At 39.8% G+C, this 242,277-nt stretch overlaps 1 protein-coding gene across 6 annotated transcripts; it reads left to right on the forward strand.

Annotated features, from left to right (window-relative positions):
• Positions 1-10,618: 10,618 nt before the first annotated feature.
• fam184ab (family with sequence similarity 184 member Ab) lies at positions 10,619-240,811 on the forward strand. Of its 6 annotated transcripts, XM_026194483.1 has the most exons (23): positions 10,619-10,934; positions 11,171-11,354; positions 106,156-106,275; positions 108,969-109,127; positions 112,720-112,959; positions 113,275-113,358; positions 114,379-114,630; positions 125,571-125,706; positions 127,460-127,641; positions 135,391-135,576; positions 151,462-151,584; positions 152,751-152,912; positions 155,360-155,481; positions 168,629-168,779; positions 175,727-175,939; positions 190,760-190,913; positions 193,962-194,089; positions 204,267-204,451; positions 209,417-209,563; positions 219,445-219,562; positions 221,353-221,457; positions 227,878-228,134; positions 236,857-237,458. In XM_026194483.1, exons 2-23 carry the CDS (start codon positions 11,193-11,195, stop codon positions 236,936-236,938), a joined length of 3,468 nt encoding a protein of 1,155 aa, XP_026050268.1. In that variant the 5' UTR covers positions 10,619-10,934; positions 11,171-11,192; the 3' UTR covers positions 236,939-237,458. The 6 variants fall into 6 exon arrangements, with proteins under 6 accessions (XP_026050268.1, XP_026050267.1, XP_026050270.1 ...); XM_026194482.1 differs by having other exon boundaries at positions 10,619-11,354; XM_026194485.1 differs by lacking the exon at positions 236,857-237,458 and adding an exon at positions 229,911-230,421 and having other exon boundaries at positions 10,619-11,354.
• The last annotated feature ends 1,466 nt before the right edge of the window (positions 240,812-242,277 follow it).

A 242,277-nucleotide genomic window follows, 5' to 3' on the forward strand; every position in this document is an offset into this window, starting at 1 on the left:
TAGGTTTATTTCCACTGATAACAAGACCGACCAGAATAACATCTCATTGTGCAACTCTATTAGATAATATATTTACAAATATAATAGAAGGAAAGATAAAAAGTGGGCTGTTAATCAATGATATAAGTGACCATTTACCAGTCTTTGCATCGTATAATTGCCATTATAAAGTGAACAACGATGGACATAAGATTATTTACAAAAGAATAAGAACAGAGAAGACCTTAAATTGTCTTAGAAATGAACTTTTAAAGCAAGATTGGAATATTGTATATGAACAAACAGAAGTTAATAAAGCTTACGAAGGATTTTTAAGAACATTTAACACATTACTTGATAAAAACTGCCCAGTAATTGAAATCAATAGGAAACACAACTATGCAGGAAGACCATGGATGACAAAAGGACTACAAAATGCCAGCAAAAAAAAGAATACCTTATATCGAGAATTCATAAAAAAGAGAACAATAGAAACTGAAATGAAGTATAAAACTTACAAAAATAAATTAACTAATATAATGAGATCCTGTAAAAGAGAGTATTACATTAAAAGGTTAGAACACAATAAAGATAACACAAGAGATATATGGAATGTATTAAACAGAATAATCAAAAATGAAACAAGGAATAATGATTACCCTGGGTACTTTATAGAAGGGACAAGAAGTATTAATAACATGGAGGAGATAGTAAATGGCTTTAATGAATTCTTCGTAAACATAGGGCCAAAACTGGCAGAAGAAATAAAGGTTGATGGAATAGAAAGGGACACTGGTGAAAATATTGAAAGGAATAGTAGCTCAATGTTTTTAAGAGCAGTGGAAGAGAAAGAGATTTATGACATGGTTAGAGGACTTAAGAACAAAACCAGTACAGACTGGAATGATATTGATATGGTAACGGTAAAGACAGTTATTGATGGTATCGTAAAACCATTAAAATATATATTCAACTTGTCGTTTCAAAAAGGAGTTTTTCCACAAAAAATGAAAGTTGCTAAAGTTATTCCCATTTACAAAACCGGTGAAAGACATCATTTTACAAACTATAGACCAGTGTCAATACTCTCCCAGTTCTCTAAGATACTGGAAAAACTCTTCATAAAAAGATTTGACAGTTTTGTGGAAAAATATGAATTAATGACAGATAGTCAGTATGGGTTCAGAAGCAACAGATCAACAGCTTTGGCACTGATAGATTTAATGGAAAAGATAACGGAATGTATGGATAGTAAGAGGTATGCGCTCGGAGTTTTCTTAGATCTAAAGAAGGCGTTTGATACTGTTAATCATGAAATTCTATTAAAAAAACTGGAAAAGTACGGGTTTAGGGGAGTGGTTTTGGAATGGTTAAAAAGCTATGTAGGGAATAGGCAACAATATGTACAAATAAATGAATATAAATCTAATTTGATGGATATAGCTTGTGGAGTACCTCAAGGTTCAGTACTGGGTCCAAAAATGTTTATTATGTACTTAAATGATATCTGCAGAGTATCGGAGATTTTAAAGTTTGTAATATTTGCAGATGACACAAATATACTGTGTGCAGGTGGGGAATTGCCACAGGTTTTGGAAATGATCACACAGGAATTAACGATATTAAAGAAGTGGTTTGATATAAATAAATTATCATTGAATCTCGATAAAACCAAATTTATGTTGTTTGGAAACCAAAAGAAAAACATCGAAGTAGAAATATGTGTTGACAATGTATATTTAGAAAGAGTAAATGAAATAAAATTTCTTGGGGTGATCATTGACCACAAGCTCTGTTGGAAGCCACACATTACTTATGTTCGGGGGAAATTGGCACGGGGCATTGCCGTCCTGGGAAAAGCAAAGCATATGTTGGATCAGAAAGCACTGCACATTTTATACTGTGCTTTACTACTGCCATATATGAGCTACTGTGTAGAGGTCTGGGGAAACACATACAAAAGTAACACACAAACAATAACTATAACACAGAAAAGGGCCATTAGATTAATAAATAATGTAGGGTACAGGGACCATACAAATGCACTCTTTGTCAAAATGCAAGCTATTAAATTCCAAGACTTAGTGAAGCTTAAAACAGCGCAAATAATGTATAAAGTAAGAAATAAATTGCTTCCCAAAGAAATCTGTAAATTGTTCATAGAAAGAGAAGGTGGGTATAACTTAAGAGGGAAATGGAATTTAAAAATACAAAGTGCTAGAACAACTTTAAGAACTATGTCAATCTCAATTGCAGGAGTTAAATTATGGAACAGTCTAACAGAAGAAATAAAAGACAGTCAAAACATAAAACAGTTTAAAGTAAAATATAAAAACCTAATTTTAAATAAGTATAAGAATGAAGAAAACGGGGTTAACCCAGGATGGTAATGTTGCTGGTAATGGTGTTGAGGTTCTTTTTTGGTTGTTTTTTTGTTTTGTTTTGGTTTGTTGTTTTTCCATAACTTGTGTATCTGCAAATATACACATTCTGTATTTTTCATATGAAAGAAACTATACTGTGGTGGGGCTTGCTAATTTCTTGTTTTTGATTTATGTATGTTATGTTTTGTTTTACTTCATATGTTTATATGTTTCATATGTTGTTTGTTTAATTTAAGACAAAAAAAAAATTTAATGAATGAGAGGTAAAACTTGAGGGGGTAGGGACAAATAAGTAAATACTTCAGCCTACTCCTTTTCAAACAAATAATGGAATGATATTTTGTAATGATTGTGAAGGCACATGTTTGAAATGTTTGAAATAAAAATGAACTGAACTGAACTGAACTGAACTGAAGGGGAAATGAGATGAGCACATGTGATGCAGCAAGACTGACCATTGTGCTCTGAAGGTCATTCCACCCCAGAGAGGTTTGTTATACCCCCTTCTATGATTTTTAGTCTTCCCGATAATAAAGAACAGTCACTTCCACTAAGCATGACCTTTTCGGGCCTCTTCCTAGGGACAATCTTTGTCACGCCTGGTGGAGGGACAAGCATGCAATTTTCAAAGTTTCTGGTAGATGTACACTTGGTAGCTGCTTTGTCAGCTAGGCTACATCTTGCTATTAGCAGGTTGGACCCTGTTTAGTCTTTCGAGCTGCTGTTTCTTCAGGGCAGAGAATCAACAAGGTGCCGGAAACACTCATTCACTCCTTAGAAGTTTTGGTCAATATTCACATGGTAGCGTCACACATTTCCTGCAGATTAGTCAGCTGCACATTATGATAGGAATCTCCCACTCCACAGCATCCCAATGGTGCTCTATTAGATTGAGATCTGGTGACTGTGGAGGGCATTTGATGACAGTGAACTCCCTATCATGTTGAGCAAACCAGTTTGAGATTAACTGAGCTTTGTTACACGGCGTGCTGGAAGAAGCTTTCAGAGAATGGACACTAAAGGGTCAGACATGGTCAGCAAGAATACTCAGGTAGGCTGTGGTCTTTAAACAGAGCACAGCTGGTGCAAATAGTGCCTTGGTTAAGCCTGAACTGCTGATGATTTGGACCCATGCTTCCCTGGTGTTTATGGCAAATTCTGCCCTGCGGCTGAAATTGCAATTTGCCATACCAGGCAACAGTTTTCCAATCCTATATTGTCCATTTTTGGTGAGCACACGTGAACTGCTCCCTCACCTTCCTGTTCTCACCTGACAGGAGTAGCACCTGGTCTGGTCTTCTGCTGCTGTAGCCCGTCTGTTTCAAGGTTCAATGTGGTGTGCATTCAGAGAGTCTCTTCTGCATACCTTGAGTGTACAGAGCAATCAACATCAGCAGGACATTTTCCCATAGATAGACTGGACTGTTCTCTTTAAGTCCTAGAAATGGTTGTGTAGAAAAATCCCAGTAGATTAGCAATTTCTGAAACACAAGTGACTTTGAACGCACCATGTACAAAGTCACTTTAATCACCTTTCTTCCTCATTATGATGCTCGCTTGTCTCAAACAGGTCCACATGTCTAAATGCACTCAGATATTTTAGACAGCACATTAAAGCAGCTGCCTCGTCACATTTTGATGTTAGTATTAATTAATTTTCAAATGCTAACTTTAATCTCTATAAATATATCAAACGAGTACAGATCAGCAAAATAATTTATTTTCTCCAATAAAGTGCATAAATGTGACAAATTTCATGACCAGTAGTTATTAAGATTCAGTTTGGACGAATGTTCTTAGAGCTCATTGGGCATTTTCTTTCAAAGATGTCCAGCTGACCAAATAACCCATCAGTCGTCAGATATCACTTTTCTTTTGTCCCTAAATGATTCGTTCTTTTTAAATGGAGGCTTTTGGGGGGATTGGTTGTAAATGATTGTAGATGCAGGGGATTTGTTGGAGCTTATTGATGCCCCCTGCCCCTGCCGTGGGTATCTGCACATAAACCCACAACTGAGCCTGTGTGATAACCTTGTATTCTGTAAATAATTTTAGCCCCTGGGAGCTTAATCCCTTTATTGATGGACCTTGAGGCGCTTCCTTGTTTAGCCTCATATTGAATTCACACCATTAATACTTTGCATTACTTTCTTTAATAGCTAGATGCATCACACGTGTGTCTTGCAGCCTCTTTGTGACTGTGCATCAGCAGGGACCCGTCTTCTCTGTCCTTAAAGAGTTATTGACCCACAGCAGGACAAAGACAAGGCAGAAATTAATGTTCCCATACTGACACCAAGCTTCACTGAACACAAGTGATTATGAATTGTGCGTGTAGGCTATGTGCGTGTGTTTTACTACTTGTAATTCTTACATTGTGAATTCAAATGATTGGGCTGTTGAAGTCGGGACATACAGTATGATGAAACTACAGTGTATGCGAACCTAAGTCATTCTTGCAGAAGAAGCACAAAAGAAAATTATAAAAGACACAATAGACCTTTCGCTAAGCTTCTTACCTATGCTGCAATTGTCTCCCGCATGCAGGTTTCACAGTAATAAAGAGGGCAGACTTTACCACAAGAAATGAAACAACAAATGTCCTTGATTCCAGACCGAGAGAAAAAAAAAAGAGCTGTTTTTCATTTGTTGCCAGCAGCCATGATTTAAAATGACATCTGTTGCCAGGAAAATGGTTTCACCTGAGAATATCAAACAAATGAGGTTCGAGAATGTGTGAGTCATTTCAAAACAGGAATATGCTCTTGATAATTCCATACAAGGTATATATATCAGGGAGGGCTTATTAGGTGAGTAACATGGGGGGTAGATGCAGCTTATTGTGCAACCATGTGGTCTCAGATTAATGAGAAAGAGAACATTTTCAGTTGGAAAAATTCATACGGATGCCACAGAGGTTAGGAGAACAAGCATAACGGAGTCGACAGAATGATTTTCCAACTTGGGAAATGTGGCCATCAGAAGAATGCATGGATTTCCTGACCTGTTCTCTCCTCTGCTTTCTGTGCACACTTCCTAACAAAAATACTGTGAGGGCAACACACTTAGTAAACTTGGTAAACAGTGAGGCTTACGATGCAATTTACTTTCATCTACATCCAAAGAATGCATGAACTCTGAGCATGGTATTTTTCTTATAATATTGACTGATGTTTACATTGTTCTGAGCTTTTCTTTGACCACAAGATAATATCATCATCATCATCATCATCATCATCATCATCATCATCATCATCATCATCATCATTGTTTATTTGTATAGCACTTTAAAAAACACACCAGGCAGGCTAAAGTGCTGAACAACACAAATCAAAACAACTAGCAAAATTAAAAATACAATAAAATTAAGAAGAAAGGTATCAGTTTCCCACAGAGTTAAAAATCAGGGTGTTATCGCCCGTCTAGGCGCGGCCAGACCACAACATAAAGGGTGATCCATCCCCGTCCAACCCCAAGCAGCACGTCACACACGTAATATTTTGTGACAGTGATTTATTTACAATAAGTGCAGTTAAACAAAGGAAGGGAGCATACCATAACTTCAGGGTGAACCCAAGGCCAAAGCAACAAACAAAAAGTAACCTATCTCAGGAATAAACACAACTTACCTACTCAAAAGAACTAAACCAAATGACAATCACTTTCCTCCTTGCCTAACAAAAACAGGAGAAAACTGATCAAACAAAAAGGCGGTCCACCCCTACATGCTCTTACATTAACATAATATTTTGACACAGTGAACGGTCTGCTGGTTGGGTTGGGCCGAGGATGAATGAATTGGCAGTCCCTGGCGGTCTCTTCTTATCCGCTGCCTCCCAGTCCTCAGCCAATCGGTGTGAGCCAACCACCCTGGATGCACCAATCCCGGAGGAGCACCTGGACACTCAAATTCACACATGATTACGATCACAGTCGTAACACGGAATAAAAATAGGTTTTCAATCTGGACTTAAAGACCTACACTGATGACGCTTGTCTAATATGGAGGGGAAGGTTATTCCAAAGCATGGGAGCCGCAATAGAGAACGCTCGGTCTCCTCTGAGTTTCAGCCACCTAGGACCTAGGAACCGACAGCAACAGCTGCTCAGCTGAGTGCTGAGTAGGAACATGTGGCTTCAGCAAATCAGATAAGTAGACAGGAGCCAGGCCATTTAAAGGTTTAACAAACAATAAAAGGACTTTAAAACGAATCCTAAATTCAATGGGAAGCCAATGTAAAGAAGCCAGAACTGGAGTGATGTGCCCGGTGGGCAGTAAGCAACTGGAGGCTTCCCACCCAGTCACAGTGGGAAAATTGTCAGCTACTGGTAGTTTCCCATGGCTTTTGTTTGGATGTGCAAGACAGATACTGTTGATCGTTGCTCAATACCCCCCACCCCCAGTGGTTGCTACCTTTTAGAGTTTGGCGGCCCCGCAGTGCTGTTTTCTGCTACTTTCATGAAGAGTTGTGTACCAGTTTTTGAACTTGGATCTTTTCAGTTCCAAGGTTGTGAAGACAAAGTTGTTAGTCGGTGATGCAAATGGTGATATATTCTTATACAGATGACTGGATCTCTCTTGCAACAGTGCACCTTGGAAGATGTAGTTAGTGCCTGGCTTGAAATTATTATTCTCACAGGATTGTGTGCTCATCCGCGTAATTTTTTCTCATCATTTGAACTGCTGATTTAACCAGTTTTTGTGCCCCCTCTAGCAGAAGGGCTCCTAGCCTCGTAAGCCAATTAACATTATCAACTGAGAAAATTACTGGTTGCAAGTATGACTTTTATGAAGTGCACATCTTCTCTTATATTAATAAGTGAAAACATTTTCAGCAGAAGGAAATCACACTGTTGTTACTGCATCAGTGGGCACTAATAAAATTATCCTTTTTTTAATAATAAATCTGGTAAAATAGTTACTGTAGTCCACTTCAAATTATATAGACAAGCTGTGATTATTGCAAAACTGTTAATGTACTGGTTGTACTCTTAAATTTCAACACAGTGAGGCACAAATTGATAGTTGTTTTATTTATTCATTACGTGGACACATTTATTTCACAAAAATGGATGCAATAAGCGGTCACACTCTTGCAAAGCTTGTGAGAAACCCTAAATAGAAAGCATAAGAAAAACTATTTGCGTCATCCCTGTGATTATGACTATGTGAGATATACTGCCTGCAGCGAGCCAGTCAGTTTAAATTTTTATTCCTCTTCCTCCTCTTAAGCTTTGAATGATGAAATGACGTCACTGAAATTCAGCTTGGTGCATTCATGTGCCATGGAAGAAACTCGTGCTTCATATGACCTCCTTAGTGAGAGTAGCTGGTATGTGCGAGTAAAAACGAACGTGCACAAGAGTAAAAATAGAAATTCTGCTGCAGATTTATTTCATCTAAAAGGTTCATTGTGTGTTATTCTTTCATTCTTCAAACACTGCTGAGTGTCACTCCTACACCTTTTGAGAAGGTGTTCCTAAGATTTTCTGGAAACCGACTTCATTTCAAGTGTGTCATGTTTAGTTGTTTGTGATCTTTGGGGCTAAACAGGAGGTCTCATGGTGAGACTTGACATTTGCGTGGAAACCAGATGGTATGCCAGGTTTTGATCTTTGCAAAAACATGCAATAGCGTGCAAGCTGAGGAAGGGGAGGAGCACATGCTCATATGCCATCTTCCCCATTTAACTTTTGAAAGGCTTAATTTGCAGAATTTTATCACCGATTATTGCGAAAACCTCAGTAAATACACAAACTAATGTGAAAGTATTACTGTGTAAGACTTTTTCCAGGTCAGCCAGGATTACTGGAGCCAAGGCACAAATAAAAATGGCCCAGGCTTCAGTAATTCAATAGTCCATTGTGTATTTGTCATTGTATGAAGAGAAATGGTGCATTGTACCTGAATAATCTGGCACGAATATGCATGTGCATGCTTTTAGCTTAGGTCAGGGTAAAACATGCGGCCATCTTTTTGAGCTTTATGCAAATGGATGTAGACATTTAGGATAATGGAACATCATGCTTTATTAAGACTTATAACATGTAATATTTAAAATAAAAAGTGTTGTTAGCGCAATGATGATTAGAATATAGTGAATACTTCATAGACATGACCTAATTGTGAAAACTAAAGTCACTGAGCAGCAAATAATGGTATCATTAAAATTGTAGACACATCTCAGTAGATGTAAATGACAAAACAGATGTGTTATAACCATGAAATACAGGAACGTACACCTACACTTGTCAAAATTAAGCTCCACTGAGCATAAACCCCCTTACCTGCTAGCTGTTTCATTTCTCATAGTGGAAAAACAACACCCAAAGCATGCTGTCATCTCTCTGTGAGAACGGCCACCCATCACTGCTTCAATAGGTGTCAAAGGCCAACCTACCCCTTTTTCTGGCTATTTGACAATATGACAGTTCTGAATTGCCTGTGCTACCTGCTTTATCTCAAACACTGACACCCTTAGGAAGGAGGAGAAAATAGAAAATGTATCTCTGAGATTTGAGGCCTTTTGGTTACTTTCTTAATTCCTAAAAACAGATTTGAGACTTAATTTTTCCTGCTGGGTCTTTTTAGAATTTATGCCACCTCTTTTGATGATGTTTTAATGGGAAATGACGCACTGTCTTTGGTCGATTGCTGATTGATAGGTGTTTAATTAATTCCAATTACTGAGTCTAAGTGGGTGTAATTGAGTCCATATAATTGGCTTGAACCTGCACTGCATAACATAGCTAATTGCTTTTGTCTCAGTCTTCATGATACGTGAGGTCATCTTGAATAGGTTTACATCTCAGACAACTTGATATGTGATTATTAATTTCCTCAAAGTAGGTTTAAATTGAAATCACTGCTGTTAGTTCCGTACATCTTGCTTTTTGTTTTTATAATCTTGATATCATGGCCCATGGGCCAAATCAGGCCAAATACATATTTTAGTTTGCCCGACAGACAAACTCAATAAATTCTTGGCTTCAGAGAGCCACTGAACTAAAAAGGCACATACGGCTATAGCACAATGTCTCAAAGTGATGCAACTGGAAAGGGAAATTTCATTTTGTGTGCAGCCAGTTTCAGGTCAGGAGGCTGTGCTGTACATTATGGGTAAATTACATGATTAAAGATCTTCTACTTTTCCTTTCACCAGCAAGGACCACATCCCCGAATACAAATGATAAACGCTTATCAATAATGAAGATGACAGATGAATGAAAAGCAATGAGCTGGGCCAGAGGCTGTGCTTTAGGCGAGGCATCGCTGAAAAAATGGGGAGAGGAAAAACTGGGTGTATGGGATAAGTAGTAAAATATTAAACTGTCTCTTCAGCTGTTGAGTTGTCATACAGTTGTCATGGATGCCTGTGAAACAGACTTTCCAAGACTTTTAGATATATGTGCATTTTTAAAAGACATTTAAAAAAGTGCAGTCATGAAAATCAGCCTGTGCCTTCTGCAGCCCACTAAAATAAAAGACTTTTATGACTTCTTCAGACCCATCTTGGGTGTAACTGCGTTTCTATGCACTTTCTAATTTTCCATTTCCATTTTACTTTTTACATTTTTCAGTGGTTTTCCAATTGTGTGCCTCAAGGCAACTCCAGATGATGGGATTTAGCATCAGCCAAACAACAGCCAAAAGGATAAACTATGGCGGGTGGTAATAACGGATCACTTTGTGGAGAAAGAAAACAAGAGAACAAACAGACAAACGAAATGGAAAGGTAAATTGTTTTTAATCATGAGTGCATCAGTTGTTGTCCAAAGTTAACTAATGCTAAAGAGGCAAAAGCTTAGTTGGAAATCAATAAGAACCGTAGACAACATAAGGCACTTATATCTGCATCTGCAAATATGAGTCAAGATGTGCTTTGGCATGCAGTGAAAAGACTTTTTTTTGGTTTTGCCTAATTTAAAGCCTAATTAGATTGTATTTCTACTTTATGCTTTGGATTCAGATTAGTTTCAATGAAGCCTGTGAAGTTTTAAAAAGCTGTTGACACGTCTCAATAAAGTAATGAATCAAAGCCTCAAAGGCTGCTTAGGCGATCAGCGTCATTTCTTCTATATTTTATTTCATTTTTGTTATATTTTAAGAACGAAAAATCGTAAACGATATTATTTTTATTTCCGTTAACTAAAATGGACACCTACTTTTAGCGTAGTTAGTTATAGTAACCGTATTTTGGTGTTGGCAAGCTGTACGTGAGCACGTTTCGTTTTGTCCGACTGCACGTGAATGCAGCGCTGCTCCCATCCTACGTGAATGCAGCATAAACTGTTGAGGTGATCCATGGCAACAGAGGAGCAGCAGCCAACCGCCGAGCCTGTCCTACACGCTCACACACACATAACCCCAGTCTCTACTCACTTCTTCCTCAGTGTAGCCGGAATGTACCGAGGAGGAATCACTGTTAACGGCTGCCGCTGACAAATTTCTGTATCAAGGTGACCGACCGGGAGCCAACCCGCCAACCAGCTCCCTGGAAACGGCTGCACATCAGCGCCAGGTGACAGCAGACTGGACCCGCTGAAAACGGACGCATAACGGACAAGATGGTAGTAGCTCATGTTTCCGGACCTTAAAATTACTCATTTCACCCCTCTGGTGTACTATTACCCCGACAGAAGCAAAAATGAAACCAATTCTTAACAGTCTGTGGGCTCAAAAGGCTTCATATTTCTGATTTTTTTTTTTCGGCAAAAACATAAATCCTCCACAGTCCCAGTCCTACACACCGCTCATTAGCACCTTCCAGTTTATTATTGTAATTACTGCCCATATCTTTCTCGAGCATCTGAGGCATCATCGTGAAGATGGCGACTGGGTCGGGTTGGCAGCAGCGCTACTGCCCTGCCGGTCAGGGGAAATTTAGCACATCCTCGGCATCCAGCATGTCTTTTCAGTCCGGCATCGCCATGGAATATACCCAAGACCTACACCTGAAGATGAGCAAGAAGATAGCACAGCTAACAAAGGTAAGGATCCTTTTTTAGGAGGCCTCCTCTGCACTCTCTCTTCAACCCTTGGGTAAGACCCTGTACCTGCTGTTCTGGTGTGAGAACTGGGCACCAAACTCCATTGGAAATTTGCCCGTTTAGCAATTAAACTTGTGTCGGTTTACATGTCTAACGAGCACAACAAGACTGACATTTTTTAGTGGATCTCCTGGGTGTTCTTGTACTTTCGGGGTCCATTTAAGGCAACATTTATTCGTCTGATAAAAAATAATTAACTCCTAAAGTAGGATATGCTCACTACAGCTGTAAATCGCTTTGGTTTAAAGGAAGTTAAAGTTGGATTTAAGTTAAATGCATGCTGCTTGGTGTTTGAATTGTGAGCCGAAAGAAGCAGCAGCTCTGAATGCCTCATGGCATACTGAAATCTAAAAGCATACAAAAGCCGTCAAAGTTTGATATTTTATTTTAGTGAGTTTGGCGTGATTTCTTACCTGGGAGGTACGAGCTGCCCCAAGGTCTGCTTGGATGCTGCATTTTAAGCGAGCAGCGGGTCATCACAATATCAGCCATCTCATTCATTAATCATCTTTAGCAGCACAGATTCTTCCGGCATTTAGTTTTACTTCTCATGCATAAGTGTTGTATGCAGTTAAACTAAACCCTTCCTGAAAACTTTGATCCCTCATAGTATCTATATAGTGTACTGTATATATTTTGGAGATCATTTACAGTATATATGGTTGCTCTAGACCAGCAGACTTGAATGATATTCCTCTACACCACCCGCATCTATGGTCTTTCAAGGGCATTTTAAATGATTTTCACCTCAAAGCGGGATCAGTTCTTTTATGTCACTTGCCAAACTTTGGCGTCTCCAAAACATTGGCTCCATGTCAGCACATGTTTCTGGCTCCAGGGTGTCATTATCATCGAGCTGGGGGGTCCACCAGGCACTTGTACATGTTTCCAGGTGGCTTCTGAAGGGTTTGATGCCTGGAGTTGGTGATATATACTCTGAGGATTTGCCTCTGACTTCTAAGTATAAGATTTGTGCTCTTTTTGTGCTGAGAGAGTGGATGCTTAAAAAAAACGAAAAAACAACAATTCAGCAGCCTTGGGCTAGGTGTGTGCCAAGCCTTAGTGCAGAGTGGACTCTTTAAAGTCACAATGAAATAGAAAAGGGTCTTTTCGACCGTGGTAGCTAATTAACCATCGTAATATGCAGCATAGCTTTTAATAATAATTTAAAGGAAATTTCACATGTAATATTTTTGTATTTTTTGCATACATTTTTTAACTTCTTAGTTTTTGTGTTTATTTGCCACAGTTTTGTTCAAATATTATGTAATGTTAAAGGTACAGGGATTTTTCTTCATGGTAATGTTTGGTATTTTATATGAAGATCCAACAGACCCCCTGCCAAAAAACAGTTATGTTCATTTTGATTTCATTTATTTAAGTTTAAAAGACATTTTTGTGTATGGCTACTGCAATGCCAAAAGAAATGTTAAGAAACAACAATACCTTTTTTAAAAACTATTATTTTAACTATTATTTTAATTATGGAGGCAAAGTATATGATAGTGGAGCTTATTGTGAAGCAAAAAACCTTGCTTCTCTCAGCCTAGCAGCCTGGGTATGGTCATGTTTTGAATTTAATGTCCTAATTTAACATTGTCTCGTGTCTAAAATTGAATTTTACTTCCTCTGCTGTGATTTTTTTTTTTTGGTCTTCACCTGTGTCTCGTTCCTTCCAGATCTCTCCACTTTCTTGATTACCCTATGTGGTCTTTGTTGTGGTGTCTATATCTGTTCCTGTGCGTGCCTCATGAAAGGTTTGCTTTTAAATATTTAGTCTGCCTGGAGTCCTGCATTTAGGTCCTTAATTCTGACACCTATGTGCAGGTGCTGTGTCCCGTCATCTGACAGCCCAGTCAAAAGAAGAACTGATTACAGACGTTAGTCCTAATTTTTTAGTTCACGCTTTGGTGTGCCTTGGACAGAGAATATTGGAAAAGCACAAATATATTCTTTTCAGTGAAAAGCTGATGTGTAGACTATAACATTAATTTCTATAATATTATGTAGTAATGCTGTCTTTTTGCATAATTCTGGACAACAGAAGCAGACAAATTTGGGTGCAACAAAATTATTATTAGGATGGTTTACAAGGAGCTAAACATAACCCCCTTAACATTGTGTTGTCAGACTATATTTTGCTTATGAAAAATGTTCTCTTAACATAGTGTTAGAATTGCTAGAGCTCAGTGGATTCTAAGGAGGTATAAAAATTAATTACATAAAAAGTACTATGCTTACTAAAAAAGTAAGCATAGAAATAACAAATAATATAACCTACACTAAAAAAATAACAACATCAATCTTTTCATCACTGTTAAAAAATCTGGACTCTAATGCCGTATATAAACTGCACACTCCAGTTTAAACACTGGAGTGTTTATAATTTACAGTTTTTGTGTTATAGTGTTGATAAACCTAACCTCACAGTGGACAGGACTCATGAAAGTTTTTTTTTTTCATTGTCTATCCAGGTAAATCCTCACTTCCAGTTCCATTTTTGTTTCCAGTTCTGCACCTGTACACTTACCACGGATCATCGGTCAGCAACAGGGTAGAAAACATTTAAATCAGGCACTTCTATGAAAGCCTGCATGATGCTGCAGAGTAGTTTAATCTACATTTTCTCAGTGAGAGTCAGCTTTTAATCCATTTCATTTAGAATTCCAATTCAAGGTGCTAAACTGTTAAAAAATAAGATCATTCATAGTTTAACTAAATATTTTTACTTGCAGTCTATCAAGAAAACGGCTGATATTTTGATGTGTTTACCAACAAGATTGTTTTTTTTTTCTCTTCATCAACACTTCCTCCTTGATATATTGTCTTTAATGCCACTGTTGGCTCTTGTATAGGAAGTATAACAACAAAACATGAATTTAAGACAGTGATGGGAAACACAAAATAGCAATTTACACAATTTTTACTGCACCTGTATCCCAATAATTCATTTACAATAAAAAATTTGAGATTGGCATCAAATATTTACATTAACATAAGAAAAATAACTAATGAAACAATGCCATGGAATTTAAAAATGACATATATTTCATTTTTATTAAGCCATTTTCAGCCTATATATTGAAGTACAAGAAAAAATGTCTTCAAAGAAAAAGTGGAGAAGCACTAATTTCATAGCGGCATTAAAACGCAATGAAACAGAGGCTGAGATAAAACCGTATTTCCAGTGAGTGTGCACCAACTGACACAATAGTAGATGTTGTTTTCATACGCCAAGTCACATGATCACCACACGTTCCCACAGGCGACACATCTGAGCCTCGTGTCTCCAGTGCCTTGTTGTGTTGGGCCACGACAAAGCAGGGGAGGGGAACAGGCTGATAGCATTCGGCCCATCTGCTGACCGCTGATCTCTGCAGAGTGAGAGATGCATTCAGGAATAAATAGCAACCTTGGAACCTCTCTGAGCCACTCTCGTGACACATCTCTGCCTGGATGATTTCCAGCTCGCTGTCACAGAATGATTCGGGAGCGACTGACGCATCTCTTTAGTCCCGTATTTTAACTGAATTATCTGAATCTATAGTGTCTGCTTTACAAGTTATGATTTTTCAAAATCTTTTGTCTTTTTTCCCTTATTTCGTTTTTATAATCTGGTCATGATTTTTAATCCTGATAACATCAGCCAGCTTGCTACAGTGCTACTGTAATTCTGTTTTTTGTTATCCTAACTATTTTATAGTTACTAAAATTTTGCAATACTTTATATAGTTTACATTACTATTGCATAATACAATAAATTATTTTGTTACGTACAAAGACAAAATAATTGCTTGAGAGACAAAGTGGGCAAATCTCAACTTCAGCCAGAGAGCAAAGCATGCCATCGATTGACATGTTACAGGCTGTTGAATAAATTACAGGATTACGTTGGCAGGTGAAGCCTGGAGTAAACTAGAGACAAACCATCAGCAACAATGCAGTGCATGATGAGCGAATTGCTTCCTGCATGGAAGCAGTCTTAAATGCGTGAATGAGGATTTGGAAAGTAAAAATCTCAGCAAGGGATGGAGAATCAGCTCACGCTGGTGTGCATGCTCTCCTCATAATTAAACGCTATAACTGCTTAATGTGAACATATGTAACTCCTGCCAGGTTAAATCGTTATACTAAAAATACAGGAACACATGTAATAAATGCAGCATGTTTTAAAGCTTGTATTTGTGGTTTCCGTGATGGAGTGTTTCCCATTGAGGAGTCTGGATAACCTGTGCATCGCAGACTCAAAATACATTTCAGTCTCAAAGTCGTGCTGACTGACATGAAAACATGTGAGAATTTGTGTCCGTGAACGTGAACAAAGACAGTGCTTGTACGTGACCACTTCAACTTTTGCTATGAGAGCAGGCTGACAGCTGTAGCGTGCGTCAGTGAAGCAGTGTTATCATTTCAATGCTCTGTACGTTTTTGCTGGGATTTCATGCAAAGTCAGTAAGTCAGTTATCGATTGCCATTCTCCTGGGATGCTGAATTTCATGATTTGTGATGCAAGACTTGTTGGCACTGTTCTTTAAGACTTCATGCAGTAATTTTTAATCCCACAAAGCTGCTTGCCTTTGTGTACTGCTGGGATTTCACTGTCATGATTTTTCTTTTTTTTCACAAGTTACACTCTCTGATGGCTTTCTTTTTATTGTAGTGTTTCTGTCAAAAAGAAGGCAGTGCAGGGGCTTTGCTGTTATGGAAACAAGTTTTAAATGATAATTCAGGGCAATGTACTGTAAGAAGTGGGCTGATGATTTTCATAACAAAAAAAATACGCTTGATCTTGTAGGTTGTCCACAGTGAGTCAGGAGTGAGGTTTCTGCTTGTTGTCAGAGCTCTGGGAAACAGAGAGGGCAGCATGTCATTTTGCATCGTCAGGAGAAGGCTTTATAACAAATGTATTACCTAGCCTAGGGTGTGTGTGTGTGTGTGTGTGTGTGTGTGTGTGTTTCATCTGCAATGCCTGACTGACTTTAGTGTTGAAGTGAGTCAGAAATAGACCTCTGAGCTCTCTGTGCATTTCTGGACGAAGGGATCAGAAGAGACAGAGATACTGAAATACCATGGACACTGTGTGTGTGTGTGTGTGTGGTGTTTGTAATTCATATTATGTGGTGCTGCAGCACCAAATCAGTGTATAAACATTTCAGCAAAGATGTTTTCAAATATAGTTTGAGGAAATAAAAAAAGTATGTTTTTTTTTTTTTTTTTTTACCTCAATATCAAACCATCTCTGCTGATTCATTATCTCATTTTTCTAAAGCTTTGGTAAATCCATTCATATAAATAAATAGATGTAAACACTATGATGTCACTGATTACTTTTGCATTTTGCCCATTGTTTGTTTTTTTCCCCCTTAATAGCCAGAAGTACTTTAAAAAAATGACAGCTGAACATGGTAGTGTAATTAAAAGATGGGCAGACTTACACTTTTTTGGGGGGTTTTGGTTTTTTTTGGGAGCCAGAAGTGAGAACATTTGGACAAGAGTGTTTAGTGGTATGCCACCAGCTACAGCTAGCTTGCTTAAATAACACATTTCCTCCATAAATGATATGGATGCATCGCAGGGACACAGGTTCCTCCTAATTAGTGCTAAGTAGCATATAAATGAAATGCAAGAATTTCAAACAGGGCTGCTATTAAGTGCAAACTAAATGAAGAGCATTTTGCATCCTTCTTTTCCAAGGACCAGTATCATCGATGGCAAGTGACCTGATTCAAAGTATGACTCTAGTGCCACAAGGTACAGTGCAATGGCAGTGAGACACCAATATATACAGAAGTCAAATGTAACTTCAAAAGTAGTGTTAGTAGTGTTTTACCTGATGTTTTTAAGTAAAATTATAACAGAACGACTTAAAACTTTAGTTAAAGTTAGCCTTGTTATTCTTCAACAGTCTGAACAATACAGACATATAAAAAAGCTTGAAATGGAAAAATATTTTCTCCTTGGGATGTTGTATCTTGGGTTGAGATTTTTAACCAGCTGCTAAAAGAATTCCCATCATGCAACAGCAACAGTAATTTCCATCCACTGTTTGCTCTTCCTTCACATCGATGCAACTACAGAGAGCTCCAGCCATGCTCAGTCGAGTCATTTGCTTACTTGTAGGTTACGTATCACCAGCTGTTGTTTCCAGCTTTAGCCCGAAACATTTTCTAGAGTATTTTGCAAAGTACTGTGTTGTAAGTAGCTCATTTACTAAATCGTAGTATGATTTACTAAATCATACAAAATCGTCATCAGAGGTTGACATGTGGCTCTACGGCATGTTTGAGCTTGTGTTGTTTTGCACGTTATGAAATGCGAAATGCATTGTCCATGGTAACACCACTATACAAAATGTATAGTGGTGTTACCATGGACAGTTTGATATGGCACAGCCTTATCTTAAAGATATTTCTGGGCTGAAAAAAAGCAGTATTTTCACTTTAAAACGAATCAGAAAAAATTAAAAGAAAAACACGATTTGAAAATGATACATATTCTTCATTTTCTGACCAACTTTTAGTTCTAAACTCATCGTTTCCTGTCAGAGGCATGAAATAACTTAAATAGAGTGGTAGCTATCAAGTGCAAGAAATACATGCTTGGAGAATCAGCTTTAACAGACAGATCACCAAAAGATGTCCAAATCAATCAATGAAAAAACCCCAGAGAGAAATGCTTTATCTTTGGTTATGTGGTTTCAAGTTTTGATGGACTATAGTTTTGATGGCAGTCTAAAGGTTGTGGATGGCTGCTTTAAAAGTAACAGTTTGAATAGAGAAAAGGTTTTGCTATTTTTTATACTTATGCTTTTTTCTTTTATATGGATCTCTATGGTGTTGGAATAGGAACTGTAATCATAATTCACGATGACTCCACAAAAGTATGCAACATATACACTGCTTTATATTGTCTGTATCACGTATAGACACTAAACAAGGTCCAACATAAGATGATAAGAGGATTTGGTTTTATGCTCTGATTAAATGATATTCTGACTCAGACATATCCATAGAGAAATTTGTTAATTACATTTTTTTCCTCCCTAGTGAGACTTCTTTACAAGCAACTCAGAAAAGATGAGAAGATCCACACAAGCTGCTCTACAATCTGAGGCTTAGTAGTTTTCTAATTTTATATTCCCCGCTATTCCCTTATTTCACATTGTGGCCAAGCGTCTGTTCAGTACTACAGAAAGAAGTACTCATGGTAGATAAAAGATGGAATTTTTTCTCTTTTGTAGAAATTTCCAGTTATTGTTCCTTGTTATTGTATTTAGTGACTGCACTGAAGACAACGCAGGAAAAGATAAATACACTATCATCACTTGGCAGCAGCATGTGCGTGTGTTGATGCCATAATCCAGGGGTGGTAGTGCAGTGATCTGTGTAGCCGGGGCAGGGTTAGAGCGCAGATGGTCAGAGCAACATGAGTCCAGATCTGGGAATAGAGTACTGCTTACTGATTGGGATTTTAAAGCCTGATACTGTGCACACAGATTTTTAAACAAGTAAGAAGATTTCAAATTGAAATATATTTCAATGATGAACTAATCTTTATCGACTTAAAGACTTGATACTGCTGCTTCTCCTGATAATGGTCATATTAGCTGTAGCAATTAGCATCCATTTGATACTGTTATTTCAACATAGCTGCTCTAAATATGGACAACAAAGCAGAGGCTGCATGATTAAAACCTGGATAACGTCCTTTTAAATAAACTGAATTCTACTCCCAACTCAGTGAAGTGACCTGGAAGTATCTGTGTGGCAGTTGTACCAAGAGCTGGTTGAATTCTCTAAAAACGTAGGAAAGGTGTTTCAATTCTTCCTTTATTACCTCATTCAGCAGAGAATACACTGGGCCTTTTTTTAATAAAAAGAAAGGAGATAATGCAGTCCCACAAGTCATAACGACACCCTGCCTGATGGTTCAGCTCATGTAACATGAATATTACAGTGCTGTAATAAAATCTGTTTCTTGTTGAGCTGTTGCCTGGAGTGAAGAACACGGGTGTCTATAAAAGCTGTGTCCCAAAACGTCGGCTGCATCCTTCGGAGGCCGCATTTGAAGGCCGATTATGTCACAGCCAGGCGACGAAGGCTGTCCCAATTCGTCGACTCCTTCAAATGCGGCCGACAAATGCGTCCTTCATTTCCCCGATTTTGAAGGATGGGTTGGGTGTGTCCTTCGTGGCCCACCATATCCTAGAATTCATAGCGCGGCCCAGCCAATTCCAGTTTCCAAGAATGGTGGCCGCCAATGTTCCCTCTAAGCTGTGCACTGCTGGCACAGTCTCTGTGCACAGAAAATCTGCGTTGCGCACAAAAAAAAAAATCGAACCTGAATTGAAATTTAAATTAAAACTTTAACAATTCTGTTTTGCAGTGTTAGTCAGTAAGTGACTGGCGGCTCCCGTATGGGATTAGAACCTTATCCCATAGTCCAGCCAATAATGCGATTCACATTCGTATATACGTTGACAGACTATGACAGCGTCCTTATGTGCCGACACGTTAATGACAACATGTACAACCATTGGAGATGTGAGAAGGACAGACGGAACAATTGACGAAAAAAGTGTGGACGTTATACCAGTTTTTAAATTGTGTTGATAGGCCACGTAAAACCAGAGTTATGATAAAAATAAATGTAAATGCTGTAATTTGATTATTTTAATAAACCATGTAACTTGGATGGATTCGATGCTGGCGTGACCACAGTGCACACGTCTGCTATTGCTCACAGTGGTCCAAGGGACCACTCAGGGAGTTCGTGAACCTTCATTTATGCACAGCTGTATTAATGTTCTGACACAGCATTTCAGGCATGTTGAGGTCTGGACTTTGACTAGACCAGTGCAGCACGTTGACTCCTTTCTCTTACAGTCTTTGTGTTGCTTGTGATTTGCTGCTGTGCTTGGATTATTGTCCTGTTGCATGACCCAGTTTTAGCCGGACATACAATAAGCTGTTAGACAGATGGCCTAACATTGATTCAAGAATGTATTGGTGTACATAGGAGTTCATGGTCGACTCAATATCCGCAAGGTGCATCGGTCATCACCCCATCCCTCACAGTGTTTGTGCTGATATGCTGTATTTTGCTTTTCTCTAAATGTGGCCATGCTTTATGGCCAGTCATCTCCACTCTGATCTCATCATTCTGAGCACTGTGCTTCCCTTTCCCCCCACAAATGCTTATTAATTCTCCTTTACACTTTTCAATGACCTCATTACTTTTCCATCAAGGAAATGTGATTAGGAGAAGAAGGTAGGAGTTAAGTCTTTGGACTCTGTCCTTGGAATCTTGAAATGATGTGGCACCAGGGATCTGTGGCAAATGAAAAAGTTCTTTTAATGATTTATGCCATCCAGTCTATTTGAAAATTGGTTGAGAATTCAGCAAATTCTGGTGATTGTTTTTCTCTACCTTGTATATGCCACAGGAGACACGGTTGTCCTACAATGACATTGTACCAGAGGATTCGAATGCAGAGTAAACAGGCAAACAAAATGCAGTCAGCAATGCAGTTCACAAAGTCTGTTTAGAAAATTACTGATCAGTTTAACTCGGGGTTTTTAGTTAGAAAATAGTCTTAATCTATCCAGAATTTAAGTAATTACTGACTTGAATGGAGATGTCCCTCTGACAGCTCAGTTTGAACTACCTAAGTTAAAGTCTATCTGTGTGTTATTCTGTTGAGTGCCACACCAAATCACAAGTCCTAGTTCAGCTCTTGTAAGGATGGAAGTGGGATTTGATTACAAGCTGCTGTTTGTCTCAGAAAACATTCCAAGGAGCAGCCGCGGTATCCTTTCAGACTACTTTCTTGAGGTGACAAACAAAGAAGATTGGCTCTTATAGGGCGCTAAAGATACTGGCCATGAATTTCAGCTTTGTGATTTCTAACTATAATTTTGGGAGAATGAAAACACAGGGATAATGGTGTGTGTATGTGTGTGTGTGTGTGTGTGTGTGTGAGAGAGAAAAGCGGCATGCTGCTGCTGCTGCTGCTGTGAGGAGTACAGCTTATTAACCTCTGCAGGATGCTCCTTCACTGATTGTCACAATTCTCTGTCAGATTTCATTAAGATACGCCCACACACTCACACTTACACTGAAACACAAACATACAGGGAGCTGAGCACAAAGATAGGGGGTGAGATGGGAGCATATTGGCTTGAAGCACTATCCAGAACAAATAAAGCATTGCCGACATGCCTGTTGACACACAGACGCACCCACACACACAAAACTGTGCACACTATTTTATTCATAGCCTTTTCCTTTTTTGTTTTCTTTAGGTCACGAGCAGTTGTCCAAGCATTTCACTACATATCGTACTGTGTATGACTGTGTACGTGACAAATAAAATTTGAATTTGAATTTGAACACACACACACAGACACGTTCTTGGATGTACACACATGTGGCTTATGGCGTCGCGAGGTGCACATGGAGGGTAATTTGATGAGTCATTCTTAATGTTTGACCTTGACTGTTTCCTCTGCCTTTGGACAGCCAGAAGCCACATCGCTGCTCGTCTTTTCTGCCCCGATTTATTTGGCTGACGCTGCAGCAACTCATGTCGCAGCAACAGGCGAGACGCGGCGCAACACCGGTGCACAATTGGTCATTACATACCCCTGATATATCAAACAAACACTCAGCTGTCTTTGTGGAAAATCTCATAAGAGGAGAAGAGTGTCTTCCACCTCCAATATGATGAAGGTTTGCCTGTAAACACAGTCGGTGTGTTTTTATTGTTACTGTTATGAGATGTCTGATGTGAGAACTCATTCCAGCGCAGTGTGGCAGGGTTGTACTCAGAAGCCTGTAAAAGCTGCAGTGGGACCTGCCTCACTGATTCACTGGATGACTAATGTTCATATAAGATTTTTGGAAATTTTAAGGTTTAAATGGCATTTATTGTATGACAATTTATGGAGTAACAAAGTCTTTTTGTTGCTTCAATTCACATGTGTTGTATTTTTATTTTTGAAGGTGACATTGAGCTTATTAGGCCAGCTGAATATAATAAAAATTGTTAAGGTGTAAGTATTTGTCAGTCAATCAAAGAAAAATAAGTTTTATCTATTGTGATAATCATTTAGATAACTTTTTAAGCTTAGAGTTCAACTGCAACTGAATACCATTACACACTGTGTTATTGTTGAGGAGAACAAGTAAGCGTATCAGGGTTTGGCATAACTGGCCTGATTCATTTAAGTTTAAGTTGAAAACAAAGTGGATGAACCCTCGCTAAGAAACATTTGTTTGATAAATTAGTATCAGCATTTATGACATCTGAAAAATTAACAATAAAAAGAGAGAGAGGCAAAAAAGAAACAGTCCTCGTCAATGTTGTGTTTCCATAATTTGTCCACATTGCATCGTTGTTCAACTATAAAAAAGAAATCTCAACTCAGTAAAATTTCAACTTTTGCAGAGAGAGTAAAAAACATGCCAGGAAACAACCTCGCACCAATATTTTTTTCACTTCCATGAACCAGTAATGGCCCAAAAGGATGTAATCCATCATTGCTTTGTCACAAATTGCCTGCAACAAGGCGTGCTCTGCACAGGATTGTTTTCACTGTGAGGGCTTTCAGGTGATGTAACAGTCCTTCTGGTGGCCATATTGAAAGGCAGCAGCTTGTGGGCCAGAGCAGCTGCGCAGAGCTGATTGTGTTTGTAGATGTAGAGCAAAAACCACATCATTAGAGCTGGAATTGAAATTGTGGTAAACATTTCTACACTGAGTATATGGAGTATTTTGACCAAGAAATCACTGTTGGTATGATATATTTACCAGCATAGTATTATCTGGAGTATTTGCTAACCTAAGAAGGTAGGTAATTGTTGAACTGTAGTTGTCTCTTGTTTTATAACCTTGTGTTGTATTCCCTGAAATGGACCGGGGGATGAAGGAAATAACAATAAAGATATCTAGATGATAACCAAGAAAGTTAAATTAATTAATAAATCAATACAATAATGAAAAGTTTAAATTAATGATACCTAAAGCAAAAGAAAGTCAGTTGTCAAAGAGTTTTCAGCCGTTAGATCACCATGGTAACTTATGCTGAGCGTATGACCTGATCCGGAGTCAGTTTTAGTTTAAAATTGGTTTTAAGTGGGGTGGCTGTAGCTCAGGTGGCAGAGCAGGTCAGCCACTAATCAGAAGGTCGGTGGTTCGATCCAGGGCTGCCTCCTGGCTGCATGCCAAATATCCTTGGGCAAGATACTAACGCCATGTTTGCCTACTGGTGGTGGTCAGAGGGCCCGGTGGCGCCAGTGTCCGGCAGCCTCGCCTCTGTCGGTGCGCCCCAGGGCAGCTGTGGCTACAATGTAGCTTGCCATCGCCAGTGTGTGAATGACTGAATGTAGTGTGAAGCGCTTTGGGGTCCTTAGGGACTAGATAAAGCGCTATACAAATGCAGGCCATTTACCATTTAAGTGGCAGTTTTTCAGGAATTATGTTGATGACATTTTGCTCTACGTGCGATCCAGTTTCTCTCCAGTAAGAACACCTGCCACCTGCTGAACATCACCTGACTAACACTACCAAATCAAGCCCTGGTACAAGCTCACAGGGACACAAACTGTACATGTATTCGTTTAGTAATGTAGAAATATATTTTTATACTTAATATACTCATAAGTAGTAAAGTTTTACACTGCTTGATTTGCAGATACTAGAACACTGATTAAAAAAATGAACTATTTGTAGGCTCTTAATCAGTAAAAATGTATTTCCCTTTGACTTGTCCACAAACTAAAGTTATTCCCACTTCCCCCTTCATCAGACTGTCAAACATCAATGAACAGCTTTAATGTTTAAATGGTTCAAGTTTCACATTTCTAAAGCGTTCTGCTGTAACAGCTATTCATTTGTGAATTAGTGAAGATCTAAGACTTCTCACAGCATCATTCTCTTTACTTATTTGCAGAAGCAATATTGCTATTTGGCTTTTTATTTACTTTTGAATAGATCTTTGTCACACATTCTTTTGCTGAAGTCTGAGGCTGCAGTAGGCAGCACTCTGTTTTCTGCAGTGAAACAGTCGAATGATGCATCAAAGCCTCGTTTCGTATGACCGCACACAGAGCCTGAAGCACAAAGGTTTAGCAGAGAAAGATGATAACCACCATTGTGATAATTCTTATCTCAGACTGGGGGTTTAGATTTTGTCAAGCCCCCTAACATAGATAAAACCATATTGAACTTGCTTCATTGTATTTCACTCTGGCGACCACTGAGCCTGGCCAGCTCTTTTTCCTAACTTTTATTCTCCTCTGTTGATTGGTGAGGGACTATATTTGCTTTTTACTTGATGATATATATATATATAGTGAAATATTTGCGCAATGTCTTTTAATTCAATATATTGACAAAGCACCAGTCCCAGAGATTTTAAAAGAGTATCTTAGCCAAAAGCACATAGATTCTGAAAGATATAAAATGCTGCAGAATAAAGTAGGGCTGAACGATATATCACATTTGCGATAATATCGCGACATGATCAAGTGCAATTTTCTAACCGCAAAGGCTGCGATTATACTCTGGACATGTCCAAATTCATGGGCTGCATCCTCCTGAGGCCGCATTTGTAGACCGATTACGTCACAGCGACGCGCCGAAGGCTGTCCAAATTCGTAGACTCCTCCGAATGTAGCCGACAAATGCGTCCTCCTTTTCCCCGAATTTGAAGGATGGGTCGGGTGTGTCCTTCGTGGCCTACCATATTCCAGAATTCACAGCACGGCCCAGCCAAACTCCAGTTTCCAACAATGGCGGCCGCTACTAAGTTTTAAAATTACTCATACTAATCTTTCTGGGTCACAAAATAAACTTTTAACATATTTTCAGGCGAGAAAGTAGTTGTGTAAACATCAAATATCTGCTCGGTTTATCAAGATATCGCATATTTGCAAAAGTGCTTCGACGTTTTAGGAGGCGTCTGCTACCCACCAGCTCGATAGCTAGCTGGGAGCTCGAGGGTTACTGATGCGGCCGAGAACGGCACAACTCCCGGCACATCATTTTCAGATCACCGCGGACTTTCGCTGCTCGGGTTAAACGTAATATATAAGTCACTTAGACAACCTAAAAATGTTATTGTTGGGCTTTTTTCAGTGTTTTGTTTGTTCGTGAGTAAATCGGTTTGGCTGAGATTAAAGTTATTAGATTAGATAAAATAAAACTTTATTAATCCCCCGGGTGGGTTCCTCCTTGGTTTTCACACAGCTGACTAAACGTCAAACAGAAAACTTATTAAACAGAAGTATGAGACAGTCGAGAATTTACACCAGTGTCTGGTTATATTTTAGATAGCAAGAAGCAGACGGCCGAGTTTATTAAGCTCCACCGAGACAGCGGTGACGCTAATCAGAAGGCTAGACCGTCCAATTTCATGGCCGTTTACTTCCGGCCTACCCGACCATCTGAGGACCAGTGCGGCCTCTTCAGCTTTGCCTCTGCCACTTGAAGATGTCGTGAAGACAGAGTTGAATAGTTACCTGTTGACCCCTGTCATTGACGGAGAGGATGATCCCTTAGCCTGGTGGAAGGTGCACAACATTCACTTTCCACGACTGTGCAAGATGGCCCGCAAATATCTGTGTGTGCCAGCCACAAGTGCCCCCTCAGAGCGTCTGTTCAGCACTGGAGGGAATATAGTGACCTGCACTCGCTCATCCTTAAAGCCAGCAAAAGTAGATATGCTGGTCTTCCTAGCAAAAAACCTGTGAGCTAGGGTGATTATGGCTAGCAGAGCCATACTCATTGTTTATACAATTGCTATTATGTTTGCACTTTATGTCAAATCAAATCAAATCACTTTTATTGTCACATCACATGTGCAGGTACATTGGTACAGCACATGTGAGTGAAATTCTTGTGTGCGAGCTTCACAAGCAACAGAGTTGTGCAAAATACAATAATGTAAACAAGCAAAATACAAGAATGGCTACATCTGAAACTAATAAATATATGTACAATATATAATAGTATATGCATTTCTGGATGTGTATACTAAATATTTTTCTACACGTGTGTGTGTGTGTACACATATTTTACAAATTAAATAGAGTAAACAATAAATAAAATATATAAAAATGTGTAATGTTACTGACTGCAGAGATCAGTAAGATGTGTGCATTTTTTATTTATTAGTTTTATTTATTTAATATTATTTTTTAATTTAATGACTGTCTAGTAGTTCACAGATGTCGAAAAACTGAGTGTGGTAAAGCCACCGATTTTTTTTTATGTATATTTCTGCAATCTTCACATTGCACTGACTTTCATTTTAATGTTTACACCAGGGTTCCTTGTCAGCACTTTATGCTCAGATGTTTGTAAGCTAAAAATAAACTATTGTGTATGTTCAAATATACTGTTGTGATTGAAGAAGTTAAATAAAAATGTCAGTCATCAATTCATGCATCACCTCATGTCATCATAACAGAGGTCTGTCTTCCAGGAAAGAACAGTTTAAAATTAATGTAATATAGTATTGGCCATACTATATGATGTATTGCTTGTCTTTGTTTAATAATACAGAAGACAAAGACCTTAAAAAATAATCGCATATCGCATCGCAATCGCAATATTGGGGCAAAAAATCGCAATTAGATTATTTTCCATAATCGTTCAGCCCTAGAATAAAGGAGCAATCAGTTGTATGGATCTGTATAACTTACAGCTTTGATGTGGAAAAAAGAAATAAAGCTACACACCTTTGCACATGAGTGCATTTCGTGGGCTGGATTTCTGTGTATAATCCATCAGTGATGACAACTGTGGGCCAGTTTTTCCTCTCCACAACAACTGTAATTTTTATTAGACTTATTTCCTCTGCATTCCTCTGTGTCTGTTTATTTCAGTTCAAATTCACGGATTAGAATAAAGGTTTATCAGAAAAGACCGTCTGACATATTTACATAAAGTGTAAAGTGTTCATCAGTGCCCTAAATTGATGTGGGAATCAACAGTACTGACTGAAAGCCACTACAAAGTGAAGACCTACTAACTTGACACCAGCCCACACACTTAACAAGAAAAGGGAGCTGTTTGGCAGACGTTGTCAGTAGCAAGCAAGCATCAGGATTTTCGAGGCTAAAGTCTGCTTCGACTTTCTCTTCTTTTCTTGGCAGCGGCGTGAGCCTACTCGGCCACCAGGGATCCATCTTTACTCACTGGGTTCTGTTTCTCTTCACTGATGGGAGAGATGGGCCTAACACTGGCAGTTACCCTCTCCTTCTCACCGTGTGCATCATTTGGGTATAAGCTCATAGAAATAGCTGAGGGCAGTGGCTTGCATATGATTGCTCAACAATAAAAAAAAACTGTTATTGCTTTCACTTTTGCAGTTATGTCTTTCTTAAAGTTTGTTGCTGAAGTAAGTTTCTTTCAGATATATTTGATTATTTGCTAAGTATCTGGCTTATACAAGAGTGTAGTGTTTACTTCTTTTTTCCTGACTGTGGATCTGAATTATTATCAGTGTTCAAAGAATATATGTGTAAAAGTGGCCCAATTCAAAATGAAATAGTTCAAACTGTATTGGGTGTAATAGTTCAGACCTGTTCTTTTAAACTTATTTAATTTAATTTATTTATTTAAGAGAAGACTGATAAGCGTCTTTTTTAACATCAACTTGAGTAATAGTAGGTGAGACTGGTGAGCAAGTTTAAACAGAAAACACAGACTGGGTGAGTTAGTAGACCTGTGGATCAATGGTAAAAAAGTGACCAGTTCTTCTAGTCTGTCCACTTCTATTGGAAAATCGTGGCCATCCCTAATCCCTGTAACACCCAATTATGCCAAACAGTAGCAGCATCAGCAGCAGAAACGTGGTACACTACTACTCAAAAAGTGGGAAAAACACATTATTATTGTAAGTACCCAAAAATGTCCTTTTGCTGCTCACTTCTATATAATTTTTTTAATCATTAATAATCCATTAATGTCCTTGTATACTTCTTTGGTGATGTGTCTTCAATCTGAAGGCAGAGAAGAGAACTACCTGCATACTGTGACATGTGAATTTGATGCCTTCAAATGATTTGTTATTCATATTACGCTGTAATATTTACATAAACGTTAGTATTGAATATTCACTCTTCAGTTGCTGTTTGCTCTTTCGTTTTGCACTTTTATTTATTCTCCTGAAGACCATGCCCCTCTTGGCTCTTTCTAAAATTGGCAGGCCTGTGTTTACTCCTCTCTTCTTCACATCCTCTCTCCATGTCTCTGTTTATCAGTCTGTCCTTCCCTCAAGCTAAAGGACATCCAAACAACAGCAGGGCTCACCATGACTTCACCCAGTCTTCAGTCTGTCCTCCTATTAAGATAAGATGAAACCAATCCCTCAGGGGATATTATGGCCAGTAGTCAACAGCGATGGGATAAAGGACATAATACGGTAGTAACTTGAAACTTAAGTTATCCCAGTAAAGAAAATTTAATTTAAATTGGATGAATCTTCCTATGTAATGTATATGTATAATGCATATATTGACATAGAGAAAAACAATTTGACACCAGTTCATCAACATTTCCAGCTCTTTTTATAGCTTTTAAGTCGCATTAGGGAATTATTGAGGCCAAACTTTAATTTGGAATCTGTTATAAAGACAGAAGTAGAGCCAAAATGATTGAATCACAATCTGTGAGACAATATGTTCACTAATAAATTAACCAAATTTTGGGAAATTGTTTGTTCATAACTTATTAGTATATTTCTGATCATTTCCACATATTTCCATCTATCTGCACAGTCCTCTGGCCTTTCTTTGCTGACATCTTGACAACCCCATGACTCAGCGTTGCTCCTTTTATATCAGTCAGTTTTCTGAGGGGTGGTTTATGTTCAATCAATAAAGCTCTTTCTCTACAAATGCCTACCTTGCTTCTCTTTGCCTCTTTGTGCGTTACAGGAATTTAAATGTTCCTTTAATTCACTCTTGGTCCCTTTTTTCTTGTTTATGTGGAAGATTGCAGCATTAGATATGTACTTTAGCTGCAGTAAAGCTCTAAACTGAAATGCTGAGGTAGAAAGTACAAGATTTGTAACCGGTTTTAATTTATTGAGCATGTTTATAGAAGAATTTCATAATACAATCTACCTGTTTAATCAGCCAAAAATGACAAAAAATAAAACCATTAACAGAGGAAAATAATATAGCTCAACCTCGTTTATCCAGAAAGAAATGTTGTTGATAAGGGCACATCTCTGCCTAGGGCAGCTGACAGACTAAAAGCGAAATCACTGTAGAACATGCTGCTGCTTCACTGCTCTCTGTACTTTTAAAGCACAAAATACACCACCTTTATAGCCCAAACAGCTGACACCATCTGTGCCATCAATGCCAAGTACAAGTTTCCTTTTTTTAAAACATCAAACTGCTTTTATGTGCAAATGGTTAAAATGCTAAAAAGTGAGAAATGTCAGCACTAATTAAAGTAAAATGCAGCAACTGAACCACAGACTTGGTGAGTAATTGCAAACATGAAGGAAGAATGTGACTTAAACTTCCACCGTGGGAAGGAAAAACATCCAATACATTAAGTCATGAATTTTTCTGTCATGATTTCTCTATTAATTTTTACAGTTTATTTTTACTAATACCCTGCTAGTCATGTTAATGAACAAATTCCATTTGCAAAACAATTATTATTATTTTGTTAATCAATTCAAGTGCGATATTTTGATGTAAAACACAATGCCTGTCTCTTATGAACAATGAAAAACCTACCATGGTGTAGAGGGCCCTTATTTAAAGCTAGAGTAGGCAGTCATTTTTATGGTATCATTGAGCAAAAACACCATAACATTTTAGTATTGTAATTCAGAGTGGTCTGAGAGGAAACTAGACTTTTGTGCCTCCTCAGTGCTTTGTTTTATGGCTTTAGAAAGACTTGAGTAATCACTCCTCTTTTGGGGGTTGGGGGGTCAGTGAGAAGGAGCTCCTGTTGGCTATGCTAGAAATGTAGAAGAGGATATATTCCCTTTCAGACTGTGAAAAGCCTGATTCAGTGATGGCAACTGCCAACATTACAAAACTATCTCAGAAAATAGCAGAGAGGATGGAGATTCTTAAAGAGAATAGGCACAATGCAGCTCACTCATAGAATCATGTTACATTCATTGATTACTTTATTCTCAGCTTTGTGTTGTTATATTGGGATGGTAAGCTGTTAGCCTAATTTTTCTTTGATTTATAAATAGATTTAAATATTCTTAAATAGTAGGGGAGTTTGTGTTTTTTACCTTTATAAGGTTCTTGGTTAAGTTGTGTTTACTTTAAACATGAAAGCAAGTGATAAATGGTTATATTGAATTATGCTAATAGTTTCACAATAAGCCAAAAAGCCCAAGGCTAAAGCTTCAGTTTGACCTTCATGTAGCATATAAAGTTCATGAGGGACTCAGATTAAATATTTTCATACATCTTGAGAAAGCATTACTAAACAAGCAAAGGATAAGATGGCCATACTTTGTCCATAGACTACCTCTGCTAGCTCCTTGAAGCCAAATGCAAGGTTTGTTTTTGCTGTTTCCAATCAGTTCACACAGGAAACTGAGTCAAACTGGATGAATGTGACTTTCGTGTCAGGATATTTTTCTTTTTTTAATGATTATATTACCCAATTTAAAGCATATTTGGTAATGATGTACAGCTTTGTTATCAAATAAAAGCGAGAAAAGCAGGAAGTAAACACTGAGAAGCTGTAATCAGAATTGTTGGCTTGACTTCTGATATTTTATTTATTTTAAAACATTTTATTCTTGAGCTCTTGTTTATAAGTGTGAACGAGTGACAGATTGACAGATGGGTCAGCATGGCATCTTCAGTGATGCAGAACCTGTACTAGTCTGTGGTGATGATGAGAGAGCTGAGCACGAAAGCAAAGCTGTGGATATATACTGTGTGAGCTTTTCTCACCTATTGCCATGAACTGGGAGTAGTGGCCAGAAGATTGCAGATACAAGAGGTGGAAATTAGCTTCCTCTGAAGGATGTCTAAAATCAGCGGTTTATGCTTGCTGTTGTTGAAAATGAGTGTACAAGCATGCACATCCTTACCAGCATTTTAATTATATATCACTGCAAAAGTGATAGAGAGGGGCTTCCTTCAACAGCTGGATGATGATGAGACGGTCTGTCGAGAACTTTGAAAAGAAAAAAAGATCAGCGACGGCTTTGTTTCCTGTTTTGACTCCCTGTTTCTACCTTCTATTCCTGGACTGAATTACTTTTTCTAAATATGATACCGATCGTGCAGGAGAACATGGCACTGAGTCCAGTGTGCCGGTATACATAGTTACGGGGCTGTGTTAATGTTGCTGGGCTTACTAACAGTGACAAATGTGTCACCCATAACCACTGTTTTAGTTGCTAGTTGTTGCATCTGACTAGGAAAGCCTGGACACATTCCAAGTGAGCTCAGGCATATCCTACTGAGAGGAAACCCCAGGGCATAGCCAGGACACAGTGAAGAGATTATGCCCGTTTTCTGGCTTGGGAATGATGTGGTGTATTTCCCCCAAGTTTCTCTAATGCTTCCAGTAGTTCTGCTCAGCTTGGAAGATGGTGTATAAACTTGGTATTTTGGAGCTGAAAGGTCAAAAAGGTTCACAAAGTGATCCTGAGAAATGAAAGACAAACACTTTCACAGAGTTTCCACAGTCAAGAGTAATGAATGTTCAATAATGATATATCCAAAAACAAACTATCTGCATCACATGGTTTTAGCACAGTAGCTTTTTTTATTCTTTCCGTACTGAATTGCTGGGAGCTTTCATCACACAGTATGCACGTAGCAATTCATACACAGAAAATAGACATTTAATTAACAGGAATCGCTGAGGAACTGCTCTTAGGGAAAGTCAATCAATCAGGGTGTAGTTAGGGTGTACTTAATGAGTAGACTGAATTCAAAAGGTATTACACATATACTGGTTTAGTGCCAAGGACACAGGAGAATGGAAAAAGAATAAACTGAACGTGCATAAATGATGCCTGCAGGACACAGAGATATAGTTTCTTCTGGTAGCGAATGGATTCATGAAACACTAGTGTAAAATGAAATGTGCTATCGTGGCTTTATAGTGAAAAGGTTTCTTCGGAGCATATATAGGACCTATAAATATAACTTAATATACCACAGTAAAAGTGCTCTACATAAGTTTAAGGGAAACACACTTAATACAATCTTAGTGTTTTAGATTGTCATTGCTAAAAGAAAGAGTTGAAGTGAAACATTAACTGTCCTGTGAGTTTCTGTGCTTGCCATTTCAGAAAAATTATTTTCCTATTCTTTTTTTTAATTAGCATGCAGACAAGAAGAACATTACATACAAAACACTAAGTACAACAGACAAACTTTAAACACTTTCAAGTTAGGTGGGAGGATATTTGCAGTTTTTTAAACTTGATAAACATTCTGAGTCCAACATGTATTCAGCAATGTTCAGCTTTTGAATGCCAGGCTGAGCACAGCCAGGGACATTGTGCAAAGCCTTTTGGTGTCAGTTCTGCTTGCACTGACACAATATGTGGACAGTCATTTGTGGATTCGCAGCTTATTACCACTTCATCAGAATGCTCGCCTGCCTCGTGTTAACTCCACGGCACCGCTTCCCTTCAGCTCTCTGATGCTTTTTTATCTGTCTGCTTGTTTTGATAAAACCTCTGTATGTGAGCTACGACATCTCACCCTTGTCTTTTATATCACCTTATCTTATCTTATCTTATCTTATATCACAGGCGTGCTCACACAAACACACACCTATGTGCAGAGCATCTCAGCCTAACTGCTGCAGTAGATGTTAAAAGGATGACTGTGTAATGTGGATCAGTTTTCCCTCCAGCTTGACGTTCCTCGAGTGCTGGGCGGCATGACAAAAAATCTGTATCACAGGGATTCGGGTGGTTTCACTGCATATCACTCAATTATGGCAAGTTTTATAATTATGTTTTTTTTGGTTAATAATGAGATTACAACTGCTCATTCATTGGAACAAGTGTGGATTTATTGAACTCAAAAAACTGAAATAAAGAGTGTGTAAAGGAGTCTGAAAGTCCAAAAGTAGAGCATTGTTGCAAAGTACAGCTATCATGGTTATTTTGTTCTAATAAAATAGTTAATTGACATTAAAATGTTTTTAATTACAGTAATATCACTAAATCATCGTTAATATTAAGTATGCCTTTATATCAGTTTAAAGTGGCCTGTTTTTTTATTGCTACTTTTAGCTATTCCCTTATTCCCAAGGGGTCCCCACAGCAGGTAGCCCCACATGTTTTCATTTGGCTGATTTTTACACTAGCTGTCTTTCACTTATTACACGACTGTGCCAACAACTATACCATCTGTATAAAACTTATGATAAAAGAAAGAAGGAAATGAAATAAAAAGCTATCCTCCATGTGTCTTTACTCTTGCTGACTGTAGCTGCTAGCCCCTCCCAGCTGTTAGCCACAACATTTAATCTGCCGATTTGGGTTTCTGGACACACATTCTTCTATTTTTTTTTTTAATGCCCCTGAACATTTTTCCAAGCGCATTTATATTATTCACTTGTAATAGTGAAAAAATTCCAATTTGTGGATCATTTTGGTGAAAGCTTCATGCTTTGCCTCTTCTTTTAAAGGTTTCTTGGTTGCCATGGTGATATGTCCCTGCTGAAAAGTCAAGGCAACTTACATGATGCAAACACAAAACTTAATTTAGATACATTAGTTTCAATGTCATGGTGACTCACACAAAAAGCAAGCAAACAAATGGACAGTTTGAGTCCATAAATATGTTTTTGTGGTTTTTTGGTTTTTGTTTCACATTTTGCTATGAGACCAGGCTGCAATTCAGGTCCCACCACGACCCCCCCAATGTTAAACCCACAGAAAAACTGAAGTGTGTGTTTTCTTTGTTCACCAGAGAAGCTGTCTTTTAAAATAATTCTTATCAGGCATTAATCTACAACCTTTAGTATAAAGACTAGTACTCTGTTCCTCCGCACTGTTTAAAGAGGGTTCACTCAGTCCCATTGCGTCTAAAATACAACAAATAGTGACATCATAGGCATACGCGCACACACACACACACACACCGAATATGCGTGAGAAAGAAGCTGCAGGCTACAAGTGCTACAGACACTGATGCCTCTTCTAATGGAATTCAGTGTGCTGTGACTGTGTGAGCAAAACAGAGCAGAAGAAAGATGAGGAAAGAGAGGGAACGAGCCATGCAGTTTCCAGAGGGACCCGGTGCTGTGCTATTTTTAACACTCTCTTTATAACGATCGTCCCATTCATACATCACTACTTGTGCTACACGGGTTCGTAACAGCTTTTCTGTGCTGAACACTGACACCAGCATCTTCATTGGACTATATCTGAAGTCAGAACAGATTCATAGCTTTGTACTCGAGGTGAGGAAGTATGATTAACGCGTTTAAATTGTTGTCACATAAGGCGGTAGACCTTATAGTCTTAGAGAATGACCTCCAGCTGTGCAGTTGTGATCTACAGCATGACTCAACAGAAAGTGATCACACTGTAAATGGTTTTCATGCACCAGTGGTTGACCTGGTGCTGGCAAAGGAGAAGCAGAGGGCTGTAAATCAGGCAAAACAGAATGGGCGAGATGACCTGGTGAGCCGATTAATTCTGGCTTTTGCTTCATCTTAATAGCAGGGAGTTCATGGTTTTTACCTTTATGTTATTTTTTGTCCTCTGCAGTAATGAGAAAGAGTTTATTATGCATTATGTTATATTCATCCAATGATAATTCGCACCATTACTTCAAATTCCCGAATAGTATCACATACTAGGAGAGATAAACTTAATCTATTGTAAACTAACCTATATGAAAACAGTATTCCTCTAAATTTCTCTATCCATCCCTGTTACGGGATTGATGCCAAGGCCCAGTTATCTACAAGCTCTTCCAGGGGTAAAGCCTGCAGAGCCACATTCTCTCCATCATGTCCTTGGTTTGTCCTCAGGTCTGATCCTCAGGCAAACCAAGGACATCCTTGAACCACTTCAACTACGAGGCATGCAGAAGACATTACAGTAAGAAGCCTGGACCACTCCAAAGTGTTATCTCTAAGACTGAGCTCAGACACACCTTAGAGGAAGCTAATTTGTGCATTTTTGAATGTCCACCTTAATCTGGTGGTGGTGTCTGCCTACCCAAGTGATCCCAGGAGCTATGTTGTTAGGGGAAACGTGCCCCCTGGTAAGGTATAGTAAAACAAATTGGTCCTGGGTGAGGCACCAAGCAACCCCTTAGTAAGTGTGATGTTGTTATATTTACAGATTCACAGCCACAACCTTCACATTTTTGTAAGCAAGCAGCAAAGTATTTTATGTCTTTATGAATTAAACATGATGTTTATATCTAAACATACATTTAGTTTACATTTGGTTTCCATACATTTTCACTTCTCTGCAGTAATGCTGGCATCGCATCACTACAATAGGACTGCATTTTACGCCTTTTTTAAAGCCATTCATTGGGTCAAATTGGACTCTGTGGTGGACTGGTTTAACACTGCTCTAGATTATCTTACCTAGCATATTTAATTAAGATGTAGGAAGATTCTTCTGGTAGGATTAAGAGAGTCTTTATTTGTTGCTTTGAACAATGCATTATGACCAGTGAAGATTTCAGACTTAGGATCCTAAAGATCATAGAGAAGTGCAGCAATGATGAAGGCAAGGGATTGAAGTTGACTGTAGCCAACTCAGCAGGTGGTGAGGGCTGAAGGTAGAAGCGGGGCTTAGAGGATGAATGAGAGACGGAGTGCAGAGCAAAGTGGCAGGCGTGGAGCGCTGGTGCAGCTGATGAGGCGAGGGTGGTCGATGCTGTGCTTGAGAATGAGTATGAATCTAAAGAACAGGAGAGATTTTCTTAGACCGAAAGCAAACTGTGACGCAGAGAAAAATAAGTCTGAATGCGTGAGTAGACCCAATGATGTGGCGATGAGTGTTTTTTAAAGAAATTAAACTGAAATACAGCGTGGTGGAGGGATGATGAGGAATAAAACATGGAGATTCTTTCTGTTGTTGTAAAACACACATTTACCCAAAATAGAATCCCCATAGCGTTATGAAAAATATCCTTATAACATGATATAGACAGTTTTTACCTTAAAGCCAACATTCCCAGCACTTGTGGTCTTATTAAAACTGTAGATATTGTTCTTTTCTTTTTCCAAAGTTTAACTTTTAGCTTTAAATTGTATGTAGAGGGTTTTTATTGAAATCCTGTAAAGGATCCACAGAGCCCCAATTTGTATTCAAAACGGTTTAACCTGTGCATGATTTTGCTTATGTAATGAGACTGTCGAAATGCAGCTATTTATTCTTTTTTACCGGTTTCCATGGCAGACAGAATTGCACAACTTTCCTAGTATTCAGGGCTTGTCTTACACTTTTATTTTCAAGACTGCCATGGGAAACGTACGATAGCATAGGAATAGAAAAGCCTATACAAAGATTCTGTGAATCTGTGATGAGTTATTTTGTTTAACTAACTAACTGATTGGTAGTATGAATATGATTTTTCAGATCTGACTTGTAGAAAAAGGTTAGTATTGGGCTTTCATACTCATATGCCCCACATACCTGCCATAGATCTAAGTTCCTTAGATCTGCATTCTTTTTAACCTCCTAACGTATTGGAGTTTGTGACAAAATCCCACATAGCAAAATTGGTATGGCCCAGATCTGGCCCACACACTGCAAAGAATGACGGCCCTTTGGTGGTTCAGATTTGGTTTGCTAGAGGTGGCCCACATATGGGCCAGCACAAGACCAGTTGCAAACACACTGCTGGCCACACAGCCTAATGCAGACTGGAGGAGCCATGGATCGAACCACTAACCTGCTGATCAGTAGGTGACCTGCTCTACCTACTGAGCTACAGCCGCCCGGTGGGAAACATAAGTAACCCCCTCACTAGGTTTTGCATAAAGTGTACACTCACAAACCTGTCAAACCTGGATTTGAAACTTTGGCTACCATAGCAGTATACAAGGCATTTGGGTCTTGTTGCAGTACTATAATAAATTCAAATTCAAATTTTATTTGTCACGTACACAGTCATACACAGTACGATATGCAGTGCTGCTGCTACAACTGCTCGTGACCTAAAGAGAAAAAAAAAAGGAAAAGGCTATGAATAAGATAGGAAATAAATATGAAAAATTAAAAAGTGTAAATTTAACTAGGAAGGAATAAAATATAAAAAATTAAGGTTAAAAATGAAATAACTGTACAACACAAATTAGAATGAATAATAGAAAAATAAAACATAAATAGTGCCATAATTACCAGACCTGGCCCACATCTGGTTGACATACACCCTGCCATGACACCAGTCAGTCAGAAGTGCCAGCTTGATGCCGCATCTGGGGAAGACCTGTTATTTTTTATGAGCCTGGGACACATAAACCAAACCATAAACGAGCCAGATATGGCATGCCATCACATAAACAATGCCATCTATGCCAAACCTGGCCCATATCTGGATGACATACCACTTACCATGCCAGAAGTCAGCCAGCAGTGTCGGCTTGACACCAGATCTGGGCCAAACCTGTCTAGGGATGGGTATTGAAAACCAGTTCTCAACAAGAACCAGTTCCCACTGTTTCAATTCCTTGGAATTGTTTGCCATTTTTGCAAACGATTCCCTTATCGATTCCATTCGCCCCGAATGACGTCACCATGTTGCGGAGTGTCATTTACCTGTCAGGAAACACGGCGCCTAAGCGGCTCAAACGCTCAAAAGTTTGGTTATACTTTACGAGAACGGATGACAACAGGGCAACTTGCAGTACTTGAAAAGTAGATATTTCATTTAAGGGAGGAAACACTATGAATATGCAAAAGCATTTGCTCACAAAACACACGATAACCTTAAATGAATGTTGTGTTTTTAATTCCGCTCTGGAATCGTGAATCTCAACCCAGCAGCAGCGGTAACGTCTGCACATCCTCTTCCATTAATGCGGCAGGTAAATAACCAACTAACAGTGCATATTATGTTAGCGCGATCTGCCTTATTACAAAACCTGCCATTACTGTGCATTTAGGTGACCATGATGAGAGAGACAGAGTCTGGCTGGCTCAGATGCTGGCAGTTCTCGCTGCAGTCTACCGGTAGCGTCTCCTTTCAGGCCAGGATAGACGAATGTCACCGAGCAGTGACTAAGTTTGTGGTAAAAGGCTTGCACCCATTTGCCACAGCAGATGCCCCCGATTTTCGGTAAGTGAATGTGTTTAATTGTAGGCAGGGACATTACTGGATATTCTTGTGTAATTGCTACAGAATAATTTATGTTATACTTTGTTATTGCTACAGAAGAATATTTATTTTATTATTTTACAGTCACAATTTTTGAAGAGCCGTGGGCTGTGGATCTCTTAAGATCTCACTGTTGGGTTTGTAAGGCCATGTTACTCCTAAATTTCTATCTTATTCAAAGAGAAGATATAAAACAAAGTTCTAAGCTAATCGACCTTAGTGTTCTCCTTTTTTAAAAATAATCGATGAGAGAATCGATAAAGAATCGAATCGTTAAACAGAATCGAAATTGGATCGGAATGGTGAAAATCTTATCAATACCCATCCCTAAACCTGTCTGCTATGTGGGATGACCCTCAGCTCTTTGACCGCAGTATAAAACTTTCCAAATGACTTTTTGGGTTAAATCACTAGTTTGAGGTCATATTAAATAAAAATGTCATTAATATTGTAAAATGTGGTAAATATTGGATTCAGAAAGGAGGATTATCTAAAATATTCTAATGGACTGATGAATCAAAAGTCTTTCAACAATAAACATGCATTGCATTTGGTTTTTCCCTTGCCTGTCACATCCTGTTTCAATGGTGAAAACACTGATCTCAAGGCTTCATAACACGACGTCACTAAATAGTGTGTGACTATGTGTTGACTACTCTGGTCTTTTATACTTTATACTTTCTATGGTAGCTGGTAGTTTGGATGGAATAGTCATTCTGGTGAGGCAGCACAGCATGCAGACACCGACAACTTTTAAGACAGGAGGAAGACATTAGGGACACATAGAGAAAGATTAAGACAGGATACAGATAAGATATACTGAGGCATGAGCGAGAAGCACAATCCAGACATCAGTGTGTGCCACTGTGCGTATCTCTTAGGGCGACAGCCATCCGCTATTTCACAGGAGGATGACTGGGACGCAGGTGATGGAGTGTGCCTCATCATTCAACAGCTGTGAGCACATATCCACACACACACAAAGACCTAAAACCAGACAACAGAGTCTGAGGTCAGATTAGATCAAGCTGTCGTTGCCACAAACCAACCACTGTGTATCTCTCATTGTGTGGGTGTGTGTTGCAAGTGTGTGCGTGTGCAGAAATGAATGCATTTGAAACTGCTGTGTTGTTTTTAGCCTGTGGGCAGGGTCAGTGTCAGTCAGAGTTAGCCAACGCAGAAAGGGAGACAGCTGGAGAGAGACGGTCGGCTGGACAAGCCGGCCACCGCCTGGAAACACAACGAGGACATGTCGAGAAAAAGAAAGATGGAAAAACAGGAAGCTATTAACGGAGAGTGTCACTGTGTGTTTTGCCAACTGAAGACAGTGCTATTATTCATCTACAATTTAAATGTTATATGGTAGGAGGTGAACTGCAGAGGAGTGATGATCCAGCTTAGAATGAGATCAGATCGTTGCATAGAAATACTGTGGGTGGAGGCACAGTCATTGGCATTGTATTAAACACACAATTCATAAGTTATACAAAGCAAGTGCAGGAATTAGTGTGTCATTTATGTAGCGAGGTGGAAAGTAAAACCCCACAGGAAGAGATAAGCAGCGATACGATGACCAGAGACTAGGAAATGTCAATGAAATTCAGTGGCGAAGAAAGAACTGGTAGCACTGTGGGGGGAGCTAAAAAAATAGTATTTGACTCTTTACTGGACATGTTTCAGTTAGAAATATTTCTAACTGCCAACATATTTTCACTCCAGTCAAGTAATGTTATCTGTACTTCACCAGTATATGTTGAAAAATTGAAGAAAGTAATGACTTTGCTGCAGTTTTCATCATCCTGATTTGACCTACTTGGGGGTTGGTTCTGTCTGACAGTGAGAGCCTGACATGTCAATGAATCTGCAGTTAGAAAGGCACCGTTTGACCAGCGATCTCTTTATATCTGGATGATGTGTGTGTTTGTTCATTAGCTGGTCAACTGTCTAACTTCACACAGAAGACCAAAGTTTAGATTCCTTCACAAGGCCGGAATTAATATTGATCTTTCTACAGACCAACCTGTTCCTGACTTTGAACCTTTTCCTCAGTAAAATGTGTGAAAATGGTAAAGAATACCTTTTAAAAGTTCCCTGCGCCTCCAAAATTCACCAATTTCACAGATGTTTTTTTTCATATTATTTTGTGGCTCAAAAACAGCACACCTTAAGGTTTTTACCTGGTTTAAAATAAATCTTTGGTATGGTGACAACACATATAAGCACGATTAATTTGCGTATAGCCAAGACAGTGAGTTAATGCTACCTTATTTAACACTCATTTATACATTTTTGTGTTATTTCTGGTTGTTTATTGAAGAATAAAATGATTTTATATTTCAGGAAATTAGAGTCTGCTTTAAAAATCTTGATACTGCTTGGCAAGAGCATTTTTGTGGTCTGACCTCACAAGTATTTGGCATTTTTGCTCGGAAATGACAACAATAATTATAAACAAGTAAACAATTGTTGATTATTTTCTTGATTCCATCAGCTTATTACTGTTTTTAAAAAAACATTGGCACTAGGGATAATCTGTGTACATTTATCATCAACATACTCATTTGTGTTATTAAAATAAATAGACATACTTTAAATGCCCCATAATATTTAGATTGCGTTTTTTTATGATTCAGTTATCCAATTTACAGCAAGCACTTTATCACCATAACCTCAGTGTTATTGTGCACTTTCGGGTGCATTTTTGATTTATTTGTTGAAGGTTAGAGATTATCTAAGCCTCTGAGAGTTGCAGATTAATTTCTGCCAATCCATCTCTACTCCACTGAACTTTCACCCTGTTTCACATTAGTCCAAACAGCAGTTCAATACTAGGATGTTTTCCCACAGGAAAAAATGCCGTCCAGCTTAACAACTGTCAGAAAAGACTAAGAAAAACAACTAAGTTTATACTAAACCAACTCTTACAGACACAAATGTCTGTGACCAGACTGTTTCCCTTCCTCATAGGCTTAAATGCTCAAACTCAACAGTAGTTTTACTTTTACAGTGGCATTCTTCAAACACGTGCACCTGTCAAACTCTAACTCAAACAAATGACCATGCAGTAAAGAAGCGCACAAACCGCGAGACATTAGCAGTCAACAGAAGAGCAGACTGAATGGGATCACATTATCACATCAGGCTGAGAGTGGATTAGAGAGCGAGATTGTAGCTTTGGGCCTGTGCTGCTGGTGACTCATCTGACCTGATTCTCAACAGCAGCAGCAACAGCAGAGGCAGAAAAACTCAATGAAACACACATCGATCACTCACCTGTCACCATATGTGGGGTGCTCTGTTTTCACATATGTGCTGTATCATTAACAGTGATTAAAATTAATTGCAGAGATCTGCTTTGGGTAGCATGATGGTGCTAAATTTAGCACTGATTATTTGTTTGACTGAGTTGTATGAGTTGTATGAACTAAAACTGTGCTGAAACTGGACATTTTCTCTCACTAAACCCATTTAAGAACTTTAATGGGGGGAAAGGAGTCCTGCACCTCCTCTTGGCTCTGTGAAAGGACACTACAATTGATCACAGATACAGACCAGATCAGTTGAGCTGTATGAAAGACAAAAACTGCTTCATGAAGACTAAAAAAGAGTCTGCTGTGAGTTAAGCAGTAAACTTTCACGTGAGAATGTCTTTTGAATTGCATATGAAGCCGTGAGTCAGCACTGATTTATTTTGATCACATATAAACCCAGTCCATTCTCGTTCCCTGGGTGTCAAGCAATGCAGTTTTATCAAACCGGCTGATGTGCCTCAGTTATCCACAAGGCTGCACTTAACTTTTTGGTTACCTTACAAGTAAGTTTTTAGTGCATACACCTCACCAAATGGTTTTTAATCACTCAACCTAACCAAATAGCTTTTAGTGTCCAAACCTTACCGAGGAGCACTTAGTGCCTAAATCTAACCAGTAAAAAGTAGGTAAAATGAAACAAATCATCAAGTTAAAAAAAAACTTGAAATGCAAAGGTCCAATTTGGATGTGAATCACAGTGTCTTGTCTGCTATATGTGGCTTGAACCCCTTGTAAAACTGAACCGTTGTGTCTCAGTCCTATATTACCAGGGCTCTTGCACAAAGGCACAGCTGCCAAATGGCACCTTGGTGAGACTCAGGCAGCTACTCACAAAACAGCCTCGCACGATCAAGATATATCAATGGATTGAAGAGCTTAGAACAAAGAAATAGTGCAGGAAAAAGACTGTCACTTTTCTCATTTTATCCACTATAGCTTGAAGTGATATGTAAACCACTATTATTGTAGAAAATGATGAAATGAGTACAAAGAGACAGATCAAAGTCTTGCTAGCTGCTTTCACAAGCATTTTCTTTTCCAACCAGCACCTGCATTAGGGGTTTCTTTTATGTGTCTTTCTAAAAAGCTTAAACACATCCCTGAAGTGGCTCATGTTTGAAAGATTGTATGTCAGTTATTTAGCAGAAAGGCATGGAAACCCTGTGACTTGATCTCACCTTGGCTATTATTTCCTTCTTGTCTGTTATTTATTAGTACTGGTTCCAGAATCATACATGAGGTTTTGACTTTATGTTCCTCAGCTGAGGCCCAGCACTAATCCCTACCTACTCATGACTCATTGCACTCTGTAGGCTTTTATGCCTATTATGGAAAATTGCAGTATATAAAAGCGCAAAGCTGCTTTAGCTGAATGTTGGTAATCAGGGCTCTGTTGATGTGTCCCTGTCCATTAATGTTTCACAGCGTGGGCGGGCTGTAAACTCTCCATATGCTCCTTATCTTACACTGAATTTGAGTAAATTGCAGTTTTGGGGTCCAACAAAGCACTGTATTAGCCCTTACTTGTACATTATATTTGTTTTAAATCACAAGATTGAAATGCATTGCCACATAACTGCAAGTTTACAGTATAAAGTTAAGCCTGATATAAGTCCACATACTCAGCACCAGTCCCTAACAAGATATGAGGTATTCATATTTCTAAGACAATATTAGGGGATCAGCTGATCAATTTTCCTTTGATATTTTACATCTTTATCTTACAGTATTTAAGTACCTTGTTTCTGTGAATGGGGGATATGTAAATAAAACTGAATTGTGTCTGTTCATTTCTGTTTTAGCTACCTGAAAGTTTTGCTTTTAGGTGTTTGGCATCATTGTTTGCATTTTTTTACTACTTTCTTTAAGTCACAGTGTTACCTTTTCAGGTTTTTGGAGAAATTTGATGCAGGTTTTGGATGGTCATTTCCATCATGGCCACAGTTTTCACTTTATCATCACATTCTTGTCATTTTGCACACTGAATTTGACATAATATGGATATCTTCATCAAGGTTGAGTGATCACATGAAAATATCTGTTGCACATCTCTCCTGACCTTCTTTGTACATATTGACAACGATTTGAATTTCAGATTTGGTTTCATCCCTTCATAAGACCTGTTGCCACCAATTTTGAGCCCAGTTCTTGTGTAATTTGACATGCCTCAGCCTTTTCTCCCTGTTTCCTTTCCATGACAATGGCTTCTTGACAGGCATACGGCACTGTTTCTGATGAGATGGAAATTACTTCCAGATGGTGTTCACCTGCTGTAAAAGGTGTTTGTTTTGTTTTTTCTTTAGGCCTTCCACCTCTTTTGTCTTCCACTTGTCCATTTTTTTTCAGGTTTTTTTTTTTCAGGATAGACTGCATACCATGCTGAGATATGCCAAGTTTTCTGGCTAATACATAACAACATGGTTCACCCCTCGAGTTAAGTGACTTTTATACTGCTTGGTTGGTCAGTGTCCAGAGCCTTAAATATATAGACATATTGCTGACTGGACTGACGATGAGTAAAAAAGCAGCTATTGTCCAAGTGAAGGCTTTGGTGACCAGGAAGTCTGAAGAACTATTGCTCTATTATTTTCACTAGTCTGGCTTCTTGGTAACAAAATATGAAGAAATGAGGGGTGGCTTGAGACTTTTGCACAGTACTGTATAACTAGCAAGCAAATTGTCAATGCTCTTTATGTCAGTGGTGTTTTAAAGATTATTCAACGTATTTATGATCATGTTAATTAGTTTTATCTCACAGCCAAGGCACACGCAAGTTTGCAGTACAGTTATTTTTAATCAGTGGGAGCCTTGATTGGTCATAATCACTCCCAGCAACTCATTTATCATCTGTCTACAATGTGTTTTGTTCCCCTAGCTGATTAGATAGCACCTGACTGCCAACCTGCCCGCCTCGCTTCCTTTAACTCAATCACTGCTTTTAGTATGTGCGTCACCAGCTGAGTGTAAATTACAGGGTTTGAATTAGAAATATGTTCAGCCATTTTTCTATCGCTGGCTTTTTTCCCCTTTCTGTTATTCTTTCATTTGTGCTCCCCCTTACTTCCCTATTTCTCTTTCTCCCTCTTCACCTTTTTCAACCTCCTCCCTTTTAATAGAAGCAGCTGTGTCTAGTTACCATGGAAACGCATCCGATAAGCCTTGCCAATCAGACGTGTGTATGTGCGTACGTTTGTGTGTAAAAGAGAGGGTTTTTTTCATGTGTGTTTTTAACCCCCCCACCACCACCCTCTCTCCTCACCTGTCTGTGCAGTGTGTAATTACAGTCTACCCACTCGCTTCTAAAAATATCCCAAACCTCAGCAGACACCTGTGGAAACTTTTAGCTCCATCAGTTTGAGGACAAAGTTAAATGTTGCAGACTTCACTTTCCTGCACCTACTGCTGAGACCGTTCAAACTTTTCCCGCACTTCATGACTAGTTGCTGGAGGGAACAGACACTACCTGACTTCTAATGCCAAGAAAAACAACCGCAACAACCCTCCAGCTGCCACAACGCACAGCGAGAGCTGACATGGAGCTGGAACAGGCTGCTGCTCTACTTTTTCTTCCTGTCCTTTCTGCTGCTCGTGTCCTATTAGCTGTCCTGCAACCATGTGTACTCTGCTTGAGAATGGATGTCACAACAAATCTTTGGTAAAAGTCAAAGTTTCTTAAAATTTTGAATGAAAAGTTATATAGTATAGGGTCCATCCATCCATCCATCCATCATCTTTTCTGCTTATCTAAAGTTGACAGCAGGGTAACCACAAACACTTTGCAGTTTCTCCAGGTGAATCCCAAGGGGTTTCCAGGCCAGATGACATATGTAACTTCTGCAGCAGGCAGCAGGTTTTTTGTATATACCTGTAAACTCCCATTTAGATGTATCCCCAGAAAACCTCCAAAGGGAGGTGCCCAGGAGACATCCTGATCAGATGCCCAATCCAACTCGACTAACTCCTTTTGATACGATGAAGCTGGGGCTCTTACAGATAGCCTCACCCTATCTGTAAGAGCTCTGGACACCCCATGGAGGAAACTCATATTAGCTGCTTTTATTCGCAATCTTATTCTTTCCTTCATCACCCAAATTTCGTGACCTTAGGTGAGAGCTGGAAGGTAGATACTCTGATAAGTAGGAAGTTTCAGCTTCTAGCTCAGCTGTCTCTTCATAATGACACAACCGTGACATTACTCACATCGCACTCCAGCTTCCTGTCAATTATGAATAAGATCCTGAGATACTTAAACTAAGCCTCTCTCCCGCAACCACTGATTGGGTCTCATTAAGTTTGAGATCTTGTTTTCAAGAGATTCTAACCGTTGCTTACTGGGATCAACTGATATAGCTTGTTCAGGGCTGACACTGATGGCAATTTTTAGTCATTAAAGAGACCGAAAAGTTATATTTGGAACTACTAAACATTTCCAGTAAAGAAAATATAATTTTGATTTCAAATTACAGAGTAAACTTTGCTTTAATCGTTTGTGTTGTATTTGAACTACATTTCTTGGCAGGAAAGCTGTCATTTATTACTTCATCTCTTGCTTATTAATTTAACCTGAAGTAATGACTGTCATCATTCTGTTATTTAGAACTAATGATATAGCGCTTTAAGAGGTACACTGGTCCACACAGTGAATGCACAGAGAGCCAAATAAGAACTTCTTTAAAACCTAACAATGATAAATATAAACCCAGTCCCTGCTGTTTACCCTACACTTTCCTGTAGCTGTCAGATAATACTCAAATGGTATCTGGCTGAAATAAAACATACAGTGCTTCCCGATTTTATTTTTTTTCCTCTCACTGTTAAATAGATTTCCCTCGTTAACAACGTTTAGTAGTATACATATTTTGGGGCTTTTTAGCCATTATTTTTAATAAGAGCTGGAGATCTGGGAGAAAGACCAGGAAAAACAGATGCAGTAACTGGCTTTAGTGGCAGATTTGAACCCGGGATTCTCTCTCTCTCTCTCTCTCTCTCTCTCTCTCTCTCTCTCTCTCTCTCTCTCTCTCTCTCTCTCTCTCTCTCTCTCTCTCTCTCTCTCTCTCTCTCTCTCACACACACACACACACACACACACACACACACACACACACACTGAAAAAACACTAAAAGTACCAAAACCTTGTATAGAACACATCTACAAGATAAATCAGCTCGAGGTGAAGTTAAAGTGCTAAAGTAATTAAAATAAAGCCTGAAGAAGCTAGAAGATGACAAAGAGCAAATAATTAAAGAAAATCAGAGAGAGCCCTAAATATAAAAAAGCTTTGGAGCATTACAAAAAAACGATCAGAGCTTTAAGACTAAACTTGAAGTAGGGGAATAAAACTGTAGTTTTAAACTACAAGGGCAGTCAAAGTTAATACGTATAAAAATGAGTTAGTACCAGTAACATCTTACATCATGTGGGAGACTACTGAGTCTGCCAAATGTATGGTTATGTGTATGTAGAGGTTGAAGGTCAGCTTTAGAGGCACTCTGTAAATTCTGCCAGTTCTTTATTGTTGTGTTAATAATATGACAAGTCTGTTTTTAACATTAAATGCTTAACAATGTCTGAAACCACACTGATCACCAGCACCAAAGTTAATTTTCTTAAACTATATACTTTTAAAGTTTTCTGTTTGCTGAAGTGCTACATAGGTTAACACATAAAGCTTAATTCTGTATAACTTCTATTAACCACACAAATGTTAAGTAACTTGGTCCACTGTATTAACTTAATGTAAAACAATAACACATCTATGCTGCTTTTCACTCAACGTGTGCAGCTGTCTGGTAAAATGCAACATTTATATTGTGTAAGATTTATTTTGTCTATATTGCAAAGTGTCCATACTTTTTTTTTAAATCCAAGCTTACGTTGTTAAATAAACACAAAATCTTAGGCCCACATTTCCTGTGCAGCTCCTAACACTACATTACATATGCAGTTGTACTAGCCGGAGGGGATTCATCTATTGCCTGCAAGGCACCAAAAAACACAGCAGTCCTGCATTTTAATGGCATGTGTTGCCAACAAATGTATGAGCATATTTGTGGTTCTGCCACTGTTGCTTATAATCAAAGTTTTGCAAATATTGAATAAAAAATGCGCCCACACAGATTTTCCTGCGTTGCAGTGGCTCAGGTCCCACATGAAAACAAATTCAGAGAGAACCTGTAAGAAGATGATCTGTACACACACACACACACACACACACACACACACACACACACACACACACACACACACACACACACACACACACACACACACACACACACAGAGTTTTGTTGAAGACTCTGCTCTCTGGGGCAGTTGGTCAGCTCGCTCTGTCTGCTCACATCCAAACTCACAAGCACACATACACTCTCCTACTTTTCTTGCCCTCGCGGTGACAGGTGAAGGATTGTACATTCGAAACCACCATGCCCTCCATTTCAACTGGCTTCCTTTTGCTTTTGAATTCTAAGTAATATAAAAGTACATAAAGAAACTTGGTTCAAAGTTATTAAAGCACAAACTTGCATTCTACAGATAATAGGTTTAGAAAAGAGTAATAAAACACAAAATCAATATAAAGTGAATCACCAGTCAGTGTGCATTTACATTTCTTTATTAAGACAGTAGAATTCACAGAAGAGTTGTAGTTTTGATATTAATTATACTAGGAGTCAGTTCCAATAATCATAAAAGGGTTTTTTGGAAATTAAACTCAACTTGTGGCTAATAATATTTTTATGTCAGTCCTCGTTATTTTCCTTTCATAAGGCCATAAGGCCAAATCCCACCAATACAACTTTCAATATACAGTGCTGAACACATTTATTTGACCACCTGACATAAAAACAAGAAAATACAAATATTTTAGAAATTGTTCAAAAGCTATTTAACCATTTTACGTTGAATTCACATTTTTATTCTCAAATTAAAGCAGGTACCCTGGACTTCAAACATAAGTGCAAACATTACTTTTTTCTGTAAAATAATAAACTTTTCTAAATTCATAGATACTGTTAAAATGTGGATTTACCATTACAGAAAGATAACAAATGATTTTGGTAATTACCGGTACTGTTAATTTAGAGCAGCTGCTGCATAAACATTACACTGGATGGTGGTCTAATAAATGTGTCAAGCAGTGTACTGGAAAAGATTCAGTGTGTTCCAATAAACATAAAGTATGCCCAAAATACCTGAATATCGTCCTGCAACTAAATACATTTTGATTTTATAGTTATATTATAATTACGGAGAGCAGATTAAAGTTCACAGTAAAATTTTATGATGAAGCAGTAGATCCCTATTGTATCACAGACATTATGATATAACTTTATAAAAGATGGACATGGATTCAGGCTGTGAGAAGTGCCTGGAAGCTGGAAGTGACTGCTCGACTTCTGCTCCTATTGAGTTCTGGTCTATAGGAAAATTACCCTTAGACATTAGCTCGGCTTGCATTTTCCTGATGTTAATAAGCTCAGTCACTGTTTTCAAGGAAAATTAAATAAACTTAAATTTCATTTTGATTGAGAAGCTGTTAGCCAATAAGCTTTGAGTTTTACAGGTGGAGGATTAACTCGTTTTTGGACCCAGTTTCAAGTGGCCATTAGAGAAACTGCAGTGTTTTTTTTCCAGTGGCTACATTTTTCACCCCTTTTCGCTCAATGGAGCACTGCTTATTCTCTACAATATGGAGAATTCATTCAGATATTCCATATAATAAATACTATGCTGTGTTTCACATACATGTTATCAAGTATATAACTCAAAGAAATGCCTCATGTTTTACATATTTGCGATGCAAAATCAAGTACTTATATTGTACTGAAAATCTTTTCAGTCTTTTCATAAGTCTTTTGTTCCCTTCATAATTTATTGTTGTTGCTCAAAATTAAAGGGTCCTGTTATTAGTATCTCTGCATTCTGGGCCTGGCATGATAATAATTTTGTGACACCACCCACCCTGCACTAATTTGCAGAGATTTTTGGGTTCATGATCCCAGTAACTCGTTTCTTGTCCCCGACACTTGCGATTAACATAATTGTACCTCTTTATTGTGCTTGTCTCTTTTGCGTAATTAATTGTTAATTAACTATGTTGGTCCCACTCAGATTAAAAATGCTTTCGTCGGTTGTGGTACTGTTGCAGGCATGCAGGATAAAAGATGGCATCTCGTTGTAACGCTTGAATAAGTCAGCGTGCGATTGTTTAATTTTTCCTTCCGAGGACATAAAAACAATCTCTGAGGCTGTAGCTTAATGGTGTGACCATAGCAACGGGGCTCCTTATTGCAGCGTCATTCAATAAGTCAGTCTACGAGGGCAATGGGCTACTTTACACTGAGGTAATGTTATAAGAAAGAGTCAAGGTTACTGTATATGTTTTGTCATCGTTCTCATATCAGACCTCACTTTCAAAGCTAATTTCACTCTTAGTCCAACTATCGTTCCCCTGATGCTGCAATCCTTCCTGTCCAACCAGTCGTGTGCTTTACAGGAAGAAAGAAAAAGAAGCTCTGCTTCATAGTAGAAGATAATGCCTCCTCATCAGTTTTATCTGGGCTCGACTGTGACACCTGTCATCTGTTTCCAGGAGCCGTGGCATTTTTATCTGCCGGCTTTTAGTGGAGGTGGAACAAAATGTGAGATTACGTGCGAGCTGAATTCTTAGTCCCAGTTGTAGTAGTAGCTTCTGTTCTCTGCACAGACAGTATTTTACTGATTATGTCCTTAAGAATGCCATTTGTCTTTTTTTCTTCTCCTGCTTAAATTCAAAATACAGCTTGGAGTTTTACAACAAGGACTCAATAAGTCATTCTGCTGCCTATATTATGGATCATCTGTGTGTGCAGTGTGGTTTTAAAGAACATTTTGTAGTATTTTGAGTCGCCTCTGTTGAGTACTGTAGTCTGCTGCTGACTCAACCAACAAAGCAGACTCGCACATTTGTGAAGGATGGCAACTTTCTATATTCGATTTCCACTAGAACAAAATCTTCCAAGTGCTTTCAGTGTTGCAAAAGACCTGCCGAAGATTACAAAAAATAAATAAATGAATAAACAATAAGCCACACCCTTCTACTTCACAGTCAATTCAATAAACACGAGCAGTGTGCTCAAGTAGCAGTTGACAGAGAACGCTAAAAAAAACTCAGCAAAGATGATTCACATACAGCTAAATAATCCTTATTAGAATGCACTCTTGCTCTGCTAATGTTTTCGAAAAACTAGTGTGCCCGGTTTATTACAGATCCTCTTTTAAAAACAATAAAAAGTAATATTTGTGATCCGCTTTTTAAGACTTTCGTCTTCAGTATTAATACGCGGATTAAGGGCAGCGTGCCACAGACAGGGCAGAGGAGTCAGAAAGTATGTTACTGACAATAAAAAATTCACCTGTCTGATCTTTTAAGTATTATATAATCCTTGAAGTCATTTAATAAGCAGAAAGTACCCAGTATGTTTAGTTCCTGATTAAAATTTTAATCTCTTTTGTTTTTTAGCCATTGAACCAACTAATATATAAGAGAGACAATTAATTTTAAAAATCCATCCAGATATCATTATGGAAATAAACGTTATTTACAACCTCAGCAACCTAAGTAGGAGATATAGAACATGTAAATCAGGACACTCAGCTTTCTATTTCATCACCCGACTCTGTCCATTTGACTCAAAGGCAGACACCAAAGAAATATCATTACTTGTAAACGCTGCGTGCAAACATGCACACACAGAGCGGGTTTGTGTGCGCGCTGTGCTGTCCTCAGTCCCAGCTGATCAGAGTCAAACGCTCTCAGCTTTGTTCTGCCTCTGAATTGAATGCACGAGGCCACCGTGCTGCAATTAGCTGAGAAAATCAGCCTGGCGGAGCACGCAGACATATCTCTGTCTCTCTGAGCAGATAAACAAATGACTGCTGCATCAGTGATCAGTGTTGTTCTGTGCAGCTTATTTAACTGGGATTTTATGCACTGCAAAGAACTGTGTGGTCAGAGTAATCTCTCAGAGAATTAGTGAAAAGAGAAACAAGAGAAGTTGTGTTTTTTTTATACCCCTCCACTCCTCCCTCACTGTTTCAGAGACTCCTTGTGTAAACCAGGGTCAGACAGATGTGTGGAACTGTGGAGCTGACAGCAGTTTGGCTTTTTTTTTTTAATTTTACAATAACTGATTTTCATGTGCACTGGAGGGCAAAAGCAGTCCAAAACAAGCTGGAAAGGAAAAACTGGTGTATAGCTAGTGTGTGGACTTCTTCTTCCTCTTCTTCTTTGGGCTGCTCCCTTTAAGAGTTGCCACAGTAGACCTTCTTCCTCCATCTCACCCTATTCCCAGCATCCTCTTCTGTCACACCAACAATGTAGTCTTCATTATATTTCTTTGTCTACTAAATATTAAATTTTTTGTACCAGCAACATGCAAACATTGTCAGTCTCATGCTCCACTCAACTCTGGTTTTACATGACAGTTTCACATTTTGCTGTGAGGACGAGTAATCTATTTTTATTGTTTTTTGTTTATTGAGTCAAATTGTTGAATTTTTTTGGGTGACAGGGTGATTTTGAAACGCATGTTTATCTCTGTTTGGTGTCTGCAGCTGTTCAGACTCCTCAGAGAGAATGTGTTAGCCTTGCAAGCAATAAAATGGAGCTTTGTAAGCATTAGCAGTCGTGATATTTTAACCCAAACCACCATCCGTCCATCTGCCCGTTCATCCATCTATCCATCCATCCATTCGAAGTCCTCAAGAACTTTTACTTCTACAGTATTGGTCAGAATTGAATTTATTTAATCACCTAATGGGTCCTTACCCAAATTGTGGTCTAGTTCACAATTGTCATTTTATGGGCAATAAACTCTCTTGTATCTCATGTATTGTGAGCCAAATGAACTGCTAACATCATTGACGTTCTGGTTTATTACATAACCCTAGCCAGGGTTAATGTTTAAAGAGTTGCAATAACATACTTGAAAATATGAATTGAATAGTTATGTCTATAACTTCTGTTCCCTGAAGGAGAGGAACGAGGTACAACACATAAGTATGGGATATCACGCCCTCGCGTGTCCTGGCTGAAGAAGCCTTTATTCACGCCTTTAAGGCAGATGACGTGTGATGACACGCGCACGGCCCCGCCTGCACATATAGCCGCTGTCATCACAGTCATCTCTCAGTTCGATAGCCGCTCTTCACCGAGCCAAACTGCTCAGTGGGGCCACCTTGTGTTGTACCTCATTCCTCTCCTTCAGGGAACAGAAGTTATAGACATAACTATTCGTTCCCTTTCAGTCGATTCACTCGGTACAACACATAAGTATGGGACATATATACACACCCCACAGAGCAGCCACCAAACCGGAATCGGACCACCGCATCCTTAGTGAGTGGTAGACCCAGCAGAAAGGACAGCATGAGCCACCGAAGGGGCTGTAACGTCCAACCGATAAAACTGCACAAAAATGTGCGGTGATGCCCAACTAGCTGCCGCACAAATATCAGCTACAGGCACCCCTTTAAAAAGAGCCCATGAGGTTGCCATCCCCCTGGTGGAATGAGTTCTCACCCCGTGGGGCAAAGCAAGACCTCTGGTGCCATATGCCAGTGAGATAGCTTCTATAATCCAGTGGGACAGCCTCAGTTTGGACAGAGCTCTACCTCTATTTGGATTAGCGAAGCAGACAAACAGCTGGTCACTTAAACGCACATTCTGAGTGCGCTCAATGTAGGTGCGTAGCTCACGCACTGGACAAAGAGAATACATCCTCCTCTGCTCCTCAGATGCAAAAGGAGGGGAGCAAAAGCTCAGCAACTCAAACTCCATTGAGCTATAAGATGCAGGCATGATCTTGGGAAAATAGGCAGCATTTGGACGCAATACGACCTTGTGGCCATCGGGAGAGAACTGTGTGCAGGAGGGATGCACAGACAGCGCATGAAGGTCACCCACTCGCTTTGCCGAAGCCAAAGCGAGAAGCACCAAAGACAAGGCACAAGCAGGGACACTGGACTTAAGCATGGGCCTCAGCCGGTGAACTCCTCTAGAAAACGTATGGCAAGGGGATGTGCACCAAATGTCACCCCGTCAAAGCCAATATGACAAGCAGATATAGCTGCTAAATAAACCTTAACTGTCGAAAATGAAAGGCCCTTATCCAGCAGCTCCTGGAATGTCAAAACATCCACAATAGAGCACTGAAATGGGAGAGTGTGGCAGTCCTGGCACCATTGCTCGAAGGTTCGCCATTTGTAAGCGTACAAGCCTCTAGTAGATGAGGCCCTAGTGCTCTGAATTGTCGCTATCACACTAGGTGGCAAACCCTTAGCAATCGAGTTTAACCTCTCAGCAGGTAAGCATGAAGGCGCCACAGATCTGGGCGCGGATGAAACACTTCTCCTCCCGCCTGAGAGAGGAGATCCCTGCGGAGAGGAAGCTCCCAAGGACTCGCTGCTAGCAGGCTGATTATCTCTGCATACTACGACCTTGTGGGCCACCAAGGGGCCACTAGAATCAGAGAGGGGGAATGCCGACGCACTCTCTAGAACTGGAGATATCATTTCCACTGGGGGAAATGCATACAGGAGCACGTCTGGCCATTGGTGCGCTAGCACGTCCAAGCCCAAGGGTGCATCGGGGTCGATTATGAAGAAGAACAGGGGGCAGTGAGTATTTACCCTGGAAGCAAAAAGATCTATTTGCGCCTTGCCAAATAGATCCCAAATCTGAGCCACTATTAAAGGGTGTAACCTCCATTCTTTCACCAGAGGACCCCCCCTGGAGAGAAGGTCCGGCCCCAGGTTCAGGTGGCCCGGGACATGGGTGGCTCTTAGAGACAGAAAATGAACACTGCACCATAACAGCAGAGAGCGAGACAGCTTCAACAGGGGAAGAGAGCGTGTTCCTCCCTTCCTGTTTATGTGGGACACCACTGTTGAACTGTCCGTCCTGACTAAGACATGGTGGCCCTCCCGGACTGGACGGAAATGCTTTAGAGCTAAGAACACTGCTAACAGCTCTAAGTGGTTGATGTGCAGCTGGCGCTGGGCTGCGGGCCAGATCCCTCTCACTGATGCACCCTCGCACAGCGCTTCCCATCCTCTTAGGGCAGCATCTGTGGACACCACCTTGCAAAACAACACCCTCCCAATCCGAGAGCCCTGATGCAGCAGCCTGGGCTCCCTCCAAGGACTGCGAGCTAGCATGCAAGACACGGTTACCGGCAGCCTCCTCCGGAGGTGACGTGATGCACACAAACGGTGTGAGAGAGTCCAGCGTTGAAACCAGAGGCGGAGCCAGACATTTGAAACACCCGGGGCTTAGCCCTAAAGGGTAGTATGCATGTGGGATTTTTTTTTTGGGAGGGGGGTTTAGAAATGACTGAAAGATTAAATGGCTCTGTTTTGAGTTTTGTTCAAAAAAGAATGACTTCATATAGGGAAAAATATATATCACATATGCAGGACACCTTAAACTAGTTTTTTAATTAAGCGGCAAGGCAGAACAAAATCAGGGCTGTATCAAGACACGAGGACTAAACCCCAATTCAACCAGACCCAGAACTGATCCAAAACTAAAACAGGACTACAACAGTTCAAAATCAGGACTACTTAGGATTTAACCAAGACAGAACCAGAATCAGAACTAGATGATAGTAGCACTAAAAATCATCATAGACCTGCACTACACTTATTTTAATTCTACCAAAGTACACTATTTAGATTGAGAAAAGTTTATATAATTATTTAGCCTTGTTGTGCAAACAAGCCTGCATAACTTAACAAATGTAGAATTTGAAAAATAGCAAACCTAAAAAGAAACACTAGGTACGAGATACATGAGTACTTATGATACGGTGATACTTTTGGTAAATAACCATTTGACTAACATGTGTGTCACACCTGCTCTTGTTCCCTCTCTGCTCCTCTCTCTCCCTCTTTGTGCTGAAAATCATCAAATATACAGTTGAAACCAGATATTTACACACTCTTCAGATCAAAACACAAACACTTTTTAATTGTAACATCAAATTAGACTAAATGTTTATTTTTTTAGATTGAAAATATAAAAACACATTTGTTAACTTTAAGAGTAAGGAGAGAAATTATCTGTATTTCTTAATTGTAAATGGCACCAAATTGTATTCAAAATTGAGCCACAGTTATGGAGCTCCACGATTCTTTTTCTGGTGTTTTGGTTGACATCTCTTGATTTTCCCATGTCAAAGAAACAGGCTCTGTGTTTTGCCTTATATGCATCCACAGGTGTGCCACCAATTTACTCACATGGACTCTACTAACCTATCAGAAGCTTCTTCAGCTCAGAATGGAATCGTCTGGAGTTTTCTTATTAATTAACAATAAACTTGGTGTATATGTACTTCAAAATTTGATGAAAGTGATAAAAAATAGATAGCTCTGTCTGTCTTTATTCTGACATTTAACTAATTCAAAAGATATTTAAATATTTATTTATCCAAAACAAAACAAGTTTACTCTAAATTTATGTTGTACAGTAAAGAAAATTTATTGTGTTTTCCATAAAGTGTATGTAAATATCTGGTTTCAACTGTGAATACACTGCTGTGTATTGAAATTCCTCTTGTTTTGCATAGAAATATACTGAACAAGTTTTTTCTTTGAAAGAACCCTCTAATTAATGTCCATTGTTGTGTTCATCAGTGCATTACTGAAACCGATTTATTTAGCCGTGGAGGGTAACAACTGAAAATATTAAATAAACACACATGTAAGCTAAGACTCTCTAAAGAAACAGCGTTGTTGTTGTTCGGCTTTTCATTTCGCCATTTGTTGATTCACTCGAAGAGCAAGTAACATAATATGGGTCAAGTGTTTGATATCAATCTTTCGTGATGCACCATCATATTTACATTTTTTGTACAGTACGAATGATTTGCTTTGGTACCTGGTCAAACTTCAGTTCTCATCTGTCTGCCTAGCTCCGTTTCTCCAACAGCTCACTCGTAGGCAGCAGCTGCCCTGCCCCGCTTAGTGCCTGAGCTCGGATCATACCAATATTAGGGGAGATTTACGCACAGTCGTAAATTCCCACAGTGTGCACTATGTGCTTCAAATATTGTGTGTAGTTTTTTGCTTTATACAGTTGTCAGCCAGGCATCTTACTATGAAAAAATTACACTCCAAAAGACCCCGGGCTTCTGAAAAAACAACCCGGGCTTAAGCTCAGTAAGCCACCCCCCCACTCCGCCACTGGTTGAAACGTTCTCATTTTTAACAGTCCAAGTGGCACTACGGCGATCATAAATGCCATCATGCCCAACAAGCTTAATATCGTCTGGAAACACAGTCTGCGTCCCAACTGAAACTGAGCGAGGCAGCGATGAACCCGGCCACTCTGTGCTCCGACAAACGTGCGCGGCTGGAAGGACCCAAACGCAAAACTCACCACACAGGAATTAAACTCAAAAAGCTGCTTTATTGCAGAATGGCACGAAAACTATAACTAAACTAAACTGGGACATGGATAACTAATACACAGGGAAACACAGCCATGAGGGAGACTACAACACTGACGAGAAGAAACACAGGGCTTAAATACACTGAGGGATAACGAGGGAATGAGAAACAGAATGAGAGCACAGCTAGGAGTAATCAGGCTGGACGAGACAAGGGAAGCAAAACTAGAAACGCTGACATGAGACACGGACCTTCAAAGTAAAACAGGAAACACACTGACTGAACTCTAAACATGTAAACTTAACATCAACTGGGGAGACAGAACATAGGAACCTGAAACATGGGACAGAAAGGCACAGTAGACACAATGTGGACATAACAACGCCACAGGGAAAGAGTAAAACAAAACACAGAACCTCTTAGAAAATAAAATAGGAAACCTAATGAAATGCAGACATGACTACATGAACTTGACAACATAACAGACATGAAACACATGAAGGGCAAGGGAGACTTAACAGGGGTTGGAAGACACAAGGGGAATCTAATAACAAATGAACTAGAAAACCTAATGAGCTTAACCATATACTATAAACATCAAAATAAACTAAAACTCAAAACGCTGGGTCATAAGACCCAGGATCGTGACAAAAGCGAGCATATTTCCAAACCGAGAAAAGTAATCTGCTGACTCGGGATTAGCGAGCTCTTTTGAAAGTTCACAGAGAACCCCAGTGTCCGAATGTGTGACAGAACCAGCGACAGCTGTGGTCCACCTGCTCTCTGGAGCAAGCTACGAGAGCCCAGTCATCTAGGTAGGCTAAGATGCGGATGCCTCTCTCTCTGAGGGGCGCTAGCGCTGCCTCGGCACATTTCGTAAAGGTGCGAGGAGCGAGCGACAGCCCGAACGGCAGCACTAGGTATTCGTAGGCTACGCCCTCGAATGCAAACCTCAGAAACTGCCTGTGTTTCGGGTGTATAGCCACATGAAAATAAGCATCTGTTAGATCGATTGTTGCAAACCAATCTCCCGAGCCGACTGCATTCAAGAGCTGTCTGAGTGTTAGCATCTTGAACCTGTACGTTCGTACATACGTGTTCAAGACTCGCAGGTCGAGGATGGGACAAAGCCCTCCCCCTTTTTTCGGAACAACAAAATAACGGCTGTATTAACCTTTGTCTGTCTCCGAAGCAGGGACCACTCGTATTGCTCTTTTCTGCAATAGCGCCTTTATTTCCTCTCTGAGTATCATGGCCGCCTCGGTGTTGACAGTTGTGTTTACGGCTGTATCCCATTCAGGGTCTGCAGCCTTAAAGTACGCAGCCTCAACGGTCCTCAAGGGCCGCGTAGTCAAAGACCGCTAAGGCCGGAAGTGTGAGGCTTGTGAAATGGGACGGTCTAGCCTCCGTCGCGCTGCCCAGGTTGCCAGGCAACCATGATAGCTGGAAACATGTGGTTGACAGAAATGAAGGAGAACATGTTTTGTTCATTTGTTTGTTTGTTTCTACACGAGCTTTGTGTGATTTAATAAGTATCTGAGGCTGAGACCACAGGACTGTAAAACATGATTGTTGGGCTTCATATCTGTACTGAACAGTCATTTAAGATTAGCTAGTAAATAACAAATAGTTAATGTTGTTCATGAGACTAAAGTCAGTGTAAATATGAGATGGCCAATATTAAAGTTATTATATTAATCATTATTAGTTATTACAGTAGTGAGTTTGAACTCACAAATCAAATCACTTCTATTTAGGGCTGCTCGATTATGGCAAAAATGATAATCACGATTATTTTCACTGAAATTGAGATCTCGATTATTTGACGATATTTATTTAACCCTTTAAGACCTACTATAGAACCAAGTCCGCCAGAGCTTATATTATATTTTTACATGCTGTAGTGCCATTTGTGGGAGCATTTCAAGTTGCTATACAACTGTTATAGCCCATATTTTAATAATATGTATGCATTAAGTCCATAGTAACTACATTAATTGCAAAAAAGTGCAATAAACTACAAAAAAATTGAAAATCGTTTTTTGTATATTTTACATATATTTCTACTTGGAGAAATTTAAGAGGATTATCCCTCAAAGCTATAAATACAAAAAAGTTGCAAAAAATAGTTTACAATAACAGGAAACTTATTTTGAGTGTCTTCATAGTTTTATTATGGAGATACACCAATTTTTATATACTGCAGGAAAAACGAAAAAACAATCCTATGATGCAAATTTGCAAAGAAAACAGCAGGTGCATCAAAATAAACTATTTCCAGCAGTGCAATTCGAGTTCTAAGCATCCCAGAAACTATTCAGAAAAGTCAAACATGACCAGTATAGGCTTTTAAGGCCTACAAGTAAAAAAACTACAATTTCCGCGAAAATGACGTCACTTCCGGTTTCGGCCAGGAAATGGCGGACATGCGACAGTTCGCGCTGACCTCTGTTTCACTGTGGGAAGTATTACGAACAGCTGATCGGATCGGCAAAGCGTGTTTCTGGAATATTATGTTTTTGTTCCTGCAAGCGCCTTTTATGCAATTTTTGCAAAGCTATATGTGGAAGGAAACCGTGACCGAGGACAAGCTGATGGCATAAGATGTAAGTACAACTCCTCCGGTTTCATATGCAAAACAAATTATTGCGCTAGCTTACACGGTTCAGGGTTCTTCAGGGATTTAAAAAATAGTTACACAAAACGGAGCGTGCTGCTCTGACCGGCTTTAAAGGGTTAACAATGACTTTAAAAAATAATATAAAATAGTGTGCAACACCACTGAAGTTTTTTTTACCTCTCTTTTCAGCCAACGGCAGTCACTCTCCTCTCCAAATAACTTCTGCTTAGCTTTCCGAGCTTCCCTCGGGTCCTCTTAATCAGCGGTCTCCAACCTTTTTTGCGCCACGGACAGGTTTATGCCCGACAATATTTTCACGGACCGGCCTTTAAGGTGTCGCGGATAAATGAGGGAGGGGCTAATAATCGGCTCAGTCATTTTTAATGATCGTTGAAAGCCCAGATCGTAATCGTGATTAAAATTCGATTAATTGAGCAGCCCTACTTCTATTGTCACATCACATGTGCAGGTACACTGGTACAGCACATGTGAGTGAAATTCATGTGAGTGAACTCTGTGTCAAATACTGAGCTTCAGTAAAGATCCAAGTTGCAGCTATCCATATGTCCTATCACCTTAAATCTTCACTCAAAGACACTCAAGTATCTTTGACAGTGCATATATAGGTGTATCATATATAAGAGACAAATGTTGTTCCTTCGGTATGTTGGCATTACTAAATTTGGCTCAATACTTACATATATGTGTAAAAAGAAAATGTACGAGCTGTGATAACTGTGTCTGATAGAATGAAGAGTAGATTGATATATTAAATATTCCTTTATTGGGTGAGAAAATCATATCATGTCAAAACTGCCTTAAGTCATACAGAATAGATATCAGAGCCTTAAACAGGCTGACTTCTGCTAAATGGGTCAAACTGGGCAGAAAGTAAACAAACACATAACATCCTTATAGAATATGATGTAACACTATAGATCAACTTACCTCAGAATATATAAAGCATATAAACAATTACAGCAATATGATGCAACAAACACAGGAGTACTACTAATCCAAAATACTCAAAGCTTCATAGAACTGGAACAAACATTTATTTTTAGGTCCATTCTGCTGCTGATACATACTTCAGGTTTCTGGACATTAAACTTGTTGCTGCCTTTCATAGTGTGTAACTTGAAGGCCCTGTGTACTTTCTCCTGCACTGAAAACACTGGAATGATAAAATTGTTTGAACATTACCTAATAAGACTGATTCAGGACAGACAGTTAGTTATTTTAAACTTTTCTAGCAGTCCTTCACAAACAAGGAACAGTCTGTTTATTCTCTCCATCTGTCAGCTGCTGCTGGCTCTTCCTCCTCCTCTTCCTCACACACTGCTGAGTTTGTCCTGTTGGATCATCAGGGGTGCAAAGCCTCACAGATGATGTGCAGCAGTGGGTCCCTCAGTCTGTCCTCACTCTGGACACTTGCAGTTGTCACACATGGAAATCAAATGTGTGATAAGCTGCAGGATTCAAACACAAGTGTAACTTATAAACACATGTTCATACTTTTATTCCACAATCAGAGAGAAAGAAACAGAGAGAGAGTGCAGGACAGACAGACAGGTGACAGTCTCAGGTGTATACACTACTACAAAACAGGAGGATTTAGTGTTTGTGTTATTACGAGTGCTAAACAAGAAGAGTTCCCAGATGGTACAGTGGACACATGTGTGACTCCTGTGATTAAAGCATCTTTCTTTCAGCTTAACGAGTGAACCGTCAGCTCGTTCAAATACACGTTAAAATCCGTTTGGCTCGACACCACCGGACAGAGGCAGCAATATAACATAGCTAACATTAACAGTGCAGTGAATCCTGCTTGTGCCGTGATATTCAGGACTGCAAACCGAGCAGCATCACTGACTTTCAGCTTAATTATCCACAAAATCATCACATTCTCTGTAAGATTAAGGTCGACTATTGTATTATTATATTTTAAAGGCTTTGAAAGCAAGTAAAAGCTGAACGTACAAACATCGCTAATGGCAAATAAGTTTGCCGACATGTGGCCAACAGTAATGTTTTAATGTTCCTCATTATTAAACATTTGCACATAAATAAGTGACATAATATTTAGTACTTACTTTTCACAGTTTACTGTTCGGCCGCTCCGCTTCTGCCGTCTGCGACAAAATTATCCACACCGACTGCCGCGCTATGAATTGTGGGATATGTTGGGCCATGAAGTCTACACTGCCACAGCCTTAAAATTCAGGGAAATGAAGGACGCATTTGAGGACCGCATTTTGAGCAAGCGCGCCACTGAGGGAAGTGAGCAGCCAGCCGGCTGACCTGCAGCACCGTCGGCAGGGCGTTGTCGCCCCCTCAGTGTGTCTGCAGGGGACTGCATCACCTGCCTGACCTGGCTCATTCTGCCTGCAGGCTGAGCATTTGTGATTGTTTGAGAATAAACAACACTCTTTATTGATTGTAACATGGAAACATGTACATTCATACATTTTGTTGGAGGCACCTTTTCTGGGGCACAACAATGAAAAACAGCGGGAACACGCGATATGGTCACCTGAACATTTAACACACCTGAACAGGGAGTTACCTGAGGCATTTTGTGTGCAGGGGTTTTGTGCTTGGGAGACAGTGTTAGGAAAGTGCAGTGCCTTCTGGGGCTGACAACCTGAACAGAACTTAAGCGGCACCTCTTGGGCAGCAACAGAGGGGTAAAAGCAAGGTCTCCCTGCTGCTGGACCCCTTCTCCACTCGAAACCACAGCTAGGAGGGCTGAGGCTTCTTCCTCCTGGGCGTCGGGTCCCGCCGGGGGCCCGAGGGTGGGTCTTTGCTCCAGGCCGACTGGTGTGGAGCTCGGGCCGGAGAATGTGCTCTCGTTGGCGGCACACCCACTTCAACAACACTCTTGCGTCGGCAGAGGAGCCACCTTTCTTTGCAAGGAACCTCAAAAGCCTGCCATCCATGGATTCTGTCAGTGTTTTGATCTGTTCACCATCAACATTGCGTGCAGCAGCAACCACAGCCTCCCAGACACTGTTCAGAGAGGTGTACTGTTTTCCCTCCTTGTAAATCTCACATTTGATGATGGACCACAGGTTCTCAATAGGGTTCAGATCAGGTAAACAAGGAGGCCATGTCATTAGTTTTTCTTCTTTTATAGCCTTTCTTACCAGGCATGCTGTGGAGTACTTGGACGCGTGTGATGGAGCATTGTCCTGCATGAAAATCATGTTTTTCTTGAAGGATGCAGACTTCTTCCTGTATCACTGCTTGAAGAAGGTGTCTTCCAGAAACTGGCAGTAGGACTGGGAGTTGAGCTTGACTCCATCCTCAACCCGAAAAGGCCCCACAAGCTCATCTTTGATGATACCAGGCAGACAGGCCAGGCATCGTGCTGGTCGCTGTCGTGCAAAGAGAAACCGCATCCCTGAGGACAGGGGCTAACAGAAGATTTCTGCTTTGCTCGCTTCAGTTTGGAGTCCATTCCAAAACGCAAAGCGAAACGATCGACCTGGAATAAAATGAACAGATTGATAAGATACTGTTTCTGATTCTTCCAATGCTCAGTAAAGCAGGACATGCCCAACTGCAGCATGCTGGGAGGACTCTGGGGAAAACATAAAAGGCCGATGAGCAGACCAAAGAGATTACAGCCTGGCTGTGCATGTGTGCGGGTGTGGGTAGGCTCATGTGAGGCAGATGAGATGCAGGAGAGATGGAGAAACAGAGCACCGTCCCCTTGCTACTCTGTCGGCCGCAACGCGGACCTCCCGAGAGTGTCACATTTTCGCTTCAAAAAGCAAGAAAGTTGTCTTCTCCCTGCTCTGTTCTGATATCTGCTGAGACAGGAGAAATGGTGGGAAGAGAGCGGCGTGGGGCGGAGGAGGAGAAGAGAAATGACTTTAGTTATTCTCAGCTGGTTTTATCTGAAACACTTCAGGGTAATGAGGTCCTATAGTGTGAGCGTGTGTGCACTTGTGTGTGTGTGCTGAAATACAAAAAAACTCCTACTGGTTTTCTTAATTTAAGAGTGAATAAGGTTGTTTTTTCCCCCGGTTTAAGGCATAAAAGTTTTGGCATTCATGCTGAGGGTTTAGCTATGAGATAACAGCTACTAAACCTGAAGATACATTTTTATTTTTTAATGTGAGTTCACACAGTGGTGCTTTTGGGTAGTGTGTCAGGATATGCCACTGTCCCAATTTCTGATTCTGCTACTCCAAATAAAATCACAGATTTTTTAAATTTTATTTCCAAGCTTCAAATTTGGAAGTGGTTAGTCTGAGGCCATGGATCGCAGCTGGAAGAGGGTGGAGCGTCCACTCAGGGTTGGGAATGAACTGCAGGCCCATGTTGAGGAAAATAATTACCTCATGGACTTGTTCATTAGCAAAGGGAGTGTGGAGAGGGATTTACAGATGGACTGGTGGAGCATCTGCAATGGCCCAAGTGCTGTACTGATCTGTTGGGGTGAACAGAGAGCTCTCTGTGAAAGCGATGTTGATTTACCCATGAATGATGCTGGTTTGTATTCTCAGTGATTGCCACAAGGTCATTCAGGAGGGGCTCAGAGTATTGGTGCACTTTCAAGCCTTACTGGTCCTTTGGTCTTAGAACTACTGATGTTTGCTATTAGAGACATTATGGAGAGAAGCCATTGCAGTCAAATAATCCTGAATAGAAATCTATAGAACAATATTTAAATGGTAAAGTTGGATCTTGTCCCACCGTCAATAGCCAAACAGTAGCAGCAATGGGAGCCATATTAGCCTCTGTGCCAGTACCTTTATTTACTCTTTAACGACTTACTTTATTCACACTATAAAGCTTGACTGATGTTATCATCTATCGTCCACCTGGGCCTTACACAGAGTTTCTGTCTGATTTCTCAGACTTTATATCTAATTTAGTTCTGAGCTCAGATAAAATAATTATTGTGGGTGATTTTAACATCCATGTAGATGCTAAAAATGACAGCCTCAACATGGCATTTAATCTGTTATTAGACTCAATTGGTTTCTCTCAAAATGTAAAAGAACCCACCCACCACTTTAATCACACTCTAGATCTTGTTTTAACATATGGCATAGAAACTGAACATTTAAAAGTGTTTCCTGAAAACCCTTTCCTGTCTGATCATTTCCTGATAACATTTACATTTACAATAATTGATTACACAGCGGTGGATAGTAGACTTTATTAAAGTAGATGTCTTTCTGAAAGCGCTGTAACTAAGTTTAAGAATATAATCCACCCACTGTTATCATCTTTAATGCCCTGTACCAACATAGAGCAGAGCAGCTATCTGAACGCTACCCCAACAGAAGTCGATTATCTTGTTAATAATTTCACCTCCTCACTACGTATGACTCTGGATACTGTAGCTCCTGTGAAAACTAAGGTCTCTAATCAGAAGTACCTGACTCCGTGGCATAATTCTCAAACACGTACCCTAAAGCAGATGACTCGTAATCTGGAGAGGAAATGGCGTGTCACAAATTTAGAGGATCATCATTTAGCCTGGAGAAATAGTTTGCTGCTTTATAAGAAAGCCCTCCGCAAAGCCAGAACATCTTACTATTCATCACTGATTGAAGAAAATAAGAACAACCCCAGGTTTCTCTTCAGCACTGTAGCCAGGCTGACAAAAAGTCAGAGCTCTTTTGAGCCAACAATCCCTTTAACGTTAACTAGTAATGACTTCATGAACTTCTTCACAAATAAAATTTTTATCATTAGAGAAAAAATTACCAGTAATCATCCCACAGATGTAATATTATCTACAGCTACTCTTAGTACCATTGATGTTAAGTTAGACTCTTTTTCTCTAATTGATCTTTCTGAGTTAACTTCAATAATTACTTCCTCCAAGCCATCAACGTGTCTTTTAGACCCTATTCCTACAAAACTGCTCAAAGAAGTCCTGCCATTAATTAATTCTTCGATCTTAAATATGATCAACCTATCTCTAATGATCGGCTATGTACCACAGGCCTTCAAGCTGGCTGTAGTTAAACCTTTACTCAAAAAGCCATCTCTAGACCCAGCAGTCTTAGCTAATTATAGGCCAATCTCCAACCTTCCTTTCATATCAAAAATCCTTGAAAGAGTAGTTGTCAAACAGCTAACAGATCATCTGCAGAGGAATGGTTTATTTGAAGAGTTTCAATCAGGTTTCAGAGCTCATCACAGCACAGAAACAGCTTTAGTGAAGGTTACAAATGATCTTCTTATGGCCTCTGACAGTGGACTCATCTCTGTGCTTGTCCTGCTAGACCTTAGTGCAGCATTCGATACTGTCGACCATAATATCCTATTAGAGCGATTAGAACATGCTGTAGGTATTACAGGTACTGCACTGCAGTGGTTTGTATCATATCTATCTAATAGACTCCAATTCGTTCATGTAAATGGAGAGTCCTCTTCACACACTGAGGTTAATTATGGAGTTCCACAGGGTTCAGTGCTAGGACCAATTCTGTTTACATTATACATGCTTCCCTTAGGCAGTATCATTAGAAGACATAGCATACATTTTCACTGCTATGCTGATGACACCCAGCTCTATCTGTCCATGAAGCCAGATAACACACACCAATTAGTTAAACTGCAGGAATGTCTTAAAGACATAAAGACCTGGATGGCCGCTAACTTTCTGCTTCTTAATTCAGATAAAACTGAGGTTATTGTACTCGGCCCTGAAAAGCCTAGAAATATGGTATCTAACCAGATTCTTACTCTGGATGGCATTACCTTGGCCTCCAGTAACGCTGTGAGGAACCTTGGAGTCATTTTTGACCAGGACATGTCCTTCAATGCACATATTAAACAAATATGTAAGACTGCGTTCTTCCATTTGCGCAACATCTCTAAAATTAGAAATATCCTGTCTCAGAGTGACACTGAAAAACAAGTTCATGCATTTATTACTTCCAGGCTGGACTACTGTAATTCATTATTATCAGGATGTCCAAAAAACTCACTGAAAAGCCTTCGGCTAATCCAAAATGCTGCAGCAAGAGTACTGACAGGGACTAGAAAGAGAGAGCATATTTCTCCTGTTTTGGCTTCCCTTCATTGGCTTCCTGTTAAATCCAGAATTGAATTCAAAATCCTGCTCCTCACATACAAGGTCTTAAATAATCAGGCCCCATCTTATCTTAATGACCTTGTAGTACCATATCACCCTATTAGAGCACTTCGCTCTCGCTCTGCAGGCCTACTTGTTGTTCCTAGAGTATTTAAAAGTAGAATGGGAGGGAGAGCCTTCAGTTTTCAGGCCCCTCTTCTGTGGAACCAGCTTCCAGTTTGGATTCAGGAGACAGACACTATCTCTACTTTCAAGATTAGGCTTAAAACTTTCCTTTTTGCTAAAGCATATAGTTAGGGCTGGACCAGGTGACCCTGAATCCTCCCTTAGTTATGCTGCAATAGACGTAGGCTGCCGGGGGATTCCCATGATGCATTGAGTTTTTCCTTTCCAGTCACCTTTCTCGCTCACTATGTATTAACAGACCTCTCTGTATTGAATCATATCTGTTATTAACCTCTGTCTCTCTTCCACAGCATGTCTTTTATCCTGTCTTCCTTCTCTCACCCCAACCGGTCGCAGCAGATGGCCGCCCCTCCCTGAGCCTGGTTCTGCCGGAGGTTTCTTCCTGTTAAAAGGGAGTTTGTCCTTCCCACTGTTGCCAAAGTGCTTGCTCATAGGGGGTCATATGATTGTTGGGTTTTTCTCTGTATCTATGAAGCGCATAACTATTTTTAAATCACGGTAGCTCTGCAACCACGTAAGCTAGCGCAATAATTTTTTTTGCATATGAAACCTGAGGAGTTGTACTTACATCTTATGCCATCAGCTTGTCCTCGGTCACAGTTTCCTTCCACATATATAGCTTTGCAAAAACTGCATAAAAAGCACTTGTAGCAACAAAAACATAATATTCCAGAAACCTTTGCCGATTCGATCAGCTGTTCATAACACTTTCTATGTCCATCAGCACTGCCCGAAACCGGAAGTGATGTCATTTTGCGGAAATGTAGTTTTTTACTATCAGGGCCTTATGAGCCTATACTGGTGTTTTTAAAAGTTATGTTTGACTTTATGACTTTCTGTGTCGTTTCTAGGATGCTTAGGACTCATATTGCACTGCTGGAAATAGTTTATTTTGATGCATATGCTGGTTTTTTTTTTGCAAATTTGCATTATAATATTTATTTTTGCTTTTCCTGGAGTATATAAAAATTGGTGTATTTCAAAAATAAAACTATGAAGACACTCAAAATAAATTTCCTGTGGTGGGAAACTATTTTGTGCAACTTTTTTGTATTTACAGTTTTGAGGGATAAGCCTATTAAATTTCTCTAACTAGAAATATATGTTAAAAAAAACAAAAACGATTTTCAATTTTTTTGTAGTTTATTGCACTTTTTGGAATTTATGTAATTACTATGCCACTTAATGCATGCATATTATTAAAATTTGGGCTATAACGGTTGTATTGATGTATAGCAACTTGAAATGCTCCCAAAAATGGCACTACAGCATGTAAAAATATAATATAAGCTCTGGCGGACTTGGTTCTATGGTAGGTCTTAAAGGGTTAACATGCCTTCAGTTAGTTGTCATATTAATAATTAATTCCTTTTAGCCATATGTACACTGTAGATGTTCATTTCTAGCTTAAGGTTCCGTTCACATTAATTTCTTTGTAGTAAAACCCTCCTCCCACCACCCAAGCAGCCCCAGTGATCATTGCTTATCACTGGCAAAGGTAAAGCTAGGTGTAGGCTGGATAGCATTATGATATCCCTTGAGCACATTAAGAACTTGCTTACTTTACAGTAAGTTTGTAAAGTAAGCAAGTTCTTACTTACTTTCTTACAAGTTCTTACAGCGCAACAGCGCAACAGTTTCAGTCAGTTTTCTCTATCCTGTCTCCAGCTTGTCAAAAATGCTGGTGCTTGTTATCTCAAAACCAGTTGAGATTGGAAGATGTTGTAGACAAGGTTGCCCCCTATCCCCCCTTTTATTTGTAATTGCAATTGAACCACTTGCTATTGCTGTAAGAGAACACTGTGTGATCACGGGTATAGAGATCGGAGGGCTCGACCATCGAATAGCTCTTTATGCTGACGATGTGATCCTCTTTCTTAAAAATCTGGGAAAATCTATTCCAGCCATTTTAGACCTAATTGGAAAATTTGGACATATTTCTGGTTATAAAATCAATAAATCAAAATCTTCTATAATGCTTTTGAACTCAGAAGAAAGTATGAATCCACCTAAATACACCTGCCATTTTAGAAATGTGAATCAGTTTACTTATCTAGGTATTCAGATTGTCCCGAAATTGGAAGAGGTGGTGAACCATAATTATAGTCCAATTATGACTGACATATCCAAATCAGTGGAGAGATAGTCGAGTCTCCAAATTTCACTGATTGGTAGAATAAATATGCTAAAGATGAACGTGCTCCCTAAGCTTCTGTATCTGTTTCAGAATATCCCCTTGCCACCCCCCTCAGACTTTTTCCTTAAAATAAGAAAACTGTTTAATCAGTTTTTATGGAATAACAAGCTTATCACTTTTGTACTTGCCCTTTGATGCAGGAGGGCTGCAATGTCCTAACATGGTTTGGTATTACTGGGCAGCCCAGTTAAGAACTATAATGTTCTATTATGTTGCAGAAAAGCCCCCCGCATTGAGAACTATTGAGTCTCTCTCTCTTAGGCTTCCACTTCCTACATATGTATATTCTGATAAATATAATAAACTCAAAGACATTACGCTTAATCCTATAGTTAAAAACATGATTTATATCTTACATGTCACTCAAAGATATTTAAACGTAAAATCTCCCCTCTCCGTTTTTAGCCCGATTTGGGGCAACAATTATTTTGCCCCGGGTAGGGCGGACGGTGGTTTTAAAATGTGGGCAGACTCGGGGCTGGGACTGGTGAAGGATGCTTTCGGGGGTGATGGAAGACTTTTACGTTTTGAACAACTAATCTCTAAATTTAATATTCCCCGAAAGCACTTTTTCAAATACCTACAGTTTAGGAGTTTTATCAGGTCTTATCATAATGATTTTACACATATTCCCCCGCTGTCCACATTAGAGAAAATCCTAACCAAAAACCCCAGTGGTAGAGGGATGATATCTGAATTATATAACTTGATGATGACATCCTCTCCTGATTCATCTGCTGCTAAGCTTGAAGCTTGGAGGTATGACTTACAGGAGGACTTGACAGTGGAACAATGGAGTAGAGCATGTAAGCTAGCCCAAACACAGACAGGGAACACACGTCTAAAATTGCTACAGTTTAATTGGTTGATGAGTGTACATAACACCAGAAAAACTTAACAAATTTAATATGCAGATTCCTGATATCTGTAATAGATGTGAAGAAGATAAGGGCACATTGCTCCACTGTTTATGGTCATGTCCAAAAATAAAGGAGTTTTGGGAAGAGGTTGGAGCAATGATAAAGGAGATTTTGTCAATTAAACTTGTGATGGATCCCAAACTTTTCCTACTGGGATTATATCCTGTAGGGTGTAACATAGATCATTTTGAAAAAATCTTCATAAACATGGGAATACTACAAGCAAAGAGAGTGATAGCTCTAACGTGGGGGAGTCTTGGCAAACCAAGTATTTCACATTGGTTCAAAGAATTGTCTTTATGTTTACCATTAGAGAAAATTACATATACTCTAAAAGATAAACAAGAAATTTTCCAGAAAATTTGGGGGCGCTACATCCAGTATATTGGGAATAAAGATCTATCTGGTTTACTGTGTGAGACAGGGACAGCCTATCTATTCCCTGTACAGGACCACAACCATATGCTGCAATCTGAAAATTATTCTTTAAAATCTGTCAGAGGTCTCATGGACTCAAGTGCTTTCATTGAATGTACCTTGTGTTTCGTTTATTGTGTAAATTTGTTTGTGTATGTACTTTATATATGTATATATGTAAAACTTTAATAAACATAATGTTGGAAAAAAAAATGCTGGTGCTAGACTCCCCACAGAAAAAGAGATCTAAATAAACCTGTTTTAGCTTCCATCCATCAGTTGCCAATAAGGTTTAGAATAGATTTCAAGATCATCCTGTTTGTAGACAAACAGGATGATCTTGAAACCTTCATGGTTTGCCTCTTGATCGAGTGCTTCAGACTGTCCCCCACTCTAGATTTAAACTCAGAGCAGAGCAGGTGTTCTGTGTTTGCCCCTGATTGTGGAGCAGCAGTCCACTCACAGTCAAATCTGCTCCCGCCATTGAGTCGTTTAAAACCATAATATCTCCATTGCCTTTTGCAGCCAACTCTGTACCTACTAACATGTATTTCACTTATTTCTTATTTATTCCATTTTTTAATTAGTTTTAATCTATTGTAACTGTTTTACAGCACTTTGGTTGCTATATAAATAAATTTGAGTTGAGCTGACTTACATTTCCACACAGTCCCAGTCATTGTTACCACAGTTCTACTGTGCAATCAAACCAACAAAAGAATGCAGATTTTTACCGTTTCAGCAGTGACATAGCACTGAAAAGGCCATCTCAAAACAGATCTGTTTATGAAGGTGATGGAGCCCTGGTGGGAATTCATTGTTTTGCCTCTGTAGTTAGGATTTCTTCTCACCATCAATCCCTCGTTGATATTTCCCAAGACTGGACGAAAGCTGGAAGTTAAGTTCCAGATTTGGCTAATCTGACCTTTTTGTTCAAACCCAACTTGCAGAGTTTTGCATAAAATGTCTGAATCCATTTATTTTTTAAAATGTGAACTGGCCTCAGAGATGCTACTGTTAGCTGTATCTTCTAATTCTTCCTTAACCATGCCAACAAGCTGTGTTGTTGTTTACAGTGGCTCTCACGCAGTGAGCACTTTACAGCACCCCAGCTACATTCTCGCATTCACTCCATTCACTGTGTTCAGTGAGCATATTCTTTTTAGCTCATTCAAGCACAACACTGCAGCACATGACGGTGGTTTACAAGAATACCCAACTACATTACTTACCATCCAGAATGATCCGTTACTGAGATAAAATGTCAGTGAAAGATATTTCACAGGTGAAAAATCTAACCCACCAGAGACAAATTCTTGTGATTGTTATCATGCTGAATTAATGGTTTGTGTGGGTTTTGTGTTTTTCTCCCAGATTTAATTAAAATCCATGCAATAGTTATTGAGATAATTTAACTAAAAACCTAAAATATCTGCTTTATCCTCTAAAAAAAAAAAAAAAAAAGACAATCCATACATTTCTAGTGATGTTTCAATATCATTTTCTGAATTTGAAGGACATGGGAAGCCAGGAAATAATAAATAAACTAATTAAACAATTTTGTCACTAACACAGATGGTTTATTTGGACTGATAATTATTAACTTATAATTATGTGTGGGAGTTCAGGCTTTGCAGTAGTGACATTTTTTTCCTTTCAAATAGACTGTGGCACCTCTCCCGCTGGGCTGCTTAAAGAGCCAGAAAGACTAAAACTATTTTTTCAAAAGCTCATGTGCCAACTGAGCCACCAGGACACCTTAGTCACAACGTATTTTTAGCCGGGACCTACAGTCGCCTCAGACACAGTAACACTCACCTGTCTGCTTAGGATCAATATTTCAGCGGTAAACTTGGCATCTACAAACTAGATTGGCTGCCAAGCAGCAGACCAGCTGTCAGCAGCACTCAGCGTGACAATGTGTCTCAGTAAAAGGCTTTAAATCGTGCAAAAGGGCTCACATTACCTCTGTTTAATCACTGTGCATGCGCCGTATGTACTGTGTTGGATTAGCTTACCGGCTTTAATGAAGGAACACTCTACATATCCCACTGTTTTCCCTGAACATTATTTAAATTATGCCAAACCAGATCTGTTATCAGTTTTAACTCTGCATTTAACTTATTGTGCATTTCTTGACTCTTGACACTTGCATATTTAACAGTTTTGTGTGACCTTCCAAGGGACAATAGGTGTTCATAAATGAGCTGTTTTATGACAATTGAGAATCTTTACATCTCACAAATTACATATTTTTATACTGACGGTCATTAAAATGCATTGACCATGTTTTTCTTCTTTTTTCCCCACTTAGATTCACATTTAATGCAAATAATAAAATTGCAGCATTCAAAAGCATGCATTCAGTTTTTTATTATCAATTATCTGAACAGTCATCTGATTATTTTCTAGAAAACTATTACAATGATCTTGTCTCAGCACCCTGTTTGGATTCAGTTTTGTATTTAGAGGCTCCCACAGTGCTCAGGTTATTATCTGCAGCGAGAAGTAGCATAGGTAAGCACATTTAAAAAAATAAAAAAATAAAAAAATAAAAGTTAAATACTGCCTGCGTCAAATATGTGCTTTGTGGATCCTTAAAAGTATTTTTATTTATTTTTTCTATTTATCCTTTACTTGTTGAAGGGCAGCAGTTTAAAAAATAAGATCCATATTTCTGCCGGTGTGTGAGCAATGAGTAGGCAGCTCATTGCTGAGCCTCAAAAAGAAATTCTGAGTATCTACGGTCTTTTTCAGTCAAGATAATAATGTCATTGGTTTTTTTGAATGTGTAGTTTGGCCCTGATACCTCTCCTTACTACTACTCTAGCTTAAAGCTATAAGTAGATTAAAAAAATGTGTCTAAAAATGCAATGCAATGTGTTTTATATCACTAATCACACACATACTGTAATATTTCCACTCCTGAGGTCCAGTTGAAGACCTTTCGCCCAGCGCGTAATCTGAGAGTTAGTTATTCCAAACAGGTGTGAAACAGGTGGGTGTTTCACTGATCCCAGCAACAGTATGATTTTCTTTTCTTGTCTAATGATTGGCACAGCAGAGCAATGAGACCAGTAAAGTGAACCGCTTTGACGGAGTTTATTTATTCTTTATTTATTCTTACCAACACTTCACATTCCTTCTGCTTGGCATCATAATATAGGGGCTAATAAAACAGTACTGAAACATACATTTTATTTCTTATATAATTATGCTGTAGGTAGTTTTCTGACTCCACATACAGAGAAGCGTGCAATGTTGAGGGTTTCACTGGACCATGTAAAGTTAATATACATGTTATTTTTTACTAATGCTTATATACTTCTTTTCTGCTAAAAATAGAAGTAGTTAAAGGCACATTTGGAATTCTAAAAGTAGTGTGTGTGAGTTATTTGTCTAAAAGCTTTAAAAATACTGTGAAAGTCAACTCGTGTCAAGGAGAACAAGGTCAGGACAGTAGCAAGTAAGAGATTCAAAATTCTCTCTCAGTGGAGTTTGTTCAGCTGGTGTGTTTGTTTCCAGCCCGTTGCTTTCCTGTACTTGTGTCAGGGTGGTCGTGGATGGATTTCCGTGACAAATTGCCCAAGGTCAGCTTGGGTCAACTTAGTAGGGATTATTTTAGGATCTGGATCTGAATCCTGGAGTTTCTGAAAGGCTACTTAAAGTCAGAGATGGGCATTTTGCATTCTTTTTACAAACACTTGCTATAATATTTAAATAACAAAACCTGTGAGACATCGTCGAGGAGGTATAGGAAACTAATCCAGATCTAGCTAGATATTCTTTTTTCTTCGGAGTCTGTTGGGAATTTTCAACCTTACTTTAGTTATGTAGTGAGCACCTCTTTTTGTTTGCAAAGTGCAAAAAGGTTTAGACATGCTGACCACATCTTTTACCTGCCACATTCACAAATATCACCTACGGCTATAAGTAATTATGTCCATGCTTCCAGGCTGGGAAATAACCATGGCCAGAGGCATTGTGTTTTACGGATCTTTTGTCAATACATCTGTATGTAGGTATTTGCGCGTCATTAATGTGATGCCAAGATACAGTCAACGAATAGTCAACTTAAAAATCTTTACTGACATACATTAAAAACAGTCAGTGGAAACCAAAATCAGTTGCCCTGTGAGGGCTGGATTTAAAATATGAGCCACAGACTAGGGCTGGGCCATATTATACCGTTCACGGTAATACCGGTATAATGTTAGGCAACGATAGGAAAATGAAATATCGCGATAGAATATGAGTAAAACGCGCATGCGCAGTGCCTTTGTTTTCATACGCACATGGCCGATTGTTGAGTGAAACAGATGAACCAGAATTGGTTTGTAAAAATGGTGCAACTTCAGTGATGTGGAACTGGTTTGGTGTTTGTCCGTCAGATACACGACAAAGCACATTTTTTTGCAGAACATGCAAGCGGCCGTTGTTATTGTCATATTTGTCGGACTAAGATGCTCTTAAATCTGGGAGTAATCTGGGTCCTAAACTCTGTATTCTTCAGGTCAAACAACACTGCAGCATCACTTAGAGTTAAAAACTGTCTAAATTCTTTCATCTTTAGTAAAACGATCAGCATTGCTGCTTTACCAGGTGTAACTATAAAGTTTAACTTCCAGGCATCCATGAAAACAAAAGTTATTACATTTAACGGAGTTAGAAGTTAGCAGGAAGCTAGCGGAAGTTAGCTCGCTAGTTTCGCTAGTTACCTAAGCATGATATAGCATGTTCTGACGGAGAGATTTCTGAAAAAAATCAAACGTACAGCTCTGCTATCACTTCCAACATAAATGAAGACAGGAAACTAAACAGCATTGACGTTTGTAGGGTTACTGAAGTTGGGCTAGCTGGTATATAATGATGTGCTACGTGATCGCTAACGACACAGCTATGTTAGCCTAACATAAACAGTGAAGCTGGAGGACGAACACTAACACTTTTCCACTTATAAAAGTTAACGTGAAGGTTCTTCATGGTTAGAGACAAATGCAATCGCATGGCAGGATACTGTAAACGGACCAAACTTCAGTCAGGAGAACAACTGAGATAATCCATCCACAATACGAGGTTAGTCATTAATATACTGCAACAACATGGGAATAGAGCAGCTGCCAGAGAATTCAACATTAATGAATCAATGGTACAGAAGTGGAGGAAGCAAGAAGAATGAGTTTAATAAAGTTTGATTTATCTGACTGCTTTGTTTCGCTTAATGTGCCTTATAATCCCGTGCACCTTATGGTCCGAAAAATGCGTAATGCACACTGCAGTTTAATGTTGCAAAGCACCTCTTTTTAACTTCAGTGGATATTATACATGGTTATGCTCAGGATATGTCAGCCCATTTCTACTGGAAATGCCTTTTGGTTAAACTTTCAGCAAGGAATTTGCATTTGCACGGTTACATTTTTATAAAGCTTTAATGTACATAAAAACCAGCTTCTTGTTTAAGTGAAAATAAATGGAAGGTTGTCTTTTTGCGCTAGTAATGTTGTGGAGTTGTATTTTGTCTCGCATCAATTATATCGCAAATTTTCAAATATATATCGTGATAAATATTTTTGGCCATATCGCCCTGCTCTACCACAGACTATAGACTAAGCTATAGATACAGTGATTCAGTGCATTACATCAATACAATAAAATAATAAATCCATCATTTGCGAATCATAATGTCTTTCACGCATTGTTCAAAGGCCCAACCCTAGAATTAATACGTCTCAATCCATAAACCTCATATTGACAGATATCTGGCACGTTTTATGTCCTGGTGTTGAATGCTGATGTAGATTATGTAACCATGTCCCGCTTGCTGTCAGTTAATCATTTATGTTGTCAACTTTTCACAGCTTATTAGCTTATTATTAACAATACTGCATATTGTGATGACAGTTTTATCTGGATGGCACACAAAAGCTTATCTTTAAAGATAAACAGGCTTTATGCAGGGAGCGTAGGTTTAGTTAGGGTTTTTTTTTTTTGTTCTTTATTGTTGATGCCAATTGCTTGTTGCTTCTTTTTCTTTTCATTTGCCTGTCATTTAATTTCAGTGCATGTTACTTTCTATTACCCTGCAGGCAGACAGCTTCACAAATATCCTTTTATTCACCGCGGTCTGGTAAGGTTAAATTGGCATTTATTTGGCTTAGAGACATCATCAGTGAATGTAGACCAAATTTACTTTGTTAGCATCTGGCTCAGCCTTTAATGAGTCAGGGCTGCAAACCAAACACAGCACTCAGATTAAGTTAAAGCAAACAAACAAAAAAACTAAATTAAAAAAAAAAAAAACTTGCACTGCTTCTTATTGTCATCATCTAAAGCAAGCCCCATTGTTTACTGATTGGTCTGACATCCAGCTGCCTCCTACAGAAGTATTAATGGTTTTGCTTCAAGTTGTGTTACTCCTGCCGTTGATCAAATAACACAAAAGTAGTAATTAGTAGCATTCATAATGTCTTGTCTTGCATTCATAATGTCTTATTGTCCAGAAAAAACATGCAGAAATTAAATGTTTTTACAGTAAGTATTCGGGAGAGGACCAAAGAGATCTATCCATTTTATCCCACTTTTCCAGTTCAAATGTCTTAGGCCAGAGGGGCGGTGCACCCTGGACTCGTCACCGGGTCACAGGGCTAAAACAGAGTGACACAGACAACAATTCAGACCTATGGTCAGTTTAAAATCACCATGACTTTAGAAGAAAACCAGAGTACCCAGCGAGACAAAGGGAGAACAGAACAGAAACCCCACAGAAACAACTCAGCCCAGACCTTCTTGCTGTGAAGCAACAGTCCTCCGCACCACTGTCTGCTCCACTGCTGTGCAGCGTACCAACAGATGCAGATGTGCAGCTGGATATCTGTAGTTATTAAGCCAGCAGAGCATTGTCGATTTCCTGTTGTTGAATAGATATATTTTCTTTATTCATTTTGGTTGGTGTTAAGTTAGTCTTAAATTGAATTCTGAGTGGCTTTAAAAAAAGTCTTTAAAAATCTTACATCTAACTCTTCATAAGACATACAATCCCTGTTAATAAACTGTAATAACATGACAGCATGCTCTTAAAAAGAAACACCCTTTTCTTTGTAAGAATTTAACAAAAGTTAACAAAGAATCTGGTCTGGAAAGCCCGAAATCCTCTTATAAATCCCTGATGTTGATCTTCAGGCTGGATAAGCAGTGCTGCATGGCATCTTGGCTTCTTGGCAAGTTCTCAGAGTTGTACAGAGACCAGTAAGACCGTCCATCTGCTTTTGTGCAGCTTGGATTCTGATTGAAAATCCAGTCAAGGTGCTCAGCCAACAGAACATGAAGGATAGGAGTAGCAAAGTCTACCTTTGAATGCTGTGTCTCTCTCCTATAATGTCTCTGGGAAAAGTACTGTACCTACATAGGCCATCACTTCATGCTTCTTAGTGCATGAAGAGATCTTTGATGTGATGGCTGATGGAGGTCAGCGGTGGTCAAGAAGGCGTAAATGAAGCGAAAGTGGGCCTGACTCTCATTTTCTCAGAGACCAGTGCATATGCAAGATGGTTCATTGACACAGACACACACACGCACGCACGCACACACACACACACACACAGACACACACACACACACACACACACACGCGTTTTGAGAGGTTCAACCTGTGACATAAACAGAAGAGCGCCAGCTAAAATCCTTCTGTTCATTCTCTTTCTATATTTATTTGGCTCTTTGCTCTCACATGGACATTTTATGAGATCAAGAAACACACACACATACGCACACACACTCACACGCTGAACACAATATCGAAGCTGCTTGTTGCCACTAGATTAATCCTGCCTCTTCGTCTCTTCCGTCCTCCTCCTCCCCGGTTTTTACCTTAGTGATTAAACCACACAGAGGACTTGAAACGGGGTGTTTTTTTGCAGCAAAACATCTGAGACTAAATATGAAAAGACTGACAAGAAACATAAAATCCCACAACTGAAACTGAAACTGAGGATTGTGCTGTTTTAGCCACTAAACTGACCAAATCCGGTCGTTTTTGACCACATTACATTTTGTACAGTAGCATAGGTATTGATCACCTATACTGTTTTCTGTAATTATGACAGATTTTGTAAAATATTATAATTTCATTAATTATGATTTTCAATAGGGGATGAACATTTGCAAAACATGTTTGTTGCCGTGATACATTTGGCAACTCTCTGCCCGTGTCAATGATTGCCGCTACCACTTCACTGAAGTTGGTGTCTTCCATGCAAACTACAGGCAACCACAGCAATCTGCTAATGACCGGAGGCTGCCAGGGGTCACCCACTGGCCTGGTAACACACATTTAACAGATTTCGGATACATTTTTATGAGAAAAATTATCACAACATCACATAGAAATTACCCCGCTTGGTCACTTGGACAAAAAATGCCTGCACTTAATTTGCAAAAGCCCAGTTTAATATATATTTTGAATACAGCAGTGCTTTTGAATTGTCTTGTATTGAGTGTTGCGTGCTGCTGGTTATTTTTCTGTGACATCGTGCATGTCTGCTAGGAGATTACTGACAGCAGGACAAACAGTCTGAGTTGATGTCCATGCATCTATGTCACTGCCACAAAGCAGTCGCCCACATTTTGTGGGAGAAATGATTAACTATTCCTTCATTCCTTTAACAGCCTTCATCAAATCCTCAGTGCACATAAAAAAAAACTAATTTCAACAGTCCGACACGCTGCCTTTGTGTGTTATTTAAGCTTTCACTACACCTCAGCATAGGAGTGTGTAGTCTGGGATTCAAATACACACATGTCCTCCTGAAACACACACACGTTCACAAACATAATCAGATCAACGTGTTTTCCTCAGAGCCTGTGGGTAACAGCGGGGAGAGAGGAGTGGATGGATGGAGGGATAAATGATAAACTCTCTGCATTTATTTAATCCTCTGTTCCCACCCATCCCATTCTGCGCCTTTTTCGGAGGCAGAAGCAGGATGAGGAGGGAAGGAGTTTGATATGAGCTCAAAAGAGAAACAGTAAATTCATGAGAATGTTAGTGTCCCCATTCATCCCTGTTCCCCATGCATTAATCAGCCCTGATAAAGGCTGTCAGCTAACCTGCTGTGCCACCGTATACTGCTGGCTCATGCTTGTCTGCTCCCGTTTTGGTCATCCAATGCACGGGGTGATTTTTGTTGCTATTACAATTCATTAACATCAATTTAAAATGTCTTAGACGGTTTGTTAACCAGAGCAGCCTTTTAGTTTTCAAGTTTGAAGTGAGCTCTGTGTCAATCCAGCCTGTTTTATCGGGAAAAGCACGAGATGGGAGGGAGCCAGCACAGCAGATAGACGGATAACGGGATGGAAAATAAGAACAGGAATAATCAAGTTGCCCAAGCTGGTGTGTTTTTGGCTGCAGGCCATCAGCTTTGTGGTTCATCTGTTTGATGCTGTTTCTACATGTGGAGGTGTTTTTTCTGTCTTAATGACAGTTATGCTGATGGTAAGCAATTTAAGAAGCTTCATAGAGATGAAAACATGCCACAAGTTTGTGAGTATATAACCCACATATATATATATATATATATATAACATACACATTAACTTTTAAATTATAGACAACAAACTACTTTCATGATTTCTCAGAGGTACGTGATCAAAATATCTGATCTATTCTGAAGTGTTATTGCATACACTGCATCAAAGTCATGCCACTGTTGCATTTTGGAAGTGACATATGATGATAAAAATGATTGTTTGCTTTTAACCTTTACATTTTATTTATAATTTATAAATTTAATTATAATTATCTACAAGAACATTAGTGACTTAGTAGCTCAACTGGCTCATGAGCCATCAAACTGTACAGGTTATTGTAACATGTAAAATACAGAAAGAAAGTTAGAAATCATATCCAAGACAAGTTAACCTTACTTTACTAAAATCTGAGGAGAAGCAGTTCTTGAAAAAAGGGAAAAGCCCCGTGTAAAATGACAAATATGAGCTTTTCTTGAACGCAGTGTCGGGCAAGACCCATTAGGTGATAAACTTATGCAAGTTTAATGAAAATATGAAAAATAATGTGGATTGAATAATGATTCTCATGAATTGTGGAGGGATTGACTGATGACGAAGGCCTTGTCATCACATAAATTCACTGACTTTTAGTCAGTGCCTTGACTCACAAACACAAGGAGAGATTGTTATCATTCTTGACATCTGGTCAGCTGCCAAGTTGATTACGTATAAAATTCTTTCATTGTCTTCACTATATATGTTACATTAGTTTGGAGCAATTTAAATTTGAGCTATGCTGGCTGGCAGAGGCATAAAATCTTAAGTGATAACTCTCATTTAAAAACTAAAAACTTACGAATGTTTTGTTTGTCAAACGTTCACAGTGTGTTTCCCTGTAGATGATGAAAAAGATAGAAAAAAGCAGTTTTGCTGTTAAGGTGAGGCTTTTAGCTTTCAAATAACTTACAGTTTGTCAGATTTGATTCTTTGGACCACTGCAGCCAGATTACAGCAGCAGTGGGTTTGAGCAATATCTCAATTGCTTTGGAGTCCAGTGACAACAACAGCAAAGGGACGTAGAAATAAAGAAATACTGATAGTAGCTTTGCAAATCTGTCATCAGGGAAGAGCTGTTGTTTTTTGGATGACTGCAATTTTACCTGACATTTTACCATATTCTTGTATATATTTGCACTACTGTTTCTGCAGCATGGCAGCTACAAAATGTTTAAGAAGAGTGAAAAGTTTTGAGTTTTATGAGCTAAAATAAGGTTAAAGAATGGCTAAAATAAAGAAAACAACAGAGTCAGGTTTAAAAAGGCAGACATAGTCACAGGTCTGTGACAGCTCACAGCATTACTCACTCCTCTTTGTCAGCCTCCACATCTCTACTTTCTATCACCATACTGCTTTACGATTACAAAGGGATTGTAGTTACAGTTTGGTCAGGACCACTACATTCAAAGGAAAATTGCTGTTTCTGTGTGCAGCAGTACAGCTCTGTTTAGGGACTTCCTGTGAATGGTGTGAATGGAGAGATGTGGTAATTAGTGGAAAACCAGGCTTGGTGCATCTAGAGCTTTTCTTCAGGTGCTGCCTCGGCTCTTACAGTGACAGCAAAGGGTGAATGAAGACATTAGAAATAAGGCTGATTGCTTTTCCAGCTACTGTAAACTTGTGAGAATGAACAAGAGAGAATTGAAGCCCCTCAGTAATAAAACCTGGGCAGAGAGCTGTTGTCAAAGCCTGACACTGCCAGGACCTGTGGACAGATGAAAGGAGTGGAGCATAGGCTGTAATCAACTCAGGGCTCTATAACAAATACACACACATGCACACACACATACACACACACATGGGGCCACCCAGGCTGCTTCCCAAATCTTTTACTGAGATCTGAAGACTAAAAACGCACCTTTGTTCTCCCTCTGAAGTGAGCAAGTATGTATATCATTTATATTATATCATTTTCACATTTTGTATGATGGTAGATAGCAATAACAGCTCGATCTGATTTAATTTAGGTGAAAATCGTGTCGTGGTCAAAGTCACAACAAATGTGAAAATCAGTAAAAGCCTCTTTCACTCACAATTTTTTTTAAGGTTCGTCTTCAAACTTCAGAACAATACACCAGGCCTTGTTGGACGTAAAGACCTAGGTTGGCTAAGCATTTGATTCATTGTTAGCCCAATGTTCATGTCATTATTAGGGATTTCAGTATTACTAATGTCATTAGGGTGAAATAACCACAAATGATCTATAAAATATTACTGACTGAAAATTATCAAGTTTTAGTATAGCCCTTGTCTTTCTGGTGGAGTTGCATTCTCTGAATGCTTTTGTTCTTCTTTTGGCTCCCACTCAGTTCATCTACACTATGCTTCTGTGTCTTTTTAATCGGTCTGAATTGGTATAGAGAACTGTGCAAAAGTCTTGAGCTATCCTTAATTTCTTTATATATTGCTTCCAGAAAGTCAGACTTCCTTGTCATTTTTTGAAGTTGTCTTGAGCAACAGCTGTCTAGCTTTTTGAAGGTCTTTCAGAGATTTTCTTTGGATATTGGCTGCTTTTTCAATGCAAGCTCTGCAATAGTTTGGGGCTGATTATTATTATTATTATTATTATTATTATTATTATTATTATTATTATTATTATTATTATTCCCAAGTGCACTGGCAATGCAGCCAAAGCATATCTGGAAAGAAAAACAAACAATGAAACACTACCAGTCATGGAGTGGGTCAGTCCATGACTGATTGAAGCAGCATGGGATCATTTTGACAATGAACGCGACAAGATTTGAAGATTTGAATTTAATGTTGAAGAATCAAGGTGGTCACCAAATACTGAGTTTGTTCGAACTCTGTTTTTGCTTTATTTAGTGTATTTTCATGAATGCTTGGACACATGTCAATGAATTGCTCCACATTTACGATTATTTTAGCAAAACACAGAATTGAGGGGTAGCTTAAGACAGTGCACAATACCGTACTGTGATGCTCATAAGGTGTCTTTTTGGCTGATTTATAGCAATGTCTCAGCAGGGTCTTAATTTGCTTTTCGTTTTAGCATGAGCTTACTCATGCTAAAATGCAAAAATAAATCTCACGCCTTGTGTTGAATGAATTGTTGTTGTTGTTGTTGTTGTTGTTGTTTTTTTAAAATCAAGCTGCTCTTTTCCTTCTTGTTTTAAAATAAAAACATCTAAAGGGCCATAAAATCACTGTATTTTGTTAGTAAGGCTTGCCTTAAACCTCTGAGATTGAAGTGCATTCATGGTATTGACTTTATTTCAGTCTCACTGAGTGCAGTGGCTTTATTTTCCATATAATACAGCATGCAAACATATAGTGGGAAACAGAGATGGTCTATTATTTTATCTGGATGCAGACGCTGAGCCCATTGCAAGGATGAGATATATATATATATATATATATATATATACTGGTGGTGTGGGGGTGGTTTTGATAACATAGCAAGCTAACGAATCTCTCAGACTCCAGACATAGCTTCTTTGTCGATAACATTTAAACAAGTGGGAATAGACTGTCACCAAAAAAGGAAAGGTAGAGGAGTGAAAAATAGCCCAAAAAAAGAGAAGTACCTTTGTATTGTAAGCAGCTAAATAATCCAAATAGTCAGTCAGTCTGGACTAATGAATGCTAATTGTTTGGAACATATGTCTTTGTAACAGGGGACTCAGCTCAACTGGTTCCAATGTTTGCAATGGAAGGTTTCTGAGGGACTGTGTCATTTTACAGTTAAATTGCTGTCCTGCAGAAACATCATCATTATTTGCAGGGGAATTTATGAGTTCTAATTTTAAAACTAGGGGGTTCTGGTTAGACTCTGAGTGTAGGAAGATGGGTGAATGTGAATTTTTATTTAATGTCAATTTCTGCATATTTAGTCAGCAACAGATTTGATATTTTTGGTGGTTTATAACAGTTAATTGTTATACTATCACCAATTTTACATAATTGCCAATTTGAATCCATTCGGTGCAAACTGATAACAGAATGATTCTGTCTTATTACAGTTTCAATGCATTTTTGAAACACTAAAGACGCTTGAAAGACTGTAACAGACTGTGATTAATCACAGACCTGGTCTCTGTCTTCAAAGGAACCATTTTGAAGGGAACAATTCATCAACCACTGTTTTTCCCAGTGTGACTGTAGCATTAGTATGTTTTTTTTTAGGGTGCAACCACAACCATACCATACCTTGAAATCTTAGCTCATTAAACAACTTGTTAGTAAGTCCAAAAAGTTTCTTCTTAGGTTAACATATTGGCCAAATATGAAGGTATTCTAATCTTTAATTCTGTGATCCAAGCAGGGGTCACTGTGTCTGTCAGAGCTAAACTATTTATGCAAATAATATAGAAATCACATCACATCCAACCAGCGGAGAAAGAAAGCCCAGCATCCCCCCTACTCAATGTTTGTGTGCCTGAGTATTCACGGGTTAAAGGCCAAAGAAATGAGCTACAATCTGACTTTTTGTTGTATTCATTTTTCCTGAATTTCCATAAAAAGGTTAAGATGAATGAAAGTATTATGCACCAGAAACAGATTGCATTACTCCTTCTTTGTGTTGTATTAAAGAACCAGAAGAACAACGCACTCAGAGCTTACAGTAAACTAATTGCATCCAGATGGTGCTCATTGTTCAATTAGATGAGTCTGTACTGTTTAGTTCTTGTAACACAGTAACAACGCATATAAACAAACTCTCACTAGTTGTCACGCGCTTTTATGCCGCATCTGTATTTGCAGTAGTTGCCACAATAACTGGTTAATTATCAAGTCAGAGTGCAGAAAGTTGGCTTTCATGCCAGCTAAAAATACTTGGCTTCCAACAAAATTTTACTTTGGATTTAGATCTATGATAAATATATGTCATCCCTCCAGTGTTTGGCGCTACTTTAGGCATGCATTTGCGTATTGCTGAGCAACAGTGACTCTGTTTTAGGAGTAGGATTTATTAAGTGTGTATTCCAAAAGAAGTGATGCGCAAACTATTCCCCCATGGAGAGTCTTCAAATGATTGTAAAGCTGATTTTTCTGCTCGCTGAGTCTGTTTGGTGAATTACACGGTGCTCTAAAAACCAAATGCAGCTAATGATTCCCAGTAAATCAGATTCTCTGTTAAATTAAAATGTGTGCGTTAAGTCATGCATCACTGCAAATTAAGCTAATAAAAGCTGGTTTTGGGAATTGATGGCATCTATTCAGTCCTTTAATGGTAACATTTAATGTCACTGGCTACTCTGGTCCTGCAGAACAGAGAGAGAGAGAGACAGATGTCAAGGGGAGTAAATAAGTGTGTATAAAACAATGAGAACAAATGCATTATTTAAGACTACAAGTTTTTGAAATAAAGGTACTTTACAATGAAACTGAATATTAAGCTAATTTGGATCATGTTCAAATCAACGAGTTATTAATTAAAACCAGAAATGACTAAAGTACATTTTGACATTTTAGCTCAACTGACTGTTGAGCAGTCACCGATCTTTTAGAAGCAAGAGGCACTTTCACACGTTCTTTTAGACGTATTTGATGTTGACTTTTAGGCCATGCATCTGTTCTTTTATATTTTTGAAGAATTGTCCCCGACCATGATGTGTTTTCTTTTTCTGGTGTTATTCGTATGATAGAAATATGGAGGGATTCAAATGTTAAAATCTGAAAAAACTGCACTGAGTGGCCTCTTCTTTAATTTAACAGTGTTGACAAGCTGCAAAAAGCATGTGCATTAAAAGCTTACCCAAAAAAAGGAGCAGAAAATATGTACAGTCTGCAGTGAGTCTGCTTCACGCGTTTAATATTTTCTCCCCCTTATCCAGCGCCAGAAAGACAAGTCACGACAGGATCCTTCAATTAAAATCAGATGGTGTTTATTTGGTGAAATGCTAACAAAGTTGATCCACAGATCACAGAATCTGCATTAAATAAAGACCAAATTTTGTAGTTTACTCACCAGCTCAAACCTATCTTAACAGCGCCGCTGCTTACGCTGCCACAGAGCATCCCGTAATTAGCTGGCGGATTAAGGTGCACCTTACAGTTTAGCAGATCACAGCCGCACATTATAATTAAAGTAATTAGACCTCCTATCTCTCTCTCCGTGCTTCGGTAAATTCTCTCCCAGAAAATGAATAATATTGAGGCAGCTGAAATGAGATGGCACAGTGCCTTCCCCCCCCCCCATTTGCAAATATGAAACTTTCAGATGATGTTGCGGGGAAAAGCTGCGATGTAGCGCACAGTAGAAGTGTGAGGTGGCACTTGAGGAAGCTGATACTAATGTTGGATTCAATCTGAAAATAGATGGTCTTTATGAGAAGTAACCCCAGCACTACCATACTGATTATTTGTATTTGCAAGTCATTTCCTGTTTTATTTTGTAATTCCTCCTGCTAGTGTCACCACCTGTCGGTGTCAGTATTAGCTCCATTTTAATTGATTGGAAATTCAAACACATATAGTTGCGACACACGTAAATAAAAGTTGACAAAACAAAATAGCACAATGTGGGAAAATGATAAAAAAAGAAACATGTAAAGTTAAATGGAATATAATTTAAAAAAAAATGTAAGATAAAAAGAAGCTTAATGACTGAAAAAAACATACAAAAGTACAATAAAATTCAAAGACTATGATAACATTCAATTCAGCAAAATAGTTAAATAAAATAAAACAAACCAGACAAATGTAGTAAAAGTAAATGCAGAAAACGACAGATGCCTGAGGGCTGCATTCTGGCCTCCTGACATCCACCAGCAAAACTCGACAACCGCCCCGAAATTCAATAAAACTTCTAACTTGGGCAGTATGCACATTTCCAAATATATATACTTTTAAGACAATAAATAACAGCTCTGAACTTTTAAAATAGTAGCTAGCAAGAGTGTCCCTGTAAGTTGATCACTGTTTTTCCTAGACAGGTGAAAAAATACAAATGAATTTTGAAATATACTTGCACGACTCACAAACTGAAGTCTGCATGGGAGGAGTAAGTAGTCTGGTTTCTTATCGTTCTGCAAATTTTAAGCTGCAAATATTGATTTTTATATCTTGTTAACTACCGGATCATCTTTTCATTCTGATCAAGCTACTCGCTGCTTTATATTCTTCATGTTCATTTTCTCGGACTGTTTTTGGATTTCTGGCCTCTTGTCTGCTCCTCACCTGCTTAGTTTACCCGATTGACTGCTTCCCCTGTGCCTGATCTCAAGCTTGCTTAAAGAGATTTGGATTGGGTTTGTATGCTGGTCTTCTATCACTGACATTATTAAGGAAATTTTCTAAATTAATGAAAAACTGTTTCCTCCAGAAAAAAATGATCAACTTCCCCTAATCGCTTTAACAGTCTCCTTCACAAACTATAAATCAAATGGAATAATTAGTTCACTGGTTGTAGGCACCATGTTAACTCATTCACTGCCATTGACGGCTATAGACGTCAATTGCAGTGAATGTGTCATGATCCTGGGTCCTTTTGACCCAGCGTTTTGTGTTTTCTCTTCGCGATTTTGGTTCTGTTCTTCCTCTGGTTAGTGTTTACTCTGTTCTGCCCGTGTGTTCCTGTATCTAGTCCGCGTTTCTTAGTTTGTGTCCTTTCATGTGTAAGTTCCTGTTTTATTGTGAAGGTCTGTGTCTTATGTGAGTGTTTTCAGTTTGCCTCCCTAGTCTCGTCATGTTAATTACTCCCAGCTGTGTCCCCACCTGTATGTAATCCCCCTGTGTTCTCTGAGTGTATTTAAGTTGTGTCTTCTGTCATAGTAGTTGCTGGTTCGTCTGGGTTGTTTCCCCTTGGTCTCCCTGCGTCTTCCCGTATGTATTTCTCCGGACCTCCCTGCATCCTCATTCTGGTTTGTCTTCTTAGTTTACCCAGTTTAGGTCTCCAGTTTCATGTTTTGTCGCCACCGCTGTTTGTAGTTACCCACCACTGTAAATAAACACTCACCTGCACCAGAGCTGCTGCCTTTTTGGTCCTTTCCTACAATCCCACACGGCTTGCCTCGGCAATCCGTGACAGTACGAACCAGCCACCATGGACCCTGCAGCAGTAAATCCGTCCGAGGAGCTCCGGGACGACGTTACATATAACGTGGAGATTCTCCTCGGGCTGTGGCTTGAAAACCCTCAAGAGGAGCTTCGCCGCGCCGTGGAAAGTCGGCTACAACGGCTCTTTTCCGGCCTGCCATGGCTTCTAACTTCGCTTCCTCCGACCATGCAGGCTTTTCTCCGGCTCACACCCCACCTTCTCTCAGCCACTCCTGCCTCGCTGCCCGACTCGCCGGATGTGGTCTTGCCCGGCCCGTCGGAGCCATCTGCGGGGAAGAAACGCCGATCGCGCCGCGGGCGCGCCACCCCACAGCCGGACGTTCGGACTTCTAATTCGCTGGCTGTGGTGAGTGAGGACTCTGTGTCGGTTCCAGACTCTGTGACTGTTCATTCAGGGGCTGTGTTTTGTGTGGCGGATGTCAACGCGAGCTGCTTATCGCCTGTGCAGCTACCGGCAGCTCAGTTAGCTCCCCCGCAGCCTCTTTCAGCTCAGTTAGCTCCCCCGCAGCCACCCTCAGCTCAGTTAGCTCCCCCGCAGCCTCTCTCAGCTCAGTTAGCTCCCCCGCAGCCTCTCTCAGCTCAGTTTCCAGAGCCTCCCTCGGTTCAGTTTCCAGAGCCTCCCTCGGTTCAGTTTCCAGAGCCTCCCTCGGTTCAGTTTCCAGAGCCTCCCTCGGTTCAGTTTCCAGAGCCTCCCTCGGTTCAGTTTCCAGAGCCTCCCTCGGTTCAGTTTCCAGTGCCGCCTGTAGCGCAGGCCCCAGTAGCTCCAGTGCCGCCTGTAGCGCAGGCCCCAGTAGCTCCAGTGCCGCCTGTAGCGCAGGCCCCAGTAGCTCCAGTGCCGCCTGTAGCGCAGGCCCCAGTAGCTCCAGTGCCGCCTGTAGCGCAGGCCCCAGTAGCTCCAGTGCCGCCTGTAGCGCAGGCCCCAGTAGCTCCAGTGCCGCCTGTAGCGCAGGCCCCAGTAGCTCTGGCTCCAGTATCATCGGCTTCACTCATTCACTCCGTGCAGGGAGAAAGTTTAATTTCACCTCAAGGTGCTTTTCCTGGTTCAGCCGCCATTGGCACTGTTTGCCGCTCCAGGGCTTCCCCAGAGGCTAGGTCCCAGTCCTCAGCTGATTCTGGACCCCTGGAGTTTAAGCAGCCACCTGGGAAGTGCCCCGTGTCAGTGCTGTCTGAGCAGGGCCAGTGCTCAGCACAGCACCCATTTCCTTCATGTCTGCCAGTGGACTCCATGCCTGCTGGCTTTGTGATGGCTTCTGCTGGAGGGTCCAAGGGGTCCGTCCAGCCTTCGTCTCGTGTCTCCGCTGGAGGATCCGAGGGACCGCTCCAGCCTTCGTCTCGTGTCTCCGCTGGAGGGTCCGACGGACTGCTCCGGCCTTTGTCTCCTGTTTCAGCTGGGGGGCCCGAGGAGCCCGTCCAGCAGCCTTCCTCGTCAGCTGGTGGTTCCGGAGAACCACACCAGCCTCATGCCTCGTCGGCTGGAGGGTCCGAGGGGCCCGTTCAGCCTCCTGTCTCCGCTGGAGGGTCCGAGGGGCCCGTTCAGCAACCTTCCTCGTCAGCTGGGGGTTCAGGAGAACCGCACCAGCACCATGCCACATCAGCTGGAGGGCCCGAGGAGCCCATCCAGCCACCATCTGCTACGCCAGCTCCGGCCTGTGCTTCGTCAGCTGCAGCTCCGGCCTGTGCTTCGTCAGCTGCAGCTCCAGCCTGTGCTTCGTCAGCTGCAGCTCCGGCCTGTGCTTCGTCAGCTGCAGCTCCAGCCTGCGCTTCGTCAGCTGCAGCCTCAGAGCCATCGCCAGCTGCAGCCTCAGAGCCATCGCCAGCTGCAGCCTCAGAGCCATCGCCAGCTGCAGCCTCAGAGCCAGCTGCAGCCTCATCGCCAGCTGCAGCCTCATCGCCAGCTGCAGCCTCATCGCCAGCTGCAGCCTCATCGCCAGCTGCAGCCTCATCGCCAGCTGCAGCCTCATCGCCAGCTGCAGCCTCATCGCCAGCTGCAGCCTCGTCTGGTCCGGCTTCATCCGAGTCTTCATCCTCGTCTGGTCCGGCCTCTGCCTGTGCTTCTGTTACGCCTGGTCCTGCCTCTGCTTCAGCGTCGCCTGGTCCTGTGCCCTCCAAGCCTCGGCCGGTGCGCCTGACACTTGGGCGCCGCCGCTGCCTTCCGCGCGGCCGGCCCCCTGATCGCCATCGCCTGAGTGGCCGCCGCTGCCTTCCGCGCGGCCGGCCCCCGGACCGCCATCGCCTGAGTGGCCGCCGTTGCCGTCCGCACGGCCGGCCTCCCGAACTGTATCCACGTCGCCGCCGTTGCCGTCCGCACGGCCGGCCCCCCAAACTGTTTTGGACTCCTGTGCTGTCGGCCCCCTGGCCGGCCCCCCGAACTGTTTTGGACTCCTGTGCTGTCGGCCCCCTGAACTCTTCTGTTTTGGACTCTGTTTTTTTTCCCTGTGTTTTGGTGTGCTTCGTTTCTTTTGGTTTTGGGCTCGTTTTTTGTTTTTGTCTTTTGGCCTTCTGGTGCTCCAGTTTTGTTTTGCTTCGGGCCCTCCTTCCTGGGCCCCCGCCGCCCGCCCTGGTCGGGTTGTTTTCTGTTTTTTCTGGCTGTTTTGTTTCTTGTTGGGCTGTCTGGAGCCAGCCTTTGAGGGGGGGGTACTGTCATGATCCTGGGTCCTTTTGACCCAGCGTTTTGTGTTTTCTCTTCGCGATTTTGGTTCTGTTCTTCCTCTGGTTAGTGTTTACTCTGTTCTGCCCGTGTGTTCCTGTATCTAGTCCGCGTTTCTTAGTTTGTGTCCTTTCATGTGTAAGTTCCTGTTTTATTGTGAAGGTCTGTGTCTTATGTGAGTGTTTTCAGTTTGCCTCCCTAGTCTCGTCATGTTAATTACTCCCAGCTGTGTCCCCACCTGTATGTAATCCCCCTGTGTTCTCTGAGTGTATTTAAGTTGTGTCTTCTGTCATAGTAGTTGCTGGTTCGTCTGTGTTGTTTCCCCTTGGTCTCCCTGCGTCTTCCCGTATGTATTTCTCCGGACCTCCCTGCATCCTCATTCTGGTTTGTCTTCTTAGTTTACCCAGTTTAGGTCTCCAGTTTCATGTTTTGTCGCCACCGCTGTTTGTACTTACCCACCACTGTAAATAAACACTCACCTGCACCAGAGCTGCTGCCTTTTTGGTCCTTTCCTACAATCCCACACGGCTTGCCTCGGCAATCCGTGACAGAATGAGTCAATGGGTTTAACTCATTCACTGCCAATGGCTGGCAGTGAATGAGTTAACTGTGACATGGCATGGATGACATAAAATTCTACAAGATAAGTAAAAAAATAGGAGTAATGTAAACCAATGCATGATACGGCCACAGGCTTATATTCCAAATTAGAAATTAAATTTCCATTTTGACTAAGATTAAATTCTAATGAGTGCAGGAAGATAATGATAATTATCTAGCAATGTTCCTCACTGCAGCTCGGGAGGATTTGGCACTCATGTCTCATCACATATTGCTTAGCCAAGTAGTATTTAAAGCCGTTATAGCGGATATCACATTGGAACGCCACGAGATTGTACATTATACTCTACTCAGACCTTTGTTCTTTCACAACTCACTGACCACAAGCAAGACGGTGCTGGGTCAGTGGTTAGAATAGCTGCCTCACATCATCATTTCCTGTTTTATTTTCTAACTCTGTCTTTTTACACTGTCACTTTAACCTTGTGTCTTTCCTTCCTTTGTGATTATTTGCTTTGTATCACCTGTTTTTTAGTTAATCAGTCACTCTATAAATATACAGTCTGTCTTTCACCTCCCACTTGCCAGATTGTTTTTGCACAAGTTTTCAAGTTCGTAATCATGGCCTCATATTTTTTTGCTTATGCTTTCTTGTATGTTTTTTCAGCTTTATATTCCTGCTTCATTTGCATCCGGGATTCCTTGTGTTTCTTCCTCATGTTTATGTTGCCCTATTGTTTTTACATCTTGTGATCCTCCTGTTCCTCTAGTTTTGCTTCATGTAGCCCATCTTGTCTTTTACCTCCTGCTCTTTCTCATATTCTTCCTTGTGTACTGCCTCATTATCTAACTGATCTCTTTTGTGCATGACTTTTTGGCTTGGTTGTAGAAATGTTGCTTCTTGTCCTGTCCCTGCTGGATTTGCTTCTCTCTCTGACTGGTCTCCTATGTATAACCATGTGTCACATGCATGGCATCACTTTTTTATACTCATGTTTTTGTGTTTAACTTTTGATCTTTGACATTGTTTTTATTATACAGCAAATTATGAACTCCAGTTACAGTTTTCAGTTGCATATGATGGTCCTCATCAGCTAATGTAAGTGAGTCACGTGTCATAAGATGATCTACAAGTGGAACATTATAACTAAACATTATAAATAAATAAAAAAGTATTATTAAATAGTAGTAAAAATGTCTTCTTCTCTCCATTTCTGTAGCTTAACTAAAAAAAGATGACATAAGAATTAAGACTCAGGCAGAGGGAGATTGGACAGGGGACAAAGAGAGAAAATAAAGCAGGCTTCCCATCAACATAATAATTATAGTTTGTTATGCAGCAGTAATAATGAAGTTAATTGCTTGCAAAACCCATTTTTCCACTAAACTGACTACCTTCTGCAGCAGCCCACTGACTAAAAGGCTTCTGCCACTGAAATGACACATCAATAGTTATTGGAGCAATTAAATGCCAGATCCCACCCACTGACCTTTTTCCAAACCATTAACGATCTTATTCCCAAGTGTGCAGAAATCAATACATGGGTACCGACATGCAGTCGCTCATATCTGCACTGTGTTATTTTTGAACTTTAATTCAAAATCAGAAATTAAAGCATGAAGCAGTTAACATTACTAATTAAAATGTGCATTCATATTTTTACACTTCGAGGTTGATCGTTAGCTTCACCTGGCACAAAGGCTTGAAATTTGAATTAAGTGGTAACCATGTTAATGCAGTTTACTTGGTTTCACCTCTAAATCTCCTTGATGTTTTTATATTTACACTATTGTTCTGTTTTTAAATTTTAACACATATTGCATGACCATGTTTCTATGTATCATATTATATAAACAGTCAACAGTGATTTATATCTATAAGCTGTTAATTGTCTTAATCAGTATTACCAGAATAAAAATAAAAATGATTAAACTTTTTTTAAATGAGAAATAAAACATATAAAATATATCATTGAACATTAGGAAGAGGAATCTCGCTTCTATATAGAAAATTGGCATTTAATGAAAAGAATGAAGAGAATGAGGAATATATACTGTATTTCTTTCTGTTTTTGTGCATTTCCCAACACATTTCAAGCTTTCCTTCACGTGCTTACACACCAACTGAACTCCTAAGACAAAGCTCTGAAGCTACAAGGTGGGAAATGACTACCGGCTTGCATTAAGGTAGTGTAATGGTGGTCATTAGACATCATCATTATCATCAAAGTCTCGTCAGCTGATGGAAAAACCCAATAAGAGAGATTAGGTGTGTGTGTGGATAGCTGGCAGTTTTTCTTAGTGGCCATTAGATCCTTTGAAGTTGCTAAAACTCCAAGAAGAAGCAGCATCTTTTTACCCTTTTATGTTCTTTCCCTCACTGAGTCGTTGGGAATCCAATGACAACGGTACAAAATTTTAGAAGCTCTCCTTTTCACTTCCTGCTTTGGGCACAAACAGTTCCAAGTCTTATTTGTTTGGTCTGTAGGTGATATTTAATACTTTTGTTGCAAATACTAACAATCCGCTTTATTATGGGAGTTTATTTTGGCAGCTTTCATCCTGCCAGTTCAAAGACTTCAGCTGAATCTTGGCCTTAACAATCCCCGTTTCATTTGGCAAAGCCTGATGGACTTTTCACTTTTATTTTCTGTGGAAGTTTCACTCAAAGTCATTTGAACTTGCTGCAGTGCTATTACTCTGTCTTTGAATAGACACGAGCCCCCCAGAAGTATTCTTTTGTCATCCTAAGCTTCTCCATCATGTCTTTAAGCTTAGTATTGTGTCCAGGACTCCAAATATTGCAAAGCTTCAGGAGGTTAAAGCTATACATTAAACACTTGTGAGCCACACTTTGATGGACTTACTCAGTTTGGTTGGCTTCTGAGAGCCAGAAGTAACTAATGAAGTCGGGCTTAACAAGTGTATTACCTCAATGAAGACAATGAATATTTACCTTTGTAGTTTCAGGTGCATCCAGTTTCTATAAAATTCTCTCTGTAAAACTGTATGAGACAAAAGCAGAACAGTTAAATATTATCTCTTTATACCCCTAAAAATGTACATCTTTTGATGTTATGTCATTAAGTAGCTTTGCATTGCAGTCTTACTAATTAGAAGCAGCATTACAGAAGTATTCAGCACCGGTGCAGTTGTTCTGAACTCCAGGATCAAACTACGTGAAGCGCTGCTCTACATGCATACGCTACAGAACCCTTTCTTCCTACTGGCACTGGGAACCAAGCAACAAAAGCCAGTGCCCAGGATCTTCCAAACATATTTTTTTGCATCTCTGCAAGTTGTACACAATCCAATCTTGGCAGCAGAGCCAATAAATAAATAAATAATGTCTAAAAATAGCACTCACAAGCAATTTAGAGTGACAAAATTTGAGGTTTGAGTGTGGTGGGGAAGTGAAGATGAAACAGCATAGTTTGCTTTGATCACCCCAGAATCTTGTCCCTTTCAAGCTAATTAAAAAGTAAAGACTCACCTCCCCTGCCATATTGCCTCCAGCTGCTGTTGGTCCAATGAAATTTTGATTTTTTTTTCTTCAGAGTTCTTATTGTCTGAGTTTTAATTGTGGGGACACTTTTAAACTTTGCGCTCCCTGAATCTCAGTCTGACTTTGGAAAATCTAAACTCTTTAAAAAGTGGCATTGCAGTCATTAAATTGGTGTGTGTGTGTGTGTCATGGCAATATGTGCATCCTGGACACAACCACTGCAGCTACTATAACTTCCCCAAAGGCAATATCAAGTGCAAGGGGTTTACTGGTTTGTGGGCAGATTTTTTTCAACATGACATTCATGCATGCATCTCAAGGTGCAAGGTGCAGTCACAGTTTTTATAGGTGTGCATTTGAAATAAAACGATTGAATTTAAAGTGTAATGAGTGTTGTCCAGCCCATGAATCTTGACGTCAGATGATCGATCTGAAAAAAAAAGAAAAAAAAGATGATAGATATTACATCAGATGTAGATATAGTGATGCCAGTATTATCCACTGTGGTGAGAGCAGGGCTGTTCTGACCGTGAAACCACACGCTCATTTCCTGATGGCTTGGCAATCACAATTCAGTGGTGAGCGTAGTGAGCATACCCCAGATACACAGTACGACCAAGATTTAATGTTTTCGTTTTTTTTGTTCAGTATGACTAAAACTGAGTCTTGAGCACTCGACCGTCATCAGGAAAGTGTCAGACGGCTTATTTTCTATAGACTTCTATAGGACCCAAAGTACATTTAGCACCCCTCGATGGCCATTAAAGACAATGCAGGTTCTAGGCACTCCCAAGTTGGTTTAATTTTTTAGACCCAAAAGCTGTGTGCATCCTTTTTACCCCTCAGCCGTGAAAGGCTAATGGAGTATTGTTAGCAGCGTGGACACCCAAATTTATAAATCCCATAACTCGAGAATGAGGTGACGAGGCTTTTGAAACTACTTCAATGTTCATAAAATATATCAAACAAAATATCACATATAATCATTTCTACTGAAAGCAGCTTAAGCTGTCCTTATGGTATTGACAGAAACCTTTACTGCTCTGTGTGAAGCTAAAATAACGTTCTGTGTTTGTTGTTGTGTTTGTATATTTTAACATTAATTTAATATATTTTGACATCGTTTAGTTTGTTTATCCACGCTACTTTCCGAAGCTTACATTGATGATAGCATGTCTGGAGCACCACGCAAAGTAAATCTGACATTATTCCTGCAGACGAGTAAACACCTCAAGTAGAAAAAATTAAACGGAGACAAGAAAACAAGTTTACGTATCTTCAGCATTGCTATGAAGCTTATACACTGCAGCTGGTTTGTGTCGAGTGAATAACATAAAAGCAAATAGAAATAACCGGGGGTTAGAAACTAAGTAAGAGTGAGGAGAGGAAACTTTCATTTTAGACAGTCCTATTTTCCCAGCTTTTCCCAGCTTTTGGCAGCTGAGTCATATTTCACCGAGCAGCAGGCAGAGACTCAGCCGTAGCGCGTCTGGTCGAAGTCCTAGCGAGTTTCTCAGCAGTGACTTTCTCCCAGCTGACAGACAAAATTTGCAGCATTTTGCTGTCGCCTTATCGATTGGCCTGGTATCACTGTCATTTAAGCAAACTCCTCCAAGGACATGAACTGATCGATCGGCGGAGATGAGAAAAGATCTCTGGTACCGTGCAAACACGTTCACTCCCTCTTTCTCTCACGCTCACACCTTAGATGGATGAATTCGTAGCACTTTATTCAAGTGTAAAAAAGAGCTTGTAGTTTAGGCTGAGGGTAGCATTCATTGTATTGTATACCAAAAGAAAATCTTAACAGTGGCCTTTTGTCATAAAACACATGAATCTCAAATTTAACTGCTGGAAAAAGGTTTAAATTGAGACTCTAATAGCTGACAGTACTTTCTCTGATGAATTTAGTACCTGTACCTGTTTACATTCGTTTATGTCTTGTGACTCATTCTTGTGGTTTACAGTCTTTTAATCTGTGGTTTGTTCTCACTGTTCATGGTGGTGTGGTGGTTAGTAGTGTCATCTCACAGCAAGAAGGTCCTGAGTTTAAATCCACCATCTGGCTGGGGTCTTTCTGTGTGAAGTCCAGTGTCTCGGCTCAATAACAATAAATATGTTTTAGCTTTACAAATTTTTTTGACAAGATTTCTAATAGGGCTGGGCCATATTATACCGTTCACGATAATACCGGTATAAAGTTTGGCAACGATAGGAAAATGAAATATCGCGATAGAATGTGGGCAAAATGCGCATGCGCAGTGCCTTTGTTTTCATACGCACATGGCAGAAAAAGTATGGCGGCAATGGAGGATGACACGGACGAAGGCGCGTCTTTGAATGAAGCGGGTGAGCCAGAATTGGTCAGTAAAAACGGTGCAACTTCGGTGGTGTGGAAGTGGTTTGGTTTTCGTCCATCGGATACCCACCAAAGCAAAATTTTTTGTAGAACATGCAAGCGGGCCATCGCGGCGAAGGGAGGAAACACTACAAACCTATTTTATCATTTGAAGCAGAAGCACTCCTCTGAGTACAAAAAAGCCATTAAAGCACGTGAAGAGTTGTCCGCTTCAACTAGCGAGGTGGTAAGACCAAAGAAGATGACTCAACAAACAATCGACGTAGCTTTAAATAGCTGCACGCCTTATGACAAAAGTAACAAACGCTGGGGGGAACTAACTAATGCAGTGACACATTGTTTAGCCAGGGATATGATGCCTATTCAGAGTGTGGAAAGAGAAGGTTTCAAAAAGATGCTTAAAACGTTCGATCCACGCTACAAGCTACCCACAAAGAAATACTTCTCTAAAGTCGCCTTGCCTGCTTTATATGAAGAGATCCGTACTGAGGTGTCAAATGCGTTATCTTCGGTGGAGTTTTTTGCGTCCACCACGGACATGTGGTCAAGCCGAACATCAGACCCCTACATGAGCCTCACAATACATTACGTGGATAAAGACTGGAAGCTACAAAACAAGTGCCTCGAAACATGTTTTTTCCCCGAGGACCATACTGGGGAAAATATAGCCAGAGTCTTAAAAGAGTTCCTCAGTTCGTGGAATCTTCAGGAGGAAAAACAAGTGTGTGTGACGACAGACAACGGGGCCAACATTGTGAAAGCCGTCGCACTCAACAACTGGACCAGACTTTCATGCTTCGGACATCGCCTGCACATTGCAATAGGTAAGTTTTTTTTGTTTTGTTTTTTTGCTATAGGTAAGTTAATTATAACCTCAGATTAAGAATTTATTGTATTAGTTTAAATGATGGTAATAATACTGTTTGTGTTATTAATCTCTGAATGTGGGTAGTTGTACTGCAAGATATATATATATATATATATATATATATATATATATATATATATATTAGAGAGAGAGAGAGAGATGTGTGTGTAAATAATTGTGTGTTATACAACTTAAATGTCACATTCCACACCGCATTAATAGTGCTGTTGAAACTGTGTTTCCTTTTAAATGTATGTCTTTTAGAAAGAAGTGTGAAGGACCCAAGGATCGAACGAGCAGTTGGAGTGGGAAAGAAGATTGTTGCTGCTTTTGGCCATAGCTGGAAGCGCCAGCGAGCTCTGCAGGCTGCCCAAAAGGAACTGGGCCTACCAGAACACAAACTCATAACTGAATGTTGCACTCGTTGGGGTTCAAAGCAGAGAATGATCCAACGGCTGCTGGAACAAGAAAAAGCTATAACACAGGTTTTAGCTGCTGATAAAACCACAAGGCACCTCATGTTGACATGGCAAGACAATGAAGTGCTTGACTCGGTCAGCACTGCACTGAATCCACTCCTAGAGTTTACAGATGCTTTCTCTGCTGAAGAGTATGTAACCATTTCATGTGTTAAGCCTGTTCTTCAGATGTTTAACAATGACATGTTAAAAGTAAAAGAAGGTGACACTGAGCTGACCAAAGACATCAAAACAGCAATACTTGACTACATGAACAAAAGCTACACAGACAGTGTCACAGAGAGGCTTGTTAACATGGTTTCTTTCCTTGATCCACGGTTTCATACAGAATATTTCAGTGAGAGAGAAAGCAAAGCCATCAAAGTTCAAGTCATGAGTGAACTAGAGCATCTTGTCCCACACCAGGGTATCACAGGTTTTTCAGAAACACTTCATACATCTACTGGTGACCAAACAAATCAGGGAGCTGTTAAAAAGCAAAAGAAGAGTCTCGGGAGTTTTTTGAAGGGACCAGTTAGTGGCAAGATGGAGGTAACTGCAGAGAGGTTATCATCTGAACTGAGATGTTATGTGAATAGTCCACCAGCAGACAGTGAGTGTGATCCTCTTTCGTGGTGGAAAGTTCACACAGTAAACTTTCCCCACATCAGCAGATTAGCTAGGAAATACCTCTGCATTCCAGCAACTAGCTCTGCATCTGAAAGGTTGTTCAGCACAGGTGGAAATGTTGTAACTTGTCAAAGGTCCTCCCTTAAGCCCGCATCTGTGAACATGTTAGTGTTTCTGACAAAGAATCTTAAAACTTGAAATGTAGAAAAACTTCCAGGAGCAGTAGCATAATTTATCTGTTTTTTGTTTGTTTTGTTTTTACTCAAGAGTTTGTGCAATATTATTATTTGACTTATTGATTTTGCACACTGCACTTTTGTTACAAAGCACCTCTTAAGTTTTGTGGATATACATGATTATGGATAACCATGTATATAACAGGATAACCACTGTTGAATTTTGTGTGGCTGTAATGCACGTTAAAATAAACAGCTGCTTGTTTAAACAAAAACAAATTGATGGGGTTTTTTTCCACTAAAAAAGTTGTAGAGTTGTATTTTGTTTTGCGTCAATTATATCGTCAGTTATATCGTTATCGCAAATTTTCAAATCTATATCGTGATAAATATTTTTTGCCATATCGCCCTGCCCTAATTTCTAAAATGTTTGTGTTTCTACACCACTAAAAAGATCTTTTGGCAGTATGCTGGTCTGAAGCATTCATGAGTGTGTTAAATTATTTAGGCTGTCCAGTCCTGTATGTTAAGAGCTATATCTTTGAGTCTAACACCCTCAGTTAGCATGTTAAATGTTGAAGTTTGTCAGAGTACAATTAGAAAAAGTCGGAACAAGTGCAGCTTGTTTGGGGGTGTTGCCAGGAGAAAGCTTTCTTCTAAAAGGAACATGGATGGTCTGCAAAGTTGCATCCGAGCAAACCATAAGACTTCTGGAACAATGTCCTTTAGAAAACTTGTGATCAATGTGATTACAAAAATTGGAACATGGTCATTTTAGTGATGTTTAATTTACCAAGTTGAAATTATCACTAAATATGCACAAACGTGTTTTACTATCTAGAATCTAGACAAGCTGTTACCAAAGTGTCCTTGGTGTGATTCTCCATCACATGAATACCAAAATATATTTCATACCTACAATACATAAAATAAATGAATGATATTGCATTTCACAGACAGTGCTCTGGCAGTTCATTGGGTTAAATCTTAAGCTGATCCATGTATATACCTGAAGGGTAACCTCACAACACCTTGACAGAGAATTGTAATTCCGCCTTAAGGCAGGACTTTAGTTAAAGCTATGTACTGCCTTACCGAGAGCACGTTTTGGGGGAAAACGCTGTCTGAGAGGATCAGTTAGGGCTGAGAAAGTCCCTTAAATTGTGTATACCGATGCTCTCACAGAGCCCCACCAGGCAGGATGGGTCTTCATCTAATGCTGAATATATGCTGTGTAATACTAAAATTAACCCAAATTTTCTCAGACGGTGCTGATCTACAGAAACTCTTTACATAGATCAGCACTGGCAGAAGATATTGGCTCATATCTGCAATAACCTTTAGAAGAATGTCTTTTACTGGCACACACTGTTCAGTGTCCGTGGGTGACAATGACGGCAATATTTGCAGGCTTTATCTCCCAGGCTGCACTTGTCATTGTTGTGGGTGCTAACGCATACAAACACGCACACAATAGTCTCTGCCTCCACATCTCTGCCTCTGACCATTTGTCAGGCAAATTATCATGATGAGTTTGGACATGGGCTCATTGGCTCATCAGGAACTTGACAATTTATGCTGGTGTGTGTGTGTGTGTGTGTGTGTGTGTGTGTGTGTGTGTGTGTGTGTGTGTGTGTGTGTGTGTGTGTGCAGGCCCAACAGCATCATGATTAGTGCATTTCATCTGCAGAAGTGTGCTGATGACTCTGATGGAGATTTTAGCTCGTCTAACCGTTACGTTCGCTTCGTTCGCTTCCTAAGCTGATGAGCGGCTGAGCCGAGCTGAATAATTTAGGCGTGTTGATGAGGAAAAGATGTTTTATTTTGGAGCAAACCAAATTTTTCTTGGCCTTATTTTCCTCTCTGCAGTTTGTCTCTGATCTTTGGTGCTTCATTGCTCATTTGTGAACACAGTGAAGGAGACTTACAGTGAGAGGTCCAAAGGAAAACATGGGCTGTAATTCTTCTTGGATAAAACTACCCTGTATACATAAACTAGGCTGGCTGTGTGTGTGTGTGTGTGTGTGTGTGTGTGTGTGTGTGTGTGTGTGTGTGTGTGTGTGTGTGTGTGTGTGTGTGTGTGTGTGTGTGTGTGTGGATGGATTGCATGGGTGTACTGATGTTAGTCAATCTTTTGACCACAGAAGGAGAAGGTACAGTCACAAACAAAAGATATTTGCAGGTCCATGTATATCTTAGTTGTGTAAATGTAAATTTGTCTGTGTTATTTTGTAAATACTAACGCTATTGTTTATTTCACACACATGGAGAGATGTGTGGAGGTCAGGGAAATTGCCTTTCATTGTTCTTGTAACAGTGACAGTAAAGAGCTATTCTATTCTATTCTATTCTATTCTATTCTATTAATGGGTAAATTGAAATAAAACAGCACAGGAGACAAAAATGAACAAAAAAGTTAGAAATTCTAACTGTAAACAGATAAAACAGTCTCCACACTCAGATAAGTGTCTCCGGTTACAGAGTTAAAGCACTATAAAGCAAGCACATCTGAAGCAGAACACAAAAGCCTCTAAGGTACATTCAGTGTTAACCAGATTACCAAACAACAACGCTACAAACAAGGAGACACGGGGCAGACTCCTCACTTTAAATCACTGCTATCTCAAATGACAAACTGGCAGCTCTTTTGAGTCAGCCGCTGTAATTAGTATTAGAGCCTTGGACTGGGACACCTGCCCAAGAAGCAGAGGAAGCTGGGATGAAGAACAAGTACACAGTAGGCACTAATTGGCCTACAAGAAAGAGTGGACTACAAGGGGGAGGAACATAGTCATATGGCTGTAACAGCTTGAAATACTTAAATATGTCAACAGCTATAAATTTTGGATAAACATTCATGAGCATCAGGGGACCAGTTCTGCTGACTTTAGTGATCCCCTGGCCTGTTCTCTGACACCACTATGAATTATCTATACTGGCATTTTTTTAAAGTCCAAGTCTAGCTGTAGCTGGATTTCCATTAAATGTAAATCCTATTAAAGACTAAAGACAGACCAAAACCTCACACACATCACTTCCTTTAAGTCAGCTACTAAACACACATGGCCTGCTAGACCATGGCAATCATAAACGTTTAGCAAAGATAGTACTTATTTGTCACCTTCTTGAACTCCTACTTAAAATGAGTTTTTCCACAGACCTGGGTCAGTTTTATTAAAGTTACCTCTTTTTGGTTTGAGATGAGCTAAAGCTGCTACAACCTGCAGGGGAGAGAGACGTTAAAGAGGAGGGAAAGCTCTTCTTCTTCTTGAAATTGAACCTAAAACCAGTCTGTGGCTGCTTGATTATGGCCAAAATCATAATTACTTTTTCAGTACTGATGATTTAAGGCACTTTTATTTTCCATTTTTATTTAAGTGGATTTCTATGAACTTTTACTATAATTGAAGTGAATAAATGTGTCCGATCAAATGTACAGAAAAGTGATGTACTGGAAGCAAAACAAGATGATTATTTTAAAACAGAATCTGACATAGTAACTGTGTGATTTTGATAATCTCATTTTAGTAATTGGTAGAAACCTAAATAGAAATTGAAACAAAATTTTAGTTAATTGCACAGCCATAGAGCAGTTTTACAGGATCATTAGCATAATGTCTTATTGGCATCTTATTATTGCCAGGACAGTAAATGGTAATGCATGATGTCAAAATCCATGTAATAAATGTTAGTTCATATCTATTGCATGTATTAAGATATACTATGTGCTAATAAGGTTGTATAAACAGTAATAATAGTATTATAAACATTAGATTAAGCATTTACCAACACAACTGTTTAAGAAACTTATTAGAGTTTCTTATAATGTAAATAAACCTCATACACTAATGTAACTTCACATTAATGGCTCTTTTTCCACAGTTAAACCTTTATTACTATTATTCGTTGCTTTATAGAATTAATAAACACTTTTTTCTTGTTTTTAATTAGACATGAACTAGGCTTATTTGCAGCTGAGGTATCTAAAATATAAACAAGTTAATCGAATGTTTCATTGCACACTTATTAACAGTTTAATTAAATAAAAGGGCCTTAATATTTAAGCTTTAGCTGCAATGTGAAGTGTTCCTAAATTAATACCTTTACACTGAAAATCAAAAGAGAACAACACAACCAATCTTGTACAACAATAATTTGAGTCAAAACGAGGTGATAAAGTTGGATTTTTGGCCAAACGAAAGCTGGACAGTCCTGTTCAACTTCAGTGGTTTACAAAATCAAATGAGAGGCTTCATCCCACGCCTGAGTATGTCTTTGATTATAAAGTGACTTATTTCTCTCATTGCACCGCTCTGCAGCTGTCAGCAAAAACAGGGTGAGTGTGTGGGGAATAAACAATGAAAATCTCAAAGACATCAGCACTTGTCAAGCTACATGCACTACATTTCTTCTCCCAGTAAGGCATGGCAAAGAATAAAAAGTGGGTGTCTAGTGTCAGTGAAAGCTTTTTCCTCCTTTTCTTTCTCTAATTTTTTCCTCTGCACTCTTTTCCAATTCTATTGATGGACTTTGGCCCAAGTAAACAAAGGCTCTTTAGCACCCAAACACAGTTCAATGTGCTGAATTATTGACTTGGTTTTTCAAAGAGGCAACGCAGAGCTTTGTTTCTCACGGCAGGGAGAGAAGCAGAGGACGGGTGTCTCACGGTTTTTCATGTGGAAACCCATGGAACCCATTTCTGTCCTCTCCCTCTCATTCTGCTCTGAGCAGAGGATCACAGCACTGTCAAATTATTGGATGGCCGCATGTATTTTTGGACAGATTTAAAGGTCAATCTCATGCACAACAGTTTGCTTGTGTTATTTTTATCCCCAGCAATACACAGCGTCAACCAATTTCTAATTCATCACTGCAAGGCATCAGATATGGAGAAGATATAGCAAAAAAATCCATAGTATGTTGATGTTTCTCTTGTAAAGGTGAAGACTTGCAAGATTTACTGTCAGTTATATATGAAACATTAATATCTACTATTTAAGTAAGTAAGGCTATGTGAAATTCATAGCTTATCCTTAAGAGATCACTGATACTTCTGAGTTATTAGAAACATTAAGCAATGGAATAGGAGGTTTTAGCAGCTTTATAGCAGCTATATACAGTACCACAGTTCATCTCTACTAATTGTATGTCAGTAGCATTAGAAATATTTATGCTACAGCAGGACTATCAAACTGAGGCCAAAATATGAAGTTAGAATTGCATTAAGTTCTTATTAAGTTCTTCATCATGTCTGGTCAGTCTGGTCTGTGTTCCCAGAAAAGCTTCCAGCAAACCAGCAAAAATTCAGCAAATTGTCTCACCATTAATCGTTTCAGTAAACCACAACAAATATTGGTAGTATGGCAGATAATCTTGAATTTGCTTTTTGTTTTTTGTATTTTAAGTGTATTTTATAATGGCCTGAACATGACACTATAACTGTTGTGGCTCACATTAGGTCTTTAGGGTTCACAGGTCTTGAGACCAGTCTGCAACTGGTTTCTGGTTTCAACTTGTTGCTGGAGGTTGCAATGAAATATATAGTGCTGCACCAAAATCTCCTCGTGAATGCTTTATTTGTTAGCAGATCGTCATGGTTGTAGTTTACATGGAAGCCCCCGGCATGTCTGCAAACACTTATCAACTTCTCATTAAACACCAGTGAAACTATAACAAGTGCAACGTGTGTGTTTACAGTGCAAACAGGAAGTGGAGAATGCTCGCCTTCAAAGCAAAAGTTTTGTCCTTTCAAATGTGTTGATTGCAGCATTAAGGTGAATCTTTTATTTTGCAGCTGAATAGTAGAGTTCGGTTTGCGTCACTCGGAGAGTAACTGGCGAGGGTTTGGCCATCTTATAAACGTGAAGTATTTGCCAGCTTTGGAAAATTAAGCACGCATATTTTTATCACAGTCCTGGTGATTTTTTTTCCTTTGGTTAAAAGGCAAAAAGGCATTTAAGGACAAACCCCGTGAGGACTCCTCATCCAACTCGACTTCTCAAAATTGTGAAAAATTTTCTTTTCATTGATTTAGGGTGATGGTTGAACATTATAGTGGATGCTTCAAACACCTTGTCTATAACACCAAGTTTGCACTAAGTACCAGCTGTTCTTCATAAAGACTTCATTGGACTTGATTGTAAAAATATTGTATGAGAAGTTCTTTCTCTCCTTGAACCGCGTTGGGAGCTTCATCCTCAAAACATCAATATCACCTTTCCTTTTCATCTTACAGATTTATTATTCCGCTCTCATGTTTCTTTACTTTATCCTCATGCTTTGATGTTCTGCTGCTAGCTCCCGTATTAATATTTTAACACAATATGCCCAGCATAGCAGTCCTAGCATGTTAGCTGAATACTGCTGTTAATTGTCTAGTCAGGTGTAAAAAAAACCAAAAACCATATCAATATTGTATTAAATCTTTATTATGATCCTGTACATTATCTAATGTGTTTCTTCCCTTTGTTGCAGGTTATCTATGCACTGAACACGAAAAATGATGAACACGAGGCAGCCATCGCTACTCTTAAGGAGGCTCATGAAGAGGAGGTGCAGCAGATTCTTTCTGAGACCAGGGAGAAGATACTCCAGGTTTGTGTGTGTGTCTGTCTTACTTTAAATTTATTAGGTTCTTTAGAACTGTGCACATCTAGGCATGGTCCCATATTCCTTTTATACAGAACAGACTTTCTCCTGGCAGCCCTTCCAAACTAATCATGCATATTCATCTTTGTGTAGTGGTTAACACATTGACCTAATGTGCAAGAGATCCCTGGCAAATGATTTAGAGTTGTGTCACAAAGGGCATCAAGCATAAAAATTTGTGCTAAATCAAATATGCGGATCCCTCTTCTGTGGAGATGCGTTGCTAATAAGGGAGCATCTGAAAGAAGCACAGGCCTCAGTTAGCATGATAAATGTTAATTGAGATGTAGAGCTATATGTCAGATTTGGAGTCTGAGATGTAGCTCTTGGGGTTTTTTGGGGGTTTTTTTGCAATTTCTCTGATTAGTGTTACAGAGGTGCTCACACTTGTTGATGATTAATTAATCAAGCATTTGATTAGCATCTCCTGGCTGCTACTTACCCACTTAATTCCTATGGAAGCAGTGAGTGTGTACTTGGTTTTAGAGAATTATGAAACGCTAAAGATGGCGATCTCATCCCCAAAGAGCCATACAACATTTGAAACAGGAAATGGTTAAATCAATCATGTCATTGCACAGATGCATGCCCACATTAGAGTTTCACAACCATTTCAAAAGTCACGATATGTACGTACGCATAGCAGAAGTACAGCTTTATGGGGGAAAATCTTTTTAAAGCTTTTCTTGGAGTTTTTTTGAGCACTTTTCAATGGATTTGAATGATTATTCCTTTCATCCAGTATCTCAGTGACCATTACACTAAAATTCAATTATTCAATTCAAAATTACTCCCAAGTTGTGAGATAAGAAATATATAATGCTGAACAATCAGGTCTATAATTGGACAGTTAGTGAGGATATAAGTATAGTACATGTAGTAGTAGTAAAGCTGTACATACATTTAGTTTTCAGACAGAGGAGATGTTTGAGTTGGGGCTTTAGTAAAAGCTGCAGTTCAATCCGTTTGTTTGTGGATTGTTTGAAAATGTCTGCCTGATGGTAGGAGCTTAAACAAATTGTGTCCAGGGTCTGCAATGTCTTTGATGATTTGCTTGGTCCTCTTCACACAGCCAGTGATCTAGAGATGTTGTTTCTGTGCCAACAATATTTCGTGCTGTTTTCATGACATGTCGGGGGGCTTTTGCTCCTGTCCACAATACAAGGAAGTGGTTTAAGAGCAAAACTGCTGTTACAGTGCTGTCCATTCATATTAAGTTCATATTATGAATCAAGTAGAAGCTTACAAGATATCAGGCTTTTAGATCTAGGAGTCTCCTTGCCAATGGTTTCTGAATAACCCACTGTTGTATACTCATAGTATACTCATAGGATCAGAAACTCAGACTCAGACCCCAATCCAGACCTCCTGTACGGGGTAACTGGGATCTAACACAGTGTTTGGCTTTTTAGTAACATGCAGACTTGGGGAATGCAGATAAAATGAAAGAGAGAAGACGGCGTTGTGGGAATCTCGTTAGACCAGGTTCATCCATGCAGAAAGGAGTTTCAGGAGTCTCAGGACCACTGCTGAGACATGTATTGTAGCAAGCACTCAGTATCCAGGAGAACAAAGATGTCTGCATGTGCTGATATAATGTAATGCAACCCAGGGCGAAGTCGTACTGAATCTAAACGTCTACATCTGACTCTTTAGTGGTAATATAAAAGGAGGAGGATGAATATTATGTAAGCAAAGCCTATTTTCGAAATTTAGATAATAGAAATGTATCACAGGTGTAAAGAGAAGCTGTTCTCATAGGCCTTTGTTCATTTTGACCCTAAAAGATAAGATTAAGATAAGATCTACTTTATTTATCATAAAAGGTGGGAAAGTCGTTTGTTACAGCAACTAAAAATGAAATAAAGCGTAATAAAATTAGACGCAATGATATAATAAATATAATAACAGTAATAATAATAGGTGGACAAAAGGCTGAAGAGGAACTAAAGTCAACTTTATAATAGATTTCAACAGAAAACAGACATCATTATAAAATCACATACAGCTGATGATGTAGCTAAAATACATCAGGAGCGCTGCACTGTGATCACCGGTGAGCTCAGACCACATTTGAAATGAAGTCATCAATTATGAATCACGTGAATATTAATTATTTAGGCCTATATGTCACGTCATTACGCTTGATGACAATGCCTCAATGACGATGCTTCTCTGTGAGTAATGTGACCAACCTCGATCAGCTAAACTTGAATACGCAGACATCGCCTCACTCTGCTTCTCTATTAAGTTTCCCTGGAGGCAGTGTTTACTGGTGTGCTTTGAATGCAAATTTAATTAATTTAGCCGAATTGGATGTACCTATTTAATCTTTTAATTTTCACTTTCATTTGTTGTCATAATGAGGAAAATCAAAGCCTAATTTAAATTCTGTGCGCATCAGCCAATCTTTTAAAGTAATTTTAATTAAAGCTGAAATCCAGGATGGTTATTTACCGGTGTTTGTATGCAATTTATGTCCCATAATATCTCAAAATGATCAAGTTTTGGAGGATATGAAGTGTACGACATATTGTGCCTTGTCAATCACAGAGTAAGCATCTCCACACATGCTGTCATTAAAATGCTAGATTTGGATGATAGCGAGCACTTCACTGAACTTTAAATGTTTGTCACAGTACAAGAGCAAGATCAGCGATGAGATGGACCTGAAGAAGCGGATCCAGTCTCTGGAGGAGTCAATGGAACTCCACGAGAGGATGAAGAGGCAGGCCCTGGCCGAGTTCGAGAGCTACCGTCAGAGGGTGGAAGACATGCAGCTCTGCACTGAGGCTCAGGTAAATGGAAGAGTGATGTGATGTCTGTGTGTGCTGGAGGCAAGAGGCACCTGTGTCTGCACTCACAGCTGCAGGTAATCGCTATTAAGTCTGTTTCTCTGTCCTGCTGTGAAGTGGAGAGTCTCTCTTTGTCTGCATCAACTGCCTCAGATTGCTGTGAGCGGTCAGGGTTCATTCAGGCCTCATTTTCATTTCTTTTTTCAAGGAGTCTGTAAATAGAGTCCAGATATCATTCAATACATTTTTAAATTTAGTCACATATATCCACGAGTTAATCCAGCTACATGATGACTAGAATGAGCTCCGTTTACCTGGAAACACCAACGTCATGCCATCACTTAACAGATTTTCTTGCACATTTTAGTAGGTTTCTTTAAAACAAGTCAACCAGAAGAAACTCCCCCATAAGAATGTGAGATGATGATTTATTGAGAATGATTTGGCCCACTATAACTCCATTTTTGATTTTACTAAGATGTGAGCAGGGCCTTGCAGAGAAACAGGAAACAAGGAGGCCTGGGTCATCTAGTTAAAAGAGGAGTTGTGCTCATGGTGAGACAAAGGAAAAGTTGGATCAGAGAGCGGGAGAGACATAAAAGAGAGAACTTGGCTTGGTCTAACCTTTGAATGTGTTGCCACAGGAAAGGCCAAGAACCCATCAGAGCGAAGCGCATGGGGGAAATCAGAAAATGCAGCTTTGAATATTAGCCTAGGAAATGGGAGGCACAATTTTCAGGTTCTTGTCGATTGCCTTAAGCCTTAATATACGAAAATACATGGAAAGCAGCAGAGGAAGGATTTAGATTCTTTACTTTAGTGAAGGCAGCAATACTACAAAATAAAACTACTCTTAGATGTAGCTTAGTGTCCAGAACCAGCATTCTTTGTAATGTCGTGCAATGGGCACAAGTTGAGTTGATGGAAAAAAAAGCCCTCGGCTTACTCGATCTACAACATGAGTTTATGGTCTCGTTAGATGAATAAAACATGAAGTTCATTTTGTAAATTAGGATCCTCATCACAGTGAAAAAGGAGGGTAGGGTTTGCTGCAGCTCAGGTATATACAATATTTCTCAGTTATCAAAACCCTGCCTAATATCTCCCATTTTAAAACACCAAGATGGTGAGAGCAAAACGATTCAGCAGGACCTCACTAACCAGTGGGTGATGCCACAGTGGGTGCACGGTGCATCCATCTTTTATATACAGTTATTTGAGTAAAAATACAGACGTATTAGTGCCAACTTTTTTGGACACAGCCTTAAATAGAGGCTTGCAACTAAAATATAAATATCAAAACAGATGATTACAATGACCAGAGATCACAGACATGCTGTAAGCACCCAGTGCACCTTTTCTATAGTCTTTCATTTTCAGATTCAGAAGCTGGCAATGTCTGTTCTGTTAATTAAACTCGAGGAACAACTGGTGTTATTCTGGTACTATTCCAAAGTAGATCTGCCTGTTAGGATTACAGTAACAATAGACAGACCACAGACTGTTTGACACAATAACAGCTGGGAGAAGTGAACATTGCATTGAAGTCTTAGAGAGATACATGCACTCATCTTCTTCACATCTGCCTTGATTGCAAGTCAAATGCAGGATGTATTGAACAGCTGGATCTGGCTGCCTCTCGGATGCAATCACATCTAGTTTCTTCGATATCCAATAACAATCCAGTCCTGCTAAGACACATAAAGAGATATAATTTAAATTCGTTTTTTTTTCCGCACCTCGTTTAAGTAGGAGAGGAGTACCTCTCTTATTGCTATGCTGTAAATTGCCTCTGCTTTGTTGTTTACAAGTTTATGAGCAAGCCAGTGTGTATGAAATCATCCCCATGTATATGCTTGTATATGACCTGGGAGGACAGTGAAGCGTGTAACTAATCTCTAACAATAGCTGACCAAATGAACATCATTATATAGATTTATGGAGTGTGTGCAGCTCTCTGATAAAAAGATGCAAAGGCAGGAATAAAGAAAAATTGACTATATGCAGGAATTTATGATTTAGAGCAGGGATGTCAAACAAAGCAGCCTGGGGCCTGAACCAGGCCACCAAAGCCCACTGGATGGCTTTGAAAAGTAAGACACTTGTACGGACAGTTATCAGTACAATATACATCATCTCACAACACATCTGGACTGTTTGGTAAATGGACTGATACTTGTACAGACAAAAAGAGGATTGAGAAGTATCATCCACAGAATCAGAGAAACACAAATATAGAACAAGCCTGGAAGGAAAGAAAACTACTGATATGTTTAAAGACTCCAGACCAGTGGCTAATGAGGGTTAGAGTTAGAACAGTGTGTCGGGAGTATCATGCCGTGGGGAAGCTTCGCTACATCTGGATCTAGGAATCTCGTCAAGATGGATGGACTTGTGAATAAAGAAGGATATGTCAGGTTTTTAAAAGGCAGTAAAACAGGTCTGGGTCATCACTTTTCCGACACAACAACCCAAAACAGGCATTGAACTACCTCCAGAACAAAGTTAAAGTTACTTTTGCATTTTCTAGATTCACTTATTTACAGCACATATGCAATAAGACATACTGTTAAAATGATCTGAGGATGTTCATCATGTGTTTTGGAAATGGATATTTCACCACATGTTATTATGCAGTGGTTTTACTGATCTAGCCCATTAAATAAAATGACATCCCTGATTTAGAGTGACGCTCAAAGAAATAAAATGCAAACACCCAAAGGCTGTAGTCTCCACATATTAACCCATATTCATTATTAGCAGCGGTGGGCACCTGTAAGGCCTTATTCTGGTCAAGGGCACAGCGAGGGGAGCATTATCCTAGCATGTTTTGGCGGCAGGAGAAGCCAGGTCTCCTGGAGGAATGATTTGAACCAGGAACCCACTTGCTGTGAGGCCACAGTGCAGCAGAATGAGCCACCGTACTGATGGCAAATAGGCAGATGTGTGTCTGTGTTTGTGCTTGTGTTATTATCCCTGAGTGTTTTTTTCCCTGATAACTGTCCAAGCTGTCAGTCATGGGTGTCTCCTACTTTTATCGTGGTTGATATGCCACTTCTGTACCCTTTGAGACTAGAAAATTTATGGCTAATAGTTAGTTGGTGCTGATTGTGTAATTAGCTACTTTAGAGAATGAAATGCAGTCAAATTAAATGAAAGGTATGAAAACGTATTAGTAAATCTTCCCCTGACAGATGGTTGTTATGTGCCTTAAAGATTTTATCGTAAAATGTTTAGTGTTTTTCTGATCAGGTACCTTAGAGACCACTTTTCTGCTAATCAATATAACATATAATATCAATGGATTGAGGCATTGTCAGAATGATAACTTCCTATGTCAATACTAGATGACATTTTTGAACAATGACCTTCAGAGCATTTTCTGCTCACACACTTTGTTTCTGTTTAGTCTGCTGCTTTTTACTGCTAATTTAGAGCAGCCAGGTCGGCAGCCAGAAGGTCAAAATCCCCCAAGCCAGTACACCACCGCCTGGCTTAGACCTTTTGAAAAGTCACGCGCTCTGTAAGAAGCCTACAAAACCCATAAATCAATTCCCCTGTTGGCTCAGCCTTTCATTCCCGTCTTCTTTGGCAGCACACGCAGCGTGTGGTGTCCATGTCAAGGGAGGTGGAGGAGATGCGACGGTCCTTTGAGGAGAAGCTGCGTACATTCAGCCAGGCACAGGCCCAGTTCGAGCAGGAGAAGAGGGCCACGCTGGAAGAGCTCAAGGCTGAGCACAGACAGGAAATCCAGGAGCTTCTTCGCAGCCACCAGAGCCAGAACGCAAACTACAGCAAAGACCAGGAGAAACTGGTACAGCTCCATAAAGCCGAGGTAACACACTCGCTTCTGCAAAAGTAGAGCAGCTCTTGAAAGCCAAAGCATCAAACTCTAAACCACTACAGGGAAGAAGAAAGAAAGTGGGACAGCGATAATTACCAAGTTTCCAACTCTTTGTTCTACCTTGCCTTTCCTTATACAACATTTTAACGCTAGTATAGACTACATGCATTTTATAATGTAATTTATAATCGTCTCTCTACAGCAAAAGCATCAGAGACTTCTGGTTGCTTAATTTTTTTTAAAATAAACTGACTCTACTTAATTCGAAATGTGCCGTTTCTTTGTGTCTCCATGTTGGACGTTCAGGTTGATTCTCTGACAGAGCGGGTGGAGGAGCTGAAACAGGACAAGAAGAGACTGGTGGAGGAATACGAGGCCAAACTCAGCAAGGTACAGTACATTAAATATAATAACCATCATTAATAATTGGTAAACAAACTGGTAAGCAAATATGAGTTAATAAATCATTTATTGGGCATTATATGGGTATTTTATTCAGATGCCTTCTGTGTTAGTCCCCCCCCCACCCGTGTGTTTTGTTTTCCTTCCACTTCCAGTTCTCTTGCTCTCGTTGTGATTGTCTGCCCTTCCCAAACTGTTCACATGTCCTTGATGCTATTCAGTCACTTCGTATCGCTCCTCCAAACCCTTTAACTGCTGCTAGGGACAATATACAGTAGTGTTTGTTTTACTTTGGAGATCCAAGTTAGTGGGCCAACTCTATCCAGAACCTGCAGTAGATGGAGAACTGGTACCACTATGTTCTAAGACTCTTAAGTCCATTGTTATTTACTCTATTTATTAATGTTTTCAGGAAAGCGTGGGTGTACTCTCCTTCCCTGCTCTCACTACTGCTACAGTCTAATTCTGTCTAGAGCCAACCCAAAAAACCTAATACTGAGTCCAGACTGAAAGGTGCGATCTTTTAAAAAATAAGCCTAAATAAAATAAGGATTCAAGAGGATTCAAGCAGAAAAGGTTTGCACACACAGTGTCTCATCTGGCATTTCCAGAATCGATTCACTCCAGGCTGTGCTAAATGTCCTTGGATTAGTAATAGTTAAAAAAAGGCCTGAAAATTTAATTTGTTGGCACTATAGTGTTGACGCTGCTGAAAGTGAAGGTTGTTATCTGCAGATCTGTGTACAGGAAAAGCCATAGCTGCACTTAAGGACTGCATTTAGATGCTAGTAATTCAATAAAAAAAAGCATCCTCGTCGGCAGTAAACACTGTCAGGAAAGTAATTTTGGCTCCAGCTCTAAATGTTTTTAGACCTTTCGATATAAAATTCACATTGTCATTAAAAAGAGAAAACTGAGGCTTATTAATTAGTTTTACACCCTTCATGTTTTTGGCTTAAATCTTTTCCGCAGTGGTGAACACTTTCACAAGTGTGCGTTTGTCCCCAGGCTCAGGCCTTTTATGAGCGCGAGCTGGAGGCCATGAAGAGAACCCAGCAGCTTACCGCCGACAACCTCTTGGCATGGAAACGCACTGAGGCCGAGCTGCGACGGGAGTTTCAGACTCAGGAGGCGGCGCTGCAGAAAACCCTCGGAAAACTGAGGGCCGAGCTGGCCAGGGTGTCGGACGAGGCTCGGGAAAACCGGGAGAGGTCCTACAAGCTGCAGTCGTCACTTAACACTGCAGAGAGCACCGTCAAAGTGAGTGTGAACCCTCACCTGCTCATCCAAAAATGAGTCAACAGAAGGTGGACGGAGGCGAAGTAGCCGAAAATCCTGTCGTTTTAAGTGAGCTGATGTCTCTTTTTATAGACAGCTTGCAAAGATTTTGCGCCTGTAATCAAAGATAGATTCAAATTAAAACAGGGAACAAGGTCCGTGTGAAGAAATTCAATAAATGTATTCCTTTCTATATGGATAGTCACTTTATAGATTAAATTATGACGAGTAGATGTTCATCAAGCGGTCCAACCTGAGCCTGAGCCTTAATTTAACATTCATAGATTTCAAAAATGATATTTTTATATTAATGGGTCAAATAATAGGGGATCTCACCGTTTTAGGGCCTTCAGCTTGATTTTTTTTTTTTATTGAATGCTCCTACAAGAACTGACGATGAACATAGGAGAGCAATTAGCAACTAAAGCCAGGTATTTCCTTGAAGTAGGGAAGTGAAACCTAAACAGGTTGTATTCTGTGCTTGTATACATTTCAACCAAGTGCAAGGTGGAACTGAACTTTTTCACAGGGTATCAAGGGTTAGGGTGTGGTGAAGGAGGACCCAAAATTGTAGGCATGGAGGCAGTTTAACTAAAGGCGAGCTCTTTAATGAGCTGATAAGTAAACAAGACATGAGCAAAAATACAAAACCAAACAGGAAACTAAATGCAAGCTGCTTAAACTAACTCGGGCAAAGAAACACTCAAAAACTAAGCCTGGGAAACAGAACAGTAGCATAAATGGACCATAACATGACAAAGCACAAAGGGAGATACTGCATATACACAGGAGGGTGATTAGAAGAAGTGGAGACACATGAGAACACAGCTGGAGCAAAATAGACATAATGAAGAAAGGGAAGCAAGACTGCACATGAGACAATGACTATCAAAATAAGACAGGAAATCACAAACACTGAGATACTGACACAGTCATATGGTAGAGACACAGAGAGAGAATGCCCACCGGGGACCCTACGAAGGACATACACAGGTGAGACTAGGACATGAAAGGGAACTGACTAAGTTAACAAAAGACTACGAACTAGAAACATAGCTCACTTCTCAAAACAAAATACAACATGCAAAAGTTAAAAAAAAAACACAAACACTGGGAACAGACCCAGGGATCCTAACAGGAGGCTCGCTTTAAATTGGGTGAGGATGTCATTTAGCCATGCTGGGCTGTCTTTATAGAAGGATGGTTCCTTTGTGTCTTGATCTCAAACAGTGAAGCACAGGTAAAATGGTTCAGCTACGTGTCGTAAGAGGTCTGGTCTAGGATGTAAGAGTGATGGTAGCATGGAGAGAAACTGCAGACCAGTCCCTGATTCTGTAGGGAAATAATGTCATCAAACTTGGTGTCCTGCCTGAGTTTAATACATCCATGTTGCATAGTGTCATGCAGTGAACTTATAAGATTCCCCGGATCATGCAGTGTGCGGGTGCCTTAAAGGAGAGTGTTTGTTAAAACATTTAGTTGTTAAGGCAAATAGAAACATTCGCCAAATTAACGCTTCAAGTTGGCTGCTAGTCCAGGTTGTTCAGTCAATCATATACTTTTCATCTCTGTAATATTCTCGATATTTGTAATTGAGCTATTTGTATATATTACAGCTATTTCTCATATATTCTAAACTCTGTAATATACTGTATTGTTTAATTAGTTCAGTCTGTCACCGTTATTGTCTTGGAGCAACTGTAACCCACATAATTTCCTTAGGGATTATTGAAGCATTCTGATTCTGATTCTGATTAAGTCATTAGGATGATGACATGTCAGCAAGATTGTATTTAAACTTTGTGTCCCTGCTCGTCTTCTCTCTGTAATTTAGAGGAGGAGCAGATCAAAAATGTCCAAGCTGCTGAACAGTAAATGATTAAAAACAGTGTGCTGCGTTTCCACAGCCTACCTGTGTACTGAGATGCTTAACCGTACAGTCTACAAGTAATTTGTCCCATTATTCTAAAACGGTTGGCTGTTTCTGTGCCATTAAATATATTCTAGGACAGTTTAAGCAGACATATGAGCAGGGCCTTTCTGCACACTGCTGTCTCTCTACCCACTGATGTCTAACCAACATATGATGGACGATGTTATCTGACAGTGTTACCAGCTAATACTGGCCTGTTGCCGCTGTATAAGTAAGACTTCCTGTGAAAGTATCACAGAGCTAGCACAGACAGATTCACGTATACCTACAGCCACTTTAGAATCACTGTGTGTCTCAGGTTAATGGATGTAAGGTTAATGGATTCAGTTTTACTCCCCATTTGCAGCTCATGCTACCCTTTCAGTGGGTTCTGTATGGACTTACCCTTTCAGCATCCAGCAGGTTGGCAGCAAGCCACTTAAGAGTTGAGTTAGATTTGGATTACATTTTAGCTGCATGCTTAAGAGTTCCCAAACAAAAGCTTTCAAATAGACTTCTTCTGCTATGAGATTTACATTAGCTGCTAAATGTGGCTGTGACTCAAACCACTTTCTGCTAGACTTTGTACTCTCCTGGCTGAAGTATTAACATCTTTCCAAAAATTGGAACTTTTATTAATATTTATCAGTTGAAATAACTAAAGGGTTTTATAAACTCTGTTGTCAGTTTTTTTGCGTAGCAGCTTATGGGTCAGGTTGTAACACTCAGGATTTACAATATCACAGAAAGACGATGCTACAGGCTTCAGTTAGCTTGTTAAGTTCATGACAGTACAATTAGAAAAAGACTAAAGTGTTACCGATTCTCTCTAGAGAATAGGGCAGCGTGTCTTAGGGTTTCAAAGTCCACTCCTCTGACTTAAATGCCGTCGTGGGACCACAAACCTCGATGAACTAAAGCAACATTGCAAAGAAGAGTAGGCCAAAATTCCTCCACGATGACAAACCCTACAAGTTATTGCTGCTAAAGATGATCTTACGTTTTTTTTTAAAGAGGAATTCAAGCTATTTCCTATTATTTGATGATTTGATAGGCAAAATGTATTCATTATGCCTGAGCAAATGAAGCCCCCTATTAACAGAACCGGTTAAAGCAATATTGGTTATCTTCCTTTCGGATTTTTGGATTGCCAAAGTTGTAACTTTTTTTGTATTTGTTACAAATTACCCAAAATATCCAGCACACTAAGTCTCTATTTGGTATGACAGCAAAAATAGCAGTGCTGTGTTTATTTCCCAAGTCATTTTTTTTTTTTTCTAGTGTCTGACTTCTGTAAGATCTTTAGTGACGACGCCCGTGATTATCTTCGCCGTTGAAAATAAAGCTGACATGTGCTCCAGGGAGGATTGGCTAAGTAGGTCTGTTTTGTTTTGATGACTCGCTCTGAAGTTTATGTGGAATTATCACTGATTGCAGACAAAGACAGGAAGGGATCTCTCCTCCTTGGTGATGCTGAAATTGGGATCGAGGTCAGCGGTGGCTGTGGAGTTAATAATTTTAGCTATCAGAGCAATTAACTACAACCCAGATAAAGAAACGACAAGCAGAGTGGTTGATACCTGATGTAAGAAGGTAAAACAGATATCAGAGGATGGAAACTATTTGATCCTTTGCTGGTTTTGTCTTTTGTGCAGCTGAAATGTTATTGAGTTGTAAAAGTAATATCATAATAATCTCTTAATAACAGCCTCGGTATGTGAACAGATCTTTTAATCCTTCACGTCCTGCTGTGAGCTCATTGTTGGATGATAGATTTTAATTTAACCTTAACAAGCTCGCAACACAGGTTTGATTTACACCTCTTGTGTCTCGTCACTGTGCATACCTATACAGTTGCTAGCATTTGCGCAAGTAGAGGCACATTTTTAGACCCTTCACAAAATTAATTTGACTCTTGAAAATTAAAATGCTGCACTAAATCAAAATGTTCCCAAGTCTCCGGAGGCATAATTACTGTACTGGCACATACGCCATGTGGAGAAACCGTATCATCAAATATCGACTTAACACCAGTGTGAGACACTTGCGGTTGGTGTCAGGATGCTGCAGCGTCTGCTTCACTGTTCTGCCACCCTCCTTTAGCTTATGATTTAGTAGGCAAATCTCCAGAGAAATGCAAGCAAATGATCGCTCAGAGTAACTGAGACAGACGTAATTAATGGCTCAGTGTTCACATGCTTCTGCAGGAATATGCATGCCAAAAAATTACAAATTGTCCCCCAAGTGAAATACTCCACTGACGCTGTGTTAAATTGCTGCTGTCACTGACCTTGGACTAAATATTTCACTTCAGGTAGAGCTTATCTGGACTAAGTCTATGGGAGCTTTTAGTGAGATAAAACAATAAATCACCTAAAGCACTATGTTCGGGTCCCTTTTTGTATTTAAATGAAAATGCAGGAATCAGCCTGGTCCAATCAGGAGGATTGACAGAGGTGAGGCAGTACGTGAGAAGAACTCACATGTGCGCGTGTGGGTGTTTTTGTTGAGGTTTAAAGGGGATTAGATGTGAATCAAAGGTGATCAGTGAATGTCATGACAATGGGATTCTTCTGTTAACTCAGATAATTCAACAGAGATACTGTTAATTAAAGCGTTTTCACCTCCATCTGCCAGCCTCATTCACACAAACAGAGGTGTACACTGCATTCGAAGGGACAGTTGTGCTTTCACTTGCCTTTAACCCAAACCTTAACAACCAACGACCTTCCACTCAGTCTAAACCAAAAGTTAGCATTAGTATATAGGCAAGTCTTATGTCTCTCACACAGTGCATTGATGGGCGCTGTGTCTCAGCCACTACAAAGACACCTCAACAAATTTATTATGTTAACTGGATTTGCTAAAAATGACAATATTTGTTGTGCATTTACTTCTATTGTAGGAACAAACTGGCTTAGAACGATGAAGAAAATCTGAAGGAAATAAGAGATAAATTAACACAATACTGTTTTTCATTAAAAGGTCTGTATAAAAAGAGTCGTATTATTTTTTTTTTTTGGTTAAAGCTCGTACAACAAAACTGACAGGTCAGGCAAACTGGCTTAATCAAACTAGCCGCATACTGGAGCCTTCTGTGACATAGATTCTTGATGGAGGGCGCTTTAAATCAAAGTGGTGTTAAACAGTAGAAAATATTAGTTCTAAGATTCAGTAACCTGGATCTGCAACAACAAGCTATATAAAGTGAGGATGGCAGGTGAGAAAAACTGTCACATGTAGGGCACCACCTGTCTGAGAACCATAGGGGTTATGACAAAAACTAGAGAAATCCTTTGATCCTGAAAAAGATCTTTGAAGGCTTCAAGACTGGCAGAAACATCCAAACTTTCGCAGAAGGTCAATTAATCGGCAGTAGCTACACTCTGTCATAGGATACTGAGGTGTCCAAGCCCACTGTGAGGCATAATCTCAACAGCATGTCCTGTGTTTGCCCTAGGATGTCTGCAACTCCTCACCTAGGAGGCACAGAGCTTGACTTATGGAGAAGCAGCAGTCAGTTTGACTAAGCCCCACACACCCTGATTTTCACTTTTGTCTTTCCATAATCAAAAGGTCTGCATTTGTTAAGAATGTTGCCTGTAGAGATTTTGCCTACACTGACACAAAACCAAACATATTTGGCCTGGCTGAATCGTGCATTGGCATTTAAACAGCTGTGTCTAACCCCATCCTATCCCAGTTCCAATTTTAGACCCAAAGCTGAGTCTTGAAACAGCCCTGTGAAGAAATTAGGACTCCACTTAATGCCCCAGTTTCTGAAACATTCACACTTTTACTTTTTCTTGTTCACAGAGAGCCATAGGTTGTACTGCTAGTGAAGAAACTTGTAGAAATAACACAATCTTTATCTTTACTCCAGAGCTCCAACCTTAGTCTCAGCTACGGTAGTTCCCAGATGGACTCAAAACTTTTTTTCCCTGTAGGTTTGTCTCAGAATGCTGTATGAAGAAGTGAGACAAAGAAAATACAGTGGGGCAAAAAAGTATTTAGTCAGCCACCGATTGTGCAAGTTCCCCCACTTAAAATGATGACAGAGGTCAGTAATTTGCACCAGAGGTACACTTCAACTGTGAGAGACAGAATGTGAAAAAAAAATCCATGAATTCACATGGTAGGATTTGTAAAGAATTTATTTGTAAATCAGGGTGGAAAATAAGTATTTGGTCACCTCAAACAAGGAAAATCTCTGGCTCTCACAGACCTGTAACGTCTTCTGTAAGAAGCTTTTCTGTCCCCCACTCGTTACCTGTATGAATGGCACCTGTTTGAACTCATCATCTGTATAAAAGACACCTGTCCACAGCCTCAAACAGTCAGACTCCAAACGCCGCCATGGCCAAGACCAAAGAGCTTTCGAAGGACACCAGGAAAAGTATTGTAGACCTGCACCAGACTGGGAAGAGTGAATCTACAATAGGCAAGCAGCTTGGTGTGAAAAAATCAACTGTGGGAGCAATCATCAGAAAATGGAAGACATACAAGACCACTGATAATCTCCCTCCATCTGGGGCTCCACGCAAGATCTCATCCCGTGGGGTCAAAATGATCATGAGAACGGTGAGCAAAGATCCCAGAACCACACGGGGGGACCTGGTGAATGACCTGCAGAGAGCTGGGACCAAAGTAACAAAGATCACCATCAGTAACACACTACAACGGCAGGGAATCAAATCCCGCAGTGCCAGACGTGTTCCGCTGCTGAAGCCAGTGCATGTCCAGGCCCGTCTGAAGTTTGCCAGAGAGCACATGGATGATACAGCAGAGGATTGGGAGAATGTCATGTGGTCAGATGAAACCAAAGTAGAACTTTTTGGTATAAACTCAACTCGTCGTGTTTGGAGGAAGAAGAATACTGAGTTGCATCCCAAGAACACCATACCTACTGTGAAGCATGGGGGTGGAAACATCATGCTATGGGGCTGTTTTTCTGCCAAGGGGACAGGACGACTGATCCGTGTTAAGGACAGAATGAATGGGGCCATGTATCGTGAGATTTTGAGCCAAAACCTCCTTCCATCAGTGAGAACTTTGAAGATGAAACGAGGCTGGGTCTTCCAACATGACAATGATCCAAAACACACCGCCCGGGCAACAAAGGAGTGGCTCCGTAAGAAGCATTTGAAAGTCCTGGAGTGGCCTAGCCAGTCTCCAGACCTCAACCCCATAGAAAATCTGTGGCGGGAGTTGAAAGTCCGTGTTGCTCGGCGACAGCCCCAAAACATCACTGATCTCGAGAAGATCTGCATGGAGGAATGGGCCAAAATACCAGCTACTGTGTGTGCAAACCTGGTAAAGACCTATAGTAAACGTTTGACCTCTGTTATTGCCAACAAAGGTTATGTTACAAAGTATTGAGTTGTATTTTTGTTATTGACCAAATACTTATTTTCCACCCTGATTTACGAATAAATTCTTTACAAATCCTACCATGTGGATTCATGGATTTTTTTTTCACATTCTGTCTCTCACAGTTGAAGTGTACCTCTGGTGCAAATTACTGACCTCTGTCATCATTTTAGGTGGGGGAACTTGCACAATCGGTGGCTGACTAAATACTTTTTTGCCCCACTGTATATGTAACCCCCCAAATCATAAAGTTAAAGTGGGTTTATCCCACCTTATCTAAACCTAGCGGTCATAAAGTGCAACTACTTTCCTTGAGGGAAATCAGCATACACACAGTGTCTCACCCACTCACACATATCAGGTCTAATTTGTGTGACTCCTCAGTGGTTTTCATCATACTGAGGTTTCATTGTCTTAGCCATAGCAGCGGTAATTAAGTTTGAGGGAGGCTGTTTGATGGGATTGAAAGATGTGAAATTGCCTCTCATAAGTTCTTGCAGAGTGCTAAATCACAAAGCTACTGTACTGTGTGTGTGTGTGTGTGTGTGTGTGTGTGTGTGTGTGTGTGTGTGTGTGTGTGTGTGTGTGCGTGTGTGTGTGTGTGTGCTCACGTCAAATCACTCCCTGAAGTCTAGTTCCTATTAATTGAGCACCAGTCAGCATTTACACTCTCAATCTTCAGTATTAATATTCTGCCAATACGGTTCTTTCTGTAAGTGTGATAAACTGGCTGCAACTGCTGGCTGCCAACTTCATCCTGGCATTGCATTACAACATAAGGTGAAGTTCACTTTTCTATACGGATGTGCCTCTTAAAGCCTCTACATTGCTTTAAATATGAATGTACTACACTTACCTTTTTGCAATGACCAAGCAACATGTAATTTTAAAGGTCTGTCTTCAGTAGCATACCTTACCTCATAATAGTACTGAACACACCCTTAACAGCTCATCAAATATAGAATAGGTGGATTTACATTTACTCAGGTTTCATTCCATTTAGTTAATGACTGACATTAAAGGGCATGTGCCCAGATATTTAGGTCTTGAATGTTGAAGTTTGGACTTGGGCTAACAATCCTATCATTCAAAAAAGTTAGTGAGAGTGAAAAAAAACCATCTTCTTCTATTTATACTAGCTAGCGAGCCTTGTGGCAGTCTTTGTAATGAGTGATCTTTTAACTTGTAAATAACAAAGACATTATCTATAAATTATTTTTTATCACCACAAAAATCATTTATAGATAGTACGATAATTTTGTAAAACAATGTTTTAGTCATTAACCTGACCTGTCCAGAGGTCAAGAACTCCTCCTTAGGACAGCTCTATAAACTATTTTGTAAACTCTTAGTTTCTCTTTATTCCTTTTTCTTCCCTTTTCTAAAAAAAAAACATGCAAAATATTTGAGCACAACACAGACTTTTTTTTTAATCAATATTAAAGTTTTGTTGGTGAACTTGTGACCACACATGATTGACTGACTGTATATAAAGGTGAGGATAAAATAATTACTCCACAATGAAACAGAGCAACATATTTTTAACATAACCCCCGATAACCTGAACTTCTATTGAGCAAAAGCACAAGCCACTGCTGTGCAGTGATGTGCTTTAACTTTGTAATGCTCAAAGCTTGTAAAATCAAGTTAAAACTGAGCATCGTCTTCCAGTTTACACACAGTACAAAAACTTCAGCAGGAGTTTGAGCTGCCGCTTGAGAAAGCATCATGCCAAAAACAAAAGAAACCAGCTTAGACAACAGAAAAAGAATTGTTGATGCTTACAAAGCAGGAGATGAATTAAAAACCTTATCACAGAGCTTCCAAATGTCAAGAACTGGAATGAGAAGTTTCATCAAAAAAATTAAAGAGAGCTACACTGTGCAGAATAAGCCCGGCAGAGATTGGAAAGAAAACTATTGAGAAAAGTGTCTAAAGACCCCAGAACAAATGCTGAAAACAGTAATGAACAATTAGCCAAGTCAGGACTTTTGATCTCACAATCATGAGAACCTTAGACAGAAATGGACTGTGAGGTTACAGACCAAGAAAAAAAGAGCCCAAGAAGAAGAGACACTTTCCAGCCAGACTGAAATATGCTACGGAAACCTGAACAAAGATGATGCATACTGGACATACACGTCAGATGAGATGTAACTACTGTAGTTTTTTGCCACAGAGACACTGCATACGTTTGAAGCAAGGAATCTTTCTTTTTTTTTTTTCTGAAGTACAACCCTAAAAAACAGTGCGCCCAGTGAAACATGGTGGGAGTTTTATGCTGTAGGGAAGCTGCAGTGCATCTAAATCTGGGAATCCCACCAAGGTTGAAGGACAATCATAAAAAAAAAAGATATGTGCTGATCCTAAAGAAAACCTCAAAGACTTGGCAGCAAAACTGGGTCTGGGTCATCGCTTTGTCTTCCAACGTAATCAATACACACATCGCCCCTGGAGAAGAACTACCTCTAGACGACCAAAGTGAACAAACCCCCCCCGACTTGAATCCAACTGGAAATCTGTGAGGTGAACCAAAGGCCAAGGCGCATTCCAGAAGACCATCGCAGACCATCAAGGCATGTTTAAGACGTGCCGAAAACTACAATAAACGGCTGCAGGCCGTTATCTAGCAAAAAGGATATAAAATTGACTAGTAACAGTCTTAACCCTGGTAGTTTTTGGTTTATGTGGTATAATATTGTTTCTGTGTACCAAGTAACATATTTTAAGTGTCCAAAATAAAAATAGAATGTTTAAAAAACCTGTGTTAAGAATTCTTTGCTCTGTTTAAAACAAAAAATAATAATACAGGGCCTAATAATTCTGACTTCATTTGTAAAACATCGTCATACCCGTGGTGTTGACATCCATATGAGATTCTAAATATTAAAACCTCAACATTATCATTAATCAAAATACTAGAATTTCAGTCATCAAAACTGAACCATAAGCATCTTGGGTGGGCTGTAGCTTACCACAGGCTATATTATTTGTGAGCTAGTTCAATTAAAAATTCTACAAAATGCACCAATATCACAAATACAGCTCCAACTGTCTGAAAACTTGTCAGAGTGGCCACTATCCACATGAATGAGTTGGATAAAAATATTTCCCCTCTGTATAGTTGTTTTAAAGGTGGAAAGTATCTGTAGAGGCCAAAACTGTTTGTGTGCAAGGCTGTAAACATGCTGTTTTTAATGGGAAGTTTTAACATATGAGTTTATGGGGATTGACCTGGAAGCTGGTCTCAAGTGGCCATTAGAGGAACTGCAGTTTCACTGAGTAAAAGTCAGATGTGTCATGCCATTTGAAGTCTCTGGTCTGCTAGTTATTTAGGTTTAATATTCAAGCTCATTTAGATACTATATTTAGGCTTAGAACTATATATATCAAAGCTGCATTTATCAGCTGGTCTTTAATGATGTTTGAAAACACCCGTCTGCAATGTCTGAAAGTAGGGAAAGTAAACCGAAAAGAGTTGTATGACAGCACAGACCATCAGTCTTTTCATCAGTGTCATTTAAACTGGGGGTAAATTATAATTTAATTATTTCCTTCTGTAAAGATGTTAGAGGTTGGTTGTTGTTCTTCTTAACCTACCCTAACAGAGCTTTCTTTTGTGGATTTGACTCTCCTCTAGGACTTAACCAAGCAGCTGGACGAGGTGACCCAGAACTCGGAGATTGTGGAAATCCGTCAGAAGGAGGCTGAATGTGAACTAGAGGCAGCCAGAGACCGAGTTCAGCAGCAGGCAACTGAAATACTTCTCAAAGCCAGTAAGACCCACAATCTCTTCCCTTTCTCTTTTCATGAGACCTGTGAATTCTTGCATCCGCACTAGACTCAAGATGCACTCTATGCTTTCCGTGCAAACACGTCAAACATATCGACTAACAGCTCCCCTCATCTTGTCTGACACATCGTTGCCTGTTACACTTTAATAGCATGTTGCTGTACTGTATATCGGGGCTAATGGTGTTCCCGGTCCCTCAGAGGCTGCTAGAAGAAGCCTTGCTGACGACAGTGCCCAGTTTGTCTGTGTTTATGTGCACATGTAAATGGCTAAATAGGTGTATGTTAGAATCTGGTCTAATGTCTTATGATGTATTTCCATCACTACTTTGGTTAACAACATTGCATAAACATTACTGTCTGAAACGTGTGAGCAATCGCAGCCACTTTGGTGCGGAGTCATTCTCGGCCCATTAGCTCCAATGAGTTCGTTGTATCCAATGAGAGCATTTTATCACTTTCCACTGGAGCTGCTTGCATGTTAGAGACAAATAAGATCCAGCTGGTAAATGCAGCCATGGGAGTCTCATTTACCACACTACAGATCAGAGGACCTCTCAAGGTTGTTTGCAAAGAAATGACCATGAGTCCTTTTTGCCTTTTAAAGTGCCTTTTGTTTTTTAAGTTATAAAGGTAAAAAAAAAAGTGTAAGAGTGGTAAATTTCAACTTATCATCCTTCAACAATTACTAAATGTGTAGTCTTGAGTTTAAGTTTTATGGTTTGTATGTCCAGAAATGTCCAGCACATTTTCACTCCCAGCTCACATACAGATGCTTGATAAGGACCCTTTCTTGCCACATTGGGTGTCCATTCATCCATATATTTTCCTAACAGCATATCGAGTTAAGGGCCAAAGTGGGGCTCAAGCCTGTTCCAGCTGTCACGGGGGAGAGACAGGGTCTCTAATCCATTGCAGGGCTAGCATAGTGACAAAAATAACCTTTCAGACTCTCACTCATACTTACAGCTAATTTAGAATCAGCATTTAAGGCCTCTCACAATCACAAAGACCAATCAGTTACTAACTGGCTACCACCAGTTGGGTAACAAAAATGTTTATTTCCAAACTTGTGGAAGTGAAATCGGTCACAAAAATGGCTGCAACAAAAATTTCTTGTGATTGATTTAATGGCAAGCAGTTTGACACGATCACCTGTAGTTCACAGGGAAGATGGAAACTTATCTTCAGAGAGTTGTTATTTACTCTCCAAGTTCTAGTGAAACTAGAACTTGGAGAGTAAATAGTGAAACTAGAACTTAGAACTTGTGTGAAGCTTTCTAGAAACAGAATTATCGCTGCAACTAACACGTGAAAAAACACAACTTTTACTTCCTGTTTTGCATTGTACTTTAACAGTTTCACTACTGCTCTGGGAATAGTTTTAAAAGTATTTGTGGGCATGTCAACATTTTCATTGCTAACTACTGGAGAATGTAGCAAGCCCCTAGAGATCAAAGCAATCTCAAGCAGGTTTTCAGTGAAGAACTGTATAGCTCTGAAGTACCCAGAGACAAAGACATGACAAAGCAAAAGAATTCTAGCTCCACATAGAAAGGCCCCAGGGAGTTGTAGACCTTCTTCCTATGAGTCAGGGTCAACTATGGCACAATCACAAAACTGAAACTTTTTGACAGCCCCTCGTTGTAGCTGTGTTGGCAGCATCAATAAGAACCAGCAACATGCTGATTGCATCAGTTGAATATTTGTATTCTTCTCGCCTCTGCTCTGCCATAGGTCAGATAAGCAGTCTGCAGGCCACCCAGATGACCCAGGAAGCAGCCATCAGAGACCTGGACAACGAGCGGAATCGGCTGAAGGACAAGGTGGTGCGAATGGAGGAAGAGAGGGAGGCCCTTCAGAGCCAGGGCCAAGCACTGGATGAAAGACAGAAACAGCAGCTCCAGGCCCTGGAGAAGGTGCGTGTGTGTGATGGTGAAGTGTTTTGTATTCATGTCGGACAGGAAGCAGCTCTGTTATGAATAACCAATAAGTCATCAAGATGCAGAAACTGATCTTTTTTGTAGTTTGCTTCACACCAGTTTAAAATACAAGGACTGTGAAGAAGTCAGTGCCCATACTTTTTAGTGTAGTGGTCCAATGTCGATGGAGTTGAGCAGTAATAAGTAATACCTACTGACATCAGGTTTTCACATTAGGGTTACTTTGTTAGAAAAAAAATTGTACCCAAAATGTTATTGTGAAACCCCAGCATGAAGCCTTGGTCTCCTGTATTTTTTTGTATTTATGTGCATTTTAAGTAGTGAACTTGTCTCTCCTGACCATGTGACCAGGATCAAGCAAAAGTAGATTTAAACGTAGACTCTAGTCCAAATTCATTTTTCAAGTTTTCTTTTGCTTGCTTCTCTTAGTTTGTGATACTGACTGTACAGACGAGACTGCAATCCCCATGTGAGGCTGATGTCTTTCCCAAACCAAGTCTTTACAGAAGTAAAAAGAGCACTTGATTTTAATTATTGATGTATCTGAGAGAGTTGTACTTGTAGGCGAAGTCAGATTTTTAGATAAGAGCATGTAGATTTACAGTATGCATAAATACCCGCCCTGTCTATCTTTCGTTAGTTATTTTGGCATATTTAGTGCGTTGCAGAGGAATTCCTAGGGATTAAGAAGAAAATTAATCGTAGGTCTGCAACAAAGTTTAAAGCATGTCATCTGTGCAAGATGACCTGTGGTCGTCAAACAGTTGAAAGGGTCAAACTTGTCGATCACAGCTTTTACAAACTCTGAAAAAAGGACAGCTGCTCCTCTTTTTAGAAAGCGGGACTCTTAAAGGTCAGATGATTTAAGCAACAGCGTAGTCAGCAGACCAACCGCAGCCGATAGTAAATGTCAAGTGTTGCAGCCTCATGTGTGTTTTCCCATTCTTTTATATCTGACATTTGTGCAGTGTAATCCTCTGGGAGCTGAAAGACTTCTCCCACTGAGTGTGGTTGCTGTGAATTTAGATGTCTTCCCAAGGATAATGGAAGATCTCAGATCACTTAAACTTCATGCCATCTTTCTTCTATGGCTGAAGCTAAATTTCCAAACCTTTCAACACTGATTCATCATTATAAATTGGCTCTTGATGAAATTTATGCAAACTCAACTAAATTTGATAAAAGTTCCCATCTGACCTCGACGGGTTCAGTTGATTTATTAATGTAAAATAACTTTATTTATGCTTAATGAAATTTTACCTTCACGCTATGAATGCTTTTTGTATTAAAGGTCCCAGAGAGGTGGGTTGAATTTTTTCCAATGTATTTTTGTGTCACATAGTCTACATGTTTTCTCATCTAAAAAAAAACACATTGAAAACTTTTATTTATGTTGCGTGAAGTCACAACAACAGTTGCCTCAAAGCTCTCCTATAACAATACAGAAAAAACAACAATCAGACGACCCTCTCTGAGGAAACACTTGTCAACAGTGGGAATGAAAAACGCCATTTTAAGAGAAAGAGACCTCCAGCAGAACCAGGCTCAGGGAGGATCAGCCATTTGCCACAACTGGTTATAGGTAACTGTTACTCAACCAGTTTTACACTCCCTCTAACCTAAAGCCAGAATCTCTATTTGGTTCACGTTATTTATAACCAGCTTTGAGCTGGTTATAAATAACGTGAACCCGTTTCTGTCTCCTCATAACTGTCTGAAAAGAACTTTTCATTTCAGGTAAACTTAAAAGAATTTTCTTAATACAGTGATATTTTAACCCTTAGTAGTGAAATGGAGAAATTACACTGGTGTTTGTATTATACTTTGGACATATCACCTCGATCAAAATGCAGTTATAGGGTCTCAGGACCCCCAATGGAGCAGCAGATCAAAATGCTGCACTGAACATGAGTGTCACAGTAACTGAATGTTCCCCTCTAAAGTTTAGTAAAGTGAGTAAACAGAACATAACATGTAATGCCAAAAGAAAACAGTCACAAGCTGAACGGGCAGTGAAGCAAGAAATTGGGAAGAGAGCATTCCCATCTGCAGTAATTTATATTTGGCGGTGCAGCTCTGTTCAGGGACCTCTTCACCCTTTACATATGAAAGCCAGTGGCGAGGAGGGCTGCAGCAGGACCAGATAGGGAAACGGTGCCAACAGATGAGACACTGACCAAGTCAGTTAAAACATGGAAGGATAATTGACTGAAGTTATAAAGAGCTAATTTACTTTTTCTGCTACACTGAGACAGAGTTGGGTTGCGAAGTGGCTTGAAACCGAAAACAAAACAAAAACAGTAAGAACCATTCATAATCAACTATAGCAGCCCTGACTCAGATGGGTTCATGAGTGTTTTAGATGTAAATACTTACTGCTAAAAGTCCCGTAAAAAACAAATGCTTTGTACAATTGAATGATAGTGAATGTATCGTATTTGTAAAATAAATTAAAATTACCTTGATGTAAACATTGCAAAGATGATTTTTATAATTACATTTAATTGTTAATGTAGTGATATTTGGCACAGTTCCTTCCAAGTGAAATCCATATAAATTTGCATCTTTTTTGGCAATGCAGACCATGTTTTCTTCTTTCCTTGTTTTTTTAAGACAAAGATTGGATCAATTATGGTTCGAAATAAGCAACATTAGTGAACAAGAAGAGACGGAACTATAATGATAATTTCATTGACCTGACTTAATTAGGGAACATGTGTGAAAAGTCATTAGATTAATTGTTTCCTTGGTTTTCATTTCGGTTCCCTCTTATTACCATTCTCTCCCATTTTGTTTGCTTTTATTTCTTTGAGTTTTTTTCCTCTGTCTCTCTGCAAAAGGAGAAATTAACCTCTCAGGATGTTCATGGCCTGTTGTTTGTGTCACACTGTGGAGATGTGGCGCCCATGGCTTTGTTGGCCATATGATAACACAGCAGGCTTGCCCAGTTTGTTAGATGTTGTTTTTGGTAGTTTTCCAAAACAGCCTTTGGTTCTGAGCAATTACTGCACACTAATATGATCGTTCTTTGATCGGAGATTAAAGTTTTTTCATGTTGCTGCCAGTGTCTGATGATCTGCCAGACACTCAGTAGGGTTAATGAAAATTGTGAGGTTGAATGAGATATAAACTGTACATGTTTTAGGACAGTAAAATGTGTCGTTATGTTGATCAGTCAGTCTAAATGACTTGAGAAGCTAATATATTCACATTTTTCTTAAGCCTAGTATTTCTAGAGTTTAGTTTAGTGGACAAAGGAAGAGTTTTACACATTACGTTTATCACACTTAAGCAAACATTTAATTTGTAATGAGTGAATATAATTTGTAATGGGCTCTCTGTGGTTATGTAAGCATTTAGTATCACTAAATAGGCTGGGGAGCTATTACGCTATTAATTCTGAAGCAGTAAATTTACTGCCATTAAAGTATATAGAACACTAGGGTATTAGTATGTCATAGGATATGATTTTTAATACCATGAGATGCCGATACAGATGTCTCTCCATCTAATAAACCAACAACAATGTTATAGTTTCTGCATCCACCACCATGCAAGGCTCCACTTATGTCCATTGATATACATTTTGTTATCAGAGTGAGAATATCAAGGGAAGAGGGTGGAAAAGTGAGATAGCATGGAGATTAAAAATAGTACACTGGAGTACTGGGAGGGTAGGCGTTCAAGAAAGAGTGAGGTGGCAAAGGAAAAGCTTACAGTCAGTTGTATGTGAAGCTGGACACACTATAGATGGACAAAGTTGATGAGCCGTCAGAGAAGTTATGTGAGGGGAGGTACAGGACATTTATGAGGACAGCAAGACACTGGTGAGGTGTGTGGTAAGAGTGACAGATGGGTTCAAGTTGGGGTGAGATTAAATCTGCTCAGAGCCCCTACTTGTTTGTGGTCATGATGGACAGGTTGACAGCTGAGCTCAGGGAGGAGTTTCTGTGAACGCTGATGATCACAGATGATATTATGATCTGTAAGGAGAGTAGGAAGCAGAGTCTGGAGAGGTGGAGGTATGCTCTGGAGAGAGGAGGAATGAAGCAAACAACAGAATGAAACAATGAAACAAAACAGAACATGTGTGTGAATGAAAGGGAGACAGGTGGAAAGATAAACATAAAATTGGTAGAGTTAGTGAAGGTAGATGAGTTGGAATACTTGGGGTCAACCATTCAAAGTAATGGACAGTGCACAGGAGGGGTGAAGAAGAAAGTGCATACAGGGAGGAGTAGGTCAGGTGATTTGTGACAGAAGAATATCAGCAAGACTGAAAGGGAAGGTTTACAAGATGGTAGTGAGTCCTGATTTGATGTATGTTTAGAAATTAGAAATGAGTGCATCAGAGGGACAGCTGAGGTTGAGCTGTTTGGAGATAAAGTTCAAACGAGGGAAGGCTGAGATGGTTTTGACATGTGCAGATGAGAGAGAGTGCATATTAGGCTAAGTATTTTAAATGTGGAGCTGCCAGAGACCACAGAAAAGATTCACAGGTATAGTGAAGGAGGACATGCAGAAGGTTGGTGTGACAGAGGATGATATTAGTGATAGGATCAGATGGAGGTACCAGCTATCTGCTCAAAGGTGTTCTTAGCTTGGTTAGATGTTACTTCTCTTAACCATGGAATTAATTCTGTCTTCATCCACCTTAGTTGTCTCGTGTGTCTTGCTGAGACACGTGAAATTCAACATTTTAATTCAACTTCAGATATTATGTCTGCTTCATTTGTTATATAATAATAACTAAGCTATGAAACTGCTTGTGAATCCTCCAATTACTTTTGAACCTCTAAAAATGTGATCTGTATTTAAAAATGTCTGTAATTCCTAAACAGTTAACGGGATTTTTTTGTAAAATGTGATATATATTGATAGTTTGATTTGAAATTAATTAAGGCTGGCATAGTCTATATGACAGGCCGGACTCAAACGCTACATTCAACCTTTCATTCGCTACATCAAAGTAGACTGGTGGACTGCAGAAGTTTTACTAGATGTCATCTGCTCCACCTCCCACCCTGCTTGTTTACATCTATTACAGCAATTAGCGAGAGGGGAGGGGAGCTGTCGCGGCTACAGTGCAGTGTACAGTGCAACCCTGGGTAAGTGACGGGTGGCTGCGTAACCCAACAGTGAGTTGGTGACACTGATGACATTTGCAATTAGTTTAACAAACATATATTTGTGGTGCCAAAGATTAATTGTTCACTCAGCTAATCCCTCGCTTCTATTACCAGCCACTTAGCCTCTTTATTTATTTATTTTAATAAAATAACCATCAAATAACGCATACGCTTGTCATCAGTAAAAATGCTGTCAGAGCCTTTAATGGCCTACCTGAAATTCAGTGTGTGGACTCCTGAGACTGAGCAAATTTAAATTTAAAAATATATATAACCTTATTTTAAAAATTATTTTTATCAGTTACTTTCAAGTTTTCTTCCTGCCATCCCTTTTATGTCTGCCTGTAGTACGCCCTGATGTGCTACTGCCACCAGATGATTGGTGTGGTGCCAATCTCTTGTTAGTGCGCAAAGAAACCAGGAACCTACCCAGCTCCACAACCAGAGCCCACATGTTAACTTTATCTACACCTTTAGCTACAGTTTTTTAATCCGAGACACACAACGAACAGAAATTTAAAGCTGGAAACAGAGCTGCTGATTTTAACTCTAATCTCATTAGTAGTCAGATAATCTTGGTATAGTCTTTAATAGGATATGTTCCCTCAGATCGCTCACTGTGTGAGTCAGCTCAGCTCATGTGTATTACAGTTCCCTTGTGACTTTTTTTTGGCGAAGTTTAGCCAATTAAAGTTTTGTTAAAGCCATGCAAAGAGGAAACAGCTGCTCTCCTGATTAAAACCAAACTTTAGCGCTTGCATATTAATTTTTTTTTTGTCTGTTTTGTCTGTTTACCCTGAAAATCACTATTTTTTGACTGTAGCCTTGATTCATACTATAATAGCTTCCCAATGACAAACCCAGTGCACTGTTGCTGGGTACAGAGGGCATTTGTTCTTGCCTGTCTGCTCATCTCTGAGTTACACAGTTTATAGAGCCTGACAACAACCTAACTCTGCAGGACTTCATTCGTTCTCCTTGTGTCTCTCTAAACAACATCTTTTCTACATCTGTTCTTCACTGCATTTTCTGCCTCCTTGCTCTGCTATTCTACAGCTTCTCCTCTCATTTCATCCACACATAAATCACTGCTGATAACTTATATTCATTCTTTAAATGATGCTCATTACATATTTTTTTTGTGTTTATACTCATTAACTTAGCATTTTAACTTGGAATTTCAGGCTTTTTAATGTTTTTCCTCCTCTTAAACATCTGTCACGTCTGTAACTCATCAGTGGGTCGCATTAGAAGTTCGTTTTGAACAAATTTTCACTTTTTTCTTAAATTTAAAATTACTATTGGATTTATCTATACAGATGAGCATTTTTTACAGTACTCATTAGTTCAGTTGCAAGTGCAGTTTGTAAACTTTGACACAGTGTTGTCTCAAATTAAATGATCTAAGTTGTGCACTTAATGTACATAGATGACACTGAGAATTGTGATTGTCTTGCTAGCTCTTGTAACTTGGTTGAAAATTTCTCAGGTCCCTCTCTTTCCTGCAGGCAAGAAGGGCAAGAGTTTTACTTACTTGTTTGACTGTACATCATCCAGGTACTTGTGAAGCACTTCTAACCATAGTTGATTGTTTGAATGAGTGTACAACACTGGTACATTGACATTTTACCACTAGGAGGTTTTGTAGTAAGCCAAAATGCATTATGACTAAAACTAACACTGCTGATGTGTTTGCCTTAAACAAATAATTCATATGTAAAGTGATACTATAGATCATCAAAACTGTTTCCTGTATGGACACCAAAGTTGATATTTGGACTTGTCCAAGAAAACAAGAAAAGAAAAAAAAAAGTGAAAACAGCCACACGATCAGGTCAACATATCCTGAACTGTTTGGTCTCTGTATTGCTGCTTCTTATTTTATCCCAAAGGTCACCGTATTATACGCTGTTGTCATCATCTTGCGATGTCCCACTGCAGAGTCAAATATAGTTTCTGTGCACCTAATTTAGTTACATTTTTGTCAAACATAATATTACATGCCTGCCTACATTAAAGATCGTTTTACAATGTTTAAAACGTGTTGGTCAGAGTCTTCAATCAGCAGCTGTTCATTTCACTTGGGACTTCACTACAAAACATCCCAAAGTCTGTTTGTTTCTTTCTGCATGAACTCAAAGACCTACTGTTTAAATAATGAGTAAAAAGAAGTTCTCCTGTTATCAGCTAGACTGCTTTAGCATACTTAAAAAACACAATACCTGAACACCAGTGTGATAAAGACCATTGGACATCTAGAATCCAAACGATTGTATCTTTACTTTTGAGACTGATAATGGGCTTCATTGTGTCCTAATCAATAACCCCATTATCAGTAATCCCAGATAGGCTGTGCCCAGGCTTTATCAACTTTTACTGTTCAAAGAATAACACATGAGAGTGACGTGGCGAGAAAGAGTAGCACTGTACAGAGGCAGCCTGGAGGATTATCCCCAAGCAAACGGTGGCAATATGGCTGAATAATGCAGCATATGTTGTGAATGTCAGCCCGAGCTCTGTGTCTGTCTATCGTCTATCGCAGAGCTCACCTTTGAGCATAATTTAAGTTTGCACGTGCGTTTTCGGTGTTTTTTAGACCCTCCGTGATGAGAAAGTGTCCCACGAGAAGGACGTGAACAGTCTGCGAGCTCGATACGAAGAGGAGACCAGCCAAATGAAGGAGAGCCAAGCTCGAGCTCTGGAGGAAGTCGCCAAGAAGAACAGGGTGACCCTGGAGACCGCTCTCAACAACGCCGAGAAGGACAAGAACCGCCTCCTGGCTGTGAGTACACACACACACACACACACACACACACACACAGGGACATGTTTTCATTGTTTTCAAGGACAGAAAGACATACAGGGCTGGCCTGGGCCCTTTATTGTAAATGTTCCAGTGTACACCTCTGATATGACGAAGGTTCTTCCAGACCAGAGCCTTATTATGAAGTGAAGCATCTGACACATGCAATCATAACAAAGGTCCCAACTACAAAGAAGAAGCGACTACATTTAAAGCTGGTGTAGTTATTTAAAAAAAAATAGATAATCCAGCAGGTTGAAACCGAAGTAGTTGGAGAGGAAACTAGAATTCTGCAGTGCCTCTGGCCTCTGTTTTCAGGCTTTACTAAAATGTAGCCTGTGAGGAGGGACTTGAGCAAATTTCACACTAGCCTCGGTGCAGTAGTTTAAAGAAAATAGTGGGTTGAATGGGCTAAACCAGTGCATCTCAAATTTTCTTCCTTTGTCTGTTAAAACAAGCCAAAAAACATAGAGTTAAAGGTACAGTTTGTGAAATCTCACCACTGCTGTAGATGTCAGTAGCTTGCTGATTGCCGTCCATTTCTGTTTTTTTACTCCTCTGAAATTTAAGTGCGTAATCCTAATTATGGCGGCTGTAGGTACAAACAACTCTGTCAGTCTGCTGTTTATGTCAGCTGGGTGTCCATGTGGAGCCTCTGGAGTCAGTGAAGCTTATTTCTCTCCAATACTGAGGTGAGTTGTTGAGGATGTACTGAACCTTTCTGTTGAGAAGTGCTGCTGTTAGCCGGCCTTAGTGTTGTTGTTGTTTGTGTGGGTCGCCTGTCTAATCTGCTGACTGTAGCTGGGACAATATCACGAACAAATAAGCATGTTTATGCATTTTTTGAGTGTTAAAGCCCAGTGTGTTTGAGTGTTTTTATGTCATGTCACTTTCTAAAAACACTTTTGTATACTGCAGCTTTAAAACATGGATGGATCAGATGGTGGGTTCACAGGGCACAATGAATGAAAATCAACAGGGGTTTATTTTGTGATTGCCGCATCTTGAGTAATCAGCGATTATTGCTCGAAGCCGAAGGAATGTGAACAGCTGTATGCTAATTGATCCTGCATCATCAGGCCCGGAGCTATTCTCAAGCCGTAAACATTCTGTTTTTCGAAGAATTTCTGATGGACACCAGATGTGACAGTAAATTAACTTTTGGTGCATAAGTATTTTTATTTGTTCTGATGCATTAGATTTTTTTTTTAACTTTATGCACTTTTGAGCTTTGGTAATATTTTAGTCACAAGACAATGTGCAGCTAAAAATATGTCAAAACATGGTCATCGCGTGGTGCCTTGCTATCGCCGATTTGTGTGCTCCACCATCCAGCACAGTCGCCATTACTGTGATGGGAAATCATAGTGACAGTGTCTACTGGTGCCTGCTGACAGTGACAGCAGTACAGGTAATTGGGTTAATAATGAAAGGTAGTGGGCCCGAGTTGCTGTTTGCGATGATTAGAAACTAGTGATTGGGCCCATAAACATATCAGGAAATGTTTAGTGAGGTCACAGGGAGAGTGAGCTGAGGGCCATTTCCCCAGTTTTTCTAGTGCAGTGGTTCCTGGCTGACCAATAAAAAGAATCACGGTTAAGGTGCTTTTGCATTAACTTAAATTTCAGGCCCAAAAGCTGTGTTCATCTTTTATAGTGTCTGTGATCTCAGCCCACTAATATTAGCTTGCTAACTAGTGTGAACTTGTTGCACGGTTTTGAGCTAATCAGCTGCATACTAGTCACTGGGAGGTTAAATACGTTTAACCAAAACCTTCTGTGGTGATTTTTTGGGGGGGGCTAGGCCATCAGACATCTTGGTGGCACGCACACCTAGGACAACTGTATAAAATGTATGGTAAAAGGGCCACTCTTCGTCCAGTAAAGGCTTGGGCAGCTTTATTACAAACTTTGCCATTACTGTTGAATTCCCTAGAACTGCACATGTTGAAAAGCTAGAGTTGTCAAATGTTGCATTCAATCAGAAATAAAGTGAAAGAAGGAGATGGTGAACTGCTCAAGATGACAAGCAACTCGTTGGCTTCAGGTACTGACCTCATCTAATACAAAAATGTTTGGTAAGTAAGATGCTGGTGTCCTTTAATCTGCATGGTTAAAGGACACTGGTCTGACTGGTCAGACTGGTCAGATGATCTGAGAGATCATCTGACCAGTCACTCCTTGCTGTCCCCATGTCGAGACTGAAACACCGAGGGGACCGAGCTTTCGCTGTTGTGGCCCCCAAACTATGGAACAAACTGCCCCTCCATATCAGGCTGGCCCCAACACTTGAAATGTTTAAATCACTTTTAAAGACACACTTTTTTTCAAAGGCTTTCTAGGAGTATTATCAGAGTCAGTTTGTAGTCAGCTGTTGATCATTCTTAATCTTTCCACCTTGTTAATCTTATTCATTGTATATCTTATTGTTTATTCTACTCATGTTGTGATATTTAATATATACACTGATTTATTTTTATCTTTTTCAATTATATATTTATTTTGTTTATTGATTTCATTGTATGCTTAAAGTATGGTTTTTAACTGCTATCTCTGTTTTATTATTGGAAAGCACTTTGGTCAACTTTGTTGTTTTTAAAAGTGCTATATAAATAAAGTTGGATTGGATTGGATGGATGGATGGATTAGTCTTCAGGAAATAATTTTTAACAAACTAACTTGACCAACTTGATTTAGCATGTATTTTTTAAGGAAAGTTTCACTTGCACATAGCTGTAGGCTGAAACAGCATCAGCGGAGCAGTGGTGTTGACGAGAGAGATGACCCGGGACTGATCCATTGATCTTGTAGTAGACACGCTTCTCTAACCTTTGACTGCAGCAGTCTGATACGATCTGACATCTTACAGAGTAACTTCATTATTTATTTAGACTGTTGTCCAATATTCACTCTCTTGTTTGTGGTCTGCTAACTGCAGAAGGAAATATTTTTCTCTCGCTCCTAAATGACCCTCTGTGTTTATCAGTAATTTCCTCTCTACCATTTGCTACACAGCAGGTAGAGTATTGTAGGTTATCAAAGGAGCTTGCAAATAAAGCGTCTGGACTTCTTTAAGTTGCTTGAAGACGTTTCACCTCTCATCCGAGAAGCTTCTTCAGTTCTAAGGTCAAATGGTGGAGAGTCCCAGATATAAACCTAGTGGGAGTTTCCCCCCACAGAGGGACAAAAGGACCCCTGATGATCCTCTAATCGCCTGAGCCAAGGTGTGAAACTGGGTGTGGGTCCCAATCAGCCAGAGTTTCGGGTGTGTTCATTGTGAAACCTGGCCCCACCTTATCATGCGAATTCCTGAGGTCAGATGGCCCAGGATGTGAGTGGGCGTTAAGGCGTCTGGGAAGGGAACTCAAAACTGGATTATAGATGGTAAACCCCCGCCTCTGTTCAAAGATGGTCGCTCACAGTGGACATAGATGGCTTCTTTCACTCCTCTTTCAAACCATCTGTCCTCTCTGTCCAAAATGTGAACATTGGCATCCTCGAAAGAGTGTCCTTTATCCTTAAGATGCAGATGGACTGCTGAGTCTTGTCCTGTGGAGGTGGCTCTTCTGTTTTGTGCCATGCGCTTGTGAAGTGGCTGTTTGGTCTCTCCGATGTAGAGGTCTGAGCATTCCTCGCTGCACTGTACAGCATACACCACATTGTTAAGTTTGTGTTTTGGCGTTTTGTCTTTCGGGTGAACCAGTTTCTGTCTGAGCGTGTTGCTGGGTCTGAAATACACTGGGATGTCATGCTTGGAGAAAACTCTCCTGAGTTTCTCTGATACGCCGGCTACATAGGGGATGACAATGTTGTTGCGTCTGTCCTCCCTCCTCCCTTTGCAAGCTCCTTTGACTACGATGACCTGGATGACTGAGAACCTTCACAGACATATTGTAGGTTATATAGAGTATGTGATGGAAAATTTGCTGTCTGGAGAGCTAAACTTTGAGATTAAATTTACTGTCAAACTAGCTGAAGTACGTGTAGTTTTATGTAGTTTATAACACATAAAACAGTGATATCACAATTCACCATGGCAACTCAAACGACTGAGGAATATGAACACAAGTCAATGCTGATTTTTTAAATAAGGAGGAAAGAGAACAGTCATTAATAATCAGCTTGTGTCACCCTGTTGTCATCATGTACAGAATAAAAGTTTGACATAAAATATATCATACTTATGTATGATATACTTTCTGTCGTCAAGTTTTTATATTTCATTTTGAAATCTAATTATTCAGCGGTAACCTCCATCCATCCATCCGCTCTCTTCCGCTTATCCCTGTCAGCGGTAACCTGACAGGGATAAAAATGTACACTAGATCACAAAACTGATGATAGAAATCTGATGAATTGGATCAGATTCGGTGTCCCGTTTGGACTTTAGCTATTATTAACCCAGGCAGCAACAGACTCCCTCAAGTCAGTGTTTTATTTCTACTTTATACTTTGTAGTATTTCTCTTGTTTCCATTGTTCTTGTGTATTTTTTTGTTTCCTTTTTGCTGCTCACCTGGATTGTTTGACGAACGTCCTCCCTGTTTGAAATTTGCTCTACCTCTAAGTCACAGTTATAAGTGGTGACATGTTGTTACAAAACTTTATCATAACCCGGGAGGCACCTACTGCAAATAACCGTGTAGTTAGAGTTGATATTATAAAACGATGAGCAGACAGATAATCAGGAACGACTCAGTCAAAATACAAGCTGTCGGCTCGCTCGGGTTCTTTGCACTAAGGATCTGCGGCCTGCCAAAGGATGTGGTCCTGTCAGATAATTCAGTCTGCTCATGTTGTATTCATTAGCGAACGAGTGGAATGACAGACAGCCCGCATTATGTTGCATATGTTTTTCTATACCACTGGCTACAGTTACAGTAGGTTGCAGTTGTGTGTGTGTGTGTGTGTGTGTGTGTGGTGGTGGTGGTGGTGGTGGGGGGGGATTTATGTTGATTATTAACAATCTAGGTTGAAAATGAAAGTTTTTCCTATTCCCAATTATTAATATAGTCCTGTACTGTGAGCCATACTCATTTACCTCTCCACAAATGATCTTATGTAAGTTGTGTGTGTGGATTACTAACAAGTAACTTATCACAAGCCTGTTTCTGCAATCTGTACAAAAACTCTCCTTTATTCACTGCCGCAAGAGCTATAAAGAAGATACATGCTGTGTTTTCCTAGACACTTTGTAACATGTTTTTCACAAAGGTCTAAATACTGTTTCAATAGCTTTTTTCTGCTGATGCCAAAAATGTAAAGAAATGCTGAATACTGGCTTCGGTATTCAGTTAATTTCATATTGAATTTCAGGTGATGCCCCTCTTTGAAACGCTTCCTCTCAGGCGGTGGAAAAAGATCCGACTAACATTTTCAGTTTATTGTTGTCACAAGACTGTCAGTCTCGTGAATACAAAGAGCGCAGTTTTTCCTGTGTGTAAGAGGAAGAGCAGATGTGATTCTCTCAGAGAGGCTGAAGAATGTTTGAAATTGAAAATCTGTTAGAAAGATGATGATAGACAGAGCAGTGGGCTGTGATGTTTGGAGTTTTTTCCCTAATTTTGAAGTTTGTGCTTACTAAAGTCTGTGACTGTTCATGCATTGTTTACTGAAATGTTTCGTATTGTGTAGTACGCACGAATCAGTTTAGCAATCCGGGACTGATGAAGGTTTGATTAAAGTTTCTTTTGGATATTGAGATTGGTGAGTTAGGCTCTCACAACCTGATGGTTTTCACTTTTCATAGTGCTGAAAATCTTCACATTTTTCCCTATCGGATGACAGCACTGACGGGATCATTACACCTGAAATTACTCCTCATATAAAGGCAAGTAAACTAAGATTACAGTATTTAATCTGCAGAAAGTGATGGATATACTGTAGTCAGTGTTGGGTATTGGTCAGAGACTTGCAGACAGTGATCAACTAACGGGTCTTCACCCAAAGTGTGCTCAAGGTCACAGTTGTCATTTTACTGGCAAGAACCTGTGAATTGTGATGGATTGCGAACCGGATGAGCCACATCATTGATATTCTGGCTCTGTAATGGAGTAATTCAGTAATTACATCATAGTTATTAATCAAACAATAAGCTACATAAGTTCCTCGATTTTCTGCGTGATTTCGGGGGGGTAGGAAAAATGTTCCAGCATAGTTTTTTATGTGCGTTGCACAACAGCGGCTTTTCATGACAGTTCATGTGGAAGATGAGGCAAAAGTATTAGAGTGATTTATGACTGCTGAGGAGCGATGATTACATCTTCTTTCTAAAAAGAGCGAAGAAGAAAGTCACATTTGCAGACGTACAAAGAAGCAAACGTGAAACACTGGCAAACATGTAAAAGTGACAAGAAAGTAAAGAGAGCGCTGCGCTCATCAGAATCAGAATCAGAATCAGAATGGGTTTATTGCCAGATGTTGAGGTTTACAACATTAGGAAATTGCTGCGGTGCTTCAGTGCAGACAATAAGAATTAAAGTGCTATGTAGAAAGAAAGATATGTGCATGAGATATACATGAGATATATACATGAGAATAAGAATTATGAGTGCTACGTAGAAAGATATATACATGAGTGCAGGTGGTGATCAGTGCCAAACATGAAATGATGCAGTGACACAGCGTAGGGTCATGTGTTAGTGGCGGGGACAATCATGTGGTTATTGTTCATGTGTCCAACAGCAGAGGGGAAGAAACTGTTCTTATGGCGAGAGGTTCTGGTGCGAATGGACCGGAGCCTCCTGCCTGAGGGGAGCAGGTCAAACAGACTGTGTCCAGGGTGAGAAGGGTCAGCTGAGATCCGGGCTGCACGCCGCAGTGTCCTGGAGGTGTACAGGTCCTGCAGAGATGGGAGTCTGCAGCCAATCACCTTCTCAGCAGAGCGCACAACACGCTGCAGTCTCTGTTTGTCCCTGATAGTGGCTCCAGCGTACCACACGGTGATGGAGGAGGTGAGGATGGACTCGATGATTGCAGTGTAGAATTGCATCATCGTCCGTGTTGGCAGGTTGAATTTCTTCAGCTGCCTCAGGAAGTACATCCTCTGCTGGGCTTTCTTGATGACGGAGGTGATGGTGGGCTCCCACTTCGGGTCCTGGGTGATGGTGGTACCCAGGAAGCGGAATGAGTCCACAGAGGTGATGGGGGTGTCAGTCAGGATGATGGGGGGGAGTGGGGCTGTGTGCTTCCTGAAGTCCACAATAATCTCCACTGTCTTCTGGGCATTCAGCACCAGGTTGTTGTGGCTGCACCAGGACACCAGACGTTCAACCTCCCTCCTGTAGGCAGACTCATCCCCGTCAGAGATGAGCCCAATGACGGTGGTGTCATCTGCGAACTTGATTAGCTTGACAGACTGGTGGGTGGAGGTGCAGCAGTTGGTGTACAGGGAGAAGAGCAGAGGAGAAAGAACACAGCCCTGAGGGGAGCCGGTGCTGATGGTCCATGCAAGAAACAACAACCCGCGACTGCAAGAATAACATCAAAGCTCTGTGCGGACCTGTAAAACGGTATATAATGGTCACACAGAGTTAGCAGTGAGAGGTACCCAGACCCCGAGTGATGCAGCCAAGCAGCTGATTCGGCTTCATTTCTGACTTGCACTGTTGTAATAATAAAGGCAGAGATGAGCAGTGATGTTATATCCTGCATGCTCTCAGAGAAGAATCACTGTAACCACATTGTTCCGTGCTCTTCTACCAACTTTGCCCTAAGCTTTGTGTTATTGCTTATTAATACTTAAACAGTCTACTAAAAGGATTTGTGCAAATTACATAGGTGTTACAAGTTAATAATAGAATAATAGAATGTTAAAATCTAAGTTTGGGAACCATCAGTCACATGGAATAGACTGTAAAATCTAAACAGATGAATAGAGATAAATGTATTTTCTTATGAATGTACAAAAATTGAAATGTTGAGGTGAAGCAGAAGAACCGTTTAAATTAGAAAGTTGAGTACTAGCAAGTCAAGTGTTGTCAAGTATAGTACTTGATTACTGTACTGAGTTACTTTCCACCTCTGCCTGAGTGTACCTGGTAATGGTAGGGCTTCGAGTCTTTTTAACTTCAGTGTCAATGTGAAAGACAGTCATTGCTAAAACACAAACCAGCATGCAAACAAAAAGCAAGTCCTCTAACAAGAGAAAAATGTATCACAGGGTGATACTACTGCGCACATGTTGTTACTCATATTCAAAGTAGTACACCAACTAGCACAGGCACGACATATGACATCAGTTGCATTTTCTTTTGTTGTCTATAGACTAAAATACATCAAATGATGCTATAACTGTGACTAAGAAGCTGGCAAAAATCAAAGGAGGAAATGCAACCTACTGATGTGGGTGCGCATTTATATTTATCACCTATAAATGTAATCTGGAACACCTCTGGGCTCTCCTAATCTGAGCTGGTAGGAATGTGAATAACCCGATGAAGGTTTTGTCAGTTTTATTATGTCACAAAGCAACCAGATCCAGAACAGGCATTTAAAATAGGTTCTCAATGAAAACAAAGTATAATAAGAAGTGGCAGCTGATGACAGCCACATGTGCAGACAGTTCATGCTGCCTGATGAGTCACACAGGTGACAAAGAGCGTCTTAAGCGTTAGGTGCTATTTCAGGGAGATGCTTAAGCTAGTGCTCCTCGAGTTGTTGTAGTGTGTCTGCTACAGAAACAATAAGACATTAATTAGATTAACACATTGCATGCACATGTTAGAAAACATCAAGCTACATAGTAAAAAAAGGAACTTTTTAAGCTTTTGCTTCTTTAAAGGACAACGTTAATTGTTAGGGGGGGGGGGGGTGTCGTCTTTCAAATAAATGAGGAAATAAGGCTTGTTAGAAGCTTTGAAAGTTCGACATTGAAAAGAGCGCAAGACCAATATATTTAAATTCACAGTCTTACCAGGACACGGATGACATTTACTGCGCATAAAACTCCAAGTGGAGGGTATAAAGTAAGTAAAGTGATCAAATTTAGGGCAAAATGATTTGATGTTGAAGGAGACAGATGTGAGCATTGGCTCAAGGATATGGCTGTGGTAACCAGTACAGTGTGTGTGTGTGTGTGTGTGTGTGTGCATATATGAGAGTTTCTAAAACTTCTAGCATCAATATTTTACTGCTACTTACTTAGAACAGCGTGTGGCCTCCCTAACAGAGCTTAAGCACATACATGCACAGTTCTTAGATGACGCTTTTACCCACTGCTTGTCTGCTGCGTATTCTATGGTATATATTTTTACCCCATTACCTTTTTTTTTTTTAACTCTTAAGAAGAACATGAGTTTCTTTTTGGAAAGCACTGAGTTTCTTATTTCCCTCTCGTCTGAAATGAATGCTGCAAAGTTCATTAGTAAATGTGCTTTAAAGAAAACTCCTGATTCAGATGTCACAGTTGGATATAAGGAATGTAGAGCAGTAGTTTAGGACCCAAGAGGCAAGACCTAGAGAGATCAAACAGAAAGTCAAGAAAATGTGAGAAACCAACAGAATCCAAAAATGTGTAGAAAAAAGGCCAAAAAATAAATGCAAAAAAGAACTTTCCCCAGAACTTTCTTAATTCTTCAGGGCACAGAATCAACAAGGTGCTGGAAACATTCCTCAGATCCTTTGGTCCATATTGACGTGGCAGCATCACACACTTCCTGCAGATTTGTCAGCCGCACACGGACGATGTCTTGTCTTCTACCAGGTCCAAAAGGACCTCTGTTAAATTTCTATGTTTGGAGGTCATTTAAATCCAGTGAATTCATTGTCACATTCAAAAATCCAGTTTGAGATGACCTAAACTTTGTGACATGGTGTGTTATCCTGCTTGAAGTGGCCATCATAAGATGCGTACACTGTGGTCATAAGGGGGTGTACGTGGTTAGCAGCAGTACTTGGGCAGGCTGTTTAAACAGTGCTCCTCTGATACTAAGGAGCCCAAAGTGTCTCAAGATAATATCCCACCCACTAATAGAGTTCGAGCACCAGCCTGAACCACTGGCACAAGGCAGGGTGGATCCATGCTTTCATGCTGTTCATGCCAAAGTACAAATGACACAATTAAGACATCAAGGCTCACCAGAAGGTTTCTGTTGTCCAGTTTTGATGAGCCCATGTTAAATGTGACCTCAGTTTCCTGTTTCTATCTGACAGCAGTGGCACCTTGTGGGGTCTTCTGCTGCTGTTGTTTGTCTTGTTCATTCTTCTGCATTCCTCACTTGTAAAAAGTGGTTATTTGGGTTGATTTTGACATCCTATCAGATCCACTTCCTCTTCCGATCTGTGGCATCAACAAGACATTTTCTCCCAGAGAACTACCGCTCACTGGATTTTTCCTCTTTTTCTGATCACGCTGTAAACTCTTTGGGAAAATTCCCAATGCTTCTGAAATACTCTGACCAGTCCAGCTGGACAACAATCATACTTGAATCACCATTCTTCATGATTCTGATCCTCAGTTTGAACTTCAGCAGGTTACTTCGACCATGCATACATGTCTAAAGTCACTGAGTTGCTGACATTTGATTGGCTGATTAGATATTTGCATTTACGAGCAGCTGAACGGGGACACCTAATGAAGTGACCCACAAATATAAGCTAGAGTGCAGCATAGAGGTATACATGGTCATTGTTGTAAAAGGTGCAATGAAAACAGTTGCTGAAGCATAAATAAATATAAGTTGATATTGGATAATTTCAGGAGATGATCATCGGTGGCATCCTTTTTTGTGCCTAGTATCGAAGAATACTGCACCAACAGAATAGCTTTGTATCTGATATGAAACAGTGAAATTGTCTCCTAGGATTACAAACTGGGCTTGGGACCAATTTAATGAGCCTATGGTTTGCTGTTCCAAATCGCAGCCTACCACTGATTTGACTGCAGCCGTGGCATGCAGTTCCACCAGCCCGAAATAGCCTTGTGATGATGCCTAATCTCAAGAGTCCTTCATTCCAGTCACACAGCCATGTGAAAGCAAGTGATCAAGTATTCTCTTGCATCAAAGTTGCATAATGAGGATGTTTTAAATGATATTCCACTGTAGACCGGATCAGATGGGAAAGCAGCGCTAAGAGAAGACTGTTATTATTTCTGTAGTTATAGATATGCATTCCATACGAAGACTTTCTCCTCCGTGGCTCTGTGGGATTTTCACGGCTGTGGGATTAACATGGCTTCCTATTCCCTCCCACTGCGTTCTCAACTGCACAGTAATTTGCCATTGTTCAGTCCTGTTCATGATAATGCTGTCAGCACTGTGTGCAGAATTGTTCAGATTTAAAGAGTGATGGGGAGGAGGATGAGGAGGAGGGCGACCAGCAGCATTCATTCCCGTCTCACTCACTCACAATTTTACATCTTTTCTCCAAAAATGACAGAGCAGACAGATGAGAAGAAATGAATCTTCATCACCTAATTCTTTTGTCTGATCCAAGTTTCATCACTTCTAGTTAATCATTTTTTCTTTCGTCATCTTCATTCTTTCATCACTTTAAATTATAATGACAGTTGTCTGTGAGGAGGCTGCATTTTGAATTTAAATGGATCTATTCTGCCTTTGTCTCACGCTCTAAATGAAGCTACCTGGCATGACATTAATCCTTCTGTGTCATAATCACTGACTTTCTATACAAGATGGACAGTCACTGTGACATCACCCCTTTAGTTAGTTCTGTTCTGTTTTAACATCTTGAGTTGAGAATTTTGTCCATCTTAATTTAAATAAGGTGGAAGCCACAGTGTAAAACACAATGAGCATCATGTTGTATAACACACTGCTCCCCGGGCGCTAGATTGGTGGCTGCCCACTGCTTCACTGAGTGAATGGGTTAAATGGGATCAATAAAAGATACATTATTATTATTATAAAATAAGACTTGGTCATTAATTAGAGACCAAAAACATATCAATAAACTGTTTACTGAGATATTAAATGTGGTGAAAAGTAAGTTCATTTTTCCATGCATAGTCTGGCTTCTTTTTACATTTAAAGAAGTTGCAGGTCTTTGCTTCTTTTATGAGAGCTGGAAGCTCTGTCCATCTTTTATATACAGTCTATGGAGCCTATAGATATGTCTTTATTATTTCCTTCTCTCTTATTATTTCTTATTTCTTTGTTATTTTTTGCACCATTTGACTTTGTCTGTTTCAGCACCAAACAGTCTGCAATTCACACAATATTCTCTGATTTTTAAGGTTAAATAATAGTAAAAAAGTTGGACTTTAAAACAAATGTTTTTTTTATCTAGAAGATAGTTTTTGTTTTCTTTGAAGTATTGAAATATTTCAATGTTTTTTCTTAATACTTACTTGAGTATAGTGAGAATCCCCAAGGATTTTTAAAAGTTAGAGCTAAAGTGCCCCCCCCCAATTCTTAGGTTTCTTGTAAATTCAGCAAACTGAGGCTGGATCACGAACACGGTCAGAACGCATCTGGTCAAATACAATTTTACCTCCTCCTGTATATCCTTCTGTATTGGCGGCTGTTTCTGCAAATACAGGAAGTTTTCAGCCTTTGATGGAAGGCGAGATGTCCCTTTCCTTATTTCGACCAGGCCGGCTTGTCGACTCAGTCGGCCCTGCAGTGCAGGCTCTCACCGATTGTGTGCCCCCAGAGTCCCATAAATTGTAGAAACCTGCATATGCCCTGTGATAATGAGATGCTTTCTAGCAACCACACCAGCTCCCCTTTCTAACACTGGTGCACAGCACAAATGTACCACATCTTATGCCCAGACTGTGGCCTCTTCAGCCATCTGTAAGAACTCCCAGAAAGACTGTCGTACTTACCTTACTGTGATGGCTGATGAGTCATTGTGCCATATTCAGTTTAATGTTTTTGTTTTATGGTTTGCAGCTGAATAGTTGGTGAAGTCTCCTTTTAATGGCACAAAAAGGAGGGACCATAATTAATTGGCACTGAGTGAATGTAGGCTCACTTATTCCCCATTATTGTGAGTATAATTTTCTCAGTATACTGTCACTAAATGATTGTGTAACTGTTTGGTCACTGTTTGTTACTGTTTGTATTTACTGTGCAAGGAACGGGGCTTGCAGACTAGCTTTGGCTATAAATGCATCTCTTGGTTCATGTTGCATATTGTGTCCTATAATAATAAAAAATAAATAAACTACATATAAAATAAATACAGTTCTCATACTGCTACAGAGTTATTCTGTGTCCTGATTTTTGCCCTCATTTTTCTCTGCAGGGGTCTGGGGCAGAAGCAGGCTCCGGGCAGAAAATAGAAAGATGCAGCTCTAGTTTAGGGTTATGTTTTGAAGTCTTTTTGGTATATTTTCAGTTTTTTGCAGGATTCACAGCATCTGTCAGACTAATTTGAGCCTTTGTGCTGTGGGAAGCCAGTAGTGGAGCAATGTGTGATGTTTTAACTGGTTATGTTGGTGTAAAATATTACACATTGCAGAGGGGTTGTTTTTTTTTACACATGCATTCTTGTGTCATTAAATATTCACTTTCTATGCAAGGTGAGCTAACAATTGTAACATTTGTCAGAATGACAACAGAGAAACTTTCCATGCTCTAAGCAGAGAGTGGAATGTAAGAAGTCATGAAGCATTACACATGAATTACTGTGATTTTTCACTCTTTCTTCCATTCAAATACATTTTTTAAAGTCCCATTCATTTTTATGGGACTCTGTCACACTTGTCAGAGTGTTTTTGCACGCCGTTACAAACTCCATCCTCCTGTGTAATGAATAACGGTGGCAAATTTTATTTGACATTATAGCAATTTCCCTGAGCTCTAATTGTCCTTGGAAAGTAGCAATCATCGCTCAGTATAACAGAAACCATTCCCCATTCATCAGAAGACATAATAAGCTTTATAGTGGTGACAATTGCAAGAGCGCTTTCTCTTCTGACTGCCAAGGACAATGAAAATGTTTGAAGTATATTTAGAAATTTGTACAGATGAATGCAGTGAATGTAATGTCAAACAAAGGAGAGAGAGGGAGGCAAGTTCTGGATCTGGATCTGGATCCTTCTTTAGTCACCAGTAAAATGTATCAACAAATGTTTGATGGAGTGACCTGAAATCTGGTTCAGATACACCTGTAGATGAATTGTAGTCACCTTATTAATGCCTCAGAGTTGTCTTTTTACAGCACTGCAGTAAATCCATAACTACAGTGTTGCTATATAAACTCCACTGTAGACATGTAGTTTCTTAGAAATGTAACTTTATGTCATGTCATGAACTGCAGGCAAAGGGAATCCAAACGTAGATATGTGGAGATAGGTTAAATCAAACAAAAGCACGTTTTTATTTCAGCTGATGGAAAAAGTCTAAAAAAAGTACATAGTATGGATGGATGGATGGATGGATAGGTAGATTAAAAAAAACACAGGTGAAGATAATCAAACGCAGTGAGGCAGGAGGGGAAGTAAAATTAAACACAAGACACTAGAGACAAAAGACTATCAAAATAAAACAGGAAGGGAAAATTGTTAAATGGTGAAATGCAGACACATAAAAGGTGGGTTGACACAAGAGAATAAGACAGGAAATACTGAGGGAACAAATTAAACTCTAAAACTAAAACTAAATTATAACAAGTACTACAGACTCCAAAATACTCAAGCAAAAATAAAAATCAGTTTAAAAAAAAATCTATAACATAACATAACTTTATCTAATATGTGCTTTAGCCACACCTTTTTTTGTACTCAAAATACAAATGTATGTATTTAAAACACAACATTGATGTTTGTTATGAAGTATTAAATTTTTTTATCAGTACTGGTGTAGTGCAACACCGCTGTATGCACTGTTTTAATAATCTGTGTATAGGCTCCATTTTTTCTCTCCCTCCCACATCAGCTTGCTGGCAAACAATGACACGTCAAGTCTACAGCATCTCTACATCGGCTAACATTCATTTAGTAAACATGAACTCACAGTAATGTTCCCATTAGCATCACTTTGTCTGATGTTAAAGATTATGTCTGCTAAACCTTTGGTATAAAACTTTGGTATAATAGCACAGTTTTGGTGAAACTCTTAAATGAAAGAGCGACTGCCTTGGCTTTTAGATTGTTTTAGATGTGGTTTGCAAAACTGACTTTCAGTTAGGAAATTCTAACAAAAACCTTTGCAAAGGTTTTCTCTAACCTCTTCCACCCTGGTACATTCACTGAAGAGGCCACTCAGGACTATTACGACTGAAATAATTGCTGTAACTTTTTGCGCTTCAATGCAGTTTGAAACTTTTTGAGTTTTAGGTGGGAGTATGTAGAACATGTGCAGTAACATCAATGTTTCCTGGCTCATTATAAAGCTGTTTTTTTATTAGCCTGATGTAAAATTGTAAGTATTTGCTGGTGTTTTTCATTTCTTATAATGGACTGGTGGCACAGTTATGCCGATTTTGTTGTATTTCAAATTCCTCTCAAGTGTCTCCTATTCACTGAGCCCAAGGTTGTTCATGTTGGCCTTCGGTTTTGCAGCTTTTGCTATATTTTAGATTAATTGGTACTCAGCAGGTTAGTGGAAAAATGACTTGCTGTTTGATCGTGACCGTTTTTAACAAGATTTCATCTGAATTATGAATCATTTCTGCCCTGACTCGTCTCTCAGATATTGCATTACCTGTATGACTCAAAATCTTTACAGACGCTAAATACCGTGAATACTGATTAAATTTAACTTCGACCTTCAACTAAATCATGCACGACTCGTACTGTTTCCCCTTTATGTGAGTCACTTATCTGAGGGAAACAGATAAGGGTTCAAGGAATCTTCAGGCGCAAAAACTTTTCATCCAAGGTCTTGAGCTCACTTTGGCTTTCTAAGTTTCCCTGTTGTTTTTGACAGTGTTGTGTTATTGATCGTTCTCCACAGGAGCTGGAGCAGCAGTTTGAGAGGGAGCGTCAGTCACTGGAGGAGCAGAAGACGCTGCTCAGGCAGCAGCTGGATGAGCTGAGGGAGGAGCTGACGTCCAAACTCAATGCAGCCACTGAGGAGGTACGACACATTGACTTTGTAAAACTGTTCAAGTGTGCAAACAATATATTGTGTAAATACGCTGCTCAAAAAGGTTAAAGGAACACTTTGAAAACAGATCAGAAGCATCTCAATGGAAAGAAGAAAAACTGAAAGGTTTAAATTTTATTCTTGACCTTTTAAATCAGTTTAGTGCCCGTTCTTGAGATCAGATGAAGCGATGTCCTTGAGCACATGGAGTTTCTTTAAGTATGTGCACACTTTGGTAAAAGTTTAGATTTTTTTTTTAAATACACACATATACTATTACAGTTGTTTTAACTTCCGGTCAGTTTTCTCACCACAGAAAGTTTAAGAAACCTACATCTGAATCTTGAGCTTTTCAAAAAATGTGTTCCCAGAGTGTTAAAAACTGCTTGCTGTTTTTAAGCTGAAATAAAAACACATTTCAGTCATGTTAGCCCCTGAAAAATGAGCTTAGGATCGCTTCTAAGAATCACAGCTTCCGTCGCTCTTAAAGGACACAGAAAAATTAAGTGTGTGAAAAAATAGAGCTTGTAAACTCAAACTGAGCCCAGGAGAGGAGGTAACTGGGTTCGAGATTTCTTTTTATAAAACTTTAAACCCAAAGCTTCAGTTTTAATTCTTTTTGAACCTGACTGCACCTGAGCAGGTCAGATCAGCTCTGCTGCAAAACAACAAGACTTTAGTACTTGTGTAGTAAAGTAGCTGAACAAGAAAGAATAAAGATGAGAGTTTAGCTCAAATGATTATGAATGAATTAAATTGATTGCATACTAAAACACTGAATCAGTAAATGGTTTTCAGTTTCAAGGTTTCCTCAGTATAAATCTGCTGCCACTATTTGTTGTTGTTTTTTGGGGTACTTTATGCAAACATTTTTAGCCACTACTTCAGACATTTGGGGAAATTAATATGTGATGCATTGCAAAACTATTTTGCTATGTTAGCAAAAAAAAAATATGGGCTTGGCTCATTTAAAAATCTGAAATGGAAACAGTCATTGAATGTATTTTTGATGGAAATTCCACCTCGCTGAGCCTAAAATGCTGATGTAGTTTCAAGGTTGGTGCCACACTGAGCTACAGCCTGAAGTGTAACAGAGAGGCGGGTGTGGACAGAGTCTATTCTCTCTGCCTCACTCTGTCTGTCTGTCCTCCCTGCAGGTGTCTCGGCTGCAGCAAGAAGTACAGCAGGGGGAGAATGATATTAAAACAGCTGAGGGGCAGATCTCCACACTGAAGGAGGCGCAGGACAAGCTGCTGGAGGAGCTGGATGCTACACGGGCCCGACTGAGAGAGACCAGCAACCTGCTGACTGCACTGCAGGTCAGGCAAACAAAGCACACGTCAGCCTGGGCACTGAACTTTACAACAGCATACTTAACCTCAAACATCTTGATGCATGGTCAAACATCCAGGTGAGGAAATCCCAAAAGCTTGATTCTGTTTATCTGGACGTAGTGTTTTCAGTGGGAGAAACATTTCATCACTCATCCGAGTGACTTCTTCAGCCTCAACCAACTGCAGGTTTCCCCAACCTTATAAACAACTGCTGCCTAAGCGAAAACCCTTAGTGTTCCCTTATTTGTCAGGAGTATCGGAACAGTTGTGACGCGTTTTCTCTCAACACTGCATCTCTATGGCTTTCAAACCCCCAAACACGCTTGCACCACTAATTGGCCCATCCTGAGGATCGGGTCTCCCAGCACAAACAGAGTAATGTAGTGTACGCTGTTAAGATTTCCATGATTTATACATCGGGGAAACCAAACAACCTCTGGCAAAGCGGATGGCACAACACAGAAGAGCTAACTCGCACCTATTTACACCTACAGGCTTTCACTCTACACTCTTTCAATGATGAGGATGCACACATCCTGGACAGGGAGGAATGCTGGTTTGAGCGGAGAGTCAAAGAGGCAATTTATGTGAAAAGGGAAAGAACATCTCTGATTTGAAGAGGGGGCCTAAGGGTACATCTTTCACCATCTTAAAATGCTGTGATTGCAGCCATTCCCCAACTCTCTGTGAGTGGTATTCATCGCCACTGATCAGTGGTCATTGATCAGTGGTTGTTGATCAGTAGCTGTTGATCAATGGTCATGACAATTTGTATATTAATTTGTATGTTAATTTGTATATTATATTCATTCTGTGGTGCTAGTTTCAGTCATTATGCTAATGTACTGTTTATAAGGTTGGGGAAACCTGCAGTTAGCTGAGACTGAAGAAGTCACTTAGATGGAAACGCTACGTCCAGATGAACAGAATCAACTTCCTGGGATGAACCTCGAACCTTAACTTATCTGTGAAGCAACAGTTCACTCTAAAATCAAATAAACATTTTTTGTTTTTTTCTGTGCTGCTATTTACCCATAACGATTGTCCTTCTCCTAAACATTATGTAACCAGATAGCATTTTCTTTTCTTTGTACTCATCAAAGTGCTAAAATAATATATTTGAAACACTGCAACAATGTCTCTTTTTAAAAATTAGTGTCCTGGTTTAAAAAAAGAAAATCGTAAATTTTGTTGTAGCAGTTTCTCCTTTTCTATTTTTAGCATGGCTTCTGTGTCCCTGCTGTGTTAGGATGTTAGGATTGACATTGCCAGAAGCCAACATGTTGTGCTGTCTGTTAGCAGTGTCACACTACATAGCTTTATTTTTTTGTCCTGCAAAAAATCCACCTACGAAGCTGGATTCTCTCCTTAAAAAAGGAAAAACCTGATTGAAAACTGGGCCTAATATCCCACAGTGCTTTGTGAAAGGCTGTCTATAACTGATTGTCACTTTTAAGGCATCCCATACTGGCCTTCCTTGTGTTGTGGAAAAGCCTGAGAGATGAATGAGAAGAAGGAGAGCAGTTCACAAAATTAACATCTACAAAGCATAAATCATATTTTCATTTAGCCTATTACCTCACATTATCCTTTACATAGAGTATGGAGGATCCAGTGCAGGAAACATCTGACTCAGCTTGTTTTTGGGCATGCAGATTGACCACTGACACCATCATTGAGATTAAAGTTAATTTAGATAAATTTCATAACTTTGGTTTCACTAAGGTGCACACTGGGGCACCTGAAAATTTGTAGCTTACTTACACCCTGTAATTAAGAACATACATTCCGTTCTGCCTTGTCAGACACAGTTGGTCCCCATAAACCTTAGTTTGCTAAGAAAAACCAAACATCACAGTTCTACACAAAGGTTACAGCGCAGTCAACTCACGACAACCTGTTTAACGAGCAGGTAGTGCAGAGAAATTCAATAAGACCAAATGTATGCTGATGTAAAAGCAAAGAAGTAACTTTATAACATTTTTCAGAATTTTGCACAGGCTGTTTAACGGGCCTGAACATGAGAGCGCAATATATGTGTAGAAAGTTCCTTAAAGACAGAAAAGACAAAATAGTAATGATGCAAATCATAGTCTTTGAAAACAGAAAGTGTCTAATGGTGAATACACGGGTCTCTCTCTCTGCACTCAGTAAAGGCGTAGGCTGCTCAGTCTCACACCACTGCTGAAATTATTCTGCCTTCAGCAACTTTTCCTTTTTGTTGCTTCCCTTGTTAGCTGGCTCTTTAGCTTGCAGGTGCTGTGAATGTGTGCATGACTGGCATTTAGACAGCATGCACGTCAGACCAAAACTTCAGCTAGGCAGGTCAAAACTTGTTGAGAATCTTAAGTTATGTGCACACCACAGAGTTTAAGTGTAACATATGATTTAGACTGCAATGGTGGACTGAAGCCAATGTGTCCTTCTCTCAGGGAGAGCTGGAGACCCAAAAACGTCAGCATGAAGCCAAACTCATCACCACCAAAGAAGAAGAAAAACATAAGATGGACAAGATGGCTCTGGAGCTGGAGCTCAAATGGACTGAAACACTCAGGTGTGTGTGTGTACCGGTTTAGATGTCTTTGTGGGGACCAAAAATTAGATGTCAATTAGATGTCCTCAGTAAGATAGAAAAACAAGAATGTGTGTATGTATTTTAAATGGAAAAGCAACAATAGCATCCTCCGTCTTCATCTTTTCTTTTAACAGAGTATGAAATTGAGAACAGATGGGTAATTTCTGTCTTTTTATTTACTTATTTTCATTTCCTGCTGTTAGTAGATTAAACACACACACAAATGCACGTAAACACACACACACACGGGTCCTGCTGCTTCCACCGTTGACTGTGACAGAGCATTAGTCTTGGTGGGCTCTGCAGCTTTTCAGCTCAATCCAGTGTTAAAGCCCCCAGTGTTAAAGTCTCTGTTAACGTCCATAGACCTTTGAAGAGTGATTATTCAAAATCCTCTCAGAGTAAAATTGACTGTTTTCAGGTGTGAACTGATGTACTTTTCACACAGCTACTAAATGACTCTGTTAGAGTTTTTGTCAGGATTCAACAGCATCTGATGAATTCTTCCTTTTGAGGCCAAAGTGAAAGTGCTGCGGTAATCGTAACATCTCATCTATACCTCTGTTTCTGTTTGTGGAGTTTTGCCTTGAAAGTTCATGCACACGCTTTCTTAAATCGATAATTAATTCCCTCCATTCATAAGTTCCACATCGACAGTTATTACGCAAAGGGTATTGTGTACTTTGTGACAAATAACTACAAGGGAAGGGCACAAGAAATAGTGGCAGGCCTGAAAAGCTTTCAACAGCATATGAACAGTATCTGAAAACACCTAAAGCAATAGAAAAAAAATCCAGCACTGACCTGAGACAGGAACTACTGTTCACTGAAGCTTTCTAAGAAATGGTTTAAGTACAAAGGTGACTCTCACGAAGAGGAAAAGGAGGAAAGGTGAGTTTTGCCAGATTACTCAAGAACTGGACTGAAAATAATTGGAAACATTTTAGGTTCAAATCTGCATCAGTACTTACTAATAAGGTCAGGGGAGAGTACAATAGTGAGTGTCTGTAAACATGTAAAGCCATGGTGGCTCTGTCATGGTTTGGTACTACTGCGTTAGAGAGCTTGTCCAATTTGATGGAATTATGAACACAGAAAAGTACAGTTAGATTGAGCGAGCACACAATATAACCTGGAAAGCATTTGACTGGCAACAGCTTCATCTATCAGCATGAAAATGATCCCAAACAAAAAGCATATCTGGGTAGAAAACACTATCAGCCTTGAACTACCTCCTCAGAGCCTGTACCTCATTATTAGTGAACAGAACAAGCATCCAAAGAAAAACTCTGAATGTCCTACAAGACGTCTGGAGAACTATTCCTTAAGACTGCTTAAAGAAATGACAACAAAAAACCTGCCTAAAAGAGTTCGGGCTTTAGGCATGCCTAATATTGACTTTCAGGCTTTTTAGAGTACAGATATATACTTTTACATATATATGAATATTTTGGAAAAAGGAAGTAGTCAGGAAATCCCATTAATTGCTGATATTTTAGTGTGAACCAGGTCAGTTCTCACTGAATCATAGATTGATTTTGCTTCCCTGAACTTCTCATGGCCTTTAGTTTAAGACTTCCCTGAATAGTCTTAAACTAAAGGCCAGAACAACGAGGATAAAGCATCTGTCAGAAGCTGGTCTAAAGTTTCAAGTGCCTAACATGCTTCTAAGATCTTATGTATAACCAGGACAACCTAGCACGGCCTCATCTGCGCTTTAGTCTGCTGATCCGCCGAACCTCTTCTGCTCATTTGGTAATCCAGAGAGCTCGTTCCGTGATTACACTATCACAGACAAACCGCCTGTTTCCACAGTGAAAGGGGGATTAAAGCCAGCCTCCTTTATTCAGACGGCTCACTAACCACAGTGTACTCACCCCAACCAAATGAATAGATGTTCTCCAGGGAATAAAGAGCTCAGTGCATAGAGACAAAGGAAGGTGAATGGAAGCTAATGAAGAGGAGACTGAGAGGAGGAGAGCGACAAGTGCTCTGTATAAATATGCTGGTCTATATTTATTTATTTATTTTTAATCCTACAGTGCGTTCACCTTGTCTTTGAAGACTGAATGTCACCTAGTCTGCGGTTTATAAAGTATTTAAGTGAATTTGCTGCAGATAGTTTGTCAGCACAGCAGAGGGAAAATGAGAAGATGTACTTTGCATCAGGTCTGATCATTAATATCACAGCAGAGCTGCTATTACAGCATGTGACACAATCCCCCCTTTTTGTTTTTGTCATTTTTTTATTTAAACATCCTCCTCATTGGAAGCACCTTAAAATGTAATGCAGAAGGTGAAATTAGCCAACTGTTTGATATTTTTGTGAAGGAGGAATTCTCTCTGTTAAATAAATACTGTTATCAACCAGAAAAATCATACTTCTGGGGAGGTATAAAAAGAAAGAAAAAGCTGCCAAGAGAGAGGCCGCTGACAGATTTAGGTTGTGATGATTGTCAAGATAAGAGAAGAAAGATGCAGCTTCAGTATTTTAACATCAATTCTCCTAAATTTAATGCAAGACTTGACACCTATTGGCCTTCTATTTATGTGCTTCTTAAAATTTGTCCCTCTCTGTTGATGGGGAACATCAGGATAATATAAATGCGTCAGTATGCCAATATTTCTGTTTTAGTCTTTTGCACCTTCACTGAGTCTTCGGGTGGTTTGTGTGCTTTATTGTCTTAATTCATTGTTCACATGCGTAGGAAGCTTGAATTGTCACCACTTTCCAGTTGCTGTCACTCATGATAATCCTTAATACTAATTCTATTCTAGTTTATCCCCTACACTCTTAAGAAATAGCAGTACACTAAAATCCCACATCTGTCCCTACTTGAATGCATCTGTTATACTTTAAGGTGACTTTGTGTACCTTACAGAGGTGTGCCCAAAAAGGAAAAGTATTTTAAATTATAATATCAGAACAAAGTCTGTGACCGCCCAAGTATTTCAACAAGCAAGTATTACATTTATTTATTGCAGATGTCTGCAGTAACGCTGGAACACTCTATTATGGTGAAAGGACCTGAGTGTTGGCGTGAAGCTGTTAATTTACTGGTCGATCTGTATTCATACCATCACCTATTGCCACGAGCTGCGGGCCGTGACCGAAAGAATAAGACTGCAGACACAAGCAGAAGTGAGATTGCTCCAAAAACCATCTGTGCTCTCCCTTAGAGGTAGGGTGAGGAGCGGCTGCTCCCCCACCTCGAAAGGAGCTGTGGAGGTAGTTTATCTGATCCGAGCTGGACGCTTACTGGCTTTGGGCACGTCCTAGTGGGATGAGGCCCTGCAGCAGACTTGTGACATACTTGAGAGATGATATCTTTCAAGGGGCTCGGGAATGCTGACTTTGTCCAAGGAAACGATGAAGTAGGCAGCTGGGGAGAGAGAGGCCTGTTTTCTCTGTTAAGGCTATGGACTGGACCGGCGTTGTTGGGGTGTTGTTATTATACAGAAAACACATAATCTAATAACTAACCAACAAAATTACAACTGAAATCAAATTGTATTTTCCACATTTCTGTTAATTTGAAAGGGTGTTTGCAACCTTCTTGGTATCTCGACATGTTTCAGATCATCATATTATACAGAGATAACGCAGGTAATACAAAACGTAGTGGGTGGATGGCGTGGACCTATGATTCTGAACACAATAACTTAAGAATGAGGCAACGTAGGGTTTTTAAATTCATAGCTTAGGTGCATCTATTACAAATCTCATCTACCTTGAACTCAAAGGAATCACCTTGGATTATCAAATTTATACCACAGGAGCGTATTAGGAGGCTGAGGGGTAGTACTAATGGCCACTTGTATTTTTAAATGATAGTTTCATTCATTAAGTGGAAAAAGTTATCCAAACCTACGTGCCCCAATCTGAAAAAGTAATTGCTCCCTGTTATTAAATGATGACTTATAATTTCCTGTAATTAATTTAATTTCAAAAACCAAAAGAGTCCCGTTACATCTGGCATAAAACTAACTCAGCATTTCATAAAATGATCATCACACTAACAGTTAAACATGGTGGTGGTAGTAAGGTGGTTAATACCTGGACGACTTGTTGTAATTGATGGAACCGTGAGTCCTGCGCTGTATCAGAAAATCCTGAAGGAGAAAGTCCGACTATCAGTTCATTGCCTGATGCTCAAGCATACTCAGGTTATACAGAAGGACAAAGATCTGGATCCACCTCTGGATGACTCAAAAAAAATATTTTTTTTAAATTTTTTGGAGTGGCCTCATAAAAGTCCAGACTTAAAATCAATTGAGATGCTTGAAACCCCTCCAGTGTGGCTGAATGAAAACAATTCTGCAAAAAACAGTGGGCCAATATTCCCCCACTGTGATGTTAAAGACTCATTGGTGCCTATGGTGCCAGTGGTGGAACAACCATTATTAGGTAGAGTTTTTTTTTCCTTAATGAAAATCATCATTTAAAATCTGCATTTTAAATTTACTGAGGTCTTGTTTGATCTAAATTTGATTTGATGATGTAAAACATGCAAGTGCCAGTCTTGATAGCCGGGGATCAGTCCGCCAGGGCCTCCTGCCCAGCACACAATGCACCCGACCCCTACGGTTCCTCCTGCGGGTGGTGGGCCTGCGGGAGGATGGGCCCATGTCCCCTTTTCACGCTGGGCCTGGCTGGGCCCCATGGACTAAGGCCCGGCCACCAGATGCTCGCCCTTGGGCACCCTTCCCGGGCCTGGCTCCAGGGCGGGGCCCTGGTAACCCTATCCCGGGCAGGGTAAACTGTTCCCTCAATGTTTTTCTCATAAGGGTCTTCTGAATCGCTCTTTGTCTGGTCCCTCACCCAGGACCAATTTGCCATGGGAGACTCTACCAGGGGGCAAAAGCCCCCAGACAACAAAGCCCCTGGGATCCCTGGGACACGCAAACCCCTCCACCACGATAAGGTAGCGATTCACGGATGCCTCCTGGGCACCTCCTGGGCGAGGTGTTCCGGGCATGTCCCACCAGGAGGAGGCCCGGGGCAGACCCAGGACACGCTGGAGAGATTATATCTCTCAGCTGGCCTGGGAACGCCTTGGTGTTCCCCCGGATAAGCTGGAGGAGGTGGCTGGGGAGAGGGAGGTCAGGGCTTCTCTGCTTGGGCTGCTGCCCCCCGTGACCCAGCCCCGGATAAAACGGGTAAAGATGGATGGATGGATGGATGGATGGATGGATGGATGGATGGATGGAAAACATGCAAGTGTTCCAAATATACAAAAAAATGAACTCATCAAGAAGTGGCAAAAACTTTTTCTCAGCACTGCAGGTGCATTTTACTTGATTTGATCATCTGAAAGCCTCTAAGTATGCACAATCAGATTCAGATACACACAAAAAAAATGAGCGCAAAGGAAAGAGTAAGAGTGAAGTGGGGTAATACAAGAAAGTTAAGTAGAGAAGTAGAAAATAAATTACAGTCGGGCAAGAAGACATCTTTGGGCCGGTTGATCGAGGAAAAGACAGAAATATTAAACAATATCAAGTGTGACCTTTACAAAGAGCGGGGGCATTAACTGATTAAACGAACTCCGAGGCTGAGAAAAAGAGCGTGAAATGAAAGTCAGAAATCAGCAGGTAGTATGACTGCAAAGGACTGCATGATAAAAGGAAAATGTGCAGTATGAAATACCATTGTTCAATACGCGATTTAGTATGACTTGAGATAATAAAAAGTATTGAAGTGTGTATATCCTAATACAGATCCATCCTGCTTTAATGGGCACGCTCACGAGGAAATGAAATCAATTATTTTGAACCTTCTTTTAACGGACTAAGTTAAGTGTTTGCATCCTGAGTGCGAATACACAAGAAGTGCTTTTATTCACATCCTATTTACTGCATTTCAGGGAGCACTTGCAATGTATTTATTGCTTATATTCATATGAAAGTGAAAACAGGATTTATTGAAGGGCAGTGTAGATTCTGGAAGAAATGTATCAGAAAAAGTACAATTACAGTCGTGGATAAAATAAATAAGTGAAAAATGTTTTTTAATGCGAACAGCTGTCTCTGTGTTACAGTTCCCTGTAGATATTATACCCAGTTATTGCCAGTGATAAAACTGGAGGTAGTGGACAGCTGATCAGACCCTAAAGTAAAAAATACTATGACTAGTTCAATACAAGGGATGTCTAGTTCATTTTTCCTCCTAATCCCAATATAAAAACAAATTTAATCCTTATTTTATATCATAATTAGAACCAGCCACCTAATACTGAATATCTCACAGTGGTGGCAGATTAATATTGGCCGAAAAGTAAGTCATTGTAAATGTGCTGCAGCAGGAAGCCTTGGGCAGAAGAAGCTGTGACTATTGATCTAAAGGTCACTGTTTCAGCCAAAAACTGCCTCCGTTAACCTGCAAAATGTCACTGAATTAGATCAACGGCGGACTTTTAGAGGGAGTCAGTGATGCTCACTTATGCATCATTGGCCTGCATATGCATTTTTTTATTTTAGAAAAATGGAATATATTGACAGGTCCTGATTTTTAGTCCAGTCTTTGTGTAATTTGGCACGCTGTGAGCACAGATGCCCCATTTACCTGCTGTTCTAATCTTCTGTTTATGAGGAACAGCCAATCAGAGGATATACTCAGGAAGAACTGTTTTTTTAGCATGTGGCTAAAATGCATTTACATATTTTATTTATATTTATTTATATTGTAAGGTAAAAACCCCACAGTGGAAAAACAGCCTCCCCCTCCAACCTGTCCAACCTAAAACTAGGATGGTGACCTGAGTGACATGACACCAGCATCTCCCTGCTGTGGCAGTTTAGCTAAATGTTAAACAAACATAATAGTTTGGCACCAGATATTCCAGAAATATTGAAATTAATTCTACAATCAATGACAAAGACCAGCTGCTTGGACAATGTTATTACAGCATTTGTCCATGTTACATAAAACTATACTGCTTTGTTGAGTTGCTACAGTTGTAGCTGTTTTATGATAAAGAGACTGCACGTACCTCTTTAGCCCTTTATTGCATCTTTTAACAGACACGTCCTCTCACAAAGTTCCTGCAAGGTGTGAGTCTGCTGAATGTTACAGCAGAGTTTGTGGCAGATGCTTCCAGCAGGGTTTGTCTGCAGTTGTTTGCGTTCAAGGATTTACATCTAAACTCTGAACGTCTGCCTGTGCTATGACTTTCAGAAGGTAAATAGCGGAAGGACAGCTAATATTTAATTACCCACATCATCCTGTAATGTGAGCCGGCTGTTCTTTAGGGGATAATTTTATTAATGTGACTCCAAAACTACGACTTTCTCTTTTTTTTTTTTCTTTCTGTGCGGTGAACCTGCTTGTTTAATATTGAATAATAAATAAATCATCAGTCACTCATTATTAAAATGTCTGCAGGCACCCGAAACATAATCAGGCTAAAGTTTATATTGTTAATGTCATACTAATATCTTTTTTTTTTTTAAATTCTAAAGTGGAAAATCCAGTAAATGTTTTTAGATCTGAGTTTGAATTTGTACTGTTGTTGTTACTTGTATAGAAAGTATTCTGCAAGGAAACTTGCAGACAAGTGGTTAGTCCATATATTTCTATTTCTGTATTTGTTTTTACACTTCACACCCCATCAGTTCTCATTATCAATGTTATCGCTTACATTTGCTGGTTTGGAAATGTCCGGCCTAAATACACAAGAGTACATGTAAGAATGGCAAAAAAGACAAAAGGAGAAGTAAGACCTCCACGTTTTGGCCTACCACAGGGATTTAGCACCACATAAGTTGATGCGCGTGTTAGCTTTGCAATGGGTCTCGTTGCCTGGTGCAAATCAGAAATCTGTCAAAGTACCAGCAGCCAAAATGTCTCGTGCGACTGGCAGCTGCTTGGAAATCCTGTGATGCAGTAACTGTGAGTCAGTATAAGCCTGGTGGCTGGTTTCCCTCACAGTGGGCTTTTACACAATATACATTATACACATTAAATTCAGGTCCACCTCATTGTTCTTATTTCAGACTCACAAGCAGCAGTATTGACTCTTATAAATGATAAATATTGAAACAGCAGCATCAGTTGGCTGAAGCTGTGGTTTGTTGTAAAGGTCTGTCAAAAACATATTTTTGTAGGCAGCATTTTCTTAAACATTCTTCTTAATCATTCTCTGCTTGTATTAAATTATTCTGGGCACGTCTCCTTTATGTGAGTATGTATGTAGGTTCACAGATTTGGAATGGAGAGCATCGGAGTCTTTTGTCAGCAAGTTATAAATATGCAAAGACCTTGACTGTTACATTTCTTCTTAACTATATGATGTATGTGTTTAATTATGCTGCAGGGATGTGTGGACTTAAAGAATGAAAAACAGCAGACAGGATGTTGATAAATTTGCCCCTATGTGAACTAACTAAATCACATAGTTCTTAGAAGTTCACTATAGAAGCTAAACTACACTGTATGTGCAATAATAATCAACATTAAAAGGTGAATATACAGTCTTTGTGCAGTACTGTGAAGAACTCAGTACACCTATACTACTTCTAATAAGAAGTAGCTAGGTGCTGCTAATCATATATACTTGATTAATTGAGAATCTCTATAAAAGCAGAACATTTAGCACGTTGTTGGAGAAAGGAGAGAAAGCCTCTTCCCCTTGAAAAAGAATGTGACAGCACAGCTTTAGTTTAAAATGCTGCACCTGAACGAACCACAAGCCCTCTGGAAAAATGTCCAGGCGAAACCAAAGTGCAGATGTTTGGCAATAATGCACAGCACCGTGTTTGAAAAAAACAAACAAAAACAAATGCAGGATATCACCGCAAACACGTCATACTAGCTGTTGAGCACGGTGGTGGAGTGGTGATGATTTGGGCTGGTTTCATAGTAGGGCTGGGTATCGTCACGGATTTCTAGAATCGCTTCGATTCAGATTCGCAAGGTCCCGAATCGATTCGATCCACGATTCGATTCGATTTAAATCTGGGAAATTTTGCCTCAGACAGTCAGAAATATTATAATTCAGATCAGTACATTTACATATTTTTGTATCTATAAAAAGGAAGCTGACACTCGCAAGACTTTATCAAAGGTGTGAGCATCACAGCAGAGGCCTTTGTGTCAAAGTAGCTGAAGATAAAACACAGAAAAACATGAAGGGGATTTTCCTGGCCTGGGATTTTATAAAAATATTCTGCAGTACATCAAAAACAAAAGAAAACCATTAATCAACTTATGAACATTACTTCTGAAGTTACAGCGGTTTTATTAGAGACACGGCTAAGCGTTTTGCATTTTGCATCATTTTAAAAAGTTTAAATTTGTTCAGAAGCCTATTGAACCGCAGAAATGAGGCTTTCTTTTCGGAAGTAAGTAAAAGGGAAAAAACAGCGGCCGACAGCGCTGTAAACAACAGTAGACTTGTGCGTAACAAGCAAGCGAATAATACAGAAAACAGATTTTTAGATGGGAAACTGTTCTTGAAGTATACTAAGAGACAGAGAGAGAGAGAGAGAGAGAGCTGTGCGTGAAGTGTGGTGGAAGCAAAACAGCAAACGTCAGAGGGAATTCATGACGATGTTTTTGTGAAGCGTAGTTTGGATCTTTTTTTGCTGCTGGTTCGGTCAATAATGTTTGGAGAGACATCAAACTAACAGCTTCAGAACCAGCGCAAAAAAAGGCATAAACACAAAGCGCGGACCTGCCGAAACATCAGAATCAGCGAGCTGTCGGCTTCCAGCCCCGACCGTGTCCGTGCCGTCAAGTGAGAAAGGCGACATCTCACTGATTCTGATCCGTCGGCGGGTCCGCGCTTTGTGTTTACGATTTTGTGCAGAATCCGTGTACCTGCTCTCATTTACTGTTTTAGCTGTTTGGTGGTTCTTGAAATTTTGTGAGGTTTAACCTGAGATTCTGGCGTTTCGGGCAAAATAAATTAATATTAAAAAATCGATTCAGGATTTTAATGAATCGATATCACGTTATCCAAGCCAGAATCGATTTTAATCGATAAATCGATTATCAAAACCCACCCCTATTTCATAGCTACCTGGCACCTGGGTGCCTCGGAGACACTGAGTCAACCACGAACTCTTCTGTGTACCAAAATATTCTAAAGTCAAATGTGATGCACTTGTCTAAAGCTTGGCCCAAACTGGGTCATGCAACAGGGCAATGCACTGCAGCAAATCTACAGTAAAGTCATTGAAAAGAAATGACAAAAATTTGCATATGTTCAAATTAACGAAACATACAGTCCTAAACCCTGTTTAGGACAACAACAAACAATGAGTGACTTTTTTCTGTATAGTCCTTAGTTATGACAAGTTAAGAATACCTTCATCTAGTGGGATGTTTTGAAAAAAATAGTGTTTTTATGTACAGATTGTGATGATTTGTAATTTTGGGTGTTTATAAGTTATTAACCTTTGTTTGCAAATCTTGGGAAAAACATCAGGTTGGATTGTTTATGGTGCTACTGTGGCTCTGGTTTCTTGTTATTTAGGTTTCCATGTCACAATAATAAAATTAACAAAATGAATTGTGCATGCTGACGTATGTATACAAGTATAAAAGGTTAAATTTTATTGCAATTTAGAACACAAAAAAAAATCATTTATGCTTTAAAAGGTTTATTTTTAATCTTCTTTGATTATGTTTTAGCCTATTTGGTGGACAGTGCAGAGGGTAGACAGGAAGGGGGTGAGAGAGTGAGGGCGAATGACACATGGGAAATCTTCTGTCTCGAATTGCCATAAGGTCCCTAGCCTTTAGTGTCCGGGTCGCTAGCTCAACCAGGTGAGTTACAGTGGCGCCCCAGTTTGTGAAGCACATTGTAACTGTGTGTTTTAAAAGTACTGTACGAACAAAGTTCTTGTTAGAATGATTACATATTTTGAGCACACAGTAAATTATAATGTCACACGCACCTTAAATGAGCACATGCGGCTCATATCTGCCTGTACGATCCCTGAATCCAGCCAATTATCCCACATTTGATCCGGATATTCCTTCCATCTTTGAAAGTTCCTTCATCCCTTCATGTTTTTACCTCTTTCCATTTGCCCTCGGCTCTTCCTGCACAGCAGAGAAGAGAAGAGCAGAGATCATTGACGCCTCAAGTCTGGATGTGTCTGTGAGAGAGCAAGAGAGAGGGAGAACGTCTGCTTTATGCCGAACGAGGACGTGAATGATGACACGTGTCAAGTGTGCCGCATTATGAACGTGACTTTGTGGTGTGTGACTGCATCGCTGTGTGTGTTATAGCCTGCCTTCAGTCTGACACTTTGCAGCTCTCGAAGTGAGAGAAAAAATGTGTTTGCCTGGATACTTCATTTAACAGCTGCCATTTCTACTCCCACACAGCTATCACATTGGCAGCGCGCAGACACACACACTGCCATTCGCAGAGCTGTTAGCCGAAGTGTTGGAGAGTGATGGGCGCTCAGTGGAAGCTGTGTTGAGGTCTAATGATTCAGGACAATTTATTGTTCCCATAAAGTGTTATAGAGCTCTCTGAAGCACCTTTACTTTTCAAGCCAATTCCTAGCTGCTTGTTTGAGTCTCTTCTTTCAGACTTTGTTGTCATCTCCACAAAATCAGCCTAAACCTAACACACAACATTTGGGGGAATTAGCTGAATTCTAGTTCCTTATTTTCCCAGAGCATACCTGTTAGATTTATTTGATACCCTCCAGGCAATCCATAATTTCAGTTCAGTCAAGACCCCTGTAGACAAAAGAAGATTAATATTTATGACTGGAGTAATTCATTTTTTGGCAGCTCCGTTCTGGGACCTTGCCACCCTTCATTATGGAGACAGTAAAAACTGGTGATGGGGAGGGCATCAGCAGGAGCACAGAGAAGATCAAGCATCATTGACAGCAGATTTCAGATTAAGTCAGATAAAGCGTGAAAGGAGGAGCTGGGGTTATTTATATAGCACCAATTCACAACAACAGTCCCCTCAATGTGTTTTATATTGTAAGGTAAAGATGCTACAATATTAGATAGAAACCCCAACAATCACATGACCCCCATTGAGCAAGCGCTTGGCGACAGAGGGAAGGAAAAACATCCGACAGAAACAGGCTCAGGGAGAGGCAACGTTCTGCCACGACCGGATGGGGGTGAGGGGAGGAAGAGAGGACAAAGGACACACTGTGAGAGAGTGATAGAGATGAATAAGAACTAATGATTAACTACAGTAGTGGTGTATGAATACACAGAGAGTGAAAAGAGATGAGTGAAGAAGAAAAGCTCAGTGCGAGGAGCCTGATTCAAAGTAGAGGGGCCTGATTCTAGAGTACAGGAGCAGTCTGAGACCAAAGTGATCTTTTAGGATAATATGGTGCTACAAGGTCTTTAAAATATGATACGGGCCTGATTGTTCAAGATTTTATATGTAAGGAGAAGGATTTTAACATCAGTTCTGGATTTAACAGGGCGACGATGCTAATTTGGGAGGAATGTGCTGTTTCTAGTCTCTGTCAGTACTCTCACTGCAGCACTCTTGATTGACTAAAGGGAGGGACTCCCCCAGGGAGTTTTTAGAGAAACCTGGCAGAAGTGGTTTGCAAAGTGGCTTCCACACTAAAGCAGTAGGCCCTATATTAAATTTGCCACCTGAATCTATATGAGGGTATCAGCTGACATGAGTGGGCGTTAAAATTATTTTATCTGTGGTCACTGCTGGGCTTGACTGCATGCCCTGATTGAACTAACGCTGTGCTCAATTTCTTGTCAGCACAGCACATAAATCAGTTTGAGAGTTGACACTTAATCAATATAGGCAATCCCCCAGTTCCAATGATTTATGGTTATTCACTCACAAGAAAGAAGTTTGAGGAGGTTCCCACTGTTTTCCAAAAATCTAATTTCCATCTTACAAACGGCGGTAAAAGTGCTGAAATGGAGCGTCCTCTGATCTAAGCTACCTGTCAGTAACGCTGCTGCTGAAGGGTCTTTATTGAGCTCACTAAGATTTACTTGATTCCTCTGTCACACTGTTTTACGCTCAGGTTTTCTGGAACTTCGCAGTTCACAGATTGAATTTGTGTATTTTTCCGCACAGGTTTTGTGAATCACACTGGATGATTAATAAAGCGCCTGAAACATAAACGCATATGTGTTTCATTTTGTGCTGTGCTATAGGCAGGAGTGTAAGAAGCTACGTGAGGAGCTGAAAGAGGAGCACGAGGAGGACAAAAACTCAGCCTTGGCTCAGCTGGCGCAAAGCAAGGAGCAGGAACTGAGCAATGCCAGGGAGAGCTGGCAAAGGAAAGTGGAGGACCTGCTAGAACAGGTGAGGCTCTTCCCAATGGGAGCACAAACAGTGCCGCCCATCCTTCTGTTCACTTTACTGTCTCTGTGCAAAACACTAAAAGGGCACATATTGAAATGTTAAGTGAATGTTGGTGTTTATGTTGTGTTTTGGGAATTTTGTAAGTAAATATTGGTAGATTTTGAAAGACTACTGTGACTTAGTAAGCTCATAAATAGGTGTGAATTAAAAAGCTGCAGTGATGAGCAGACACACATTGAATACAAAGAAAAATCAAAACACATGAGAATAACATGAGAAAACAAACCAGTACTAAGGCAGGACACAAACAGGAAAACAGGACAATAAACAGATGATAAAACAAAGACAAAAGCAGAGATGTGACTTTGGTTGTGGTCAAATAGTCATTTGTACTTAAGAGGGCTTCTGATTAAATCATCTGCATGGCAGCTGTAATAAGAGCTGGTCAAATTCTCAAGTTGCAAAGAAAAGGTGCTTCAGTGCATGCTTCCTTACCTCCTTTAGCAGATGATACACTTCCCAACTCTAAGAAAATAAGGCCTTCCCAGGGTTCATAGCAGCACACCATTCAGACGTTCACAAACCAAAATGATCAACATACCTGACAAGTGAAACAGATGATGTAAATTACCGCCTGTGCCGTAATGATTTAATATGCCGATATGTTTTGAATCTTAACAGTTTGCCAAGCTCACTGTATAAATAAAGATAATTTTCCCTATTTCAAAGTTCAAAGAGAGGTGAATGTTGTTGTGTAACTCATTTTGCTGTGCTTTTGTTCTCATTTTCGGGGTTGCTGTACTTCCAGTTTTTGGGATTACCTTTAATTAGTTTCATGTCAGAGATTCTAAAAGCTTTAATAAAGGAAGCGTTTAAGTAGATGAGTGGACAACATGAGTGGACAGCATGGTGAGCCACATTTCTTATTCAAACCATTTTATTTCATTGTGACTGCAAAGTTTCTCACTTTTTCCCACTTGGTAATGGAAACATTATTCACATCAATGTCTAAGTTCATATAGCCTGCATAAAGAAAAATAATAAGAACAGATAAGGCTGTACTACTTCTGTAGTATCACCAGGGCTGACTCACATCACCCACCACATTATTAAGCACCCTAATGAAAGTGGTGTGAGCTGTGTGGGCCACTTTTGAAGAGGTCGTCTTCACACAGGTACTTCACCTCAAAGCTTTTGACACTGAAGTCAAGGAAAAGTAATTAGAGATAAACATGTGAGGTAATTGTGTTGGTTATGTGACTGCAACCTGAAAGTACACCAAGCTGTAGATAATTAGAGGGGAGAAGTCGATAAAGAAGAAAAAGGAGGGAAAACACACTACTGCTCATTATTGCTAATATTTTATTAACCAATCACATGTAACCAACTCAATGCATTTATGCATGTAGACATGGTCACGATGACCTGAACAGGAAACTAAAGCCACAATTTTCACACGCTCACCAAAATTAGACAGAACTGAAGATTGGGAAAAGTGGTCTAATGAGTCTCGATTTCTTCTGCAATATTCAGATGGCAGGTTCAGAATTTTTCTGCCTTGTATTAAAGGTTCAGGCTGGTGGTGGTGTAATAGTGTGAAGAATATATTTTTGGGCACACTTTGGATTCCTCAGTACCAAATGAGCATTGTTTAAATGCCATCCTACCTGAGTATTGTTGCTGATCATGTCCATCCCTTTTTGACCACTAAAATTATGTCATATTGGTTTCTTGACCATGACAAGGAGTTTACTCCAGTGGCCTCAACCAATCCAAAAGGAGCAACTTTGAGATGTGATCTCATAAAATCTCCCAAAATCTCTGAGGAATGTTTTCAGCACCTTGTTGAATCTCTGCCATCAAGAATTAAAGGCAAAGGTAAAAGAGGGTCCACCCCAGTAGTAACAAGGTGTGATAAATAAAGTGTCCAGTGAGTGTAGACACAAACAAAGGCATTGCTGAGAAAGGATATATTTTAAATAAAAACAGGAACAGCAAGAAACTAACAGCTTTTATTAACACAAGAAATCACATAGCATCTGTACACCAAGTGTGTCTGTAAAGTACTGTTACGCAACAATACTGGTTAAAGATTTAAAGGTTTAATCTTCAACTTACAATCAACAGACCTTTTTGAACACAAAATGCCCACAGCCTGGAGTCAAGTGGTTGTAATTATACCAGTGGTGAGAAAATCAATATGATGGGCGAAACATTATTGAAGCAATAAGAGCTACCTCTCTTCTAGGTGTATGTTGTGCCTGTGATGGCTTGTCTGTGCCAGACTCACAGATTTCCTCCTAACACTGGCACACAGATTCACGTATTCATTATGTGTTAGTGTTTAACGCACACCAGAGCCGGCTGCTGTAGCTAATGACTGCACAGTAATATTAATGTGGCATGACTAAGCTCTCCTGTGGTCATCGTACGTGCAGAATCAACAGCTTTATTTCTGTTTGTTTGTGCATGTCTCTTGCATTAATTGCTGGTCTTCAACATGCCCACCCTGTCATCGGTGATTAATGTGGCAGCTCCGCACCTCACAATCAGCTAAACCATATTTATTTACTCCAATGCCAAATCAGAGCAGCAGTCAGGCTCTTGACAAATACGCACTGATGGAGAAGAGGCTGTTTAGAAATCAAATGGCAGATGTCAGTGCCAGTAAGGCCTTGATGCACAGCATGCTCCAAAGTGTGTTTTCAAAAGGCACAAGCATTGAAAATATTAGTGTCGTTGTAAATAACGCCTAATGTGAATGATATATGCGGGTAATTTTGCACTCAAACGCAGAGTTGGTAAAGCTTGAAAACCTCCGCTTTGAATCTCAGTGAAAAACCAAATTAAAAAGGGTCAGTGGCATCCACACCATCACTGTCACAATATCAGATTTTCACTTCATGATTATCAACTTCAGGATTAACAAGAAGAAGAATTTGGCTGCATGTGAATTTCATCTTTGACTTATGTTCACAGTTTTTTTTTGTTTCATTTTTGGCAAATAAAATGCACCAAAGTAAGATAATATTGAGGGGGAAATGTTATAATATTATGTCTAATATTATCATATACACTATAGCTCATGGCTGTATGACTGTACCTCAGGAGGTAAAGCAGGTCATCTGTTGGTGGTTCGATCCCTGGCTCCCACTAGTCTGCATGCCAAATATCCTTGATAAGATATTAACCCCAAGTTGCTCTCCAGTGCATCCATCTGAGTATGTTTGTGAATGGTAGCTAGAAAGCACTTAAAAGCATAGAAGACAGTGAATGGGTGAATGTGCCATGTTGTGTAGAGCTCTTTGAATACTCTGGGAGAGTAGAAAATATAAGAATCAGTCCATTTACCATTAAATAATACAGGGCTACACGTCTGAAACTTTGAATACAGTAAAGAACATAATAACAGCAGACTAGAAGCGAGCAGATGAGTGAAAACAGATCTTCCTTATTGAACTCATGCAAAAGCTTAATCAGTGTGGTTTTTAAGCCCAACCTCCATTATATGTGTCTATCTGACAACTGTGAGCAAGAAATTTCTCAAAAATGCCAGCTATAGCAAAAATGATACAAAATTAATATATGTAAGTTGTCAAATCTGTATTTCACTGTTTTACAAATCTTTTAGTAAATTTTATCAACAGCTCTCTCCAGTTTGGCTTTTTCCCTGTTTCTTTTAAATGTGCTGTAATCACACTGTCACCCAATAAAACTAACTTAAATCTATTAGTAATTAATAATTGTACCATATCATAATCTAACTAAAGGCTTCATGACTCAGTAGGTTTAACAGGTCAGACACATTATTGCTTCTAATCGTATCTAAAGGGTCGAAGTTTTTTTATGTTTCAATTAGCAGTTTTAGATCCATTCAAATGCAAAATTCAATTGGGGGTTCCTCAAGGGTCAGTCCTTGGTCCATTACTGTTCAACTTTTACGTGCTCCCACTTGGTACTGTCATAATATATATATATATATATAATATTTGGGGCAGGGATAGCTCAGTAGGTAAAGTGGTCGCCCCATGATCGGAAGGTCGGCGGTTCGAATCCACTTAACGGCTACCCTGAGGTACCCCTGAGCAAGGTACCGTCCCTACACACTGCTCCCCGGGCGCCTGCTTAGTGGGCTGCCCACTGCTTCACAGAGTGAATGGGTCAAATGCAGAGAAAAACAAGTAATTTCCCCATGGGGATCAATAAAGTATCCATTATTATTATTATTATTATTATTAATATAGCCTCATATTCTTATAGCAATGACACGCAGTTGTACTTACCACTTCCCTCTTATGATCTAACCTCTGGTCATAAACCAATAAGCTGCATTGATGACTTGAAGTCCTGAATGTCTCAAAACTTTTTAGAACTGAACAGAGACAGGACAGAAATACTTGTAGTCCAAAATGTGTTCATATTTATCATCCATTTCTCTAAAACACAGTGATCAAGTCACAAACCTTGGTGTCATTTTAAAAAGTGACCTCAGTTTTGATAACCACATCATTATAATTACCAGAACTGCTTTCTACAACTTAAAATGTATCTAAGATTAGAAAAATCTTCTCTAAAACTGACTCTGAGAAATTCGTTCATGCATTCAAATCAAGTAGGTTATATTATTGCAACGCTCTATTTGCAGGATTTCCCAAATGATCAACATCATCGACATCTTCAGCTTATCCAAAATGCAGCAGCCAGAATCCTTATAGGTCACTGTTTTACCCGCAATTTACCTGCATTACCCCAGTAATGAAATGACTTCAATGGCTCTCAGCGCAATATAAAATGTTGATTAAATTGAGATCAACTAAATCTGTGTGTCAAACAGACTCCAAACCCTTCTATTCACAAAGGCCTACACTTAATATTTTTTGTTGTTGTTGTTTGTTCTGTTTTGCAGTTTTCACTCCCTTAAGGCATTGTAAACTTTATTTTGGGGGGGAGGGGTTCATGTCTTAATATTTTGTATTAAGCAGATTTAGTTTGCATATAATGAAATGAGCTAAATAAATTAAATTTGTCTTTGTTTTCTAGTGTATGGTTCTAGCTTTACATGATTTATGGGAGAAACCCAAAAACCCCAAAAAGTTACTACTTAGAGAGGTCGGCACTGCTGACTTTATAATTGCAAGACATGCAAAATCACTGCCATCAGTCCAGGATTTACTCTCACTGTTGGCAATTTGTGATGACCTTCTTTTTTTACAGCTGGCACAAAACACAGTGAAACGAGGCACAGAAAGCTTAAAATGCCTGACATGACGTGCAAAATGTCCCTAAAGTGATGGGCTGTCATTATAAAAGTGGCATTTCATGTTGGTTACATAATCACCAGGTGATAATTCAACTATTCAAAATTGCAGCAACAAAACACAAAACCTTTTACTCTTAGTAGATAAAACAAAAGACTTTCCACTCTCAGTTTAGTAAATCAGGCCCCTGTTTTAACCTTAGTGGATATCAATGTTTGAAACAAGGATGCCAATGTGTATAAATGTAGGGAATGTGGAAACTGTTTAATACATTATGCAAGTTTTCACCTATTATACAAAAACCCTCCCCACTAAGTCCACAATTTGCAAGCTATATGAGCAAGTCAATTTTAGATAATACAGGATCAGTGTGCAGCATATATAATCATATGTGCCTGCTAATAAAGATTTGCCACCATGCAAAAAAATGTGTGACTCATGTCTGAGTGATAATGTAATTTCCAAATTAGTGAAGCAGTTCCTGCGGCAAAGCTACTCTATTTAGATCACAGAGAGTCTTTCCTGTTGTGTTTACTATCTCAGAAACGATGATCTGCAAGTGGCTGCACAAGATGATGGATTTATCAACAACTTTCTCCGATTATGTTTGACAGTATTGTTGTATTTTTAATTAAAAGCTCAAAGCCGGATAATTCGTTCAGCTTTCACAGTCCATAGAGTGGAGTTGCACATTCAGGGTACAAATGCTCCTGTTTGTCTGTGAGATCTTTACCCTGAAACTTGTGTAAAGAGGTGTAGGGGTGTGATCACAATATTCTGAGAATGAGTCCATGAAAGTCAGAAGTCTTAACTGATTTTCATTTCACTATCACCAAAGCTACAATAATAGAAATTCAACAATGACCCCCTACATGAAATTTAGGTCAAGAAGAGGAAGAGAAGTTGTGTGTGTGCAAGAAGCACACCATCAGAGCACAACTTTCAGGGAGTAATATAGAAACCGCAGACCCACTACAAGCTGTCTGTGAGTGCATAAGAAGACGATCTTAAGGGTGAGACTGGCTAAATTAAAATCAGCATTTTTGAATTTATAAAGCCTTTCTAAAAGATTTTCTGATCACATTCCAAACATCTGCTTTGTGAATGGATGGTTGCTTCTGTTTTAAGAACTGGGTTATTTTAAGTGATTTTATTGGCTCAGCCTACTTGACATTAAATTGTGTAGTAAGTAACTTATGGGCCCGTGACCTTAAATGAGTTTGATGCCCCTAAAGTTTACTGTCGATCTTCTTCATCGGGATTTCTGATTAGAATGTGTTTTTTGACCTGGCAGCAGTTGCATACAGTGCTGCCAGAGCAGCTTTTGCAAGGTCGTACTTATCTCAACACTTGAATTCAAAATCCTAAGCTGTCTAGACAGGTTAATTTTGTGAGTCACACTGCTGCCTGCTTTTAGTGCTATGTTCACAGCAAAAAGCTCTTTTGCTGGAGGTCTTGAGAGTATATATTTGTTTAAGGCAAATTGATTGCCAACCCCAACCTTCTACCTTTTTGTTATTCTGCCATGTAAAAATGCAGTTCCCTTGAGACAGCCTGAACTTGCACTTCCTGGACCACCTACCTGATTTCTATCCAACTAATTATGTATGCAGAGGTCTAGAGGCAGCGGCTTCTTCAACTTTCTCACTGACAATCACTGCAATATGTATTGTTCTTATTATTGTGCAGATATCCTTGTTGAAGCAAAGTCTGGAGATGCAGCTGTCCCAGTCGCAGTCGTCGCTGCAGCAGCTACAGCACCAGTTCAGCCAGGAGAGGGAGCACCTGAGGATGCAGCTGGAGGAGCTGCAGACGGAGCATCAGAGGCGACAGCACCGTCTGCAGGAGGCCCACCGCTGCGCCATGCAGGACATGGAGCACGCCAGGCAACGTGATTTGAAGGTAACATTAAAGTGACCCAAAAATGCTGCTATAGAGCTTTTTTGTCAAAGGTTCATTTGGTTGGTTGCAGCTTTCCTAGTGGCGTCTTTGTGGTTCCCATTTGCTGTGGGATTCCCAAGTACTTGTAGCTGTCCTCAATTTCTGCAATATGGCCTTCTGGTAGTGCAATCCCCTTAGTTCTGACTACCTTGCCTCTCTTTGTTACCATCCGACCACACTTCCCCAGATCGACTGACATTCCAGTGTTGTTGCTGTAGATCCTCGTGGTGTGGATCAGTGAATCAGTGTCTCATTCACTCCTACATCTCATCCATGTAGAGGAGGTGGATGATGATGGCTCCATTCTGTAGCTGGTATCCGTAGCCAGTCTTGTCAGTGAGGTTCAGGCCTGTGCAGAACAGCAGTGGGGACAAAGCATCTCCTTGGTAGATCCTGCAGTTGATGGTGTCTTGTGCTATAGGCTTAAACTTGGCGTGACGCGGTGTTATTCGCCATATCCCCATTCAGTTCCTATCTATATCTATATCATCGATAGATAGGTCAAAAACAGAATAGAGAAGACATACATTTTGTGTGACTTTATCGGTCTCTCCCATTGATGTGGAAGAACTTTGGTCCATTCTTCTTTCCAAGAAGTTTATAGGTATTGAGGTTTACACGCTTTCATTTATACACAGCTCTTTTAAGGTCCCACCGCTGCAGGTTGAGCTCCCGCACTTTGACCTGGCCATTGAAACACCTTGATTCCTTTACTTTTTTAGCCAATCTGTTATAGATTTTCTGCTGTGCTTGAATTGTCCTGTTGCATGAGTTTGGGCCAAGCTTGAGCTGTCACACAGGTAGCGTATACAGAGTTGTCTCAGTCAATGCTAAGTGTCCAAGTCCTGTGGCTGCAAAACAAGCCCATATCATCACCCCACTTTGGTCTGGTCTATCCAAAGCACTGAAGTCTTACAATTTGTTTAAATACAGCTTTCCAAGCTTAAGCCATGCTGCCAAGTTCTTTTTAGAGAGAAGAGGCTCCAAACAGGCCATACTTGTTCAGTCTTTTTCTAATTGTACTGTAGAGTCTGTGATGTAGCTCTTGGGTTTTTTGCTGTTTCTCTGACATTGGGGTGAATTTAGCACTGATTGAACAATTGTGGCATTTTGTTTACACAGCACCTGAAGCTCCAGTACAGCAAGGAGCAACATTTTCTGCTTTTAGAGATTTTCACACTTGCTGATAATCAATTTATCAAGTGCCTCTGATTAGCCGCTACTGGCTACTACTTGCCATCTTTGTTTTTTACAAAAGCAGTAAGAGTGTACTTAAGTTTTTAACAAGTACATAGAGTCCTCTGAAAACATTCTTTTTCTATGCCTGAAAGTTTTATCGATGGAAAGGAAATAAATCTAAAAATGTGTCATGAAGCAGTCTGACTGGCAAGATTTATACTGCAACACAGACTCGGGCCAAATCAGTACCATGAGCAGTAGACTGATCAGCCCAATAGACACATTTTGTTCATTGCAAATTACATGAAAATAATAGTTTATGTCCTATTTCAATCTTTTTGGATGGACAAGCTGCTAGACCTGCCACATTACAATCCCTTTGCACAACCCTGTGAAGACAAAGAGACCAATGATAACACACTGCAGAGCAAATAACTTTTTAATCGCTGCTGTTGTGTTTGCTGTTTGAAAGCTGAATTTGAAATTGATTTTGCTCCTGACAGAGAGTCTTTCCAGCTCAAATAGATCAATAGGCCTGCAGACAAATACAGAACTTAATACAAAATGTTGTTGGGAAGAGTGTACTGCTCTCGCTAATCAAAACAAAGGATGTGGGTGACATACGGAGAAATAAAACAGTAATTATAATAATACATCTCAGCGACCCTCGGGACCCCTACGTCTCTCTGCTCTGCATGGAGCATCAATCAGCAGTCATCAGTGAACACTGTCCTCTGCACTCAATGTTCCCCAATCACCGAATACAGTGCATTATTATTTCTATTTAGTTCAAAAAGTGTGTTTTCTAAGACCACTGGGCCTTCTTCAGTTCTGAATTAGTTGGTTTATTATCTGGTTTATTAGCTCTAAGTGCTAAACCTTTAACCTAAATCTAAGCCTAAATTTAAACTTAATTCTAACTTTTACCCTAACTCAAACAGACTAACACAAGGGTGCTAAAAAGTGAGAGCTGATCAAGATGTTCTACATGTTTTCATTTATCTGTCTTTGTTTTCCTGTGGCAGATGACTTTAGTGACTCAGTCATGTTCTTTGGATGAGTAATTCTCAACAAAACAGCAAATAACAATCTGCCCATTCTCCACAGCCACATTTTAATAGGACTGTTACACACACACATGTTCAGTGAGTGCATCCCTTCAGCTCACCACTTTATAAAAGAGTCGTTTTATGATTGCCTCTGTGTGACACCTCTCAATTATAGCTACAAAACTATCTAGGTTTATGTAGATTTCACTATGCCAGACAGGGTATTGCAAAAAGAAAAAAAGAATGGTGACATAGACAAGAGACCGAGGATGCAACACCATCAATCTCTGGGTGATCACTTTGCACAGGTCACATGGTAGGATAGCTCTAAACAGTCATGGTCAGACCCAGACTGATGGCAGTCACTGACACAGACTAGCGAAGGTTTGTAAATACCTTACAATAACACAGAGAAGAACATAAAAATTTGCAAAATGTGAGCAAACACTTGGCAACAGTGGAAAGGAAAAGCTCCCTTTTAACAGGAAGAAATCTCCATCAGAACCAGGCTCAGGGAGGGGCAGCCATCTGCCTCGACCGGTTGTGGGTGAGGGGAGGAAGACGGAACAAAAGCACGCTGTGGAAGAGAGACAGAGGTTGTAGAAAATAGATACGAGTGGTTTAATTAACTCCATATGCAGCAGGAGTCCAAGACTACATCATTTTTACTCCTTAAAAAAAGAACCGATGGGTTTTGCCATTACCCCCCCCAGGCCGACAGTAGTCCTCCATTTCAGCATAATAAGAACTTTTAGTTTTTATATGTAAAATGTTGCATTCCTGAAAAGTTTCATGCTGTTATTCAATGTAAATAGTTTAAACGACTACATGAACTGTGAGCTTACAGACTCTTGTTATCCTCTCAGCCAGTTAGAGATGCTCCTCGGGAGAAGTCTTACTTGACTTTTGAATGCAGTGGAGCCTTGTCAGAGTCAAGAGTAGAGTGGCAGTGACTCATCTCCATCATTACTCGCCCTGACTGACAGCAGACAGCCTCTCAAGCAGCTCTACTGACAGCTCTGTGTTTCCTCTTTATAATGTCAAAAACATGCAAGTATAAACACAACATACCCTCTCCTCAAGGTGCCAAGAAAATGTTCTTCAGCACTAATCCGTCCATTTCACAGTCAAGGTCGATTTGGATCAGTTTTACATCACAATTCCAAATCCCGTCTCCGTCTTGGACGCTGTAATTGTATTAATACTTTAAGTAGAATGGAGGTCAGGAAGCAGCGTCCTTATGATGTCTTTCTGGCATTTCCCACAGTACACATTTGTATGAGACTGTGTGTGTGTGTGTGTGTGTGTGTGTGTGTGTGTGTGTGTGTGTGTGTGTGTGTGTGTGTGTGTGTGTGTGTGTGTGTGAATGATAGAAAACAGTGAGTCACACAGCTCTTATGAAATCGACAGTCTTCATTATTTCCCCGTAAACCGAACTGACTGCTGTAACAAACACGCTCCTCTCTGTTATCTTCATCTCCTCCTCCACTTGTTTCTCCTCTGATGCAAACGCACACAGCACTGGTACATATTTGCTCACTATACCCACAAAATTGACCACTTTTTTTGTTGCTCAGAGTACTTCTTCCTCTGTCACAGACTTAGTTAATAAGCTGGGAAACCAAGTGTTAAAAGCTTTATGGAGGGCTTTTATGGTGACGGGGTGTTTGTTTCTGTCGGAGCGCAGGGAGAGAAAACTCAATTATCCCGTGTGGAGGCATTTGAAGGATGATTTGTGATTTGTCAGTGTGTGTGTAGGTGTGTGTGTCTGTGCGGGGTGGGGGGGGGGGGGGGGTGATGAGAGGTACATTCATATTGTCTGGTGTTATCTCTTCACACTTCACAGGAAGTTATATCCAGGGAGTAATACATTTGTTCCAAATCCTTGCTATATACGCACATACACACACATTCAAATAACCAAAGTTTGCTCCCAGACTCTCTGCAACAAAAAGCTGCAAATAGAAGCAGTGAATGAGGGTGAGGCAATTGACACTATATGGAATTTCCTATCTTTTGTCTTAGTTATTTCTCCAATACTTACTTGCCTTCTTTTGTCTGCACGCTAAGGGAAAGAATGATTTCACCTTCAACAGTGGTGTTTTTTAAAAGGATGTGTAGATATTAATTCAAATAAATATTTAAAAAATTGCAGGCACCCACCACCCACTGAAATATCACTGTCAGATGGATTGATGTTATTCGTTTTACTGACATAAATCCTTCCTGTTGATGCAGTCATGTAAAAAGGTTTTCACACAAGATATGAAGTCCTGTGAAAAGTAACACTAACTGCTTCAATAGGAATTTAGAGGGTTACATGTTAAACAGCCTCATTGGACTAGTCATGTGTCTCTAATCAAATGCACTTGATTGATTGATAATCAGCAAATGTGACCATCTCTGTAAAAGCAGAGATTGTGACAGTCACAATCTTTCCAGCACTTTCAGCCCACGTTTGGATCGTGTAGTGCATAGAGAAATAACAAAAAATCCTAAAGCTACATCTCAGACTCAGACTTAAGCTGGTGTGTTAAATACTAAAGTTCATAATAAGCGTATCATTAGAAAAAGTCTGATCAACTATGACTTGTTTTAAAGGGTTGCCGGCAGAAAGCCTTGGACAGTATGGCTTAGGTTTGTATCTGAATAAACCACAAGACATCTGAACCAAAGCTCTTTGGATAGACAAGACCAAGGTGGAGACAAATGCTTCGAACCAGCTGTCAAGGACAGTGATGGAGGAGTGATGATCGGGGCTTGTTTTGCAGCCATGGGTCCTGGGTACCATGTAGTCGCTGAGCCAACCAGCTCCTCTTTATACCAAAGTATTGTAGAGCCAAATGTGAGGCCATCTGTCTAACAGCTAAAGCTTGGTCTACATTGTATTGTATTGTATTGTATCTTTATTTGTTTCAGACATATAAAACAAAAAACAATATTTACACACTACATATATTTTCATTTACAGATACGAATATATATGTAGATATACACACACACACACGTATGTGTTCAGATAAACAAAAAATATATAATGAAATAAAACAAAATCGTCTGACATAATGTAACAATGTTTGGTCTGAAAAGGAGTAGGAAGAAGTATGAACATACTTATTAATTCCTACCCCTGCTCAACATCTTATTGATCCCACATAATTCGCCTAATTCCCATCATCACATACTTCACACGATACACGAGGAGAACCTATATAAACTTGGCTACCGTGACTGATATAATTTGGATATAATTTGATATTTTTATACATACAATGGGTGATCATCTTTATCGGTATCATATTCTTCCAAAATCAGTTTTCGAAGTATTTTCATGAACTTACTAATTCCTGAGCATTGCTGTAGATCTATAGTAAAACTATTCCACATTGAGTCACACCATAGGACAATAATTCCAAGCACAACAGCAAATCTACTACACTGACTGAGACTAAGTCCAGACCTCAACCTAATTGAAATCCTGTGGTGGGACCTTAGGTCAGCTGTGCATAAACAAGTGACCACAGTGGTTCTATAATTTACTGGCTCATTGGGTATACTTAGTTCACACAGGACTTGTAAGATTACTGTGAAAATGTAAATTGTCGTGCCTGTGAATCAAGATTTTCTTCTAATTTGTGCATTACCTAGTGTTACCATCCATGGACACTTAAATTAGATAGTAAATTTTTTTTTAGACTTATTTGAACTTTAAATTTTACTGGTCACCACAACAGAAAACAGCATGCACCACTCAGTATTACTCCCATATTTTTTATCCAGAGTTGCCTCGGTAGAATGTTTCTGATTCGTGGTACTTGTGTAGCGCTTTTCTACTCTTTCTGAGAGAATAGAAGTACTTCTGGACATCTCCCATCCACACAGCACTTTATTCTGCTGTTAACCTTTTTTTTTTTTTTCTTATCACACACACATTCCCACTCCAATGAATTCACCAGGGGCAATTTGGAGTTCTGTGTCTTTCCCAAGGACACTTCAAGAGATGGAGTGTATGAGCCAGGGATCACACCACTGACCATCTGACTAATAGATCACCTCCCTTCCTGTACAGCAGCAGCCCAGTCAGCAACAAAAATGTCGCTGGTACCATTTTGTTAATCACAAGGTCATCATGCACTCAAACAGTTCCTGCTTTTGTCAATTTTACTTTAAATGTCATGATTAATTACAGAACACACATAATGCTGTGTTGAAGAAGCATAGAAACTGACTTTTAAGGCAATAAACTCTTCTCATACATCAAGCGCATCAAGTGGGGTCGTTTTCTCTGGCTTCAATTCAATCAGATTTCTTTTTCCAGCCACGAGAGTTGCTTTTTTCTGCCATAATTCTTTATGTAGTGAAATAATTATCTATGAGGAATGCTGAAAGTTAGTGTGCACATGTTCAGACATCACCTGTGCTACTTTTCTCCTGATCTGATCTGACCTTCAAGTCCTGCATTAAAAAAAAAAAAAAATCACCAAATCCCCTCAATCATCTCTGGAATAACGGCAGAGTGCAGTCATTTCCCACAGTCAAACGTTTTTACTAGTCAGGTGGTGTTCTCTGGTCAAAAAAGTTTTGAATAAGGTGAGCATTATTGTATTACAGCAGCTTCAGGGTTCAAACATGTTACCTGTCTTAAAACCCTTGTGTTGGCTGCAGGTTAGTTTAGGCATTAAGATTCTACTCAACAGTCTAAGATCTTGAATGCACATTAGACAGGCTTTTAAGCCACATCTCTTTCAGATGCCTCACTTTCTCCACCTGGGGACTCTCAGTGGTCTTCGGGGTCAGGATTCAGAATTGCACTAAAAGCAGCTGAATCAGTTTGCCACAAAACCTGAGGGTCAATGTTCTCAGTTCATGTCTTTGTATGTTTACCCGAAGCTCTTGTTCTTCGGTATCACCACTTTTACTTGTTAAATGGATTCAGCCACCAGAAAAGTAACAAATATTGACTGCTTGGTAATGGAAAGAAGATTGAAGAAGCAGGCCTTCACACACAAACAGCACAGAGAGACAAGACAGGGGAGGAGGTGAATGTAACAACAGTTCGGTCAGTTTGTAATTAAAGGATTCACTGCAGTTAAGAGAAACTAATGCTCTCCTTTTAATTAAAGGAATAAAAGGTATGCTTTTAACTGACTCGGGGCACAAAAGCAACAATGATCAATACTGATGAATAAGATAGATTAGTGGCTTTTAAAACTCTTACAGGATTCGCTGCACATATGAACTCAGTGAAGGACATTAAGAATATCTATGATAATTAAAGGCTCTCCCAGATCTTAAAAAACTGCAGTGGTGCTACTTCAAAGTCAAACTGTAGAGCTTGTGTTTTGTGATGTGTTCAAGAGAAACAGAATACTTAGGCAAGGATTAGATGGATTAAATCAAGTCCTTAAGATTTGCTCAAGTCTCAAGTAAGGGCCAGTGGACCAACACCTAATCTTAAAAAGGAAGACAGGGAAAGAATGAGGCCCTAAATGGATTATTTGGAAGTATAAAATTGAGTGTAGTGTTGTGTCTCATGTTGGACACGATAGTAAAGTAGGCTGCCATGATTTATCTGCAAGCCCCTTTGTTACCCTCCTCCGGCCTAGCTTCTCTTTTATATTTGAGTGAAAGAGGTCTTTGCTGCTTTTCCTTCTTGGGCCGGGCACTGAGCATATATAGGGTACATTTTTCAATCGAAATGCTTATTTGCACCACTTTATGTTGCCATAAAGTGGTGCACACTTTTTGGCAGCATAAAGTGTGCACCACTTTATGTTGCCATAAAGTGATGCACACTTTTTGGCAGCATAAAGTGTGCACCACTTTTGTGTTGGAAGATTTCAGCTTACAACATCTTGAAGGTCACTTTGCATGTCTATTCTTTTATCTGTGCCAAGATTATACCAACCGCTTACTTCACTCATGGCGTCAGGTTAGCTACATAAAGGTCGACGAAACACAACCAGACAACAAAATAATAATCCTTGCAGTATGGTAAAATTGAAGAAAAAAAAGAGTCAAATTTACACCATAGAGTATTTTCAGAAAAGTTTATCCATGACCTTGATCCTTGAGGTTGAGGTAGCTGAGATTCAAACATGTCATCGATTTTTACTAGATGCACCAATGGTATCAATTTGAAAAAGTTATGTTGCATCGTTCTCAATTTATCACATGTGAAAATCATGACTGAGGGGTTAAAAGTGCTGGAAACGGCAGTTCCTTCAGTCGCCACTTGAGGCAGGCTCAGAAAGTGAATGAGCACTCATAGACTCACATGTTAAAATGCCCCAATTTACAGCAGAAGCAAACATGTTTTCAAGTTAGTACAAAAATGGTTTTGGCTTCGGTGGATAGTTTGACATCAGCTGTTTAGCGAGTCAATTTGTTTTATAGTTCATTGGTCTGGATTAGGGATGGGTATCGTTTAGGTTTTATCCGATACCAGTACCAAACCGGTACTTTTTAAACGGTGCTCGAACCGGTGCTTAAAGAATGGAGAACACACACTTTGTCCAAAAACCTCTCGTGTTCAGCTGTTTTTTTGTGAAAAGATAACAATGTTAGCCTTTTCTGCAGCTACAGTGGGGCAAAAAAGTATTTAGTCAGCCACCGATTGTGCAAGTTCCCCCACTTAAAATGATGACAGAGGTCAGTAATTTGCACCAGAGGTACACTTCAACTGTGAGAGACAGAATGTGAAAAAAAAATCCATGAATCACATGGTAGGATTTGTAAAGAATTTATTCGTAAATTAGGGTGGAAAATAAGTATTTGGTCACCTCAAACAAGGAAAATCTCTGGCTCTCACAGACCTGTAACGTCTTCTGTAAGAAGCTTTTCTGTCCCCCACTCGTTACCTGTATGAATGGCACCTGTTTGAACTCATCATCTGTATAAAAGACACCTGTCCACAGCCTCAAACAGTCAGACTCCAAACTCCGCCATGGCCAAGACCAAAGAGCTTTCGAAGGACACCAGGAAAAGTATTGTAGACCTGCACCAGACTGGGAAGAGTGAATCTACAATAGGCAAGCAGCTTGGTGTGAAAAAATCAACTGTGGGAGCAATCATCAGAAAATGGAAGACATACAAGACCACTGATAATCTCCCTCGATCTGGGGCTCCACGCAAGATCTCATCCCGTGGGGTCAAAATGATCATGAGAACGGTGAGCAAAGATCCCAGAACCACACGGGGGGACCTGGTGAATGACCTGCAGAGAGCTGGGACCAAAGTAACAAAGGTCACCATCAGTAACACACTACAACGGCAGGGAATCAAATCCCGCAGTGCCAGACGTGTTCCGCTGCTGAAGCCAGTGCATGTCCAGGCCCGTCTGAAGTTTGCCAGAGAGCACATGGATGATACAGCAGAGGATTGGGAGAATGTCATGTGGTCAGATGAAACCAAAGTAGAACTTTTTGGTATAAACTCAACTCGTCGTGTTTGGAGGAAGAAGAATACTGAGTTGCATCCCAAGAACACCATACCTACTGTGAAGCATGGGGGTGGAAACATCATGCTATGGGGCTGTTTTACTGCCAAGGGGACAGGACGACTGATCCGTGTTAAGGACAGAATGAATGGGGCCATGTATCGTGAGATTTTGAGCCAAAACCTCCTTCCATCAGTGAGAACTTTGAAGATGAAACGAGGCTGGGTCTTCCAACATGACAATGATCCAAAACACACCGCCCGGGCAACAAAGGAGTGGCTCCGTAAGAAGCATTTGAAAGTCCTGGAGTGGCCTAGCCAGTCTCCAGACCTCAACCCCATAGAAAATCTGTGGCGGGAGTTGAAAGTCCGTGTTGCTCAGCGACAGCCCCAAAACATCACTGCTCTCGAGAAGATCTGCATGGAGGAATGGGCCAAAATACCAGCTACTGTGTGTGCAAACCTGGTAAAGACCTATAGTAAACGTTTGACCTGTGTTATTGCCAACAAAGGTTATGTTACAAAGTATTGAGTTGTATTTTTGTTATTGACCAAATACTTATTTTCCACCCTGATTTACGAATAAATTCTTTACAAATCCTACCATGTGGATTCATGGATTTTTTTTTCACATTCTGTCTCTCACAGTTGAAGTGTACCTCTGGTGCAAATTACTGACCTCTGTCATCATTTTAGGTGGGGGAACTTGCACAATCGGTGGCTGACTAAATACTTTTTTGCCCCACTGTATAGGGGATTTATGGCATCACTCTTGGCTGGAAGCAGTGCTTAAACAATGGAAAAAACAAATTTTGTCCAAAAACCTCTCACGTTTAGCCGTTTTCCACTTTTTCTTTGGTCATTTTAGCCTTTTTGGCCAGGGTGAAGGGAGCATCTGCCATCAAACAAGACAGCCGCATGTAACTATGACGGTGTTTGCTAGTTCACCTTACATGCATTAATTTAATAACGTGGTTAGCCTACTCAACGTAAATTACACACGAACAACATTAAGCGACTCACCCAGAGAAGAACGGCTGCTGCTGCCATCATCATCCTCATCATTCCTGCTACACTGGCAGGGCTAGGGGCCAGGACTCTACTATTCGGATTCTTGGGGGATGTTGCTAACTCCGGGTCGATAACAGCCACCACACCCACAGTAGATGTGCTCGGTGTGAGGTCTTGCAGCAAGCTATCAAATACGGTGCATTTCTCGGATTTAAAAAAAAAAAACCCGCTATGTGTCGCCAGGTGTTTCATCAGATTCGAGGTGTTACCTCCTTTGCACAGTATCACCTTAAAGCACTTGTTGCAGGCTGCTGAGTTTGCATCTTTTGCTGTGAAGTACAGACAGACTTTGACCGCTTCACCTTGGGCATTTTTAATCTGTAGCTCTGCTCTAAAAGAACGTACGTACCTGGGCCCGCCTACTATCCTCGGAAACGTAAAATGATTGGCTAGAATCTAAAGTGTATCTCAGCTCAGGAAAAACAAAGCACCGAAATGTGCGCTGCTTTTCGGTCTGGTTACTACCGTTTATGTCAGAACCGGTGCCATTATGGCACCGGATACCGGTACCCATCCCTAGTCTGGACACAGACTTTTATGTCCCTTGTTTGTGTGGTTGGTTTCTGTTTGGTAGATTTGGTAGAAAAAAGAAACTGTGGTGGCAACCAAAACATCAAATTTTAGGCATCAACATGTGAACTCCATACGCAGTGGATTAAATCACACTGGATTCATTCATCATTGATACTCTGACTGTGTTTGAGATTAATCAGAATAATGTTGCCTTTTATTAAGTTGCTGAGGATTGTTACGTTATCTTTTTAGGACTTAATGTGATTCTAAAGTGCAAATAGGAAAATTATGTAAAATATAAAGCAGCTTTTCATCGTGAGAAAACAGAGAGCCCTGTTATAGCAGATAAATGACTGAATCCACTATAAATAGCAGTTATTTCTTTTCTTTTTTCTTTCTGATGTCATTAATGCACTGTGCTGCTTTTGGTGCTTTTGAAGGGTTACCATAAAAACAGCATGGGAGCCCCGTCGAACACTGAATAACCAGGGCTGCTGTCCGCCAACTCAGAGCGAGCCTCATTTCAATATTCAAGCATCTCTTCAATCCATGTATCATTTCCCAAAGGCATTACACACTGCTGAATCAAAATGCAGATGTTTCTGTCAGCCTCATTTGAATATCATTTTAGATCATTCTCGCTGATGGATTGTGGTTTAAAATTTACAAAATGGCACCTGAACATTTCACTGACAAAGAAAAACGAGCTAAACTCAGTGTGAACCGTGGTGTGCTTTAATGCTTTGTGCAACAATGCAAATGAGATCTGAACGTCATCCAATATTTCACGACTGCTGATAGAAAAAGTATCAACGTTTTCCTTATTTATTGTCATGCTGGGTTAGTTATCTTGATACCATTTTAGACAAAGATGATTAGGTGGTTTGTCCAGAGTTGGAAAGAACATTTAACACTTTATATCGAGGTTCTTGATAAATTAAAAAATCACTTGTATTGTTCTCATCTTTATTTTACATTTTTTGCCCTCATTGGTTTGACCATTTTCTTGGGGCTTGACATCAAGACTGAAATTCTATTCTGAACATAGAGTGTTACCAAATGCATCTGGCAACCAAAAATCTAATCAGACAGTTAAGCATTTAAAAGTTTTATTAAGTTCAAGAGTTGGGTTTTAGAGAGACGCACTGGAGTTTCTCAGATTAGATGATGGACTGTTGAGCGATTTTGACCAAGATTAGAAATCAGTGCATCAGAGGGACAGCTCAGGTTGGGTGTTTTGGAGACAAAGTTAGAGGTGACTCTAAGATAGTTTGGACATGTACAGAGGAGGGATAGTGGATATACTGGACAAAGGATGTTGAAGATGAAGCTGCCAGGCAGGAGGAAAAGAGGAAGACCTCAGAGGAGGTTTGTGGATGTCATGAAGGAGAACATGCAGAGGGTTGGTGTGACAGAGCAGGATGCTAGGAATAGGGTGAGATGGAGGCAGACAGTCCACTATGGTGATCCCTGCAGTTAAAGCCAAAAGAAGTAGTTTAGGTGGAGGCTACTTTCTGTAAATTAGAGGTATCATCATCATAAACACCTTTGTAAGCTTAGAAAAGCCTTGACAATGACTACTGTTAATCTCTAAAGAAGTCATATTGTACCAACTTATACCTGCATGTTGAAAAACAGCGCTTAAGTAGTACCCTGTGTGTGTAATCTCAGTGATAACTTTAGAGGACTGCTTTCTGGAAACAGAAATGAGGCTCCTGATAGATTGCAGAAACACTTTAATGGCCGTTTGACACAGAGACGTCAAATCCTGACAGCAACAGCAGCGCTGACTATTTCTCAAAGAAGTAAAAGCATGTTTCCTATAAACTGCTGCTAGAAAGGCACAAAGTGTGGATACTCACACATCAAAAACAGCCTTTTCCTGCCAGAGTAAACACTCAGCTGCCAGCAGCGTAACATTAGTAGGTCTTCACTGATGTTACGGTGTGCGTGTGTGTGTGTGTGTGTGTGTGTGTGTGTGTGTGTGTGTGTGTGTGTGTGTGTGTGTGTGTGTGTGTGTGTGTGTGTGTTTGTTTTGTGGCAACCCTCCAGTAAACAGTGCTAATGCATGATGCTAATGCTGTGTATGCTTGTCAGTTGTTTTTGCTAATAGTCAAATATGTTTTTCTGTTTAAACTGTTTAAGTTCTTGTTTGGAAACTAAAGTGGAAATCAAAGAGCTGAACGAAACAAAATGAACATATTTATTGTTTTATTAATTAAATAGTCGAGACTCTTGCTTTCAGATGCTGAATGTGACAAAAAGTTTCCAGAAAAGCTGAAAATTGGAAGTGTACACAAAGACTGCCTCTGGTGCCTTTAGCCTAAATACTAATTAATGTCTTTGTGCCTGTTCCTTCTTCATAGCACGACAACAGCAAAATTATCAAAAGAATCTGATGGCACATCACTCAGTTTTTCTCTCTGTGTCAATATAAACAGGTTTTTTGAAGGGTTACCATAAATTAATTAATTCCAGCAGGACATGATGTGAGCTCCAATCCTGGGAAATTGCCTGATACTCTTCTTAACATCCATTTGTCAGATCTTTCAGGATATATCTGCAAGCTTCTTAGAAACCCACCTCTATCCCATCTCCAGATTTCCATGTTTGCATGCAGAAGGATGAAGAGCAGGGATGCGCCAATCCATTTTTATGCCTAATATCCCGACGGACACCTTAGCTTTGTGTATCTGCCATTAAAATAGTGATGTAATACCTAAGCAGTGTGACACAAACAGAAAACAAAGACTGTCTGCCTTCAAAGTGAAAGTTGGGTGTTTTGAAACATGCTGGTTGCACCAATAAAGCACGCCGTTCAGTGACGGTGAACACTTTAGTTCTGGTGTGCCGCACTTTTCCAAGTTCAGTAGCTAGTTGGCAAGTGTTTGCAGACAGGATGTTTTTTTTCATGCAAACTAATGGCAACCAGAACGATCTTCCAGCATCCAAAGCAGATGGAAATATGCAGCAATATGAATATGAAGCACTTCTGGACAGGAACGGCAAACCTTCTAGGAAAAGTGTTTATGAGACTTGAAATATGACGGAGAAAACTGTCTGCGCGTTCTTTAATATCACATCTCCAGAGCAGAGTGACTTATAATTTTTTCTGATATTTCAAATGTAAGAAATGTAAGAAAATAGCGTGTGCACTATGATGCATTCAGACATAGAAGGTGACCCCGATTTGTGCAGTCTGCAGCATAAATGGTGTGTTTCTTGATGCTTCAGTGGTCAGTTTCTCCTTTAGCTCATAGAGGATTTTAAATAAAATTGTTTTCTTTTACTTTCTTTCTTGCTCACTGTTCCATTTCATTGTTTTTATCCCTCTTGCCTCTTACTTTTCCCTCCCACTCCATCATTTCCTCCTATACTGTTCATTTTCTTGCATTTTTCCTGTCGCTGGTCTCCCTCTGGTCCTCCCACTCCTCCATTTCCCTCTTTCTAATTGTTTTCCTGACCTCTTTTTGTTTCTCTTTCACCCTCCTCTGTTTCCTTTTTTTACCCACCTGTCTCATCTCTCCATCAGGACCTGGAGGAGCGTCTCCGCCACCATCACCATGCAGAGCTGCAGTCTCTCAGAGAGGCTCACCGCCAGAGCATCGAGACGCTCAAACAGCAGTCAGAACAGGAGCTTCAAACGCTCCGCTTTGAACTGGAGGATGAGGGCAAAGCCATGTTAGGTAAAGTGTGTGTGTGTGTGTGTGTGTTTGGTTGCTCTGTCTTTGTGTGTGGGTGCATACATAAAAACAGATTAACCCACCCATGAATTTTAAGTATATTTTGCCTTGATTGGAGAGCTTTTATTCAGTCTGCAGTGATTTTTCAGTTTGAGCTGAAACTATAGAAAGAACAGAAGAATGTTTAAGTAGAACCGACAAGTTTAAACACAAATATGAATTCATATTTGTGTTTAAACTTGTAGGTTGAATATGAGACTATTGGCAGGACTTCAATTCAGCCATGAGATCCTCCCCCCTGTCTCGCTCTGTTTTCACACTGCCACATTAAGTGCTATTCCAGACTATATACAGCCTTAAGTGGAAGTCATTTATGAAACCCTCAAACACACCCTGCGGCAGCTGATTTGTGTCTACATAAAGGAGACTTCACACACCTATGAATATGGATTCCTGGTGGTTATTTCAGAAAAATCCAAATGGAAAAAATGCAGCAGGGGCTAAACAGATTCATGTATTTCAGAAGAAAGTCTTGAGTGAAAGAAGATACTGGCAGTGAAGGACTTAAAGGGAAAATTAGGGCTGCCACATTTATTGTGGCTAATATTTTATCCTCTAATATGTAACACAATTATTTTTCAAAAAATATATTTTAAACTGGATTTCTCTGAAATGTAAATGCATTGTGAGCTTTAGTTTGGCAAAAGGACCCAACACGTGTACAATGTCACAGGGTCGGTGTCTCTAGGTGCAACTCTCTCCTCCGGTCCCAGCGACCTCCTGATCACCGGAGAGCCTAATAAGCCAATCAGCCCCAGCTGCCCTCCCAGCCTCCCGGGCATTGGCCCCTGAACCCACTGCACCACGCCTCCTCTGCAGCCGCAGACCACACAGTGTTGTTTTGGCATCCCCCAATTTTTGTAACCTGACCCCAGTCTGCAGGCAAAAGTGTGCGACAGGGTCCATCTGTACTAGTGCATCTACAATAATATGAAGGTCCAGGAAAAAGTTAGTTGTTTCAGGATTTATACTTTCATGTATTCTCCATTTATTAAATATTTATACATTTTGATTTGGTTTTGGCTTAAAGCTCATGAAAAAAACTCACAAATCCATCACAAGTTTTATCGTAACATTTTCTCATTTTTATCAAAAAAGGATTCAAAATACAAAACTGTCCAATTTCTGAAAAGTGAGCTGGCTGACGAATGGAGCACAGACAGCACTGTGAGCAAGTCCAACTGGAAAAAGAAATCAGCATCTCTGTAAAGGACGTGAGCAGATGAAGCATAAAATCATGCAGTATTTATACTGTTTAAATTTTTATTTACTCAAACTTCAAATGAAATAATGAAATAATTTAAGATATTTTAAGATTTTCATTAGCTCTAAGCCATAATAATCAAAATTAAAACAAAGAAAGTATTAATTTATTCATTTTAAATGTGTAAATCTATATAGAATATATAAAAGTTTACCTGTTTAAATTAAAAAGTGAAAAAAAATGAAGATTTTCACAGTATTTTAGTTTTGTGAGATATACATGTACAGGCCTCTCTGTGATACATCAGCACAGCTCAGGGTTTCCCAGCTGGTGCAGACGGAGAACAGTTGGAAAAGATGAGGTCACATTATCACACATTTGAGCCAGTTTTGTTTGTGAGGACACAAATCTGTAACTTTCCAGCTCCCTGGCAACGTTCTGTTAATGTCAGAACGTGTTGGACTTTAGCAGCTGGTAACCTGGTCCGTTCACCATTAGTGAGTCTTGGTCATGTTTACTGCCTGCTCCACGCTCTGTTCAGACGGCTCATTCCCCCGAACCTCATGGAGTTTTTCCAACTAGTGGAAAAACATCGGAAGTGAAAAAGGACGGCTGTGGGAGATATCTGTTTCAATAAAACACTCAGAATTGGGTCCGAGGGAAAGTCATGCAGTAGAATGATGGGTGATCATTTTTGCCTGCTCGCTCACAATTTGTGTTTTGTCCTGTTTGTCGGTTGTCGTCTCTTTTCAATTAACCATCCCCATCGATTGTGGCAGTTAACCACCCCTCCTCAAGCCCGGGTCTGATCTCATTCTGTCAAAAGACAGTCTTTCCTCCCCACTGCAGAACAACATTAAAGCGCATTTAGATAGCTGGTCTTGCACCGCGGTGCTATAGAAATGGCATTTCCGTGAATAATAGCTGTAATTTCAGAACGCAAGACATATGGATGTTTTCTACATGACTGTAGACAGACATTCTTTCATCACAGACTACATTATTACATTTCTCTGTCTTACGTTAATGTTGCTATTTGACAGGAGAAACATCTGGTCTTTATTATTTTCTCATTATAATGCAGTGTAGGGACAACAGAGTAAAATGAAACATCAACAAGGATCTAAAGTCTAACAAAATCATATAAGCACATAAGTGAAGTAAATTCTCAACCTCACCAAATATTTGGTGCCGACAAACCAGTACTGTGCTGTGATAAATGGTCTTCCATTACTCTCTATGTCATGGTCCTGACACTGGCAGGCTCCAGCGATAATATTATTTTATTACCTGTTCCTCCTTATATCTCTTACCTTTTTTTCTATCGTATCCCCATACGTGTGTATTCGCATGTTCTGTTTCTTTCTGTTTGCCCGTCTTCTGACTGGTTTTGAACTGCAGAGAGAAATCATGTGCAGTTCGTGACTTTGTTCTTCTTTTGTCTTTCAAAGCTAATAGCAGTGTGTTCCCTCACCATGCTTCTCTAAGCCATTAGACTGTTTGCAATAAAAGGTGTTCATTGAAGTGAGGATTAAAGGCCACTCGGGTAAAGGCAGCAGAGACATTCTCTTTATGGGCAAAGTTAGGGGGAAAAAAGTAATGTAGTAAGAATGCCTTTGGATGTAATGAGCTCTTTTTGCAAATAGACAAAAGGCTGAAAGGAGCTTTCTGAGTAAGTCTGAATCTGAAATATGCAGACTAGCTTTGCTTCATCATGTGCGTGATGCTCTGTGCAAATAAAATGTGACCTCCTGACATTCGTGTATTCAATCATATTTTTCCATCAGCCTCTCTGCGATCGGAGCTGAACCACATCCACGCGTCAGCCATCGAACACCTGAGACAAACCCACCAGCATGAGTCAGCCGCCGCCAAGGCCGAGCTGGAGAAGACGATCGAGAATAACCGGACACAGGTACTGTGAGACTTACTGAAGACGGGCTGGCTTATCACAACAGCATTTCCAACCACATTCATTTCCACCGCCACCACAGCACCACGAGCAACAAAGCTATGTGATGAATGGGCATCCAGTGAAGGATGAATCCTCAAAACACTTTACCATATTCTCTCTCTTCCATGGCCACAGTGAAGATTAGACGCACACAGTATTACATTCTCCTGTCATACACACCCGGCTTGACTTATGTGCACCGGTGAGCCATTTAATTTGGATCAAAGCCACAGGCTGCTGATATTTTTATGGATTTTTCTTTATTTCACCAAGTTTTTAAATTAGCCTGAGGTTACATCGAGGTGATTAGTCATATAATTGATTACTTGAGCAACAAAAAAATAATTGAGGACAAGCTGGATCAATGTTAAAAGTGCTTAAAAAATAAGGAGCATTTCAAGAGGAAATGTTGACTATGCACCAGCTCCAGCTTTACCTATTGACTCAAAAATGAGCAATTTATAGGTGTCGCCTTGATTTGTGGAAGCTTTTTACTTTTATTTTTTTGTATATACTAAATTTTTACAGCCCAAGAAAGTGTTCATGTCCAAAGCAAATAGATACTCTTAGCGCTGAAGAATTCAGCCTCGGTTAAGCTCACTACATTGGTCTGTTTGCAAACAGTGACGTCGCCTCAGCTCCGTACCACTTATACCAGCACTGAGGGAGGAAATAGTCCCCACATTACGATAAGTGTCTCCACTCAGACACAGTGTGCACATCAGCGCTGGTATAAGAGGAGAAAAAAGTAGCAAGTCTTTTTCTTTTCAGACTTTTGCAACATCGCCCTCTGTATATGATGTCGCTTTTTTCATCTGGCACAGTTTGCATGGTGAGGATAAATGGGCCATAAAGAAGTGCCAAAAGTTGCACTTCCTCAAATGAGCACTTGACACACGGGTCTTTATAGTCTCCTTTATGGAAACTTTATTGCAGTAAAACATGTTTTATAGGCTGGTTTTTGTCTCGATTGTTAATTTCCCACTTCATAGAGGTATCGAGTCTGTTAGCTAGACCTAACTAACTAGCAGACATCTGTATGTCTGTGTGAAGCATGTTATTGTTAACTCTGTAATCCACCATCATGTCAAAATATGGACGCTTCTTCTTCCAACACACCAACGTGGTGGTGGCCAAAATGCAAAACTCAAGGCTTCAGAACAGGACTTCATTAATCAGCTGGTGAAGCCGTGATTGATCAGCCACCATCTATCTTCAGTATACAGCTCATGCTCAAATACAAAATAAGTGATAAAACATTCAGACACTAATGCAGTAATCTAGGTCGCACAGTCCTCTAAAAACAAAATTACTTTCAAAGAAATCAAAATCAAAGAAATTCAGTGGGATGGAGTCAATGTTAAATGATGCTACCAGCATCATATACCACCTGCTCACAAGCACACACACCACACTGCAGGCAGCCCTCTGAGCACCACTTGTAAATCTTTCTAATTACCCCCAGCACAGTGAGTTCCATTCTCATCACCTTATGATACAGATGTTCTAGCAGAGACACACAGCTGGTTCTCTTTAATACTGCCACTATGGACCCCCTAAATGCACACGTGCACACACCCCACCTTTACTCCCTCTTTAGTCACAAAGAGAACAGGAGGGCAATTAAAGCTAATAGGCACACGTTACAGTCTCAACTACCTGCCAGTCAAGCAGTGATGTTTGAATTATGCTTCAGCTGGAAATGTACGGCATGACTTCAGAGATAAGCAGAACCCCCTCTTAAACCTGTGCCGTAACCTCCCATCTAACCTGATACACACCTCCCAAGAAATGTAACTACGTGTTCAGTCAACACAGCCACTATGACATCATCAACCTGTTAGTGAGGATCTGTCTTAAAGCCTCAAACTGTTTTCACTCTGGTAATTTGAAACTGAATGTGACAAGCGAGGGGTGGTCAACTAGCAGTCAGCTATGAGGTAAAGCAAACTCTCCTTTATTCTTGTTTTTGACCACAATGTGGACCATGATTTGCAAAATTATCATCACATTTTATTTAAAAAGATTCAAAATGAATGACTGAAAAAGTAGCATGTTTTCTGATGTCATGGATTACAGGAGACAAGGGTCAGTTTCTCGTAGATTTCTACATCACTGTGTTCTGCCTTTTTTCTTGCATCCGAAGATTTATTTATTTATTATTTGGTCCTCTGAGATCCATAAAGACATCCAAGTTACGCGCTCAGACGAAGAAGTTGATGTGCTGCTCACAAAGCGATGTACATAGCTGCTCAATATTTTCTTTTCCTGAGGAAACACCCACTGGACGAGTTTCATTGGATGGAAGGTTGGATCCACAGGGGGCAAATAAATATTTGTCGGCTCATTTTTTTCTTGATATTTTTCTTGTTTTATGTCGAATGCGTTACCAACTCCCTGCAAGTCATCTCTCTAGTGTTTTTGTTTTGCAGATGAACTGAGCAGTGAAATTAATAATGCCAGAGAATGCCCATTCCTGAATATAAATCACAATTAGACACAAAGTCTGACATTCATACTTTCCTACATAGTAGTAGGATAATAATCTAATTTACATTGGTAACTGTTTAACAAGAAAAAAGTAAAAAGCCATTTTTGCAGGCCTTTGAAAAGAGAAAGACCTCTTCCTCTTTATCACCTCTGCAAACTCTTTAAACAATCATCAGATTTAAACCCAGAGACTTGATTACTGCGGGAGCATCGAGCCACACAAGTATGTTTTCACAGTTAGCAAGCTGTTGCTACCTGTTAACCATGTAAAGTCATGTGGAAAGAAGCAGCTTTAGTTATTAGTAGATCTATAATTTCCATGGAAGATATCGACTTCCACCACTCACCAACCTGTCAGGAAATAACACTTTTCTCTGGTGACTGGGTTACTGTTGGTTGCTAGGGGTTCTCTGGGCCTGCTTGAATGGGGCTTTAGTAATGGACATTTCTGTCCATGCTGTAGGTCCTGGGATTTAATAATGTTAAAAGTCTGCCTTTAAACATTTTGTTTTACATTTATATTCAACATCAGTGGGAGTCTGTGTTTACAATAATTCCTTGTTTACTTTGCTGAGGCATTAATGGAACATAAACTAAAACTTCCTGAGTTGAGTCAATAGAGCGGAGGAGCTCAGTGGCAGACGGGCGTCACGCTGTGTTAAATAATGCTTTTGTACCTCCAATTACTTAACAGATGGGGAGGGAGAGGCTGATGGAGTGCAGAGGTGTGCGCAGGTCTTTGTGTGCACAGTGTCATCTATCCTTGTCTAGATATTTATCATGTTTGATCTAACAGTCTTGTCTGAAGAATTACCCTGCCATCAGTATCTCTTGACTTTTAATAACTATTCCGGTCCACTTTGATTGTATTGTTGTGGTCATGATGATGCTCTAGCACACATGAGAAGATTTGTTTTCTTCCTCATTGTTAGATTTAAAGCATCTTCAGAGAACCGTTGTTTCCTTTTATCGCTCGTATTATTTTTCTCCCCGCTATGGTTCTGTTCTCATGGAGCCATGGGTTTTTGGAGCAATGTGTTCTTAACAGTTTGGTAGAATTGTATATGAAGTGGTTAGCTGAGATTGTGACAGGCAGAAAAGTGGCATATTTCCCATATTAGTGTTGGCAGCCCTGGATAAACATGATGACAGCCAGCATATTTTACAGCAACAGTACGAACCACCTTTGTCCCGCTGAAAGGAGGAATTAAAAGTGAAGGCTTTACTGTTAAAATTCACAGATACACTTATGAATAAGACAGTAAAGAACTCAAAACTAACAAAAAAGCACATTTAAAGGAATAACAAAGCAAATAACTCACACACTGTTTAGAAACTGGGGCACAGCATTGTTCCCCTGAGAATAAAAATATGTATTCATGGCAGCAGTTCATGGGATTTCATTGGCTAACTACTAATACCCATTGAAAAATAAAGTAGCTCAGGAAATCACACTCTATTTTACTGTAATGTCCTTTTTGATTATTATTTGAAAAGTTTATTTTTTAAGGAAAAGAAGGATAAAGAAGAACTAGGCAAAACAGAGAATGACAAAGCGATCTCCTTTACGGCGCTGTTCACATATTATATCTGAGGTGTTTGAAAGAGAGGATAAAATTAGATTATAAAAGAGAGAGACAGCAGATAAGCAGACAAAAAAAAAGATGATAGATCAACTCAGACAAGATGCAAAAGTAAATAAATCTCTCCCCCAAACGAGCCCAACACTGGGAATTTTATCTCGTCTTCCGCAGTTGTGAAATCAAAGGCTGATATCTGCTGTAATTGAAAGAGTATATTAAGTTATAATGTCCCATATCATTCGATAAATGCTCTTCCAATTAGCCTTTGTTTCTTTCTTTAATTCTGCCAGCTTTCTTTCCTAATTTCCCTTCATCTCCTGCTCCAACGCCAGCCAAGATTTGGATGAGATGAAGAGTAAAATGAGTAAATTGGTCATTAAAGACTCATCTGGCCGATCACCATTGTGCTTGATTGTACTGAAGGTTTTGGACTTAAAAAAAAAAAAACAGCCAATTACATTAAGTGAAAATGCAGATGGCGATGCAAATAGACAGTAGTTTGTGAATATGAAGCTATTATACAAGATTATGGCTTCTGGATATGTGAACACAGTCCTTGGCACAAATTGTTATAGTGCCAAGTTAAATTAGATTTTTCACAGGGAGAGGAATCATTAGTAGATGATAACGTGACAGTGTTTAATCTAATTCTGATGGTGTTAAGTGGCACTCAACTGAGAGTCTTCAGATCACATCTTGCTTCTTCATTTAAGTCACCAAACGTAATGAAATGTTTGGCACGTGAGGCCCATTTCACCTCCTGGGAATTTCAGAGTTGAGTATGTTAATGACAATGACTTGAGAAAGGTTTCAGATCTCTTTCAGTGTTTCAGGCTCCTCTGAAAATGGATTCAGCTCATTTTTTCACCTCATCAGTCAACACAAAATGCTCCATGATGACAAATAAACTTTTTTGTAATCTTTAAAATCAACCTTTTATTAGATGAGATGCCAAAGTTCTAAGAACAAACACCAAGGAGACCAATGAGGACTAATCAGAGGAGTGGAAACACCTGGGAAACAAGGAACAGCCAAAACTAATCAAGGACAATGAGAGAAAGGAAGCAGTCTCTTGTGTCTAAAACACATCACAGACAAATGACAGTCAACATAAAACTGAAAGTTACTAAAATAGAAACACCCAAATGAGAGATGACAATTAATATATGTATGTATGTATGTATGTATGTATGTATGTATGTATGTATGTAAGTAAATATATATATATATATATATATATATATATATATATATATATATATATATCAGTGAAATAAGTAACATAGTAAGGTGTCATTGTTTCTTTAAAGTTCACCTTTTACAGGCACAGATCAATTTACCATTTTCAGGCATATCTGAGATGATATTCAGAGCTACAAAGAGGATAAATCGCAGCAACTGACCTTATGACTTTATCAGAGTAGCTATGCACTATTCAAAATAATCCTTTTCTATCTTATACCAGACCTCAATGCACCCCCTCAGTTCATGCACTGTATACAAAAGAAATTTAAGCTCCCTATTAACAAACAACAGAAAGTGGAATACTTCTTAAAGTTTGCGAAGCTGTGAGTCACATGTTCCAATAATGGACTCGTAAATGCAGACAGGCTGCGTTGTTCTTTTTGTTTTTTTTATGCCACTGTTTGGTTGAACCTACGCGTCGTTCACCGCACCCCTGCTGGGAAAATCACTTGCTCATTTTCTCACTTTCAAAATGCGACAGAATCGAGCTGCTTCTTGTGTCAGTGTGGAGCTCAGAAGAAAAGAGCAGCTCGGCAGGCGGTCGTGAGTAATTTCAGTTGTTGGTCATGTTTACATGAAGTCATTCAGTAGTTTACAGCACTGTTGTATTATCAGAGCTCAGATGAATCTCGTCTCTCCCATAATGACTGAAATCTTGTTTTTGCCATACTCGTCAGTTAAATTACCTGGTTCAACAGCTTGAGTTCTCTACTGGATTTTATTAAGTTTTATTAAGTTGATTTTATTAAGTTGCTTTTATCAGTCATAAACAAACTGTTATGGCCCAAAAGAACTAATAGATCATTGTTTCCCCAAGTACACTGGCTGCAAAATGCAAGTAAGTTAACAAAATAAGAACCTTACACGGACTCAGCTTATTGTGGCACAGTTGGAAATCACTGTGTATCCTTAAATGAAAACCAGTGGAGGATTTAGATGTCTCTGTGGACAAAGTGACCAAATAAGGGCTGCCTATAATGTGCAAGCTAAAGGAACAGTCCTCTCCAGTGTTTGTTGTATATGCCTGCAAAGCTGTGGTAAGAAGAAACACTAAGGCTTTTAATTTGAAAGAGTTACAGGAAGTGTTAAGTTGTGTCCTGAGCCCAAATAAATGGAAGGCCGATGGAAAATCTGTGTAAAGTTTGGCAGAGGGGGTTTATGGTCTGGGCTTGTTTTTCAGGAGTTTTGCTCTGCCCTTTAGTTCCAGTTAAAGGAACTGTTAATACTTCAGCTACCAAGAAACTTTGTACAACTTCATGCTCGCAACTTTGTGCAGCTCAGGTGGTAGAGCAGGTCACCTACTAACTGGAAGGTTGGTGGTTCAATCCCAGTCTGCATGCCAAATATCCTTAGGCAAGATACTAACCCCAGGTTGCTCTCCGATGCAGCCATCGGAGTGTATTTAGTATTTATTTAGTATTTATTTATTTATTGTCATTGTCAAGAACAATGAAATTGCGTTTGGTGCTTCCATACAACCCAAAAATGTGTGTGTGAATGTGTATGTATGAATGGTAGTTAGATAGCACTTAGAAAAGTGAATGGGTGTGGTGAATGAACAAGTTGTATAAAGCGCTTTGAGTACACAGAGTAGAAAAGTGCTATATAAGAACCAGTTCATTTACCATTTACTATCAATCAGATCAGAGAATGCAAACCAGGCCATCTCAGTGAACATCAGCATCTGATCTCATAAATGCACTTCTAAAAGACTGGTCATCTTAAACTCTTCTCCAACTCTTCCCAGAAGAGTTGGAGCTGTCATAGCTGCAAATGGTTGGCCGACATTAAGAATGGGATTTTAGTCAAGTTCATATGTGTGGGAAAGCTGAGCGAATACTTTTGGCACTGGTGTGCTGCTTGTTGTTCAAAGAATTTAGCAATCTAACATTTATTTCTGATCTATTTTAAGAGGGGTCACAGCTTAATACTGCCTTAACAGTATCATGCAGTGACTTTACCTGAGGAAACAAGTAAATTTACTTAAAGAGGACCTAATATGCTCCTTTCCACCTCTGTTTTTTTTCCTGAACTCTGCGAAAGTGGCTTTGTGCGATTCCCACTTCAAAATAACCCCTATTAATCTTATAGTGCTGCAACCTTTCGATTAATCCACTGTCTGAAATAAACAGCTTCTCTCCCTTTAAGCCAACTTTTGTCTGCAAACAGAAGGTTTGAACAGTTTGTGAGAAATACCAAACCTGCCTCTAATACAAGATGCTGCAAGTCTTCTGTTTTTGAGATAAATAGTCTCTGTTGCTTTTTGAGAAAATACAGTAAATACAACAGACTTATGTCAAAACATATGTTCAGTTTTTGATAAAAGCTGTAATTCGGCTCTGTGAGCTTCTTAAGGATGTGAAATTATGGACACATTGAAAAGGGTTTTGACAATTGAATCAAGACACATAAGCCAGATTATTTAAAGTCCTGCATAAATTTAGGACTTAAGATAAAATGCTGTTCACTATATTCGTTAAGAGGCTTTGTTGCTATCTGCGTTGTGTGCACTGATGGATGATTGCTTCATCGTGATAAAGACATTTTTGTTCATTCAGCTGTGTTCAGCATTCACCTATTCATCTGAAAAGTTTCACCCTAATGGTGGATTTAAAAAATATTCTCAAGGTGTTAAACATGTTCGAAATAACCAACTTTAAAAAATTCTAAAGGCAAGGCAAGGCAAGTTTATTTGTATAGCACAATTCAACAACAAGGTGATTCAAAGTGCTTTACAGAGACATTAGAAACAAGAACAAATAAAAAGCATGATTTAAAATTGATTAAAACAAGCAAATAAACTAACTAACTAATTAACAAACAAACAAACAAACAAACAAACAAACCAGTATATAAAATCAAAACAGATAAAATCAGAACAGTAGATAAAATCAGTAGTTAAATGTAAGTTTTGAAATTTAAGCTTAAAGTGTGGATTTGGTGCTTTATTCAAATGCAGCTGAGAACAGGTGAGTCTTCAACCTGGATTTAAATAAACTGAGTGTTTCAGCTGATCTGAGGCTTTCTGGGAGTTTGTTCCAGATATAAGGAGCATAAAAGCTGAATGCAGCTTCTCCGTGTCTGGTTCTGACTCTGGGAACTGATAAAAGACCGGATCCAGATGACCTGAGGGATCTGGAAGGTTCATACTGGGTCAGGAGGTCATTGATGTATTTTGGTCCTAAACCATTCAGAGCTTTATAGGCCAGCATCAGAACTTTAAAGTCTATCCTCTGACGGACAGGCAGCCAGTGTAAGGACCTCAGAGCTGGACTGATGTGGTCCACTTTTTTGGTCTTAGTGAGGACTCGAGCAGCAGAGTTCTGAATGAGCTGTAGTTGTCTGACTGATTTTTTAGGTAGACCTGTAAAGATGCTGTTACAGTAATCAAGCCTACTAAAGATGAATGCATGGACTAGTTTTTCCAGGTCCTGTTGAGACATCAGATCTTTTATCCTTGAAATATTCTTGAGGTGATAGTAAGCTGACTTTGTTATTGTCTTAATGTGTTTTTCTAAGTTTAGGTCTGCATCCATCACTACACCCAAATTTCTCGCCTGGTTTGTGGTTTTTAGGTGTATAGATTGAAGTTCTCTGGTGACCTGTAATCGTTTTTCTTTGGCGCCAAAGACTATTACCTCAGTTTTGTTTTTGTTTAGCTGGAGAAAATTGTGGCACAACCAGTCATTGATTTCCTCAATGCATTTACCAAGAGCCTGTACAGGGCCTCGGTCTCCTGGTGACATTGTGATATATATTTGTGTGTCATCTGCATAGCTGTGATAGTTTATTTTGTTGTTGTTTATAATCTGTGCCAGTGGGAGCATGTAGATGTTAAACAGAAGGGGTCCCAAGATGGAACCTTGGGGAACTCCACATGTGATACTTGTCTGCTCAGATGTGAAGTTACCTATTGATACAAAGTATTTCCTGTTTTCTACGTATGTTTTGAACCAGTTTAGTACAGTTCCTGAAAGACCTGTCCAGTTCTCCAGTCGTTTGAGTAATATGTTGTGGTCAACTGTATCAAATGCTGCACTGAGATCCAGTAAAACTAGGACTGACATTTTTCCACTGTCTGTATTCAGACATATGTCATTAAACACTTTGGTCAGAGCAGTTTCAGTGCTGTGGTTCTGTCTAAAACCTGACTGGAAGGCATCGTAGCAATTATTCTGTTTTAAGAAGTAACTGAGCTGTTGAGAAACTGCTTTTTCAATGATCTTACTTAAAAACGGGAGATTTGAGATCGGCCTGTAGTTGTTCATTTGTGTCTTGTCAAGATTGTCCTTTTTCAGTATAGGTTTGATTACAGCAGTTTTTAGTGATTCTGGAAACACACCTGATAATAAAGAAAAGTTGACGATCTGTAACAGGTCTGACTCTAAAGTCTTTGAGACCTTTTTGAAAAAACTTGTTGGCAGGACATCTAAACAGCAGGAGGAGGAGTTCAGTTGACCTAAGATGTCCTCCAGGTCTTTGCTGTTAATAGGTTGAAACTGTTTCATGGTGTTTAAACAGTTTTTTGGTGGACACAGTACATATCCTGGATCTGCTGTTGATGTACCAATTGCTTGTCTAATTTTTTGGATTTTTTCAGTGAAGAATTTGGCAAAGTCATTGCAGGCCATGGTCGAATGAAGTTCAGCTGCCACTGACACAGGAGGGTTTGTTAGCCTGTCAACTGTAGAAAAAAAGTGTAGTTTCCAAAATATTCTACCATATAGATAAGCTTTAAAATCAACATTACAAGCCTTATAGCTAAACCTTTACGTCCTTCATCTCTTCAGAGCTGATTTTTATTGTTTCTCTTTTCACAGGAACGCGAGCTGTTGGGCCGGATCTCCGAGTTGCAGGAGGAGGTGACGAGGAGGAAGAACCACATCGCTCAGCTGGACCACCAAATCCACACGCTCAACGAGAACATCAGCACCCTGACTAAAGAGCTGGAGCTGAAGGGCAAGGAGGTGCTCAAGATCCGCAGTGAAGCCAATCAGCAGATCCGGTATGACTCAGTGTTCATTGTGTAGCACTGAAGTGAAAACCTGCGGTCAAACTTTACTTCACAGGGAGGAAAAACGCGTTTTCTCAACACGTTCACAGCAAATTGGTTTCGTCTACCGCTCCAGAGTCTAACTAAACATTGTTTTCTTTTTGTCAACATTAAGTTACTGTTTGCTGCATTTACATTAGACTGCTTAATCCTCTACCTTTGTGACTGATCTCCTCTGAATATGCCTCTTTTTTTCTTTTGTATCATGTTTCTGTGTGGCCGAAGAATGAATCGTTAAACTTGCACTTTGAACAGTTCTCACACACATGCACGTCCAAATATCTCAAAAACACAGAAAAGAAAAAAACAAAACTGCATCTTCACAGTGAAGCTTATCCTTTACTGTAACCTAGCAACCAAACTGCTGAATATTTTAGAGCGATGGTTGTTTGAGTGCCTTATTTTTCTTTCTTTTTGTGTCCGTTTTTGGCAGTAAGCAGTTACAGTGCACGGTTCAGATTCCATTTAGAATCTTCTGTTGAATCAATTTTGAGTTTGACTTTTAAAAATGAGGAATTTAGGTTTTGGTTGAAGCACAATCTGCAGAGCTGAGCGTGAAAGCAAAGCTGGCATGTGTTCACAATATTCATAATCAGTCTTAGAAGCTTGACATTTATGTTATGTGGGTTGGCATTTATTCATATTGTGGTTTTCTAGTCTTTCTTAGTACTCAAACCACTTCAGGCACATTCATTAATACACCCACATATAACATACCTCGGACGCACAGACCTAGAGACCAGTCGAGTGTTTGCTGGATGTTGTAATGTGAAATCAATCACAAAGTTGATTTGGTCATTAGCTGTCTGCTGTGGTTACTGGTGGTTAGCATGGATGCCAACTACTAGCAGAAAGTTAGGTTTACCTTCGAAGAAAAAGTTAGATCTTACCACCGCAACTGACATGTGACAGTTGCCATTAAACCCCGAAGAAGAAGAAGCAGTGTCCGGTATCGCAGCTGTGTTCAAATTCTGGAAGCGCATCCTCCTGTGCCTGCATTTGTAGGCCGATTATGTTACAGCGACACGACGAAGACTGTCCAAATTCTAAGACTCCGACAAATGCGGCCAACAAATGTGCCCTTCCCCATATTTGAAGGATTGGTTGCTTCGGGGCCCAACCTATCCCAGAATTCATAGCACGGCCCTGCTCAGTTTCCAACAGTGGCGGCAAACGTTTATTTTCTGGGTCATAAAATAAACGTTTAACATATTTTCGGGCGAGTATGTAGCTGTGTAAACTTGAAATATCTGCTCAGTTTATCAAGAAACCGCATATTTTCAAAAGCGCTCCGACGTTTTCGGAGACGTCTGTTACCCACCAGCTTGATAGCGAGCCGGGGTTCAAGGCTTACTAGAGCCGGCGAGAACACCGGACTCCCGGCAAATCGTTTTCAAACTCACCGTCGTCTTTTGCTACTCAGGTTAAACATATATAAGTCACTTAGATAACTTAAAAATGTTATTGTTTGGCTTTTTTTAGTATTTTATTTGTTCCTGAGTAAATCGGTTTGGCTGAGATTAAAGTTATAGTTTTTACACAGCTGAATAAACGTCAAGCAGACAACTGATTATCAGAAGTGTGAGATGCTCGAGAATTTACTCCGGTGTCCCGTTATATTTTAGATAGCAAGGAGCAGACGGCTGAGTTTATTAAATTCCACGGAAACAATCTGCAAATTTCATTTACATTTAATAAACTATCATCTTGTCTTCATTTTTAGTTAGCACATACCTTAAACACTTAAAGCTGTAAGCTAATGATAGTTATATAAGAGCAGTTGCATGCTGGTGCAATAAGCTGTATGTTTTACGTCCAATGGATGCATGATCTGATTAGTCGACTAATTGCAAAAATAATCGGTGACTAGTCGACTATCAAAATAATCGTTTGTGGCAGCCCTAGTCTCTAGGCATGTGTGGCTGGATCCTGACCTAACATGTTTGGTTTTGCTCTATGACAGAAAGTTAGAGCACACAGGAAACCCTGCAAGTACAGGGAGAACATGCTGGACAGGGAAATGTCCAGGGTAGACCTGAACCGCCATCCTGCCTATTAATGTTTTCTGTTATGATGTGTTTGCACATTCTGCACATTTCGTAATGATTACATCTTTTGGTTAAATCTGCTTTATTTGAGGGCAATACCCGTTTTTGAAGTTTGGGGAAAGCCAAGCTAGATGTTGCTTTCTTCATGCTAATCTGAACTAACTGCAATTTTCAACTTCATAAGTAAGCAATAGAATGTCCTAATATACATATTAAAGAATTAAATAAGCATATTTCCTAAAATGCTGATCTAGACTTTTAGCTCAGAGCAGTAAACAGCAACATTAAACAGTTTGTTTCTTGGGGAAAAAACTACAAACGTCACATCTTATTTCTTTAATCCATGCAAAAAAAACCCATCTGAGATGATGCTGAATGTGGCATTTAAAGCAAAAAAAAAAAAGAAGAAAAGCTGCCTTCCTGAAAATGTCACACTATTCCTTTAAAAACATTAGCACCACACTGTCAGTGACATTTCAGGATAGCTTTGGCGTGTACACGCTGTCGCCTAGAACACACAAAAACGCCCGCAGTGGGCCTGTCATCGGCACATGTGTCTGAATTTGAATTCTCTTATTATATTTGGATGACGATAGTTTCTGCAATCCCTCTCTGTCCGAGCCTGAGTGATGAAAATACACCAAAAGATAAAAGGGAGGAAAGAAAAGCCCGAAAGAAGCAAATCCGTCTCTTTAGTCTGCCTCTGTCTCTCGACCAGTGTCAGGAGCCCATTGATTAGAAGACATGTAGATTATTTTGGGTAATGCAAAATGTGGGCTATAATCGTGTTGTCCCTGCGGCATGGCATGAATTTTTAAAGTGCTATATGAGTAATGTGGTCCGGCTACTCATTAGCATCCATCACACTGTATTTTTAAATGCGCCCGTGGTGCATTATTATTATCTGTTAATTTGTGTGCCGCTTGCCTTTATATATGCACGTCATCGCTCTCTGCTGTCAGACCCATGCGCAGCACATTTCTTCTCCTGTTACGTAACGCCCCGTCTGAATCCTGGTCACGGGGATAAAAATAGACTGATAAATAAATAAAGAGGAAGCAGAGAGCGGGAGATGAGACGTGCGCCCCTCGGGGAGAGTTGGCCCAGTCAGAATGAGAGGCAGACGAGCATCCATGTTTCTCCCTCCATCGTCCTCCTCGCTTTCATCAACTCGTTTTGTTTTGTTTTTTTATTCCCCTCATTTCATTATCCTCTTTTATCATCCTGCCCCTTGTCCAGGTCTTCAAATATTACTGTGCACATGTTTTGCAGTATTTTTTTATTAAATATTCATACATGTCAGTTTCATTATGATTTTAAATTAATTATGTGTTTGTCATGAAATTATGTTCTAGGAATTCATTCCGTGCATCCGTCTCTGGATTTTCTTATCTCACTAACATTTCCCTGGAGCAATCCATTATGTTTTGCCCGTCCTGGGAGAAAAATACAAAGCGAGAGAGAGAGTCTGCAGGACCTGATTAAGTCTTAAAGTGCAACCTCACATATTAAAGAGTAAAAATAAATCTATTACCTCTGAGTTACAGCAAACAGCACTTTATCCCAGAGCTTAAATTGTGATCAAGCAAAGTGAAACATGATGTGATGTGAAACATGGGATATACTTAATATTTTTGTTAATTAAAAGTGAACAGTGCGATATAATGCAATTGTAATTAATTGTTTTTTCGGTCATTATCATGATTCTTTTAATTGGCAACAGCTCTGAGGTGCTGTAGGGGCGCACCGATCTGATATTTGGGTTGGGTTTGAGTCAAAAAGCGGAATCACGTTAGACGGAGCTAAAATATTGCAAGTAATTCTGTGTTTTTCATCACCGTTGGTGAGACTAAGCATCTATAATACCATTTAAAAAGTATCTGCGCTCTACCCTTCTTGGCACGTTTTCATGCTTCAGATCATCAAAGAAAATGTCTGTTTGTTCGGGTTATCTTTGTCTAATATTAAGACTTGTTTGATGATCTGAGACATGTAAGTGTTGACAAATATGCCAAAAAAACCTACAAAAACAGGAAGAGACAGTTACTTCCTCAGTGTGCTGTATCCCTGTAGACCAGAAACCAGAACTGTGTATGAGTTTAACACCTGCCACCCAGTCAGCATTGGCAGAATCCTCCTATTCCTCCTATTTAGGTCATGGTTATTTGATGTTTATGGTGATGGTGGGCCAGTGGTTAGCACTCTCGAGCCACAGTATCTCTGGCACATCCCACCCGGACACTAAACATAGCCAGTGCAAACCCAAGTTATCAATACTGAGAGACAAGAAAACCACAAGTGCACTTATCTACATCCTATGTCTGCCAGCAAACAGCTAAACTTGTCTTGAACCTCTGCTGTGGCCACAGGATGTTGGCTCTTATGATTCAAAGGTCGACTGTTGATTCACTGTTTGCTGTTTCTACTACTGGCAAGTTTTCATACACCAGAAAATACTCTCTATTAAAATCGAATCCATGGAACACAACTGATAGTGGGAATTAAGTTAAGGTAAAATAATTTCAGAAGTTGCCAGAAAGTCCTGCAAAGCTGAAGCGGCTCCAACTGCTCCTTAATGGCATGATCAAGATTGTCCTTCATTTCTGATTGTCTGTAGCTTCAGGAGAATCCCGGCTGATGGGTTTTATATTTTAAATAGTACAAATGCAGATTTGGCTCCGTTCACATCGCCCGGTGCAAATTTGTGTCAGTTTGTCTCATTGCATAGACTCTGTGTGTACGAAGGCAGTGTGAAAACTTCATCTCACATTTGGTGTGATGGCAGTATTTTAGTGAGTTGGACACTGCATGCAAAAAAATCTTAAATGCTATTTCAAATTGTCGGCTGACTCTTCTTCTCGTTCCTCAGGGCTCATGAGCAGGAGCTGACAAAGAGACACGAGCGGGAGCTAGCCGAGCTGAGCGCCGTCCACAGCAGGGAGACGCAGAACATGCTGTCAGATTTCAACAAAGCCCAGGAACTGCTCAAAGACAAGATCTCCGCCCTTCAGATACTGTATGTACACATTTTAAAAACTATATGCCTTTAAACAGCTGTACAGCTGCAGACGAGTAACACTTAACAGATTCTGAGTGCAGGTCAGCCTATTCATCGTAGATGATGTCATTCTGCGTTGCCAGGGTCAAGTGCGAGCATTAAAGTATATCCCACTATATCCTAATAAACAGACTGGGTGTCTCTGGGGAAAATAACAGTAGAGGCAACAGTCAGATCTCTTCTACAGATTTAACTTTGTTTTTTAGACAAATGCTCTTTTTCACATTTGGGGAGTCTTTAAAAAAAAATGTGGGTTTCCTGTTTGTTCATGCAGTGCAGTCACTACTTCATAATGAGACACTTAAAGCATAGACTTCCTTTATTCCTTTTTGGCCAGGTGGAATGGAGTATAAAGTGCAACGAGTTTTTTTTCTTCCCAGCCAATCACATTGTGCGTGTCATAAATTTTAAATCACTGCGCTGAGCACAACAGTGCGTAACGAAACTGCCTAACCGTAAGCGGCGGCACCATGAGAGATTTACTGCAAGCTTCAAGCAATGAGTGCACCTGCAATATTTACCTGTGCTGCAGTCATCTGGAAATAATGTATTCAGTCTCCAAAACACAAACAGATCACAAAAAGAAATGATAATCCATGAATCAAAGGCTGGCAAAATAGAAACACAAACGCCAGCACAATATAGTGCTCCGGATTACACGTGTAGAAGCTGTAATGTGCCTTTATCCACACTCTCACACTCTCACATCTGTATATGGAATCAATTTAATTAAGGAACAACGCCCAGACCTGTCTTGGAAGTATGAGACAGCTGATTCTAAATTAATGAAACTGTCATATAACAATGGATCTGTGCTGCCTGCACCATCAGCACGTCTTCTTCACACAGACAGTAAATGTAAAGTCTGCTCTCTTCATCTAAACATCACTGTACATGAGCTGTTCAGTCCAAAAATAGAAACCTTCTATATATCTCCAGTGTCACCAGTATCCTACCTGGAGTTTAAGGCTGAAGTCCAACTACACAAACAAACTTTTTTTTTTTTTTTACACAAAAAAATCATGACATGTCAACGCCATCAAATGTACTATTTCAAACATCCAAAAAAAACACTTCCAAACTGTAAATCCCAAATATATTGAATCCTTTACGTATACTCAGCATGGTCTGTGTGTTGCTAGTGCCCCTGATATTAAATTATATTAAATTCCATCAATTTAGTAGGCATGAAAGATTTTTGTACAAAAAAGAAGATGTTTCCTACTATATTTTATGAACATAAAGAGTACATCATCTGGGTCTTGAAGTGCCACCCATGTGGACCTACATATGCACTTAGCCAGTCCAATCAATGTGAAATCTATTCATGAAAAGCTCCAGGCCGTGTCTCAGATCCTGGTCTTCCATGCTAACATTGGCTGTTTTAATTCACCAGCTGAACTTTGCCACGATATCATCCACAGCAAATCAGATCTAGACCTGTTCACCTTGACTCAATCAAGTGGTGTTTTGACTCTCCTTTTTCAGTGGTTTTGGAGTCGTGACCATATTTGCACCTTTAAATGTTAAAGAGACTGGTACATATTTAGGTATTCTGCTTAAATTGAGCATTCAAAACAAAGCTACTTAGTGCTAAGTAAGAGACAAGCTAAGTAGACCATATTATTTCTCAGACACTATTAATTGTATGAAAAATGTTCCAAAAGGCTCCAACACCACAAACAGTCAAAAGGTTAAGATCAGTGAGCTTAATAAGTACCCCCCACCCCCCACCCCCATGGGACTTTTAACACACGAGTCTATGGGAATTAACTCCACTGGAGGAAGTCCTTTAAACCTGACATGAGCAAATTAACCCAAAAGCAATTTTAGTCCTACAGTGAATCATTCCTGTAATAAAATACAACTTGTAATCATTTCTAATCTATAAATTATATTGTATGGTGAGTGTCAAGGGTTAACATCACACTGCTGCAGCTTTTCTGTTCTCCAATGTGAAACTGAAGAACTTCAGAGGGTGATTCACCACCAGATTCAACCCTGAAAAACTGCAACTTCATCCAATTGAAGTCTCATAACATGAGGCATTCAGCTAAACTCTTTATACACTGAATAAAGTTGAGAATTCAAGCATGGTGATAAAACAAAAAGAAATGTAAATTATTGCCTCCTTTAAAGCATAAGTCCTCTGAGTCCTTAAGTATGCTGTAAATTAGAAGTTACTCAGTCGAAGAACTCTGAGCACAGATCAGAGTTGATGTATAGATGTGGATCAAAGACATTTAGACCGCCAAGAATTGATGAAAGGGGTTAAAGGACCTCATTAGTGGTAGGAAATGTATGCGTGTGGGGTTTTTTTTATTACTGCAGATGAAGAGGGAGAGTTGTATTACTGATGACATGCAGTGAAGATACTGTAGGCAAGAGAGGTCAAGTGAGATGTTGGGTGAATTGTAAGTGATGAATGTATGTATAGGAGGAAAATAAAAAAGGAGGCTGAGGGGATGTGAGGAAGATAGATAACAGAGACTGAGATGTGGTATAAAAGCTGAAAGAGAAAACTGGAGAAGATGTTTAGAAGAGTGGGTGTAAAAATAAGGTGAATTTTAAGGTAATCTTCCTGTTGGTGGGCGATCTGTGATGTCAAAGCATGAAGGAAAGAGATGAAACCGAATCTGTGAAGAGAAAGCAACACTGATAAAAAACAGGGAGATGAAAAATGAAAATTCATACGGAGACATGCTGTGTGTGTGTGTGTGTGTGTGTGTGTGTGTGTGTGTGTGTGTGTGTCCAGAGACCATCAGGAAACATGTAGCGAGCTAGCTCTACCCTTTAGAGTTGACCTCCTTTTACTCAGATTCTGCTGAGAGCACAGCGCCACCTGCTGGGTCACAGATGAACAGTGTGAATTCACCCGAATCACCCTGAATGGGCAGTTCTTGCATCCACCCTTCAACATTATCTTGCATAACACACTGCACCCTTTTCCTGTAATCCAACAGTATCTGAACGCATGTGAAGCGTTACAGCAGCTGTCTGACATTTATCTCTTTTGTTACAGCGCAAGTCTGAATGCATGATGTCACATTGACAGATAGGCACATATAAGATAGTAAAAGAAATGATTGCTTTGACCTGCACAGCAACAACATGAGGAAAAAATAAGGTTGGCATTTCAGGCTCTTTCACAGACCCCCTTTGTGCCTTCAGAATTGCCTCAGTGCTTCATGGCATAGATCCAGCAGGATGCTGAAAACAGTCCTGAGAGATCTGAGTCCATATTGACATGATGGGATTGTACAGTTGCTGCTGGTTTGTCTGCTGAAGAAATCAGGGGAAAAAAACAGTTTGAGATGATTTGTGACATGGTGTGTTATCCTGTTGGAAGCAGCCATCAGAAGATGGGTACACTATGGTTATAGTGGGATGACCAAATATTCCCGTTAAGCTGTGAAATTTAAACAATGTTCACTTGGTATTCATTGATACAAGGCAGGCAGGATCCATGCTTTCATATTGTTTATGCCATCCAAATGTTGTAGCAGAAATCGAGACTCAACAGACCAGGCAAGTTTTCTGTTCTTAGCTGACAGGAGTGCCACCCAGTCTGGGTGTAACGAGTGGTTGTTTGAGTTACTTTTACCTTCCTATCAAGCTAGAAGCATTCTGCTCATTGTCTTCTGACCTCTGACACCAACAAAGCATCTTCATCCAAAGAACTGCCGCTCACTGGATATTTTGTCTTTTTCAGACCATTCACTGCAAACCCTAGAGATGGTTGTATGGGAAAATCCCAGCAGATCAGCGCTTTCTGAAATACCAACAACCATGCCACAAACTCAAATCACCTTTCTTCCTCATTATGATGCTCAGTTTGAACTTTAGGTTGAACTGAAAATGTGTACATGTCTAAATGCATTGAGTTGCTGCCATGTGATTGGCTGATTTGACGTTTTTGTTAACAAGCAATTGAACAGGTGTGCAGGTGTAACAAAGTGGCCAGCGAGTGTACAACAATTCTGAAAATCAAGCTTTTCCCACATTTTTTTGGTCAGTATTGAGATCACAATTATTTAACTTTGGGGGAAAAAGTGCATTCATTCGAGAAAAAAAACATGTCTTACGAATTAAGTGTTTCCATGAACTAAACCTGCCACAGTCTCATGTGGCAAAAATTAAAGCAAGAAGTTAAGATCTTCTTAGTTTCTCTTTTATTTAAGATTAAATAATAGTTAATCAAAAACTTAAAAATGATGCCACAAAAGTGTTTTAGAAAATAATCCCATCTCAAGGCTTGACTTTAGTTGCATCACATTTCAGTGTCAGTTTTTTTGTGGTTTCTGCCTGTTGTTTTTTCTGATCCTAGAGATTAATGTGTTGAAATTTGTGATCAGTGGTTGTGTGTTGAGTTCAAATAAACTTTTTAGATTTTTTTTTCTTTCTGAATTACACTCATTTTAGTCCATTTAAATCTATCTGAAATCAGACCCAGCCTTGCTTCTTAATGAACCCTTACCAAAGAGAAAAAACATGAAACCATCTACATCATTATCAGGGCACAAGGTTTGTAGTCCATGCAGGAAATTTAGGTTACAGATGTATTCTAGGCTGTTTTTTGTTTTTTGTTATTATGGTAAGAATTTTACTTTAATAAAGTCAGGAAAACTTCCTGATTTGCTGTCTTCACTCAAGTCCCTAAAGATGCATTTCTAGGGCTTTCCTCTTAGATAATCCACTTTCTGTCATCTAATTAAGTACAGCATAGATTTATCTTAACAAGCTGTGTCCCTTCCTAATTAATCACTGTGATGACGCGACAGCTTTACCCTCCCTCTAAATATCCCCTGAAATTGCTGCACTGTTTAGTTTTCATGAATATTTCAGTGTTTTGCTCTCTGCCTGTGCACCTTGTTGCTCGGTCCTCTGGGAGTTTAAAAGCTCGCCTGCGGGGTTTTTGTTTTTATGAAGTTAGGATTTTTCAGTTTGTAGTCATGTCTGCAGTCGTATTAGCAGCCTTCCAGCTGAGGTCGTACATCATGACTGGAAAAATTCACAAAGGGAGGGGACTCAATTCCAGGACACCAGGAAGAAGAGTACAATCTAGATCTTTAGTCCAAAACTTAGGTCCAAAGTAGTAGTATTGCAAAGACTATGTAAAGTTACAGAGTGTTATCTGCTGAGATGCATAATGTGTAAAAGTTGCCAACACTCTGCTGACTCAAACACTGCAGCGCTCCAAATCTTCTCTGGGATTAACATCAGCATAAAAACTGTATGCCAGGAGCTTCATGGCATGGTTTCCATGGATGAGCAGATCCTGTAGATGTAATATGTAAGTGGCCCTGCACTTTTGTCCACATACTGTATATACTGGGGACTGACTTGTTAAATAAACGCAGGTAGTGTATTTTAAAAAAAAAGAAAGAAAGAAAAGATTACTAAATAAAAATGAGACCAAAAGAATCCAGAACCATGATAGCGGCACCATAAGCATAATTACTGTCTAACACTTCAACACCAGTTCTCAAATTAACACATATTAAACTGTATGTAAATATCGCAGAGGTTTTGCTTTCTGCAACATTAGCAATGCAATATTGAAAAAGACTCCAAGGATCCTGCAGAAAACCCCCTGCAAGTCTCAAAACACCAATTTCTTCTCAAAGAGAAAACAAATTTTGTTGCTGCACGACCAAACAAATCAAACTGCTCCTTTAAAGATCAAGCTGTCTCTGGCTGCCGTAGATAAAACTCTGCCTCCTATAAAGTCTTTATAGAGAAAATATCAAGCATACAGTATGAAAGCTGCTTAATGTGACCTTTTGGATCTTTCCTTCATTTCTCTTTTAGCCTTCTTTTCTATTTTTAACGTTTTCTTTGATGAGTGCTTCTTTATATCTCCATATTCTATCATAAATGCACAGTGAGTTTTCGAAATGACTCTTCAGTTTCTCATTCATTTTTCTCACGACATTTTTGTATTTGTATGTCTTGGTGTATATTATTGTACTTACAAAGTTTAAACCAACTAGGGAAAAATGTTCACTTAATGAGTAGTTTGTGTCTGCAACCACACAGCTGAAACTATTCAGAGTTAACACTGTGCACATGGACCAGTGCAACAACATGAGTGGGTCATGCATTTGTTCGTTCAGCTGCTGATGTGGTGTGAGTAGCATGAATGTGGTGTGTCAACAGCGGCTATGAGAGAAAAGGTCAAGACATGATAAGAAGGTGGCAAAGATAACAGAAACCCTCCTGACCATTTCTCATTTCTGTTTTTGGGACATTTGAAATCCTGAAACCTCAGACTCTTGCTGAGAGATTCTAAGTCATCATCTTATCACAGACTTCACCTTCACCAAGAAGATGAAGCACCTCCAGAAAATCCACATGAACACAGTGTTGCAGGTTTGCTGGTGACATATTGGAGCAGTCGTGGCTGTCCAGCGTCTCTTATCAGCTTAACCATGCAGCGGATTTTCTCCCTGCAGGTTGTCATGATGTTTTGTGTGTGTGTGTTTGTCCGTAAGCTGGAAACCGTCTGTCCGTGTGATCTGAAACAAATCTGAAAATGAGATAAATGCCACTGGTGGCACAGCGCTCCCTTGCTTTTCCTGTGGGTGTGACTGAGGGTCCTTCTGCTCAGCGAAGGGTTGCTGATGCTGTGGTACTCAGGCACAAAATAGCTGGTCACTAAACACTTGGCCTCAGTGTGCTCCTGCTCAGAGGAAGAGCTGTTTTAGCACCAACTCAGTCTGCTTGAACACAGATATAGATAGATAGATAGATAGATAGATAGATAGATAGATAGATAGATAGATAGATAGATAGATAATCAGTTATTAACAGTAAAAAAGGATCCAACTTGAATTTTTCTTAAATAAAGATTAGCACAATAACATCAGCTATATTTTGCCTAACAAAAAAGAAAAAGGCGAGCATAGACGTGACCCTATGAGGCCCACATATCTCTAAAGACGTTGTTAATTAGCTAAGACAAAGCAAAGCAAAGCAAGTTTCATATCTCATTGAATACAACTTGACTTTAATTTTTTAAATGATAATTACTATTAAAGCCAAAAAAAGAAGATAATGGGTGTGCTGTAGGGTGAGGTTATGTCCTTTCTCTGCCCCTTGCTCGTAGCATCCAGTTTCAAAACACAAAGACTGCAACAGCCTCAAGCTCCTTTCCTTCATATTTTTACTTTCGTGTTCAGAATTTACTCTAGATCCCTAAAGTGATTATTGCACTTGAACAATACAAAGCAGCAACCAGAATTTAGTTTGGTTCATACTGTAGATATTCTCCTACTTGAGCAGCAGAAAATGTTTGGCAAACAGGAAAAAAAATGATGAATCGCCTGTCTGATAAACTCAAAAGTACCAGCACAACAGCAGAGCTAATATCTGACAAAAGTGCAGATCAGCTTTTATCAGCATCACTTGGATGAGCTCCACTGGCTGTTCCACTCCAATGCCAGATTTTCTTTGGAGTGACTGCAATTTATCTAGAAGAGAAGCTGGCCTAAAGAAAGCAATCACTACTGCCATTTTATTTTTTTTATTTTTTTGTTATGTTAAATACTTAAAAGCTCAAATTTAGCTGTTAAAAGATGGGTGCTTGATTTATTTTCCTCCAACCCATCAATATATAAAATGTGAAGCTTACTAAAATGAAAAAAATCATGTTATGAAAAATGGACTGAAGAGACTCATAACCTGAGTTAACTCAGAAGACACCTCATGAGGTTCTTGAAACAGTCCAAAATGCAAAAGCCACAACACAACAGACCTGAGTCTGAATATATGAGGGTATAAGACAGACGCTGGGACAAAGACTAATTTAAGAACTATAAACAATGGGAAGACGCCACTGACTGTATAGAAAAGGGGCAATTAGGAGGAGGGAAAACACCTGGGAAACAAGGACAGCTGAAACTGATCAAGAACAATAAACAACGAAAATAAAAGACAAAAAACAAGAGACAACAGAGTACTAAACTGAAACTGGAGGTAGCGCACGGGGGGGACAGAGATGTAGACTTAACAAGAAAGAAAAGGACATGGGGGAGTCTAAAACCAATTAAGTATATTTGGTACTCAGCATGTAAACACAATATTAAAAAAAAGACTAAAAACCCTAAAAAATAACCTGAAATACAAAATTTTAAGAACTATAAACAAGATACAGGAGAAAAATCCAGGGAAATTTGTACTGTGTTAGTGTAACAAGTTTTTAAGTTCACTGTCAAATAATAATAAAAAGTATTACCAAAACTAGAAACATGCTTGCAGCTAAACATGAAAAGAAGTCGTGTTTGATCAAAAAGACCTGTTTTCATTTCCTAAAACGCCTCACATAAAAGTTTCTGTAACTGAGCTTTGATGGTTTCATTTTCCTGTTATTGTTTCTTTTGCTTAAGTTCTTTTTTCTTTCTTTCCTAATTTAAATTTATGAGGGTGTCATGTAGGGCTGCTCAATTAATCGAATTTTAATCTCGATTACGATCTGGGCTTTCAACGATCATTAAAAATGACTGAGCCGATTATTAGCCCCTCCCTCGTGCTTTACTCTCGCGCTGCTCCGTGTGGCAAATCGAGCGCACCTCTCTGCATTTCGAACACGTGTCACAACAATTACCAGAGGGAAGCTCGGAAAGCTAAGCAGAAGTTATTTGGAGAGGAGAGTGACTGCTGGTTGAAAAGAGAGGTAAAAAAAACTTCAGTGGTGTGGAAACATTGTGGGTTCGCGGAGTCAGACGTGGATCAAGTAGACACAGTGTGTAAACTTTGCTACAGTGTTGTAGCTGCACCACAGAGCAACACTGCAAAGTTCACTAAACATAGATGTTTACATTTTTCATTTATTTTTTATATTGCAAACATTTGCACTGTTATCAGTATTTGACCACTGTTTTATATTATTTTTTGACAATCTTTAAAGTCATTATTCAATACATTGTTATTGTTAAATATCGTCAAATAATCAAGATCTCAATTTCAGTGAAAATAATCGTGATTATCATTTTTGCCATAATCGAGCAGCCCTAGTGTCATGTCATAATTCTTGTGACCAGAAAAAAAAACATATTCTGAAAATACTTTGATTTATTAGCAACCCAGTACACAGTAACTGCAACTGAGTGCATCGCTGTTTAATTATGAGACTGGCATAATGACTTGTATCACGGCATGTTTCTTTTATGTTTACTTGAGTTTTGTGCACAAAATAAAATTTTAGTTTATCACAGCTTAAAAAATAACTAATTTAAGCCAACAGTACAACATATGACTGCTTGCTTGAGCGTGTCACTCGCTTACTGCACTGCGCTCTTTAGCGTGCAGAAGGGAAAACGTCACCAGACGTTAAATTAATCAGAGCTTTTACACAAAGTGTTGATTTCTCTAAAGGCCAGTGTGAAAATAAATCCATTATAACGTTTTTGAAAGTTCTCCTAAGTTACAGAATCAAAACATTCTCCACAGGGACTGCACAGCTGCTGACATAATAGTTTTTGTGATGAGAAGAGGCGAGGGCGGGGAAGAAAGGAAGGACAATTACTGTTTTATTGATTAAAGTGTAATGAAAAAGGAAATCGCCTTTTGATACACACTTTTAATTTTCTCAACTCTTAAATGCTTCCATCTTGTAAACATACACTATAAAGTGCCAGATCAAATGTTCCTGCTTTGAATCTTTCCCTGCTAATGTTTGATGTCACATATTTAATACGTGGAAGAAACGCACACAGTTTGTTGGATCAAACTGTGCATTGACGTGTTGCTTGATTTTTAGATATGTATAATTTTGTTTTAGCCTAGACTGTGGGTGGATATTTATGGTCTTATGTCTTTTTTTTTTCTTTATCTCACAGGTTGGAAGGAACAGAGGATAAGTTCAGGAACAGAGAGAGTCGTCCTGAGGATCTGCAGCTCATCGCCGAGCTCAAAGATATGGTTTCTGAGAGAGAAACTCTAGTCAAAAAACTGGTGGTAGGTATTGAGGTAAAGTCTCAACCATAAGAAGCTATAGCTATAAACATGAAGAGGAAAATGCATCCTCCCTTATTTGTTTGCACACTGAACAAAAATGATGAGTAATGCTTTCCAGATCTTATCTGATTTATAGAGAAAGCATGGATAGTGTTGTCCAGACCCACAAAATATATGTTTAACTCTCCTGAAAACTCTAGGCTAAACATTTGAATAAACCCAACAAAAAAAATGTTTGCTGTACAATTAAAAATCGCTCAGGTTGTGCTGATTTTCACAAGTTACTTTTCTAACAACACTGATTTTATACTCGTTTTTATACTATATTACTATGTTTTATCTTATATTCGAGACTAAAGTGAAACACCACATGGTTTTACTACAGAACCAGCTTTGAAGTCATCTTTTGAAGCTGTTTGGAAACGGCCAGCGCATTTTAAATAATAATTAAATGACGTCCATTGCACTAATCATCTGTCTGTCACTTCTGGCCACAGGCTAGCTAATGAGCCTCATCAAAGAACCAAGAGAACACCAAAAGAGAAAAACAAGCCAGAGTGTGAGGAGAATTGAAAGCAAGCATTTAGCAAAGAACTTGTCTTACAATCAATAAAAAAAGCACTTGGTTCGTCCAATTCTAAATGGTTTCACACTTAGCTTTGACCTTTTCAGTCAGTAGTTCAGACACACAGCGTCAGATTAATTTAGTAAAGGGTGGCTAACATTAGCAGTGCTAACACCAGCGTCTTGCAGGTTACCGTTGACATGCCTGTGCAGAATCTGGGTACATTTTGCTGTGGTCGAGTAGTTATACCATGTAGTGACTGTGGCTGGGTGTTTAACATCTTATAAAATCTAACAGTTAATTGCCTTTGAATATGAACTTAATTATGAGTAAGTAGTTTAATCAAGCAGTATTTGCACTCATGACTGTCGAGGGCAGCAACATGTATTCGACTACTCATACACACACATACAGCTTAATAACTCATTACTCACAGAGTTTGACATGTTAAAAATAATGTATGGGTGAGGAGTCCTTCATAAAACGAACAGTCGGTAAATATTTGACTTAAAGAGAAGGTGCTAATTAGAATAGTGCAGGACCCAAGACAGAATCCTGAGGAACACCACAAAGTTGTTTCTCAAGAAGAGTCCGAAACCTCATGTGACAATTGAAATGTTTAAAAATAAAATAAAAGATTTCAACTCGTCCAAACTTGGAAACATGCTAAATATATTCACATGTTGGCATTCAGAACTGCTACCCTCAGAAATATGTTGGAATTAGTCTTCATTTAAACGCTGCATCACAATTTTCAGCACCATTGTCAGGCTTAGTTTCTCTCTTTCGGACAGTTTGAGACCTAATCTACTTCAGTTCATTAACATTGTGAGATTCATTGTTTTTGTCTGACACTCAGTGTTACTGAGATGGTGATTTTTATTAATCAGGTTACATTTTTAATGCTGAGGCACTATTGCTGTCTGAGTCAGCTGTGGAGTTGTCTCTGACAGTTTGGAGCGCTTGGGAGGTGAAAAGTTTATGCTAAAGTGCATAAAAGGTACCTCACAGGTGCAAAATTCTGGTGGGCAGAAGAGTTTGGTTGTGAGAATTGCTGTTTTTAAGCAGTTTTCACAAAGACATGAAACTGTAGTGTCAAGTTTGTGTGCCACTCGGAAATGTTGCCAGACAGAGCTCATTAAATGTGTGATTTTCAGTCACTCTACACTCCCCTGAGTCCTCCGCAGCCTAACTGGCTGTCAGCTAACACGATTTTCTCCTCCAGGACGATAAAAAGTTCTACCAGCTGGAACTCGTCAACAGGGAGACCAACTTCAACAAAGTGTTCACCGCCAGTCCTAATGTGGGAGTTATCAACCCGCTCATTAAGGTAGGCCCTAATATCCTGTAACACGCCACACACAGGGGCACTCTGATAAGCCTGCTCCATTATTTTACTACATAGCAAAGATGATATCCACTCCAAGTCATTTCATGTACATCCGTGCTGATCAACCAACACCATCAGTGCTGAGGTTTTAAAAAGGTACCACAGTAAATCATTTTAAGTAATACCTGTTAAGAATTACACCATTTTTGAGGTGACTGTCGTCCTTTAGCAAAGTTTACAGAGCAAGACATGAAGTTGTTTTACAGCAAAGAAAGGATCACGATGTTCCAGTAAAACTTTCAGAGTTTATGAGAGACAGTAGAAGGACAAGGGGAGAAAAAAAATCAATTTTATCACATTTATTCTTTTCTGTAAAATGAAGGTCGTCAAGGATGGAGAAACGGACAGGAAACGGCATGAGGAACAGGAACTGTGGTGTTTCTTTCATTTCTAGATAATAGCACAGACTGAGGAGTGAGGGGGAGGCTGTCCAAGGTCTACATACCAAGATCTTGTTTGTTTGCAGCAGCTGAACCAAAGTGTCACAGTTCATATAGATTTCAATGCACCATAAAAACACCACAAAAGGAAAGGGCCTTTGGTTTTAATGAATGCAGTCAAATAAAATCAGGAAGTTTGACTGCAATAAAATTATTTTCTCTTATTACCTTTAATTAAATAAATGCTGTTTCCTGTTAGTCGCTGTGGCTCAATGTAATTATATAACTAGAGAATTTAAACCTAAAGCCAAAAGGACAATGGTGCTTTTCTGAAGCATTGATTTTGTGATCTGTTTAAAGCTGCTGAAAACAAACATTTCTGTTCTTTAAAGCACTTCTCAAAAAATCAGTATATAGGATGTTGGTTTAGCGAAATAACCAGATAAGCAAAAGCAAGCATTAATTTAGATACCAGACTCCCCCGCCCCCCAATGTTACACAATATATTGCAACAAAAGGAAAAGCTCTGTATACTATATAAGGATAATTAAATGGCACATTTTTAGAAATCATATAAATAACATTTATTTCTATTTTAATATTTGATAATTGAAACAATTTAATTTAGACCTTTCCCTCAGCTTGTGTAAAAAAGGTTCAATAAATACCTTAAAATCAATTGTTTATTAGAGACTTGGTTTTTCTTTCCTTCCTGTCACACCGGCATCGTATTTTCTCTTTTTACTGGATTTATGACGACCATCTTGTAGTTGTCAAGGGTGTGGTCAGAGGGGGGGCATGGGGTGGCACAGGCCCCACTAAAAATACAATTAACTCCACTGGATGAAAGTATGGATGGGACCAGTGGTTCAAATATAGCATAGTGCATTTACTCAAGCACTGTACTGAAGTTTGATTGATTGATTGATTGATTGATTGAATCTTTATTTTGAACATGTTGAAAAAGTACAACAAAATAGAATTAAAAGAGACAAATGAACAAAGCAAAACAAAAGGAAAACGAGCAACCACAACTCCAAATAACGTTCATGTTCAAAAAGGTAAATATAAATGGCCTGTATTTATATAGCGCTTTTCTAGTCCCTAAGGACCCCAAAGCGCTTTACATATCCAGTCTTCCACCCATTCACACACTGGTGATGGCAAGCTACATTGTAGCCACAGCCACCCTGGGGCGCACTGACAGAGGCGAGGCTGCCGGACACTGGCGCCACCGGGCCCTCTGACCACCACCAGTAGGCAACGGGTGAAGTGTCTTTCCCAAGGACACAACGACCGAGACTGTCCAAGCCGGGGCTCGAACCGGCAACCTTCCGATTACAAGGCGAACTCCCAACTCTTGAGCCACGATCGCCGGAGCAGGAAGAAGCATAAACTTATTTAATCCCACCCCTTTTCCACTATCTAGTATCAATAGACTACAGAAATACCTCCTTGCAATTACATTATATGTTATGTGTAATTTTTTATTTTTTTTATTTATACACATATATGTTTCTATCTATCCATACATACGTATATACACACACATACGCACATATACACATTTTCAATAACCCCATTAACACCTCAAGGATACACAACCTACAAATAAAAAAAAAAAAAAACACCCAGCGCGCCCCTGCGGGCGGTTTATCCTTCAAGCTCGGGTCCTCTACCAGAGGCCTGGGAGCTTGAGGGTCCTGCGCAGTATCTTAGCTGTTCCCAGGACTGCGCTCTTCTGGACAGAGATCTCCGATGTTATTCCCGGGATCTGCTGGAGCCACTCGCCTAGCTTGGGAGTCACCGCACCTAGTGCTCCGATTACCACGGGGACCACCGTTACCTTCACCCTCCACATCCTCTCGAGCTCTTCTCTGAGCCCTTGGTATTTCTCCAGCTTCTCGTGTTCCTTCTTCCTGATATTGCTGTCATTCGGAACCGCTACATCGATCACTACGGCCGTCTTCTTCTGTTTGTCTACCACCACTATGTCCGGTTGGTTAGCCACCACCATTTTGTCCGTCTGTATCTGGAAGTCCCACAGGATCTTAGCTCGGTCATTCTCCACCACCCTTGGGGGCATCTCCCATTTTGACCTCGGGACTTCTAGGTTATACTCGGCACAGATGTTCCTGTACACTATGCCGGCCACTTGGTTATGGCGTTCCATGTATGCCTTGCCTGCTAGCATCTTGCACCCTGCTGTTATGTGCTGGATTGTCTCTGGGGCATCTTTACACAGCCTGCACCTGGGGTCTTGCCTGGTGTGATAGACCCCAGCCTCTATGGATCTTGTACTCAGAGCTTGTTCTTGTGCTGCCATGATTAGTGCCTCTGTGCTGTCTTTCAGTCCAGCTTTGTCCAGCCACTGGTAGGATTTCTGGATATCAGCCACCTCCTCTATCTGCCGGTGGTACATACCGTGCAGGGGCCTGTCCTTCCATGATGGTTCCTCGTCTCCCTCCTCTTTCTTGGGTTTCTGCTGCCTGAGGTATTCACTGAGCACTCGGTCAGTTGGGGCCATCTTCCCAATGTATTCTTGGATGTTCCTTGTCTCATCCTGGACTGTGGTGCTGACACTCACCAGTCCCCGGCCCCCTTCCTTCCGCTTAGCGTACAGCCTCAGGGTGCTGGACTTGGGGTGAAACCCTCCATGCATGGTAAGGAGCTTTCTTGTCTTTATGTCAGTGGCTTCTATCTCCTCCTTTGGCCAGCCTATTACCCCAGCAGGGTACCTGATCACGGGCAGGGCGTACGTGTTGATGGCCCGGATCTTGTTCTTACCATTCAGCTGACTCCTCAGGACTTGCCTGACCCTCTGCAGGTACTTGGTGGTTGCAGCCTTTCTAGCGGCCTCTTCATGGTTCCCATTTGCCTGCGGGATCCCCAGGTACTTGTAACTGTCCTCTATGTCTGCAATGTTGCCTTCTGGTAGTTCAATCCCCTCAGTTCTGACTACCTTCCCTCTCTTTGTTACCATCCGACTACACTTCTCCAGTCCGAACGACATTCCAATGTCATTGCTGTATAGCCTGGTAGTGTGGATCAGTGAATCGATGTCTCGTTCACTCTTGGCATACAGCTTGATGTCATCCATGTACAGGAGGTGGCTGACAACTGCTCCGTTCCGTAGTCGGTATCCGTAGCCAGTCTTGTTAATGATCTCACTGAGGGGGTTCAGGCCTATGCAGAACAGCAGTGGGGACAGAGCATCTCCTTGGTAGATCCCGCACTTGATGGTGACTTGTGCTATGGGCTTGGAGTTGGCCTCTAGTGTTGTCCGCCACATCCCCATTGAGTTCCTGATGAAGGCTCTTAGGGTCCCATTGATCTTGTACAATTCTAGGCATTCCAGTATCCAGCTGTGGGGCATTGAGTCATAGGCCTTCTTGTAATCAATCCAGGCAGTGCACAGGTTGGTCAGTCTGGTCTTGAAGTCTCGGCTGATTGTTCTGTCTACCAGTAGCTGGTGTTTTGCACCTCTGGTATTCTTGCCAATTCCTTTCTGTGTCCCGCTCATGTATTGACCCATGTGCCTGTTCATCTTAGCCGATATGATGCCTGACAGGAGCTTCCATGTAGTACTGAGGCAGGTTATTGGTCGGTAGTTGGAGGGGACCGGTCCCTTCTTGGGGTCCTTGGGGATCAGGACCGTCCGGCCTTCAGTTAGCCATTCCGGGTGTCTCTCGTTAACTAGCAGCTGGTTCATTTGTGCTGCCAGACGCTCGTGGAGTGCAGTCAGCTTCTTCAGCCAGTAGGCGTGAACCATGTCGGGCCCTGGTGCTGTCCAACTCTTCATACTGGAGACCCTTTCTTGGATATCTGCCACTGTGATGGTTACTGGACCCTGTTCAGGGAGGTCGCTGTGGTCTGCCCTCAGATCCACTAGCCACTGAGCATTGCCGTTATGGGTTGCATCCTTCTCCCATATGCTCTTCCAGTATTGCTCCGTCTCCAGCCTTGGTGGTGCTGTTCTCTTATTGTTCCCTTGCCACTGAGAGTACACCTTTGCTGGTTCTGTGGAGAACCAGCTGGTTTATTCTCCTGCCTTCTATCTCTCTGGTGTACCTCCTCAAGCGGCTGGCCAAGGCTGTGAGTCTTTGCTTGGCAGTTTCCAAGGCCTCAGGTATGGACAGCTTGCTGTATTTCTTAGGCACCTTATTTGTCGCACCTTTCTGCAACTCCGTTAGTTGGCTAACCTCTCTCCGTGCTACTTTGATCTTGCCCTCTAGCCTCCTTCTCCATGGAGGGTACTGCCCCTTGTGGCTGTTCAACTTGTAGCCAAGCATCTCACTGATCACTGCTGCCGTATTGTAGATCAGCTTGTTAGTGTCGGTAATCGTGGTTGTAGGTATTGCCCGTAGTGCTGCATTAACATCATCTAGCAGACCTTCTGAGGGTACTTCACGTAATCTTGGTAACCGGCTACGGGGGATCCAGGTTTCAAGCTTGGCCATGATCCTATTTTTCAGGTCAGCTCCTCTCGCACTCAACGATCCTTCTCCTATCGCACTTGGGGCTATGTACCCAATCTCGGGTGGGGGTGATGATATCTCCCCCCTGACCTGGCGTCCTGACTCCTCCTTGCCGTAGCATTTGTGTTGTACCTCGTCAATCTCTAGCTGTGAGAGCAGTCCCTTCTTTCGAATGTTGGAACACTGAGCTACTAGTTGTTTCGCCGTCATTGTGGATGTTGGGTATCGAAGAATCCATAGGTCCCTCATCCTATTCATGTAGCCCCTTCCGCCGGGGTTACTTGCGTAGTAGCATTCCAACAACGCCCTGTTTTCGTCCCTTGCCCACCGATGCCTTCTTGTTCACTCCACACACAGAGATGCAAAAACTTTTTAATGTTGTACGGATACGAGGATGTTTTAAATTTAATTCCCCCCTCAAATTGTATCCCCGTTCCCTTTTAGAAAACATTTTTAGAATATTCAGCTTAATGTACTACATCTGCTTCAGTAATGCATCTTTATGATGATGCCAAAAATCACTCCTAGTGTTTTCTAATCCAGACTGTATACTGAATATATTTCAGATCAAATATTCTGATTTTCTGTGGGCCCTTTGTTCATTGTTCTTGGTGTCCCATGTGATAACACTCCCAGACATATGGTGGTTGCCGTGGTGATTTAAATCAATTAGTGCTTCTACAATAAGAATAGCAGCTCATTTTTCTCTTTGACCGATGTCTAAAGAAGCTCCTTTGAAATTAATACTCTTTTCTTTGTTACATTGCATTAAGAATTAAATGGATATTTTAAAGTAAATAGTGTGCCGACCTTTTCCTTTTGTGGCAAAAAAGTACAAAAGAGCAGAAAATTAAAAGGTTTAGAACAAGATTGACATTCTCATGCAGGACTTCATAGCTCGTAGCAGGAAACAGGTTCAGAAGATGTTTCTGGTTAACAGAATGTCTCATTGTCATGTGTGTCTGAGCTGAATGGTTCCCACTGCATGATTTAACTGTTGACACGATCTCAGGTACAACTTTGACCTGTGACGCGTTGTTTTCTTTGCAAACCCTTTCTCTGATCATGTCTTTGTGTGTATAAATGTGCCACCCGATTTGACTGGTCTTCTTTTCTTCAGCCTTCCTTTGCTTTCAAAGCCATTTGTTAGTGTGAGATGTTTCCCGCTTTTACACATCTCTTCTCATCTGAACTTTCATTCTGCTCAGAGTGACTGGTGCTTTAAGACTGTGACTGAGCAATGCCGGTCTTCAGACTGATCCATTCACTCTGCTTCGATCAGCATTTGAATATTATTAAGTTAGCACGCTGCTCTTTCCTGTCTCTCATTGGCTGAACTGTTACAGCTTCCAGAGCTCTCCCTGTACTCCATTTGCCCTTTTTATCCTTTCATTACTTCCTAAGTTTTTATTATTATTTTGTTTTAAACTTCCCTTTTGCTCCTTTTTGACCCCCATGCCCCTCCTTTTTCTTTTTTTTTCTTTTTTTTTTCTCCTGTGTAGCAAAAGAGAAAGAATGAGAAAACAGCAGCCAGCAGATTGAGCAGCTCTCCTAATGTCAGGGCTCTGGAGGGAGCAGGTATGGGCATGGGCTTGGTGGGTACAGGGAGCGGCCAGCCCCCACAACCACCACCCCCGCCCCCAACCCCGCCCAGTCGCCTAGAGCCTATCCCCAACTCCCCCCTCCATCACCTTGAGCTCAACTCCAACAAACCTCTTGCCCCGCTGACCCCTCCCACCGAACCCAAGAAATTCATGAGGTGAGACCTTTTCAGCCCCGACTAACAGCAGCGCATTAATTATCCAATCACAGGCCTCAGAAGCACTTTTACTGAAGTGAGTCGTGGCCAGAGGTAAACATTCAAATATATAATATCTTTATTTTAGATTTTAAAACAAACAACAGAACTTGGTTCTTCTTCTCTACAGATGTTTTGTTTTATTATACTCATTCTTTCTTGCCAAGTGTGGCACTTTCATAAACCATAAGAAGCATGAAATCATTGTCAGCTATAGCTGCAGATTCTAAAAAAAGAAGCTTTCAGAAGCTCTGTGCTGTGATCAACTGTTCGCTGATTCCCAACCTTGTTGATTGCTGGTGCCATGTTGAGCTTTCCCCTCTGCAGTTTGTTGACAGTTGTAGAAGCAAGATGTGGAACCTGAGTTTAAGACAAAAAAGGCAGAAAAACGCTGCTTGTTTTTAGATCATTACTTTGGTTTTTTGGCTTAAATATCAGCTGTTGCTACTTGATTTTCTCAGTTTTTGTTATTAGTTTAATCAAGATAACACACTGGTTAAACTGCCAGGTGTTGCTTCCACTTGACTCTGTTTGGAACAAGATTAAAATATATGTATTTAGCAGGTGCTAGAGCTGCAACAAAATTAGTCATCACATAATCAGGCAGTTATTTTAAAGATTTGGCGTTAGGTGATTGGTGGATACTATGGTATTCTCCAGATACAGTGATGTTAGATTGTTTAAATGCAAAGACATTAAAGGTGACACAGAAAAACAAACTCAACCAAGGTTTAGTCAACATATTATAATTTTTTCCTTGGAAATGAATAAAACCTTTCTATTCACAACAGCTGTATAACCTTGAGGAGGTGCTTTATATTCCAAGGCAAAGGCCCTAAAATATTAAATTGAAATCCTCAACAATGAGACAGTCCCATACTATAAAAAATCATTAGGAAGTAGAACCAGGCATCGTATACATGTTTCAGACATTCAGGGTGAACTGGCATTATAGTACATAGTATTAACTGATGAGATAAAAACTGCTGCATGGCTCGTTGCATTCAAGGTGTTATGGTGTTACATTAAGCGGTCACTCCCAACTCCAACCAAGGGGGTGTTCTTGTTTCACTAATGCTGTCCCTAGCAAAGTACTATCTAGAGCCACATCAGGTTTTATCGTCCTGATGGAGTGCTTGTGTGAGATTTATGTTATACTGCAGGTTGGAAGCTAGCATAAAGCTCTTACACTTTTCTGCGATAAATTCATCCCAAATAGAAAAAGGACTGTTAGAGACAACTGAGAGAGTCAGGCAAGGGCTATTTTTTTGAAAACCAAGTTTAATCCTGCTACTTTAAACCACTGGGGAAAAAAACAATAGAAAAAACTGTTTAATGCATGGTTGATGTAATGTTTTTGGCTTTTAAAGTAACCAGGGCTACTTTTTAAAAGCAAATTTTAAGCTAATAAGCTAACAGACATGCTACTGTTTGCAGCTTACAGTAGAGCAAACCAGGTTCAATCAAATCCTCACCACTTTGTTTTTCTTGATTTAGATTTTTAAGTGGAAATAATGTCCAAACTATTTAACTATGGATTGTAGATAGTTTTACATCAAAGACATCTAGAGCCTAAACGTCTGGAGTACCCTAAGCTATGACGACAGTTTGGTCCTTTCATACTTTTTGGTGATAATAACCGTTAATAGTTTTTGATAACAGCCTCTCTCCTCGGGGTTAGGGTTTGGCGAACAGTTAATCAAAAAGACTTGTAGATGATTTTCTGCCTCCTTTCAGGGCCTGAGGTTTTTACTGTTTATATCACAAACCAGCTGACCCTGAGTCGACATTAAAGGACACGACTACTTTCTGCTGCAGCACGTTTGAACTCAGAGGCATTGGCAGCTCTTTAAATAGAAGTGAATAATATGGAAAGGGCAACATAAACACAAGAGTCCCGTGTGCGACTGAAGCTTCAAAGAATGGCCTTGGAATGCAAAAGGGGCATGTTTTTACTTTTGATTTCTTTTCTTTCCCATCAGTCCGAACATGTTGCTGTCTGAACTGTGTGCATGCTGAATGTTCTTTTTTTTTTGGTTTTGTTTTCTCTTCTTTTCAGTTCAGGACGTTTACACTACCTGTTGTTATTATCCACTGTGTCTTTTTTGTCGTTGTTTTGTGTCACACTGTGACGTTTCTTTCTTCATCCTCACCATCATCTAAATTTCAGCATGTTGCACTTTTACTCGACTCGAAATGGGCTCGACCGTTTTTGTAAAAAGTAAATAAACGTTTTTTTTAATGCAGACTTGTATTGAAGTAGATATTGTCTTTTGCTATTATGGACCGTCTCCCTCTGTGTGTGGTGGTGTCTTATTTTGATCCTGCTCTACTCTACGCTCCAGTAAACGCTGCTTTGGTGGCTGTGACGAACTGTGTGAACTGATATGATGATAAATTATGCAACATGCTTCTCACATGAATACATGCAGTGTGTATGCGTGTGAGGGGTGGCGGGATGAGGGGGGGGTGTAGTTGCATGTAGGTTTACAGCATGTGTGTGAGTGAGTGGTTTCTTTCCTTTGTGCTGCATGTTGTACTGCCGAGTAAGACGCAGTGGCTGCTTTGCAAAAGCTTGGGACAAACCTCTGTTGATTTAAAATGCTTGCACAAGCACACACACACACACACGCATTATTATTCCTCATTGCCAGAGCTGTACCCTAACACACATTCTAACATGCACAACAAAGTAAGGCGATGACAGTATGAGGTCAGGTGTTAGAGGCTTTGAAATGTTTTCAGACTATAGTACAATTTATCTCTGCTCTCACTCTTCACACTCTTTGTTCTTAACAAACAGTTTGAGTGATGGTAAACATTTTCCTTACACTTGAGCGATTTGCTATGCTGGCCTCTTTAGATCAATAAGTCGTTACGTGTTTAACCCTGATAAACGTTATTCAAATAGACTTCAGTTTGTATAGAAGAAGTAAGTCAGACATCAGAGCAGTAAAGAGTAGTTATTAGACTGCAGCTTGCACCCGTTTTGGCTGAAGGAGATATCTTTGTGCCTACAAACATCCAGAACATTCATAACAAAGATCTGTTTAATAGGAAAATATAGAACGCAATATGTATAACAGCCTGTTAATGGTGTTAAATTGGGTATGTTTAAGTCCCAGACTAATCCTAATCTAATCCTAAATTCAAGATGACTAACTCAAAGTTACGTGTTTTAGGTTAATGACCCTAAATTTTGGGGTATGGACAGCAAAAACCCCAAACAAATAAAATAAAAACAAGCTTCATAGACGCGTATCAGACAGACAACAAGAAAGTCAGGAGTAAGCTGCATATAAATGTAGGAGAATTAGAGGGATTAGAAACAGTTGAGGAATAAGAAACAGCTGAAAGGAATCAAGACAATCATGTCGACAGGAACTAAAGAGAAAAACACCAGAAGAAAAAACAAAATATCAAGTATCATGCACCAAAAACACAATAATATAAATCAAAATCTGAAATACAAAACTCTGCAACAATAATAATCCTCATTTACCAGAGCCAACGAGACGCCAAGCCAGTTCAATGACTCTCTAAAACAAGGCATTTTAGACCCCTCCCCCTTCAAGGCCCGCTTTCTTCTCAATGGCTGCCCCTCAAAAACAGAAAGTTTGAACAGAACGTGGGTGCAGCTTCTGTGCTCACAGCCAGATTTGACCATATTAGTAATCTGTTGACATCATACAGATTCAAGAATAGAAAAAAAAATAGCTGAATGAACCTTTAGAGCAGACTGAAGTCTCAGCTTTTGGCTCTCACATAAGCTGATCTTATTATCTTTATAAAAATAAAGATAAGCTGTCTTCAGGTAGCTGTTCTAACGTGTGCATTTACTCATACAGTCCTGGGATTCTTTAAAGCTGTTTAAAAGGCCTAAAATATCATAGTATATTAAAAGGTCATGGCCAGCAATGTCACCTTACAGCAAGACCCTGAACTGGATAAGTGGAACAAAATGGATGGATGGATCGTAAAAAGTATAGTAAAAAAAATTAGATTTTAAATTAAATAGTTTTGATATAAACATATAGATAAGTAAACAAAGTGCAAACAATGCAAATTGAAGTAATCTACATCAGCGGTCCCCAACCTTTTTTGCGCCACGCACCGGTTTATGCCCGACAATATTTTCACGGACCGGCCTTTAAGGTGTCGCGGATAAATACAACAAAATAAAACTAGTGAAAAGACCCAGGAAAACCGAGTAAACGATAAAAACGATAACAAAATAACGCTGAAAACTGATAAAAACCCTGAAAACCATACATTTCACACCTGAGCCTCAACTCTCGCGGCCCGGTACCAAACGACTCACGGACCGGTACCGGTCCGAGGCCCGGGGGTTGGGGACCGCTGATCTACATGATTGAAATGTACAACTGAAAGACCAAATCTTAAACACTTGAGCTGCAGATGATATGACTGCACCTTGATCCCTTAAAAAATAAGGTAGGCAGGTGAAGTGCACACATTTGTAAAAGCCTGCTGAGTTTCTAGCCCTCTGTTTCCCCCTCAATGTCCAGTATTTGTGCAAATGCAAAGAGAGGCCACATCCTCTCTCTGCTGTCACGTACAATGGATAGACTCCCTCCTTCAATCTGATACGCTCCTCTCGCTCTTCTTACTTCTTCCTCTGACCTTGATTCATCTTCTCATGCTCTGCCAATCTCTTTTCATCTCCTCTCCATCGTATTTCCTGCCCTGCTCCTGCAAGTCATCCAGCTTCTCTGCTCACGGTTTCATGCCACCACATTTCACCTCTCTTTTCTCCTTTTCTTCTTGCGAACAGAAAGCTGCACTTCCTGCATCAAAGCTTCCTGAAAATTATCTTTAAAATCCTCTGATCGCCTCGTGATTCTGTCAGTCAGTGCACACACTGAGAATACAGACTCTGAGGGTGTTTAATATGAGATGACCGTGAGCACAAATTATACATTAACATGAATATTTTATGAATTTGTGGTAAAACAGAACGCCTTGAGTCTGCACTGTGACTGTGCGCAGCATAAACAAGATTTATTAGGCTAAGCAAATATAAGGGAGGTCTTTTTGGGAGAAAGTAAAATAACAAAAAAATACCCTCGTAAAATTTTAGCATCGCCCCGGGGTTATGGGACTGTTTGTTTAAGAAGTAGCCCATTAAGAAACAGAAGTGGCTCCGATAGGTGTTTGTTTTTAATAGATGCACACACTAATTAGTTCAAACTTTGGGGAACGGTGTGTTTCCCCTCTGAGGACGTGAGTCAGGAAGGAACTGCAGCTTGATTAGATCATATAAATTCCAGCCGCGATTGGCATTCTCCTGGAAAAGAATAGACTTTAAATCATTGGATAATGCCAATTTAAAGTAATTTAGTGTTATAGAGTTACCTGCTGAGGAAACTAACCTCTTAAAGTATTTTAACACACATATACTCACCAAGCTCAGCCCATCAGTGCTCTTTTAAAATGTGACAAAGACAATATAAAAGATGCACAAAGCTTAAGAATCTGAAAAGTTGAGCTTAATCCCCAAGTTGTTTCAGCGGGAATCCTACACCAAAACCTGCCCCTCATTTTAAAAAAAAGCTATTAAACATCGAATCGACGCAACCCACAGCTTGTGATTGGCCTGTTCAGTCCCATCGGTTCATTTTGTGCATTTCTGGCTACTGTTTTGCAGCAGTTTTGAATTTATCAGTGAGAGAGTAACAAAAAATAAATAGTATAAAGAATAATTCAATGTTAAGGTCATACTGGAAATGATGTTAACCTTGTTTTGTGAACTGTGGTCAATATTAGAGTCAGAGAGGAGGCTTTTTAATCACAATGATTAATAAGCATTAGCGTAAACAACTTTAGGCTTCTTTAATCGGACTTTACTAGCCAATGGGTGATGCCACAGTGGCTACACCCATCCTTTATAATGTGAACACAGCCGTAGGATTAAAATGCATCGCAGGGCAGTAGAAACATTGGAAGTGCTTCAGAGACACAAAATAGGAAGAAGCAAATGTTGTGACATTTTCATAGAAAGTGCATTACATGACAGTTTGTGCGTTTCACAGACAGTTACCCTGTTACTTCTAGGGTTAGATTTTCCTTCTTAATGGTCCATCACAATTTCGTGTTCACAAAGCAACACAAAAGGTGCTTTGGGCTTTTTATTTTTTGTTAAACTCAAATACTTCCAAAGAATTCAGAATTTAACGTCTACACCATATCTTGCATAAACACTCATCCACACAATTACTAATATTATAGATGCAGAGCTGTGTCCAAACTCCTGTGTGAAACTTTGATTTCAAGACAAATAATTGTATCTTTTAAAAAACAAAGGCTTCAGAGCTTTGAATCTGATTTTTCAGCTTCCACTGAAGAGAGGCTGCTCAACTGAATCTGTACTTCCCTTTAAGATGCGGAAGAAAACAGAGACACACAAAAACCTCCGATTCAGTCCAATAGCTGTTTGAAGTTTAAAAGTATTACAGTTTCAGAATGTAGTTTTAACTTTGGTGCCTAGTTTTCAAATATGGTGTAGTAGCCATACAATAACAGGCAGTGAAGTGGGGAAGCATCACGTTGTTGTTTTTTCATCCAGACAAGCATGAATAGGTAAAAAAAAAGATGCAAAAGCCATTTTCATTTCTCGTTATTTGCTTCAAAAAATGGTTTTTGTTTGTTACTGATCTATGAATCATTCAAGCATAAAAAACCATCAACTCAGAATCAGAATCAGAAACTTTATTGTCATTGTCACGAGAACAACGAAATTAAGAATGGTCCCCGATCATTGCATCATCCCTAGCAATATCAAAATATAAATAAAACAATAAAATTCAATAAATGAATAAAAAAAACTCAAGAGATAAACCAGTGTGTGCACATGACAAGCAAAGAACCCATTTTAAATTGTGTCTTTAGACACTTTGTTACTAGTAGCCTGTCACTAAAATACATAATTGTTCCCTTTCTTTATATTTCTTTTAATGAATCTATAAAATGCCCAAAAAATAACAGTTTGCCAAACATTACAAAATTTCGTTTTGCATGACAGTGATCCCACTGCAGTCAAAGCAATCCTGGATAGAACAACATAATAAACTCTATCGGTCATGGACTGGCCTCCCCTGAGCCCAGATCTCTACATTATTGAAGCATCTAAAGGCAAATAACATCCAAAAAAAATAGCTTTTAAGGTCTATCAGAAAATCTTATTCAGACAGGATGAAATTGTTCCATTTTTGTAACTATTTTCAGCTGTTTTGAGGCTCTAGTGATGATTTACTGCAGCAGCATCGTGATATGATTTTTTTGAGGAGCCAAATTAAACCGTTCTCATGGTGATGAGGGACGGCGCTGCTACAGCCATGTGTTTTTAACAGTTTTGCTAAACGGGGAATACTCTTTAAAAGATCTATTCACTTCAAAGGACTGTGTGAACTTCACTAAACCTTTACTTAGAGATAAAACATTGCGCGTGGTTACTTTCCAAAGGCTGCACAGGAGAGTAGTCATTCAATCAGCTGTAATGGAGAGCGGAGAAGGACAAACACTGGCGTGGCTCATCTTGAATCTTGTGGTTATGCTGCCCCCTGTGGACAGAAAAGAAAATTACACATTCAAACGCTCAGATTTCAAACTTAAATCACACAAAAACACCAGTGGAGTGTGGAAAAAGGTCAAAACCCCAGTTACATTTTCTCAAAGCATCAGAGGTAGACACACAAACAGCTAAATTAACAGTAATATTAATGATTATTGATTCATGATAGTAAAAAAGTTTAGCTGGTCTGTCTGAGGAGAAACAGAATTCCCCCTTATCTTTCTGTCTAAATAATTTTATTTTCTAAAAACAAACATGTAAACGACAATCTGCCACTGCAGTGAAAATAACACACATAAAAACACACGTAGTATTGGACACAGCAGGAGAAGTCAGGATCAGGCGACACAACAACCAATAGGAAGGAGGGAATGTGGTAACTAAAGAACTGGCTGAACTCATCTGTTACATCACTGGTTACAATGAAGACATGTGCACAGGCGGGCATCCCGTTACATGTAGGGTTAGATCGGCTTTGGTAATGCTCCCTCACTAGCTCATGTTCACAAACTAACACAGAGGCTGCTTTGGGCTATTTATTGTAATAGTTAGGAAAATACGTCCAAAATTAACATCTACACCGTGTCTCGCATGAACCTCCACAAAACCACACAGTCACTGATGTTTTAGATGCAGAGCTCAGTTTGATTTATTTCAGTATTTAGACCGGACGAAGTACTAAAACAAACATCTTCCACACAGTTGTTAATGTGTGTCCCCCGCTCTTTCTGCATGTTAATATCAACAGAGTGTGAATGTTTGTTTTTGATTTTGGAGGCAAAAAAGGAAAAAGGTTTTTAGCTTTGGATCAGATTGTGGAGCTTCGCTGGAGGAAGGCCGCTCAGCTGAACCTATATTTTCCTGAGAGATGAAAGCATTAGAGCATCATTTTCTTTTCAATCAGAAAGTCATCATTTGAGGCTAAAGTTGGATTATTATAAAAACACATCGACTTTCGGTGTGAAAAAATCGGAGAGCGTTAAAGTGAAGCTTGTGCTTTTCACCCCTTTATGTTTAAGACTAAACGAGCTGAGCGATCAGCCTCTCACTTCTCTTTCCTTAACTTTCTGTTTGTGTGTGTCCGTCCTGAAGCCCTCCTGAAACAAAGGACTCTGCCATCGACTCCCCGGACGCTCAGCGCCAGGAGTGGTTCGCCCAATACTTTTCCTTTTGATCGACCACAGACCTGCAAACACAACGATTCAGCATGTCAACCGAACTTTTAAAAAAAAGAAAAAGAAAAAACCGATGAAAAAAAACAAACAAAAAACTGGAAAAAATCTTCAAACTATTTGTTATTTATCGTCATTGATCGGTTCGGGGATCAATCCACTTTGGAATCAGTCGACCGAAACTGTAAATCCTGGTTTGAGAATCGCTTCTCCTCGACGTGTCGATCAAACGCACAGAACCTGATGTCGCTGATTTCCACTTCTGGGAGAAACGCCACGATTTTCCACTTCCTGCCGTTGACCGAGACCAAAGTGAATTGAACCCGACCGCGACATCAAATGTCATCGCTCCGATCTGATTTGATTGTTTGATTCTCTCTGATTGTTTCACTGTGGAGGAGTTTCTCTCGTAGTACAGTGACAATGATCATCCGTATGTTTGATGTTTATTTCATTCCTTTACTCTTCGACTTATTTTGCAGTTTCTTGGAACTAGAATAAAATATGAGTGGTGCATTTTCATGCTGCTAATTGCCATTGTTGGACTACAGTAAGAACTATATATAAAGAATTATACGGTAGGTAATTGTGCTCTCTTTGTACGTGGGCCCCACTGCATACAGCATCTTAGACTAGGAGGGCTGATCTAAGACCAGTTCGCCTCCTCATTTATGGTGACATTAACTTCGGACCTGATCCTAGATCAGTTACACTTCTCTGGCGTGCTCCGTGAATACAGGCTCTGATTTTAGGACGGCACCATCATGGCGAGTTTGTTACAGCTGCATAGAAGTTTCAGCCGATTTTGGTAGAATATTAAAACCTGTTTGTATGGTCGTCTGTCTCAACACAGATATAATGATGTCTCACCAATTTTAAAATCAAAAATAGCATATTTTATATTTATATTATAATGTGTATGCTTAATAAATTATTATTGTGACATTTACTGGCGTTTGCTTGTCTTTTTTTTAATGAACTGGTGATTTGTGGGGTTTTTTTCCATTATTGAAGTTAACTTATTTTGTTATGAGGTATAAAAAAAGAAAACAAAAGCTTTTAGTTTTTGTTGAATTAATACAGGAGTGAGGGGAAACAGATGGAAAAGCAGAGGAAGAGACGGTACTCTAAATACACAGGGCTGATTGGGGTGAAAGGAAGAGAGGCGAGGAGTCGAGGCAACGAGTTATAAAGCGAATGAGACATCCTCAGTTCAGAGCTTCATTTTAACGACATGTCAGTTCAATGTGACGTGTGGAACGACTGCTTCATTAAGAGCTTGTGCTGCACTGGGGCAGAAGGTTTGCGCATCTTAAATAACTCACTATGAACAACACAGCTGTCAACAACACACCCGCGAGTGTTTATCCTGCTCCTCCTGGAGCCCACCCTCACACCCTTACACTGTGCTCCAAAGCCTAGACACAGATTTATCCTAACATGTATGCATTGCGTTGTTTGGTCTAACAACACAACACACTCCCTCATGCTGGGGGCAGGACTCTACAGACAAATACTTTTCAGTAGAAATTAAAAGTAGACGTAAAGGTTGTCTTGAACACTGTTGTGCTCACTGGAGATATGAGATCACATCATCAGCAGAGCAGCTTTATGGGCTTTATGATGCAGCTGTGCCAAACATCGCTTTAAAATGAGGCTGTTCATCAAAAACTTCCCAACAGTCAGTAGAAGTAGCTACTGTCCTCCTGTGCTCCCAAATCTACTTAGTTATTTAAAATCATTTATTACTTAAACATGTTTCTATGAATTTTGTTTTTGGCAGCTTGAATTTCTGCTAAATTGATCAAATCACAGGAGGCTTTACTATTTACAGAAGTAATTGACACAATTTACGTGAGCTCATCTGCAGACAGTTGTATATGCATTTGAAATTTGATGGACAAATAAATGGGATAAGGTGAAGGAAGAACACATTCTTATATGTATACAGATAAAATGGTTTGTAGTGTTTTTATAAATATATATTTATGATGAGTAGGATTATGATTTATGTTTAGAGAGAAGAAAGAAGGTGAAAATAAAGTGGAAAAATAAGAAATATAAGGTGTGGTAGAAAAGGGGAAAAATCTGTGGTGTTTACCCAGCTGTTTCCTTGTTAATGCAATCATAAATACCATAGAATCTTACATATACCAAACGAACAGGCTGCTACACTATGGAGTCTTAACAGTGACCGCTAGAGGGCGGTAGTGCTGCTCATAACACGTTATTAACAGTTTGACCCGGAAAATAAACAGAGCATGAGTTCCTGTCCGGGCTAAAGATGGCGGCGTCAGGAGCCGGGTCTCCCGGCCGGCTGGTCCAGTACGTAGTGGTCCGCTCGGATCTGGTTCATAAACTGTCCTGGCCCCTGGGGGCCGTGATAACTCAGGCCTGCCACGCCGCTACCGCCGCCATCCACCTGCACTACGGAGATCCGGACACACAGCGCTACCTGTCCGAGCTGGACTCCATGCACAAGGTGGTGCTGGGGGTAAGACAGCCGTGCCAAACTCTGTTCAGAAATTCGCTACTTTAGCTTCTTGGAGCATATTGCGGGTTCATCGCCCGATACAGATTAAATACGGAGATGTTATAAGTCGACATTCTTATTTGAAATCAGCAGCAGCAGTAAATTTCTATATAATATCGATTTATGGCTATTATTCACAGTCATTGCTTCTCTAGCAGCATTTAAAACCCTTCATTTTAACAAATAATAATATCAGAGTGATCAAGCTGAGCGCCGAATTAAAAGACCAGTCCTACACATTACGATACGGTGATAAATTATGCGCTAGCAGATACATTTTCCCTGTAATTCATTAGACTTTTAAAGTCTGTAATTTCAAGTAGAAGTTCGCAATAAGAGATTTTTCTCCTCGGAAGCAGGGCTGTCAAACACAGAGGCCAAAGCCAGTGAAAGGTCCACTTCGGCCCAATAGGAGGCTTTACAGTGTGTTGTGTTATTATTAACTTCTCCCAGTTTTTCTATTAAAATATATATATTTTTAAATTGCACTTCACTTTTAAAAGAAGTGTCAGAGTGCTGATTTATTCCCTATAAACATAATATGATATTACATTTTTAAGAGACTGGCAAGGGGTGTCTTTCATTTTGCCTGTTTTCAGCTTTCAAGATGTTCCCCTTTACATTTAAAAGGAAAGCATTGTGCTGGTGTATTACTCTTAACAGCTGTTGTCTATTGTTTTTACTGGGCTGCTTTATTAAACCCACCAAAGCCTGTTAGGACAAACAAAGTGGTGCATATAGAAATAGATGTACTGTCTCAGCCTCTTGTTTGGACAGACCTGCAGTGTTTTGTTCCCAGAACTCTGTCCTTCATTGCAGGAATCTGTTGCAGTCGTCAGTGAGAGTATGCTTTTTTTGTCTCCAGGCTCCAGACGAGGCTGCCCTCTCTGGTCTGTCTGAGTCTCTGACGCAGGCTGGTGTCTCCCACAAGCTTTGGATCGAACAGCCTGAGAACATCCCCACGTGTTTAGCCCTGAAGCCGTATCCAAAAGAGACTGTCCAGCCACTGATGCGCAAGTTCAAACTCTTCAAATGACTTCCCCTCCAAACACCGCCGCCTCGCTGAGACACTCTCCATCCGGACACTCGTTTTTATTTTAAATTGCAGTCTGCAAAATGGACAGTGGGCACTGCACCCTTTTCTGTCCAGAATTAAAATCTGAAATACTGTCTGCTAATCTGGGTTTATTTGTTCTGATGTTTTACAAAATACAAAAGCTGTGTTCATTCGTTTGTGATGTAAAAGCAAAATGAGACGCCAACAAAAGTCCCTTATCTCACCCCCAGCTGGTTCTCATTGCTCATCTAAATAAACCATTCCTGTTTAATGCAGTGTAACTCAGGTGTATGTTATCATATTGTGAATCCTCTGTTTGAAGATGAAATTTATGCCGCTATACTGATGAGTGTGGATTTACATGCCTGCACTGTTTTATAACTGGAGCTCTTGCCAGCTGATGTTTCACCGGAAGATTTGAACAATATTTATCTGTTTTACACTCTTTTATCTAAATTCATGTCACAACTGGAGCCCATCCCAGATGTTACCGGGTAAAAGTCAGAGTCCTCAAGTCACCAAAGAGCCTGGGATTTAAAAAAGAAACAGAAGAAGAAAGAATCCAAGAATTTAAATTTATCTCATCTGCTTAATCTATAAACTGACCTAACAGCTGGCCAAGTTATCAGCTCACATTTAATGAGCCGATAAGGTTCAGAGTGTGTGTCCAATCACACTTTACTTCTATGAGGCCCTGCACTACCTGTTCATTGTTAATGAGTCATTGTAGCAAGATTAAGCAACTCTGAATCAACCTCTCTGTACACACTGCAGGTCAGTTTATTTCTCTTGCAGTTATTTGATTGATTAAATATGAGAAAGTAGCAACAAGTGCTTTCATAATTTCCTGGAGCCGTCTCATAATATCATAGAATTTCCTTTAATCGTTTAAAAACAATCTGAAAGCCTGTTTCTTTCTGGCCTGAGTTTTAATCTGTTTATTTCAGTCTAATGGATACCAGAAACAAAAACGTATGAAACTAAATAAAAATGACCATTTCAGGTAAGTTGTTTTAATATGAATTCGATTTTTTGATTGTTTTTTCCCCCATAATCAGTCACTTGCATTTTATAATAAACACACTGAATAACTTGGAACCTCACACAGAAATAAATGCAAGCATAAAGTTTTTTTTTTAAAAAGAAATTAATATAAATTTTCTCTATAAAATTGTCCCACAAAGCCTGGCTTCTTTTAAAATGATTATTATTATTACTGGAAATCACAAATGAGATCCAGCAAATCTTGACACACAAAGCTGAAGCTTTAAAAAGGACTCTCAGAAATTTGCCCTTTTTTCTTGTAAATTTGTAATATTTTACCACTGAATTTGAGATTTCTTTTCTCAGAAATGTGAATCTTTTGATTGTAGATTTTTTTTCTATACATTTAGATTTTTTCTGACATTTTTTGTTATAAATTTGAAAAAAACAACAACTATATTTTCTTGTTTGTTTTAGTTGTTTTTATGTTCTATACTAAGTAAGAAATTAAGTAAATGTCTGCTGCCTTTAGATTTATACGTTACTTCAAAGCTGTCTGTAAAGTTTCATCAGCCAGTGTGCTGCCAAACGCTGACAGTGAACTCCATGCTGACCGTCTCGCCCAGTGTAACCAACAGTGTTGGTCAAGTTACTTAAAAATAGTAATTAGTTACTAATTACCGATTACTTCTCCAAGAAAGTAATCCAGTTACTTATCGATTGCCTATTTTCAAAAGTAATTAATTACTTTATTACTTAGTTTCTTC

The sequence above is a fragment of the Astatotilapia calliptera genome, chromosome 15 (genome assembly GCF_900246225.1).
Source record: "Astatotilapia calliptera chromosome 15, fAstCal1.2, whole genome shotgun sequence".
Taxonomy (NCBI): Eukaryota; Metazoa; Chordata; class Actinopteri; order Cichliformes; family Cichlidae; genus Astatotilapia; species Astatotilapia calliptera.

What these genes read in the sequence shown, in the direction of transcription:
- fam184ab (XM_026194482.1), top strand. Translation starts at nt 11,193, where the DNA reads ATGGCGACTGGGTCGGGTTGGCAGCAGCGCTACTGCCCTGCCGGTCAG. An exon ending in AGCTCTGCACTGAGGCTCAG is followed by an intron (nt 109,128 to 112,719) that starts GTAAATGGAAGA and finishes CTTCTTTGGCAG; the next exon opens with CACACGCAGCGTGTGGTGTC. An exon ending in CTGCAGAGAGCACCGTCAAA is followed by an intron (nt 114,631 to 125,570) that starts GTGAGTGTGAAC and finishes ACTCTCCTCTAG; the next exon opens with GACTTAACCAAGCAGCTGGA.